At 35.1% G+C, this 288358-nt stretch overlaps 6 protein-coding genes and 3 long non-coding RNA genes across 15 annotated transcripts; 7 read left to right on the top strand and 2 right to left on the bottom strand.

The window, feature by feature from the left end:
• Nucleotides 1–6734: 6734 nt before the first annotated feature.
• On the top strand, nt 6735–16850 carry LOC127878887 (uncharacterized). 4 transcript variants are annotated; one of them, XR_008048816.1, is made up of 4 exons: nt 6735–6877; nt 15763–15955; nt 16256–16347; nt 16684–16850. It is a non-coding gene; the product is annotated as an uncharacterized LOC127878887 (long non-coding RNA). The 4 variants fall into 4 exon arrangements; XR_008048814.1 differs by lacking the exon at nt 15763–15955 and adding an exon at nt 7052–7244; XR_008048817.1 differs by lacking the exons at nt 15763–15955; nt 16256–16347 and adding exons at nt 7052–7244; nt 7545–7636.
• Nucleotides 16851–22854: 6004 nt separating this feature from the next.
• Nucleotides 22855–39125, top strand: LOC127878886 (uncharacterized). The gene is made up of 4 exons (XR_008048813.1): nt 22855–22938; nt 24131–24171; nt 32970–33038; nt 38748–39125. It is a non-coding gene; the product is annotated as an uncharacterized LOC127878886 (long non-coding RNA).
• Nucleotides 39126–42641: 3516 nt separating this feature from the next.
• On the top strand, nt 42642–45120 carry LOC127878881 (protein toll-like). The gene has a single exon (XM_052425409.1). The coding sequence runs from the start codon at nt 43063–43065 to the stop codon at nt 45118–45120; it is 2058 nt and encodes a 685-aa protein (XP_052281369.1). The 5' UTR covers nt 42642–43062.
• A 35550-nt stretch (nt 45121–80670) lies between these two features.
• Nucleotides 80671–98598, top strand: LOC127878885 (methyltransferase-like protein 25B). The gene is given in 14 exon segments (XM_052425414.1): nt 80671–80828; nt 83088–83206; nt 83775–83881; nt 84040–84099; nt 85238–85317; nt 88743–88903; nt 89144–89177; nt 90026–91006; nt 91009–91059; nt 91061–91128; nt 91648–91775; nt 92592–92742; nt 95470–95660; nt 98306–98598. Coding segments are annotated over 14 exon segments (2319 nt in total). The 5' UTR covers nt 80671–80723; the 3' UTR covers nt 98389–98598.
• Nucleotides 98599–105575: 6977 nt separating this feature from the next.
• LOC127878878 (regulation of nuclear pre-mRNA domain-containing protein 2-like) lies at nt 105576–143460 on the bottom strand. Its single transcript, XM_052425404.1, has 10 exons — nt 143068–143460; nt 134660–134789; nt 129730–129836; nt 125377–125582; nt 116770–116896; nt 115049–115224; nt 114139–114349; nt 113158–113259; nt 110478–110540; nt 105576–108756 (listed from the first exon to the last, which is right to left on the bottom strand). Exons 1-10 carry the CDS (start codon nt 143234–143236, stop codon nt 106520–106522), a joined length of 3528 nt encoding a protein of 1175 aa, XP_052281364.1. The 5' UTR covers nt 143237–143460; the 3' UTR covers nt 105576–106519.
• On the bottom strand, nt 132215–132998 carry LOC127878888 (uncharacterized). The gene is made up of 2 exons (XR_008048818.1): nt 132906–132998; nt 132215–132748 (listed from the first exon to the last, which is right to left on the bottom strand). It is a non-coding gene; the product is annotated as an uncharacterized LOC127878888 (long non-coding RNA).
• A 4032-nt stretch (nt 143461–147492) lies between the features above and the next one.
• On the top strand, nt 147493–203926 carry LOC127878880 (chondroitin sulfate synthase 1-like). 3 transcript variants are annotated; one of them, XR_008048812.1, is made up of 3 exons: nt 147493–148708; nt 192431–197998; nt 198144–203926. XR_008048812.1 is itself a non-coding variant. In XM_052425408.1 (2 exons), exons 1-2 carry the CDS (start codon nt 147905–147907, stop codon nt 193967–193969), a joined length of 2343 nt encoding a protein of 780 aa, XP_052281368.1. In that variant the 5' UTR covers nt 147493–147904; the 3' UTR covers nt 193970–203926. The 3 variants fall into 3 exon arrangements, 1 of the variants encoding a protein (XP_052281368.1); XR_008048811.1 differs by having other exon boundaries at nt 192431–201862; nt 202007–203926; XM_052425408.1 differs by having other exon boundaries at nt 192431–203926.
• A 5234-nt stretch (nt 203927–209160) lies between these two features.
• Nucleotides 209161–266634, top strand: LOC127878879 (uncharacterized). Of its 2 annotated transcripts, XM_052425406.1 has the most exons (16): nt 209161–209295; nt 226117–226327; nt 226808–227066; nt 227466–227527; nt 229375–229961; nt 232394–232449; nt 234691–234770; nt 237395–237510; nt 241769–242373; nt 242805–242881; nt 243904–244094; nt 248094–248365; nt 250480–250613; nt 263248–263405; nt 264106–264182; nt 265964–266634. In XM_052425406.1, the coding sequence occupies exons 2-16, from the start codon at nt 226137–226139 to the stop codon at nt 266003–266005; spliced, it is 2907 nt and encodes a 968-aa protein (XP_052281366.1). In that variant the 5' UTR covers nt 209161–209295; nt 226117–226136; the 3' UTR covers nt 266006–266634. The 2 variants fall into 2 exon arrangements, with proteins under 2 accessions (XP_052281366.1, XP_052281367.1); XM_052425407.1 differs by lacking the exon at nt 209161–209295 and having other exon boundaries at nt 225232–226327.
• Nucleotides 209347–217052, top strand: LOC127878883 (uncharacterized). The gene is made up of 2 exons (XM_052425411.1): nt 209347–209655; nt 215692–217052. Exon 2 carries the CDS (start codon nt 215693–215695, stop codon nt 216251–216253), a length of 561 nt encoding a protein of 186 aa, XP_052281371.1. The 5' UTR covers nt 209347–209655; nt 215692; the 3' UTR covers nt 216254–217052.
• Nucleotides 266635–288358: the final 21724 nt, after the last annotated feature.

Below are 288358 nucleotides of genomic sequence, written 5' to 3'. Positions count from 1 at the left end.
GGCATCATAACCATGCAAACATTTAATGCAAGACAGAGCACATAGTTTTAAAGAATAAAATAAGTATACGATATTTTTTAAGGACGAACTTTTGAACGAATTTGGTGAACACGGATTTTTGTTATCATTTTTTTTAAGAAATGAGTATAAGCAGTTACCGATAATGTGTGTTATGGGCGGCGGCAATTGTAATTTTTTGTCAGTTTTTGTAACGCTCGTGTGTAACCATGCAATTGATACCAAAGTTGTTACACGCATGTATGAAATTTAGCTTATCCTATTATTGTTTAATTGTCCTAACATATTGAAAATTATATAATAATAATCTCCGGAAACTATGGCATATGACTGTGAAAAAGCGATTTAATAAATGGATATTTGTATAGGTATGTTTAATATTTAAAAAATAGTGAAATACAAAACAAACCGAATAAACAGCGTGCAATAATACGTTTTTGTTTCTTATTGTTTTTTTATATATGACTTAACCTACCAACCGGCAAGAAATATATAGAAAAATATTTGCACACCATGCTGATTGCATTGTTCTTCAAATAATAATTTTACTTTGAGAGTATCGCTGGTTTAATTTGTTTTTTTATTTCAGGCAAATCCTATATACTCTATAACATTTTTAAAAACTTATATTGTTCGTCTAGTCAGAAAGTTACTTTAACTAAAAGCACCTTATCTATATGATGACTTATTGATTTAACGACTGTTGTTTTTGACGTTTTTCCTTATGTTAATGTTTTAAAGACCTTACACAATTCATATGATTATCGTGCGTCATGTATATTTTAGTTGCCATACCGATTACACTCAGTTTTTACTGTTTGGGAAATATGTCATAAATCTCTTTCAAAAACCCATCTGCCAACGATGACATTTTTTCCCGATAAAGTGTTATTTATTGAATACTCTTTCCGCTTTCAACAATCCAAATGTCAACGCAGCATTGTCTTTTTATTCTCCATGGCAGAGTTGCCATTAAGTGTTCCCAGTAATCAATGTAGCCTTTAGAATTAAAACTTTCCCGAAGTCAGTAGGAGAATGTCGATTTGTAAGTACCTAAACATAGATATCAAAATTTAGAAAATGTTAGCTTGTCTTTTAGAGCGATATTTCAATAACCAGTTTTAGGATTGTATTTTTTTAAATATGTAAAAAGTGATTGCATAATATTGAAAGTCTTGATCAGGGAACTAAGTGATAAATCACTTAAGGTTATTTTAAGATGAATTAAATCGTTTGATTGTTTGACTATCTCTTCGTCATAATTTTTTTGGCACAAACCTGTACTCTGCATTTCTTAACAACATAATTTCTCACAGAAAGAGAACAATATAAATAATACGTGTATAAAACAATGTATGTGCGACCATGATTTAAAAGATGATTATTTAAGACAAGTGGTATCCCAGGCGTTTTCTTTTAATTTTATCGCAAAAGAATTTATGGTATTTAAACGGGATATCTTCCATCCAAAAGAATCAACTTCTAACATACGAGAAACTATTAATAAATATTGCTTAGACATTTCACACGATAACAACGAATTAAATCATGTTTATCTTATCAACAACATTTCATTTCATTTTTTTTTATAAATCATATTTGGCGAAATATTTTTCTAAATTGTGTTTCTTAAAAATATGATAATCTGGCATTTCCTCTCATAATGCAGAAAGCGCCTAGTCGACGTCATAAAAAAATCATTTACAATTATTTTGAAAACAATATAACACCGAACCTGTCTACATGCACGCATTAACCTACAATAAAAATAAAATGTGTAATTTAATAAAATGATAACGGGCAAATGTTGAATATCAAAGAAATTCTAAACGAGTGTAGTGTATGTGTTAACTGTTTTTTGTATTAACTGCCCGTACATGCGTTCGAAATTATATTGGACCAGTTTGGCAAACAAGGCAAATTGAACGATTTTAAACATGTTGAAGTACATTACTTTTCTCTTTGACATAATTTTACTGAAATAACATTTATATAATTGGTACACCATGTGAGAGATTACATAAATATATTTTTGATATAGTTAAAACATATTTTTTAAATTCCATCATAAGTATATATGGTTCAGCCGAATGGACTCCCATGATCCAGAAATAACAAGAATTGAAATCCCTTGAGAATGATATAGTTTGACCAATCTATTATGTCAAGCTCTGGAAATGTACAAAAATGGTTTCCAGAACGACAACGACTGATTTAGAAATATCAAGACATAATTATTGGGACAAGTAGGTTTTGTGATGGTTCCTGAAATTATGACATTACTGAATACATCAATTCAGTCGACAGTTAAACACGAGTAAAGTATATTTATGAGAAAACGTTTTCCAAAAATGATATCAATGTTTTTTTTACAGTATTCTAAATCCAAACAACTTTCTTGTTCAAATATAACTATACATAAAATATTGTCGTTACAGTTGCTATATGCATTAAACTTGAATGTTTATCATTTTACTCGGCTAAAAAAAATTAATCAGAAAAAGTACATAATTTTTTATAAATACGTATAATTTAGTAATGCACAATCTTTAAATTGTTACTACTCTTTTTACCATTTATGTTTTAAGCACTTGCATTAATTCAGTTTGCTGTTTTACTGGGATTTTTTGGATAATCATAAAATTCGATTAAATCCCACTATTCTGATGTTCAAATCCCAAAAGACAGTGATATGACACTGTGTTTGACAATAATCAAATGAGCTCAGGGATCCCTAAACAATTATTCTCTTTATCGATGACAATCTTCTTCACGCCGCTATTTCATAATACATGACGTCATTGACATGTTTATCACACCTTTGTTCTTTTAGCTAACCGCAATTTAATAAATACGGTGCAACAAAAGTAGACATTTCAGCAAATAATTGTGTCGTTGATAAAGTAAAATTAACGATCTTACAACCATAGCATATATCAAATATTTAGATGCAATACTGCATAAAAACAACAACAAAAACAGCCATTAATGTTACCTGTGTTAAAATAAACAGTTTTTGCAAATAGCTTATATTCGAAACCGACATCAAATGCAGCCGTCTTATGCGAACCAGGATGTTTCTGTTATCTGTAAAGAGAGGGTTGTATAATTCTAGTGCATAATTGTAAATCAATCAAACTAGTAAATACTTTCTAATTATATATCTATGTACGATAAGAATATCGCATATTATACGTTTCACTAACTCTATGTAAATTTATATTAAATAAAAGCTTTTAAAGAGCATATTGACATTTTAGGCTTTAGTTATATATTTCATGACGACGTCAACACAACAGACCATCATCACAAACTCAATCAAAAACTTCGAGTAAAAAATATGTCCAGAAATGTTATTATATCATTATTTTGCATATAAATTATGATTATATTCTAAACAATATTGTAAAGTGGAAATAAAATAGAAGCTGTTAATCATGATAATTATAGAAACGCTTTGACTGACAAGATTTATGCTTAGAGATTACTCATTAGATAATGAAACCGAGTAATATAATTATATTGCTAGAATAAAATACAACATGATATACATACTGCAAAGCACTTATCTGGTTGAATAACTACGTTTATTCTGCTGCTTACCAACTAATTGACATGTATAACCAAATATGTAAATCGTTTGATGTGAAACAATCTACCTGTATCGTTTATTGCCACATAAGTAAAGCCTTAGACATGGTTTGACACAAAGATCTTATACATTAACTGGAAGAACTTGGGGTTTTATTAAATATTACTGCGTGGATATCCAGCTACTTGTCCAATAGATCTCAGAAAGACGAAGACGTAGATCATTTCTTCTTTCTTCTTTTCTCCGAACAACGTATCGTGCTTTTTACCAACACTCGTCCATACCACACTCTGAATGCAAACAAACTAGTATAGTTAACGGTATCCCAGAACTATCTGATAACCAAAACAATGTGCTATTTTTGGAAGTTCAACGATATATTAAGACTTCGAACAAGTTTATATAAATATTTGAATATAAACACATTTTCAATGTGTTTCTCTTGTTCCATTTTATTCAACATAGTTCAAGCACTTTCGCTGTAGATTATGTGCTATATTGCCGTTTGTAGAGCTGGGTTGTGTGGAGCACTTTGTTTTTTTATTCTTTGTTGTGGAGCAAGTAACTAATTAATTATTTATTTATTTTTCACTTCTAATGTGTATATATATGTTTTGTTTAGTTAATTGTAATATTATAACATTCTCTTTAAACTAAGTTTACATTTTTTTCTCTTAACCATTTGTAGTGTAAAGCAGTGAATAACTCTTACTTTTTGTTAATACAATGTTGTTAAAACTTGTGACTCAACCCTTTTGCATTTTTCTACACATTCGATAACATCAATTTGTAGTATACCCACTCTTTGCACTATGCACCATATGTATATTTGTATTAACGCGTGTACGGAAGAAAATGCAATAAAATATTATTTAAGTAAAAGGTTGAATAACAAAATAAAATTGACAATTGTTTGTACACTGTCGCCATGTCCATAACTATAATGGCCAATTATAACACTAGACAATAAAGAAGAATACAATTTGTTTATTTAAAATGCTAATACGAAAAAAACTTGCTGTTGAGTTATTATGCTGCGTGTAGATAACAATTACAATGTGAACACATTATTCACTTTACGTGTTCGTTTATTCATTTGATTATGTGTGAAATGCTTATTGTTTTGTAGTTCTTTGTTTTTATTATCATGTTGCCAAAGGCAAGCACTGCTGATTTTGCCAATAAACTAAAACTGAACGTGAAGATGTAATAAAACATATGTTTAGATGAATAACGTGGTTTCAAACGACTATAACAAAGCATAAAAAACCCTATCCCAGATTAATCAATTTATTTGACTGTAAGTTTCTTGCCGATAGTGAACATTAGTAAACCGTTAACACACGGTGTTTATATACAGTTATAGGGGGTAATAATCATCTTAATTTCGTCGGCATGAACAATTACTTAAAATCCCAAGTGCTTTGCATTGACCGTTCCATGGTTGTGACCCCAGCTTTAATCTAATATGTGTGTATGCTGTTGATGTTGTGTATGTGCCGTACTGTTTTGGCAATTGGTCAATTACCATAACTAAAGGACCACGAACGTATGCATAACATGAATGAAATTCTGCTAGAGCAGCTGGAGGTTTACTTCTTTATATATTCATTTAATGTATATTAATGTAATATGTCTGTGTGAGATGTAGAGGCCATGTAACATGTCTGCGTGAGAATCGGATGTCGTGGGCTTATACATTGTCTGAGTGAGATATTGTGTGCATATACATTGTCTTGGTGAGATATTGTGTGCATATACATTGTCTGAGTGAGATATTGTGTTCATATAAATTGTCTGAGTGAGATATTGTGTGCATATACATTGTCTGAGTGAAATATTGTGTTCATATACATTGTCTGGGTGAGATATTGTGTGCACATACATTGTCTGGGTGAGATATTGTGTGCATATACATTGTCTGAGTGAGATATTGTGTGCATATACATTGTCTGGGTGAGATATTGTGTTCATATACATTGTCTGGGTGAAATATTGTGTTCATATACATTGTCTGGGTGAGATATTGTGTGCACATACATTGTCTGGGTGAGATATTGTGTGCATATACATGTAACACAATGTCGAGATCATGTAAGGTGATAGCCTGCGAAAACATGGGATACAATATCGTGGGAATACAAACAATCACTCCTATTTTGTCATTGGGTTATTATAAGTATGATAATGATAATGATGTTGATAGAATGATGAAGATATGGTTGATAATGGTGATGAGAATTTAATTGTATTTTGAGAACAGAGAATGATAAATGTACTCATTACTATGAGAAAGTAAAATTTCGTGATAGAAAACATGCGACAATATGTAGTGTGCATATAACATGCACGCATGGGATGACAAAAGACATTAAGTTTGCGATAATCGTTGCGGTTTTCAACAAACTATTTACAAGTAAAAACATCATTCTTTTCCTTCCTTTTGTTCACTTATTTGCGCTTATGTTATCTTAGGAATTTAAGATAATTTGTCTTATCATACGCGTATGTCAACAAAAATACGGTATACACAGATGGTTAATAAGACATGGCTACGTCCAGTCGTCCACCAATTCTACAATACATTCTCACACATCACAGTGGACTGAAATCATTCAAACATTAATTCTGATATCTTTGCATCATATGCTGTACCACGCAGTCCCCTTTTGGTTCAAGAAATCTTACTGTTGTGACTTTAAAGGTTCAGTTGAGTTTTAAATAAAACAAGAAATATATCACAGTGTGAATACATGAAATTTATGGAAAAACGTTACACAAATACTGCTATGGACCATCATTCTACGAAAAAAGTCAGTAATTCGTGATCAGCAAGTTCAAGATTTTATGGTTGAGTTTAAAAAAGCAGGACATGTCAAGCGTTTCTCTTTATTAACGCAACGAGTTCACTGACGTGACCTTTTCGCTAACAGTGTATCAACACTCGCTTACAATGTATTACTAAGCAAAGTGCAGCCAACCAACGAGCTTCATTACTCGTGATGAATTGGATTTAGTAATAAAAGCCCACTTGATAACGCTCAGACTTAACGAAACTCCTTAAGACACTTAATTATAATGATAATAATTAATGATGATTATTATTATTGCATTAGTTTGTTATATTGCTATGAAGTTAAGTGAAAGATATTTATCTTTTCAATCTTGACAATTGTTTTAAAAACTTAAATATATCTTAGGTTGGACCAAACTACTTCAAGACTGCGAAAAAATGTGAAGTCTTTGGTGTTTGCTGTGAAGGTACAGGTAGGTGTGATTATTAATTTCTAGATCAGTTACATGTCCCATATTGTTCTTAAATATGCAAAAATGTGTTGGTGTGACTGTCATTATTTAAGGTGAAATATGAAATACATATTTCTGTATCAAATAACAATTATAGTCAGTTTGCTCTTATTTTCATTTCTTGTTCTTTTGCAGGAAAACAGGTGTTTTACTTGGCAAATGAGGGTGAATCACCCGGGAAAGGCGCCAACACTGTTGTTAGCTATGTGCATTACTAGCTTCATCACTATGGCCTAGGGGAGATAGAGGCAGTTTTCTACTTTGACAACTGCTGAACAAAATAAGAACAACTGTGTACTTTGGTATGCATTGTGGAGAGTTAGTGTTGGTAAGAACTTTTACTTATGCATACAATGTTATTGCATGAACTCTTGGTACCATTTTTGCATCTTAAAGGATAAAATTTTGGAAAACAAATAAAATCACTCCTTATTTACATATAATTATGTTAAAATAGATTTCATATTAATCAATGGAATATTTGATGTTAAAAATGTTTGGGAATGATTTTTGTTAGGTTAACAAATAAGAAGGACTTAGAATAGACATAATATTTGTGTTTAAGTTTTATTAGTTTTTTTACAGATTGTGAAAATGATATGTTAATATTCTTTCCATTTTCAATTAGGGCTGCACACTCGAATGAGATACTCGATGATGGTATTTTCGGCCACATCAAGTTCTAGCCTGATTGGCTTTTTGGATTATGGAAGTCAAAGTGTAGGTATATTCATCAGGAGATAATGATTTACCATCTGATAATATTAGTATACATATTGCAATGAGCACTGGCAAAATTATTACTTCCGGTATTCATAAGAAATGTTTTTAATACATGGACTTTTTCCGAACTTTGTGAAGTGGCCTTTGGCCCCTAATTTTGTGAAAAAAATGAGTTAAGAACTGTTCTAAATTGTGAAAAATAGTTTAGTTAAATAGTTAAATTGTGAACATTTGAGTCACAAGCTTATCAAATGTTTGAAAAACTGCCATTCTCTAAGAAGGAAATAAAGCTCTGCAATATTTAACCAATGTTCATGCCTCACACCTTTCCAGACTTTGTGATGCAGAGACCATCGAAGCTGTTGCTGAGACTGTATCCACCTCCTCAAGGTCTGGACTTCATGTTCCGCACATGATTGGTGATTTGGAGAAGCCTGTGCACCTATACGATTGGAAAACTTTTCTTGTCCAGTTGTTCATACCCTTGCAGAACATTTGAAAGTACCAACAATTCCTCATTGATGCTGGTAAACCATGCTTGGTATTTTGTAAAACAAGTGAAAAATCTACAGTTGAAACTCACTGTTTGTTATACTTTAAAGAGTGCTGACCTCTTACCATCAATGTCTAGCCAGTCTTGCCCAGCCTGAATTAAAGGACCTTGACTCAGTATCACCTGACAATGGTACCTTTATGAGGAAATAGGGCAGTTTTTTATCAGACCTTAGTAGACAAGCTACCTATCCCAAGCCGAAGTAAAAAAAACTAAAACTGTCTGTGTAACTCAGAAGTTGCAATACACATGTGCCCTGTCATATCTTTGTTTGTTTTAAGGTATGATCCTGTTTGTCAAATAGCCTTAGATTATTTGTTTTGATTACCAAGTTATATGTTATTGTTTACCATATAAATTGTTCATTGGTGAACTTTTCAGCAACAATTACTAGTGTGAAAATGTTAATATTAAATTGGCCTGTGGCATGGTATTTTCTAAATTGAAACTTATGATGCGATGCTATTAATGTAAAATGTCATGTCTTGAAACATGTTTTATAAAGTTTGTCAAAACATTTAGCCATATAAATAAACCACTGTCCATGTGTGTTCATTTATTATGACAGGTGGTAATATATAAGTTTTGTTGAAGCTCATCATACCCATGATTGCGAAACCCATTTACATGTAAAATAAGAATGTTGGTTGCTATGGAAACATTATTTTGGCATTTACTTATTTGTTGATGGAATTAATTCTATTTATATGATAATGGTATTATGTTTATTTTAACTGATTTATACAAGGTATCTTTAAATGCCTTAAAAATAATACATGTTCATCTTTAATTGTTCTGAATTAGAAGTACATGTTGTTATTATTTATGTTTATTTATGGCGGTTTTACAATGTGGGTTTCGTAAACAAATTGTAGTTAAAATGTTTGGTCAAATAATGTTGTTCTTTTTTATGTTTGATATGTATGGGAAAGGATTAACTAATAAAATTAGGTGTTTTTGCTGTTCAAAACAGTAAAAATTGATATTTTATCTATTTGTTGCCATGATAACCATGCTTACCATCAGCAAAATGGCTGTACGTTAACATTTTTACCAGCATATTCGTATGGCACTATTAAATAACATATTTGATGTGAACGTTGTGCAAAGTCGTAATTGGATTGAAATCAATACAATGTAAAATATGTGGATCTTTTCTAAAAAAAGAACATGTTGCACTTTAACTCGACCTATTTTCTTAGATTCTTTGTGTTACTATGTATTCAATAAACACCATGTTGAAATAAAGATCATTGACTATAAGCAGTGTTATCATATATTTGACAAAAACGTAAATATTTAGTTTTTTTCCTGATATTTAAACAATTTTAATGAAATTAATGTATTTTATATAAATTCGTTACCATAGCAACCGCTGTATTCAAATGATTGCTTTTGTTCGCACATAAAATGTAAAGGGTCACAGTCAGTGTAGCTAATGCATTGAATCTATGTGTGAATGCTATACGGTTAATACATTTATACTGTTTTTACAAAAGAGATTGTTGTCAATGTCAATTGATATAGAAAACCATTATTTAGCTATAAGATCTATGAAGGATGCATGTGTTCAAAACTCAATATCTCAAAAACTATTATAGATAGTAACCTTAAATTTTGGATTTGACTTATGCTTGCATTCATCTTTTACAAAATGACAAAATAAGAAAATGTAATTTTTCCTTGTTTGTACTGATTTCTGTAAATCACTTAAGGTTATTTTAAGATGAATTAAATCGTTTGATTGTTTGACTATCTCTTCGTCATAATTTTTTTGGCACAAACCTGTACTCTGCATTTCTTAACAACATAATTTCTCACAGAAAGAGAACAATATAAATAATACGTGTATAAAACAATGTATGTGCGACCATGATTTAAAAGATGATTATTTAAGACAAGTGGTATCCCAGGCGTTTTCTTTTAATTTTATCGCAAAAGAATTTATGGTATTTAAACGGGATATCTTCCATCCAAAAGAATCAACTTCTAACATACGAGAAACTATTAATAAATATTGCTTAGACATTTCACACGATAACAACGAATTAAATCATGTTTATCTTATCAACAACATTTCATTTCATTTTTTTTATAAATCATATTTGGCGAAATATTTTTCTAAATTGTGTTTCTTAAAAATATGATAATCTGGCATTTCCTCTCATAATGCAGAAAGCGCCTAGTCGACGTCATAAAAAAATCATTTACAATTATTTTGAAAACAATATAACACCGAACCTGTCTACATGCACGCATTAACCTACAATAAAAATAAAATGTGTAATTTAATAAAATGATAACGGGCAAATGTTGAATATCAAAGAAATTCTAAACGAGTGTAGTGTATGTGTTAACTGTTTTTTGTATTAACTGCCCGTACATGCGTTCGAAATTATATTGGACCAGTTTGGCAAACAAGGCAAATTGAACGATTTTAAACATGTTGAAGTACATTACTTTTCTCTTTGACATAATTTTACTGAAATAACATTTATATAATTGGTACACCATGTGAGAGATTACATAAATATATTTTTGATATAGTTAAAACATATTTTTTAAATTCCATCATAAGTATATATGGTTCAGCCGAATGGACTCCCATGATCCAGAAATAACAAGAATTGAAATCCCTTGAGAATGATATAGTTTGACCAATCTATTATGTCAAGCTCTGGAAATGTACAAAAATGGTTTCCAGAACGACAACGACTGATTTAGAAATATCAAGACATAATTATTGGGACAAGTAGGTTTTGTGATGGTTCCTGAAATTATGACATTACTGAATACATCAATTCAGTCGACAGTTAAACACGAGTAAAGTATATTTATGAGAAAACGTTTTCCAAAAATGATATCAATGTTTTTTTTACAGTATTCTAAATCCAAACAACTTTCTTGTTCAAATATAACTATACATAAAATATTGTCGTTACAGTTGCTATATGCATTAAACTTGAATGTTTATCATTTTACTCGGCTAAAAAAAATTAATCAGAAAAAGTACATAATTTTTTATAAATACGTATAATTTAGTAATGCACAATCTTTAAATTGTTACTACTCTTTTTACCATTTATGTTTTAAGCACTTGCATTAATTCAGTTTGCTGTTTTACTGGGATTTTTTGGATAATCATAAAATTCGATTAAATCCCACTATTCTGATGTTCAAATCCCAAAAGACAGTGATATGACACTGTGTTTGACAATAATCAAATGAGCTCAGGGATCCCTAAACAATTATTCTCTTTATCGATGACAATCTTCTTCACGCCGCTATTTCATAATACATGACGTCATTGACATGTTTATCACACCTTTGTTCTTTTAGCTAACCGCAATTTAATAAATACGGTGCAACAAAAGTAGACATTTCAGCAAATAATTGTGTCGTTGATAAAGTAAAATTAACGATCTTACAACCATAGCATATATCAAATATTTAGATGCAATACTGCATAAAAACAACAACAAAAACAGCCATTAATGTTACCTGTGTTAAAATAAACAGTTTTTGCAAATAGCTTATATTCGAAACCGACATCAAATGCAGCCGTCTTATGCGAACCAGGATGTTTCTGTTATCTGTAAAGAGAGGGTTGTATAATTCTAGTGCATAATTGTAAATCAATCAAACTAGTAAATACTTTCTAATTATATATCTATGTACGATAAGAATATCGCATATTATACGTTTCACTAACTCTATGTAAATTTATATTAAATAAAAGCTTTTAAAGAGCATATTGACATTTTAGGCTTTAGTTATATATTTCATGACGACGTCAACACAACAGACCATCATCACAAACTCAATCAAAAACTTCGAGTAAAAAATATGTCCAGAAATGTTATTATATCATTATTTTGCATATAAATTATGATTATATTCTAAACAATATTGTAAAGTGGAAATAAAATAGAAGCTGTTAATCATGATAATTATAGAAACGCTTTGACTGACAAGATTTATGCTTAGAGATTACTCATTAGATAATGAAACCGAGTAATATAATTATATTGCTAGAATAAAATACAACATGATATACATACTGCAAAGCACTTATCTGGTTGAATAACTACGTTTATTCTGCTGCTTACCAACTAATTGACATGTATAACCAAATATGTAAATCGTTTGATGTGAAACAATCTACCTGTATCGTTTATTGCCACATAAGTAAAGCCTTAGACATGGTTTGACACAAAGATCTTATACATTAACTGGAAGAACTTGGGGTTTTATTAAATATTACTGCGTGGATATCCAGCTACTTGTCCAATAGATCTCAGAAAGACGAAGACGTAGATCATTTCTTCTTTCTTCTTTTCTCCGAACAACGTATCGTGCTTTTTACCAACACTCGTCCATACCACACTCTGAATGCAAACAAACTAGTATAGTTAACGGTATCCCAGAACTATCTGATAACCAAAACAATGTGCTATTTTTGGAAGTTCAACGATATATTAAGACTTCGAACAAGTTTATATAAATATTTGAATATAAACACATTTTCAATGTGTTTCTCTTGTTCCATTTTATTCAACATAGTTCAAGCACTTTCGCTGCAGATTATGTGCTATATTGCCGTTTGTAGAGCTGGGTTGTGTGGAGCACTTTGTTTTTTTATTCTTTGTTGTGGAGCAAGTAACTAATTAATTATTTATTTATTTTTCACTTCTAATGTGTATATATATGTTTTGTTTAGTTAATTGTAATATTATAACATTCTCTTTAAACTAAGTTTACATTTTTTTCTCTTAACCATTTGTAGTGTAAAGCAGTGAATAACTCTTACTTTTTGTTAATACAATGTTGTTAAAACTTGTGACTCAACCCTTTTGCATTTTTCTACACATTCGATAACATCAATTTGTAGTATACCCACTCTTTGCACTATGCACCATATGTATATTTGTATTAACGCGTGTACGGAAGAAAATGCAATAAAATATTATTTAAGTAAAAGGTTGAATAACAAAATAAAATTGACAATTGTTTGTACACTGTCGCCATGTCCATAACTATAATGGCCAATTATAACACTAGACAATAAAGAAGAATACAATTTGTTTATTTAAAATGCTAATACGAAAAAAACTTGCTGTTGAGTTATTATGCTGCGTGTAGATAACAATTACAATGTGAACACATTATTCACTTTACGTGTTCGTTTATTCATTTGATTATGTGTGAAATGCTTATTGTTTTGTAGTTCTTTGTTTTTATTATCATGTTGCCAAAGGCAAGCACTGCTGATTTTGCCAATAAACTAAAACTGAACGTGAAGATGTAATAAAACATATGTTTAGATGAATAACGTGGTTTCAAACGACTATAACAAAGCATAAAAAACCCTATCCCAGATTAATCAATTTATTTGACTGTAAGTTTCTTGCCGATAGTGAACATTAGTAAACCGTTAACACACGGTGTTTATATACAGTTATAGGGGGTAATAATCATCTTAATTTCGTCGGCATGAACAATTACTTAAAATCCCAAGTGCTTTGCATTGACCGTTCCATGGTTGTGACCCCAGCTTTAATCTAATATGTGTGTATGCTGTTGATGTTGTGTATGTGCCGTACTGTTTTGGCAATTGGTCAATTACCATAACTAAAGGACCACGAACGTATGCATAACATGAATGAAATTCTGCTAGAGCAGCTGGAGGTTTACTTCTTTATATATTCATTTAATGTATATTAATGTTATATGTCTGTGTGAGATGTAGAGGCCATGTAACATGTCTGCGTGAGAATCGGATGTCGTGGGCTTATACATTGTCTGAGTGAGATATTGTGTGCATATACATTGTCTTGGTGAGATATTGTGTGCATATACATTGTCTGAGTGAGATATTGTGTTCATATAAATTGTCTGAGTGAGATATTGTGTGCATATACATTGTCTGAGTGAAATATTGTGTTCATATACATTGTCTGGGTGAGATATTGTGTGCACATACATTGTCTGGGTGAGATATTGTGTGCATATACATTGTCTGAGTGAGATATTGTGTGCATATACATTGTCTGGGTGAGATATTGTGTGCATATACATTGTCTGGGTGAGATATTGTTTTCATATACATTGTCTGGGTGAAATATTGTGTTCATATACATTGTCTGGGTGAGATATTGTGTGCACATACATTGTCTGGGTGAGATAGTGTGTGCATATACATGTAACACAATGTCGAGATCATGTAAGGTGATAGCCTGCGAAAACATGGGATACAATATCGTGGGAATACAAACAATCACTCCTATTTTGTCATTGGGTTATTATAAGTATGATAATGATAATGATGTTGATAGAATGATGAAGATATGGTTGATAATGGTGATGAGAATTTAATTGTATTTTGAGAACAGAGAATGATAAATGTACTCATTACTATGAGAAAGTAAAATTTCGTGATAGAAAACATGCGACAATATGTAGTGTGCATATAACATGCACGCATGGGATGACAAAAGACATTAAGTTTGCGATAATCGTTGCGGTTTTCAACAAACTATTTACAAGTAAAAACATCATTCTTTTCCTTCCTTTTGTTCACTTATTTGCGCTAATGTTATCTTAGGAATTTAAGATAATTTGTCTTATCATACGCGTATGTCAACAAAAATACGGTATACACAGATGGTTAATAAGACATGGCTACGTCCAGTCGTCCACCAATTCTACAATACATTCTCACACATCACAGTGGACTGAAATCATTCAAACATTAATTCTGATATCTTTGCATCATATGCTGTACCACGCAGTCCCCTTTTGGTTCAAGAAATCTTACTGTTGTGACTTTAAAGGTTCAGTTGAGTTTTAAATAAAACAAGAAATATTTCACAGTGTGAATACATGAAATTTATGGAAAAACGTTACACAAATACTGCTATGGACCATCATTCTACGAAAAAAGTCAGTAATTCGTGATCAGCAAGTTCAAGATTTTATGGTTGAGTTTAAAAAAGCAGGACATGTCAAGCGTTTCTCTTTATTAACGCAACGAGTTCACTGACGTGACCTTTTCGCTAACAGTGTATCAACACTCGCTTACAATGTATTACTAAGCAAAGTGTAGCCAACCAACGAGCTTCATTACTCGTGATGAATTGGATTTAGTAATAAAAGCCCACTTGATAACGCTCAGACTTAACGAAACTCCTTAAGACACTTAATTATAATGATAATAATTAATGATGATTATTATTATTGCATTAGTTTGTTATATTGCTATGAAGTTAAGTGAAAGATATTTATCTTTTCAATCTTGACAATTGTTTTAAAAACTTAAATATATCTTAGGTTGGACCAAACTACTTCAAGACTGCGAAAAAATGTGAAGTCTTTGGTGTTTGCTGTGAAGGTACAGGTAGGTGTGATTATTAATTTCTAGATCAGTTACATGTCCCATATTGTTCTTAAATATGCAAAAATGTGTTGGTGTGACTGTCATTATTTAAGGTGAAATATGAAATACATATTTCTGTATCAAATAACAATTATAGTCAGTTTGCTCTTATTTTCATTTCTTGTTCTTTTGCAGGAAAACAGGTGTTTTACTTGGCAAATGAGGGTGAATCACCCGGGAAAGGCGCCAACACTGTTGTTAGCTATGTGCATTACTAGCTTCATCACTATGGCCTAGGGGAGATAGAGGCAGTTTTCTACTTTGACAACTGCTGAACAAAATAAGAACAACTGTGTACTTTGGTATGCATTGTGGAGAGTTAGTGTTGGTAAGAACTTTTACTTATGCATACAATGTTATTGCATGAACTCTTGGTACCATTTTTGCATCTTAAAGGATAAAATTTTGGAAAACAAATAAAATCACTCCTTATTTACATATAATTATGTTAAAATAGATTTCATATTAATCAATGGAATATTTGATGTTAAAAATGTTTGGGAATGATTTTTGTTAGGTTAACAAATAAGAAGGACTTAGAATAGACATAATATTTGTGTTTAAGTTTTATTAGTTTTTTTACAGATTGTGAAAATGATATGTTAATATTCTTTCCATTTTCAATTAGGGCTGCACACTCGAATGAGATACTCGATGATGGTATTTTCGGCCACATCAAGTTCTAGCCTGATTGGCTTTTTGGATTATGGAAGTCAAAGTGTAGGTATATTCATCAGGAGATAATGATTTACCATCTGATAATATTAGTATACATATTGCAATGAGCACTGGCAAAATTATTACTTCCGGTATTCATAAGAAATGTTTTTAATACATGGACTTTTTCCGAACTTTGTGAAGTGGCCTTTGGCCCCTAATTTTGTGAAAAAAATGAGTTAAGAACTGTTCTAAATTGTGAAAAATAGTTTAGTTAAATAATTAAATTGTGAACATTTGAGTCACAAGCTTATCAAATGTTTGAAAAACTGCCATTCTCTAAGAAGGAAATAAAGCTCTGCAATATTTAACCAATGTTCATGCCTCACACTTTTCCAGACTTTGTGATGCAGAGACCATCGAAGCTGTTGCTGAGACTGTATCCACCTCCTCAAGGTCTGGACTTAATGTTCCGCACATGATTGGTGATTTGGAGAAGCCTGTGCACCTATACGATTGGAAAACTTTTCTTGTCCAGTTGTTCATACCCTTGCAGAACATTTGAAAGTACCAACAATTTCTCATTGATGCTGTTAAACCATGCTTGGTATTTTGTAAAACAAGTGAAAAATCTACAGTTGAAACTCACTGTTTGTTATACTTTAAAGAGTGCTGACCTCTTACCATCAATGTCTAGCCAGTCTTGCCCAGCCTGAATTAAAGGACCTTGACTCAGTATCACCTGACAATGGTACCTTTATGAGGAAATAGGGCAGTTTTTTATCAGACCTCAGTAGACAAGCTACCTATCCCAAGCCGAAGTAAAAAAAACTAAAACTGTCTGTGTACCTCAGAAGTTGCAATACACATGTGCCCTGTCATATCTTTGTTTGTTTTAAGGTATGATCCTGTTTGTCAAATAGCCTTAGATTATTTGTTTTGATTACCAAGTTATATGTTATTGTTTACCATATAAATTGTTCATTGGTGAACTTTTCAGCAACAATTACTAGTGTGAAAATGTTAATATTAAATTGGCCTGTGGTATGGTATTTTCTAAATTGAAACTTATGATGCGATGCTATTAATGTAAAATGTCATGTCTTGAAACATGTTTTATAAAGTTTGTCAAAACATTTAGCCATATAAATAAACCACTGTCCATGTGTGTTCATTTATTATGACAGGTGGTAATATATAAGTTTTGTTGAAGCTCATCATACCCATGATTGCGAAACCCATTTACATGTAAAATAAGAATGTTGGTTGCTATGGAAACATTATTTTGGCATTTACTTATTTGTTGATGGAATTAATTCTATTTATATGATAATGGTATTATTTTTATTTTAACTGATTTATACAAGGTATCTTTAAATGCCTTAAAAATAATACATGTTCATCTTTAATTGTTCTGAATTAGAAGTACATGTTGTTATTATTTATGTTTATTTATGGCGGTTTTACAATGTGGGTTTCGTAAACAAATTGTAGTTAAAATGTTTGGTCAAATAATGTTGTTCTTTTTTATGTTTGATATGTATGGGAAAGGATTTACTAATAAAATTAGGTGTTTTTGCTGTTCAAAACAGTAAAAATTGATATTTTATCTATTTGTTGCCATGATAACCATGCTTACCATCAGCAAAATGGCTGTACGTTAACATTTTTACCAGCATATACGTATGGCACTATTAAATAACATATTTGATGTGAACGTTGTGCAAAGTCGTAATTGGATTGAAATCAATACAATGTAAAATATGTGGATCTTTTCTAAAAAAAGAACATGTTGCACTTTAACTCGACCTATTTTCTTAGATTCTTTGTGTTACTATGTATTCAATAAACACCATGTTGAAATAAAGATCATTGACTATAAGCAGTGTTATCATATATTTGACAAAAACGTAAATATTTAGTTTTTTTCCTGATATTTAAACAATTTTAATGAAATTAATGTATTTTATATAAATTCGTTACCATAGCAACCGCTGTATTCAAATGATTGCTTTTGTTCGCACATAAAATGTAAAGGGTCACAGTCAGTGTAGCTAATTCATTGAATCTATGTGTGAATGCTATACGGTAAATACATTTATACTGTTTTTACAAAAGAGATTGTTGTCAATGTCAATTGATATAGAAAACCATTATTTAGCTATAAGATCTATGAAGGGTGCATGTGTTCAAAACTCAATATCTCAAAAACTATTATAGATAGTAACCTTAAATTTTGGATTTGACTTATGCTTGCATTCATCTTTTACAAAATGACAAAAAAAGAAAATGTAATTTTTCCTTGTTTGTACTGATTTCTGTAGCCTATGACACATATATATATTGAGTTAACATTAATATTGTTTATTGCTTTATTTTTCGTAGTTGTATTTATCAAATTCGTGTTGAAATCGGCATGATTTTGTATATTTCATTCACTATAGGACTTATGTTCTTCATTATAAATAAGATACGGCATAGCTTTGCCGGATGCTACTTTTATCATTTATAAGGAACATATCATTCTGTTTTGTTCATTTATTGACTTGTTTTACCAAACATTCTATCGGTACTTCTATTGTAATTAAACATGTTGCGCAATTTATGACGCCTATCTACGGTGGCATAGAGGTGGCATGGAGGTGACATTCACTCCTCTTTTTTAAAATTGCACTCCTCTTTTTTCTATCTAATAGCAACGACTTAGTAACTCGTGGCAACGAGTTAGCTATGTCGTGGCCACGAGGTAGAAAAAAGAGGAGTGCAAAACTAAATAAAAAAGAGTGCAATCTAAAAAAGAGCGGTGCTGTAAAAAAGGAAGGGTGCATTAAACAAAAGAGGAGAGAATTTCGAGATCTCGAGATCCCGACTTAGCTAACTCGTGGCCACGATTTAGTCAACCAATCAAATTGTTCCATATGATTTTCCATGGTGATCTTTATACAAAGGGAAGTAATCATCACAGTAAAAGCCCGCTTTGGCCAGTTATATATATGCGAAAAGAATATTTACACATGTTACGCAGAATTTGATTGGCTTACTAACTCGTTCCCTCGAGATAGCTAAAATTCTTGCCTCTTTTGTTTAATGCACCCCTCCTTTATTTACTGCTGAACGCTCTTTTTTAATTGCATTCCTCTTTTAGTTAGTTTTGTAATCTTTTTTCTATCCCGTGGCCATAGAAAAAAGAGGAGTGCAAATTTAAAAAAAGAGGATAGAATGTCTCCTCTATGCCACCGTATCTTTACCTTAATATTATTGCAATTTTAGTCGAATGTTAACCACTTTAACTAGACAGTTTTGATTCTTCAAACCTGATGAGTTTACAATTATTTCTTTTTGCACGAATTGTTTTCTGCATTTAAAATGAATTTCATGTATTGATGAAATTAATACATTTCTTCTTTTTGGAATATTGTATTGTCGTCCGAATCGTCTGACATCTTGTAATTCTGTGTTATTTGTGTAGGTTTTTTACTCAGTTTATTATTATTGTATTGATATAAATAGTTAAATACCATCCTCGATACTTTTGGGGGTCGGCAATAGCACAACACTCTCGATACGGTGTTTTGTGCAGTCTATACCTACGGAATACCGTTATGCCATCGTTGTACACATTTAAATCCAGAGGGCGACAATGCGATAGTTCGATGGCGACAATGCGATAGTACAATGGCGACAATGCGATAGTACGATGGCGACAATGCGACAGCGTGATAGTATGATGGCGACAGTACGATAGTCGCATCGTATTGTCGCCATCGTATCATCGCATTGTCGCCATCGCATTGTCGCACTGTCGTCATTGTATTATCGCACTATCGCATTGTCGCCATTGTACTATCGCACTGTCGCCATCGTATTGTCGCACTGTTGTCATCGTATTATCGCATTGTCGCAATCGTAGTGTCGCACTGTCGTCATCGTATTATCGTACTATCGCATTGTCGCATTGTCGCATTGTCCCCATCGTATTATCGCACTGTCACTATCGTATTGTCGCTCTGTCGCCATCGTATTATCGAACTGTTGCATTGTCGCCATCGTACTATCGCACTTTCGACATCGTATTGTCGCACTGTCGTCATCATACTATCGCACTGTCGTCATCGAACTATCGCGTTGTCGCTTTGTCGCAATCGTACTATCGCTTTGTCACCATCGAACAATCGCATTGTCGCCATCGTACTATCGCACTGTCGTATTGTCGCCCTCTGGATTTTAATGTGTAACCACGATTGCTCTAACGGTATTCCGTACATTACCCACATCAACTACGTTTGCCTCCCCAACGTGGAATATAACCCTTGTAATCCGCGCGACAGGTGGAAATACTTACCAATATGCTTATTATGATATACTGCTTGGAGAAATTTCCCGCCAGTAAGTCCGAATGAATGAATACTTATATAGTTGGCTATTTTGATATAATTCCACCCAAAACTGGCTATTCATTGAAACATGTCTTACCCGAAAAGCTCGATTTTCAGTTTATCAATTTTGTGTCAAAATGATTTTTTTCTTTTTATATGTACATGCTGTGTTGCATATGTATTCGTTTACAAAACAACGTGTACGAGTTAACACTTGTATTATCGATCATATTATGCGTATTATAATTCATAAAATGTCCATGCCATGCATATGATTTGATATGAAACAATAACTTATTTTTCTTATATCCATGACCGTTATCAATGTGTATTTATATTTTGTAGCTACATTTGGTTGTATCTTGTTCTTAAAAGACTGTTAATTCGTTTGGTTTCTGAATTTTAGCTGAATGTAAGCTATGTGAACACCCAATACATGTTTGTAACCAGGTGCATATTAATTCTGCAGTTGATTTATTTGCCGTTCTAGTTCAGCATTAAACTACCGACACAATTGTTTTTCTCCCTGTACTAATTAATAAAGATATACATGTTGATATTTTATGTAAATCACACGCACGAATGCACGTTATATTACGTACTATATATAGGTTTATTAAATATATATTTTAGCTTTAAGCATTTGCGTTGTGACGTTTTATATATCTAAAAGTGTATAAAACATGCACTTAATATTAACAAAAATCTCTAAATTACAGTATTTCGAATATCTTATACTTATCTAAATGAATATGCCTCTTTTCGAGATGAGGCCATAATGAAGATAATACCTTGCAAGTTTATACATGTAAAAGTAAAAATATGAATCTTCCAGACAAATGTCCGTAACAGATTTACATACTTTTATTAAAATAACATTTCTAAATAGTACACCATATTGAGTGATTTCATGAGCTCTTGGTGAGTAAACAACATGCAAATGTCTGAAAATATGTTTCAGACGGTAATGACTCCACGATACATCATAAGCATAGAAAATACAACAATAAAAATATCATAATACATAAAGAGCAATCACTGAAATCCATTGAGCACGAGATGGTTTGACCAATACATTATTTCAACCTCTTGAAATGTACACAAATGGTTTTCAAAATGGCAGCGGCTGATTTGGGAAAATCAAGATATATTGAGCCGCGTAGGTTATGCGACGGTTTCTGAATTAGGACATAATGATATACAGCAATACATTATACAGTAAAATACTAATGCCATTTTATCACATGCCATACCCTGTTTCCCATGTAATATAACCATTACGAATATTTTTTTCTTTTATACCTAATGATAAAATATGACATTTCTGCAGTGAAATAACAGCAGTGAAGAGATCAAATTGTTATTTTCACCGGTGAAAAGAATAAATTTTCGGAACTCCTTTTTCTAATTTTAGATTATCATATATAATTATATATATATATTCTATGATCACGAGTGAATTAAATTTGACATTCCACCGAATCCAACACATTTTATTTTTATTTTTATGCTTGTTCACCGTTTTTTTACATTGTAAAAGAGTTTAACTGGAGAATTTCGCTTGTATATTGACGTCATTTCTTCACACTAATGACGTCATTTTGTGTTTTTGAAATGTATTGAGGCTCGCCACGGGATAAACTCCGAGAAAGGGTAACTTTTCAGTAAAATGGAAACAGCTGTTAATTATTTTCTTGAAAAAGGGGCATAAAAGAAACAGAAATTGTTTTTATGTCAGTGTTAGATCGTTTGTTATTGCACTCGTGATCATAGAAAAAGTAATATTTTCACTCGTGGTTTTCTATTATCACTCGTTTATAGCGAGCTCGCTGAGCCGTCGTAGGCGGCTCGAGTAGCTCGCATTACGTTAACACGTGTATTGGACTGTAGATCTACACAGGTTGTTGTTTTGAAAAGTTTGGAATCTGCGCGCGCAACGGAACCGGATATCCGGAATATCCGAAACCGGAACTGGAAATGTTCAAAGAAAGTAACTAGCGTCTCCTGATTGATCATAATGATAAAATAGAAAAAATGATCAAATCTACGGCTTTTAAATATTTTAAAATTCTTCTCTGTGTTTATTGTAACTTTATTTCGAATAAAGCATCAGCATTCTTCGTGTAAAACATTTGTCTTCATTCAGGGACTTCCCCGTTCGATGACATCATCACCAAATTTATCCAAGTAACGAATGACGTCATCGTTTTGTGTGTACATAGCAAGTGTCAACACCGACCGCTACTCGCATTTCTTATTAAAAATGATGACAAAACAAGTAAGTGCTATTATTTATTGTACGATTGCCAATGAGGAACAAACAATACGATTGGTTCGGCATGTACTCAGGTACCAAACTTTTTCAAACAACAACCTGCACAGTCAAATACTCGATTTCATAATCATTTCATATAGTGTTTTTCTTTCACTGTCTAAGTCATGCATTACATTTAAATTTAAAGGTGGTAAATCACATTTGAGTATCATTTCAACATGACCAAACTTTATTATCTCATCAAAAAATATATATCAGTTGTTATATTCTAGATATCTATTCTCTTCTATTGAAAAAATACAAGAATTGAGCTTAATTGTTATGCCTCACAAAATGGCATGATTCAAACAAATATTGCTACCTTTGACAATATCTAAATGTCAGGGAGATAGTGCTCTTATTGACATCTGAGCTAACCTTTCTGGTAAAGAACATTCTAAATTAATTATTTGGTAATTACTACAAATAGTGCAATGTTTATAGATACTATAAAATGTGATTGATTCAAGTAATCAAAATATGTGATCAAATGTGATTAACCATATTTAAAACATAAATTCAAATAAGATATAAATAACTTTGTAGTGGGTGAAGAGACAGTCGCTACCTTTAGTACGGTGGCTGACTTGACAGTCGCTACCTTGAGTACGGTGGGTGACGTGACAGTCGCTAACCAAAATGACTTTTAAACAGTAGTTAGGAATATAAAAATGAATTTAATCCTATTATTTTGGTACTTAAAAATATATACTTACAAGTGTAAAATTATCAAAGTGTTATATCTAGGGTATTAAATAACATGTGTTGGTGGGTGACATAATTATCGCTGACCTACCTTGCAGTTATTCTTCAATTATGGTAATTTGAAATTACTTTGACTTTAAATGCTCAAATAGGAAAATAAAACAAATATGCTGCCTAGCCCTTGTGAAATCTAAGTGCAGTATGCAACATGGAGAAATCATTGCTGATGTCAGTGACAATTATAATTGAGAAGGTAGCAACAGTTGGCTGTTCTTATTTTTTACATTGTAGGTGCTAGTTGATGTTTAGTGTTTTAAGGAGATAATGCCAAGGACATACATACTAGATTAATATATATGTCCATGATATATACAAATCTTTGTTTGCTGCACAATTTGTTTATAGTTTCATGTGTTACGCAACTTTCACCTTCGATATATCTTCTCTTCAGGTATACATAATTATCGAAGAATAGGTCGCTTCATGATTAAGGTAATTACTTATTAAAATATTAGAGTTATTTATTTACAAGGACTGTTCTGTTGCTCTTATCCGCAGTTGATATTCGAACCATATATATTTTACCAGATATGTGCAAAATAAGGTGATTTTATCTCAACTATACACAGTCGGCAAATTAATAAGCATCATTTTTACAAACAGAAGCTTTTGTGGGCTTTTCAAACATTAACTCATGTGAGCTTTTGAACTGACAATATACTGTTCTAAATCATAACAGAATATCAATTAAATGTAATTCTTTGTAAAATTTTCCTAAGTTAGGTAATCATGCTATTATACAGCATTGCAGTTTACCTATATATTTTTTAAAAAGGTCAGATAGCTTGATTGGTTGAGCAACCCAGGCCAATATCATATGATCAATATCATCAGATGGCTCATGGGTGGATTTGGGTTCGAATCCCGATCTGACCTTCGTAGGTAAACCTGTGGTTGCAAGGGTGGCAACTGATAGTGTGACAATCTGTTTGGGGCGGGGTTTTTGGCTAAAAGTTCTGTTCATCAGGTCACATTAAACCCTTTAATATGGCCCGTTTGTTGTTTAATTTCTGATTAACATAATAATAAAAGTTAATTTCCTTATATTTTTTTATACCAGTGCCTATATAATTACCAGTCTTTACGAACTCCTCGTTCTTCTGTTACGAAGTGCCTATATATATCTATAATAATTTTATTTAAAGTAATATTATGGGCATCTAACAGTATAAAGGTGTCTATCGCAACCGTTGTTTATTTTTGATGTTTTCACTTCATATACACTTATATTTGTTAATGCAGCATCAACATAATACAACAATATCCCGGAAAGAGAACAATAATCTATTTGAATATCCACCGTATTTTCGTTTTGACAACTGACGACAGAAATGATTCGATGTACGATGTGAGTCTAAATGTAGTTTTCTTGCAGTTTCGTTCATACGACACAAAACACAATTTTGTTTTACGGATCATTTCGGCTTAGAGGATTGGGTGAGTCATGTAAAATATAAAAAAAAATATTTTTTTTATAAACAACTGGTAGCAAGATGAGTTATAGATAATTGGTCAGTTACCACATTTTAACTTTTTCTTTTGATCTGTTAATTCTTTTCAGCTCAAGTCAACAGTGAAAAATGCCCATAATATTACTTTAAATATCATCTTTATTAAAGTTTTTTGTTATTTTTTTCTATTAAACATTAATCGAGCTCGCTTTGAGACTTTGCCTTATTTCATATTATAACAAACGATCATACACTGACATGAACAATTTCCTCTATATCTTACACATGTGTAATATACCTTTTAAGCGTTTTCATTGGCTTAGTTTTCGTTTATTCACCAATCGCATTTTGTTATTTTGCTGAGATGACGTTGCAACGTCAAATAACGTCACGAAATGTAAACAACATTCGGGATTTATCATAATGTTCGCGTTAAGATTTATTGAAATTGCTGATTTAAAAGCATGTGATAAAAACGATCTGACACTCGTTGTCATATCATACCACATTTTCTTAAACTCGTCCAGGAAATTCGTGAAGGCTCGCTTACTAACAAAATTCCTGAACTCGTTTTATAAAATATGGTATGATTTGACAAATCGTGCCAGATCCTATATAAATAACAATGAGGAAATGTTTGCTAAAAACATTATGAATATGTTGTTACAGTATTCTACATTCAAATAACTTTAGTGCCCACATGTACCTAAAAATAAAATATTTTCTTTACAGTTCCTTTATGCATTCAACTTGCATTGTTTTAACAGATCTTACTCAGCTAAAGTAATTTAATCATAACAAGTACATACTGGTATATTTTTAATACGTATAATCTAATAATGCACATGCTTTAAATTGTTAATCTCTTTTTACCACTATATAATTTTAAAGCACTGGTATCAATTCGGTTGGCTGTTTTACTCTGAATGTTAGGATATTCATAAGATACGATTAACAACCAATATTGTAACGGTCATATCCCCAGAGACAATAATATGATACGTTGTTTGTCATTGTTTTAGAACAATGAAATGAGCTCAGCGATCAGTGAACAATTATTCTCTGTTATTAAGGACAACGTTCTTGACGCGGCTATAGAAAAATAAACGCCCTCGACATGTGTATCAGACTGATGGATCTGTTGGCTGACCGCAATTTAATAAAGAAGATAAACATATGAGAAGTTTCATACAATTATTGTGTCATCAATGAATAAGAGTTAACGATCGTCTATGCATTATAAAGGTCATGTATTAAAATGCATCGATGAAAAAAACTACAACAAAAGCAACCATTGATATAACGGGTGTCGATATAAACACATTGTGTACATACCTTTTACCCAAAAAACAGACATGAAATGCAGCCGTCTTAGGTGAGCAAGGACGTTTTTGTTATCTGTACAGAGAATGCTCTTCAATTCTTGTGTAAAATGATACATTTACAACATTTTTAAATACAACCTACGTTTGATAAAGATATCACATATAATGCGTTTGTTAACACTTTTGAATTACTATGTTGGATAAAAGCTTTTAAAAACCTTAGACCACTCCAAATTTATCTGTTGGTCGTCGGATTTGCCGCACCTATTTTTTCAAAATGGAAAAAAAATTACCGCTCGCACTCATTTTTGTGTCCATCTGTAACCATAGCGCATGTGTTTTTTTTATTTGTGAAACAAAACGCGATCTAGCAGAAACAAGTTTGGCGCTGAATACGAATGCCAAATATAGTGTTTCGTAACCTTTTTTATCGATAACTGCAGACGCTAAAAAACTCGATTGAGATGACCAGAAAAAATGGCTTCCTGCGCGAGCAGTACATGTTTCGCTGTCGCGACCGTTTTAACAAATTGCGGGGAAAAGTTGCTGCAGCCAACCCTTAAAAATATAAACACATCTTCTACGTTCTGTGACTTATTTGAATGTGTTTGTTTACGTTCGAACATGCAACTATCAGCAGATATCGTTGAAGCATGTTCAATTTCAAACAACATCGGGAAACATGACGTTAGATTTTTCATAAGCATAATATTATGCAACTTACTCCTTAAAATATTAGGTCGATATAAATTATTTGTATATGAATTGATTTGAATGTATATAGCTGTTTAAACCTGTATCTCTTGATAATGCAATATTTTTCTATTGAAATGTGATTTTTAATTCTTCGCTCTTTGCTCGCTCGAGAATATTCCTGTTTAAAAAAAATATATTTTTTATATTTTTTTTGCTCGCCTCTTCAACTTTTTTTTCATGAAGTCCGTAGACCAACAAATCAATTTGGAGTGGCCTTAGTGAAAATTTAAGCGTAAGTAAAAACAGATTTTAAAAAGTTAAAATACAATTAAGTGTGTTGATAATTATTATCATAGAACACAATTAAGACAGAGTTTCTCTCTTTAGAAATAAGAAATGCAAAATATAATAACATTTGTAGAGAAAACATAAAATGCAAACTGCAAAGCACTAACATGCGTGTATGAGAACATCACATTTTATGTTTATTTGCGCTGATCGTAGATAACGATAACTGTGTAAACCAGTTATTAATTTATTTTTTTATTAAATTATTTTTTAATCTGAGATGCATTTTATTTTGTAATTATTTGTGTAGTCATATTGTGTGGACAAAGGCATGTAATGCGAATTCAGCATATAAACCAAAACAGAACCTGAGTTGTTCAAACACTTCATGTTAAGTTAAATAACGGGTTGTAAAACAGCAATTGAAATGTAAAATGAACTTAACAAAAATGATGTAAACACTTTCCAAAAATAGCTAATAAATTTAGTGATAATTTTTTGCGGATATTGAACATAAGTAAATGGTTGAACCAGTCTTTAAGACACGATAATTTTCGACAGTTACGTCGATATGAATAACCTAGATTTCGTTTTCATGTAACATGTCTGCATGGGATGTCGTGTGTATATTACATGTGTGCATAAAAAAACAATGTCGTGTGCATGTTACATGTCTGCGTTAGAATGCGATGGCATGTGCATGTTATATGATGCGTGAGAAAGCGATGTCGTGTGCATGCAGCATGTCCGCGTGAGAAAGGGATATCGTTTGCATGTAACAAGTCTGCATGTGAAAGGGATGTCGTATGCAACATGTCCGCGAGAGGGAGAGATGTCGTTTGCAAGTAGCTTGTATTCGTGAGAAAGAGATGTTGTGCGCATGTAACATGTCCGCGTGAGAATGAGATGTGGTCTGCATGTTGCGTGTCTGCGTGATAAAGGGATGTTGTGTGCATGTCACATGTCTGCGTGAGAAAGAGATGTCGTGTGCATGTAACATGTCCGCGTGAGTTGAGATGTGGTGTGCATGTAGCATGTCTGCGTGATAAAGGGATGTCGTGTGCATGTAACATCTCTGCGTGCTATGTTGTGTTAATGTCACATCTTTGCGTGAGAAAGAGATTTCGTTTGCATGTTACTTGTCTGCTTGAGTTCTTGTGTGCATATACATTTTACACTTTATCGAGAGCATGTGACGTGTTTGCTTGAGAAGACATGTAAGACAATATCGTGTGCATGTAAAATGTCCGCGTTAGAACCCATGTGACAATGTGTAATGTGCATATAACATGTATGCATACGAAACAAGGGGGCACTATTTTTTAGGTTCACGATCACTTTTGTCGTCTTATGTTCTGGAGAGCTATTATTTTACTAGTGGAAAGATGTTTCTTATCACTCCTTTTTCTGGTTCACTTATTTGCACCAATGTCATCTCAAGCATTCAAGATCATTGTTTTCTCGTAAGTGTATGGCAACAATAAACCCGGATATAACAGCATGTTAATAAGAAGACATGGTTGCGTCAAACAAATTACAATACTTGCACACCGATCAAAATGAACTGAAAGCATGCAAATAATTATTTCCTATATTTTTTTCCTTTGATGTACCACGCCGTCCCGTTTGGTTCAATAAATCCTACTGTGGTTACTTTGCAGATTAAGTTGAGTTGTAAGCTAAACAGAAAATATAACAGTGTCATTACTTGAAATATACGGACAACCTGTATACAAAAACTGCTTTTAACCATCATTCAATGTGTCAGTAATTTGTGATCAGCAAATGCAAGTGTTTTGGTTGAGTCTAACGAAGCAGTACATGACAAGCTTTTCTCTTCATTGAGACTCAGACCTAGGGGCTAGTACAGATATTTTTGGTATTAATATATGAATTAAGCATAATATTTGCGCGTGTACTAGTGTTCGGTATCTTTTGTTTTTAAATATATATTAAGTATAGCCCTTACACGTTAAAAGAAAAAAACAAACAATGTCCCGAACCGCTCATTACATATGCCCACAAATGAGTTCCTTCTCTTGCCGTGGTGGTAATCATGCTTTGTAAAAAGCAACAATTTTCTTATGGTTTATTATAATGACTAATAATGTATCGACACTCGCTAACAGTGTTTTGCTAATAAAAATACGGCCAACCAACGAGTTTCATTATGTGTATTTGTCATCAACATTATTTAAATAAAAAAAAATAGAAGCGTGTCCCTTCATATGCAGTGACATTTTCGAGCAAGTGCATTCATGTTTCATCGTGATGCACTTTGAGGTAGTTCTCTATACCATATAACACCATCAATTTTGCCACCACAGCACGTGTGCCTTGTCATTTAATCGGCAATATCCGTATGATTGCTCTGTACCATTATTCAACGCAAGCGGAAATACAATTCTGTTTTATTTTTAAATCATGGGTACTATGAAAGGAATTATACAAAAAACCTTTCGATTTGTTCTTACGTAGGAAATGACATTTGCCAAACAAACGCATCACTAGTATACAATTTAAATCATTTTCTCTAATGCAATATTGGACAAAAAAAGGAACATATAAAGGCTGTATAAAAAAACAAAAGCGTCCATATAACGATGTTCATGCTTACTGTTTGATATACAATAAAAATAATCTGGTCCCCACGAGCATATATTGTTAAAGTAAAACTTGAAACTTTGTATTTGATTAAACGCCTATTTCTATAAAAAATATTCAATGGCGTTGTACAGTGACATATGATACAACACAGCACTTAATAACAATACTAACACTAGTAAAACTTATTTCAACAACTGGCGATGTTAAATGAAAGTTCTGTAAAATTAAAGATCGTCAGGATAATTAAACCAAAGTTCAACTGATATAACTAGAACAAATAACCTTTTACATTAGATAATTATTTCTAAAAATCAATTGACAATGACTTAGATTAAAAAAATGATATTATATTAAAGGATATATAAAATATATTATATTAAAGATATTATACAATATTATATTTAAGAATATATAATAGCAGGGAATAATCTACATGCGCGTCCCGCGTCTATGACGCACAAATATCGAAATAGACGCATAGTTTTGAAATATGTGCGTCCACTCGAACGCATTGCTGAAACGAATCCGTTAACGCATACGCGAATCACGATAAGTACGAACCATCTTGGGTATGAGTCAAAAGTGTAGCGAGGAACGCTGAGTTTAACCGAATGAGGCTTAAAGACAGCAACAATACTTTTGATTGGCTCTAGTCGAGCAGCTGCTGTATAATACGAACCAATTAGAATCGACCTTTTAAATAGATTGTGTTATGATATTTTCTAGTCTCCGGATAAAAACCTGCCTTCACTTTTTGAACTTAGTCATAAATAATACAGAAAAATGCCTCCGAAATAAGATGTTGAAGCTTAATCCAAAACAAACAAGTCAACGGCTCGCAATTCGGACATTAACAATACTATTATCAGGTTCACAATTCGGATGTTAACAATAATATTATAATTGACTTGCATCAAGTTGAAATGTTGTAACAGGTTACATTTATGAAACAGATAATGTTATAGCCTATGTGAAGGCAAACAAGATAGTGATAAACCTGAATTTGTTGTTTTGGTTTGAACATGTTTTTGAGATTTTTTAAAGTTTAATGCAAAATATACTGTGAAACCATTTATTTTCGTCAGCACGAAATTTCGTCCCTTTTAAAAAAAAATGACTATTTCGTCAGCACTTAAATTCATCCATTTCTGGTTTTGAAAAGAAAGCCTCCGATTTGTTTGTAATGTTTGTAATACATGTAATACGCGGTTACGAAAAAATCATGCTGGGGAAAGGGGGTGACACTTGGTAGTCACTTGCAGGAGGTGGGCCTTGTTTGGCATATGCCAATTAACAAGTCTGTAATTTCAGGTGATAGTTACTGTCCCTTATTATTTTATGTCATTGACGCGGATAAGTGGGACTTAATAACCGTTAACGAGTGTTTTAAACAACGAAGGTACGGGTTTTTATGTATATGTACAAAAATAGTAGATGCAGTTAAAACCGAACAACCAAACACAAATCAATATGTTCTTTATTAATTTGTAATAAAAGCGCAGAATATATTTTAGTCAGGTGTTGATCACACATCGTCATATTTTAATTGCGTTTAATAGTATTGTCTTTAATCCGGATTCGCCGCGTGTTGGCTGTATAATCTGCAACACCCCTGAAAAACACAATACACAAAATGGGTAATAAAGTTGTTAACAATTAGCGCTAATCAACACTATTCTACCTAAACGAAGTCGACGCATTCGATACAGCCTTATTGCATTCGCGTTTGTCAGGAAATGTCAGTTGTCAGTACACTGTATAATGTACACCCCTTTGTGTCAAAACCGGATTTAACTTGAGTGTGAATAGTCGATTGTTCCATGTTCTTTGTATCAATACCATCCGGGTATCTGTACTATAAGTATACCAGTCTACAAACAAGGTGCACGCTTCCGCATATGGTATTCGGACGTTCAAAAAATTGACCTATGGTTTAGCGTTCATGCCGTCGAACGCATTTAGCAATATAATTCGTTTTTTTCACTATTTCTTTACTTGCAAAAAATACTAGTGGCTTATAACAATTACCTTGCACTCTTTTTTACTCGTATTTTGCGAGTGTGCGAGTGTTAATTTCGAGCCCTGTGTATATGCGTGGATTACGCTGGATTTAAATACCTCATGCCTACGGTAATTCAGTCTTATTTGTTTCAAATATGTGACATGATTGTTCGTTAGGATCTTGAATTCGTCCATCGGTCGAAGGACGAAAAAGATGAAAATTAAAGTCTGACGAATAATAATGGTTTCACAGTAGATATTGAGCTAGTGTGATTAAGACTCGTTTTCTTCATTACTTGGTATATTTCAAAATTTGGGACCCATTCTTTTTCAAGGTGGACTCATTAATTTTGGCCTGGGACTCATTTGTCTTAAATCTACGAGTTCAAGGGACTCGTAGATAGTAAATTTTAGATTATTCCCTGTAATAGATATTATATTTAAGATATTATATCATATTTATAGTATAATAGTTATTATTATATCTAAAACTTAAATGATAGTATTTATCATTTAAAAGCTAAAGATGTAATCACAGTCATGTTTCGTGTGTAGACATACTAATGTTTTTTACATTATTGTGTAGAATAGTGCGTAGAAGTCTCTGAAATACTATGTTTTCAGTTTCCGTTTAAAAATTTAGATTGTTTTTTATTTCCGAATGTCCTGGGGAATTTCATTCCACAGGCGTGGTCCGACAGTCTTAAAACCTCTGTCGCTAAAGGTTTTTCTCTTGTTGAAAGAGACATTGTTGCACCCTTCCGACGACGAAGCTGAACGCAAAGGTCGTGTTGGAACTTGTTCTAAAAGAAGTTCTAGAAGTTCTTCAAGTACTACCATAACATCATACCTACCTTTTCAGGTATTTTCACAGGCCAATGCAAGTCCTCCCTGGCGGCGCTACTCGTTTTCAAATCCTGCTGATATGCAAGTATACACTGTAGTTTGCTTCAATTGAAACCAATAATTTTATTTAACACAAATCTATTCATGTCGTTTGAATATCCTATATAAATTGAATACATAGAATAATATTTTGGGTCTATAGCTCAGTTAATAATCTAGAGTTTACCTCTCGAGATATAACTGGAAGCGTTAATTCGATAATTATGTAGTGGTCGGAAAGTAAAGAACATAGCATTGGTACGTTTTGTAACTTCGTACTGGCTTTTTGTTGCCCTTAAAAAGGATCATTCACTATTTACTGAAAAAGTATGATTATAACATGAGTTAAAGAGATAGCTGCTGTTTATAATATTGTTGTGCCAACATTGTCATATATATAGTGAAATATAATTAAATGTAACTTAAAATAGAGTACAAACCGTGTACAAAGTTGTTAACAACTTTTCGGTGAATAAAGAACTGATTCGTCAACAAATTGTCAATGTTAGTTATCCACTTTGCACGATTTTCTGAATGTATGGCCTATGTTTACTAACAACCAAGACCAACATGTCTATTAAACACGTTATTTAAAACAAGATCTCAATTCCTCGAGCACGAGCCATTTTCACCGATCATAACGTTTTTCCCGGTATTAAACCAGCGCTCTAAAATGTACAGAAATTGTTTCTATTATTGAAACGATTAATTTTGTTTGTTATATTGTGAATGGAAGATGATGGATAAATCCGTTTTATTGTACCTCTGAAAGATGCACGTGTGTCGCTTTCGTTCGCAACAAATGATTAATAATTTAATAAAAAATGAATGAAAAACGTCATTCCTTTTATTCCTGCTCAATTGGAATTCCAACCTTATCATGATACTTTTATTAACATTTAACTAATTGTAAATAAACTTTCGCGCCAAATTTGAGTTAAGAAAATTGTTAACATGGCACATGTGTGTCCATTGACGAGGACCCCCAATCGATTAATTTATTTTTGTCATGTGAGTCTTATTTGGGTTGTCCGTGTGTCAATGGTGTACATTTGCATTACCGGTATGTTAATAGGTATGGACCAGACGTGTCGTTTGTCTCACTAATAAAATCGGTAAAAGACACACATAACTTTTAAAAAATAGGTAAGTATTTATTAGTAACAAAACAATATAAGTACACAAAAGACACCCGCAATTTTGCATTGGTTGTATGACTGAAGTATACCAAACTTATGTTATCTGTGTCAAAGAAATGTTAATGTGTATATGCCGTGATTATAATTGCAGTATTCATTTAGTCCGTACCAAAATGTTCGATTGCAATAACATGTCACATAAAATTGTCTGTAATGTCAGCAATCTCCAAATTTGATTTAAAGCGTATCGGTTACTGTAGCCATGTTCCATCATTTATATAGGGAATGCATATGCATTTTCCATGATGGTGAAAATGATTATTTTTTCGCAAAAAAACAACAGTTGGTGGCAGTTTTCAGTAATTTTGTATAAAGTGATTTATTTACATGCTACGCTTTTGTTTTTATAAGCCTGCTCAGCAATATTTATTTATTAATCGCTATAAATACAAATGAACAAGCTAGTAAAGTGTTCATTTTTTAAGTACGGAATACCGTAAGGACCATCGTGGTTACACATTAAAATCCAGAGGGCGACAATTCGATAGTGATAGTACTATCGCATTGTCGCCATCGTACTATCGCATTGTCACCTTCGTACTATCGCATTGTCGCCATCGTACTACCGCATTGTCGCCATCGTAATGTCGCATTGTCGCCATCGTACTATCGCATTGTCGCCATCGTATTCTCGCATTGTCGCCATCGAACTATCGCACTATCGCATTGATGCCTCTGGATTTAAATGTGTAACCACAATGGCACTTACGGTATTCCGTATTTAATTTACTACTAAATAAGTAATTACATACTAAGTTTTCGGACTCTTAAAAATAAATATATTTATCATGTCCACAAATTTAGATACGAAAAAATATTCAAAAATTACAGGTGTCCAAAAATTTAGAGACAAAAAATAAGGTGTCCGAAAATTATAATTATATTGAAATAAAAGCAATAATCAAAGTGCAATAATTGTATTGTGATTTACTCTTCTTGTTCTGCTTTGAAATACATACAATATCACAGCTTTGCTAACTCTTGCCTGAAATGATAGAATCAAATACTAAAAGCCATATAATCTTCGGCGTTGGGAATTTACTGAATGGGACACAAATTACTGTCCCTTTAGTATGTTATTGTCACTAGGGGGCGCTATAGAAGCACGAGGATATTTTTTTAATCAGCCTTGGGAACTTCGAAGTCTGTAGAATAGCGCTGTAAAATATACTGTCAGAAAATTTAGAGACATTAATTATGTACGAAAACCCGTATGTCCGAAAAATAATAGTCACGAAAAACAAATATTTTTGCTAAAATAAAGTGTCCGAAGACTTAGAGTAATTACGATACATACATTGTGCTTAATTGTTCGTATTTGTATATATAACATTCTGTATATATGAACAAATCTGCATGAACTATTATTTTACATTTACTTAAACACTGCTTTTCCTAATAAGACAATAACATACGACTGAGTGGACGTCTATAACCGGCCCACTGCCGATATAAACGCCCTATTGCCTTTGGCCCGTCGTTCGTAATATGGCTAAGAAGGATTTTGTTTTCGTTTGTACTTTTATTCGGCGTAGCTGTTTAACGTCACTTTTGGCCTTAGATGACCTTGATTCATGATAGGTCCGAAATGAATAAACCCGAATTGTGCATTTGCTTATAATACAAAAATCCCCGTAAACATTGGTAGTCTGGTTCCCAGACTAAAACATTGGATGCATATCATTTGAACTGAAATGTGAATATATTGTAAATTACATGTAAATTACAATAAATTAAAAACTGTCATGATACAAAACATCCTCTTAATTTTACATCGAAACGTGTCTCCTTAGTTTACGAAGCAGTATAGCATTAATCACATGTCTCTTCAATTAAAATAATCTATTGTTTACATGCCGTAGCGGCCACACTAAACACTACATAAAAACATCCTAGATTGCACTTTACCGGTACGCAGTTGTTTACCACTATCGACAAAGCGAGAGTTTGGGGGCGGTAGCCCGCGATACTAAGGAAATATATTGGTGTTGGAAATATATCTGTCTTTGATTTATTATAATCCATATTTGCGTTTATACGTGAAAAAATGTTTCTTTGTACTTTGTTGTGTTCATCTTTTATATAAAGTTCTGTTCTGATGCTTGCAATATTGAGTCTTTTATGTTAACATTCTACTAACATCTGTACAAATTATTACACATTATTTTTTATTTCATTTCAACATTATGTTCAAAGTATTTCAGTGGCGAATATGTTTACTTTTCCTATTGAAACTTATGTATTACTCGTTCAATTATGAAAACCTAGTCATTACAATACTTATTGACAATAAAACATACAAATTCACCTCTTCTTGTTTTTCATTTTTATTTGTTAAAACATTTAAATATATTATCTTATTATCACTCATTTCCTTCATTAGAATACATGGTCGCTTCATTCCATCTCCTTTCACTGGTCGCAAACATTACAACATGAACGCCGTATATCTGTTTAAAGATATTTCTTGTTTTAATTCTACTTATAACGCAATTCATGACGTATCAAACATACCATATTAATTTAATTGGACAATACTTCGGACGTGGTTGATGTTTTTTCGGTGACTTTTATTAAAAGCTACGAACGAATGCAACACATATTTCGGTTTGTGTGTTTGTCTGGCATAAATTAAAATTTTAATAGGAATAAAATAAATAGCTATGATCACTCATCTGACTTCGTAGATAGTGTTTTGGTCAGAATGGTTAAATTCAATAAAAAAAAGTATCAACACATAGTTTGGTTTTAGTTAAATTAATATTTATGGATTGAAAAACATAAACAAAATGGAAATGCATAACGTTGTGATTTTGTTGTTTAAGGACAAGATATAACTTACAATTGTAAGCTTATCTTTTACAAAACTTTGTTTGATAAATTAAAGCTAAAAAAGTGCCATCAATATAATCCACAGATTCAGATGTAAATGATATTTTTATTATTCCTAGTGCGTACTTCGTCGTTAAATTATGTTTATTTTCGATTTTTTTTATTTGACTTGGGGCTTAATTTATTTATCGTCGTTGACTTAGACTGAGATTAAACGCCATTTTCTTCAGTAAAAATCGCGCGGTCGGATTATTTTCAGGTATGAGAAATCGGCCCGGGTCCGATATGATTATATTTGCCCGGCGGATACGAACAAAGGCCCGCTGGGGACATCAATTTATTACTATTTATATGTGTAATTAGACAAAATCACACGACAGAGCTGGGTCGGGCGTCTAAAATAGGCCCGCTGCCAACATGATGGCCCGAGGACCTGTCGCAATATCCGATGACATTGTAGGAAGGGTAATTTTATTCTATGTTACATATAAAGGTGTCCGAAACAATTTTTTGGCTTTTGCTTAAGACATCGTTCAGTTTAAAAAGAGGTTGCGATACGTAATAATTCGAGACCAGCGCAGGGTTCTGTTTAAAAAGGTTTCACTATACATATATATCCTTTTCTATATGAATGAGAAAAGCATTTCATTAATCCTGTATTTGTATTGTTTTCTTTAAAACGATATCATCATATACACAGACAATTCACTTGCTCGTCATTGTTAAATGCGTGCAATTGTGTGATATGTGCACACTTACTTCCAACGCAGTAAATTCCAGCAGCGGTATATGAATAAGAAAAAGAATGATTTTCGATAATACAATTTCTAGCAATCATTGTTTTCTTCTGTGTTTTATACAGCATACAAATATTATCGTGGTCTTGCATTGTGATCTAAATTATGAATACACTATTACTTACGTTATTGACATACTGTTTTATTAATAAAAGTTCTTCGTGTATTGCGAAGTCCGCGGGCGTTGTGCTGTTTATAGGTAACTGAGTGCACTTGTCGTTAAACCAGTCAACCGGAAATTGATAAATTACTTGCCATAATGCTCGCCATATTGAAAAACTTTTCTTACACAAGACCTTGTCCATATGTCAAAGGTCGATGTCACACTTAGAAGTTTAACTAGGTCAAATATGACACAGGTTGTCTGGACAAGATGCTTCTTATTTGTTTCGTGTTCTTGACAAACGTGCTCCTCTGGACATGTTTTAAACAAACATCGTAGTTTCATCCCTTCTCACCCATGAAAGTACGTGTAAGTAATAGTGTGTATGAAGCCTGCCTTCATGTAACAAAGGTCCTCTTTAATATCAAATAAGTGCGCTTGTTAGGTTTATGAAGTCATGTGTACACGAATTCAAATTAAAATATTATGTTTAAAAACATTTCTGAAAACGTTTTAACTGAAAATGAAGTTGATTTGAATATATGAAGACTTGCGTGACTTAAGTTATGAGTTGTTTTATTAATACAATGGTGCGTGTGTGAATGTTTGATTTTGATATTAAGAACAGTCTACTTTTTTTCACTGACAATTATTTTCCGTAAATAAATTTCGTCATAGCTCCAATTGAAGTACGCATGATTGCTTGCATTTCATTGCCGATTCAATACAGGACAGCGCGAACGTCAACATACCGCGGTAATATGGATTCCAGTCAATAAACTAACTTTAATAATGAATGACGGCTTAGATTACTTTATTTTTAGCCGCGGAATGCGAAAAGGGGTCTTATACCTAATGCGGCGAGAGTATCTCCAGACCAGCCTTCGCAGCCAGCCAGGACCATGTCCGCTATAAAGTCACTCAAGGTTTCGTAGTCTCGTGTTTTTGGGATCAAGCTGCTGTTTCTGCTCCACAAAAGAAAACAACTTGAGACAAAAAACAAAACAACATTCGAAATGTGGCCGATATCTGGCCGAAAAAAATGGCGACGACACACCGATGAAATAAATAAAAAAGCCGCAACGGTCAAGATGAAAAGTAACACTTAATCACTTTATTACCAACATAATATATTTTTTAGTTTTATGTTGTACACATCTTTCGCATTGGCAGATTTCTAAATAAAATATCATACTATATTACATTCACGTCACGCATTAACCAAAGGGCTTCACCTATGTGAAATGTTAAATCAGATGATTATCTTCATGGAGAAGTTCATACTGCCTGGTCAAGATTATAAATGACAACAGCATTGCCAAAATATTATCATCTAATTAGAATTTAGAAATGCATTTGCACAGGTGCTACACTATATAAGTTTATGTGTTTAGCACAAGAACCCAATTGCTACATTGAATGTCCAAGAAATGCTTTCGAGTCAAAACTCAAAGATTAAAATCTTTATGATTTCACACTTCTGAATGCCGCATATACTTTAATATATCACATCAGGTAATTGTAAAGACAATGTGATATACACGCGTTAATGCGTATAATGTACATATAAATGTAAACGTCAAAATGCAATTCAATGGGTGCTTATTTCTTCTTTCGTGCTATTTTTGCCTTGCGAGCATATCTTGGTCCTTTTCTGCAGTTTATATTGCTATTTTTATTACACATAAATAAATGGTTCGGCTCCAAAGAAATAGTTGGGATTTTCACTCAAACATATTTCTTTCAAACGAAAAAAATGGTTTACATAGATTTTCATCCACCATTAATTTATCATATGCATTTGCTCGAAAAAGATTTAAATGAAAGCCAATGTCTTATATAGGTATCCTCATGTTCAAGTACGCAATGTCCACTATGGACTTTAGTAAACTATTAATTTATATTTTAGTTATAGTATCATATTTAATTGACGTGTATAAGTTGGTAAAAATTGAAAAGAAAAGAAAGTTTCTGTCACAACACCACCCCGAAGAGTTGACTTGTGATAGATGGCGGCTACATTTTAAAGGTACACTACTTAGATAACCAACAAAATAGCAGCATCTTATGTAAAGTCATTCTGAAACATACTCCGTATAATGAAAAGCTTGAACAAGATAACAAAATTTAGTTCAAAAATTATCTTTTGGACTCAGAAATAAAACATGTATCATAAATTACCAGGCGGTCTTACAGTACTATACCGCAATAAATTTGTACGTCATTGTGCGTCCAAGGCATTATATATGTCACCACGCAAAAGGCCGTTACACTGCAATTAATTATGAATCAGCATTAAATGGAAGTTGTTGGGCCAACAATAAAAATTAGTAGACCAAGCGTGGCCCTATTGTAAACGCATATAAATGTGTCGGTGACTATCCTATTATTTACCTGTGGGAATTATTTAATTTGTCAGGAACATATAACCACATATAGCAATGATTTTAACTGTTTTCTTAAATTTTAAACGTTATGTTTGTGTCTAAGACAAAGGCCACGTTATGAATTGTATGAATAACGACACATTTATCAAGATTATTAAACTGCTTATCCGTTGTTACTTTAAAAAATCGTTAATAATGTTGATAATTTGTTGGAATAATGGCCACAAAACAACATAAGATCATATGGATTTAAAAAAATACTATGCTCTAAAAATAACGTAGATACTTTATTTATTGCAAGCGTTGCATCAAATAGCAATATGTTACATTTTATCACAGTACGTTATTCGTAAGATAGAAACATCAAAGCATTCTTATAGCAGGATTCTACGTGGTAACACGCTTAATAACGCCACATATGTTACAAAGCGTGGGCAATACATTCTTGCACATGTGGTAAAATCGCACACGTTAAATAAATCCTTCACGCAGGCTATATTTAACATTACAACGTTAATTCGTTTTCCTGGTGGAGTAAAAAAAAGTTGATATTCCAGTATTACTGTTTTTGTTATTTTCTCCGTTAATACGCATGCGTATTTCGTATTTCAATCTCTTGTAGAATGCAAGGGTTTAATCAAAGACTTGTTTGAGACAGACAACGTTATGGTCGCTTTTATTACGTTTGGAATCGAACGCCAAAATAACCCACAAGAAACAACTTGTTAACTTTGATTAAACACGAACGTTTTTACATTAGTTACAAATGTTATACAATAACAGGTTATCATGGAGTCTTGTTCGATATTTGTTCTGAATATTTGGGTGTTGACACTAGCAAAACAATGAAACACGTAACGTTTTGAAAGGTTAGTGAATCAATTTACAAATGTGTTATATATCAAAAGGCCGAATATAATACTTAAATGTGTTTATCAGACGAGCATCATCTAATGTTGGGTCCGATTATTCTTGTTCATTCGAACACATGTAATTGAAGATTGATATCATTTTGATTGGAAACAATGACTTTTTTCTTATTAACAAGACCGTTATCCATGTGAATTTTTAATTTTAGCTGCTACATTTTGTTTTATCTTTTACGTTAAAGGATCCTTTTCATAGATTTTGGCATGTATTGCAGTTTGTCATTAAATGCTTTATATTGATAAATGTAAACCTTGGATTTAAAAAGCTCCAGTTAAACAAACAAAACAAGAATAACATTAAAGAAATAAAAAAGTAATCCTCAACTGGGTTCGAACCACTAACCCTGTAGTAAAAGCCTATCGCTTAGACCACTCGGCCATCCGTGCTCATATCATGATTGATGATTTTTATACTTTATATAAGAAATTCTCGCAGTATCACAAAATATAATGACAAAAAAAGAACTCTCCATATTATTCAATTGTTTCGCGTTGCAACGCTTTATAATTTTCAGGTTTTTAAATCGTCAAAAGATGCATGTAATGGATACTTTAGAGCATGGTAAATATTCAGTATAACTGTTTCTTCACAAATATCATAACTACAACGAGCATTTGCGAATTTGACACAATTGTTTTTACATTTTGTCAATTTACCAAAACGTGAAAAGGCTCTTTTAAAGACCGTCAATTTGTTTGGTTTCTGAATTTAAGCTGTGTGAAAACTCGATACATGTGTGTAACCAGTTGCATGTTAAATCTGCAGTGGAGTTATTTGTCGTTATCATTAGTTCGGTAGTAAATTATCGCCACTTAATATGAACGTTATAAAAAAAATATTTATAGGTTTATTAAGTATATGTTTGCCTAAAGAAAATGAATTGTGACTTTTTGTATATCTTCGAGTTTATAAAAAATGCACTAAATATTAGACTAATCTCTAAATTACAGTATTTCGAATTATGTATATTTACCTAAATAAACATGCAACTTTTCAAGATAATTTTCTAACTTGCTTTTGAATCGTTAATAATTAAACATAGATTTTTCTTTTTCTTTCGTTGGTAAAATGCATTGAATAGAAAATAAACAACACATTTTATATCAATTAATCAACAAAAACGGACACTCCTTTCACAATTGAATAATTTGCCCAATAAATTGCTAATTAAACTAATGAATCATTTTCGTTAAGCGCACTGAGTCTTAAACGTTTACACGTCGACGTCACACTAGCTCGCCGCGGGCAATATTGTGACAACGTGATCTTTTTCGTTGAGTATAGCTTACGGTTTACGCTCTCGCTTGACACAAATAGCACAGCGTTCATACTTAAAATGGTGATGAATGGGATGTGTACGCTATTGATGTTGCTGTGTCAGTTTATTGTGTTTGTGTTCGTTAATGGACAAAAATTAGACAACATCGGGGTAGCTGAAAGTGATAATGTTTCGATAAGCAAAATTATTAATAGAAACGTTTCTGATGACGTTGATAAAACGACACTTGTTGAGGTACCAACGCGAGACCTCACAGTCGGACCGACACGTAACGAAACTGAATCGCAAACTGTGAACTTGGCGCCGGTATCAAGGCACCTGACTTCAAGGGCCGTGAATAGTAATAATCATACGGAAATAAGAGATTCGAATAGATCGAGCGGTTCGAATAGAATCGAATTACCAGCACTGTGGAAAGACTTCTGCACACTATATGACAGAGATTTTATTGAATCTTATTTCACTCCTCGCACTCCGTTAATAACTATTAATTGTACAGTAACACATTTGTTTTCTGGCGTTTGGAAATTGACCGATTTAAGAATGATGATTGATAGATACAACGACACCGTCTTTGGTCTAGTCATAAATTGCGAGTCAATGAGCATAATATCAATACCATGGACAATAAAGGCATCGCGATTGTACAAGATGATCGTCACAAACTGTGTGATTGAGGACTATTTCACAGAATACAATAGTCCAGTGCTCAATGAAATTCCCGACACGCTAAGGTATTGGGAAATTCGGAACAATGTAATTCAGATATCCGTTGCTAAGTTTATAAACATAACCATAAACGTTCGAAATATCAGCAAAGAGTTCGACTGCTTTCACGAAGACACAATCGAATATATCTCAGACCGAAACACCTCCTACGAGTTCATACACGACGCGGACGAACAAATGATGTCTAAACTTTCCGATGTAGGCGAGACTTTAGTGCTGGAAGCTCAAAATGTGAACCACATTTGCGCCTACAAAAGACTGCTTAAATTTGAAGAAGGACTGAGTTACAGTCGCTCCATCTACCATACGAAATTGCTTACGGATAAGGCAAGGTTTATGGAACTTCGAGTGTATAACGTATCATACAACTATATCAATGTTCTTCAAGATCAACACCTGCAATGGTCTACGAAATTTCCAAAATTGGAACTCCTCGATCTCTCTCATAACAAGATCTCAAAGTTGTACAAGTTTGAGATACCTTTGCATACTAGGCCTGATCAGCTGACTACCATAAATCTGCAATACAATAACATCACAACAATTACCGTAGAGGATCTCGACAGATTCAGGGATATGCCAATGATGCTAATTGATATCAGGAATAACCCGATAAGCTGCAACTGTTCTGAAAAGTTCAGAGAGCTCCTCCGGTATATCAAAGAAGGGCGCCATGTTTCCATATCCAACCTGACGGACTATTCTTATATCGGTCGACTCAAGTGCGATAACCCTTCCAAATTGCTGGGCCGAGATTTAATGACCTTGACTGAGGAAGAGGTATGTGTACCGGAAGTGGAATATTTTGTTGGACCTGTGATCGTGCTTAGCGTTTCCGTTATCATCATCAGCATTATTCTGATTGTGGTTTTGAAATACCGGCAAGAGATCACTATCATAATGTTCACGAGGTTTAACATTATTGTGCCATGTAGGACAAGAGCAAATTTCGACTCCACCAAGAAATATGACGCATTTGTCAGCTACAGCAGCAATGAGGAAGAACATGTGGAGAAACTTTTTGAAGATCTTGAATCAACTCCAGACGATAAACCCAACGCAATTAAATTTAAATTTTGTCTGCATCACAGAGACTTTGTGCCAGGGAAAACAATTTTTGACAATGTTTCTAAAAGTGTCGAATCCAGCCGACACACAATCATATTACTTTCAAACCACTTTCTGAAAAGTCAATATTGTCTGTATGAATTTCAAGAAGCATTTAGGCAAAGCATCATGGAAAAGAAGCGCCATCTTGTTATTGTCATGATGGAGGACATACCGGAAGATAGCCTACCTCGTGATCTCAAACGGTGCATAAATACTTTTACCTACATCAGACGTGATGATTACTTATTTACAGAAAGGCTTATTTATGCACTTTCCGTGAAACATAAAGAAAAGATTATTAAACCGAAAACAGTAGCAAATATTGAAGCTACTGAGCAGAAAAAGGACAGTAAGAGACAGATTTCAGTTTTTTTCAATTCGCGAAAAAAATCGGTGACCACTCGTGAAACAGATATAATGAAGGATGCCTCACTTGACATTATAAAAGACAATACTTTAACACGTAAAGTTGAGCCACGTTTATCAACGGAGTGTATGAACGAGTTGAACGAGACAGTTATAATAAATAACAATGAAAATGCAAACCCGAAGGATTCTCAAGTAGTGAGAAAACTTACAGGAAAACTAGATATAAACATTCCGCCACATTCGAACGAACATTACGTCGTTGAAAAGAAAATAAGTAACCTAGAATGTGACTATGGACGAAGTTTGTCGTCTGATATCGGATACGGAAGTGCATACAATTCTCCGGAAATTCGTGGTGACATTGCAACTTTTTCCGTAGAATCGGTCGCTTAAAACTGGGGAAATTATTTTCTATGATATTGTGTTTTTTATATGTGCTATAGAATATTAAATATTTATTAAACGGTGTTGTTATTTTGGATTTGAAACGGTTTTGTGGATGGGTGATTCAATAAATGTTTTAGTCGGATTATGTTATTGGTTAAACAGAAGTCTGATTGTCAACTCAGTACTACGTCAAACTTAAGCAGTCTTTTGTAGGCGCAAATGTGGTTCACATTTTGAGCTTCCAGCACTACAGTCTGGCCAACATCGGAAAGCTTAGAAATCATTTAACGGAAAACATATACATAGTTAAAGGTTATTTCATGGCAGTTTATGGTAGTTAACTTTAGTAAACTAACTTGTTATGCCCCTCAATAAATAAATGAATGTATATTTTATAACAATTTTAACCGTAATAAGATGTAAAGTATCTGACACGAGTAATTTTTTATTTTTATTTTGTTAAACAAGTTCGGAAATTCTGTCAATAATTGAACACATGGCAAGCGCACTAACACATTCTACAAGTTTAATTAATCATGGTATAATGTGAAAACGCGTGTCAGATCTCTTTTTTGTCATATGCTTTAAATAAGCAAAAAGCATTAATGTCCACAAATAAATTATAAAACCGGAAATTTGTTACATTGCTGGTCATCATTCTGCAAAGCCATTTCAGATAAATAAGGCAAGGCGATTGGTCAGTAAAACAAAATGTGGCCTATGAAAACAATCAAAGCTTCATCACAATAGTGTCAGATTAACATATTCGTTATGATTATATTACACTGAAAACAAAGTATTTAATGAAATAAAAGTACATATTTGTACGTTTATTAATTATTACTATACCATTTTAACTGTCAATGAAAAGTACAAATAATTAATTGACTTGCTATGGTAAATTTTCAACATATCGTATTAAATGTGAACAAAAAAGTTATACAATATTTTAAGGTCCAATGATGATAAAAAATAAAACCATACTATTTTAGTTGTACATAATACGAATCATTTGCGGTGTAAAGTTCACAACTACAGATTAGTGTTAAATGTCGTCTGCTATTTGATAATACGTAACCTATGGAAGTTATATAATCTTAATAAAATTTATCAAATATCAACATTGTTCATAGATAAATATGAACCGGTCAATTGACCCAAACATGCAACATAGATCAAAAGATAAGCAGAGTTATGCATTCATTAAGGCCTTTTTAATTTCCGGGTACACAATCTTGTTCGCTAGAGTCTAGTTACAATAACTTGTGTAATATGTTAAGTAATTCAGTAAAATAACATTTATTGTATTATTTAAGTAATTAAGTTGGACATACAATTCAATTACAGAAAGGGAGTTCAGCCAATTTAGTATTTAATATATTTAAAATGGAGGTCCATCGAGATACAGGACATTTTATCCAATGGTCTACGCCAGTCTACTGACATTTGCAGCATGAATCTACTGTGACTAAGGAAAACGTTCCTTCGCAAGTGGTTGGTTGTACATGTGATGTTCTCTCATACTTGAAAACAATTCTCTGTTCAGACTCCATTCGTAAATGCTATCTATAATTATAATTCCGGCATTGTTTGTAATATAAAAGGTCACATTTTGTGATTAATTGCGAATTTTAATAACTTCAGGTAATAATTAACACATGCAGGCACTATACAAGAATGTTCGAAATCTTTTAGTACTTTGCATGATGTCACCTTGTCAATAATATTAAAAATTGCATTTGAAAGCATTGAATTTTCTAAAAACAAATCAGAACACGGTAAAAAATCAATCGATGATACGCATGGTGGTAGCGTAATCGGTTCTGTTGAGGATGATGATGGAGGTCCTGACGTTGACGAAACGATGATGACGGTGATGCAGGCGATAACGACGATGTTACGAATGATGAGTTTTGCAACGAACACAAAAAAGACGACAAAGAGGTTGATTACAGTATTAAAGATGGCAATGATGTGGGGGAAAAGAGGATCATAGGGTCAAGAAAAGTTGCGCATTATTCACGACTTGTAGCCACTTGTCTACGCGAGGAATGTTGATGTGGGTTTGCTTAAATAGAACTTAATGTCAATTAACGGACCATGTTCTAGATCTTTTTTTACGAGTAAAATTAATGTTGTTGTTTTTTAACCATGCGGGGTTTTTAGGACATTCCATTTTACATCGCTGTATACACAATTAAAAACAGTGACATTAAATTGCCGAGTAGTTTTGTCGTTTGAAAAACGCACTGAATACCAAGCGAAGCGTGTCCTGTTGTAGAGGTAGCCCATGTTGACGCTAGTGACGTACGTGAGTGGTGGAGTCTTGACATGTGTGTCTCCATATAATTGATTGACTTTTAAATGACAATTCAGTGACGCGCATAAGCTGTTGTTTCATTTTTTATTAGGATAGTTGCTTTTAGAAACCGATATACATGTATATAACGTGTCTCTCGATTTTCATGAGTTAATTTGTAAATTGTTGACAATGGATTTGAAGGAAACATTTAATCAACGATATGATAAATCAGTTATAGTTCGAAGAGGCATGATGAAAATTTAAATAATTTATGTATAGACATGTTTACATCATATTAATACAAACAACTCTCCTGACTAAGAAATTAATTGCTTTTGTTTTGTTTCAAGATAATGATCATTTAAAAACGATAAAATAATTTTGTAAAGGCTATGAATAGGCTTTGGGCATTTTCAAGCAAAAAAAAGAATCCTGTAGAGCAAACAAATCCTATCAATAACACATAAGCCATTAACCTTCATATTGCTCCTTTGTCTGCGCGTGTGCAATGTTTTTAATACAACCGAACGTCAATAAGTCACAACAGTATTGGATTTGTTAACAGTCACCAGTTGTTTGACCTCCTGTAAAATTGTTATGCTTGTACCAAGCATATGTATTATTAATTACGTTTTCATCGCATACGAAGATTTATAATTATATTATTCGTATCTCACGAGTTATTGCAGTATTTAGTCTTTCGAGTTATTGCAACATTAAATCTTTGAGTAAATTCACCAGCAAAAAATCTTTAGTAGCTGAAAAATGGTACACGCAACATCGTTCCATTTGGTGGAAATAATTTGAATGAGCTTATTCATTTTAATGAGTACGTTTTACCCATCAGTTCGTTAGTCAAATTCGTAGATTTGATGAAACGTTGCCGAACTTTAAATAAGCGTATTTTAATTTCGTTCTCTGCATGACAGTATCCAAGTTCAAACGAAGTATGTACATCAAACTAAACCATAAACCGGTGGAGTACCGTCAGCATAATTGAGACAGAATTTATTTTAAAATTAAATCAGCCGTATATCTTATATATAACGCATACTTGTATTAAAGTCCAACTTATATTGATCGACAATTAAGGTCATATGTTTGTCTTCAGAAAAATGCCTGTATAATTTGTTACTATTAGTCGCGCTCTGATAAAACTGGGCATAATGCATGTGCGTAAAGTGTTGTCCCAGATTAGCGTGTGCAGCCCGCACAGGCTAATCAGGGACGACTCTTTCCGCTTTTATGACATTTTTCGTTTAAATGAAGTCTCTACTTAGCAAAAATCCAATTAAGGCGGAAAGTGTCGTCCCTAATTAGCCTGAGCGGACTGCACACGCTAATCTGGGACAACACTTTACGCACATGCATTATGCCCAGTTTTCTCAGAACACGACTCATATTTTTAGCTAAAAATACTTTTTCTAATCAGCCGGTAACTGCCCATAAACTCTCAACTAATATTTTTATGATGTTTATCCTGGATACGAGATTTAATCATATTGCATTTTGTATCAGAGGCGTACATATTGAAAACATTAAAACCTTTTATTTACATCCGTATTCCACGACGTTTAATTTGTTGATAAAAACATGTCAAATGGAGGATATGCTCTACATTCTACTCCTCAAATTATATTTTGCTTTTAAATTAAGAAAGCGAATGTTTGTGTACATTTATTTTTACATAGCATTTAATTACATTAAAAAAGAGATCGCAAGCTATGTTAAGCTGAATAATAATTGCAAAATACATAACATGTAATAAGTTCATATATGAGTCGTGTTCTGAAAAAACTGGGCTTAATGCATGTGCGTGAAGTGTCGTCCCAGATTAGCCTGTGCAGTCCGCACAGGCTAATCAGGGACGACACTTTCCGCCTAAACTTCATTTTTGGTAAGGAGGGACTTCCTTGAAACTAAAAATATCATGAAAACGAAAAGTGTCGTCCCTGATTAGCCTGAGCGGACTGCACAGGCTAATTTGGGACGACATTTTACGCACATGCATTATGCCCAGTTTTCTCAGAACACGACTCATATTTAAATTTAAAATGCAACAACAGATACACCCGCAGTTAAGAGTTCTTGAGTATTGGTAACTTGTCTACGTTATTGATCGTTTTATCAATTTTTATCAAATCTACGAATTGAAGACTGCATGAAAGCACTTTTGACAGAATCTCACGCAGATAGCTTTGAAATAAACAAGTCGTAAAATGAGTGGTGTTTATTGCTGTGTTGACATTATCTTTGATCGTAGTTGGCTTAATCTTTGCGATGCTCCAATTTTATGACTAAATTAAACCACTGGAATCGCTGTGCTAGAAATAAAACGGAAATTTGCCCACGACCACCAGCTTGCGACATGCCTACCAATATATAAATAGAACTAGACAATTAAATGTAATCGTTAAAATAATAAAGTTTATACAACAGACCGAAATTAAAAATTTGCTTTATTTAACAACATATAGTACCTGACAGTCAGCATGATGCATTGAAGCAAAGATATATGAGACAACGGAAAACGCATTGATCAACTATGTTTAATTGCATATTTCCCAAATGGTGAAATATAGTGATGATTATTAGCAAATTGCATTGTTTGTTATTATCGTATTACGTGAGATTTTAAATCAAAACGTGTGTATGACCCAAATGATGACTCAGTATAGAATCATTATATTGCAAATGAGGTTCAGAACTCACTTAATTGTTTGAAACTATTTGGGAAAGTACACGATCATTTAAGTTGCTTGCAGGGCAGTATACAGGTGTGCAAAGGGCGTGGTTGTATGGGTACAAATGCAGGAATTTTTGGGTGCTTTTGAGTAGCCTAAAGCAGGCGCCTCTATTTTTATCATGCATAACTCTTCACTTATTGTTTATGTTGATTGTGGTATGTTACTATTGTCAACCTCGTAGCTACGCTGATGCGCGACCAGACACTGACCTCGGCTTACATTTTCTGACCAAAAAAAGCTTGTAAAATTATTAAAACAAAAAAAATCGTGTCACATTAATGTCAGTTGTCGCTTAATAAAAGCAATTAAGGCAATTTGAGGCACCCTGTTGGTACGACATAATGTATTAACTTAATTATGATTCATTTAATGAAAAACAAAACAGCTTTTAACAGTTTTATTAGTTGGTCGCGTAGCGACCAGCTTATGTTGTTACTCAAAATTTCAAGTCGGTTCGGCTTATCTACGGGGAGCCTACTACCTGCCACATTCGCGCGAGAAAGAGTAGTATATTTTATGCAACAGGTTTGAGTTCTCCAACTATATTCATTCACTAATGGAAACATTTTATGAATAACGTGTTAAATGTAATAGTTTCGAACGGAGCTTATATAGAAAAGAATCAATAAACAATGATTGTATTATACATGTCGCGGAAGAGATTTTTTATGAATGATTAAGATTGTTTATAAATGATTAAAATAGTCTACTTTCCGTGCGTCTACGTGACGTAGTTTATTTGCTCAGCCCATTCGTAACCTGAGGCTATTAATAGATGCGGCTGCTGATAAACAAGGGAGAGTCCAATTGCACGGATGATAAAAACGCAATAGTATAAGATTACGCTTGTTAGTCTGAGGCTATTAATAGATTCGGGGAAACAACGCAAATGTTTAAGATTATGCTTGTTTATATTCTTAATTAATAAAACGTTGGACATGAGTTCAACAATAACATCAGGGATACGATAGACAACAACAAAAATGCTTCATAATCACTTAAACCGAATATAACAAACAATTAAATATAACACGAATGATCTGTTTCGTAACCTCGTTCATGCTTCTACAGCGGGGATTTCTTGGAAATTTTCTTTTGTTCTCAATTTTATAGCGGCGATCTTTTGTATTTACGGGTGCTTACGACGCAATAGTAGAAGGTTAAGCTTGTTTATATTCACAGTTCTCAATCTATAAAACGTTGACCATGAGTTCACCAATTACTACAGGTATACTATAGACAACCTCAAAAATGCTTTATAATCGCTAAAACCGAAAACGACTAAATAGAACAAGAAATATCTTTTTAAAATATAGTCGCTGACTTTGAAATAAAGTTTGCAATTTACTTTCTAAATAAATAAATAAAATGAAAACAAAGGTTTAACTATTGTGTGTTTTTTTTTCCATTTATAAGTTGCATATTCACCGCATGAAATGTGTGTTGTCAGTGTCAAACCACACATTAGCGTAAGAAGATAAAAATATACTACGGGATTGCACATCATAAGTGTCTTCACATGCCTTAATATGAGTGTATTTCTTCACTATCGAAATATATCGTATGTTAATGTTTGATTTAAGCGCAGTTTTCTTTCGACACATTTAAATCACACTTTCATAGCCGCGTCATGCGAAAATGGGCCTTATGCGTTTCGACCAGCGTTTCCTATACTCAACATGTGCATTTGCGCAGTCTGGTCAGAGGCTATGACGTTCGCTATAAAATCACTCAATATGTTATGGTCTCATTATGTATCTCCTGAACAGACTGAGAGATGAGCAGGCTGAGTGGGCTTTATATATATATATATAAATATATAAATAGTACGTCTTACGTCTTATATATATATATATATATATATATATATATATATATATATATATATATATATATATATTTATTTATATACTATCGCGACCGTTGGGCGAAGCCGAAATCCAATTTTGAAGAGTTAAGTCGACCATTATGGCGAAGGCGACTTAATTCTTGTAATTAATTATTAATTACCTGTCGACGATTACGGTTTGAAACTTTGTACGTTTATACAGTTCGACCTTACAAATATATTAATACATTTTAAGACGTTTTAAAATGTTAAATGAATTTTTCATGATTTTTTTAAAATAAATATGTATATGGTTCTGAAATCCAGGCTTAGGGCGAAATTTAAAATATGTGGAATTAATTCTCCAAAACTAAATATATATGTTGTGGGTTTAACCCTGTAAAGATTGTTTTCCGAACGCCGCTTTTGATAGTGCAGTTTATAAAACGCTGTTTCGTTGATTAAGGCTTAAGAAATACATTTCAAATTTCGACTTGTCCAAAAACACAGAGTTTTCTTTTCAAAACCGGAAACCGCCACGCATTGAATGTTAGCAATCATAGCACCTTAATGTTGCTTTTGAGTAAAAATTCATGCATTACTGTTCTCAATGGTAAAGTTATTTTATTTAAATTTAAACAAAATAAATACGACAATGCCATAATAAAATAACCACAATAGTTTAATGTAAATATATTATTTGGTCGGTTGAGTCTTATTGTTGATCCATTTTCAGATTGATTGCGCGAAAATGATATAATTGGTACTATTTAATACTTTCTAGTGATGATGAATGTTTCTCCCATTTTTTATGCAATTTCATAATTGTTGTGTTCTAGATTCATTAAAACGAATATGCTGCACTGTCACTTTATTATATGAAGGGAAACAATTTAAGCTTCTTCTACTACGTTTGATGTTTTTATTTGTTAAAGAAATAGCATTACGTCGAAATATGTGAACGCATCTTTGTTTTGCCGTCGAAATAGAATCTCTTTATAAACCATATGTAATCGATTTAATATTCATTCTTATGCGATTTTGATTTTTAGAGTGCTATGCTGTCAGGCAGCTTGAGTTTCACCCCTTACATTTCATTAATAGAAGACAAAAAAAATCGACATATCAACAAATAATACAGTAAAATTATAAAAACAGTTGAACCTGTATTAAGCAGCCATCTATGGGAAGCAGCAGATCTGACCAATTAATGCAGGTGGCTGCTTAATAGAGGTGCATTTGCACTATATGAGGTCATGTTGGAAATCAAAATTGTGCTTGCTTATGACAGGTGTTTGAAAACAGAAGTGGCTACTAACACAGGTTGTTATGAATTTTCAAAGATAAGAACGTCTAAATGTTCAACCGTGTCCATAATAATGTGTATGGTATCGCCGTATTGTTGTGCAAAATGCATATAATATTCATGAATATACATTAAAATTAAGCAAAAATCAAAACAGGTAATACAAACTATTGCTTTCAATCATCATGTTTTCCACAAATGTACACTCTTAGACAATGCACAATTTTAGACAAAAATACTGCAACATGCTTAAGTTAGCAATAATTTCTAACGTTTTATTAATCTGTAAAGGATTTGAAACACACATGTTAGGCATATATTCAATTAACGAAACTAGTTCCATTATAGTTTGCTCAGGTGTTCATTTCCAGCATTAGGTAGAATTGTCTCGAGTATAAAGCATTGAGGTAATCAGTTTACCTTGTATAGGTGGTATTTCTAGGTTTTATTGTTGATTATTTTATATAAATAGGATATTGATAATATGATTTATTGTTCATAATATTAAGTGTCTGTTTTATCCTTATTAGTAAGGTTGTAACTTCTAAGCTTCTCTCCGTGACATTCACATATATGCATTAAACATGTAATAAAACCAGTATTATCTCTAAATGTCTGAACTCATATTCCTTTCTTCTTATTTCAATCAATGAAAGATCTACAATCACAAATGTTTTCAAATAAAATCATTGTATTTATTGCATGTAAATTATCAGCACTTCGACTGTTCGGCATATTTTATTAAAACGTAGCAACAAATATTTAAGATGGTGCATATTAACCATTAGAAATATCATATTATTAATTGTTCAAAAAGTTGGGGTATGTGGCTAATTCGTCAACATTTTCTTCAGAAAACGACGGACGTGATCTCCCAAACTCATCGCAATGCGTACAAATGACAAACAAACACAACGCCAAAAATGTATACACAATAAAATTCAACGGCCACTGTTTCGATAAAACATAGATATATTTAAGCTTTTGAATTCGTTTTACATGTGCGAAATGTTCTTGGGCTATTTTAGTGTTATCTTTGTTTTAAAGCGTCATTATGTAGTTTATGCTTATGTCATAGACCATATATCATACATTGTATTTAACGAGAAAAATAACATGCGTCTGATGATCAAAATAAAATGCGTCCAGATAGGTTGAAGTTAATTGGCGTCGCCCTGGGGGGCGGCGACTAGTATGTTATGCATTTTTTTCGCTTATGGGAAGAGAAGTTATTTTTCGGATCAATGTTTATATTTTTGTTTTAAGAAAATCTTGCATAGTGGTGATTTTTTGTGTAAATTAGTGTAAATAAGTACTGCATTTGTGTAGGACATTTTTAATAAAATTAATGGATGCAACGTGGTTACAACGTCAATTAAAATTTCTTACATCACTTAAATATCTTATAAAAAATACACGTGTTTTTATATGAACAAATAAATGCAAACAACACATCTATTATCCATGTATTTTTATGGTTGTCTATCATAGGCCCATCCCTACCACATATAGAGTGCGAAGCGCAACGCGTATTATTGATTGTAACAATGAGTTGCGATAAAGGAAGCAGCCGCTTATCAAGGAGGAGCTATGTCCCAGCAACCCGTTTCCCAAGAGTCAAGCACTCCTCGGAGTAATTTTTTTAAGAATCAAATATAGAGCGCGAAGCGCGAAGCGCGAAGCGCGACACGTATTACTATCCAGGTGGTATAGGCCCTTTAGCATTATCCGACCATTACATCCATAGTTATCTTCCTTAGAATTTGATAAATTTTGAAATCCTTGTTCGAAGTCCAAAATTTTCATCCGATTGTTCCCAAACTTTCACAAGTTTTTTTTATCAATGAAGACCCAAACTCGATATGAGCTATATCGGACCATAAGTCCAGAATTATGTCTCTTTGAATTTAAAAATCAGAGTGAAAAACTGCTTGGTTAGGTGATTATTTCAACATTTTTCATCAGATTCTTTCCAAACTTACAGTGTCTTCAGATCAATGACCATTTTTTACCTCATTTAAAATGAGAAACATCGGGACAATAAGTCCAGAATTTTTTCTATTAAATTTGACAAAATAAACAATTTCCACTTGTTTAAAAGATTTAACAACTTTCGTCTGAATCTTTCCAAACTTGTTAAGTGTTTTGATATCAGTATTACTCGAACCCTATTGAAAATGATGAATATCGGAGCAATAAATCTATTATGATCTTTTACTGAATTTCAAAGTATTGTGAAATGCAGCTTCTTTGTACAATTTACAGTTTTCATTCCAAATTTTTTTTCAAACTTTTACAGTGTTTTCATATCAATGAGTACTCAACCCCTATCGTAAATGAGCAACGTAAGAATAAGTTCAAAATCATCTCCCCTTGAAGTTGAGAAAAATATGAAATTACGCTTACAAGATGAAGCAGATTTATTAAAACCTACACAGTTCTGTTCCATTAATGAAAACTGCACACGGATACCAGTAAAAAAATGAAACCAATGTAAATAAAATGAACTAAGAAATATTTGGGAGTTACAACACAAAATCATAGATAAGGCCACAACAAATTGATTAAATGTTCGATGGATTTGCCGCACCTACAAATCTTAAGACTTAATAAAAACATTTTTATTTTTATTTTGCGCCCGCAGCAAAAAATTTGCTGCGCAACTGTAAAAACAAATGGCAGCGTTAGTCTGTCTTGTCATGTCGGCAAAAGACAAAAATGGAAATGTTAATTTTCTCCCGGGGCAGTAAGTTATTGCTCACATATGATTTGAGTTATTTTATAATTTCAACCGTATCTACATCAGGATGTGAAATGTCGCCGGTATGCGTTCGATTGGTCAAAAATCTGCAATAAGCTTGTTGGTATTGATTAAGTTAAAATATTAAAAATTAACATGCAAAGGAGTGTCGCCGTTCAACTCGACAAAAATGTCGAGTATAATATAAATTGTACGAGCCACCTATCTACTAGTTCAAACTGTTGATGGCTAAGTGAAAGGTGTACATTATGCCACTAAAACACGAATTTAACATAAGTAAACAAGTGAAGACACTTTCTGGACCTCAACAGCTTTACTGGCATTTGATTGACTTTTTTTATAATAAAATACAAAACTTTAACTACCTATTTCTTATTTTTCTTTCATTAGGAAGTTATGTTTTTTTTACTTAACAAAACTTAAACTTCTCATTTCTAATTTTAACAGTGCTAACATAACAAAAGTAATCGAGTATTGTATAATACCATAACCTATGATATTTAGATTAAGAACTAATACAAATTTGAGATATTTCGTATCAGTGTTTTTTGCCTCAAATTACAGACTCTTATAGACTGTGTCCAAATTGAAAATTGTAAAAAAGCTGTTTCCCAAAGAGTAACCTTTTTTCATTTAAAAGTCTCGCCAAATTTTCAAAAATAAGTCTCATTTTTTAAATAAAATTAATGGGTTTATTGGGTTTATCATAAAGCAGTTTTATGCCCTAGCACTCTATAATATACATTTTATAAAGCAGTTAAACATGCACTTATTAACAGTTGGAATACTGCTATCTATATAAATCATAATATAATATATATTATTCAATATTCCCAATTTCATGGTTTATCGCACGTTATCCCCAATCAAAAAGGCACAGGCTGTTAAACATGACGCGAAGAAAAATCACTGCTTATGCTTGATATTTATTTTATTATTTAATGAGTCATGTTATTAAACCATCATTGACAACAAACTGAGCTTCTTATATAACTTTGATAATGAAAACTACATGTACCATGTACACTTTGAGTAACCACTACCTCGTGTGAGTAAGCAGAACAGCTATTAGATACTTTTTTATTTATTTTTACAACATTTGATAAGGGCTTATTCTCAATTATTACTTCTAAATGATCTTGTGCTGGTATTTTGCAGATATCATGCATTTATTTGGCAAAATATATCAATGTACATAGACAATATATGTATTTTTATTTTTTGCTTTTCGCTCGCCTGTGATTTAACAAAAAATAGAATAAAAATAAATTTACTTTATTTCGCTCGCTCGCTCGCTCCATTTTTGGGAAGCAAAAATCCGTAGAACAAATCGTCAATTTGTTGTGGCCTAATGGTTATTTGGGGGTTATAACACAACATCATAAATAATGGTTATTTGGGGGTTATAACACACACTCATAGATAATGGTTATACCAGTATCTTTTTCTATTTTGTTTAAAATAATCGGCCAATATATTAATATTTAAAGTAGAAAAAAATTCGCTCCATGTAACTTCATTGAGTGCCCTTTACACTGAAATTCCCGACGCCCTTTGATGCTTTGCATCAATACTTATCATGTACCATAGTGACATTGATGCAACAACAACTTCATCAGAACAAAGAAGAAAAAAAAGCATGATATATAAGCCAAAAGGTATGTTGCTAACTAAAACGGTGTATGAAATGCTCCCTTATGCTGGAATTGTTTACACAATGTCCTTTTAAAACATATATTAAAATAATATGTTACTAATAATAATAGTTCCGTAATGCGAATACATTAATAAAATATAATTTCAAATGTGTGAGTTTTTGCTCCTCAAGAGGACGCATCAAGTCACTGGTTTGACCATCCGTTCCCTCGTCATTTCGCCTGTTGGTCCGTCCGGAATCAATTCCAGAAACTATTGAAACCTTTTTATTCAACTATAAAACATCCTTAACTACCAAGGGGAGATGTGGATTAAGTATTATCGTTCCGGTTCAATGGTATTCGTCTGACTTATTGTACTTTAAATATTTCTGCAATATACATATACATATACATTTTTCGCTAGTTCTGAGTAACAACCTAACGGTTTTTATGGAACTATAAACAGCCTTAAGTACAATATATGATGCGCATTTATACATGTGGCCCCGGGTAAATGAGTTATGTTTGAATAATTGCTCTTTATAGATTTCTACATTTTACATAAACAATTTTTCTTTTCTGCATTTATTCAGGTAACTTTATTGTTGTGGCATAAAAGACAACTCTACAAATGTTCCATTTTCCAACCAATTTGTACGTGAAAGGGATCTATTGTTGTATCAGACAACAATATATAATATTGAATGCCTATTCTTTCATTAAAATGGACAACAACAAAAACGCATTAACATATTAACAAATAGAAAAGTTCAAGTTAAAATATGAATTCCACGTCTGAATGCTCTACTGTGATCAAAATAATTGGTATGGTACCGCCGTATTTTTATGTGAATGCATATAGTACTCATGAATATACATTACATTCAGATAGTGTATATTTACTTGAATGCAGATATGTCCCACTAATGTACACTCTAATTAATAATGAACAATTCACACACAAATACTGCTAAATGCTTGATAATCTAAAGTTCATAGAAATACCCAAAACGTCGATTGGGCAGTGTGATGTCATAATTACTGATACTAAGTAATGATAACTGGCACTACGAGAAGACTGATTTGAAGTACAGCTTTATATATATATATTAGTTGTAATTAAAATTTTCAGCATTCAATACAGAATATTTATTATCATTGATATTTGGATGAAGTAACGTTTGTTAAAAATGCTAGAAATTACATTTAGCTACATATGCATTTTGTTTTATGAAATTAAAATTGAAAGTGATTAATAATTATGCTCAAACACAACTTTCTAGTTATCAGCATAAAATGTGATGCTAGGCTACGTAGGTCATCTGGTCTTTAAGTATAAAATATTCGATTAAAGGAAAATTTAATTATTCGATTTGCAATTTTGGTATTCGATGCCATTCCTACTAAAAAATTAATTTACGAAATAAACGTTCCGATGTGTCTGTACGTGTGTATAAAAGTTTTTTGTTTCAACTAATATTGCCAAAAAGAATATGTACGTCGGCTTAACGTTTTTATTTGACAATTGTTTTATACTATACACAAGCTATTTTGAAACGTCAAAACAATTGTAAAGGGTCGGTTGCAAAAAATAGAGACGGATATGGTTAGTGGAAACAAACAACTTGTTTAAGCTTTTGTGAGGACCGAGCGCAAGTCCCAGCTCTCCTATCTATTCATTGTAGACTCATGAAAGTTGGGCTAACGTTTAAAAGATTTTCAGCAACTTTAAATGAAACATATTTTGATGTCGTCTTGTGCTGTGGGGGCGGTGCGGGGTACCCGGAGGAAAATTCACATGTTCGGTATGATGACCACAAACAAAGCTCACATGCGGCAGGAGCAGGAATCAAATCCGGGTCGCCTTAGTGATAAGCGAGTGTGCATACGAGCGTTCCGATAAAACCGTTTAACGATAAAGATTAATAAATTTTACCTCACGGCATGTTCCGGTTTTCCACGAAGAATGCGATAACGTCCGACGAATTTTCTTTTATGTTTGACACACGTGAGTGTCATACTTGTTAATGTTTCATTTAATGGTTGGTTGATTGATATATCGATTGGTTTATAATTAAAAATCAAATGCAGCTACTGAAAATGTAGACTTCTTTTCACTTTTTACACAAATCTCCACATCGCTGTTTGACAGGAAATAAAATAATGATGCACTGTTACTTAAATTAAAATTTAGCATAAAAACAAAACATGCGTGTCATAATTTCGTTCTCGATTGGTGATAATTTATAGCAATTAAGTGGAAGTCTACTCGAAAGTATGATTTTTATGCCCACATCGTCCAAAGAAACACAAACAAAATGTGCCGATTTCAGTTTACATAACTGGAAATAAACACCAATTTGTAAGACAGAAGAGTGCGACGGTTATGTCGTCAATGTTTGAATGGCATTTGTTCTAGTGAGTCAATATAATTATCGTATTATTCATGTACATCCTTTTGATGAAATTTTGTCAATGTCCCATTGGCTTTAAGGGAAACCGAGAAAAAACCAAAGTGACATTAACAGCTACTCATTAAGCTATTTCAAGAAAAATGTTTCACCACTTAAGAAGTCCAATTCATTGTTCTCAATACTGAGCGAATTGTACATTCTTTCCTCAAAATCCGTTCGATGCTGTTAAAATTAATTACACAAGGCTTGCTATTGGTGTACTATTGCTCTAAAATAATATTATTAGTGCCATTTTGATAGCTTCGCACATTTTCAAATACTGTAAGTAATTTATTTAAAGCGACAAAATGCTTTACGCAAGACTACAGACCACAGTTACTTTTTGGAAACGTTTTTGCACATGTATTTAACATGGTGTTGGTCTATCTTTATTTTAACGGCTTCAATTTCTAACATTTAGGTTTATTCCTCTTTTCGACTGAATACTATGTAACATCCCAAAAGCGCTTGTAAGTACATGTAATTGAATAATTGAATAGGAGCTCAAAAATATAATCAGAGCTAGAAAAAGATGTTAAATAAATATCATAACTGTTTATGCTGAGAGGAATTTCATATGATTAAAAAACAATCATCACAATTCTGTGCGATTACAATAAGTAACCAGATCATCGGATAGATTTTGCGTTGAGATGCTGCTACGTATGTTGAGCTTTAGTTAATATTATGACTGTAATCATTATACGTATATATTATTAAGACGAGCATAGGCATAGGAAAATATGTTCATACGTCAACCGTACACTGGTTTTCAAATAGAACTTCAAATTAAGATTTTGACCACAATTAAACTGCTAACATGGTGGAAAAATAATGAAAGATAAAGCGCAGTATGAGTTTTATTGAAAGTACTAAAATTAAATGTAAAAATACTTCAGATGGTCTCAAGGTTTATACCCTTGTACAAATGCACCATACTTTAAAAAAAGAACGAACATTAAAAATGCATTTGAGACATCTGCGTCCTAATGCTAGAAATGCATACAAATAGAAACTGTTCTTTAAATATAAAGAAGTAATACTCCAGCTGCCCAAGATGTGTCGCACTCTCAACAATTAACATGCTTAGTCCTTAATACATGGCAAGTGACCAATTGCCAAAACAGCACAGCACACTACGAAAGAACACACAAAAAATGCAAAAGTCATTGAATAAAGCTGGGATCAATGCCTTGGAAAGGTTAACAAGTTTGTGGGTACTGGAAACTCACACTTTGCACAGCGATATTCAAACAACATATTAGTGTAAATAGACATTAACCCCATATGATCGTAAATAAAAATCAACGGAAACAAAAGTGAACGCATGTGTTCAATCGAATTAAGATTCAATTAATCAATGTTCAGAAATAACCAGAGCAACAATTTCAATGTTACAACTTTCTGAGACACACTGCAATGTAAGAATGAACAAATACCAGTTACTTCTGTTTAGGTCAAAGCATCTTTGTGCAAGTGCTGGAAGAAGAGAGACGATATTGTGGTTGTTAAGACCCAAATTGTACCGATTGGTTGTGTATTCATATAGATCAGAAAGATTTCAAAAATAATAAAAATATATAAATATAGCATAAAATACCTAAATAATGCTATACTAATGTCTTACCAATCAACAGAAATTAACTATAAGGTAAAAGATATGTGTTAACCATATTAAATTTAAAGACGCTAAGAGGGTAAAGTATTAATTACTACAAATGTAAAACCATTTTTGGAATAAAAAAGCATTAACAATAAGAAACGTGCATTAACTTCAATGATGAGGAGAGCATATTTACGACAAGTGTCAGGGGTCTATGATCACGTGATACATTGTTGTGGTACTTCAACGGAATAAAATGGTGTCTATAACGACAGAACGGGTATTTGTTTCTTGTTTACGCTTTTCAAAAACATTAAAAAGTTCAAATGTTTCTTGCAGCGCATATTTTAAGCAACAATAGTACGAATCCATAGGTCTTTAACTTGTCTCTGTACTCACTGTTGTTTTTGGAGATGACACTGCAGAGATTTTTCAAGTGGACGGATATTTTGTCATCGATAGCCGTAAAACTAATAAGCCACAAACTATAAAACGACCATATCATGTCTGTTTGTATGCATTTAAGAACACAAAAGCGTAAAATCATAATAATTTAATACCGGTATGTGTGTAGTAAAGGCAATTGGTTTGATTCTCAAACATTTTAAAACCATTTAAGTGCATCTTGTGCAGGGGTAAAAAACATTTTGTGGAGCGTTATAGATTGTTCCATACACATGTTTGTTTTTTATTTGTTTTAAAAACTTGATTGTTCGTGATTTCATTGAATATTTTGTGGTTGTTATCAGTCATTGATGACCAAAAACGGTTTCGCTTCTACAGTCCTATATTCATTCCACTATCTTTATTGATCATATAGGTATCATATAAAGTTCAGATGCAATTCGTTACGCAAAAGCAAACAGACTTCCATTGGACAGCAACAGTTTCCAATGATTAGCGACTAGAAATAGGACTGGTCGTCTAGAGCATTACCAGTGACTAAACACAGTTAACGCAATCCAGTTTGCATATATAAAACTGTTCTAACCAAGTTGTCTCAGACAGTTTTAAATTAAACGAGATGTGTCCATAGGACACGGATGCCGCGCTGATGAACACGTATCACAAAATTGGGTAATACTTTCCAAGTAACGCTACAGACAGAATCCAAGTATTAAAACTTACAAAGGGTAATTACACAGTGTGCAAGGAAGTGTTATTTTTCTTTTATACAGCACTTTTTCTCAATGATTTCCTTCAGCCTATGGAGTAACAAGTTAATATCACTTAAAACTTCAAGTTATGCTCCAGACAAAAGGCAAGCAAAGCATTAAAACTTGGTTCCTTTACACTGCACTTCTTCTCAAGGAAATCTTTGCATATGAAGTTTCAAGTCTATTTCACTGATCACAAAAATAACCTTTACAAAGGGCAATTACTAAAAAATATGCAAGAAATGGCAATGGTTATTTTGCAGCCATCCTCCTCAATGATATATTAAGCCAATGAAGCTTCTATTTAATATCACTAATAGCCTTCACCGCGGACGGACGGACAGAAGTGACTCTTATTGCCCTTCACCCATTCTAATTTTAAAGTCTATATCACGAACAGTTTTCAATTAATCAAGAAAAAACCATGAATACAAATAAACAGGGCAATAACTAGAAAAGATTAATGGTTCTTTTGCACTGCACTTCTCAATGATATCTTTCAGCACATGAAGTTTCAATTCAATATCACTATTAGCTTTTACCACGAACGAACGAACGGGCAGACACAAAGGGGTGAATCTTTATGCCATTCACCTTTTTCAAGTTTCAGGTCTATATCACGTTTAGCTTTAAAGGCGATATTATTATAGCGACATTTCAACACAGTCGCTTCGTGTGTCGCCCAAAATGTCGTGTTTCGCTTAGTGTGCCGTGTGTCGCGGTCTGAAATTAGACCGCGACACACGACATTCGAATAAAAAGGGGCGACATTTGAATAATAAAATGTCGCGTGTCGCTTCGTGTGTCGCCCAAAATATCGTGTGTCGCTTCGTGTGTCGTCCTTTGACAATAACGATATACGAAGCGACACACTATATTTTGGGCAACACAGGAAGCGACACGCGACATTTACCACGATATATCGCCTTTTGGCTGCCTACAAAAAGGCGACATTTGAATAATAAAATGTCGTGTGTCGCTTCGTGTGTCGCGCAGATTGTCAGTTGTATGGTGATGTAGGGACCTATAAAAGCTGCTTGACTTATTGAATATTTCTGCTGAAAAAACAATCCATGTTCTTGTTTTATTTGTCTAGCAATATAGCTATATCCATTCACATATAAATATGTAACTGATATGGATCGATTTATTAGTTCTAGTACTACGAATTGACTGAGGATAGTTAGGTTTTTGTTGTTTTGTATTTGCCTTTATGATTTTAAATATGTTTGAATAGTATACTATTTATATATGATAGAGTTAATGCTAAGTTAGCTTCATTTACAAACTTCCATTAAAACTGTATGCCCGGGCCTGCGCACATTATATGCAATGACATAGTTACATGTACGTCACCGAAGCTGTTTACATGTACATGCAGCATTATCGTGTTACATAGAATTCTAACAAATTAAACACGATTGCGATTAGTTCATCTAAAGAAAAATGATTATTCGTGGTATTTTTATAAACTATAACGAACATTTGAGGAGAAAAAGAGTGGTATATACTATAAAAAAAAAGAGAAATTGTTGATTCACTCTCGTTTAAAATATGCGAGCCAGCTCTTGTTTGTACCTATCGCGCGTGCTCAAATATCGGAAATACCCAGACCGGATAGTTCCGAATAACAACTATTACAACCCTTTGACGTTGTAGTCATTCACAACACAGAGGTATTACTCGCTGACCCGCACGGGCATGCGTAATTGAAACAATTATACCGGTCAGTGATGCAAAATTAGAACAAATACGGTGAGAAACGCAAACTGGTAAAATACTTTAAGGCCGTAAAAAGTCATTTTAGATTTAGAGTGAACGAATTATCTTTCCAAAATGGTAGTATCTTCAACGTGCGTTTGCTAGTCACCCGACAAGCTGATCAGGGCGGGTAAAAGACACCCCTTTTGCTGCAAGAAAAAAACTCTGCGCTCTACATAGTATGTTTTGGCAAAAAATGTCAGAAGAAATAACAAAATATGCACTTGCTTGTCCAATGTGCGATAAAAACCGACCGAATGCGAAAGAACATCTACTACCGCATGCAATTCCTTAATGTCCATGGCGAAATGTGCCATGTAATGTGTTTGCATTGAAATTAAAATAACTTTATGGCTAAATTGGTTGATTTACAGCTGAAAATACGAATCATGAATGTTGCATTTTTATTTTTATTTCAAAAAGTAAACTGTAAATCTGTCTATTTCTTGGTATTTTTGCTGTATACCGGTAAACTAAGTTCAAAATTTTACATAAATAACATTATTTTGAATTTTTTGACACTTTGTTTTTAACCAACCCAATTTCTTCTTGGCTGAAACCACTTACATTTCATGGCGCTCTTCCATAGATAACAAGTTATAAAAAAATGTCTGTAAAAGAATATAAAGAAGTGAACCTTCAGCTGCTGGGGCAGTATCGCATTCTCATTATCTACAATTAGTTGGTCCTTTATTTAAGGCAAGTGACAAATTGCCTAAACAGTACAAATCAGCACACTACAAAACAACATAAACATATATAAGAATAAAGCTGGGTTCACCGCCTTGGAACGGTCAATGCAAAACACTGGGGGTTTAAACCGGTTTTAGAGCGCTCAACCTCACACTTGGCCCAGCAATACTCATGATACTTATAAGTGTAAATAAAATTAAACCTAATAGCATTGTATCTCAAATTAAACAATAATAAAAGGGAATTAAAACCCATTCAATTTAATTACCATTTAATTACTCAATGGTAGGAAAGAAACCAGAGCAACTTTTTGAGGAACGATGAAATGAAACTACAAACTAGTGTCAACTAAGTCCCTTCTTTTTGGGAAAAGATTAAAAAATATAGCATCATAAAGTTAATATTTCAGATCATCATCGCGCAAATACAGGAAGAAGCAGCAATAATGGGTGTAAAAGATCCATATTACATAGCTTGGTTGTTTATGTGACTTAAAAAAAAAATCAAATACGAAACACCCGTCAGAGAGAAAATAATAGTAAAATGTAACGCTTTAAACCCGATGACCTATGCATGTAGACTTAAACAGTGAAAGTGTGTCGTACGAAGCAATATAGAAGCGATGACAACAAAAAATTCAATGTAGCCAAGAACAGTGAAAGAGTTTCGTATGACACAATTGAGAAGCGATGACACGATGATGTGAAAAAAATCCAGGGGCAGTGCTGTAAAATAAAAAATAAAAATATTTAAGGGGCGGTATTGTACAATCGCAATACTAATAAAATCAGCTTAGGTGATTGAATATTTAAGAATCAAACATATAAAATGGTCATTCCATTAATAATTCAAAATTTTAAGAGAAGAAATATATAGTGAATCGAAAACCAAAAAGCATGTGTTTTAAAGTACGTTAACATCACATCCGTTTGATAAAAATGAGTTAATTAAATTGACAAGTTTAAAATAAACATTTTCTTTAAGATATTTTAATTTGCGAACACGCTTCAAAACATCTCCAGGAAATTCAGTTAGTTAGATGCCATTTTAAAGAAACATTATAGTTTGAAATTAAATCATCATACGTTGAGTGAAATTTAGCGAACTTACTTCGTAGGTTACTTCGAAGAATACGTATTTCGTCTTGTTTAAACTTTTAACACTTTTACTGCATCTTTACACACCAACTGCATACCCATATTTGGAAATCTGGATGAATTATTGAACGTTCATATAGCCCAGCGGTTCAAATAAACAGGACAAAAGCCGAGCGTGGGGTGGTTTTGAAAAAAAATCAGTATATTTTTTAAAGCAAGCAAAGCCTACCTACAAATTTACATGTAGTTCAGTGAAATGATGCTGATTAAGAAAATTATACATTATATTATATTTGGAAAGGTGCCCAATACATGCGGGTGCGCTGCCTTAAGCAGAGTCGATTCTCCTAAACCTTTTACATCTGATAAAGGTCCAAAGTTCTCATTTAGAGAGTTTTCTGATTTTGCAAAACAGTGAAATACTTGTCTTGGCTGGGCTGGTCAAGGCACGGCAGTTAGATAAGAACAAAGCATATCACGGCATGCTGGGCGAGATTAGCAGGTAAGAAAAAGCTTGGGACAGACTACGACATGGCAGGTCACGTAAGGGAAGGGAAAAAAATGTTGAACAGGCTTTTTCGGAACAGATAGGACAGGGCCTGGGATACCTTAATATTCGAATTTCCAATACCTAGCTTGGTATTATTACTTGGATCGATATTCATTTAAGTTCGAATTACCCAATACAGTGGAAGAAACTTCCCGTTCGGGAAAATAGGGGAATCCCCATTTTGGTTTCCTATCGGGAAACTCATAGACAAAATTTGCATTTTTATTCCCGATCGGAAAATAAAACAGCAATTTTATAGTGGGTTCAGACAATGGGCTGTGGGAAAACTTTAATATACAAACAAATCTGTATTTAACAGCGCCTTTCTGTAGAGGAAATATATATCTAAATTTTTACCGTGCACATTTTTTTAAATCTTTCAATAAGGTGGCGAACTTTGTATAATCTACGTAAAAATGTTAAAATCAGTGGTTTCCCGAATTAGAAACCAAATTTCCTGATCGGGAAACTATCAGAATTGATTGAATTGCTGTTCATGCTTGTGGACTTTATTTAGCACTGACAATTGCTCTTTTCTACGAAAGCCTATTTGTACCACTTAAGCTTTAAATAAAAGAGTGCAAAAACGTAATAACGCGAAAAAAGGCGTTTCTATGCAAATAAACACGTAATATCGAAAAACAAACGCATTATAACGCTAATAAAAGTGTAATAACGCGAAACAAAGGCATAATAGTGTGGAATAAAGGCGTACAAAAGCTACAAAAGGCGTAATAACGCAAACTTAAAGGCGTACAAACGCTAAAAATGTCGTAATAACGCCAAACTTAAAGGCGTACATACGCTAAAAAGGGGCGTAATAAGGCAAAGTAAAAGGCGTACAAACGCTCAAAAAGGCATTATAACGTCAACCTAAAAGGCGTACAAACGCTAAAGAAGGCATAATAACGCAAACTAAAAGGCGTACAAACGCTTAAAAAGGCGTAATAACGCCAAATAAAAACTCGTACAAATGCTAAAAAAGGCGTATTCTAACACGGCACGCGACTTGTTTTCTATAGACAAAGAAGGAAATCAAGTGTGGGTTATTCTTCAATATCTTATGGGCGGAGCTTAATGTTTCGAAAATAGTTCCGAATAAATAAAGTAAGTATTGCAGTAAAATGCACGTGCTAAAATCCGCTCTAAAAGAAATGTAATTAATGTAGCATGTATATAAATGTAATGAAACAATAAATTTTATATTTGGTGATAAGTGGCATAACCACGTCTACAAAGAATGTTATTTGTTAGGAAACGTAGTTCAGAAAACATTTATAGCATGTCAGCTTTTCAGTAGCATCAATAAACGTGACGTCATTAAGTTTCTACGATTGGTGTTTTCAATGAAAGTGACGTCATTTGCAAAATATTACTAAGAAGGGCGGAGTATCGAAAATATAGTTCACGTCCTAAAGCTTGAACCAAATCAGTACTAAGAAGGGCGGAGTATTGAAAAATATAGTTTACGTCCTAAAGCTTGAACCAAATCAATCAGAATCGTGTTAGAATCGAAATAATATTTTTCTATGATGGTTTGTTGTCGAATAACCCACAGTAAGTTGTATAGATGCGTGTTATCAAATCACTCGTGCTTCGCACGGCATGCTGGGCGAGATTAGCAGGTAAGAAAAAGCTTGGGACAGACTACGACATGGCAGGTCACGTAAGGGAAGGGAAACAAATGTTGAACAGGCTTTTTCGGAACAGATGGGACAGGGCCTGGGATACCTTAATATTCGAATTTCCAATACCTAGCTTGGTATTATTACTTGGATCGATATTCATTTAAGTTCGAATTACCCAATACAGTGGAAGAAACTTCGGGAAAATAGGGGAATCCCCATTTTGGTTTCCTATCGGGAAACTCATAGACAAAATTTGCATTTTTATTCCCGATCGGAAAATAAAACAGCAATTTTATAGTGGGTTCAGACAATGGGCTGTGGGAAAACTTTAATATACAAACAAATCTGTATTTAACAGCGCCTTTCTGTAGAGGAAATATATATCTAAATTTTTACCGTGCACATTTTTTTAAATCTTTCAATAAGGTGGCGAACTTTGTATAATCTACGTAAAAATGTTAAAATCAGTGGTTTCCCGAATTAGAAACCAAATTTCCTGATCGGGAAACTATCAGAATTGATTGAATTGCTGTTCATGCTTGTGGACTTTATCTAGCACTGACAATTGCTCTTTTCTACGAAAGCCTATTTGTACCTCTTAAGCTTTAAATAAAAGAGTGCAAAAACGTATTAACGCGAAAAAAGGCGTTTCTATGCAAATAAACACGTAATATCGAAAAACAAACGCATTACAACGCTAATAAACGTGTAATAACGCGAAACAAAGGCATAATAGTGTGGAATAAAGGCGTACAAAAGCTACAAAAGGCGTAATAACGCAAACTTAAAGGCGTACAAACGCTAAAAATGTCGTAATAACGCCAAACTTAAAGGCGTACATACGCTAAAAAGGGCGTAATAAGGCAAAGTAAAAGGCGTACAAACGCTCAAAAAGGCATTATAACGTCAACCTAAAAGGCGTACAAACGCTAAAAAAGGCATAATAACGCAAACTAAAAGGCGTACAAACGCTTAAAAAGGCGTAATAACGGCAAATAAAAACGCGTACAAATGCTAAAAAAGGCGTATTCTAACACGGCACGCGACTTGTTTTCTATAGACAAAGAAGGAAATCAAGTGTGGGTTATTCTTCAATAACTTATGGGCGGAGCTTAATGAATCGAAAATAGTTCCGAATAAATAAAGTAAGTAATGCAGTAAAATGCACGTGCTAAAATCCGCTCTAAAAGAAATGTAATTAATGTAGCATGTATATAAATGTAATGAAACAATAAATTTTATATTTGGTGATAGGTGGCATAACCACGTCTACAAAGAATGTTATTTGTTAGGAAACGTAATTCAGAAAACATTTATAGCATGTCAGCTTTTCAGTAGCATCAATAAACGGGACGTCATTAAGTTTCTACGATTGTTGTTTTCAATGAAAGTGACGTCATTTGCAAAATATTACTAAGAAGGGCGGAGTATTGAAAAATATAGTTCACGTCCTAAAGCTTGAACCAAATCAGTACTAAGAAGGGCGGAGTATTGAAAAATATAGTTCACGTCCTAAAGCTTGAACCAAATCAATCAGAATCGTGTTAGAATCGAAATAATATTTTTCTATGATGGTTTGTTGTCGAATAACCCACAGTAAGTTGTATAGATGCGTGTTATCAAATCACTCGTGCTTCGCACTCGTGATTAATTCCTACGCATCTATACTCCTTACTGTGGGTTATTCGACAACAAACCATGATAGAAAAATATTATTTCTTAAATAACGCAAACGAAAAGGCGTACAAGCGCTCAAAAAGTCGTAATAACGCCAATTTCAAAGGCGTACAAACGCTTTTAAAAGGCGTAATAACGCCTTGTGTACTATATAAAGTGATGGCTTCTTTGAAGACATTAATTCAAATCAAAGCGTTATGAGTACATTTTAGTTTATTGAATTTGTAAAGACAATTTCAGTCTTTCTGGAAATCGTCCCTGAAAGCCAGCAAAGGCAACCGATATGTGTACAGAATCAACTTATTGTCATCCCCTATGAATGGATTGGTTTTATACGGAATACTCGATAGTGCGACGATGCTGTTATTGTAACCATCCACACCGGAAGGCGACAGTACGATGGCGATAACACGTCATAATGATGTTGATAACGTGACAGTTCGATTATGAAAACGCAATATCACGGCAATGCGATAATGATAACGCGACAGTACGATAATGAAAACGCAATATATAATGACATTATGATGGTAACAATGCGACAGTACGATGGTGACAACACGAAGTTTTATCGCCTTATCGTCACCGTACTGTCGTAATTTCGCGTTTTCGTTATCAAGCTACTATCATCGTGATTGCGCGTTTGCATCGTAGTAATATCGAGTATTGCGTTTAAGATCAACCCGTTCATAGGCAATATCCATATCAGGATTGCCCATTTGCACGTTTGTAGTTAGTAAGACAGCTTGATTTCAATTTTCAATCTTAAGTATCATGGCTAGACTTTTTTTCATTTATAAACCGACATAAAAGATACAAGTTTATTTGTATGTGATGAATGCATCTAACAACTGAAAAAAACACGAAAATTACATCTTTGTCATCGATTTAATTATTTAGAAACGTACAGTTTAAACATAAATTTGTGAAATCAAGATTTACGCAAAATATTTGTTTTTCAAATGTATTTCTTGTTCAACATAACCAGAGATGACACATTTTCAGGTAAAATAAAATTTGAACTTGTGTCACTCGTAATACGATACGTAATGCTGCTTGAGCGATGAAACTGTATAAACATATATTAACCAACATGTGCACTTGCGCGTCTGGATATTTTGGATCATGTTTACGTATGCACAGTTATGGCCCATATTTAGCAAAAAGGACTGTAAAACTGTGGAACACGTTAATATATAGTAGTTTTGCTAGAGGGATGATACTTAACAAACACATTTTCAGCATGTAAATGTATGCACTTTAGTATCTTGATGCATTTGACATGTAACCATATTTACGGAGGAATCCGAGATAGCCGATGTATCACGATTGAGACTTTAACCTATCTATATAAAATTCGGATTAGCTTGGCTCTATTCCCGGTAAACAATGACGGAAACACACGAAGAGTTACGATCTTTAATTATACGCACTCAGATGCCACGCCGCTTCACAAAAGAGAACAAAGAAAAAATTTGATTTACCCACCTCCAACCCCTATCTCCTCACAAATAAGCACTTACCTGCAGGAAATAAATTGTTTTGTTATAACTACTCCAGGCCATTTTCTTAAGAAACCTCCACATTTTACCCAATAGCACAATTGTTGTATCTCATGATGTCTTAAGTATGTATATTGATGTATATATTGATATATGTTTTGAACTTTTGTTATGTATTAAAAAACGGTCAGTCAATGACCATTTAACCAAAGCATATGTTTTGTTTGTTACTTTCACCAAGTGCATAAATTAATATTAATCACCACGAGTTTTCCGTATTCAATTAGTGTTCAATGCTCCTGCTGCATAAATTATCGCAAGTCATCTACGTTAAACGCGATGTAAAAGAGCAACGCCCAATTAAAGAAACACTATTTATATTTCTAAATCACTCATCCAGGAACATAGCTATTATATGACATATATTTATACATTGCAAAGGTATCATAATTATTATAAAAAACATTTGAATTAATTATCAGTGGGCAAAAAAGAAAGACACGTCACATTAAATAAAGTGGTTTTTTCACGTCAAAATATTTAGTCTCACATATCGATGTAGACGATTTAATCCTAATAGAATTAGCTGTCGTAAACATACACTTGGATACTCTTCTAACGCAACACTTTGCAAACTTGAATATCTCAGTCATTAGTAAAAAAAATGACTTAAACGTGTACATGTGATCATTTGACTTCATTTGACGTACTGTCGCCTTCCTATGTGGATGGTTCCACTAACAGCATCGTCGTACTTTTAAGTAATAGGCATAAAATCAACCCATTCAAATGGGATTGTACTAACAGGATTCCGTACAAATGTCTCTTGACTATTCTGGCTTACAGGGACGATTTCTAGAAAGGACATAACTTGTCTTTACAAAAACAATAAACTCAACTGTATCCATAGCGTTTTGGTTTGATTTAATATCTTCAAAGATGCCATCACTTTATATTGTACAAAGGCGTTATAACAACGTTTAAAGCGTTTGTACGCTTTTGAAATTGGCGTTATAACGCCTTTTTAAGCGTTTGTACGCCTTTAAGTTTGCGTTATTACGCCTTTTTATCATTTGTACGCCTTTTAGTTTGGCGTTATAGCACCAGTTTTAGCGTTCTAACGTTATTACGCCTTTTAAGCGTTTTTACGCCTTTCAGTTTGGCGTTATTACGCCTTTTTAGCGTCATTACGCGTTTATTAGCGTTATATTGCATTTGTTTGCGTTATTACGTGTTTGTTATCGTAGTTAAGCCTTTATTTGCGTTAATACGTGTTTGTTATCGTAGTTTCACCTTTATTTGCGTTAATACGACTTCGAACTATTTTTATGTCCCCCACCACTATAGTGGGGGACATATTGTTTTTGCCCTGTCTGTTGGTTCGTTGTTTTGTTCGTTTGTTTGTTAATGTGTTTGTTTGTTTGCGTCAAACTTTAACATTTGCCATAACTTTTGCAATATTGAAGATAGCAACTTCATATTTGGCATGTACGAGTATCTCATGGAGCTGCACATTTTCAGTGCTAAAAGGTCAAGGTCAATATCATCCATCAAGGTCAAAGGTCATATATATGGGTCAAAATCGCTCATTTAATGTACACATTTGCGATATTGAGGATAGCAACTTGATATTTGGCATGATGTGTATCTCATGGAGCTGCACATTTTGAGTGGTGAAAGGTCAAGGTCATCCTTCAAGGTCAAAGGCTAAATATATCGAGACATAGCGTTTCACATATATATCGTGTGTTTATTTTTACTTTTCAGTGGTACTAATGGGCTTTCGTACTTTTCTGATGTTAGTTGGGACAATTTTCTGATTAGGCTGAATTTTCCAGTATAAATGCATAGAGCTAGTGCCACATTGTTAAGTAAAACGACCACCTTCAACTTTTGATACTATGTTTGAGTTTATGTCTAGAAATAAAACCTGTATACATTTATAACTGGATACATATGCACTTTTTCCTGATTAGGAAACTATTTTCCCAATCAGGAAACCTCTGAAACTGACAATTCCGATAGTTTCCCGGTAGGGAAATTTGGTTTCTAATTCCGAAAACCACTGATTTTACCATGTTTACGTAGATTATACAAATTGTGTTACTATATTAAAAGACAACCAGGCCCTTAAAAAAATTTGCCCGGTAAAAAATTGGTATGTATGTCCTCTACAGAAAGGAAGTGTTGAAAACAGATTTTTTGTATATTAAAGTTTTCTCCCAGTCCATTTTCTGAACCCACCATAAAATTGCTGTTTATTTCCCGATCGAGAATAAAAATGCAAATTTTGTCCATGAGTTTCCCGATCAGGAAACCAATATGGAGATTTCCCTAGTTTCCCGAACAGGAAGTTTCTTCCACTGCAATACCCAGCTGGGTATACGACCTTGGCTTAATATTTGCAATAGTTTGAATACCCAATACCCAGCATGATATTCGAACTTAGCTTGCTATTTGCTCAAGTTCGAATGTCCGATAGAAAGCTATGTATTCGTCTATGGCCTGATATTCGCTTAAGTTCAAGTGTCCAATTTACAGATGATTATTCGACCTTGGCATGATATTCGTTCAAGTTCGAATACAACATACCAAGCTAGATATTCGCCTTTGGCTCGGTATTCGCTAAAATTCAAATATCCAATATGCAATCGTGTATTCAATGTTCGCTATACATTTGATTAATATAAGTTCTGGATTCAGAATAACCAGACACGATAAAATGAAACCAGATCAAGTATAAAGTACATATCTTGCTTGATCAAAAAGCTTTAGAGATAGTTCAATTGAGTTTATCATTCAGATCATCGTCAGAAGCAGGAATAAGGTTATAAGAGGAGGGAATTGTGTACAAAGCTTGGTTGTCTAAGCCCATCTATAGCCCCACACAAAAGTAAAAGTTAATTTGTTTAAATTTGATAAAAATCTTAAAGCGAATTACAATTAAAATATTATAGCTAAAAACAAGATTCATAATGCGAAAAGAAGTTTAATCAGAAATAATCAAACGATATGATCTACATACGTAAGTAAGAGTAAAACTTATTCGACTTTGACGTAATACGACACCGCGCTACTATTGACATCTGATGACGTTATAATTTTTAAACGATGTGCTCTCTAAAGCAATCTCTTGCACGATGGTAACATAACATTCATCTCTGTGTTAGGCTCGGAAAGAAGTCCGTCCCAAATAATGTGATTTTAAGTCACATGATCAAAACATTCAAAGTGACACATCCATTAAAATGCGAATTTTAGAATAACTACTTTAAGTGCTGTATTTCAAGAATTTAAATGGACTTAAATGTGTCACGTATTATTTAATACAGGGTGTACACAACAATGCATAAACAGTTGAATCTGTGTTAAGCGACCACATATGGGAAGCAGCAGAACTGACCACTTACAGCAGGTGGCTGCTTAATAGAGGTGCATTTGCACGATTAAAGGTCATTTTGGATATCAAAATAATGCCTGCTTATGACAGGTTTTTGCTTAATAGAGGTGACCGCTAACACAGGTTGGACTTAATGAACTGTAATTAAGTTGCCCCCGCTAATTTCTTTTTGATAACTGTTCGCTACCAGATGAGAATATGAGTTCCTTGCTTAGTATCTCGCTTATGACGTAGTAGAATGGTCGCATAATGAACATCATATGTCAACATCAATTTTACCGGCGAGAGCGCAATGAAATAAGTAGCCAGTTCCCGATAATTAGTCCTGTCTTAGGTAGGGTATGTAGCCCGTATTAAGATCTATATAAAGTTAACAGGCGAACTGTCGTTTAATGTGTTTTCTACCAGCACTTTCGGTATATATATATAGATGGCTTAAATCTGTTAAATGGTTAGTCTGACATACCTGAGAGGATTTATTTAAGTACAAGTCACAGGACAAGTAAAATCTTTACCAGACACTGATTAGCTGTTCACTGCTGCTCTCTCATCTGCCATAACCATTTTGAAGCTGATTCTGCTTGCCTGCAGACATCTTATATTGCCCGTCTCCGTGCCATTCCAGTGATGCCAAGTACTCTGTAGGCCTTCACGACTGAATGCCCTGCGAAGCCCCGACTGTCAACCTCCATAGGGAGGTTTCAATTCTTTCATCCTTGTCGTTGGCAAGCATCAAGTAGTGGCTGGTATTTGACCTTCTTTCTCTCGTGTTCTTCCTCCATTCGCTCTTCCCATGGCACTGTCACTTCTAGATGCTATGCTATGATGTGTATTTTCTGGAAACATCCTGGATATTTATGAAAAACTAGAGGGCCTGAAAGACCTAAAGTCGCTCAGCTGAAATACAAAGGAACTGACATTCTCAATGCAGCCCCAGTAATCATTAGATCAAATCTTCTGACCAGGTTTCATGCAGAGTAAACTATAAATGTAACTTTTAGAGTGCTAACAAGGTTTTTACAATAGCATATTAGGATACATTCCCCGATCCCTGGCGGCTATGTTTTTCAACAGACAGGAACTATGATTTAACTGATCCAAGATAGCGTTACAACAACATTTCTGACTAAGTATTATGAAGATTTGACAATAAATGTGACTTGAAGAGTGTTAACAAGTTTTTACTTTAGCCATATAAGGAAAAATGCCCAGCCCCCACCCCCTGACGGCCATGTTTTTCAACCAACCAGAACTATTTTCAAACTCGTCGAAAATATCATTGGGACAGATCTTGTGACACAGATTCATTAAGATCGGACAATGAATGTGGCCTTTAGAGTGTTAACAACGTTTAACTAAAGCAGTATAAAGCCATAGAAAAAGGTGCCCGCCCTATGAGGCCATATTTTTCAAGAAACCGGAACCATTTTCGAACTCATCCAAGAAAGCATTAGCACAAATGTTCTGACCAAGTTTCATAAAGATTGGACAATAAATGTAATTTTTAGAGTGTAAACAAGTTTTTACTATAGACATATAAGGAAAAAAGCGGCCATGTTTTTCAACCGATTCGTCAAAGATATTATTGAGACAGATCTTCTGAGTAAGATTCATGAAAATGGGACAATAAATGTGGCCTCTAGAGTGTAAACAAGGTTATACTATAGCCATATAAGGTGAAAGGCCTCGCCCCCTGGTGGCCATGTTTTTCAACAGACCAGAATCATTTTGGAACTCAGTAAAGATGTCATTGAGACGTATGTTCTGCCAAGTTTGATGAAGATCGGACCATAAATTTGGCCTCTTTGGTGTAAACATGGTTTAAATAAAGCCATATTTGGAAAAATGCCCCGCCATATGGTTTGCAACTTGAACCATTTTCGAACTCCTTCAAGATATCATTGGGACAAATATTGTGACCAAGTTTCATGAAGACCGGACAAAGGATGTGGCTTGAAGAGTGTAAACAATGTTTTATAATAGCAATATATAGCCATTTAAGGAAAAATACCCCGCCCGCTGGTGGTCATGTTTTTCAGCCAACTGGAAGAATCGAACTCGTCCAAGATATCATTGGGACAAATCTTCTGACCACGTTTCATGATGATTCGACAATTAATGTGGCCTATAGAGTGTTAATAAGGTTTAACTATTAGTCATATAACGAAAAATGCTCCGCCCCCTGGGGGTCATGTTTTTCAACCAACCAGAATCATTTTCCAACTCGTCCAAAATATCATTGGGACAAATCTTCTGACGAACGTTCATAAAAATCAGACAATAAATGTGGCCTCTAGAGTGTTTACAATGTTTTACTATAGGAAATATATAGCCATATTAGGAAAAATGCCCCGCCCCCTGGCGGCAATGTTTTTCAAGCAACTGTAACCATTTTCGAACTCGTCCAAGATATCGTAGAGACAAATGATCTGACCAAATTTCATGACGATTATACTATAAATGTGTCCTCTATAGTGTTAACAAGGCAACTGTTGACGCCGCACGACGCACAACGGAAGACGGACAAAAAGCGACAACAAAGGCTCACCATTAGCACATTGTGCTTAGGTGAGCTAAAACCAACACCATCTCCCAATAAAGAGAAAAGACATTCTTTCCCATCTTCAATAAAGTGTCAACAACAAACATGAAAAATTCAGTCCTTGAGTAAAATCATGAAGCTTTCAAATGTGCAAAAGTGATTATTCGTGAACATTCTACAGAAAAAGTTAAGTTGTTTTATTCCTGCACTGTTCTGCTTGCCCAAACCCAGAACGTAATACACCCGCTTTTCAACAAAATGGTTTTCCATTTCCAAACCACGTACTGCATTATTTCAGTGAGAAGATATCCAGGAAGTCAGTTGTACCCCTAATTAATTGTTTTGTTTTACCTCTTTGTGTGCGCTTCATGTGCGCACACACAAAATTATATTCTTTTTCCACAATCATATAGCCTAAATTCACAAATGTGATCAGTGATAAAAAATAAGGAATTTTAGGCAATTCCATCAATGCTTGTATGGTTGTATGAGTAATAAAATGACATTTGTCAAGTGTTTGTTAATTTGATGTAATTGAATACATGAATATAATCATGTTTTGTATCATGTCATCTTTGTTTGCATGTTTTATACTGTGTTCGTTGTGTATTGAGGCTATTGACACCACTATTGTTATTCTTTTTCATTTAAATATGTGTGCCTGTATGCATTGATAATGGAAGTGACTAAATTTAAGAGCCATTCTACAGAAAATGTCTTTTTTAAAACATAAAAAGAAACAAGAGCTTTTTTGTGAAACACAATGCCCCCTATTGCGCCGCTGGAATAATGACGTTATTTCGTCGAAAAAATGACGTCATTTTACATTTAAACAGTCAACATTATTTAATATATGTTATTTATTTTATTATATATATATATCTATGTATGTGCATATATATATATATCTATGTATGTGTATATGTATGTATGTGTATGTGTATATATGTATGTATATGTGGGTATATATGTATAATATCTATATAATAATATATACACAGCATACAATTCCTAATATGTAGCGACTTCCGAGTATTGGCGCGTAACGTCACGTTCACGTCGGGTAACGTTACGTCATTTATTTATATTTTTGTATTTACTTCCGTTATGATCGACAGAAGAAAACGCTATGTTAAGTTGTCTTAATAATCGTTTACTGAAGAAGGCCTTTGGCCGAAATATTTAATAAAAGAGTAAATGTATGAAGTTTCAACATTATTTATTTTATCGATTACTGTTGTGTGTAAATAAAAATTTAGTTTGCTGTAATTTCTATGTTGGAAATTTGATCAGGTAATCAAACATTTATTTCATGGATGCTTGGTGAACAGTATACACTTATTTCATGCATGCGCGGTGAACATTCAAAACTTTTTCCCAAGGTATCAGGGATGACTTCGGTACTGTTGCCCGAGGCCGATAACAGTTCCAAATGTTAACCCTGATACCGAGGGACAACAGTTTTGACTGTTCACCAAGCATCCATGAAATAAGTGTTTTATTACCTGATCAAATTTCCAACATAGAAACAACAGCAAACTAACTTTTTATTTACACACGACAGTTATCGATAAAATAAATAATTTGGACTGTTTAACTGTAAAATGACGTCATTTTTTCGACGAAATGACATCATTGTTTCAGCGGGCAACAGTTCAAACTGTTGACCGGTCAACAGTTCGATATTAATCGGTAACAGTTTCAAACATTGCAAATTTCTTTTTCGACGAGGAAATAGCCAAAAATAATTAATTATCATTTATATAAGACATCAGGTAGTAATCTAAACTGTTGTCCCTCGGTATCAGGGCTGACATTTGGAACTGTTGCCCTCGGCCTATCAGCCTCGGGCAACAGTACCAAAGTCATCCCTGATACCTTGGGAAACAGTTTTGACTGTTCACCGCGCATCCATGAAATAAGTGTATATTATCACATGCTTGACGTCGTGGGAGTGTAATAGTCATTACGTTTTTTTTCATAATAAACTAGTATCATAACACTTTTACGTGACGTCGCTTTTAGTGCACGGACGTCGATTCAATTTGCCGCGTTAATATAGGGAAAAGGAAGACTTAATTAATGTCAGTATTTATAAGCAATAATATTGAACATGTGATAAAAAGCATAATTCATGAGTGTCTTTTGACATTGAATTTAATAAACTCGTTGAATAAAATGATAAAAATGCTCGGCAGAGCCTCGCAATTTATCAGTGTATCGAACTCGTATAATAAATTCAATATGAAAAAAAAAACAATCATGTAATATCCTCTATGTCCGATATTATATTGTCGGTCAATAGCTTACCGTCATTAATGTTTACTATGTGTGTGCAAACCAATTTAAAAAAAATTGCATTCTGTATTCCGTTATTTTTAGTCTTAAACAATAGAACAAACAACTATTTTTCACAAACAAACACAAACTCGTATTTGTATTTAATAATCATGAACAAATGTTTTAGAACATTAAAGTAAGTTCCATACAAAAGTTATTGATCTCGTTGAATAAAATAATATTTTCCGAGGGTGCTTTCCTTTGGGCGAATGTTACTTTCTTAGAAGTTGCGAGACCATAAATTTTTGACTGCATTTATTGAAAGAGGACATATTTATCTTTAAAATGATACCGGTCTTGAAAATTTGATTTATATGAGATACAAGAAAAATGCTTTGAAAGTTGGCAGTTTTATAATGGGACCCTATGGGATATAGAATTAGTGTAATACAACCTGTCGAATTTTTCAAAATGGCGCGGAAAACGAGTGGGGAGTCATTGTGCGAAATAACTCGCTTAGTGTTAATAATACGTGCCTTTTACGGTTGATAAATGGAAGGATAAATAAAAAAAAAGGTCAGTGATGAGTTTATGGCAGTTGCTACTTGGAGATAGGCGGATTTATTGAATGCATCGTCTGCTGATCCAGAGTGTCCTTTAACAAGCGTCTGCGTGATGTGTCAAAATGATCGTTTTAACAGATGATGATGTAAACGGAGTTCGTCAATATATTGCGGAAATTACGCGTTTTCTAGAAACTTACACTTGGTTAACAGGAGCCTATGTATCGGTAGTATATACACGTTAATTGTTTGAGACACGAACGATATACTGGAATAGGAATTAGTTAGAAGTCATATGTTTTCGCGGCAATTACCAACTGAGTTAGTTTCTAAAGAATTAAATTATACATTTGATCATGATCATTTATAATAAACTAGTTATACGATGATAGATCATAAATAATGACCTTCACCAATTTTTATTTATGATTATCAAAAGTTTTGCAGAAAACATTTACTTGACAATAATTCATTGTTATTATTAGTCTTACAATGGCAGAAGCATGTGTATCCTCTTGATAAATACACCTGTACAATTTAAGTAAACAGATTTTAAAATAGACATGGGTTCTTTAGGTGTCAGCCTGTACTAAAACCCCTATTTTGGACATGCAAACAAAAAAATGTATATGTACATTGGCAATTGTTTACCAAATTACTACCAGTGATTTTGTTTTTCCCATTTGGGAAAAGTACCTGTACTAGCCAAATAGGGAAAAATATGCACGAAAACCCCTGAAATTGGGAAAATTTGCGTTGTGAAATCTTCATATTGGAAAATCGGTGTATTTTATTGTTTGCTCCCAAATACTTTTAAATTGATAACTAAGTGCTGTCAAGTTGTCAATACTATATTTACTTAGGTTCAATCATAGAGCTGCATAGTGAAACTAACTGGAAGTTATTTTTAAAAAAATCAAAAAAATATGGAAACCTTCAATTAGGAATTTGTTTTACAGTCATTGGGAATTTGTAGTTTTTCTTAATTGGTAAAGTGCCGTTTTTCGGTACTTTATACACATACATGCCATAATTTTTCAGACATATTCCGGGACATTGAGTTTAATTGTCCGGCACTTTTGCCGATTTTCCGGGACATGTATAAAATGTAGTGATATTTATAGACATATGCATTTTTGGTACGTTTTTTTTTTGTTTCGCATCGTTAATTGCAAAAGTTTGAAAGCCTATCCGAAATACACTTGATCTATTAATTTCAAATTAAACATTACTACTTAGATCGTCAACTTAAAATCCGGACAGTCACACAATAGTTACACACTTGTTTCGCTGCTACACACATTTCACTCGTGATCTTAGTGTCGAAGCACCCTGTCTTTTGGTTGAACTTTAAACTCAACAGAGATTCGATCGTTGTCATGGCTAAGTTCTCTCTGTCATCCCGCGGAATTTTCTTCAAAACACTGAAACAACGCTCCGGGTCAGGGTTGGAGTGTGGCAGCGTCATCGCAGCGACGGCCAGCTGAAACAACTGGGGGAAGCGTGGTTTCTGCAGCGGAGTTTTCATTTCACCTATTCCCGCCCAGAAGGGATCCAACGTCATGCCCATCTTTAAACGTTATGTTTACTGGGGGTTTAGAACAAGACAATAATAAACCTAGTGAGGATGACGTTTTTATATGCTTACTTTTTACTCAACTTCTTTGTCGTTTAAACGTGCGAACATAAACTGCTTTTAATTTTTTACTCAGCGATGTTGGACTTCAGATGTGTGAACAACTATCCTTTGCGTTTACGCCGGTGGAAATAATGGCATAGTAGATTAAAGTCAATTAACAACCACATTAAACAATGCCGCCTTTTTGGTTTGACCGCGAACGTGAGACAATCGATATGATAACGGGACCCCTGTTAATTGATCGATTTTGACACGTAGCGTAGTTTGCCTATTCGGGTAGGCATTGTCATGGAGACGCTGCAGATATACACAGATTCGAGGTGCAGTTAAGCCTAAGATAAGGTACATGTATATATGGATTTTGTAAATTCCGGGACTTTTGACAGATTTCCGGGACAGCCTGACAAGTTCTTCATTTCCGGGACAGTCCCGGACAATCCGGGACGTATGGCATGTATGTTTATACAGGAGGAAAAAAATCGCTGACTACTGATATTCAAATACACGTATTTTAAGATTTTTCTTACAAAAAAGTGACTTATTACAGATTTGTTAAATCTCCTAATAAACCCTTAGATCACACACAACATTATGTTATTTTTTATGAATTATGTGATTTTAATAATCATAAAACCTACTTCCCAGTGAAAACTGGAAATAATGTGAATGATGATTGTAGCAATTGTTTATAAACAGCGAATAAATTAAAACTTCTTAAAATAAAATAAAAATCCCAGCACATCTCAATGTTTATTTAAAGTGGACCCAATAACCTCAAGGAATGTTGGTAAGATCTGGACCAATGTCAACCACGGAAATCAGTTAAATCTTGAAATAAAATTTTCAGGACTTCTTCTTCAAAGACTATTGGAGTAAACTTCCACAAGGTTGGCAGCGGTCTTTATGCCAGATTCAAACAGATAGTTTAGCAGATCTTCTAACTCATAAACAGATAACCTCTAGCAGGTACCTTGATTACTTTATTAATTGTTTTCATACAGTCTCTTCCAGGATTCCACCTTACAAAAGTATATCGCCCATGCATACTTTGTAGTGGCCCCAACTAGGAGGTCTACTCAAGTCTACTGTACCAAGAAATTATTTTTCACCAAAAATATTGCAAGTATCAAGCTGTTTTAATGTTTTTTTGGGTCTTACACACTATAAATTTTAATTATACCCCAACACACCCACTCAAATTTACAACAGATTGGGCTAGTACAACTGAAATCATATTGACAGGGAGCAAAATTTTAGTGGCCAATTCTAGCCGGTACTTGCAAGGATACTGAAATTGTCAAAATAATTAGACTTTATCTACCAATTATATCAACCTCATGTTTAAAGGAGTAGGTTACTGCACTGATTACATACAGGTTAAGTTGTTTTTCCTTGAATGTTTTACCACAATAGTTTTATTCCTATTTAAAGGCATAGTCATGTTAAAAATATAGGTCAAATAGATAATCTTTACATGATGGCTCATTTGTTTTTCAAATAATATTTTAAATATTATCTATGATTTTGCTTTCAGTAGTATACCACCATTGTCTCTACTGTGTTTTCAAGCCTGTTGCCAAAAGCTCTCCCTGGATAGACACCAAGAAAAAGATGTTCAAGATGCCATAGGGAAACTTACAGGTATTTCTATATTGCTGAGTGTTGTGAATACCTCATTAAAGACATTCTTGGTCATGTATTTATAAAGTTGTCAATACAAATTTTCATGGTTGAATTTCCTTCATTTTTTAGATAAATTGATATGTATTTAGTTTGCTATTAATTCATGTGCATTGTAGATGCTGCATGCAGTATCAATCAGGGGATTGAATCAGATGCTGCTACTATGCAACCAACAGGTTTGTAATCTTACAAATACAGAAGAATAACTACAAATCCTGATTATAATCAATAATGAAGTACCACAATCAACTTCTGTTTTACCATCATTTTGTCTTATAAAGGAATAAAATCATTAAATCTTGTTCATAAATAATAACTGTTGTATAAATAGTTATTTTCGACTTAATGTAATCAGTATCTTTTTTTTTTATTTGTAGACACTTAACTCCTTTAGTACAGTTATGAGCCCAACTGTACAGCAATTCCAAAATTATAAAACAATATTAGAAATATGTAAAATATGATTATGTCTATATTGTTTTTTATCACATGCCATACCCTGTTTCCATTGTAATATGACCATTACATTTTTTTTTAAATACACATGTTTAATACAACATTTTTAAGCGTTTTCATTGGTTTAGTTTTCATTTATTGACCAATCGCATTTTGTTATTTTGCTGAAATGACTTTGCAACGTCAAATGACGTCACGAAATGTAAACAATAATTGGGATTTATCATTATGTTTGCGTAAATATTTATTTAACTTGCTCATTTAAAAGCATGTGATAAAAAAGATCTGACACTTGTTGTCATATCATACCATAGTTTATTAAACTCGTCCAGGAAATTAGTTAGTAAGCTCGCCAAAGGCTTTCTTACTAACAAAATCCTGAACTCATTTAATAAAATATGGTACGATATGACAACCTGTGCCAGATCCTATATATACAAATAATTGCAGTGGATCATTTACAACTTTAACAATTGTGATTAAACTTAAATTAAGCGGCGCTCTGAGAAAAGTGGGCTTAATGCATGTGCGTAAAGTTTTGTCCCAGATTAGCCTGTGCAGTCCGCACAGGCTAATCAGGGACGACACTTTCCGCTTTTATGATATTTTTAGCTTTCAAGAATGTCCCTCCTTACCGTAAGGCAGAAAGTGTCGTCCCTGATTAGCTTGATGGCACTAAACGCACATGCATTAAGCCCAGTTTTCTCAGAACAAGGCTCAATTGTTTTTTGTTGATAACAGTAGTCTTCAATGTTTGATTTTTACATAAAATAAATCTGTTGTGGAACATTTATCAGAAAGTTATATTTGTGTACATGTGTATGCTCTATGTAACATAATGTCTATGGTCACTTTCAGATGTGTCAGGTCAACTCCATGCCTACTTTCGAAAGCATGTGAAACCAAAGAAGCAACATGAGATAACAAATCTTGGCAAGGTGTGTTGTGTACTATATTGGCATCTTTATAAACCAATCAATCTTAGCATAGTAACAACATCCTGAGTAAACAATAGCGATTTTATAGTTTATCTTTTTTTACTGAATACTGATAATGCAATTTTGGTCATGTTGATAATGTACAGAAGATATAAAATAAAGTTGAATATTGTATCAACAGTATTTACTGAAAAACTTTATTGACCGCTTCATAAATATACAATTTTGACATAATAAAAGACACATGGATGAAACTCAAATTTTTTTCGTCACAATTAATATATTTTTGCAATGCTATCAATGAACTATAAAACATCAAAAACACTTTGGCATATGCTATATCACATGAATAAACATACCTCAAGAAAAAATATACAAAAGACGTCAATATTGTTATGGCAATTTTTCTTATTATTCTCGCATTGTAAGTTCTGCTAAAAACTACAAGTGTTGCCTCCAATTGTTTATACTACCTGTTTTCTTTTTCCCAGCTTTAAGGGGAATAAGCCATTGACTTGTTCACTACAATAACTTTTTCCAAACATGATTTTGGTGAACATAACCCTTCCTTATTTTATTTGAAAAGCGCTCACAAAAAAACTTGTTTTGGAAATGCAGAAATGACAGCAAACGGCTCACTGATGAGTGATTTGTGATAAATCTTATTGAATTAAGAAATATTTTGTCTAATGGATTGTTAACATCAACAAATGTATATGGCCTTATTATAATATTATTTCTCCAAGTCAGTGTTTAGAAAATAAGAGATTAAGAAATTAAATAAGTTTTTTGGTGTTAAATGAGAGGGGCCCAGATTATATTTGAACACAATTAATAATGCAAAACAAGAATTGCAACAGTTCACTCATTGGAGTAAGTATTCATTTTAAGATCCATGATATGCTGAAATAAGCCATCACCTTTCTGTCCGTGATTCAAGAAAACTGTTAATAATGTTTTGGTCCAGTTTTATCCACTCGTCCTTAAGATACGGGGTTTAAGGATTCTCCATATACAAAAGTCAATTGGAGCAGAATCTGGTAACTTGTTCATCTATTTGTCATGGTCAGTAAAGTTCACTTTCTCCTTCTTCAGTAACTGGAGTTTTGTTTAGATGTGTGACTTGAGACACTGTCCTTATGGAATGCCATGGACGTCCAACCTTCTGGACACAGTTTCGTAACGTCATTTCAAAGAAATGGCTTCAATACCTTATTGATATGAAACTTGATATTTATTTTAGTTCTTGTGTTGATCAAGCAAATATCGTTTTTTTACTGTATAAGAGACACAAGCCCATGCAATGAAACCCTTTGCAAAAGTGACCAAGCTTCAGGAAATAAGTTAATCGCTAAGTTTTTCGCCTTTGCTCATGTAACAAACTTTGTGACACCTGTACAAACCACCTTAATAGAACATTGTGTCATCGGAGGTAACAAAGTTTTTCTATCTTTCACCTTTTAAGTTTTAAAGACCATGATCTTGCCCTCCTCTTCTTTATTTTTGCCCATGTTAAGCTGATGAACCTTGCAATTTTTTCTAAGTTAAGCTTCAAATATTTTGGTAATAATGTTATAAAACACATTTCAACAGTATCTTAACTTTGGCATAGGATGGCCAGCATTGATATTTTGGCATTGATGTTGAACATTTTCATGAATGTTCTTGATGGAGCCCAAGGATATCAAATACTAGTATCCTATTGCTTTCAACTCATTTTGAATACGTCTATATATGTGTTTAATCTTCATCTATCCTTTCCACTTAATCACTATTTTTTTGACGCACCATGCTATTAATGACATAGAGTGATCTTGAACCCTCAAGATTATGATTGTACATGATAGAGAAAAAGCAATTAGGATGGTTTTTCACACGGTACTATCTAAACGTGCATACAGATTTTGTTCAAATATGATCTGGCCACCTCTGGTATCGCATAGTAAGAAGGCAGATTCATTAAAAATGTCTTTTTTGTGATAGTGGGAAGGAATTTCGGACCGTGCACATATTTGACATACTTTATGGTGACAATTAAACATTGAACACCAATATAAAATGCATCCTTCGGGTTTATGATTTTTTAACCAGGTTTTCCGAAGGAAAAAACTGGTTATTAGATTGGCGAATGCGGGCGGGCGGGCTGGCTGGCTGGCGGGCTGGCGGAATAAGCTTGTCCAGGCCATAACTATGTCGTTCATTGTCAGATTTTAAAATCATTTGGCACATTTGTTCACCATCATTGGACGGTGTGTCGCGCGAAATAATTACGTCGATATCTCCAAGGTCAAGGTCACACTTTGAGTTCAAAGGTCAAAAATGGCCATAAATGAGCTTGTCCGAGCCATAACTATGTCGTTCATCGTCAGATTTTAAAATCATTTGGCACATTTGTTCACCATCATTGGACGGTGTGTCGCGCGAAATAATTACGTCGATATCTCCAAGGTCAAGGTCACACTTTGAGTTCAAAGGTCAAAAATGGCCATAAATGAGCTTGTCCTGGCCATTACTATGTCATTCATTGTGAGATTTTAAAATCATTTGGCACATTTGTTCACCATCATGGGACGGTGTGTCCCACGAAAGAATCACGTCAATATCTCCAATGTCAAGGACGCCACGACTAAAAATAGATTTAAAAAAAAAAAAAAATTACAAAGGGGGTTAATTTTTTTTGGTCATTTCAAAAGTTCAGTTTGAGTTTTTTCCCTTTATCAGATTTTTTTTTCACAATGAAAACCTGGTTTTGTGACAATTTTGTCCCTTGTTTTAGCTTTTTCACTAAGAATGTTATGGTGACCGATATTTTTAGTATGTAGTATGGCGCAAAATAAAAAAAAGATAACAGTTCTTAGCAGCTTTTTTTTAAAGGGACCATTTCATGCTTTTGGTAAATTCACAAAATTAAAAACAAATTGTTTCAGATTTGCACATTTTCTTTGTAGTTAGGATATTTGCTAGGAAACAGTAATACTGAACATTTACCATGCTCTTAAATATGTATTATATGCATCTTTACACAATTAAAATACCTGAAAACTATGAAGCGTTACAAACGCGAAAAGATTGAATAAATTGGATAGTTCTGTTGTTATGTTATAATTGTGACACTACGAGAATTGCTCATATAAACTATAAAATACATCTCTGACTGTATGACCACAGATGCCTGTTGGTAAAATGCTAGACTTTCACCCCAAGTGTCAGTGGTTTGAGTCCAGTTGAGGATTACTTCTTTTTCTTTCTTTAATAGTATTCTTGTTTTTTTCTGGAGCTATTTAGTTCTTATGTTTACATTTATCAATAAAGAGCATTTAAGACAAACTTCGATACATGCCAACAACTGTGAAAGGTCCCTTTAAATCACCCTCACATAAAACCTATGCTATAGGAGAATTTGTTTCAAGTGTTGCTGACTGCAGGTGATCTGGCACCTGTCTAAAGCCAGATCGTGTGGTAGGGTGGTGGATGTGGGGTCAGGACTGGGTCACCTCGCCAGACTGCTGGCATTCGGACATGGCCTTCATGTGACCTCCATAGAGGCCTCCGATTCACATGCTCCCAAGGCCAGTGAATATGACAGGTTGGTAAAATATTGGTCATGAAGATCCATTGATTATTGCATGTAAAACCTATACTGTGAAATTGATAATGATGCAGTAATTTTAGTAGTTTAACAGTCCATTCAGCAACATGTATTGCTAACAAGATTGTTAAATATTTTAGTTAAATTTCATCATTTTTAGCTCTTGGAGTGTAGAAAAGGAAGAGCATCATGGTCAGTTAGGGAAAGTGAATGTATATTTTGTTAATTTATTTGCAGAGAAATTGACAGAGAAATCAAGAAGAAAATGGAGGTACGTTTAAGTGAGTTTCCACGCTTAGCTATAAAGTAATCAATTTTATTGTTGAGACTGTTGTGGAACGCTCGGTATAGAAGTCAGATTGGTGGAGTGTGTGTGTTTGTGGGTATGAACAATCTCATTGGTAATGTGATTTAAAAATATTACACCACAAATGACCACTATGAAGTGTCGCATGTGTCATGCAACACCTGTCTTACCTCAAAGGTCAAGGTCACAAAAATAGGTCAAAAGTCAAATTTGAACACAAAACAGCTTGTCAGGACTATAACTGTGTCATTCATCATTAATATAGATAATGTAACACACATGTCAGTCATGAAAAGAGGATTATTCGCATGTAATCTATGTGTGCCTACATAAAAGGTATAGGTCGCACTTAAAGATCAAAGTTTACATTTGGCCAAAAAACAATATTTCCGGACTGTAATTTTTTATCATGGATCATACAATTACATGTACATGTGTATGCAATAATTTATCACAAATGCTCACCATAAGGAGAGGTTTGTTACCACTGGGACAAAGTTAAGTCACACTTACGTTCAAAGGTCAAACTTGTGCATGATGCATATACAAGCATTAATGACTAATGGCAACATTTTGTATACTATTCTGACATACCTTTTACTACTATGATCAGTCCCCAACACACACCCATTCAACCCTATTTTTTTTAAATACTTCTTCAACACAGGAAACGAACATGAGAGCGTTTTATAAGCCTCAGGCTTCTGATGCAATCAAGCTAAAATAAATAGGCTTAGACTTGTTTTTGCTAACCTGATTTTTGTTTTGATCACTTAGAATACTCCGTGGTGGACATTGTGTTTACCTTGCAGATGTTGGGTGACAGAGTTACTCGCCCAAAACATGTGACCAGCATGATCTATCCCAACATGACCACTACACAGTTCCTGGCTATCCTGGACAGTGACAACAGGCCTGATGATCAAAGGAAGTCAAACATGGCATCAGAATCTGATAAACAAAGGGAGGCAACTATGGTATCAAAATCTGAAGCTGATAAACAAAGGGAGGCAACCATGGAATCAGAATCTGAAGCTGATAAACAAAGGGAGACAAACAGGGTATCAGAATCTGAAGCTGATAAACAAAGGGAGACAAACATGGTATCAGAATCTGAAGCTGAGAAACTAAGGAAGGTAACCATGGTATCAGAATCTGAGGATTGTGACAGAGATTTCAATAAAGCTTCATTGTTAGGCAAGCAGAGGGATAATAGTGGCACACAAATAAGTGCTTTTTCTGACAGTGAAGATTTTAAGCAATTTAAAAAACAATCCCAATCAGATATTCATGAAAAATCCAAAGGAATTAATATAAAAGACAGAAATAAAGAATATTGTAATGTATGTGATAGCAAGACATATAAAAGGCATAGTGAGGAATCCATGAACTCTGAAATTATAAGAAAGGTCAGAAAATCAAACAGTGATTATTCAAATTTACATGGAAACAAAAATTCAGCAAATATTGTGGTTCATAGTGACATATGTTCTAATAACTCAAAGTCACAGGAACACTCGAATCAATCTGTTCACCATCTAACAAACAGTATCTATAATCAATATAGATCCAACTTAATTTTTGACAATACCAGTGAAAACTATGATATCAAAACACATATTGCAGACAATCAAAATAATGCTGATACAGACAAAGATGCAGACAGAGATGCTATACAGACAGAGATGCTGATACAGACAGAGATACAGACAGAGATACAGACAAAGATGCTATCAGATATGATATGCATGACAACACTTGGTCCAGCAGGCAGCGTGACACTGAGTTTATATTGACAGGTCTTCACGCCTGTGGAGACCTGACCCCAACAGTTCTCAGGTTCTTTGTCAGACTGTGATGCTGCGGTGGGGCTGGCATCTGTTGGATGCTGTTACATGAAGTTGACTGATGATAGGTGTGTAAGCAAAGGTCCTTGCTAAAAAGTTTAGTGAGCCAAATATTCCTTGTGAGCATCCTTCTGATAAAACTGGGCTTTAAGCATTTACGTAAAGTGTCATCCTAGATAAGCAGATGCAGTCCACACAGACTTAATAGGGACGAGGTTGTTTTTTGTTTTGCTTTATACTTTATAGCCTGTGCCTTATGAAGTGGAAAAAAAGCGAGATAACCCATGAAATTGAGAAAAAATAAAACATTAATATGATAATAAATAACAGTACTCCAATTGTTTATAAGAGCAGGTTTAACTGCATTCTTATATTTATATTATAAAGTGCTTCAGACATATATGGCTGTTTAATAAACTCATCTTTTGAGGGAAATTTTGGTCATATTTTTGGGAACAAATGTTACTTTTTTGCCCTGTTTCTTCTCATTTTTGAAGTTTCACACGCTTTTCTGAGGGGATGTATGCTATATTTGTCTACAGCTATAGAGTTAAAAAAATCCTGTCTCTGTACTTTCTGCCTTGCAGGTCAGTTACAGACCCTCCAGGGTTCCCGATGAGTGAGTTTGTGTCGGGTCTGCCTCACCACCAGCAGTCATATGTTGCTAGGGAACTAGCCTGTCACTTTGCAGACACTTATTATCAGAGGCTCAAAGGTAATAGGAACTTTTCAGTTATAGTATTGATCAATTTTAAAACAAAGTAAAGAGGTAAAATCAAAGTTTAGTTAATGTTCTTGAAGTCATATTATAAATAGATGTTTTATACATGATATTACTATGGAAAACACTTTGCTAAAAGCCAAGAAAGAAAAACAGTGAAACACTCTTTGTATTGGTTTACAATGTAGAAAGATACAAACACAGTTGAGTTCATGTTTTTGTTGTCATGGTATCATGTTTACAAACATGATGATAATATGAACAGTGTTCTGGGAAAACTGGGCTTAATGCATGTGCGTAAAGTGTCATCCCAGATTAGCCTGTGCAGCCCACACTTTCTGCCTAAACTTGATTTTCGGTAAGGAGGGACTTTCTTGAAACTAAAACTACCATAAAAGCGGAAAGTGTCGTCCCTGATTAGCCTGTGCGGACTGCACAGGCTAATCTGGGACAACACTTTACGCACATGCATTAAGCCCAGTTTTCTCAGAACTCGTCTCTTATGTTTAAAGCCTAGAAAAAAATCACACATTAAAACACACTTAATGTTAGTAGTTGGATTATTAATATGAAAAAACATTTTAGTCTTGCTTTGGAAAAACGGTGCTTAATGCATGGGCGTAAAGTGTAGTCCTAGATTAGCCTGTGCATGGCACAAAAGCTGATCAGGGACTGCGTTTTCCACTTTATGGACTTTCGTTAAAAGGAAGCCTCTTTTAAAGGAAAATCCAGTGTAGGCGGAAAGTGTCAGCCTTGATAATAAATCTGGGATGACACTTTATGTGCATGCATTAAACCTTGTTTTCCCAGAGGGAATTGTTGTTGCAGCGGACTCATCCCACCTGAAGATTCATAGCTACAGGGCTGCCCTAGAGTGGCTGGCTCACCAGTTGAACCCTGCCTTCCAGAGGTCCTCGGTACAGATACCGGCCAAGAAGACCAACACCATGGACTTTGAAAGGTGGGATGATTGTTACATGATGAGGCTTGTTATGGCAAAACTGGGCTTTATGCATATGCGTAGAGTGTTGTCCCACATCATTACAATAATTTTAAATGGGTAAACTTGGCTTTCTTCACCCCCTATCCCTCCACACACCCAACCCTGTTCCCAAATCTAAAATATTCTGGAGTATGCTTAGTTAAATTAGTGGCATGTTTGTATTATGTGGTATACTTGTTCAGTTGAAAGGTTCATTTAGTTAAACTGCTGTTCATCAATTAAATTTAACACATTTTAATAAGTTTCTTTGTATAAATTTATTGTTAAATATGCTTTTTAGCTCATCTATCTTTTGGAAAAAAAAATGAGCTATTGTCATCATCTTGGCGTCTGCGTCAGGCGTCCGGTTAAGTTTTGTGTTTAGGTCCACTTTTCTCATAAAGTATCAAAGCTATTGCATTCAAACTTGCTACACTTTCTTACTGTCATGAGGGGACTGGGCAGGCAAAGTTAGATAACTCTGGCGTGCATTTTGACAGAATTATGTGCCCTTTCTATACTTAGAAAATTGAAAATTTGGTAAAGTTTGTGTTTAGGTCCACTTTATTCCTAAAGTACCAAAGCTATTGCTTTCATACTTGCGACACTTACTTACTATCATAAGGGGACTGTGCAGGCAAAGTTATGTAACTCTGACTGGCATTTTGACAGAATTATTGACCCTTTATACTTACAAAATTGAAAATTTTGTTAAGTTTTGTGTTTTGGGCCACTTTACTCCTAAAGTATCATAGCTATTGCTTTCAGACTTGGAACACTCACAAACTATCATAAGGGGACTGTACGGAACAAGTTGCATAAATCTGGTTGTCATTTTGACAGAATTATGGCCCTTTTTTGACTTAGTAACTTTGAATATATGGTTAAATTTTGTGTTTACATCCACTTTACGTCTAGAGTATCAAGGCTATTGCTTTCAAACTTCAAATACTTTCATACTATCATGAGGGTACTGTATCTGGCAAGTTGAATTTTACCTTGACCTTTGAATGACCTTGACTCTCAAGGTCAAATAATTAAATTTTGCAAAATTTGCCATGACTTGGTTATTTATGATCAGATTTGATTGATACTTTGACAAAACAACTCTTACATGACATACTACAATAGGCTCCACCCAAATCATCCCCCATGCCCCCCCCCCCCCAAAAAAAAAAACAATTTTTATTTTTCATTTTTTTGGGGAAAGATCATCTTATAAATGACCACACTCTCACACTATAACCCCCCTGACCCCACCCCCCATTTTTTGGGGGGGAAACATGGTTAAAAAACAAAAATATTTATTATTATTATTTTATTTTGAAAGACCGTCCAGCTATCCCACCAAAGAACCCCCCCCCCCCCCCCCCAAAAAAAATAATTTTATTTTGGTTTTGCATTTCGATTTCTTATTTTTGGAAGATAATGTAATAAATGACCACACCCCCACACTAAACACCCCTCTCCACCCCACCCATCCATCTTTTTTGATTGAAGTATTGAGATAGTTCCCTTCACCTTTTAAAGAAAAATAGATGAGCGGTCTGCACCCGCAATGCGGTGCTCTTGTTTATCACATGCCATACCCTGTTTTCCATGTAATATAACAATATGAATATTTTTATCTTACACATGTGTAATATACTTTTTAAGCGTTTTCATTGGCTTAGTTTTCGTTTGATTGACCAATTGCATTTTGTTACTTTGCTGAAATGACGTTGCAACATCAAATGACGTCACGAAATGTAAACAACATTGGAGATTTATCATTATGTTTGCGTAAATATTAATTTAATTTGCTCATTTAAAAGTATGTGATAAAAAAGATCTGACACTCGTTGTTATTTCATACCATATTTTATTAAACTTGTCCAGGAAATTCTTTAGTAAGTTTGCCAAAGGCTCCCTTACAAACAAAATTCCTAAACTCGTTTAAGAAAATATGGTATGATATGACAACTCGTGCCAGATCCATATATATATGCCATCTTAAGGTTTGCCTATTTAAAAGGTCAAGATATAGTTAATGAAGTACTCGCACATGGCAGTATACATACGAGCCTTGCTTTGAGAAAACAGGGCTTGTTGCATGTTCATTAAGTATGTCTCAGATGAGCTGCATGTTTATTAAGTATGTCTCAGATGAGCTGCATGTTCATTAAGTATGTCTCAGATGAGCTGCATGTTCATTAAGTATGTCTCAGATGAGCTGCATGTTCATTAAGTATGTCTCAGATGAGCTGCATGTTCATTAAGTATGTCTCAGATGAGCTGCATGTTCATTAAGTATGTCTCAGATGAGCTTCATGTTCATTAAGTATGACTCAGATGAGCTGCATGTTCATTAAGTATGTCTCAGATGAGCTTCATGTTCATTAAGTATGACTCAGATGAGCTGCATGTTCATTAAGTATGTCTCAGATGAGCTGCATGTTCATTAAGTATGTCTCAGATGAGCTTCATGTTCATTAAGTATGTCTCAGATGAGCCTTTGCAGTCAGCACTGGCTTTACAGGGACAAAACTTTCTACATTTATTGAATTTTTGATTTAACAAAAGTCACTTTTTAGTAAAAAAATCCAGTCTAGGCAGAAAGTATTATCCTTGATATGCCTTTGCAAATTCCACAGCAAACCTGAGACAATATGTTACCCAAGTGCATTAAGCCCTGTTTTCCCAGAGCAAGGTTTATATCCTTCGCAGCTATGCCAGACTAGGCCTGAGGAAGCTGGGCATATCCTGCGACCACCTCACCAATGAGCTGCTGGCGCAGGCTGTTGCCATGACCACCAGATGGCGGGAGGTAGTGGCCTTCTACACGCTACGCCTTGCGCTGGCTCCGGTGGTGGAGACACTTGTCCTGCTGGACAGAATGCTGTACTTGAATGAGCAGGGTATGTGGTTTATTATATGAGTCTTGTTCTAGGAAAACTGGGCTTAATGCACGTGCGTAAAGTGTCATTCCACATTAGGCTGTGCAGTCTGCATAGGCTTATCAGGGAAGAACTATTCGCCTAAACTTGATTTTTGCTTAGTAGAGACTAATTTTAAATGAAAATACCATAGAAGCGAAAGTTCATGCATTAAGACCCGTTTTACAATATTGAGGCTCATAATTATTTAAATAGTAGCAGAGAGATAATAACTAGTTGTCATCTGTTTTCTATACTTGTTTGTGATATTTATAATAACTAGTTGTCATCTGTGTTCAATACTTGTTTGTAATATTTATAATAACTAGTTGTCATCAGTGTTCTATACTTGTTTGTGATATTTATAATAACTAGTTGTAATCTGTATTCTATACTTGTTTGTGATATGTAGAAGAAAATATCACTGTGATAAATCCATAAATGGATTTGCAGAAATAATTGATACATGTAGAGAGTACACAAAAACTTTAAATAAGTGATGTCAACCAATACCATAATAGGTGAATGAATACTCGATTGAACGCTGATTTTTAATGATATTCTTAGTTAACTTTGCACAATAACAGAACTGGACTTTTACTTCTAATAAAGTAACTATAGCACATTGAATAAACATTTTCTACAGGAACTGATACCGAAGTCTTAGTGATGTTATCAAGAGAGTTTTAGTCCTTTAATGACTAGGAAGTAAACTTCTGCAAATGGCCCCACAAATTAGAAGTTTTTATACCATAAGCAAAAAGATATCTCATTATTTTGCTCAATATAATTTGTAAAATTCTCCCATACCTCGGGTGCATTTGCATGTGAATACATTAATCAGTATTCATTTAAATTAACTTGAATGTAAATGTTGATGTTAAATAATTTTGATTATCAGTACATATCTGTGTTTGTTCACTAAGGACTTCTGGTGATTGTTAAGTATTAACCTTCCAGTAGCCAACAACAAAGTCTTACTATTTGTGCCTCTTCTTAATTTATTGACTATGTATCTCCACTTCACTGGCAATTTCTTACCATTATTGTTAACTAATAACTTCCAATAGGCAATAGAATATCATTGCACAATATCAGTTCCTCTTGCATGTGTAATTACCTGTGAGTTCATCTTGCATGTGTAATTACCTGTGAGTTCATCTTGCATGTGTAATTACCTGTGAGTTCATCTTGCATGTGTTACCGGTGAGTTTATTTTGTGTGTGTAATTGCCTGTGAGTTCATCTTGCATGTGTTATTACCTGTGAATTCATATTGCATGTGTAATTACCTGTGAGTTCATCTTGCATGTGTTACCTGTGAGTTTATCTTGTGTGTGTAATTACCTGTGAGTTCATCCTGCATGTGTAATTACATGTGAGTTCATTTTGCATGTGAAATTACCTGTGAGTTCATCTTGCATGTGTAATTACCTGTGAGTTCCTCTTGCATGTGTAATTACCTGTGAGTTCATCTTGCATGTGTAATTACCTGTGAGTTCATCATGTGTGTTTAATTTCCTGTGAGGTCATCTTGAATATGTAATTACCTATGAGGTCATCTTGCATGTGTAATATCATGCGGGTTCATCTTGCATGTGTAATAACATGTGAGTTTATCTTGCATGTGTAATTACCTGTGAGTTCATCTTGCATGTGTAATTACCTGTGAGTTCATCTTGCATTTGTAAATACCTGTGAGTTTATCTTGCGTGTGTAATTACCTGTGAGTTTATCTTGCATGTGTAATTACCTGTGAGTTCATCTTGCATGTGTAATTACCTGTGAGTTCATCTTGCATGTGTAATTACCTGTGAGTTCATCTTGAATGTGTAATTACCTGTGAGTTCATCTTGCATGTGTAATTACCTGTGAGTTCATCTTGCATGTGTTTCCTGTGAGTTTATCTTGTGTGTGTAATTGCCTGTGAGTTCATCTTGCATGTGTTACCTGTGAGTTCATCTTGAATGTGTAATTACCTGTGAGTTCATCCTGCATGTGTAATTGCATGTGAGTTCATTTTGCATGTGTAATTACCTGTAACTTTATCTTGCATGTGTAATTACCTGTGAGTTCATCTTGCATGTGTTACCTGTGAGTTCATCTTGCATGTGTAATTACCTTTGAGTTCATCTTGCATGTGTTACCTGTGAGTTCATCTTGCATGTGCAATGACCTGTGAGTTCATGTTTTATGTGTAATTACCTGTGCGCAAATCAGAAAGCACAAATACTAATGTGACACCACCACATTTTGTTGACTTTTAAAATGTTTATTTTGTTACCCCCTGCCAAAGATGGAGGGATATAGGTTTGGGGTTGTCAGTCTGTCAGTCCAACCATCCGTCTGTCACAAACTTTTTAGGGCTGTATCTCAGAAACTATATAAGATGTCAACATGAAACTTCATATGTGTATAGATATTAATGAGGAAAAGGCAGGGAATAGCAAATGAATGAATTGGCTTGTATTTTGTTTATTTTGCAAGATGCAGCATTTAAACTACCCTGCTGAACTGATGATGCATCTTACTGTATTTTAATGCGATATGAATTAGTTACAGGTATACAAGTTTATTATCTATTGTGATCCTTTCATTAACTTTGTCATTACTGTTTTGTCTATTCAGGTCTTGGAGGTGCATTGGTGCCAATTTTCGACCCAAATCTGTCTCCAAGGAACTTTGTGCTGCTATCTTGTAAACAGTTTTAAGATTTTTGCTAAATGTAAGGCATGTTTACAAGACATTTTAAAGTACCAATACCAATTATAACATAATACTTTGTTGATCAGGAATTTTGTGTTTCTATTATAAAATATTGATTATTGTATCTTTTTCAATAAAATATATATAGTTGCCACATTAAACATTTTAATTGTACAGTATTGAAAAAATATGGAAACAATAATCCTAAAATACTGTTTCAGTGTTTGTTACTGTTTGTGAAAAAAAGCAACAATACTAAATATAAAACAACAAGGGTTGTTTGTAAAACATGCATGCTCAAAGTTGTAGTGACATCCATTTTGTAAATATGTTTTTTGTCACTGTGACCTTGACCTTTGACCTAGTGACCTGAAAATCAATAGGGGTCATCTGTGAGTCATGATCAATGTACCTATGAAGTTTCATGATCCTAGCCATAAGCTTTTATGAGTTATCATCAGGAAACCATTTTACTATTTCGGGTCACTGTGACCTTGACCTTTGACCTAGTGACCTGAAAATCAATAGGGGTCATCTGCGAGTCATGATCAATCTACCTGTGAAGTTTCATGATCCTAGGCATAAGCGTTCTTGAGTTATCATCCGGAAACCATTTTACTATTTCGGGTCACCGTGACCTTGACCTTTGACCTAGTGACCTGAAAATCAATAGGGGTCATCTGCTAGTCATGATCAATCTACCTATCAAGATTCATGATCCTAGGCATAAGGGTTCTTGAATTATCATCCGGAAACCATTTTACTATTTCGGGTCACCGTGACCTTTGACCTAGTGACCTGAAAATCAATAGGGGTCATCTGCTAGTCATGATCAATCTACCTATGAAGTTTCATGATCCTAGGCATAAGCGTTCTTGAATTATCATCCGGAAACCATTTTACTATTTCTGGTCACAGTGACCTTGACCTTTGAATTAGTGACCTCAAAATCAATAGGGGTCATCTTTGAGTCATGTTCAATGTACCTATGAAGTTTCATGATCCTAGGCCTAAGCGTTCTTGAGTTATTGTCTGACAACCACCTGGTGGACGGACAGACCGACCGACAGATCGACCGACATGAGCAAAGCAATATACCCCCTCTTCTTCGAAGGGGGGCATAATTATAACGTCAAAATTTTTACAACCATATCCTGACTCAAATTTTAAATAAGATTTGTAGTTTTATTGATAAATGTAATATGTAAATTTTAATGTATTGCTCATTTGCAATATTTTGTTTTGTAAACAAATAAAGTATACACAATTAAAATGACGCTTGCGCTAGCGTCATATATGTAAATATTGTGTTTATACTTTATAGCTATCAGTGACAGTTTTGTATATCCCACATACCACTTTGACAAAGATATACAGCCTTGACAATCAATGCTGCAATTTAACTTTTGATGTCAAAGTATGACCTTCAAAGTTAGTATGTGGTGCAGAAAACCGTCGTGTATAGTTAAACATTTGTGCAATGTTATTTATAACTCCTTTACGCTACAGAGTTCACAAATCTGCTGTAAATTGACTTAAGTATGAAGTTTAGTACATTTTATAATATGTTATATAAAAATAATTAAATACATAGTCTAGTTATGTAGCTGTCAAAATGTATTTTGACATAGAAGTTCTTATATTTATGCCCCCCTTCAAAGAAGAGGGGGTATATTGCTTTGCTCATGTCGGTCGGTCTGTCGGTCGGTCTGTCCGTCCACCAGGTGGTTGTCAGACGATCACTCAAGAACGCTTGGGCCTAAGATCATGAAACTTCATAGGTACATTGATCATGACTCGCAGATGACCCCTATTGATTTTGAGGTCACTAGGTCAAAGGTCAAGGTCACTGTGACCCGAAATAGTAATATGGGTTTTGAATGATAACTCAAGAACGCATACGCCTAGGATCATGAAACTTCATGGGTAGATTGATCATGACTCGCAGATGACCCCTATTGATTTTGAGGTCACTAGGTCAAAGGTCAAGGTCACGGTGACCCGAAATAGTAAAATGGTTTTCGGATGATAACTCAAGAACGCATATGCCTAGGATCATGAAACTTCACAGGTAGATTGATCATGACTCGCAGATGACCCCTATTGATTTTGAGGTCGCAAGGTCAAAGGTCAAGGTCACGGTGACCCGAAATAGTAAAATGATTTTCGGATGATAACTCAAGAACGCTTTTGCCTAGGATCATGACACTTCATAGGTACATTGATCGTGACTCACAGATGACCCCTATTGATTTTCAGGTCACTAGGTCAAAGGTCAAGGTCACAGTGACAAAAAACGTATTCACACAATGGCTGCCACTACAATGGACAGCCCATATGGGGGGCATGCATGTTTTACAAACAGCCCTTGTTATCTTAAAAGTTTGACACGGACTTTGACCGTAGCCTTGTGGTTATTGGAAGAGACAGATCATCTCATATAGGCAAACATGTGTGCCATTTATTCTTTGATGCTTAGTCAAGTTATTGAGCAGAAGATCTACATTTTTAACAAGGAGCACTGCTTTGACCTTGATATGCAACACATTACAGTCATATAGAGGGTAGCATTAATCCAAGTTAATTTGAAATCCTTCAAGGGGAAGTTACCGCTATGTACCACACAATTTTTGGTATAGACAGGCCAACAGGACAGCGACTCCAATAAAGCCCCCACCCCCCCCCCCCCCCCCCCCCCCCTCTCCCTCTCTACTTACTAGTAGTGTGGTTATAATAATCATCATGATGTGCACTCCAAATAATTGAGTCTTGCTCTGTGAAAAGGGGGCTTAATGCATGTGCGTAGTGTCATCCCAGATTAGCCTGTGCAGTCCGCAAAGGCTATTCAGGTACAACACTTTCCCCCTTAATTGGATTTTTGCTTAGAAGATACTTTCTTTTCACATAAAATATTGTAAAAGTGAAAAGTGTTGTCCCTGATTAGCCTGTGCGGACTAATCTGGGACGACACTTTGCACACATGCATTAAACCCCCTTTTCACAGAGCAGGGCTCAATTGCTATTGTTTATTTGATTGTACTAAACAGTTTTCTTTAAATTGCCATATTTATATAAAACTTTGAGAATCTTTTCTTTAATTACTGCATGGATTTTAGATTTAATTTTTACACAAGTTCTTAAGGTGACCATAACTTACTGAAGGCTTAATTTTTTAACCTTTCAAAAGGAAGTTGAAGTTTGATTAACAGAAGCTTGGTTTTACAATCTCGCTACACATTCATAGGGGGATTTTAGAGGCAAAAGAAAATGCCGCATTCACCTTCACCCCCAATTTTTTGCCAAGGTTTGACTTTCACTTAAGGTCATTATGTTATTGGATAGCATATGTTTATGTACAACGTACCTTTCGCTTAATTGATTTTTCATCGAGAATTGTGTTAAACCGCTATTAACAAATGGAGTTTAAATGTAGTCATCCCTAAACCACTCAGAAGAAAAGTGAAAATGGCTTTTGCAACCAGCATAAGACCAGAACAGCCTGCAAGTAACTCGCAGTCTGTTCATGTTTTATGCTGTTTGCTGCTCATCAGTATCTCAGGTTGGAAATGAAGCCTTTAAAACTTAAGTTTAGTAATAAAGGTATCAAATCAAATTTAACTTTGTAAGGGACTACAAATGCGACAAAAATCAACTCAAAATACGTATCTAAGTGGTAAAGGGTTAAGCGACAAAAACTTTCTCATATTTTTTTTGTATCTAAACAAGAGGGCTTTGATGTTCATTAAGTGCTCACCTGATTTCACAGACACCAATTGCTAAAGACCTGACGAACTATTTTTTATCCTGGTTTACAAAGATTCAAAAACGGCCTTCATAGGGTAAAGATACAAATTCTGACCAACTTTTAAGATTTGACTTGGCGACCTAGATTTTGGAAACATGTGACTGCAAACTCCGCCTATAAAATGTAAAGATTAACATTCTGACCAATTTTTTAACAAGATTGAGTAATAAATGTAACCCCAAGAGTGTTAACATGGTTTTTCTTATATGTGACTTGGTAAACTAGATTTGCTACGGATGTGACCAGACTCCAACGTGGTAATAAAAATGTCAAAATAAACAGAGATTCGCAAAGATTTAGTTTTCAACGTTTTCTAGAATATCGAGGTTTTTATCAGATTTGACCTGGTGACCTGGTTTTTGGACGAACAAAAGCCAGATTCAAACTCAGTCCAGATAGTGTCCAAATAAACATTCTGATCGAGTCTCCTCAAGATTGGATGAAATATGTTGCCTAAGAATGGTTAAGAGTTGAAAGTTTATGACTCACACCATACCTGCTCAGGTGTGCAAAAAAAGTACAGGGTTAATCATTCAAACATACCCACAGTAAAATGACTTCGCGCAAAAATGTGTGTGCAAATTACACCTTACTTTTACATGTGGTGTATTTTGAACAGTAACTAACGGTAAATATTCCAATCACCATAGCCACAAATTATCTATCGGCTCCTGAGAATCCAACCATTTATTAAACTTGTTCAAAATTATGTTCATGCAAAACTATGACAGAATTGGTAACAAACAATCAACTGTAAATTGAATGATAAGAACCAAGTTATGCCTTACTTAAGCATTTACTCTTGTGTGAATCAATCAAAAACTCATTGTCATTAGAAAGTTTTGTTTTTTAAAGCAAATAAATTCACACATTTGTGATTGTTGAATTCCCCTAGCTGGATTCCTTGAATTTATACAAGGGCTGTTTGTAAAACCTGCATACCCTCCATATGGGCTGTCAGTTGTAGTGGCAGCCATTGTGTGAATACGTTTTTCGGCACGGTGACCTTGACCTAGTGACCTGAAAATCAATAGGGGTCATCTGCGAGTCATGATCAATGTACCTATGAAGTTTCATGATCCTAGGCGTAAGCTTTCTTGTGTTATCATCCGGAAACCATTTTACTGTGTTAAGTCACCGTGACCTTTGACCTAGTGACCTGAAAGTCAATAGGGGTCATCTGCGAGTCATGACCAATGTACCTATGAAGTTTCATGATCCTAGGCGTAAGCGTTCTTGAGTTATCATCCGGAAACCATTTTTCTAAGTTGAGTCACCTTGACCTTGACCTAGTGACCTGAAAATCATTAGGGGTCATCTGCGAGTCATAATGTACCTATGAAGTTTCATGATCCTAGGCATAAGTGTTCTTTAGTTATCATCCGGAAACCATTTTACTATTTCCGGTCACCGTGACCTTGACCTTTGACCTAGTGACCTGAAAATCAATAGGGGTCATCAGCGAGTCATGATCAACGTACCTTTGAAGTTTCATGATCCTAGGCATAAGCGTTCTTGAGTTATCATCCGGAAACCATTTTACTATTTCGGGTCACTGTGACCATGACCATTGACCTAGTGAACTGAAAATCAATAGGGGTCATGTGCGAGTCATGATCAATATATCTATGAAGTTTCATGATCCTAGGCATAAGCGTTCTTTAGTTATCATCCGGAAACTATTTTACTATTTTGGGTCATCGAGACCTTGACCTTTGACCTAGTGACCTGAAAATCAATAGGGGTCATCTGCGAGTCATGATCAATGTACCTATTAAGTTTCATGATCCTAGGCATAAGCGTTCTTGAGTTATCATCCGGAAACCATTTTACTATTTCGGGTCACTGTGACCTTGACCTTTGACCTAGTGACCTCAAAATCAATAATAGTCATCTGTGAGTCATGATCAATGTGCCTATGAAGTTTCATGATCCTAGACCTAAGCGTTCTTGAGTTATCATCCAGAAACCATCTGGTGGACGGACGGACGGACATACGGACCGACATGAGCAAAACAATATACCCCCTCTTCTTCGAAGGGGGGCATACTAATAGAAGGGCAATACCCTAGTGACTGAAATCAGACACAGACTTCTAAGCCAAGGCAACTTTTTCTAACAAAAGATCTCTATCAACTACACATGTCACTATGCACTGAAGGAATACAGTACTTGATGAGCTTTTCTCTGGCAAAATGGGGCTTAATGCATGTGAGTAAAGCATCCTTTCAGATTAGCCTATGCAGCATGCATAGGCCAATCAGGGTTTTCAATATCTGCCTAAACTGGCTTTCCGCTTAGTAGAAAAATTAAATTTGAACAAGAAATGTGTTTGTCAGAAACACTATGTCCCCTTCTGCGCCACATTGACTTTTTTGTTTTGACCTTGAGGGATGACCTTGACCTTCCACCACTCAAAATGTGCAGCTCCATGAGATACACATGCATGCCAAAGATGAAGTTGCTATCTTATGTATTGCAAAAGTTATGGCAAATGTTAAAGTTTGACCAAACCAACAGACAGGGTAAAAACAATGTGTCCCCCACTATAGTAGTGGGGGACATAAAAATATCATAATAGCAGAAAGTGACTGCACAGGCTAATATGAGACGACACATTATGCACATGCATTAACCTTTTCCCACTCAGAAGCAAAGTGAAAATGGTTATGTAAAAACACCATAAACCAGAACAGTCTGCGAGTAACTGTGCTGTTTGCTGCTCATCAGTATCTAAGGATAGGAAATGAAGCCCTATAAACTTTAATTTAGTAAGAAAAGTCTTAATTAAATTTAACTTTCTAAGGGACTACAAATGCACCAAAATACTAATCTAAGTGGTAAAGGGTTAAATACATATCTAAGTGGTAAAGGGTTAAATATGTATCTAAGTGGTGAAGGGTTAAATACGTATCTAAGTGGTAAAGAGTTCAATACATATCTAAGTGGTAAAGGGTTAAATACGTATCTAAGTTGTGAAGGGTTAAATACGTATCTAAGTGGTAATGAGTTAAATACATATCTAAGTGGTAAAGGGTTAAATATGTATCTAAGTGGTGAAGGGTTAAATACGTATCTAAGTGGTAAAGGGTTAAATACGTATCTAAGTGGTGAAGGGTTAAATACGTATCTAAGTGGTGAAGGGTTAAATATGTATCTAAGTGGTGAAGGGTTAAATATGTATCTAAGTGGTAAAGGGTTAAATACGTATCTAAGTGGTGAAGGGTTAAATACATATCTAAGTGGTGAAGGGTTAAATACGTATCTAAGTGGTGAAGGTTTAAATACGTATCTAAGTGGTGAAATGTTAAATACGTATCTAAGTGGTGATGGGTTGAGTCCCATACTCCTCAAGTGAGGCTCATATGTTAACCATTAAACAAGGCATAATACTAAAAATTTATTTTTTCAGTTTCAATCAACAACAAAAGAGACTTACAAAACACTGATGGTTCACGAATGTTTTATGATCAGTACGGTACCGGTTCATGTGCTCATGAATTGGAATATTTTCACATGATTCAACACCTAAAAATGTACCTTAGTAACCAAACAAAAACAACAATGGCCATGTGCTGCAAGTGTTCATTAGTTGGAATATATTACAAATCCAATACTTGCTACTGCAAACATACACTTGATCATACATCCATCAACATAAGTTGTAAGATTTTCTTAAAATGAAAACCTTAACTTTTTTGTACAAAATGAACGTCTTTAAAACCATAGACAATAATTGATTGTTAAATGATTGTAAACTAAAAGCAACAGCATAGGCCGTGTCTGAACTCCGGTAAACTGGTAGAAGCATAAAGAGTACATGAAACAAATGATTTTAAATACCTATTCAAACAACTTTAAGATCTAGAGAAACTGAAATTTGAATTCTGTTAGAAGAATTTACCAGTATAAAAATACAATATTTTTGCAGTAAAATATTAAGTACCTTTTATTACAAAGATATTTCTATTTCCTATTTTGTTCTTATTTTGCTTCAACATGCAGCTATCACATTGTTTAACAACTTCAACAGTAACATTACATTAGTATTTTCAACACAAGCATCCTGTAAAAACAGCTAACTTTTCAAACAATTAAAATTAAAAACAATATAAATTTTACATTTGTACATTGTGCCCAAATACTAACAATGACCATGAAATGTATTATCAATGAAAGGTATTTAAAACATAAAAAGACATAGGAATGAAAATAACACATGACAAGTTCGTACATTCTAGTAAGCAGCACATGAACACTTGCTGCCACAATAATATGTTGATGGAAAATTAAAATGTTTTGTTTATTCTACATTATTTGCCATTGCAGAACTAATATCTATTATATGGCATTCTGTTTCTAGGCGAAAAGAACGGTCTTTTGCCCGGTGAAGGGCCCATAAAGTGATCATGTGGTGCAGCACCAGCCCTGAAATTATCCCTAGGTCCTGTGAAGTTCTCCTGAAACCTGGGTCGAGGGTTAAAGCCTCTCGGCCTGAAAGGCTCCTGCTCAAACCTAGGTTGGGGTTGCCAAGGTCTCTGTTGCTCTGGCCAGCGCTGGCCCCTGGTATACGAGTCCTCCTCAGGGTCACCGTGACCCAGGGCCTCCTGGTGCCAACTGTTATCGACCCCAGGCCGGTTGTTTTCTTCAGCCCACTCCTGTTCCTTATTAAAATGGTGCCCATTATCTCGATCATTTCGGTTCCAGGCGTCATTATCGTCAGCCGCTTCAATGTACTCGTGCTCATTGTCATTCTCAATTTCCATGTCGTCTGAATGCACAGATGCAGGCCTCCCACCCCCTGACCCTATGACCCCTATCGTACTAATAGCTTGCCCTGACTGCTCGTTAGAATGCACCGTAATGTTGGTCAATGTTCGAGAGGACGGGGGAGGGGGGAGATTATCAGCTGCACCAGATTTCTGTTTCAAAATGTTTATAAATTCAGACTGAGTGTCATTAACATTGTAATTAATGCCAGTCGGAGGCTTCCTGAAACCCCCAGACGACTTTTCACGCTGGGAGTTGCTTTCATCCACCAGAATAACCTCCCTTAAAGATGAGGTTCTGCTATTGCGCAAAATGCTCTTTTTTGGAGGTGGAGGCAGCGAATTAACCACTGGTTCGTTATAGTCATTTTCCTCCTCTTCATCTTCATACTCCTGTGGCTGATCCCAGGGGTGTTGATAACCCGGGCCAGATTTCTCCTCATTCGATTCCCAGGAACCTTGCTGCTGGTATCCCTGCCCCGAAGTGTTCCAGTCTGAAGACTGCACAGGACCAGTTGAGTTTTGATTGAACCGCTCTCCACCAGCCTGATCTTGCTGCCATGAGGGTATCATCGCAGCATTACTAGCTGGAGGGGGTGGGGGTGGGCCATAGGGCGGAAACTGGGGGGTTGACTGCAGGGGTGGGGGCAAATTTGGGGGCATGCCTGGAGGAGGGGTTGGGATCATAGGCTTAGGCTGTTCCCAGGGGTTGCCCCCTGGGGGCATGAACCGTGGAGATGATTGCTGGGCGGGCGATGGCGGGGGGTGATTTGGTGGAACGTTGCCAAATGGATAATGTGAATGAGGATTGAAGCCTTTATTGGGACCAGTTGACACTAGTGTCGTGGGAGCTGCTATGGATGAAGTTACTGACTCCAAATTAAATGAGGGGACTGAGGAAATTGATGATGATGAAAACTGGTCTGAACTTTGCATGGATGAGAATGGATTTGAGCTGGGGGGTAAAGGGGGTGGTGAAACAAACACCTGAGAGCCTGGAGGCTGCATCGACGGGGGTGGGAGGGAGAAATCCTGGTGTATGGGGTTGTATGGCTGCGGAGGGGCTCTAGGCTCGGGTGGCAGATTTGGAGGCCCTGAAGGCAAGGGTGGTAATGATGGTTCATTACGTTTGGCCTGACCAATGACTGGAGGGGAAGAGGGATCCTGCAAAGGCATTGGAGGCTGCGAGTTGGGGGCTGGATTCCAGGCAGACCAAGTCCGGGAGGGATCCATGGGCAGGGCGGACTGATGTTCTACAGGGGGTGGTGGGCTGGGGGGTCGAGGGTGCCTCTCCTCCTCAAATCTCATGTCCTTATTCGCCTCCTTTTTGCTCTGATATTGAGTTTTGACTGTGTTTGTGAGCAAGGATAAGGTCTGTAAAAAGTTTGAACTTGAACTCGACGATGCGCTAGTGGTCTTTGTCAGCAGCTGGCTAAGGAAGTCTATAGGATTGGGTTTCGTTTTGACGGCGGAACTCTCTTTTGATTTTGCCTCAACAACGTGTGGTGGAGACTTATCTTCAGGTTCATCCATGACTGGCGTAGCCGAGCCAGTGTCGTCATTCAACGGCGCCGGAGCATCAACCTTTTTCGCTTCACCGTAAATTTCTTGCCGCGAGGGCGTATAAACTGCCGGTACTGCAGAAGGTTCTGGGTAAGGTGTGACTGCCAAGGGGAAGTCTTCTGAAGCCATGGCTGGTGCTGAAGGATTGGTGAAGGCAGGCTGGCTTGTGGACCCTCCCACACCACGTACTAGGGAGGGAAGCATGTGGGCTATCCGGGACTCGAGAATGTTGCTGCCTGCAAGGAGATAATAGACAACACTTAAATACTTACATTTTAATCATGTATTGCAAGGTGAGACCCCAACATGAAATAAAGTTTGCCATTTTAATCATATATTGCAAGGTGAGACCCCAACATGAAATAAAGTTTGCAACAGTTTACTTTTAAATGAAGATTTAAAAGGTATGGTATTTGCATTTACTGCAACAACTTGAGGTATATAGAAGCCTTTATAACAAATATTTTAAAATAAAAGAAGTTATAACACATGACTATGTTAAAATACATGAGTATGACTAAGCCCAACTTTCTAATGACGTTAATCAATTCCATTTAACCCTTTACCACTTAGATACGTATTTTGATGCATTTGTAGTCTTCAGATGGTTAAATTTAATAAAAGAGTTTTCTTACTAGATTCAAGTTTAAAAGGCTTCATTTCCAACCCTAAGATATTGGTGAGCAGCAAAAAGCATAAATCCTTAACAGTGCGAGTTACTTGCAGGCTGTTCTGGTTTTATGCTGTTTGCACATAGCCATTTTCAATTTGCCTCTGAGTGGGAAATGGTTAACACCATTATTTCAAGGGCATTAGGACCATAAAAAATAATTCAAAATAGGTAGTTTTAAATATTAATGTTTTTGTTATAATCATACAATATACTGCAGATAATGTATATATGTAAAATATCACTAGACATTGTTATGTGTAAATGGACGAAACAATTAAAAGGCTATTGTAGAGATTTAAAAAAAAAATAACCCTGCAGTTATTTGTGTGTTTTTTGTACACATTAAACAAATGTAAAAAAAAAACAAGCTTAAAGTGATTCCTGATGGGAGTATTTTACAGACAAGCACTTTGTACATTGAGCGAGACAACAATTACCAGGGCATTACTTCCTAACAAATAAAAGAAAGTGCAATATGGTCGAGGTGCAACTTTGAAATAAACAATGGAAATATGGCGTTACAAAATAATTTTGGGACCAAAATTACAGTTAGAAATAGAAATTATTTTGAAACACTGAATAAGCAAGGCATGTTTTCCATGTATATTTTATTTAATAAAGCAGAGGAAGTCAAACATGAATAGTTGTTTAAAATAGCAATAAGTTTGAAATAACGGTTGAGTAAACAGCAACGATCAACTGTAATTCATATTGATAACGCCAGAAACAAGTGAGAACTGAAAAAACTGACAACAACATAGACAAAATACAGATACACAGTAAACATAGAAGCATAACAGCTTATAAGCCTCCACAGAGATTATATGTGTATTGTTCTGTGAAAGCTGATCATAATGCATGTGCGTAAAGTGTCGTCCCAGATTAGCCTGTGCAGTCCGCACAGGCTAATCAGGGACGACACTTTTCGCCTAAACTTGATTTTCGGTAAGGAGGGACTTCCTTGAAACTAAAAATACCATTAAAGCGGAAAGTGCCGTCCCAGATTAGCCTGCTGCACAGGCTAATCTGGGACGGCACTTTACGCACAAGCATTAAACCCCATTTTCTCACTGGGCTCAGGCTAATCAGGGATGACACTTTCTGACTACACTGGATTTTAGGTAAGAACAGTCTTCCTTAAAACAAAAATTTCAATTTAAGCAATAAGAGTCTTCTCTGGTTAGCCTGTGCAGAAGACACTTGAGACACAACCTTTTCAGCCCAGTAGCCCTACAACAAGGCTCATACAGAGCCAAGTTACCTTGGTAATTGTTTTAAATTTACCTTGGTAAATCTTAGATGGTGGAGGGACTCCCTGGATCATTGGAGCACTGCTCATGTCTTCATCTGAAAACAAGAAATTATATGATCAAATGCGGCACAGCGTTTTAATCTTTATTTGTATTCACTGTTGTAAGAAAGCTGGAGCAGCAAAAAATGAGTTGACTGCAAATATATTACAGCTACTTGGATATTATTTTTGTCGTTCATTATTGTTAGCGTGTAACCATATGATATCTTGAACAACTCTACCTTAGACCCATTTAGCAAGTTAAGGTTTACTTCTCAATATATTACTGAAATTAACAATAGTTTCAATTTCCCTCAAAAATTGATATAAAACAAATTGTAGTTTTTTACAGAAATAAAGTGTCAGTGATCATCCAGGGCCCGTATTCACCAAACAATTCTTAGACTTAAGTCTAAGAATAAAGAAAATTCTTTAAATTAGAATATTCAAGAATTTCTTTAATTTTGAGTCAAACTCTGCAGTAAACATCTCTATCTATATTATTCTTTATATAGAACATTTTGTTAATGACATAATCACCAGTGGAGGCCTGTATATATTCAAACACTGAACACATTTTTCTTGGTTCCAAGTCTATTCTTTATTCTTAAGTCTAAGAATCGTTTGGTGAATACGGGTCCAGGTATATTAAACATATGACATCAACATGCAATTTGATCAAAAAGTTATACATCAATTAACAAGACTTACAGTAATATATGCAATACAGGAGAACTCTACGGGCTATATGAAAATCACCCCATATGTCCACATTAAAGGTTCATATTGCCCTTCATCCGTACACTTCAAATGACCAATTACACAGCAATATTCAGATTTGAGCCATGCTCGGTGATAAGGGGGTTTAATGCATGTGCGTAAAGTGTTGTCTTAGATTAGCCTGTGCAGTCCACACAGGCTAATCAGGGATGACACTTTCCACTTGTATGATATTTTCTGTTTAAAGAAAGTCTCTTCTTTGCAAAAATCCTGTTTAGGCGGAAAGTGTTGTCCCAGATTAGCCTGTGCGAACTGCATAGGCTAATCTAGAACGACACTTTACACATATGCATTTTACCCCCTTTTCACAGAGCACGGTTCTAACGTGTTATAATATTCACCAGACAATGCACCTGTTGTGTAAAAAGGGCATATATACATGTATTACAGTCCTATTAGCACTCAAGTGTAGACAAAGTTTTATGATTATATCTTATTTACCTAAAGAAGAAATTGACCTGAGAATCTTTGAACACTCAGTATAATTCTCAAGAATCTTGGGTTGGGATTACTTTAAGCGACAAAGAAATACTTTGAACATATCTTGCTATCGTTAGTCTACCTACATTATTTCACACAACTGTACATTTTGACACCAAAGTATCATTTGAACAAACTTGTAGAGCCCTTATCTATTATTAAGTTTTTCATGCAATCTGAAAGGTTATCAAACTTGACCACGTTAATTGTCCCAAAAATGTTTTCTATTTTAAGTTACAGTGACCTTGACCTGCTTGGTCTCAAATATAAAAAGCTAGGCCTGCATGTAAAACAGAACAATGTCCCCATTTAAACGTAAATTAAGTTGTTTTTTTCTTCAAATTTTTAGAAACTGTGACCTTGACCTTCAGCCAACAAGCTAAGTATACATGTAATCTATGTACAATGCAATACGTCACTCCAAACTTAAGTTATTGATAAAAATAGCTTTTCCTCTTAAGAACAGTGACCTTGAACCAACTAGCCAAAGTCTGCCATGATTTTCATCTGAATGAAACCATTTTCGAACTCATAAGATATCATTTAAACAAATTTTCTGACCTAGTTCCATTTAGACTTCACTATAAATGTGACTTCTAGTGTGATAAAAAGCTTTTTCTTTAATTTGACATAGTGACCTTGATTATAACTTTACACTACCCAGTTTCCAACTCAGCCAAGATATCATTCGGACAAGTCTTCTGACCCAGTTTCATAAAGATTTGACCATAATTGTTGACTTAGAGTGTAAACAAGGTAAATTTTAACAAAGGACGAAGCATGACAGACAAATGTCGATCATAAAAGAAAAACATGAGTAGTCTGTGCTTATGCTAGCTAAAAATTTACTTTGAAAAAAAAAAAAATTTAACCTTGAAAAAAACTGATACAACTATTCAAATCACAGTAACTTCTTTATGGCTAAGAAACATTCAAGTGATATTATGGGCATTTTTCACTGTTGAATTGAGCTGAAAAGAATTAACAGGTCAAAAGAGTTAGTTAAAATGTGGTAACTGACCAATTATCTGCAACTTCTCTTGCTACCAGTTGTTTATAAAAATATATTTTATATTCAATATTTTACGTGACTCACCAATCCTATAAGCCGAAATAATCCGTAAAACAAAATTGTGTCTTTGTGTCGTATGAGCGAATCTGCACTAAAACTAAATTTAGGTTCACATCGTACATGCATGATCAGTTGTCAAACGAAAGTACGGTTGATATTCAAATGCATTATTTTTCACTTTCAGAGATATTGTTTTAGCATCTTGATCCTGCATTAACAAATATAAGTGTATAAGAAGTGAAAACACCAAAAATAAACAACGGTTGCGATAGACACCTATAAACTGTTAGATGCCCATAATATCACTTTAATTATTTGATACAACTATTGAATCACAGTACCTTCTTTATGGCCCATCACAATATCAGTCACACTTGCAATAGGCTGAGAGATCGATTTAACCATGGATGTATATGCCCGTCCTGACCCAGTTGACTCTGAACCTACAATTAAATACATAATTTAGTTTTGATGGCATAATTCAGTACCAGTTTCTGCTTATACTTGAAGATAATTATCTTCAAACAAAGTATTCTAATAATGTCAGGGGTCTAGCTAGGCTCAAAATTTAGGGATAAGTCACTTCTCTCTAAAGCCAAAATAGCGAGAATTGGTAATATCTTTGGCAGGAATGGTACATTTGCGTCATAGATCTTAGTTTTACGTATATTTTACATCATCTATGAACAATTTTAAGAAGTGTTAAAGCTCCAGACTGTTCTTTTGAATGTTCAACTTTGCATGACCTGTAAATGGGGCAACTTATTGCTGAGAATCCTCCTGTGTCCAAATCTCCAAATCAAATTGATTTTAATCAGTCAATGTCTGGCACAAAGTTTATCATTTAAAGGGGGAGATGTTACTTCGCCTTCATGAAATTAATGTGCAAAATTAATAGTCCCATTGGCAACAAATCGCCCACTTCGCCCACTCAAGAGACCCCTGAATGTCCAAAAAATAAATTGTATGATACAGACTGGGATAAAACTTCTCAAAAGATAAAATCTGTAAAAAAAAATTCACATAAAAACTTGCCCAAAAATGTCACTTAACAGCATAATATAAGTAAGTAGGTCCAGATTAGCCAGTGCAGTCTGCACAGACTAATCAGGGACAACACTTTCCGCTTGTATAGAATTTTTTATTTACAGGAGGTCTTTTCCAAACAAAATCCAATGAAGAAGGAAAGTGTTGTCCCTGATTAGCCAGTGCAGACCACACAGGCTAATCTGGGACAACACTTTTGCACATGCATTAAGACCAGTTTTCTCATAGTAAGTCACATCTGTTACAATCAGGACCTCTATATCACATGTGCCAACCTTTCTTCACATCAGCTGCTGGGTCCTCGTTATCCAGGTCCATGTCCACAGTCTCATTGTCGTCCATATTCAGGAGGGGCGGGGTGTTCCCCGGGGATGGGGCGTCAGCTGTAGGGGAGGGGACAGGACTGGGTGTCGACGGGATGATCTTTTTCATGTCATCCACTCGCTTCTTCATGTTTGTCACGCGTTGGCCAAAATTCTTATAGGCCTGAAAGGAATAGCTTTGTATAAGACACGCTCTGGAAAAACTGGGCTTGTATTGTTCTGATAAGCCTTTTCAGTTCGCTTTTATGCAATTTTTGTTTCAAGGCGGTCTCTTATTAACAAAAATCCAGTTTAGGCGGTAAGTCCATTTTATACAAAAGCATCGAGCCCATATTTACCAGAATGAGGCTTAAATAAATAAGAAGTAGTATCAAATTATAATTATGTAGTACCGAATGATAATTTCTATCTGTGAATTTTAAATTATTAAAATATTTTACATGTAGTGTCAAATGAGGTAATTGTTGAAGCATCTGTTAACAGCTGAGAGGTGCAAGGTATTTAAATAGCATGGCTTGTTAGTTTGTCACTTATATTCGTACATTTCTTTTAAACTTGTCTTTTCTGCTTAACAGACAATGAAAGCAATACAAATTAGACAAATATACACATTTTTGCTCTGTATATGTCGGTAACCGACTTAGTATGGTTATTTAATGTTGCAAATATCTAGGATACTGGTCAGTTCAGAGTGAACAGGCTTATGTTGGACGACATTTTAGGCTAATGCAATAAACACATTTTCCCACAGTGCAGCTCAATTTCCGTAATCTTTAAAAAAATTATCACTGAAACTGAAAAGCAATTATCTACATGAAGTTAATGGATTATGCCACTTCTATAGCAAACACAATGTACTCACATTACACACAATGTTGGCCTCCCGGTACTGTTCAGAGTAGAACTCCTCGGCCGCGTCACAGAAGGAGAGCACCTTGTGCCTCTGTGTGATCTCCCTCTCAAGCAGGGACACGTAGTCCTCTATCTTGATGCACGACTCCTCGAACTGGCGACAGAACTCGTTGCCATGGGAACGATCTGAAACGTGTCAAGCGCCTCGGTCTGAGAAACATGGCTCCATGCATGTGTGTAAAGTGTTGTCCCAGATTAACCTTTTAAATTCGTTTTTATGCAATTTTGTCACAAAAATCCAGTGAAAAAGGAAAGTATCATCCCTCCTTAGCCTGCACCGGCTAATATGGGATGACACTTAATGCACATGACTTAAGCTAAGTGTTCAGAGAACAAGACTCATTATGAACAGTTAAGATTATATTGGACTTTATTGATGCATTAAAACACAAAGAACAGAACTACATCTGTAGACTCAAGCAAGGACAGTTTGATTTGAAAAAAAATCCTTTTGCTCTGTCTAAATTTGAGAGGTTGGTGTTGTTCTTTTTTTGCAAATATATAATTTAAAATTTAAAATAACAAGAGCTGTCAGAGGACAGCGCGCTCGACTATTCAAGTGCTTGACAGTATAACGTAAGCCATCATGGAGGGGGGGGGGGGTATAATGTGGGTGTGTGGTCATTTAATAGATGATCTTTCAAAAATAAGTGATTTTTTTTTACATTTTTTCGGGGGGGGGGGGGGGATTCTGGGGTGGGGCATGGGGGATGGTTTGGGTGGAGTGCATTGTGGTATGTCAGGTAAGTGTTGTTTTGTCAAAGTATGAATCAAATGTGATCATAAATAAAGAAGTTATGGAATTTAAGCAAAATGTTCAATTATCGAGTCATAATTAATAATTCCAGGGGCCATAATTCTGTCAAAATGCTGGATACAGTTGTCTGCTCTTGTTTATAGATTGGGATCATGTTGGTAAAGAAGTATGCAAAATATGAAAGAAATGAGTCAAAGGACATAGAAAATATTTGAATGGTACGCAAACTTTAACATACATTTATCAATAATATGCATATTTAAGTATAAAAGGGGCCATAATTCTGTCAAAATGCTTGATACAGTTGTCTGCTCTTGTTTATAGATTGGGGTCATGTTGGTTAAGAAGTATGCAAAACATAAAAGCAATATGTCAAAGGACTTAGGAAATATTTGGGGTAGTACGCAAACTTTAACATTTGCACGCTAACGGGAACGCTAACGCCGGGGTGAGTAGGATAGCTCCACTATATATATTTCATGTATAATAGTCGAGCCAAAAATGTGACAGTATTATATTTACTTTGGTTCAACCTTTACGCAGTGTCACCTGCACCGTTCTTTTGAAATTTCTTTGACAAAATAGTTACTTTTAAGATTGGGAATAGGACCCACCCCAAATTTGAGTAAATTCTCTTTGGCAAATATGGTCAAGTATTGCCAACTGCAATAAAAGAAACAAACAATAACTTCTTAAATAAATTGGAAATGTAAATTTTAGATGTATATCATTATTTATTTTTTTAAACCCTACTGTTTTGCAGACAGATTGGTGTAAACAACATTTAAAAATTCTGATGAATATTGATTTCACTAAAACCATCATTGCTAAAAAATGTCAGGGAAAATTCATGGTCAGGGATTTTTGGCTATGTAAGATTATGCCCATATCACTGGTTTCTTGTATGGCCTAACCTTTTAACTGTTTGATAGCCTCTATATTTGTTGCATCTATTCTCAGTGAGGCAAGCTGTTTGGCCTTTGAGGTGACATCTCCCTCCATCTTCCTCAAAGAACTCATTTGCTCCAAGAAAACTGGTGGCTGCAATAGAACAACCAACATTATATAAATGAAATGATATACACATGTGTATGAAAATTAAACGCAGACTGACAACCATAGTGTGAATAACGCTGAATCATATTCATCATACAGCTATTTTTTTCCTTCTTTATAAAGTACCGGAAAGTGGCATTTTCCCAATTGGGACAAAACTACAATTTCCCACTTGCTGTCAAAGAATTCCCAAATGAAGGTTTGATAAATAAAATGCAACATTTAGTTAGTTTCTCTATGTAGCTCTATGGCTTGAACCTAAGTAAATATAATATTGACAACTTGACAACACTTTATTATCAATTTTAAAATCCCAAATGAAGGTTTGATAAATAAAATGCAACATTTAGTTAGTTTCTCTATGTAGCTCTATGGCTTGAACCTAAGTAAATATAATATTGACAACTTGACAACACTTTGTTATCAATTTTAAAATGTTTGTAAGCAAAAACAAAAACCAATTTCCCAACATGAAGACTACAAGACGCGAATTTTCCAAATTTCATTTTTTTTGCGCAAATTTTTCCCAATTAGGCTGATCCCGGTATTTTTCCCAATTAGGGTGCTAAAACATTCACATTTGCTCTAAAATCAAAGTGCTTCCACCTACAACTTTGAAACTTTACAAGTAGATGCACCTTGATGAGTTCTACACGCCACACCCATTTTGGGGTCACTAGGTCAAAGGTCAAGCAGTGCTCCAGCCAGCTTTTCAAAATAGAGGGGAGCGTCCCCAAAAGGGGCACATTTCACGCGTAATTTTGGAAAATAGGGCATTTGGTTATAAATATACTTAAGTATATACTTTGGTTATACTATATAGGTATTAATTGTAAACACTAGTGCATTGGATGACTTCACCAATTGTATGCTGTTCCTCATTTTGTGTAATGAAATTACAATAAATATATTACCGTATTTTTCAGGGTATAAGTCGCGACTTTTTTACAGGCAAAAGTAACATGCGTCGTATGCCCTGGAGCGTCATATGTATGTACAAAATAGATTTTTCCAAAGTCAGAATGTGAAATTTTTAAGTCAGAATTGCATAAATCCGCGAGTTTGATAACCATTGCCAGTAATTTGTTTCGCTGTTTTTTTGTAACACAATTTTATTTTACACATAGTTGGTTACACACTACTAACAATACTATTGAGGTACTATACAGAACCGTAACGTAAATTAAACAACGCAACAAAAACAGTAGTCGTCTGCCAAATTTATTTTACGAGCTAACCTTACAATTTTTAAAACAATTTGAAACAAAAAATAACAAAGTACAACAAACAAACACAATATCAATGAGAAGCAGAGTATACAACAATAAGTATACAATCAGATACGGCACAATAGACAATACAAATTCACATCATTTATTCGCCATGGTCGTTGACATCGGAGAATCCGTCAGCGATGTCCCCAGTGTACATTACAAGCGTTTAGTGGTATGCCTGCAATACCACATGTCTGCAAACCTGAGATCTCAAATACCCTTTAACCATCTGCAATAGATGAACGAACATAATCTCTCCACGGGCTACGATGTCCCCAATGTGGATTAATAGCGTTTATTGGTAAGCCTGGTAAGACACACGTCTTCACACTTGTATTAAGATTATCACGATAAGAATATTAGCCCTTCTCATAACAGGCCTCATTTTAATATTCATCATAAAAATGCTCGTGTTACCAATTTGAGAATGCCGGTCTACTTTATGCTACAAAAGTTTTGCAAACAATACATATTAAAACAAACAAACATCGCTATAATATTTTAATAAAATGGTACATTTATTTTTTATGAAACAGCAAATGCTGCATTTATAGCCTAAATGCAGTTTATTACACAATAATTGTTTTTTATTTTGTTTTGTTGTATTATCAAATGCGCTTATTTAAATTCGTATTTCCAATTTTATTGCTAACGCCACGTTTACGCTAGTCACATCTATGGCTCATGTACTTTTCTTTGTTCTGTTAGAAACTGCGCGAAAATTAGCGTGGGTGTATACAATGTTGAAGAAAAACTGTGTAGCGAATAGAATGCTGTATCTTTGACGTTACTCTCATTTAGGTAGTTTATTATTGAAACAGAAAATGTTCTGTGTACTGATTTACAGGAAAATCTGGTCAAGACTTGATTTAATTTTGGTATTTGTGAAAACATGATCAGCAGTGTTTACACTGCGATGTTTTGACAAAACGATACAAATGTGCGAATGCAACGGCTTGCGGATAGGGTCAAATATTACCGGTAATACATTGTTCTGAATGACGTTTTTGTTTAAATTAATACGTTCAAATACATTTAATGCAAAAAAATATATCAATACAATGAGCACGTGATAGAACAAATGCCAGCATCGTTTTTAAGATGAATTTTCTATCTGAAATAAAACACGAAAGAGGATTAAACATTTAATGGATAAACATGTGTGACTGCATTTTTGGGAATATTTTATGATGATTTATGTGCGTCGTTTACGCCGGAGCGTCTTATGTATGGACAAAAATAAAATAATGTAAAAAAACGGAAATGTGTCTTACATTCCGGTGCGACATATAACCCGAAAAATACGGTACTATCTACATAGGCGCTAAGGAAAACGACTTAGTAGCCAATTTCCAAACCGACTTGGGCTAGCATCCGACAACACGCATTAGAGATATGTAGATATCAAATTTCTTTCCGGTGTGTGTGTGTTTGTGGGGGGGGGGGAATTTTTATGTTTTTTATCACGTATCATCATTGAACTGCATGTTAATCTTTCAGGTTCCAGTTTCAGCATCAGTGGCCTTTTAAAAGAAATTGAAATGAAGAAAACATGAAATAAATTCAAGGGTTTCACTGGGTAAAAAAAAACGTTGTGACTGTCACTACTTAAATTTGTTGCTTTAAATAACTTTGAGCCAATGTTTGTCCACAATAATAATATTAATTAAAACATAAATCTATATTGACAAATTTAAAGTCTAAACAATGATCAATGTCACCATGAAGTAGCATCCAGTCTGGAGATTAAAATGAAACATGGTTATTGTTAATAATAGTATATATTTATTTCACAACACGTTATTTCAACTAATGTCAACAACGTTGACAGTTTTGTTAGGTCGCGAAAATATATGACAATATCAACATTACATTTTACTTGCAGAGTGATTAATCCTCCTTCCAAACAAGTTCTTTATTTGTTGAAATAACAACTGTCTGTCCCTATTCATTTTAAAATTCATCATGATTGAGGACAGACAGTGTTTTAAAGTTCAGAAATAAAACCCAAACACAAATATGTTTCCGTTCCGTAATTTCGGACTTAAAAATAACCTCATATTCGCATTAAAAAAAGATGATTAATTTTCAAATGTTAATAGGTATTTTGAATTAAAAATCACTATTTTTGCAAACAAAAAAATTATAGCCAAAGAATTCAAAGTTTAAAAAAAATCAATAGTGCTGAGTTTGATTTCATTCAGTGTGATTGTGCCTAACCAAAAGCGTGACCTCAGAGATAATCTTTCACAGCATGTTACTATCGTCTGCAACAAAAGGCAAATTAGTGATCTGATAACAAACCATGCCCTTGCCCCTTGGGGCTTGTTTGTTCACAATGTGTTGACTTATTACACCACAGGCAGTCATGTAAGGGTGTTATCTGTGTATTCATGTTGATGTTTCTGGCGATTAATTCGGCCTGAAAGCAGGAATTTAGAGATCAAAAGGGCATTTGACAGAAAAATAGAGGGGCGCTTTTTAAGTGGGCAAATTTTAGAGGGGCGCAGCGTCCCTCTATTTATTGCTAGATGGAGCACTGTCAAGGTCACTGTGAACTCTAAAAAAAAATAATCTGACAAGCTTTCATTTATTCAGAACTGCACCCGTAGCCGAGCGTGTCACCCGTTATGCGGTGCTCTTGTTTTATATTGTGTTGATTATTTAAACAAAATATACATATACTACGAAATACAGAAATAAGTACATAGAAAGCAACAAAATCTTAAGACATGACAGTAAAATATAAATAATTGCAGAGAAAAACGTTCAATAAATCCAAAACCAGTAAGTTATTGTTAATTTAGAGGTCATAAGTCAATATTCCCAACAAGGTAAACAGTTGATGGATAGAAATATTTCAGTTAATGAGTTGTTATCAACTTTAATCTAACTCACTCATACAAAAGTTATCCATCAACTGAATACTCCTTTAGGACATATTTCATACACGATTATTTTGTTCTTCAAAAATGATTCTATCATAACTGTTACCAGGTAAATAAATTTAAGGCTTCACTTTATTTAGCCAAATGGCCTGACTATGGCAAAATCTTCTTATTATATCTGTTTTATGCGTTTCTATGAAGAAAATATTTTAGCCTTATAAACACATATTTTTGTCGCAATAGGAACATTTGGAAAATGGCAGAGTAAGTAATTACAAGTATAGCCTTGCAGATTAAGCCTAATTCTTGGAAAACTAGGCTTAATGTAAGTGCTTAAAGTGACATCACACATTAATTTATGCAGTCCACACAGGCTAATCAGGGACAACACATTCAGGTTTAATTAGTAGCAAAAATCAAGTTTCAGCTTAAAGTATTTACCCTGATTAGCCTGTGCAGACTGCACAGGTTAATTTGGAACACTTTACACACATGCACTTACATGTAGACCAATTTCCTAGAAAAAGGCTCAAATTGAGTAGCATTAAGTCCAGCTTGCCCTGAAAGAGGCTCAAATTGAGTAGCATTGAGCCCAGCTTGTCCTGAAAAAAGGCTCAAATTAAGTAGCATTCTGTCCAGCTTGCCCTGAAAGAGGCTCAAATTGAGTAGCATTAAGTCCAGCTTGCCCTGAAAGAGGCTCAAATTGAGTAGCATTGAGCCCAGCTTGCCCTGAAAGAGGCTCAAATTGAGTAGCATTGAGCCCAGCTTACCCTGAAAGAGGCTCAAATTGAGTAGCATTGAGCCCAGCTTGCCCTGAAAGAGGCTCAAATTGAGTAGCATTAAGTCCAGCTTGCCCTGAAAGAGGCTCAAATTGAGAAGCATTGAGCCCAGCTTGCCCTGAAAGAGGCTCAAATTGAGTAGCATTAAGTCCAGCTTGCCCTGAAAGAGGCTCAAATTGAGTAGCATTGAGCCCAGCTTGCCTGAAAGAGGCTCAAATTGAGTAGCATTGAGCCCAGCTTGCCCTGAAAGAGGCTCAAATTGAGTAGCATTAAGTCCAGCTTGCCCTGAAAGAGGCTCAAATTGAGTAGCATTGAGCCCAGCTTGCCCTGAAAGAGGCTCAAATTGAGTAGCATTAAGTCCAGCTTGCCCTGAAAGAGGCTCAAATTGAGTAGCATTGAGCCCAGCTTGCCCTGAAAGAGGCTCAAATTGAGTAGCATTAAGTCCAGCTTGCCCTGAAAGAGTATCAAATTGAGTAGCATTGAGCCCAGCTTGCCCTGAAAGAGGCTCAAATTGAGTAGCATTAAGTCCAGCTTGCCCTGAAAGAGGCTCAAATTGAGTAGCATTAAGTCCTGCTTGCCCTGAAAGAGGCTCAAATTGAGTAGCATTAAGTCCAGCTTGCCCTGAAAGAGGCTCAAATTGAGTAGCATTGAGCCCAGCTTGCCCTGAAAGAGGCTCAAATTGAGTAGCATTAAGTCCAGCTTGCCCTGAAAGAGGCTCAAATTGAGTAGCATTGAGCCCAGCTTGCCCTGAAAGAGGCTCAAATTGAGTAGCATTAAGTCCAGCTTGCCCTGAAAGAGGCTCAAATTGAGTAGCATTGAGCCCAGCTTGCCCTGAAAGAGGCTCGAATTGAGTAGCATTAAGTCCAGCTTGCCCTGAAAGAGGCTCAAATTGAGTAGCATTTAGTCCAGCTTGCCCTGAAAGAGGCTCAAATTGAGTAGAATTAAGTCCAGCTTGCCCTGAAAGAGGCTCAAATTGAGTAGCATTAAGTCCAGCTTGCCCTGAAAGAGGCTCAAATTGAGTAGCATTAAGTCCAGCTTGCCCTGAAAGAGGCTCAAATTGAGTAGCATGAAGTCCAGCTTGCCCTTAAAGAGGCTCAAATTGAGTAGCATTAAGTCAAGTTTGCCCTGAAAGAGGCTCAAATTGAGTAGCATTAAGTCCAGCTTGCCCTGAAAGAGGCTCAAATTGAGTAGCATTAAGTCCAGCTTGCCCTGAAAGAGGCTCAAATTGAGTAGCATTAAGTCCAGCTTGCCCTGAAAGAGGCTCAAATTGAGTAGCATTAAGTACAGCTTGCCCTGAAAGAGGCTCAAATTGAGTAGAATTAAGTCCAGCTTGCCCTGAAAGAGGCTCAAATTGAGTAGCATTAAGTCCAGCTTGCCCTGAAAGAGGCTCAAATTGAGTAGCATTAAGTCCAGCTTGCCCTGAAAGAGGCTCAAATTGAGTAGCATGAAGTCCAGCTTGCCCTTAAAGAGGCTCAAATTGAGTAGCATTGAGCCCAGCTTGCCCTGAAAGAGGCTTAAATTGAGTAGCATTAAGTCAAGTTTGCCCTGAAAGAGGCTCAAATTGAGTAGCATTAAGTCCAGCTTGCCCTGAAAGAGGCTCAAATTGAGTAGCATTAAGTCCAGCTTGCCCTGAAAGAGGCTCAAATTGAGTAGCATTAAGTCCAGCTTGCCCTGAAAGAGGCTCAAATTGAGTAGCATTAAGTCCAGTTTGCCCTGAAAGAGGCTCAAATTGAGTAGCATGAAGTCCAGCTTGCCCTGAAAGAGGCTCAAATTGAGTAGCATTGAGCCCAGCTTGCCCTGAAAGAGGCTCAAATTGAGTAGCATTGAGCCCAGCTTGCCCTGAAAGAGGCTTAAATTGAGTAGCATTAAGTCAAGTTTGCCCTGAAAGAGGCTCAAATTGAGTAGCATTAAGTCCAGCTTGCCCTGAAAGAGGCTCAAATTGAGTAGCATTAAGTCCAGCTTGCCCTGAAAGAGGCTCAAATTGAGTAGCATTGAGCCCAGCTTGCCCTGAAAGAGGCTCAAATTGAGTAGCATTAAGTCCAGTTTTCCCTGAAAGAGGCTCAAATTGAGTAGCATTAAGTCCAGCTTGCCCTGAAAGAGGCTCAAATTGAGTAGCATTAAGTCCAGCTTGCCCTGAAAGAGGCTCAAATTGAGTAGCATTAAGTCCAGCTTGCCCTGAAAGAGGCTCAAATTGAGTAGCATTAAGTCCAGCTTGCCCTGAAAGAGGCTCAAATTGAGTAGCATTAAGTCCAGCTTGCCCTGAAAGAGGCTCAAATTGAGTAGCATGAAGTCCAGCTTGCCCTTAAAGAGGCTCAAATTGAGTAGCATTGAGCCCAGCTTGCCCTGAAAGAGGCTTAAATTGAGTAGCATTAAGTCAAGTTTGCCCTGAAAGAGGCTCAAATTGAGTAGCATTAAGTCCAGCTTGCCCTGAAAGAGGCTCAAATTGAGTAGCATTAAGTCCAGCTTGCCCTGAAAGAGGCTCAAATTGAGTAGCATTAAGTCCAGCTTGCCCTGAAAGAGGCTCAAATTGAGTAGCATTAAGTCCAGTTTGCCCTGAAAGAGGCTCAAATTGAGTAGCATGAAGTCCAGCTTGCCCTGAAAGAGGCTCAAATTGAGTAGCATTGAGCCCAGCTTGCCCTGAAAGAGGCTCAAATTGAGTAGCATTGAGCCCAGCTTGCCCTGAAAGAGGCTTAAATTGAGTAGCATTAAGTCAAGTTTGCCCTGAAAGAGGCTCAAATTGAGTAGCATTAAGTCCAGCTTGCCCTGAAAGAGGCTCAAATTGAGTAGCATTAAGTCCAGCTTGCCCTGAATGAGGCTCAAATTGAGTAGCATTAAGTCCAGCTTGCCCTGAAAGAGGCTCAAATTGAGTAGCATTGAGCCCAGCTTGCCCTGAAAGAGGCTCAAATTGAGTAGCATTAAGTCCAGTTTTCCCTGAAAGAGGCTCAAATTGAGTAGCATTAAGTCCAGCTTGCCCTGAAAGAGGCTCAAATTGAGTAGCATTAAGTCCAGCTTGCCCTGAAAGAGGCTCAAATTGAGTAGCATTAAGTCCAGCTTGCCCTGAAAGAGGCTCAAATTGAGTAGCATTAAGTCCAGCTTGCCCTGAAAAAGGCTCAAATTGAGTAGCATTAAGCCCAGCTTGCCTTGAAAGAGGCTCAAATTGAGTAGCATTAAGTCCAGCTTGCCCTGAAAGAGGCTCAAATTGAGTAGCATTAAGTCCAGCTTGCCCTGAAAGAGGCTCAAATTGAGTAGCATTAAGTCCAGCTTGCCCTGAAAGAGGCTCAAATTGAGTAGCATTAAGTCCAGCTTGCCCTAAAAGAGGCTCAAACTGAGTAGCATTAAGCCCAGCTTGCCCTGAAAAGGCTCAAATTGAATAGCATTAAGCCCAGCTTGCCCTGAAAGAAGCTCAAATTGCATAGCATTAAGCCCAAATTGCCCTGAAAGAGGCTCAAATTGAGTAGCATTAAGCCCAGTTTGCACTAAAAGAGGCTCAAATTAAATAAGTATGTAAAGCTCTGATACAGCACCTTGAAGTCACTGAGGGACACCTTGACCTCCTCTGTGGGCACTTCCTCCTGTACAGACTCCTCCGGGCTCTCAGGGGGAATCTCAGCATCATGCGCGGACATCTCACTACGCTTACTCTTGTGGCGTGACTTGGAGCTGGGAAGGTAGGCTGGGGAGGCAGTGGCAGGGGTGCCGCTCGCACTGGAGTTCTTGCTGGTGCTTCCACCTACACAGGCAGCAAACTTCGTTTTATTATTATATTCACCATTTGATGAGTGGAATCAAAACTTTTTTTTAAACATTTTTAGCTTATGAAGTTAGTTACTGTTAATTTACAATAGCGAAAGTCAATATTTTCGTAATTGTTGCAAGTTGATACAAAACTCAACATCAAACATGAACATAACAGCCTATAGGGATTTAAATAAGCAAAAGCCCACAAGACAATGGTCCTTTTACTTTGTGGTGGGCCTCTAGAATCATGTTATATTTCCAAGAATACAGAGAGCAAATCATTGTCAAAATGTATGTACTGTAACACTAACAGCCAGGTGAATGGGTCAATGCTTTTCAAATTAAGTTTATGTTAACTTCCATAATTCGTCTATGTAATAGTTACGTTTTCCATGATTCTACCCATATAAACTAAACTCAAAATATAACCAATGATGTATTTTTTTTAAAGTTTATAGTCATGCTTCGCAAGCAACAAGGCAAAGTATATGTTTATGTATAAACACTTCATAAACAATTTTTATGAAAACATGGTAACTTCTTTTAGTAAAATGAAGAGTTTTTAGCACTTTTTTTTAAGTTTTAATTTTTTTTGGCGCAACCTCCTGTTCTGATCACCACCTCCTTGTCATTGGCTCCACCACTTGTGGAAAAAATGCAAAAATACTAGAAGATCATCAATGAGCCAATTTTTGTAAATATTACAACTTAAATACTTAAAAAGCAACTGTTTGATGTGTGATGAGCTGTCCATATAAAATCTGTCAATAACTAGAGCTTTGTCACAGATGTGATGAATACCCCCACATATCGCATTGACACATAATATTTTGCATGTCATCTTCACAAAAAACAGCGGACACCATGCTCAATTTTTAAAATGCACTAAGGGACCCCTTAACCTAGTTTTTGACCCAGAAAGGCCCATGTCCTAACTAGGCCTTAAAGCGGGTATATACGATTTTTATATGTGCTGAATTGTAAAATATTAATACAAATATGTTATAATAACACACAATATGCAAGAAAAATGATACATTTAAGACGAATTTCATAAAATACAGCAAATACAAATTAGCGCCCCGAGCCGATTGTGACGAAGATAATTCGTAATCATTTTCCTACAATAACCGATGCATTCGTCTTTTTAGTAAGTGTTCGTGTGTCGTATGAATCGATATCGCTGCAGGAATTTCAAATGAACCGTTAGACTAAATTTAGATTCACATCGTACATGCATGGTATACATGCTGGCGAATTCGGCTGTACAGCCTTTTTCGATTTCAGAATTAAATATCTGGCTTATTTAGCATTTTTCGACACATGTTCTTCTTAACTTTTATTTTAGTTTATATTGAAATATATGTATAATAATTTTTTACACATTTTATATTAATAAATAAATATTTGACAAGATCGTATATACCCGCTTTAAGATCATCTCCATAAAACTTCTGACCAAGTTTGGTGACGATCGGATGTAAACTACTAGAGAGCGGACACCTTGCTTAATGTTAAAAAATGCACCAAGTGACCCTGTGACCTAGTTTTAGGCCCGGAATGGCCCATGTTCAAACTTGTCCTAGAGATCATTTAGATAAAACTTGTGACCAAGTTTGGTGAGGATTGGATGAAAACTACTTGAATTAGAGAGCGGACAACATGCTGAATGTTTAAAACGCACTAAGATACCCAGACCTGTTTACCCTACCGATTGCTTCTCAGTAGTATGGAGGGCATCTCTCAATAGTTTTGGGCTGTTGTCAGTAGTTTTAACCTTTTCAATCATTTTGAGCATTAAAACACCATGACTGGGTCACATTATCAGTTTAACGGTACATAAAGTATTAGATGAATTTACTTGCTAATAATTAAATCTGTTAAGTGATTTTATTTGCTTTTATTTGTTACAGCCTTTGCCATTCGGATTGGGAAAAATGGCGCGATAAACCATGAAATTGGAAAAAATAGCGCGATAAACCATGAAATTGGGAAACATTAAGCATTATAAATATGATTATAAGTAACAGAATTAAAATTGTTTTTAAGTGCATGTTTGACAGCATTTTTATATTATAAAGAGCTGCTTTAATGTCTTCTTACAATGAAGACAATATTTAATTAATATCCATCCACATGCATATTAAACTTACAATAATCTATAGATTCTGAAATACACCATTTGATCATAAGCTCTTTAAGAGTAGCTATTAATTTAATTCAGTATTTTTTTTAAATTAAATATCATAAGGGGAAAACATAAACAAATATTGACAAACACCCTTTAGTGTTCTTGTTGTGTTAATAATGTATTAAATGGAGTTTAAATAATATATTTTATTTGTTTACCTTTCAATATCTTGCATTTGACAACCTCAGTTCAATGCTGTTTCATTAAACTGTACAGCATAACAAAACATAATAAAGCAGAATATGCATATGAATCTGGGTATACACAGATCCACTTACATATAAATCAAATCATGTTTTTCTCTTTCCTTTTGCGAACGATACTCATTATAATAAATGCTTTTTCTTTGTGAGTAGACTGAACTACAATTTTCCAACACTTGTTTCCTTGACGCACATTCACGGTGCATATTTCTGATAAATATTCCATTTTTTATCTCAAACGTAGTATTTTGCGTATATTGACACACGCATTACATTATTCCCTAATGACCATATGATATCCGTTGATAATTTGAATGGTATTTATTATTTTCGCCGTTAAACGCAATTTCTCGTCTGCTTGCCGCCATCTTGGACGTGTGTAAAAACAGGCGTGCTCAATCCCGATACATGGACTATCGTCGGTATTCTCCGCAATAGAGAGAGAGATGTGTATACTGGATAGCAACGTAAAATCGTATATATTCGGCTAAATTTGCGAACCAATACGCAAGTCAGTTGTTGTTCGGTGACGACTCGACAAGCACGATCAGCACTTGTTCCCCGGGAGGCTTGAATTTTAACGTTTCTTAATATGCAAGCGCCAAAATGATTATGATTGATAAATTACCCGCAAAGACCGAAAATAAGCTAAAGCACGATTAAAAATTGAAATTTGACCATTTTGATCGATGGCTCCGTAGTTTTTCAGTACAAATCCGTAGTGCGAGTTTAGCCAAATAATCCGTAGTAACTACGGCAAATCCGTAGAAGTAAACAGGTCTGGATACCACGTGACCTAGTTTTTGACCCGGCATGACCCATATTCAACCTTGACCTAGACATCATCTAGATACAACTTCTGACCAAGTTTGGTGAAGATTGGATGAAAACTACTTGAATTAGAGAGCGGACAACATTGTGATGTTTAAAACGCACTAAGTGACCTGTGACCTTGTTTTTGACCCGGCATGACCCATATTCAAACTTGCCCTAGACATTATCAAGATACAACTTCTGACCAATTTTGGTGAAGATTGGATAAAAACTACTTGAATTAGAGAGCGGACAACATGGTGAGGTTTAAAACACACTAAGTGACCCTGTGAGCTAGTTTTTGACCCGGCATGGCACATGTTCGAACTTGACCTACACATCATCTAGTTACAACTTCTGACCAAGTGTGGTGAAGATCGGATTTAAACTACTTGAAATAGAGAGCGGACACCATGCTCAATGTATAAAACGTACTAAGTGATCCTGTGACCTAGTTTTTGATCTGGCATGGCCCATGTTCGAACTTGGCCTTCAGATCATCTAGATAAAACTTCTGACCAAGTTTGGTGAAGATCGGATGAAAACTACTTGAATTAGAGAGAGGACACCATGCTGAATGTTAAAAAACGCACTAAGTGACCCCGTGGCCTAGTTTTTGACCCGGCAAGGCCTATGTTCGAACTTGGCCTTGACATCATGCAGATACAACTTCTGACCAAGTTTGGTGAAGATCAGATGAAAACTTGAATTAGAGAGCGGACACCTAATACGGACCGACAGACCGACCGACAGACAAGTTCACTCTTATATACCCCCTAAACTTCGTTTGTGGGGGTATAATAAAATCCACAAAACCATGATATTGCCTGGATTTTTTCAGTTGTGTACACACTCTTGATTAAATAAATTGGTATGGTAAATGTTTTTAAAAAACATGGAGTGCCGGAATTTTCTAAAAATAACAATATTACCATCAAGAATAGTTCTCAGCTCTGCAACAAACTTTGGATCATATGTTTTTCTGTCTTCCCATATCTTGAAGACCCTTCCAATATTTGGTTTGATAGAATCATACTCCCTGGAAATAAAATATTATTTATTATCAAAGTAATCAAAATCATTGTTTACAAATAACAATTATAACAGATTAGAGGACCTTAAGGCCCCAGGTCGCAAACACCTGAGACACGTATGTAGGGGAAAGTTTTGACCCAATGGTCATGATAAAAACAAACTTTGTAGAGGACCACCATATGATTTTACACATCAAATACTAAACCTCTGGCCAGGTCCATTCTAGAAGGCGCAATTCGCGCTACCTTTCCAATGATCGTGCACATTTCCAGGATATGTGCGAGCAAAATCATGCACTCGATATCCAGGACTATTTTTTAGCAATGAAAGGGGTATCAATTTCACAGAAAATTTTGAGAGCCGATTAACTAATGTTTGTCAATTACATCTCTTTATGCAACTTAAAGGCAGGGCATCGTAGTGTTGGAAAGTCAATATTGGCAAATGAGAGCACATGTTTTGAATGAGTGACAGCATTTGTAGGCAGTCATTATCTGCAGTGAAATCATGCAGACGATATGTGATTGCCGTAAGTGTGTAGTTTTGTGGCAGTTTGTTGGCTTTGCCATACCTCCCATGCTAAGCGGACCCTACCATTTACACCTCCACAATGAAATTGTGGCCAATTAAATACTTAGAAAACTGATGATGGCAAGCGGTCGTTACTTAGAAAACTGATGATGGCAACCTGTTGTTATGCTCGTGGATATTGTGCATTTCATGCATAATATTGTCAAAACATATATTTGACACATTAAACGTTATAAGCAATTATCATTGAATTGATTACACACAAATTTAAACATAAAATGAGCATAACTAAGTTTGTAATTTGAAACACACGTCCGAATTTTAATGTTTACGCGACATCAACTCATTCTTGCATGAAATACCGGTAAACAGTGTTCATGCATATTATGATCGTTTGTCTCCATAAAAGAGCGCAAAAACCATGCTGCATGTACAATGTTACAATAACCACATGGAAAGCGTGGATGTATTGTTATGTATCACAATTTTGTAGATATCATGAAAGGCATGCAAATCAGTAAATGCTTATTTTTAATATTTATGTTAATGATACAAAACTACCATATGATAACAGATATTGGTTTTAATTCAATTTAGTGCAATACATGTACTATGAGAAGTGCTGTTTTATTTAACAGCAGTTACTATAGTATTTCACTGACCTGATAGTATAAATTTTTTAAGGTAACTAAAACAAAAGTAAATGTATGAAAATGTTATTTGATTATTGCCGCCCTGTTTTTCTAAAAAAATCCCTCTATTGTTCAAAGTGAGGGGGAAATTCCCCTCCCCCTTTGGATTTCTTGAATAGACACTTCTAAGATCTATTATTAGCTCCAGTGACCTACATATGCAACTGAGCAGAAAGATATGAATAAACAGAGGCAACCAATGCCTAGCTGATAAGAGAAGCATGGGCACACACACTGACACTTGACATGACGCCTTATTTATGATCGCTCCGCCCACTAGAATTGATCCACCAATCTGCGATCGATTAATTGGGCGCACTCGTTACCAACGACCTGTCCGCCATTTTCTAGACAAGCTACATGTTTAGGTTCACTTTTATTGCAACGAGTTTCTTTTGTTTTCCTCTTTAAAAAACGATTAAAAATGGTTAAACAGTGTCAATGGGGATAATGTAACTCGGACAATCGATATCCTGACAGATTAGTTGGTGACATTGAATTTATTTCGAGAAATTCACGGTATGGGGATCCTCTCCCTTTCGTTGACTTCTGAAAATACGGGATTTGACGTCGATTTCATCGTTATTTCCCCTAAAAATTCAGACGAATGTACGACTCATTAGCAAATTTTCTTCCTTAAATTCGTTGACGTAGAGAGCATCTATACGGCAAAAAATGTTCACCAAAATCATCGGGTATATCGCTTAACGGTATCATAGACATGTTCATCTGCATTACTTTACGAGAACTGAAACCCAGCATGAAGCCTCATTCATGCTGTGTTTTATTACTCTGATAGTAATGCACTTAATTGACATCATACATGTTATTTGAAGGTGACATGTGATATATTATCTTATTAATGGTATCTACACATTTGCAGTCATGTGGTGTCACCAATAAACGCTTTTAATCCACACTAGGAGCTCGAATGCCTAGATCTCATTTTTTAAACGAGTTTCATTTATTTTGTTCGGATTAAAAAACGGAAATGAAATATGGCAAAAACGGTGTCAGGGTTAATGCAACTCTGACATTTAGTATCCAACAAGAAATGTGTCCACAGGACACGGATGCCCCCAACTGTAACTTTGTCACTACATAAAAGTATAACTGTGTAAACGCTTGGTAGAAGTTATTAGCTTTTTTCAAATCCTAAACGCAGATTTCGAACCTAAACGCGGACCCTAAGTTCAAGGTCAAGGTCACAGGGGTCAAAATTTGTGTGCGTATGGAAAGGCCTTGTCCATATACACAAGCATGCCAAATATGAAATTGCTATCTGAAGCGACATAGAAGTTATGAGCATTTTTCGAAATCTTAACGCAAAGGCTGACGGACAGACGGACGGACAGACGAACGGACAGTCCGATCACTATATGCCCTCCTTCAAGGGCATAAAAATGTCTTAGAATATCAAAATAAATCAGAAAGCCACATAAACTAGAGAGCAAACAACATGCTTAATCCTCGAAATGCACTAAGTGACCCCGTGACCTAGTTTTTGACCAGGCATGACCCATATTCAAACTTGACCTAGATATTGTCTTAATACAACTTCTTACCAAGTGTAGTTAAGATCAGATGAAAACTACTTCAATTAGAGAGCGGACACCATGCTAAATCCTTGAAATGCACTAAGTGACCCAGTGACCTAGTTTTTGACCCGGCATGACCCATATTCGAACTTGACCTAGATAATGTCTTGATACAACTTCTGACCAAGTTTAGTAAAGATCAGATGAAAACTACTTCAATTAGAGAGCGGACACCATGCTAAATCCTTGAAATGCACTAAGTGACCCCGTGACCTAGTTTTTGACCCGGCATGACCCATATTCGAACTTGACCTAGATATTGTCTGGATACAACTTCTGACCAAGTTTGGTAAAGATCGGATGAAAACTATTTGAATTAGAGAGCGGACATGAAGTGTGACCGACCGACTGACCGACCGACAGACAGTGCAAAAACTATATACCCCCTTTTCTTCGAAATGGGGGCATAAAAAGATAAGTTAGATGAATTAAATTTAAACCATTTCCAACTGGCAATGCGGTCTTGACAAGAGCGAGTGGAAGCTTCAAGAATTACCAATATCCACTTTATAGAACATTCATTTATTTCACAAACTTGAAATGTCATATAAGCAATAACTAAGCATTATTAAGTATGTATAATGTCACGTGTGCATGTAAAATAATTGAGAATTTTGGTACCCAATTCGTGTAACTTTACGAAATCCCCGTTAAAAATCGCATTTCTGTGTGTATCAGACACAAGTGAAAACCATTTTGTTATTATTTTAATAAAGACGTATCGATAAATGCTATTGTAAAAGAGTTATCATTACTGATATGAGTTAACCAATAAATGCGGTAATTTCGGGGAAGTCGGTACCTGCGCCAGCGTCTGATATTGGTAGCCTTATTAATTTATAATAGCCTGACCGTATTCCATTTCGTACAACGCTAATTTTATATTAGACAATGTCCAAACTTACTGTGTTGTTTTTGCGCTTTAAATTATAGTGATTGATAAATGTCCCATAAGCAATGTTTAATATGATTAATATCACTTTTATAGGCAATAACATGTGGGATTGAGGTACCCACCCGGCGTCAGAAAGCGCGTAAAACTTCACCGAATTACCAGTTATAAAGCGCTATTTCGTGTCAAATACACGGGTAGGGGGAATGTTTCGGTAACAATTTTGTTAATAACACGGGTAAATACCGTTAAAAAATTAATTTATTGCAAATACCACCATTACACGTAATAACGGGTTCGATTTCGGTAAGCGCGCAAGCGTTTGAGAGCGTGTTTAATGTACCGATTTACCCGTTATAAATAGCTGATGTTCTCTTTAATCGTATATTTTTTTGCATTTGCAGAATAACTAAATGGCATCAACCCCTTTACAAGTTTAATATGGTGTTAAACAAGTCCATAAAATCATCCGGAATATCGCATAAATCTATATGCAGTCTATAGGCAAAGAAGCCATTTTGGTGTTAGCTTGTCTAGGTTTTCTACCCACTGAGCCACGTGATTAAGTGGGCGGAGCGATCACTGATAAGGCGTCATGTCAATTGACAGACATCACAGTATTCGAAAGCTCCTAATAAGCTCTTTGTGCTCGGTTGAGGTTAAAAACTATTAAGCTAGCAAATGTTAACAGTGTTTTTTTTCACCATTTTGGGAATGGGGCCGGGTCCCTTTAAATTGGGAAATATCACGTTCTTTTGAGTAAATTTGGGAAATTAATGTTGTTGATTTTATGCTTACAAATACTTTGAAATTTATAATAATAGTGATTTCAATATGATATTTTCTAAGGTTCAACTTCTAGAGTTTGACTTTGAGATAATTTACATGTTTAGACTTATTATAAATACAATTTTTTTTTTGGAAACCTTAAATTCGGAATTTTTAGGTCCCATTTAGGAAAAATATATACTTTTTTTTAATTGGGAATGGGTCCCTTTACCGGATCCAAATTTGAACGGAGAAAAAAACACCAGTTAAGCCCATTAGTATAGGTCTGACAACAAAACTTTTATTATAATGTATGGAACAATTTAAAAACAACAAAAATGCTTACTTAATAACACCAACTGCTTCACGCAAATTGTTCTTAAAGTTTTCCAAGTAATACAATGCCTTCTTCTTTTTGGCGTGCTGAACCACATCATTACAGAGATAAAATAGCGTTAGCTTGTGCTTCACTTCACCTGAAAAAATAATAATAAACACATTGAGACATTTGTTGTTCAACTTTAAATGAATCCAGTGGTTTTTTTCACCTATAGGGGAATGGTGGCGGGGCCCGTCCAAAGGGGAAAAACGGGTCGTTTTTAGGAAAAGGGGAAAATTAAAGTCTTTCTTTTATATGTAATGATATTTATTATATGAATACACATGTTTGTATGAATGTAATATTCAAAGCTGAATGCCTCTGTTCTTTTTCTTAAATATATATCAATGATTTGTTCAACATTAGTTTCAGTCAGTTCAGCCGTCATGCACAGTATCAGTTTTCCAAGCCAATTAGAGTCTAATTGGTATTATTTTAACCAATAAAATGGCAAATTTGAGCATTTTTTATCAATAAAAAGGGCCAAATTCGAATGTTTTTATCAACAAATATTGACACAATATAGATACATCAGGCCTTTTCTTGGCCATTTTGGAAAAAAAAAAATTCATCAAGTCCACTGATTTGGGAAAACCTAATTTAATATAACTCTTTATAATCATAAAAAATCATATAAATTATAGTTATATACCTTGTTAGATGTTTATAAAATGAATTTGAGATATATCTATCATGAGGCAGTTGTTTCTTTAAAAAAAAAAAAAAATAAAAAAAATTATTTTTTTTTCATTTTGGAGGGGATTTGTTCACAAAAATTGGGGGAAAATATATATATACTATTTTTGGAGGGGAATGGGGCCGAATATCGGCCCCGAAATTGCCATGAAAAAAACACTGGAATCATATGACTGAGTGGTCTTTTTTGCCGTTTCAATACTAGGGAAATTATTTGAACAGATTTTATAAAAAACGTTAATGTTACAAACTAAATATTAAACCTTGCAGCCTTGCTTTTTCAAACAAGATTTTTAAAGTTTTCATTTAAAAAAAAAAAATTACAATTCTTGTATCCTTCATACCGTAGCGGAACAATGTGTTTTCAACAACTTTAAAAGAGGGCAGTGTTTGGGCAAGGCAGAGAAAATGCATTTTTAAAATACATATAATTACAAACTAGAGCTTTGTCACAGACGTGACGTATACCCCCACATGCCGCATTGACACAGACTATTTTGCATGCTGTCTTCACAAAACAAGAGAATCAAATTTATGGCGATTTTTAAGAATTATAATGCTATTATCATTTATGGCCATTTCGACCTTTGAACTCTTGAATTCTTCGCATGACATGCCGTCCAAATTTATGGCCATTTTTTTACTTTTTAACTCAAAGTGTGACCTAGACCTTGGAGTTATCAACATAATTCTTTAGCATGACACATCGTCCAATGATTGTGAACAAATGTACCAGGTATTTTTAAAATCTCACAATAAATGACATAGTTATGGCCCGGACAAGATCATTTATGGCCATTTTTGACCTTTGAACTCACAGTGTGACCTTGACGTTGCAGATATCGACGTTATTCTTTCACGCAGCACACCATCAAATAATGGTGAACAAATGTGCCAATTGATTTTAAAATCTCACAATGAACAACATAGTTATGGCCCGGACAAGCTCATTTATGGCCATTTTTGACCTTTGAACTCAAAGTGTGACCTTGACTTTGGAGTTATTGACGTAATTCTTTTGCGCGACACACCGTCCAATGATGGTGAACAAATATGCCAAATGATTTTAAAATCTTCCAATGAATGCCATGGTTATGGCCCGGACAAGTACATTTATGGCCATTTTTGACCTTTGAACTCAATGTGTGACCTTTACCTTGGAGATATCGACGTAATTATTTCGCGAGACACAACGTCCCATAATGGTGAACAAATTTGCCAAATGATTTTAAAATCTCACAATAAATGATAAAGTTATGGCCCGGACAAGCATTTGACCCTTGAACTCCAAGTGTGGCCTTGACCTTGGAGATATCAACATACTTTTTTCACGTGACACACCATCCCATGATGGTGAACAAATGTACCAAGTTATTTTAAAATCTAACGATACACACGAAAACACACTAAGTGACCCTGTGACCTAGTTTTTGACCAGGCATGACCCATATTCAAACTTGACCTATACATCATCAAGATACAACTTGTGACCAAGTTTGGTGAAGATCGGATGAAATTTTGGGACAGACCGACAAAGTGACTCCTATATAGCCCCCATTACCAATGGTAATGGGGGTATAATAATTTTACGACTGTTTTGGTTCTCAAATACCAAATTTCTTCAAGACAATAAATGAATAATGAGATAGGCAGTGTATAAAAATCCCATTAAATGTTGTTGGTGTTTCACAGGGACGCAACAGGCCCCATATTTACAAATCTACAGGTTGAAAATTTTAAAAACATCTAAATTGCATTCAAAATAGCAATTGGGAAATTTGTGGTTAAGGCATTTTCAAACCAATAACATGTAGATGGTTTACAATTTCTGGCAATTTACTGTAGGCCCTACTTTTATAACCTAAGTTCCACTATACAAATTTGATGCACCTTACGCAGGCTTTTAGACTTTGTGTATGATATACATGTATGCAGGGGTTATAGTTATACCATTGAATATATACTCCATGACATTCTTTGATCTATAAACCTCTTTGATCTTTTAACCTGCACTAATATCTTATTTTTAACACAGTTTTGTTTACTGAGCCTGCGAGTTATAGTCAGGATTGATTGCTCGGGTGTAACACGTAGACGTACATATATATGTATGGATTGTACATAATTGATAATATTAAAGTGAACAAGGGACAAAATTGTTACAAAACCTGGTTTTCAATTTGAAAAAAGTCTGATAAAGGGAGACAATTCAAAATGTTGATTGTTACCCCACTTGTGTAAGATTCAATCTATTTTTACTCGTGGCAACCTTGATTTCAATTTGAAAAAAAAGTCTGATAACGGAAGACCAACTCAAAATGTGCATTGTTACTGATTGTTCAAAGTCACCCCCCTTATTTCAAAATAAATATATTTTTAGTTGTGGCAACCTTGACCTTGGAGGTATTGACATAATTCTTTCATGGAACACACCATCCAATGATGGTGAACAAATGTGTTAAACGATTTTAAAATCTCACAATGAATGACATAGTTATGGCCCGGACAAGCTCATTTATGGCCATATTTGACCTCTGAACTCAAAGTGTGACCTTGACCTTGGAGATATCAAAGTCATTCTTTCGCGCGACACATCTTCTCATGATGGTGAACAAATGTGCCAAATGATTTTAAAATCTCACAGGGCTATAGATAACTTTGGGAGTATACACTGCAACGCCGATATATCGCGGACCGGTATATCGCTCTGTCCAATATATAGCGCTTTGGCTATGGCTCCCAAAAATCCGACGAGCATGATCACTAAATGACATGTTTTAATCTGAGAATTTTCGCTCTGTCCAATATATAGCGCTTTGGCTATGGCTCCCAAAAATCCGACGAGCATGATCACTAAATGACATGTTTTAATCTGAGAATTTGATAACAGCAAAAAACAGGTTCTAGCTTGTATTAACACCCTATATTTCGCGGCTTACTATTGAACGCAGTGAAGCGTGAAAAACAGTCGATTAGTGACAGTGTTGATTACACACGGCTAAGGTTGTTTTTAACACTTAAGAAATAACCAATTAGTGTCATTGCAAAGGTAATAATGGCAGTTTACTGGTATATAAATCATTAAATTTCGGTACTGGTCATGAATTTCTTTGTCCTGATAAAAAGCGCGCGAAAATTGGCGTAGGTGTATTTATTTGTAAATAAAAATTTTGTAGCGGGTACAACTTTGAGATAATTTAATTTCCACTAAAATTTTTGTTGTAAATGTCAACTAAAGCACAGCAGTATCTCGCAAATTATGTGGCATTGACATTTCCTCTTAATAAATTATAATACAAACATGCTGTATATCGTTACCGTTACGCTGTTTCAATTCCTTCATAAGGACTATTTATAAGGGTAAATTCGAATCTATGCACAATTATCATTTATATGGTTTTTTTTAACGGCAAGAATTCTTCTTTTTAGCTGATTCGCGAGCAATCGTAAATGAAAATAAAAAATATAATATACATACGTATCTGCATTTAACATAAAATACAGCTACGTATGTAGTTATGAAAATGTTTATTGTAGAATTGGTTTGCAATTATTACTATAAACAAATATGAAGCAGCGCCATATATAAAATGTAAACACTGGGGAAATTTGACAAATTAACCGCAATACAATTAAGTTAGACATTTCCCGAGTTATATCGCGCGCCCGATATATCGCGCTCGCGATCTTTGGACCCCACCAACCGCGATATATCGGCGTTGCAGTGTATTTGGTAATTCACCCCCTGTTTTTGACAACAAATGGGTTCTTGTAAATTCAATAGTTTTAGCAAAAATTTTCACCCCCTACCTTTGAGCTTAATTGGGTTTTTCACCCCCGGTTTTTTAACTCAATTGGGTTATTTAGGGAATAACATATATAATATAATAAAAATCTACTAAGGTTACAATATTATTCATACAAATGGAATTCAAAAAGGTACCTGTACATAACAACAAACAATTACTGAATTTCTTATCAAAGTTCATTCATTTTTGCGTTGAATAAGACCAAGTTCGTGAAAATCGCTGCACAATTGATGAAGTTATGGCTGTGCACCCCCATTTCGGGTCATTTTGAGTTGAATACCTTGAAAATGAAAGTAGAAATCAGACGGGTCTACGAATAATAACAATAATACGGTGATTATACCCCAAAGACTGATAACCACTGGAAAAGACTGCCTTCTTTTCTTCATAGGACGGCATATAAACTATCTGATACATTTTTGTACCGAAAATAACCAGTGTAAAAATACGCCCGGTGTTGGTAAGAATTGCGTTTTGTGACGCAAGGTTTTTTACTGGAATAACATTATTAAATTTTTATTTGCGTTTTTGTACGCTTTATTTTGAATGTTATTACGTTTTTGGTTATTTTAATAGCGTAATAACACAAGTACGCTGGTTATCTATGTCCCTGATCTCACAATGAATGACATAGTTATGGCCCGGACAAGCTCATTTATGACCATTTTTGACCTTTGAACTCAAAGTGTGACCTTGACCTTGGAGATATCGACGTCATTCTTTAACGCGATACACCCTCTAATGATGGTGAACAAATGTGCCAAATGATTTATATATCTCACAATGAACGACAAAGTTACGGCCCGGACAAGCTTGTTCCGTCAGCCCGCCTGCCGCCGACATTCGCCAATCTAAAAACCAGTTTTTTCCTTCGGAAAACCTGGTTAAAAATCCTGAGCTCCGACCGGGGGAATGAACCTTCGACCTCCAGAGTGGTAGTCAGACACTCTAACCGCGTCGCTCAAGAGCTAGCCCAACAGCAAGGCTGTTTGAAGTGACCTTATTCAGTGCTCCAGCTAGGATTTAAAAAGGGCAGGGTGGCTTTTTAGCCAAAAGGGCACTTTCGATACGTAGAATTTTGTCAAAAGGGCACTTTCGAGTGCGCGGGCTTTTCTGGAATGCTTCCACATGCATTTTAATTCATATGTTATTAATAATTGTTAGAATATATTATTCCCATTAATATTAAATCATTTAAATATAATGTCTACAATGAAAAATAAATTAGTTACTTGTAATGTAATAAGAGATTTATCAATTATCATATGAAAAAAAAAAATGGGGGGGGGGGGAGGGGGGCAGGGCAGAGGTTGGAAGGGCAGGGCGGGGCGCCCTCAAATTTAGGCTTAGCTAGAGCACTGCCTTTTTTAACTACACTCCTCCCCCTCTTAATGTTTCAAGGCCCAGACACGCCCACTACAGCAGGTATTGCATCCGCATGGCTTACCGAGAAACCATTAAAAAGCTCATGCCCACTATATCGTTCACCTTGTTGCCATTAAAGTGAAACATCCTGAGCTCCGACTGGGGATTGAACCTGCAATCTCCAGAAGTTGTAGTCAGACACTCGAACCGTGTTTTTAAAGAGCTAGCCCAAAAGAAAGGCTGTTGGAAGTGACCTTGTTTCACTACAATATGTTAAGATGCCATGCCAACCATTTAAGTACACACTATTGTCCTAATATATATGTATATGTGTGAGGAGCCGTAGGTCTTTATTACAAATAAATACTGGTCGTGTACGTAATTCCAGCCACTTTTGGGACTATTTTAACAAAATCTTTTGTTCTAGGCAACTGGTTGAAACTAAACTTCACATATCAGGGGTTTTTTTTACTAAGAAAGTGACGCCGATATTCGGCGTCTTCCCCTACCAGAATTTTTCCCCTTAAAATACAATTTCCCCACCAAAAATATCATTTTTCACCAAAATATAATATTTTCTCTCAAAGAAATGTTTATTTTTCCTTGGGGCATTCGACAATTATCCAATTTGCACCATGTACAACGAATTCGCGCTCTCTCTCTCCAGACGAACACACAACATCTGGGAATCCCAGTTATTCTAAATATAGCTCTTAAATAACGTCATGTAAACTGGGCAACTAATCGTAATAATCATGTGACTATTTTACTGGATACCGGTCTTGCGCGAGAAGGGTGTTTCGTCAATTAATTACCGGAAACCAGTCGAATTTTCATCCGGGCTATGTGCAAGCCGAGGTATAAACGTGAAAACAGAAAAAAATGTCTCACAATTAGCGTTCTTACACAAACAAAATAAAACATTCGAACTCGGAAGATACTGAACGCATCGAGGCATTTTTTAAGAAAGAATCATCGAAAACCGTTATAACCCAGCAGGATTCCGAGGTAATCAACATCGAACATTGTGAAAGTGAAAGTAGACAATCGGCAGCTGCTGCTCCTTTCCCTTCCAATACTGTAGCAAATCAAGATCGTCAACCCATTCATCATGAAATTGAAATCACAAAATTGACATCGTTCCCCGGCCCCAGTACAAAAATATAGTTGAAAACATTTCCCATTATTAGATCTACACCTGCAACTTTATTAAGGACTTTGACTTTAATACCTGTTAAATGTGTTTAAGAACAAAAAGGACAGAGACAAGTCTCTTTTGATGAGTTATAGACATTGAAATGAACAGTTTTTATTTTTTCCCCTAATATCTTTCTTTCGCACTCTTTTTTTCCCCTTTCACCCAGCGTCCCCCTGCATATATAATCCTGGGTCAAAAACTCATCTAGCATGAAAATTTCAATAGAATTAGATCAGTGTATGTTACTTTTATGAACAGAAATTAATGACATATAAACTATCAATTTTCATAGGGCAATTGTACCTAAAAAATCGGCCACCTTTTAGTTTAATCTGCAGGTAAAATTACAAAGCAATATCTTTAGACAAATGTCCTCATTTTAGGAGTATTAATAAAGGTTTACACAAACTAAAAATTTTCACTTGAAACTTAAAATATATGCGACATTATATACCAGTTACTCCCCCTACCTATCTTAATAAATATAGTAAACAAGCACTGTCAATTGGCAACTGCAAATTCCTAAAATCTATTTGTTTTTAATATGTTTTATCAAAAAAAATTAATACAGCTAAGAAATTAAACACATTTTGTATAAAAAGTTGACTTCATTGTCGATTTTTAGTAAACGCTTGTATTTAATTTTACAACAAATAACCTATTATTATTCTAATCAAGGGAGGTAATTCATATATTAAAAAAGTATATATTAGGTCTTAATTTTTATGTTTTGAATATGTTTTTATACAATTAATTGAAAATACCTTAGTTAAAGTTTATTAGATAAAAAATAACAACAATTTTAACAAATATATTTGTTTCTTATATAAATATAAGTTATACAAATATTGCTGATGTCACTTTTCCCACATGACAAAAACATTGTCCTACAATTGTGACATTTTGATATAAAAGTTCACAGTGATATGCTTCTTTAATTTGCAAAATATTGAGAAAAGGGTTGGTTTTCAAGTTGATTTTAATAAAAATCAGCAAAATGTGTATGCTTAGATCATAAAATTATTTAACACAGGTGGCCGATTTTTTTACGTACAGGCCGGAATTACGTACACGACCAGTAGAACAGACCTGCATTAAAATTGTTTGTGTCAATTATACTACTTTTCATCAATAGAAATTATCATTATGCAAAAGGATCAAATTCAAAAGCATAGTGTTTCCAAGAACAATATATATCATGTGACAAGGTCAACAATTACATACCAAAATCTTTGACAAATCAAATAATTGTTTTCAGGTGAAAACTGAAAGTAAAACCAAAGGTAAAACACAAATCAATAACATACACTTCTTTAAAACGTTCAGCCATGTGTTAACAATCTTTTGGTGGTGCGCTTTATTGTGCATTATCCACAATGACATCGCTTGAACACTGTCTTGCGAATTATTGAATGACATCATCTTCTTTTCAATTGCTTCTTCTGAAATCGTCCCTTTCGCTTTAGCATCCGCCATTTTGTAGTCTGATTATAACTTGGACAACCAGTATTGTTTGCAGTCGCACTCACTAAAATGCAAAGTACCGTTTCTTAGATAAGACGGGGCCACACTAAACAACTTAATTGTTTTATTCATGTATAGAAGAAGAGTTTAATTGCAAACTGATATGTACTATTTGATTTTTCACGCTTGTCAGCCATTTTGCCTGGATAGCAGAAAATAATACATCCCACGATAAAACGGTTCCCCAGTTAATTCGGTCAAGACCATATGGTCCGTTTGGCAAACTATTTTTGTAGCCTGCAATGCGTATCAAATTAATAGTTCGGACACCTCCGGGCTTTATATCTTAGAAGATAGAGCGCTGGACTACAAATCCGAGGATTGCGGGTTCGATATACGGACAGGAAACAAAACTTGTGTGGGGCTGGTTTATGATTTTTTTCTACGCCTAATATCCCAAATAATTGATTAATCACGGGCATTTTTGAGTTATTGCAATTAGTACCTGCACTTGTAACTGGTAGACTGTATATCCTATTCAACAAGCTAGTTGTTAAACTCACTGATTTTATATTGGTGAAATTATGTTCAAATCGGCGTTAAGTTCAACGAAACAAACAAACATAATCGGGACCAACGGAATATCATAACCTGCACATTTACAACTGTGGCGTAACTGTGTGAGAAAATTGTGCTTTCATAAATATTGATGAGCCAACTTATACCCTATAACATTAAAAAATGGACACGCCTAAAGGGTCCCGCCCGCATCTGCACCACCCGCTTCCACAATGTCTTGCCGCTGACCTGTGCGGAAGCGGGCGGGTCCCCTTAGGCGTGTCAATTTTTAAAATATTTTGTATATGTTCTTGACTTAAGTCTACACATCTTTGAAGCTATTAGAACACAGCATTTATATTATTTATTTGTTTTTTTCTCCATCATTTTCTTTCATTTTCATTAAAATGATATAATGTAATATTAAATTACAAGCAAAATAACAAAAGGCATTAGAGCACAAAAATGATTAAAAACAATAAAAATACAAGTAAATCGTTTAACGAAAAATACAGGTATTTAATGTTAACTTCAAAAGACTGTTCTCAGTTCCTTGTCCTGTTGTCAGGCATACACCATTCGATGTCAATTGGCCAAATGTATGGCCCTTCAACGCTGACAAAATCATCAGAGAATTAAGGACAGCAGACTTAATACGAGCACGATTTTTAATCTATTCATTGTGCTGAAGCCATTCTCGCAGTCTGAAATATACACAAAATAAATGCAGATATATATAAGCATAGTTCGTTTGTTACTGTGTTATTGATAATTGATTGGTCGAAGTCGAATGCATAATTATTCGGATCAGAGCATGCAGGCGCTTGTGAAAGTCTCTCTCTCTCCCTCTCCCTCTTCCTCTCCCTCTCTCTCTCTCTCTCTCTCTCTCTCTCTCCTGACTGATTTTCCCAGTAGAATTTTAGATGTCGAATCTCCCGATGGGCACAGGTATGAATGCCTATGTTGAATTGCTAATACATATAATTATTTTAAATTACTACTAATAATATAAATTTGAAATGAACATGTGTGCTTTTGCATTTCAAATATCTATATAAAAAAACTCCCTTAACATTATGTTTATTATGTATAAAATCTGTTTGTGCTTGCTATATTTCTTGTTAAAATTCAACGATCGTACTAAAGCGGGGACAATCAACTGATAAAGGTGAGTATTCACAACAGTTATGCATTCGACCTACGACAGATCGGCTATCGGACTTGCGAAGAAAACAAAATTGAACTGATAGCGCTTTTACTGTCTCTTCACAGATAATTAAGACTTTTTGCGTTACACGTTTGCAATTTGATCATTTACCCCAAGTTTTTTGGCTGAAATATTTCGCTCAGCTGCATAAACACCCAAGATATCTTGCCAGGCATGTAAACCATTGTTTTACGGTTTCTTATTAAGATGCTCATGATGATGTATTATTTGATGCTGCTAGGTTCTGCAATCTTGTTAACAAGACGGGATTTTTGCGAAAAAGCTTAAACTTCCTTTTTTCATTGCAGAGAAAGTTGCAATTCTATTTCTCTGTTGAGTATTAGAACCAAAAAGAAATACCATCACAATGAAAATTAATTGACATTCGTGTATATTGCCTTTTAATCTGAATTGTAACGCAATGAGATTAATATTTATTTACGTGTGTGTGTGCTTTGTGATCATTTCTGGGCTAAGTGATAGTTTCAGCATGCGTTTAAATCCAGCTTTCCGTTGACCGTATAGGTCGTTCACCCAAACTTTGGCAATGTTTTTATTTATAAATTGTGTAATTATGAGATTATTGGTGTCAAACAAAGCGTGAGAATGTTACCAAATAAATTTACTCTTAACTACGCACGTTATTCGTCATGTGGTGCGCATATTTTTTGTACAAAATTTATCCGGATAAAAATGAATCTCATATTTAATCAAAATTATGATCTTATATCTTAATCGTTTTTCACCTATTAGATAAAAGATTTTTATTTCTCTAAAACAATAAAACATGTGCTATTTTATATAGCTGAAATATCCATACACAACCGAGTTCTGTAACTGTGTCTTCTACAACCATTATAACTGCTTCTTTCTGACAGTGCATAGTGATAATCTAAATTTTTAAATATATGATGATATCTCTCTATGTCAAATAGGAGATGTAGCAGATGCTTATTTTATTGTCATCATGCCTCAAACGTTCAATGCTCTGGTTTGCATCCAGCCATATAGAAGTGAATGGAACTTTAAAATGTAAAACATTAAAACATTCTTTATGATACAATCTTTTTAACTGAATGTATTGTATTTGATAACAGTGACATGATGGTTATCTAAAATTAAATGAATAAGGACCAGTTGAAAAATTTGTATCTGCATTTAGTAGTATGGAACATGTTCTACTGTTGAATTAAAAATGTCCTGAGGAAATACCACAGGTGTTAATTTCACACTGAGACCCCCCTCCCCATAAATCACGCTGAACACATACAAAGGTGTTGGATGGATAGTCCTTATGTGAATTTATATTACTAGTTTTAAAATAATAACAAATTCGGGCATAAATTATAAAATTAGGGGATCAAGAGTTATAATTTGGGTGCATTCCACATCCCTAAAACCAGAGATCTACGTCTCTGCTAAAATCTTTTCACACAGACCCAAATTTATATATTATTGAAAGATGAATTCAGCCTCTGCGCTTAGATTTTAATACTTCCGGGCATAGATGATATAAAATTGCAGCAAGACTGTAAGAAGTGATCTTATTTCACTGCAAAAAACAGTGATTATAGTCGATTCAAATGATATTATACTTGTTATGTTGAGTGTTTATTTTCTGTTTTATTTTCCAGTTTTGACGTTTCAAAATATATTTTAAACAACCACTTTCTAGAAAATCTTACCATTTATATGAATTAAACAACAGATTCAAACTGAATATGTTTCCTGTTCTGGAGAGATAAAGGGGGTATAACTGCGAAGAGTTTGACAGTTTCTGTTATTTATGACCGTTTTGCCCACGAACCGATATATCTTTGGGTTGACATTTACAGTTTAAATATACTATATATTTGCTTTTGAAATATAAATTCGTCGTTTTATTATTTATTTAAGATTCATATTTTATAGTGTAATAGGTCTTTGTTAATTTGTAACATTTTCTTGTTTTGTAACCGGATGTTTACTTTCAGTTTTAAAAACACATTCAGGTCACAATATACTAAATAGTTTCCCTATATAATTCAATGTAAAAGCGACAACTTTGAGCGAAAATAAATGTAACATTTTGCACATAGAGACCCCCATAACCATACCTTTTCTTAAAGGCCATTCTAAGCGAAATCGATTTATGCAATAAAAAAGATATGTCATGTTCAAACCAAAAAAGAACTTGACGCTAATCAAAATCGACTGTTTTTGCAACTTTTTTTTCGGCCGTTTCTTAGTGGAATGTAACCTTTTTCAGTGCAAGGCTTTACTAAAGTCTCCAAGTTTATCATATTTCAGGGATTCGGTCGTGAACACCTATTTATGCCCTACCATTATCTCCGAAAAATAAAACCCGAACAATAGTTTAAGATGTAAAACATGCCTTCGGGTCAACTATGATATTTTTTTAGAGAGTACAGCCCTACATGAAACGAGTATTTAGTATATTGTAACCTTCATGTTTGCTCGTGTGTTTCCGGTTACTAGCCGAACATTTCCGAATGTTTCTAGGATAAGCTTGCTGAAAGAAGAAAACATCGACCGATATTTTTCCATGAATGAAAACACTCCAATGAAAATGTCAAGTAATTATTGGATGTTATTTGCATATAAAGGAGGAGTTTACCTTCGGAACGTGTCACCAGTTAGTTGGAATCATGTATAAAAGTTGTGAAATTTGTTATTTAACTTTGGTCATGAAATTGAAAAGAAAACGACTGAAATTTGGCTAAAATGAAACCGGACAATGGATAAAGGATGAATAGCAGTATGTTTTATTTTAAATGTATATGTAATCATAGGTAAAATTTAATAAAAGTAAAACTATGTATGTGTATAAATATATGTGGATTCCTGTGAACAGCGACATAAGAGATAACTGTGGTTTGTGTTCCAATGCAATTGAGTAAAAAGGAACAAGCATTATGGCCAAGACAAAACATAAACATTCAATGAATTTTGTTGCTGGTGCAGTTTTTGGACTTTGTTTTGGATTTTTAATCTCAACATGGTGTCGTAATAAATTTATACCTTGCTCGCCAACATTTTCCAAGTCCCGATGTTGTTTAGAAAGCTTAAATCCAACATCAAATTCTAATGATGTTGCTATAAATAATGAAAAAAGCTTTGAAAATAATGTTATCATTGAGGAAAAAGATGAAAAAGGGTTCTTATTTATTGGGATTATGACTGCCAAAAAATATTTAGATACAAGGGCCGTTGCAGCATATCAAACCTGGGCAAGAGGTGTTAACGGTAAAGTCGTATTTTTCTCAAGTGAAGGTTCAACATCGAAATATGACATTCCAATCGTTAGTCTGGCAAATGTTGATGACTCGTATCCACCACAGAAGAAGTCGTTTTCTATGTTGAAATACATGAGTGATCACTACATCAATAAGTATGAATGGTTCATGAGAGCAGATGATGATATATTTATCAAAGGAGACAAATTAGAAAGATTCTTACGCTCTATCAACAGCTCTAAACCTCAGTACATTGGTCAGGCTGGCGTAGGAATGAAGGATGAGATTGGACTTCTCAGTCTTGGAAGTACAGACAATTACTGCATGGGTGGAACTGGAATGGTGTTCAGTCACGAAACTCTGCGACTAATTGCACCACATTTGAAATATTGTGTTAACAATTTATATACTAACCATGAAGATGTAGAGATTGGAAGATGCGTTCAAAAATTTGCTGGAATTCCATGCACATGGTCCTTTGAGGTAGTATACAATATTTATTGCATATTTGTTAGATATCTAAGTAAGTTATATAGCTATGGTTACTTTCATTATTATTTTACCCCATTGGTGCAAAAAAGGGTACCTTTTTGCACCAATGGGACAAGATGTACTGAGAATACCTATTAAACAAATTTGGTCTAATAATGACTGTGTAATAAACTCTTAAGGGTCTGTTTTCAAGTAATTTTAAACATTAAGGCAAACAAAAGCACAAATGTGTCACACATTGACCAAACATATTACATGTAAATGTGACAACCTTCAATCCTGACCAGACTCTGCTTTAGACAACCCTTGCAAGGTTTTGTGATGTTTATGAAGATGCAGTCTGCATGAATTTTTAGCAGGGAAAATACCAGAGCTCCAGATAAGGGCTGACGGCCATTAATACAGCTTTTTCGTGAAGGTTTACGCATTAATTTTTATAAACTGGACGTACAATTACGACTTTAATTTTCCTTTTACGCATTTGCAAAAACATTCTGGCCGTACAGATACGTCCGCGTCAGTGCAGCGTGATTTGTCGGTCTCTAACCTAACGGCGCTTTTCGTAAATTTAAATTACCGAAAAGTTGTAGACTGGGTTCTGGTATTATTGTCTATTCTATCGTTTGATTTCCAATTACTCGTAAACCCGCCAAAAACATTATGTCTGCGCGCATGGGAAGGCCGGCTAAACTCAAAAGCAGTTAAAAAACACACACGTTTTATGCCCCCATTTCGAAGAAAAGGGGGTATATAGTTTTCGCACTGTCGGTCGGTCGGTCGGTCACACTTAGTGTCCGATCTCTTATTCAAATAGTTTTCATTCGATCTTTACCAAACTTGGTCAGAAGCTGTATCCAGACAATATCTTGGTCAAGTTCGAATAATGGTCATGCTGGTCAAAAACTAGGTCACGGGGTCACTTCGTGCATTTCAAGGATTTAGCATGGTGTCCGCTTTCTAATTGAAGTAGTTTTCATCCGATCTTTACCAAACTTGGTCAGAAGTTGTATCAAGACAATATCTAGGTCAAGTTTGAATATGGGTCATGCCGGGTCAAAAACTAGGTCACTGGGTCACTTAGTGCATTTCAAGGATTTAGCATGGTGTCCGCTCTCTAATTGAAGTAGTTTTCATCTGATCTTTACTAAACTTGGTAAGAAGTTGTATTAGGACAATATCTAGGTCAAGTTCGAATATTGGTCATGCCGGGTCAAAAACCAGGTCACAGGGTCACTTAGTGCATTTCAAGGATTAAGCATGTTGTCTGCTCTCTAGCTTATGTGGCTTTCTGATTTATCTTGATATTCTAAGACATTTTTATGCCCCCGAAGGAGGGCATATAGTGATCGGACTGTCCGTTCGTCTATCCATCCGTCTGTCCGTCACACTTTGCGTTTAGATTTCGAAAAATGCTCATAATTTCTATGTCGCTTCAGATAGCAATTTCATATTTGGCATGCATGTGTAATGGACAAGGCCTTTCCATAAGCACACAAATTTTGACCCCTGTGACCTTGACCTTGAACTTAGGGTCCATGTTTAGGTTCGTAATCTGCGTTTAGGATTTGAAAAAAGCTAACAACTTATACCAAGCGTTTACACAGTAATACTTTTATGCAGTGACATAGTTACAGTTGGGGGCATCCGTGTCCTGTTGACACATTTCTTGTTTGTCATATAATGGCTACATACAGTCGTCTTAACCATCCTGACATTCAATCTGTAAACCCAGAACAAGACATTGTCGCACCGATATTAATCGATTTGATTGCATCGGTGGCTAAAAACGTAAGAAAAAACAACAGGAAATGGATCCAAACAAAAACTGTGGAAGATTGGAAAACCAAATATGATTTGACAGTTAACTGCTAAAGCAATTATTCTTTTGAGATGAGACAAGTGACATTAGTATTCATTTACTTAGCTTACTAGTTGGCTGGTATTTTTTGTCAAGGAAATAAAAGAAATAGTATTAAGTCATGAGTTTAAATGATCATAATTCAGAATGGAAAACCTTATAAAGTAATTGTTTAAGAAGCTAAATATATTTATTATACTTGCTGCAAATGTTTCTGTAAAGTCAGTTATACACCCTTCAATATCCAAGAACACGGGTAGTACAGTACTACCTCTATTTTGGATATGGTAGTACAGGTACAAATTGATTTTCAGCGTACTCCTTTTCTTTCTGTCAGTGGCAGTACCGTTACTAATTTCACAAATCCTTATCTGGAGCTCTGAAAGACCATTGGAACTATTCCTTGAGTCTAAGAGCAAACATTAAATCACAATCAGTTTGGAAAATTCCAAAGATATTTTGCCCTCTTGCGGCATAATATCAAGCATACATAATATCAACAATAGTCCCAGTGTCAGGACTCCACACTTACAGTAACAGTAGTCTTATTGTCTTAGACAAATAAAATAAAGGTCCGGACGAGCAAAAAAAGAATCTGCTAGTTCGATGCCGCCATGTGTACAAAATACAACAAAGTAAATTATGAGTGCGGTAAGCAGGTAAGGCTCCCTTTTGTAACAACCACATTCTCTCTTGCAGTTTGTTAGTACATTGATTGTTAACAGTTGACACTCTTGGCTTTATCTCACACATTTTACAATATGACCTACATTGTATACCTGTGAATTTGTGTTTTTTGTGTGTCAATTTATGTTAAATTTGGAAATATATTTATTGCTTACATTTAAGTTGAAACTTGTGAATAATTATTCTAATCAGAACTTTCTTAAGACAGGAAATACTTAACATGAAGATTATCAGCCAAATGGATATAACACAATTTCTGTACCTAACTGCTTCATTTTTATAAAAATCTGCAAGTGAAACCATTTAATAGGAATTTTAGGCCATGGATATATTACCAGCATGGTGCTTAAGACATATAAATGCTGTATACATGTACAATGTTCTAATATTATACATTCTTCACCCAGACAATAAAATTGCTGCTTAATTTCAGGTACTTAAATATTGTTTAACAAGTACTATTTAGGGATAAGGTCCAAGTTTCTCGGTCAACAAAGGGATTATGTGTAACAAGCAAACACAATCTTTGTAGCTTATGTAATATTGTTGATCATGTATGTAATTCAGTTTTCTGATTAACCCCTAACCATTAAAAATGTGTTAAACTGAATTTCCCGGTTATCACCAGATTTTCACTGGATGCATACCACAGACACACACGTGGATAAATACATCGACCCATTATAAGACCCTCTTGATGTGGTTGCTCAAAACCCATAACTATATGCAGTGATTTTTTTGATAAAAATTACCACCAATTTTCGGCTGCTTCCCAATTGCAAAAATCAACGTTTTTTCCCAAAAACTGACAAAAATTTCCCCCAAAAAGCCCAATATCCCCCCCCCAAAAAAAAACACTCTTTTTTTTAAAGAAAGAAGTCTCTTATGACTTATGATTTCTTAACTCTAAATCTCAACTTTTTATTTATACATCCTACAAAATACATAACTTTAATTTAGTCCTTTTTTGTCGATAAATAATTTCCGACTTTGCCACTTTTATCAATTAAAACAATCCCAATTTGACCAGACTCCTTTTCCCAAAATGGCTAGAAAAAACCCTGAACATGCACTTAAAAATAATTAAAATTCTTTTACTTATAATCATATTTATAATGCTTAATTTTTCCCAATTTCATGTTTTATCACACTCTTTTTCCCAATTTCATGGTTGATCGCGCTAATTTTCCCAATTCAAATGGCACAGGCTGTAACAAATAAAAGCAAAAAACCCCACTGATATGTCAATAGTTGAGTTATATCATTGTCAGCTCAATTCCCAATCTCATAGTATCTAAAATTCACAATTGAAGGTCCCCACACACCATTATACATGTATATATTAATATCCTCTTTCTATCCAGTATGAGATGAACAAATTTTATGGTACATCTTTAATAATACGCTCCCGGTACAAGTAGTGTAGCATATAGCAGTCTGACTGTTTTCTGGAGTTGATCAAGTTTCTTTGAAAGAAAATATTGCAATACTGCTGGAGTTGGAAGGGCCATAACTCATAAAACATTCCCCCCCCCCAATTCTGAGTAAATAGTATTATATTAATCGAAAACAAAATGCGTATCTTCAATACAGAATATCACATTTTTTATCTTTTAGATATTGAAATACTTGTCTGAAGTCTTTTCTTTTACCCTGGATGCCTATGGTGTTTACAGATAATATGTTAAGGGAACACATTATCAAGAAGCCTAAAATAGTTAAGAAACGGCACTAAGAAACAAAACATAGGTAAGAATTGTACGCACATTGCTAAAATATTAAACAGCACAACATGAACTTATTTATTCACTTTTTAAGAATGACATGATGTATAAATACAAAGTTTTCTATTCTATCAAGTTGACCTAGTACAAATTGTGTACAGATTGTATATAAAGTGTCATCTTTTACTCATATCAATTAAGATTGAGTCAATGACATATTTGTAATTATGGCAAGCTTTTATTCAAGCACTCCTTATTAATTAACAGCTTTATGGGTCCTGAAGTGAAAATTGTGACCGGGACTGTGTAAACAGTTTGAGCAATCCGTTAATGCGACCCTTGCGAATTCGAGCCATCCGACAGAAATGTATATATATAAATGTAGCTATATATATACAAAATTGGTGCTTCTAGGAGTGTTCAAGCCAACCAAAAATTCATGCCAAGCTAGTTTGATCCATTTGGTTTTTGACTGTATTTTTAAGCAAAGAAATACAACAAAATTTCTACATTTTAGTCATTAAAGTCACAACGCCTTTTTTCTCAATGCAAATGTTTCAGGGGTCATTCCCCAAAACACTGTTGTCTATTGTTGGTTTTTAATGAATTTTGTGAAGGATTTAAACTTTTCATAATAAACATGTATTGAAATTACTTGACTTGGTTGCCTTTTAATTTCAACCACTGATTGAATCTTGTTTTTAAAAAAGGTCCAATAGAGCACAGTGTCCTAAATTCCATAGCTACGTACAAGAATGTGGTTTAAAGGGATCTTTTCACGCTTTGGTAAATTGACAAAATTGAAAAAAGTTGTTTCAAATTCGCAAATTTTCGTTTTAGTTATGATAATTGTGAGGAAACAGTAATACTGAACATTTACCATGGTCTAATATAGCCATTATATGCATCTTTTGACGATTTTAAAACCTAAAAATTATAAAGCGTTGCAACACGAAACGATTGAATAATTTGGAGAGTTCTGTTTTTGTCGTTAAATTTTGTGAAACTACGAAGATTGCTTATATAAGGTATAAAATACGTCTAGGACGTGTAGTCGGCGGAATAGCTCAGTAGGCTAGAGCGTTTTTACTTCAGGACTCTGGCAGGACTCCAGGGGTCACTGGTTAGAAACCTGTTCCGGGCAATGTTCTTTTCCTTTTTTTAATTTTATTCTTGATTTTTTACTGGAGCTTTTACGATCCAATGTTTACATTTATCGATATAAAGCATTTAATGAATAAGTTAAAAAATGCCAAAATCTGTGAAAAGGCCCCTTTAAATACAACAGGGTCAAAGCTTATTTAAGCCTGAATACCAGAAGGTTTATTGTCACACATTGTTAAGAGTCTTAAGTGGACATTCCAACAATTAGTTTATTAGGTACACAGAAACTGTGTGTTGACAAAATGTACCAATAAAAGTATTTGCATAAAATATGGTGCTCAACACTGGAAAGGCTCTTTGAATACTGGTGTTTTAATATGGCCAGGATATTCTGATTTGAGATAGTATTTTGAATATTTTTAGCAGAAGAATACTTTTATTTGTAAGAATAACTCATTTCAGCTTATTATATTATGTATTTAATTAAATCTAAATACATAGAAGATATTTGTTGGATTCGGTGGAATATCAACTTTACATAGAAAATATTAAGTATTTTCTATATATAATATTTTCTATCACCACTTGTGAACTAAAATCGATATTCCTCTGAATCCAACAAATTTTCTTTTTATTTAAAGCTTTTTTTCACCGTATATTTACATTGTAAAAGAGTTTCACTGAAGAAATTGGCTGGAATAGTGACGTCATTTCATTGTAATTATTGATAGTTTTCACGGTTTGAAACAGTGAATAATCAGTTTTAATTCACTGATATTTCTGTATATACCACCGGAAAGCATAACATAAAGTGCAGTATCATAGTAAAATTTTAACTAAGATTAATAAAATTTAAGCACATGTGTTTTCCTGGCTATTTTGGTAAAAATGCAATTTCCGGATAGGGATTTATAATGCCTCAAAAGTCACTGATTTGTGAAAAACTTATTCAATATAAATTATATAACTCTTTGTAAAAATTAAAATTATAGGAACAAACTCATATACATTATACATGTAGTTACTTTTTTTGTAGTATATATAGATGTAATTGGAATTAAGGCCACGACTTTTTTTTTATTGGTTTACAAAAATTATTTTGAAAATGGTCCATCGGGCGGTCGAAAAAAACACAAAAAAACATTGGAAAAAAAAGTTAATAATAATAACATCAGAACAAAGACAACATATCTTTTATAACCTTAACACAGAGGCAAAAAATCAAATAAGGCAATGAAACACATCTATACCTTCAAATGCAATGAGTCCTAAAAGCACCTTTTGTAACATCAGGCAATTTTAAACACTCCATTACATGACATGCGTTCTTCTCCCATTAAAACGAAAAACTGCGCTTCATTTCTGTAATTCGATGCACACCATTACGCAATGAGATGCCCGTTGCATAAATCTTATATAAGATAAACTACTCATACACAAATTATGTGTTTGCTCGTACTCGACTTATTAGATCGTCCATGAAAAAAATCGAGGTCGATCGATCTCCGCGTCGTCAGGATTATGTTTGTTAAAGTTGTTGTTGTCATGAAAACTCGTTGATTTACAACGCAAAACATCTTATTTGAACTAACGCGAATTAATTTAATCATATTTGTCAAATTCGCTTTTGCTTTATTTTGATAATTTAATCCAAAGTTTAATGTTAGCAAGTGTTTTTTTACTGGAATTGTAAACAAGGAGTCAGTTAAAGTCTTCCGAAAATTTGCAGTCTGTGTAAATTGACAATTTGACATCATCAAAGGAAAGCTGCTTTCTGGCTGAAGCAATAATAACGACAAATTACGCGCAGACAAAATTGGTTTCCTTTGTCTAGCAATCAACATGCCGAACCAATCGTGTGTTTGTTTCTCAATTGCAATCCTCCAATTTAATAATAGCACTTGCATAGCTCCGCCTTCGAATCTTTTGCAGAGAACGGAGGCGGAGTTTAACGGTTAATTGAGCAGGTGTTTTACGCAAGTTGAGTTCCGATTTGCCGAAATTACTGGGCCCTAAGCATTGAAACGACAAATACATTTATCAATGATTTTCCTAGATATACCGATTTGTTCCGATTTCCAAACTTTCTGTACAGTTCCTAACTATGGGGGACGTGTTTAGAAAATTCCTAAACACATATATCATAAATAATGGCAGTGTTTTATTGGATTATTTATACTAATTATCAAATTGCAAAGTAATACTTTTTTATCTACTATAATATCGGCTTTGTTTAATATAATTAACATGTTAAACAATATAGTTGTGTCACAGACTCGGAAAAAAAATTTGATGGGGTCGACATTTTACTGACCCTGATTTTCCTTATGTCTGTAATTTTTACCCGAAATAAATTTTGAAAAGTGCCCATAAAAGGACTGGTACATAATGTGTCACATTGAAATATATCCCGATCTCTGCAATATATGTGAACCAATCGTTGATTGTACTTACTTGATTTTATTCGCAACCGTACTCAAACCGGATTGTTTTTTTTCTCGTTTCACTCGTTTTTCAGTGCGGTCGGGAATAAAATATATTTAAAAAAGAAGATTTTCCGATATCTTTTTTTCCATTTTCCAAAAATTAGGGTCGGCGGTTTTGTAAACCAAGATATATATTAGTCGTGGCCTAATTTGAGATATAATAATAATTAGGCACTTTTTTTGTAACATTTTTTGTTTAATTGGGATTTTTTGGAGGATTATTTTTTAGGTTTCACTTTGTGAATCGACAGACCCGTAGATATGCAAAGTAAAGGCAGTGGGACATCTTGTAAGCCTTTTTTATTCTTCATGATATCTCTGCACAGTCGTGAAAATGGCTCCAGTCGGATGAAAAACATGGCTGTCTGGAGGCGGGGAAGTTTTTCGTCTATGGCGTTTGTTAATCCATGGGAACACTCTAAAAGTCACATTTTTTTCCCAAACTCTATAAAATTTGCCCTGAACCCTTTTCCTTTTTTCTGGGTTCAAAATAAGTTTTGAAGGTATGACATGATGAAAAATACATGTAATTATTATCAGGTATTTAAACCAATTTTTGACTGTGTTACAACAGTTTACCAGTTATCTGCTTAATTTTGAAACTAGTGGTCAGAAAACGTTTTCAAATATGTCACTGCCCACATAAAATCTGTGCCATAATGGGTAAAAAAGCTTTGTGAGGAGTCACATTTATTACACAAACATCTCAATCGAAGATGATCAGATCAATATCTTTGGGTCTCAGGTGAGCATGCATTGTCTTTGGTCCTCTTGCTTGTAAACATAACAATATTTATAAAACTACATTAAGAATTTTAAAAAGCCAAGGGATAGAACAGATGTCTTAAATGTACTTGCTCGAAGATTTGAATTGTGTTGCAAAATATGTTAATGATATGGTGGCCCGTGCTGTTAGGCTTGGAAAATGAACATTTGTGTGTCAAATAGTGGAAAAAAAGCTTTTTCTGTACAGCTATCCCTTTCCCACTCAGATGCAAAGTGGAAATGGCTATATGCAAACAGCATTAAACCAGAACAGCCTGTGAGTAATTCGCAGTCTGTTAGGTTTTATGCTGTTTGCTGCTCTTCAGTATCCAAGGGTTGGAAATGAAGCCTTTAATACATGAATCTAGTAAGAAAGGTCTTTAATTAAATTTAACTTTGTAAAGGACTACAAACACATCAAAATATGTATCTAAGTGGTAAAGGGAGTTCCATGCCTCGCAGTATCCTAGAGAACGGTCAAAACATGAGTAGTGATTGTAATGCATTCACATGTTTCTTACAATAAGCCATTAAGTACATGTTTATATACCGTAGGTTTCCACGTATAGCGCGCAGTTTTTTACCTCCAAAAATCAAATTAAAAAGTTGATGCGCGTTATACATTGATACAACGCTATCCTGGCTGCTAAATTGGTAAAAATATGTTGTGTAATCGTAAATAATCAAAATGGCCGCCATGTTTTTTTTCCAGATAACCACCACCCTATAATCTTACTGACTGACGGGCCATTGTCGAAACAACCATAAGTCGCTACTGGTAGGTATGAACGCTGTAGAAGAAGTTTTGTCAAAATAAATTTGTTTGAATAAACTTGCGGACATTTCTTTGTTTGTGTTTTAACACTTCCTTTTCGATGAATTCCGATGGGGATTGTTGTCGAGAGCAGGCAAAGGTAGGTGCGAACGAGGTCTTTTTACGGGTAACGGTAGGTGTGAAAGGGGATCATTTTGCACTTCGTAATTGGCAGATGATATTGAGTAATATGTGCCACGACTTGTGACAATATGCAATTGCATTTTGTGTGTATAAATATTCAACGTTCAACTGTGGTGTTTCAAACTATCGTTAGCAATCGCCTGAACTACAACACAGAGAGATATTGACATCGTCCTTCGCCCGCATACCTCAACAATTGTAACCCTGTCTTCTATGCGTAATTCAAATTTACCGGTAATGCCCACGCTTTCCCCGAGGAAAAATCACACGATGTACACTAATTCTTATTTTCTCACGTTTTTCACGAAATGCACGTGGACTGTTAATCTTTTGCAAGAAAATTATAAAATTGTCAGAAAAGTATAGTGCTATGCAACCCCTACTCCTAATCATAATGACGCTTCCTATTTTGAATGCTTAATTAAGCTTTCCAATGCCCCGGATTATTGGACTGTGTAATAGTAAAATGGCGGCCATTTTCGGTCCGATTTGGTGGTTTTATTGTCTTGAAATATTTTTTTCTCCATTTTTGCATTTAAAAAACAGCCTGTGCGCTATACACGGGTGCGCGCTATACGTGGAAACCTACGGTAGGCACGCATCTCTTCTTTTTAAACTTGCCAGACATATCACAATAATTGGATACCATTATATTTCTGTCTATTATTGTCAGACAAAACTCTGTCCTGGTAAAAGCCTACTGTAAGTTTCAATGAATTCATACATTTAAGATAATGGGTAGCAGAAATAGGCATGGGAAACAATGTATTATATTGAGTTGTGTTTTTAAAGGCTTGAATATGATGCAAGATATGAAGTAAAGTGTAAATAGTGTTTAATATTTAAAAAAAAAAGATATATAAATATTTAATTATTGCATGTTGCATTTTATGGAACAAACTACATTACTGTATTGCCATGTATTAATTCTGAGTGTAAAATGTATTTGAAGCACAGATGGACTTAATAAAAGCCAGACTCTGCATCTTCAAATGAAAGCAGTTTTTTTTAGCATGAGCATTATGATAAATTGCCTAATAAAATGGTTCAAATGTGGGAACACATGTTTTTATTGTGCAAGAAATAACATACAAAGTATGTGATACAAGCATTGCATGCCGCCCAAAGGTCAGGTCAACCACTTTCTCATGCTTTGTAATATGATGTTAAACCAGCCAACAGCAGGAAGCTGTTCATGTTTAATGTTTAACAAAGAGCTTCACAGATGAATGACATTTGGCTTTGTTTTGTTTTAATGATGAAAGTCTGACGTCAACAATAGATTTATGAACCTCAATTGTGACTGGGTTCCTGTCTTCATAGCTTTTCACAGGGATAAAACATAAATGCACTTCAAATTGCAGACATACTGCATGTGTTTTCAATTACCGAATGAAGAAAGTAATTTGTATAGTAATTTCTGTCTTTGATTCTTTCTCAGATAATCTTTTTAAAATTAATTATGCAAATTTTGTTTTAATCTAAATTAAATCCATATATCACCTGCTACCTTAATACAGATTTTCTTGAAATTTTAAGTTCACATAATAAAATTTCTCATTGGGCAACATTAATTTTGTTTCTGAGACATATGTAGTACAAATTAGCCACACTAACAATTTAGTAATCAGATTTATTTATAAGGGTATTAGGTGCTATAATCCTAGTCTTATAATGTATAAAATTGGCATATTGTTGATTTATGTTGAAAATTGTATACATCTACATATATGATTAAAATATATTTGGCTCTGTCAAAAGGGGTTTTTATGCATGTGCGTAGTCTGCATAGGCTGATCAGGGACGACATTTTCCGCCAAAAACTAGATTTTTTTCTAAGAAGAGACTTTCTGTAAAAGAAAAATATAAAAGCGAAAAGTGTTGTCCATGATTCTGCACAGGCTTATCTGGTACAACACTTTATACGCACATGCATCAAACCCCCTTTTCACAGAACACAGCCCATTTAGTAAGGCCCCAAATAAGTAAGAGACATGAAGCCTTGGATAATTGCATTATACATGGTGGATCTTGCACCAATAGAAGGAGTGTCTGAACAAACTTAGGTCTGGTGTTTACTACACCTGGGTAGATTTATGATAAGAATCTCACAGTCATGTCTTGCTCCTTTGAGTTGTAAGATATATCTTGAGACAATAATCATTATCAGATCTTGAAAATTGAATGAATTATATGTTTGCTGAACAGAAATACAATCTACAATCAATTTTATTTCTTGCACAGTTACTGCTGCTGTTTTTTTATATTTTCAGACCAATAATATTGTTCTAAAAAATATGTCAGTTGTTTGTATAGGTAGAGTCCAACACAGTGACAATAAAATGTGCAAATGTAGATAATGCTCTAGTTTCACTTCTAGCTGCTTGAAATTCATTCAATGTTAATTTATTTAAGATGTACATGCACAAAATGTAAGGCTCTTCCAGCCTTTAGGATCTATATGAATCATTGCAATCTTGTAGGTGTAAAAAGGAAGGGGATTGTTGCAGGGAGTAAAAAGGAAGGGGATTGTTGCAGGGAGTGGGATGTTTGTAGAGAGGGAGTGTTTGAAGGAAGGGATGTTGAAAGGGATAGGAATTTTGGAAGGGCTGGGGGAGTTTGAAGGAGGAGGTGTTGGAATTGAAGGGATGAAGTGTAATGGCTGGGAGTGGGTCATTGTATGTAGTGAATGGGGGTATTGGAAGGGAATGGGGTATTGGAATTTAATGAGGTATTGGATTTTAATGAGGTATTGGAAAGGAAAGGGGTCTTGGAAAGGAATGGGGTATTGGAAGGGAATGGGGTATTGGAAGGAGTGGTGTGTTGGAAGTGGGAAAATGTTGGAAGAAAGGAGGATGTTGAAACATTTTTTCTGAAAATATAATCCATTTATGTAAATGAACTGATTTCACCCTGCTCCTTTTTAGCAGCACCCTGCAAATTTGTATTTTTAATCTTCCCCTATGAACATCATTGACATATGAGCCTTTGTCTGGGAAAACTGGGCTTAAGACATGTACAAAAAAGTCATCCCAAGTTAGCAGTCGGCACAGGCTTATTGTGGATGACATTTTAAACAAAATTTGATTTTCTCTAATAAGTGACTTCCTTTTAACGGAAAATAAAAAAAAGCTTAAAGTGTTGTCCTTGATTAGCCTGTCTGGACTTCAGAGGCTAAAATGTGACAGCACTTCAGGCTCATGAATTAAGCTCCATTTCACAGGCTCATTTACATGTATATTGTTGAGTACAAGGTTCTATTAACCCATTTATGCCTAGCATCTAGAAAAAAGGCCTTGGCAAACAGCGTAGACCCAGATAAGCATGATGCGCATCTCATAAGGGTCTGCGCTGTTTGCTTAAAGGAATTTCTGTAAGATGTAGTTTACATATAGAAATAAATATGACATCCCTAATTTTGGAAATAAATTGATCCAATGAAGAAGGATGGGAGAGTCCACTAGGCATAAATGGGTTAAGACCAGTACTCCAAGGCAATATTTATGAAGAACAACTTCTGATGTCTGCCTTCTGTCTAAAATCATGATGTCTGCCTTACAATATGTTCATTGTATTCTGATTATGCAGACTATGCTATGGTATGGATATTTTCATTTGCCAATGGTGTTCTTGGGGATTTTTGTGGGCAGTATTCTTTTCAGAATTGTAATACATATTATGCCAATTGTGTTGAGAAGCATGATTTGAGTTACATTTATGTCACCTCAGTGTCTTATTTGTGATGTACCTATGATATGAAAAATACCTGCTTAACATTATTTGCTTTTGAGTAACTCGCAGTCTGTTCATTTTTTATGCTGTTTGCTGCTCATCAGTATCTAAGGGTTGGAAATGAAGCCTTTAAAACTTAAATCTAGTAAGAAAGGTATTTAATTACATTAAGCTTTTTAAGGGACTACAAATGCCTCAAAATACGTATCTAAGTGTTAAAGGGTTAAATATGTATCTAAGTGGTAAAGGGTTTATTACTAAAGCTACATATTGCTGTATTCATGTTTTCTCAATTGACAAAATAATCATGAATATGACTATGGATATATGGGGGATGCTAGCTTGAATGTACATGTATAACATGTATTAATAGGTTGATTAAAGTTGCATAAAACCTCTGGAAGTTTCTAATTTAATTTTGTGAATACGCATGTCCTGTAATTCTGTTTTTACCCGGCTGTACATTTTCCACACTTGCATGCGGAAAAGGAGTAAAAATATGTGAAAATATGCAGAATTATGAAGAAAATATGCGGAATAATGCGGAAAAAGACTGAAAATATGCGGACATTTGATTTTTTATGAGATTGCGGACAAATGTCCGCATAATTTGTCTGCATATTTTTGCGGACATTTGGTTTTACATGCGGAAAGTAGAATTTTGTATGCGGAAAGTTTGATTTTGTATGCTGAAAATACACTTTTATTTGCGGAAAGTTAGGACTTAGTTTAATTTAATTAGTTTAGGCTATTTCACAGTCAGATGTGTGCGGAAAACACTGTCATTTTTACAAGTATTCTGAACTTTGGCATTTTCGCACAAAAAAATCTGATGCTGTTTCAGACTAAATTTAATTACCTCAAGAAAGTATAATATTGATCAACAGGAATTGAAGCAAATACATATTTAATTTAAATTAATAATTTAATTACTTCAATTATTTAAATTAATATTTCAAATGATTTAAATTAATATTTCTTTATTAAAGTTATAGGATTTTGAAGAATAAAGCAGAATATTGAAATAGATTTTAAACTTTTTACAAGATAACTGAATTTACATCAATTGCATTTTTTTAAGGCTTTTATAATTTTATTTTCATTACATTTATTGTTGATAAAAGGTTTTCCGTTTGTAGTACAAAATTGTGCATGAATGCTATTTTGATATTTGTTAACAACATCAAAGTTGTACACTGACTAATAAACTAACAAGACACTTTTACAAATTATTTCTTAATTTGTTCTTCAGTTATAAATTTCCTGCAAATATAAACGCTGATTCTTTGAAGCCGCACTTATTGTGTTAATAAAACACTTTTACAATTCAACATACATGTAAAGATGTCAATCAAGATAACAGACTTAGATATTATCACAATTTCCTGGGTCTGTCTGGGTTTCTGGTGCAAATATGAATGGGACTTTCTGTGTTTTGGGATGATTAATTTCACTAAAAAAATTCATTATTTGCTTTTGAATTTGTGCAGGTGTTAGAGCAGAGAGTTGTCGTCTGCCAAAATAAATGAATGGTTGGATTTATCCTACCCAGGCCAATATATGTAATGGCACCCTGACACAGTTATCTCTAGGTCAGCAGAACTGATGTGTGACTCATACATGTGCATGATATACAGAAAAATACCTACATTTAGCTTGGTATATGTGAGGGACAACAATGGTAAATTGTCAGTCAGAATAAGCTTGTGTTTATGATTATATAAACTTATATTACTATAAGTCCAAATTAATCTGTCAGCAAATCAGCAAAGGATCAAAATGATCAGTCAACTGGCCATTAAATTGGTCATTTGCCTAATTCAATCAGTCAGTCATTCAGGTAGTGAGTCAGTGAGCGAGTGAGTCAGTCAGAATAGCCATTCATCCAGCAAGTCAGTCAGTCAGTCATCCATTCAATCAGCCTGTCAGACAGTAAGTCAGTCAGCATTTTATTTACCCAGTCAGTCAGTCATTTAGCCAGTCAGTCAGTCAGCAATTCAATAGTCAGTCAGTGAGTCAATTTAGCCATTAAGTCAGCCATTTATTTAGCCAATCAGTTATACACTAATAATAGAGTTAAAGGCAGCTGCTAGTCAGTTGCCTAATTCATGAGCTACTTATTGATGTGTTGATTATTACTTACATATGAACATGACTGCAATTAATTACTTGGAGAGTTGCTTGATTGGTTGATTGGTTGTTCTTCCTGATAACAAAGTCTCTCTTAAATGATCAATTAGAGGACCTTGGTTCTTTATTTAGGTACTGCCATATTGCTACGCAATAATTGCATTTTTTGCTAATTCCCGAGTGTGATGTTTTAATTTAGCACACATGATGTCATATATGAAATAAAAGTGTCTCATTTTAATAGACATAATGACAGTGCTTACTTGATCGTGTTTGCTGAATTATCTCACATGTATGTCTTTTGAATTTCCTTCATTAACTTTATGAACATGTATGCTCTTAAGATATTGTGATTTATTTGCTGTATTTAGTAGTATGATTCACATGTAGGTAATATGAGCACATATTAAGTGCGTTTTTTTTTACTTTTTCCAATGCTCTGGGATTGTTTTCCTTTGCTCTTAACCCTTTTCTTGATATTTTATGTATGACAAATTGGTTTGTCGATACAGGCTCTGGATGCGCTCATAGTATAGCAGAATGCCTTATGTAAATGTTTTCACACTTCCCGTATCACAACGACCTTATTTGTGCTTCTTGTCTTGAATATTAAGAGGTTGTTGCAAGACTGCACCAGTATTATGCAACGAGAAATCAATTTCCTCTTGTAAAGTTTGTAACAATTTATGAGCCTGTCAAAATGTGCACAGGGCTTCTGCACAATCGATTCGAGAACTTAAGAATTAATTCACTTTCCAAAATATAAGAGGACTATGAGTCAGCCTGCCTGATTAAAGGAACCCAACTGAAAATTATCAGTAAGATAATGAGGTTACAAACTTATAACAGTACAGTCATGTACAATGCAGAAGATTTAACACATCTTAAAAGATTTTGGTTATATTTTTGCTCTGGGTTGGTATATATTAAAGAATGTCATACACATGCATGTAGTATATTTATTGTATTTCCTTGTACAACTTTAACATTTGCCATAACTTTTGCAACATTGAAGATAGCAACTTGATATTTGGCATGCATGTGTATCTCATGAAGCTGCACATTTTGAGTGGTGACACATCAAGGTCAAGGTCATCCTTCAAGGTTTGATTTCGGGGCTTGAATGTTGCGCACAAAATCCTTGCGCAACAATATCGACAAAAATGTCAAAAATGTCCACCATTAATTGAATGCCTTCCGGGTTGTACGCTCCAAATATTACCAATGTAAAAAGTAGCTTAATATTTGAGAGCGTCAACAAGTTAGACTACTGCATCTGTACACACTAACTGCCTGCCCATATTTGTAAATCTGGATGAATTATGGAACTTTAATTTTGCCCAGGGGTGCAAATAAACTGGACACAAGCTGAGCGTGAGGGTGGTTTTGAAAAAAATCAGTATATTTTTTTTAAAAGCACGGAAAGCCTACTTAAAAATGTGCACGTTGTTCAGTGAAATGATGCTGATTATGAAAACAATACATTAGATTATATTTGGATAGGTGCCCATTATGGGTGCGCTACCTTGAATGGCAACTGAATTGAATATAGGAAATAACAATGTGTACTAGTATGCTTCTTGTACTTATTTGCCCTTACGCTGAGAGTCGCTGTGCGTTGAAACAAGAAGGAACCCTAGTTTGGGTGAGGGTCACCAAAAGTTGAAAGTAGGGTTCCCTCCGGGTACCCTGTAAAAAAAGTTAGTGTCAAGGTTTGGTATTTATAATTTTGCAATCACTGATTTTTTATCGCCTGCAAAAAGCCAACAAATAATTACACTGTTACATATAACATTACTACACAAATCTGTTATTTTCTTTCAAGGTATGCACTGATTTTTAAGCCCCCTTCGAAGAAGAGGGGTTATATTGTTTTGCTCATGTCGGTCGATCGGTCCGTCCGTCCGTCCACCAGATGGTTTCCGTAGGATTACTCAAAAATGCTTAGGCCTAGGATCATGAAACTTCATAGGTACATTGATCATGACCGGCAGATGACCCCTTTTGATTTTCAGGTCACTAGGTCAAAGGTCAATGTCACAGTGACTCGAAATAGTAAAATGGTTTCCGGATAATAACTCAAGAACGCATAGGGCTAGGATCATGAAACTTCATAGGTACAATGATCATGACTGGCAGATGACCCCTATTGATTTTCAGGTCACTAGGTCAAAGGTCAAGATCACAGTGACTCGAAATAGTAAAATGGTTTCCAGATGATAACTCTAGAATGCTTAGGCCTAGGATCATGAAACTTCATAGGTACATTGATCATGACTGGCAGATGACCCCTTTTGATTTTCAGGGCAAAGGTCAAGATCACAGTGACTCGAAATAATAAAATGGTTTCCGGATGATAACTCAAGAATTCTTAGGCCTAGGATCATGAAACTTCATAGGTAGATTGATCATGACTGGCAGATGACCCCTATTGATTTTCAGGTCACTAGGTCAAAGGTCAAGGTCACAGTGACTCAAAATAGTAAAATGGTTTCCGGATGATAACTCAAGAATGCTTATGCCTAGGATCATGAAACTTCATAGGTACATTGATAATGACTGGCAGATGACCCCAATTTATTTTCAGGTCACTAGGTGAAAGGTCAGGGTCACAGTGACTCGAAACAGTAAAATGGTTTCCGGATGATAACTCAAGAATGCTTACGCCTAGGATCATGAAACTTCATAGGTAGATTGATCATGACTGGCAGATGAACCCTATTGATGATTTTCAGGTCACTAGGTCAAGGGTCAAGGTCACAGTGACTCGAAATTGTAAAATGGTTTCCGGATAATAACTCAAGAATGATTACGCCTAGGATCATGAAACTTCAAAGGAACATTGATCATGACTGGCAGATGACCCCTATTGATTTTCAGGTCACTAGGTCAAAGGTCAAGGTCACAGTGACTCGAAATAGTAAAATATTTTCCGGATGATAACTCAAGAATGCTTATGCCTAGGATCATGAAACTTCATAGGTACATTGATCATGTCTGGCAGATGACCCCTATTAATTTCAGGTCACTAGGCAGTGATTTTTTTTGCTCAAATTTACAGCCGAATTTCGGCTGCTTCCCAATCGCAAAAATACAAGTTTTTTTCCCAAAATTCTGATCAAAATTTCCCCAAAAAAGCCCAACTTCCAAAAAAAAACAAAAAAAAAAAACTTTTTTTTTTTTTTGAGAAAGAAGTCTCATATAACTTAATTATGATTTCTTAAATCTAGGTCTCAACTTTATTTTTTAAACATCTTACAAAATATATAACTTGAATTTAGTCATTTTTGTCCATATATCATTCCCAAACTTGCCACTTTTATTGATTAAAGAAAAAAAACAATTTGACCAGACTCCTTTTCTAGAAAACTCCCTGAACATGCACTTAAAAACAATATCACTTCTGTTACTTATAAACCTATTTATAATGGTTAATTTTTCCCAATTTCATGGTTTATCGCGCTATTTTTCCCAATTTCACGGTTTATCGCGCTAATTTTCCCAATTCAAATGGCACAGGCTGTAACAAATTAAAGCAAAAAAAATCACTGCTAGGTCAAAGGTCAAGGTCACAGTGACTCAAAACAGTAAAATGGTTTCCTGATGATAACTCAAGAATAATTAGGCGTAGGATCATGAAACTTCATAGGTACATTGATCATCAATGGCAGATGACCCCTATTGATTTTCAGGTCACTAGGTCAGAGGTCATGGTCTAAGTGACAAAAACCATATTCACATAATGGCTGCCACTACAACTGACAGCCCATATGGGGGGCATGCATGTTTTACAAACAGCCCTTGTTTTAAACAAAACTTTCCTCAGAAGCCAAAGCTCAGACACTCCCTAAGTCTGTCTGCAGATCTCATGAAGATCTAGATTATTTTCTGTCTGCTCATGAATGGAAAAACAAGACTTTGTTTACATGCACCTAGAATGAAATCCTGGTGTGTTTATTAAGATCAGTTGGTGCTATAATGCTCATCACCACGTCATGCAAAAATGGGACTTAAGATACATCGGAACATTGTAGCTCCAATTAAGCCACTGCATCTGTATATTGCATACATTCAATATTTGAGTGATATGGATTATGGTTCATGTTTCCTTAGTAGATTGAGATGAATTTTCTGTGAGTGGTTAATATAATTAATATCTTTTACTTGTTTATAAAAAATGCATTGTGTTTTAACAATTATGTATATATTTGGGTTATGTTAACTATAATGTTACCAAGGCCAAAATAAAACTACCTATTCGTCTACTTTCTCAAAATGAGCCAAAATGAGGTTTATTCTCAGTCGTTTGAAACTATTGAACTTCCTACTTAGTTCACCTTTCCTTGAATGACTGATCTTTTATAGGAAAACTGTTTGACAGATTAAAAAAATGATATGGAAATGTCTACACCTAATCTTTACTGTCTTGTTTGTCTGCATTTTCAATTACATGAGACTTAAGAATGATGTCTCTAACCCCTTTACCAATTAGATGCGTAGTTTAAAGCATTCGTAGTCCCTTAGAAGTTCAATTTAATTAAAGATCTCACTTACTAGATTAAAGTTTTAAATGCTCAATTTCTCCCCCCTTATATACTGATGAGCAGCAAACAGCATAAAACCTCAACTTGTTCTTGTTTTATGCTGTTTGCACATAGCACATAACCATTTTCATTTTGCTTCTAAGTGGGAAAGGGCTAACTAGTATATTCTATAACATGAAGTTATGTCATATCAGTGCTCCAGCTAGGCCTAAATGGAAGGACGCCACGCCCTGCCCTCCTGAAGCCTCGCCCTGCCCTTCTGATGCCCCTTCATGCCCTTTTATTATTATTTTTTTTATTTTATTTTGTATGCCCCCGGATCGAATGATCGGGGGTATATTGTTTTTGGCCTGTCTGTCATTCTGTTTCAAAACTTTACCCTTGGTTAAACTTAAACTTTAAGATATAACTTTTGCAACTTGATATTTGGCATGCATGTGTATCTCATTGAGCTCCACATTTTGAGTGGTGAAAGGTCAAAGTCATACTTCAAGGTCATCCTTCAAGGTCATCCTTCAAGATCAAAGGTCAAATATATGGCTTCAAAGCGGTGTCAAAACTTTAACCTTGGTCATAACTTTTGCAATATTGAAGATAGCAACTTGATATTTGTTATGCATGTGTATCTCTGATGGAGCTGCACATTTTGAGTGATGAAAGGTCAAGGTCATCCTTGAGGGTCAAAGGTAAAAAAACAAATTCAAGGGAAGTAATAAGCTTCAAAGGGAGATAATTATTTGTACCTGCCAAAAGATAAAAATAAATAAATAAATCAAAGCGGCGCAAAAGGGGGCATTGTGTTTTTGACAAACACAATCTCATGTTGTTTTTTTAAGACATAATTTATAAATCTCTCATAATGCATTATAATTAATTTATTCCTCATTATAGCCATTTTATTTGAATGAATAAATATATTAATGGCATTCCAGATACGACTGCGCGCTTAAAAGTGCCCTTGACAAATAGTCCCCCCTGCAATTTTCAAATCCTAGCTGCATATATTCAGAACATGTCTAAATCAATCAGATGCTGTTGCTATGAACATTTCAAATGAAATAATAAAGATCTGAAACAATGACATTATTAAAACATACTTGCCTTATATGTTATTTGACATTATTTTAGTAATTGTATGAAATATTCTTGTGTTTTTTGTGTGTATGAAACCAGATTCAGTAGTTATGAGACTTTTAGTTTCATTCATACTGAGTTAACCTTAGCAGTGCTCCAGCTTAACCCTTTGCATGCTGGGTAATTTGTCTTCTGCTAAAATGTCGTCTGCTGAATTTCTAAAATAAGCATTTTCTTCATTTTTTTTCAAAGAATACTATCAGAATAGCAAACAGTTTGGATCCAGATGAGACGCCACGTTCTGTGGCGTCTCATCTGGATCCAAACTGTTTGCAAAGGCCTTTAAAATTCAGCTCCAGCGCTTTAAGGGTTAATAGGCCTAAATTGATGGATAACCCTGCCCTTTTCAAATCCTAGCTGGAGGACTGGTACTCTTTGTGTGTTAAGTATTCAGACTGATTACGCTAATTGGATTAATGTTTTACTTTGTCAAGTATTCAGACTGATCATGCTTAGTGGATTAATGTTTTTGCCATAAAATTCAATTCTGCCTTCTATGGTTTAATATTGATGTCTTAAGAGTCTATTAATACTTACTTATCGCTTAATAATGTAATGTTATAACACACCACTACTTGAAATAATCATATAATTACTTACTTACTGGGTAATATAATCATAATGAATCATAAGAATAATTGCCTTTTGGGGCCACTTTCTCTGAAATGTATTTGTTTACTTTAACTGTTATAGGAAGCTTAGCATTTCTTACAATATTAGAACTCACAATGTTTACCAGGAAACAGTATAATATTGATAACTGAGTTTTTGATTATGTATATGGGCCGTGCTCTGTGAAAAGGGACCGGTTTACTGCACCTGCGTTAAGTGTCATCCCAGATTAGCCTGTGAAGTCCGCACAGGCTAATCAGGGACCACGCTTTCTGCCTAAACCGTATTTTCGTCAAGAACAGTCTTCCTTTAAACGAAAAATTCAATAAACGCTGAACATGCATTAAACCCCCTTTTCACAGAGCATTTCATTTGTTAGTCATTTATTTAAAGCTCACATTTTACTGTCCGATCTTCATGAAATTTAATCAGAATATTCATTCCAATAATATCTTGGGCTAAAAAATGATGCCGGTTGGTTGAAAAACATGGCTGCCAGGGGGCGGGGCATTTTACTTAAATGGCTATAGTAAAACCTTGATAACACTCTAGAGGCCACATTTATTTTCCGATCTTTATGAAACTTGGTCAGAAGATTTGTCCCAATAATATCTTGTTATCTCAGGTGAGCGACTTTGGGCCTTTCAGGCCCTCTTGTTCATTGAATGGCATACTATAAATGGTGGGATAACAATGTTGTCAACTAGTGAATGGAAAAGGGTTACAATCTTTAATATTAACTATTTTCTTTGCATAATGTATCATATTGCTTAAGAAAAAAAATGAGAAAAAAACACCTTTCAAATACATTTTTTCATTTAACTTGTAATAAATATTCACTTGCTAGCACAGATACATATTTTTAATTTTTGATGGGTCAGAATTTCAAGATGAAGTGTGACTGAAATATTAAGTTTAATAGTATCAACAAACATGTTACATGTTAATCCTTTCCCACTGAGAATCAAAGTGAAAATTTCTATGTGCAAACAGCATTAAACCAAAACAGCCTGCTAGTAACTCGCAGTCCGTTCAGGTTTTATGCTGTTTGCTGCTCATCAGTACCGTAGGGTTGGGAATTAAGCCTTTCAAAACTTGAATCTATTAAGAAAGGTATTTAATTTACGTTAACTTTCTAAGGGACTACATAAGCGTCAAAATACGTATCCAAGTGTTAAATGGTAAAAGGGACTTTTTCACTGAGTGAGCACTTTTTAAGTATGTCAGTTAGTGCATTGAATTGCTATAATTTATCCAGGAGTTCCTAGACTTCCATTAGAATAATAAGATTTACAAGGAAAGAAAAAAAAGAACAAGAGTTTGTTTGTATACTACTTATTTCCTTCCTTGCTTGAAAAGACCATTAAATATTTTGCCCAAGAACTTCACAGATAGTTTGTTTTTCTCAAAGAGTTCTTTATGAAATCGGTTAATGATGGTACCATGTACTCCTGCTGAGTACTTCAGAACTGCAGGATTCTATGATGATTTGTATGATTTTTATCAGGCCTGTAAAAACGGCTGTAAAACGGCTGGTTCCCAGACAACAGGTGCTCTAGGTGTGTGATGTGCGATGGTTGCATCATCTGAGTCCCGAAGTCACCTCACTGTCTACAGCTGAGGGAACAATTAGCCACGTATTTATTACCCAACTGGGTGGATATGCAAAAAATGTGATCGCATTGCAAAAAGTATGTGGGATGCACTCTGTGAAAAGTGTGTTTAATGCATGTGCGTTAAGTGTCGTCCCAGATTAGAATTTGCAGTCTGCATAGGCTAATCAGGGATTACACTTTACGCTTTTATTTAATTTTTCATTTAAAGTGTTGTCCCTGATTAGGGGCAGACGCACAGGCTTATCTGGGACTACACTTTTCACACACGCATGTAACCCCCATTTTACAGAGCGTGGCACATGTGTTATATAGAGGGATTAATCCTATGATATCTTAAAAGTGCAAACTTTGTTTAAGATGCAGAAATGATGTGAAATATTAAAAGGTCACAGTTTGGTAAATGTATTATGATGATTAAAAAAATATATTAAAAAAGGATGTACACATTATGTTCAAACAGTTGAAATCACACTCCTGTTAAAGAAAGAGGTTTAATTTATTGGTTCATTAATGAATTACCATCATACAAAATAGTTAAAAAAATCACCACCTTAATATTTTGAAAAATATGTGGAGTTCTAATACAGCATTTATGTTGTGATGATAAATATTTAAGCATGCACAGAACAGTAGTTGTGCATAAACTTATGCCTCCAGAGGTCCTGGGTTCAAATCCTGAAAAAGGCAACTTTTGTTCTTGTTAGTGAAATTAGTTAAAATTATTCAAAATAGTATAGATTTAGATTTAGTAAACATATGGGCCTTGCTCTGTGAAAAAGGGAGTTTAATGCCTGTGTGTAAAGTGTCTTCCCAGATTAGCCTGTGCAGTCAGCACAGGCTTATCAGGGACATAGAGAATACTAGGTTAGCGTTGAATACAGAGAAGTTTATGTTGCGAGGCTTAGAACGCCGGAAGCGCGAGCCTTGGCGAGCGCTTTCGGTGTTCGAGCCGAGCAACATAAGCTTCTCTGTATTCAACGCTAATCCTAGTATTCTATTTATCCCATTTGATTTTTTCAACGTGACATTTAACATAAATCGATCTAATAACCTTAACAATAATTTTAATTCAGTCATAAAAGCGCTTAAAATCTAACAAATGTAACCATGCGTAGTGATATACATGTATTTGTTCTGGTACGCAAAATAGTCTTTAAAAATTCACAAACAAACTGTGAAACAAGTAAAAATATCACCATATGCCTACATTCAATTTTACGCAGTATGCGAATTTTAACACTTTACGACCGCGAAAAGAAGATTTTACTTTACTATAATTCATTTTATTTTCGAAAGAAAATGATCAAAATCCAATATGGCGGCGAATGATCCTGACAAAATGCTGTTGATGTCAACATACATGTACACCATCGACGACCTAGTTCTGGCTACCATAACTTTAAATGTCGCTTTTAATGATTTTTGACTGGCGCGACTTTGTACAGGTCTGTCAATACTAAATAAACTGTACGCTGAAGTTTCTTTAGCTATCGAAGACCTTGATAATTTTGACGAGTAAACAGACAATTGCAGCGACTGACACTTTATTTGACAAAATATACATGGCAATACGTTTTCCGACTTCGGACGACGAATTTAAGGACGTGTTTTTATATAATGTTATGGGTATGCCGTGTGTGATCCGATGCATCAATGGCGCCCATGTTAAAATCATTTCCCCGAGAACAGGGAACGACAAAAGTACAATTTCAAAAATCAAAACACGTAAGAACTAGTATCTTACCTTTAATTATCCTTTAAAATCCATATAATAATCCATTTGACTCAATAATTGACGATTTTGCATCTAGGGTCTTTAATAATTATTTTAGCATAGTTAAATAAAGACCCTTATGCCATTCTAACACTTTATTCAAATGAACGCGATTAACTTTCTTCTTCGTCACACGCTACGTCATGTACTCTACATTACTGTTATGCAAATGAACCGGAGCAGTTTATCTAATAATAGCCGTTGGTAAACTCGGTTGCATTTGCAGATTTCTGCATACAAACATAATTATGTTTAAACTTGCACAATGTTTTATTTATCTATGGTAAATGCCCTTATTGTACGAAAAAATAATTTAATATAAAAATACACAAAGAATGGAAAACATTCCAGTACACAAAAGATAAATGAGTAGAGAATACCCGTGTACAAAATGGGACGTTCCCAATTCCAGTGTGGTGCTATTTTTACCACCTTATACTTTACACAGCTCTATGCCTAACGTGAATTAAATAGGAAAGCAAACATAGCAGATTATTCATGAGCTGTGCGATATGTGTATGGCTTGTTGTACATTCTTAATATTTAAGGTAAATGTCAAAAGTATATGCTTTGGTTATAAACAATGCACATTACACGAAATAAGGAAAATGTGATCAATTGACAATTCAGATATGTCGACATACAGTACATGTAGAAAACATGTGAAATAAGTCGCGTTTATAATAAATCGTCAAAAAATGGGGAAAATGACGCAATAAGTATGTCATTTTATGACGCCATCAATCAGCTGATTCATCATACGGATGGCGAAAAATGATGTCATATGACTAGATTTAAAGGTTGAAGGTCGTATAATTTTGAAGCTTACTAGTAAGCCTTAAGTTTTGTCGACTTTGTTTCTTATGAAAAATCATTTAGTGGTAAAGTAAATATAAATAAAAAAATAACAAAACAAAAATCGTGTAATTTTATATTTTATTTCAACAGTTCTTTTGTTGAATATGACATATATATATTTTTTGCAACATATGCACATTTTCTTCTAATGGGTGACCTTAAAATTCGATCAATGAACCAAACAATATCGACCTAATTTTAGCGCATATCGCATGACGTCATTTAAAAAGTAGTCCGTGCACGCGACAGGTATATTCCACAGTGTTGAATACAAGCAAGTATATTCCACAACGTGTTATACCGTCAATGTCGCGCTGAAAATGGGATAAAACACTTTCAGCCTTAACTGGATTTTTGCTAAGAAGAGACTCTTTAAATGAAAAATATAAAAGTGGAAAGTGTTGTCCTTGATTAGCCTGTGCGGACTGCACAGGCCAATCTGGGACGACACTTTACACATGTGCATGAAACCCCCCAGAGCACGGCCAAATTAAATGACACTTTCAAAAATAAGAAAATCCTAAAACCATGCATTATCCCTTGAAATGCGGTAAAATGTATGAAAGTGCAAACAACGACCATTTGTAATCATAATAGTAGTCAGATATTTTAATGTTTGCATTATGACACTTTTAAGTGCAAATTGATGTGACAGTATTTTTTTGCCAGCTTAAGCTAGTTATTAATTATACAGGGCTAAAGATAACAAGCGTATTTGTGTTATTACACAATTAAAATAACAACATAATTACATGTAAATTCAAAATAAAGCGTACAAAAACGTAAATACAAATTTAATTACGAATTTCCCGTAAAAAACCTTGCGTCACAAAATGCAATTCTTACGAACTCCGGGCGTATTTTTAAGACTGGTTATTTTAGGTACAAAAATGTATCTGATAGTTTATATGCCGTCCTATGAAGAAAAGAAGGCAGTCTTTCCAGCTGTTATCAATCTTTTGGGTATAATTGTAATTATTCGTAGACCTGTCCGATTTCTACTTTCATTTTCAAGGTACATGTATTCAACTCAAAATGACCCGAAAACAGGGTGCATCGCTTTTAACAGCCATAACTTCATACATGCCATATGTCCCGGATTGTCCGGGACAGTCCCGGAAATGAAGAACTTGTCCCGCTGTCCCGGAAATCTGTCAAATGTCCCGGAATTGACAAAATCCATATATACATGTACCTTATCTTAGGCTTAACTGCACCTCGATTCTGTGTATATCTGCAGCGTCTCCATGACAATGCCTACCCGAATAGGCAGACTACGCTACGTGTCAAAATCGATCAATTAACAGGGGTCCTGTTATCATATCGATTGTCTCACGTTCGCGGTCAAACCGAAAAGGCGGCATTGTTTAATGTGGTTGTTAATTGACTTTAATCTACTACGTTATTATTTCCCGCTGCGTAAGGGCAAAGGATAGTTGTTCACACATCTGAAGTCCAACATCGCTGAGTGAAAAATTAAAAGCAGTTTATGTTCGCACGTTTCTAATGTGTGACTGTCCGGATTTTAAGTTGACGATCTACCGGTACTGTTTTGTTGTATTTGTTTTATTGTGATTGGTTGTATGTATTGTGAATTGATTTGAGTTGACGATCTACCGGTACTGTATTGTTGTATTTTTTATTACATAAATGTTAATGTTATAAATGAATAGATTACTAAAGGCGTATCAACAACTACGCGTTACACACCGGTCTTAATAACAATAACGCAGTGACGTCACCATCTTTGTTTAGAACGCTTACACTGAAAACACGTGGCTTGTATCTAGTAACGGAAGTAGTAATGTTTAATTTGACGTTAATAGATCAAGTGTATTTCGGATAGGCTTTCGAACTTTTGCAATAAACGATGCGAAACAAAAAAAACGTACCAAAAATGCATATGTCTATAAATATCGCTACATTTTATACATGTCCCGGAAAATCGGCAAAAGTCCCGGACAATTAAACTCAATGTCCCGGAATTGGTCTGAAAAATTATGGCATGTATGCATAACTTCATCAATTGTGCAGCGATTTTAACAAACTCGGTTTATTCAACGCAAAAATAAATAAACTTTGATGAAAAATTCAGTAATTGTTGTTATGTATAGATACCTGTTTGAATTCCATTTGTATAAATAATATAGTAACCTTAGTAGATTTTTATTATATTATATATGTCATTCCCTAAATTACCCAATTGAGTTAAAAAACCGGGGCTGAAAAACCCAATTAAGCGCAAAAGTAGGGGTTGAAAATTTTTGATAAAACTATTAACTTTACAAAAACCCAATTGTTGTTAAAAACAATGGGTGAATTACCCAATATACCCCAAAAATTATCTATAGCCCTGATTAAAAATATATATATAAAGCTATTCCACTTGATTGTATTTGTTTCAAGGATAAGACAGTACTTTAGTTAGTCACATGCATTAAGATAAAGCTAGGTTTTCCAAAGACCGGTTCATTTATTTGTTCAGCTGTACTATACTATTTTTCATTTGTAATAATGGGTATGGATTCAATGTCTGATAATAGAAAGGAATGTTAATTATATTAAAAATAAGCTATTCCACATGATTGTATTTTAAGAGACTGTATATCAGATGATATTTCTGCTTTTTCTGCTAAATCTTTTGATTCTAAAAAGCACAACTTTGGAAACAAGATAGGTCATTAGCCTCCAGGTTGAAGCAGTAAATTACAATAGCAGACCATTGTATGTATGTAGGTGGGGTCAGATGTGAGATGTGGGAGATTGGGACTGGTGTGCCACATGGTGAAGGCTCCGTGGTAATGAGGAGGAATCTGAGTAATAAAATAGTATAGTAGTCTGGGTAAATGAGTAATCAAATATATGGGCTGTGCTCTGTGAAAATGGGGGCTTTACGCATGTGCGTTAAGTGTCATCCCAGATTAGCCTGTGCCGTCCTCATAGGCTAATCAGGGACAACACTTTCTTCTTATATGGTATTATTTGTTTAAAGACAGTCTCTTCTTTAATAGTATCCAGTGTGTAGACGGAAAGTGTGGTCCCTGATGAGCCTGTTCAGACTGCACAGGCTAATCTGGGATGACACTGTACGCACATGCATTTAACCCCCTTTTCAGCGAGCACAGCTCATATGTTGATTTGCTCATATATCCAGATTAACATGGATTGTAACTATTACATTATGCTTTTTTACAGGCAAAGAACATGACTACACAGGCTAATCTTGGACCGTATTGTTTGCGCACATATTAAGCGGGGCTCATTTATTTGTTCAGATGTGCAATAAAATAATTGATTTGTTATAATGGGTATGGATTTAAGAAATTCGTTGTGGTTTAAATGGGCATGTTTGTTCTTTAGAAATTATATAAAGGAGTGTCAAATGTTTCATTCACTTATTCAGCACTAGTAGAAATTTTACTAAAGCTGCTAGTACATGTATATCAAGGAATAAGAAAAAACAACTGCTTTCTTTTCTATCATTTTATTAGCTCATCTATTTTTTGAAGAAAAAAATTATGAGCTATTGTCATCACCTTGGTGTTGGCGTCGGCGTCCGGTTAAGTTTTGTGTTTAGGTCCACTTTTCTTATAAAGTATCAAAGCTATTGCATTCAAACTGGGTACACTTACTTACTATCATAAGAGGGGACTGGGCAGGCAAAGTAAGATAACTCTGGCTGGCATTTTGACAGAATTATGTGCCCTTTTTATACTTAGAAAATTGAAAATTTGGTTAAGTTTTGTGTTAAGGTCCACTTTATTCCTAAAGTATCAAAGCTATTGCTTTCATACTTGCAACATTTACTAACTATCATAAGAGGACTATGCAGGCAAAGTTATGTAACTCTGACTGGCTTTTTGACAGAATTATGGCCCCTTTATACTTAGAAAATTTAAAATTTCGTTAAGTTTTGTGTTTTGGTTCACTTTACTCCTAAAGTAACATAGCTGTTGCTTTCAGACTTGGAACACTCGCTAACTATCACAAGGAACACTCGCTAACTATCATAAGGGGACCGTACAGGACAAGTTGCATAACTCTGGTTGTCATTTTGATGGAATAATGGCCCTTTTTATGCTCCCCATATATATATATGGGGAGCATATAGTTGCCAGTTTGTCCTTCAGCACTTCCGTACTTCCGCCCGTACTTCCGTACTGTCACACTTTTGTTACAGTTTCTCATAGCACCTTCAATACTTTACCGATCTCTTTCATATTTGGCATGTATATACCTTGCATGGACGTCTACCTTTTGATGACATTTGAGGTCACTGGGGTCAAGGTCAAGGTCACCAAGGCTAATAATAATATGTTGTTACAGTTTCTCATAGCATCTTCAATACTTTACCAATCTCTTTCATATTAGGCATGTAGATACCTTGCATAGACATCTACCTTTTGATGACGTTTGAGGTCACTGGGGTCAAGGTCACCAAGGCTAATAATAGATTTTTCCGTCACACTTTTGTTACAGTTTTCATAGCACCTTCAATACTTTACCGATCTTTTTCATATTTGGCATGTAGGTATCTTGCATGGACCTCTACCTTTTGATGACGTTTGAGGTCACTGGGGTCAAGGTCACCAAGGCTAATAATAGACTTTTGTTACAGTTTCTCATAGCACCTGCAATATTTTACCGATCTCTTTCCTATTTGGCATGTAGATACCTTGCATGGACATCTACCTTTTGATGACGTTTGAGGTCACTGTGGTCAAGGTCACCAAGGCTAATAATAGATTTTTCCGTCACACTTTTGTTACAGTTTCTCATAGCACCTTCAATACTTTACCGATCTCTTTCATATTTGGCATGTAGGTACCATGCATGGACCTCTACCTTTTGATGAGATTTGTAGTCACTGGGGTCAAGGTCACCAAGGCTAATAATAGATTTTCTCAAGGTCACACTTTGGTTACAGTTTCTCATAGCACCTTCAATATTTGACCGATCTCTTATATATTTGGCATGTAGGTACCTTGCATGGACCTCTACCTTTTGATGAGGTTTGAGGTCACTGGGGTCAAGGTCAAGGTCACTGAGGCTTATATTAGATTTTTTCAAGGTCTCACTTTTTTCCACACAATTAACCCATATATCGACAAAGCATCATTGGGGAGCATCCATCAGTTTACTGATCCTTGTTTGACTAAGTTACTTTAAATATTTGGTTAAATTTTGTGTTTAGATCCACTTTACTTCTAAAGTATCAAGGCTATTGCTTTCAAACTTCAAAAACTTTCATACTATCATGAGGGTACTGTACCTGGAAAGTTGAATTTGACCTTGACCTTTATATGACCTTGACTCTCAAGGTCATATTATTAAATTTTGCTAAAATTGCCATAACTTCTTTATTTATGCTCAGATTTGCTTGATACTTTGTCAAAACACCCCAATTTTTGAATTTTTCTTTAAACATGGTTTAAAAACACAAATATTTATATTTATTATTTTATTTTTGAAAGACCATCCAACCATCCCACCCTAGAACCCCCCCCCCCCCAAAATTTATTTTTTGCATTTTTTTCGTTTAAAAATAAAAATAGATGAGCGGTCTGCACCCAATAGCCGATGCTCTTGTTTGTTATGCTCCCAGATAGTATGATTGGGGGTATATTGTTTTTTTGCCTGTCTGTCCGTTATTGTATGTGTCTGTCCCAAAACTTTAACCTTGGTTAAACTTTTGCAATAACTTTTGCAATATTGAATATAGCAACTTGATATTTGGCATGCATGTGTATCTCATGGAGCTGCACATTTTGAGTGGTGAAAGGTCAAGGTCATCCTTCAAGGTCAATGGTCATTTTTTCTAAAATAGCTGCCGTGCGGCTTCAAAGCAGCGCAGTAGGGGGCATTGTGTTTCAAAAACACAGCTCTTGTTTTTAGAAGAGGTTATCAAATCTGACAGGATAATAATGACTACAATATGTTAAAAGGCATTCCGACCCAGTTACTGTCACCTGATGGATTCCACGGGTGATACTTCTGCAATCAGACTTTTTTATGTGGTAAAACTAAGGAACTAGTCATGAACAAGTATGCCCAGCATCCTTTCTGCCATGTGCCAGACAATTGCAGGTGACAGTTAGGATCTCTATGGTTTTCACTTGAATGAGACCTTATTACAATTTTGCTGAAGAAGCAGATAGCTTGAGTAACATAATTTGCTGCTGTCTGATAAGAATGTTTCATTGATTAAGTTTTTATTAAGATTATGTTTGAGTGACATGTTTTTATTGAAAAACATTCCAACAATAATAACAAGAACATGATGCATTGTTTTGTTGTAAGAACTTGTGTGAAATGCAGCTGTATCTGTCAGGACTCAAAAGGTAAAATTATTTATGAAAATTATATTTTCTCTGAAAAGTTTTGCTGACTATAGTGATTTTGTCACCTCTTTATAATATATAAGTTAGTTGTCCACTTGTGACATGTGAAAATCAGTCTTATACCATGTGCGTCCAACATGCATTAATAATTTGAGCTGCGTTATGAGAAAACTGGGCAAAATGCATGTGCGTAAAGTGTTGTCCCAGATTAGCCTGTGCAGTCTATTTTTAGTTTCAAGGAAGTCCCTCCTTACCAAAAATCAAGTTTAGGCGGAAAGTGTCAACCCTGATTAGCCTGTGCAGACTGCACAGGCTAATCTGGGATGACACTTTACACACCTGCATTAAGCCCAGTTTTCTCAGAACAAGGCTCATTTAGTACAGTCTGTTCTGGTGCTACCCTTTCCACTAATGGCATCTCAGAATCTTGTAAGACTTTAGAGTGCGTACGGTATCTCTTCGTAATGGAAGTCTTTTTTTTTGCAGTGTCATCATAAAACATGCTCAAATTTGTTCAAATGTCAACCAAGTTCTGGTCCCTTGAAAAACAAGGCAGTTTGCCTTATATGGCTGTAGTGATACACTGTAACTCCAATATAAAGCGCTCCGTTATAACACTGAATCCAATATAACGCGGAGGGTGCTTGGATCCCATTTTTTCTCCAACCTTCCATTTGATTTCTGATTCAAATCCGTATTATGCAACTTCATGTATTTTCAGACAATTCAAAGATGGCGGCAATCACAGTCATGTTGATTGCTTTATTCAACCGTCCGTTGAACCGATTATAATCGCCTCGAGGTTAAACAACACCGACAGCTAATTGGTGTTAATCTGTTGTGTTATGTCAATAAAGGTGTGAAAAACTCGCGTGTCAGTGTTTATTACATGTATTCCTCATCAGAGCGGTTCAGTGCGATAATTTCCATAAGTTAAGTGCAAGCGGGATAGTTATACAATTCAAGTAATTCAAAACGATTGAAACATTCTTACTTTGATATGGTTGCAGTTTGACTATATTAAATGAGCAGCTGTGAAATATGCTGACTACTGTATAAAACAACTTTTTCTGTCATTTCATTATCATTCTAGTATTATGTCATTTAATCTTTCAGTTCGTGTATAAGAAATAATGCAGACGATTTATTTACATGCGAACGCAGTGTACCGGCAATTGTTAACAGAGTTTCACTTTCATTTTCGCGCGGTATCAGAAAGTCCCTGGGAAACACGTTTTTTGCATGCGTATGACACAATCAAACAATTTTTTGTACATGAGTCGTATTGCATTCAATCTAAATTTACAGTCACTCGTCGAATGAAAGCTCTGCCCCATAATGCACTGTACTCTTAACACTTCTGAATATGGCATATATGCGAACGGTTGTGTTTACGAATTTCTTAAACATTAGTCCAAATAATTAGACATAATCTACCGATTACGATGTAAATCGACCTCATATTTATAGGAGTACTTAAACAAATATCGTCATTAATGTTCAAGATTATTATTTTTTAAGTGATGTTGTAATTTCATTGGATTATCGGATAAATGTGCACATAAGAAAAGCGGTATGTATACTGTTATCGATACGATTCGATTTATATGCATGTATTTGCGTCAACACAGCATGGCAATATACATGACCTATATTATAGGCTATTCTATACCTGTTTTTTTTATAGCGCCCTGCAGTAAATGAGCTCAAAACCTATAACGCGGATCCGTTATAACGCTGTTTCGCGGCTTGGACCCCGTTTACCGCGCTATATTGGAGTTACAGTGTATCTTGTGAACACACAAGAAACCACACTTTTTACCCAATGATCATGAAACTTGCTCGGAACATTAGAAGTTATGATTCTCAGACCAGTTTTAAAAAGGTTCTGGTCTGTGGAAAGTCATGGGCTCCAGGGGGCAGAGCAGTTTTTATTTACATGTAGCGAGTTGTTTTTGTCCAATCAGTCATAAAACTTGCTCACTTTTTGTCCCCTACTAGGTTCACCGAAGGGGACTTATGGTTTGCGCTCTCTGTGTCTGTCTGTCTGTCACACTTTTCTGGATCCTAAGATACCTTTAAAAGTTCTTCATATTTTTTCATGAAACTTGAAACATGGATAGATGGCAATATGGACATAATGCACGCCATTTCAAATTGTTCCATATGTCAAAAATTCTGTTTGCTATGGCAACAAATAAAAAATCAATAAAAAAAATCTGACAATGGTGGAGCTGGTAGGGGACATATATTGCTTGGAAATAGTCTTGTTTTGTACTCCAATAGGCGGTGGGGCAGTTTTCCTTATATGACTATTGTGAAACTTTGTTAACCCTTTAAAGTCATATTTTTTTGTCCAAACATAATGAAACTTGCCTAGAATATTTGTTCTAATGATATCTTAGCCAAGTTCTAAAATGGTACCATGTTGGCATGGGGTAGGGAAGTTTGTCCTATATTAATGTAGTGAAACCTTGTGAATGTTTCAGATGTCACATTTTTGCACAATCGTCATGAATTACGCTTCTCAAGACTTTGTCCTTAATATATTTCATCATAGTTTTAAAACAGTTGTCTAGACATCACATAATGATCTGCCTTTGGTCCTCTAGTTTTCTGGAGACTGTAAATATCTTTATTGCTTGCTTTTAAGTGCAAGAGATGAATAATTGATCTGATTGCAATTTCATTCATAATTTTCTTAAAATTATGTTTGTCTCAGGGAATTCACACAGTGTTTTTGGTCTGGCTAGAGCAGTGCAAATGAGGTAAAAATGCCATGAGAATGAAATACTTGTATGCTTTGTTGCAGCCAATTTGTGTGCAATTCGTTCAAACAAATTGCATCTTGCATTTGCTGCCTAACAGATTTGTGACATGCATTATCTTGTTGAAACGTGTTTATTGTTATCCTGGGCAAACTATAATAGTTAAGTTCTGAAGCAAAATAATGCCAGATTATTTGCCGTAGTTTTGTGCTTAAAATATATGTAATATATGCTAGTTTCACATTGTGTTCATTCATGTGCAATTTAGAAGACAGTTTACAAAAATAATTATCCCTAAACCTGGCCTCAGTTACATTTCAGACAATCATACTTTCATTTCTTAAAATGTTAAAAACTGAGTGACATCCTTATATAAAATGTAAATCCACTTTTTGTTTGCACCACTAAGAGATGGGTGTCCTGATATGTTACCCATACTTTTCCACGGTCAAGCAGTGTCAATCACAGCAAAAAGAATAGGAGAGCCTAAAACCAAAGATGTTTCCTGCTGTCACAGATGTCGTATCTGACACAAAAATAAAGAAAAAGGAATGTGAAGGTTTCATGTGTTCCAGAAAATGCTTCTCTATATTTTAATTATTCTATTAAGTAATTTGCAGTTTTATTGGTTGGTGCTCAATGGTGCAAACTTTTCAAAAGAAATGGGCCGTGCTCTGTGAAAAATGGGTATAATGCATGTTTGCACAGTGTCATCCCAGGTTAGCCTGTGCATTCGGCACAGGCTTATCAGGGCTGACAATTTCCACTTTTATGATATTATTCCATTAAAAGAGAGTCTCTTCAGAGCAAAAATCCAGTTTAGGTGGAAAGTGTCATTCCTTGGATGGCACTTTACGCACATGCATTAAACCCCCTTTTCACAGAGCACGGCCCAAATATTTTTCCATTTTACCCAGGGTGGTGTGTAAAACTATTGTATATTGTAAAGAAATATTAGGAAGATACAATTATTTCACCTTCAATAGGTAATTTATGTATTAACCATGCAAGTGGAAATAAAATCATTGGACATAATTTAGTCAATCATGATTTACAATGTAACATCCATAAATTAGTATTTTTAAGTTTGCAAGAGAACATTTGCCTGAAACAAACATAATCTGTATGATCGATTTGCACTTAAAATAAGAATAAGCCATGTGCTACATATCAAAATGCAGGTATCCACCTATCTGGAATGCAATATGAAGCAAATTGGACTTCAAATCACCCTTAGCTTTAATTTACAGTGAATTAACTATTGTAGTTTGATCAACTTCATTTGGTGTCCACTTTCATGCCCGGGGTTGGGAGGGCTATTGTTGACCTTTATCACACTTGCTCAAGTTACTCCAATGTAAACCAGCGATAAGGGTGTCACGGCTGAACATCACTTAACTGTCTCCTGCCAAGTCTGTCATGTCTACTTGTGATTGACTTGGTTATTAAAACAGAATCTATAATAAAGGTAGTCATATTACTCATAAATGATGGAAATAACTTTGTATTCTGGTAAACCTGTTTAAGCTCACTTGAGCATCATATGCTGTCTGAGAGCTTTTGTGATCTACTTTTGTCTATTGTCCAACGAGTATTGTCAACATTTATGTTCTGACTACTTTTGAGGGAGCACTTAATGGCCTATCATCATGGAACTTGGTCAGAACATAAGCCCCAATGATAACTCAGCCGATTTGGAAACTGGGTCACATGGTCGCAAACACTAGGTCACTTGGTCAAATTAAAGAAAAGCTTGTGAACACTCTAAAGGCCACATTCATTGCCAAATTTTCATGAAACTTAGTCAGAATATTTGTCCCACCGGTATCTCAGCTGAGTTCTTAATTAAGTCATATTGGGTAGAAAACTAAATCAAATTTAAGAAATTTCATAAATCAGATTTGGAACACACTATAGGCCACCCTTGATCTCTACTTCTCATAATCAAAGTGCTGAAGGCACTGAATTTGTTCACGGTTGTATAATCTTAGATGCATCTCAGTTTTCAAAATTATGTTATAGTTTTTTATATCGCAAGTTTGAAATGACCACAACCCATTCAAATTAATTAAGAGTGTGTCTTAAAACACAGGTCGAGATGTGTGTGTTTTTTTCAAATCATTGATACAGCTAATCAGTGTGCACAGGCTAATCTTATTTGACATGCATTAAGCCCCGTTTTCCCTGAAAGTAGCCAATATGTACAGATTTCAATGATAAATACTAGACTGGCCAACGTTGTCTTACAAGCTGTTATATACACACTATGTACTGTACCAGTGAGAACAGGCAGATGCGGTGGTTAGAGCAGACGCTTTTAGCATTCTTCTGCTTAATTTTACTGCAGTTATCCACACAGGCAGTCACGGGTTACGGTTCCTAGCGTTGCTAAGCCATACTGATTTGCAAAATTGCGTCTGCATTATTTGTGAGCTAACGCTCACAAATAAAAATAGCCAGAATATTATGCCAATGTTATCTGGGCCGAAGTTGATATTCAGGGTCATTTGGGGACAGAAACAAGGTCACTTCAATTGAATTGAAGTAAAACATTGTTAAAACTGTTATCTCATTCACATGAATTCTTTGTTTAGAGATATTTAAAAACGTACAGAGCAAGTGATTACTCTGGAGTTTGCATTTAGTGTAATTATCTTTGTTACATGTTATAAAAGTATGAAATGGTCATGTAAGGACAGAATTAGGTCACCATTTCAAGCCCATATACATATATAGAAGGGACATTATCCAACATTCCAACTGCAAGGGCCATCTATTTTGTTACTTGCATTGTACACCTGTTACATTGAAAGATCTAGGAGTACAGAAGTTACTGGGTGGTGCCAAAATGGACAGGGAGGAAAACTAGCCTATTCTAGAGACATTATCTAAAATGTAATCAATCTAGGGCCTTTCTTAGTTCCACACTTGAATTTGATGTTTTTGATTGTACAGTCTATGCCTTTGCTATTGAATAATTGCCTCAAATGTTTAAATTTCAAAAAAATTTCACAGTTTTGGTTTTGGCCATAGGGCAGGAGGGGAACCAAAATTAGGAGATGGGTGTAGCACACTGTAATTGCCATTAATATTTTCAGTCCTGTTTAAAAGTTTATTTAACAAGTAAATTGATTCTACAGATTCTAAATTATACTAAGTATTTATTGATTACACTTCATTGATATTCTTGATTTAACTGATTTTAAAGAATTTATTGCTCCTGCAAGTGAATACAGTTTCTTGATATAAATCTTGTAAAAATAATTTGGATACTACTTCTTACATGTTATAACTTTATAAATAATTAAAAGTAAAATAATCATTGTTTACTAAACATGCTTTTAATTGATTGTATTGTCATTGAATTACAAAGTGTTATGTCGAAAAACCAAGTGGGTGCTTTTATTCATGTTAGAAAATCTGTTCAAAGATAAGATATAAGAACATACATAATGAAAACCTTCTGGCTAAGCAAATTATTTGATTAAACAAAACAGGCTGTTGTTTCCTTAGTACAAAGAATATTTTCAAATGGATGTTTATCCCTTGGCAAGTTGATAGAAATGAAAATGTTTTTGGTTCAATTTATAAATTGTGGTCTCTGTCTTTGTATTAATTATTTGTAAGGCAGCTGTTATCAGGGGAAGTTTAAAATAACTTGCATCATAAGATAACCAACTGTAAGAATTGATAAATATTAAGGTCTTTTCCAAGCTACAGTACAGTTCGCGCAAAACCAACAAAATCCGCGGACACATTCTCTTGTTTTCGAAGTTACTCCGCATCCACAACGAGTATTCACTCGGCATCATGCCGAGGCACTCCGCAATAATTCGCGGAGTTACTCTGCATCTGTTCCTGCCTCGGCATCGATCCGCGGTATCACGCCGCGTCTTCGCAGTATCACGCCGCGTCTTTACACGCGGATATTGATTTTTATACTATAACAAATGTTAAATAATTTTTAAATAAACGATTATTAGAAACAGATACAAATCATACGTGATATGTTTACTTCTGCGTGATTGTCTAAACCTTTCGTCAGCTTCTCTGCATACGGAACTTCATACAAAATGATTTTGTATGTCATTATAACCATATCAATGAACCTTACACAGTTTAATCCCATACATGATCTCGGAAACGAAACTTGCTTTAAACATCGAAAACAAAATATTGATTTTCATAAGATTTGCGAAAATACATATGAGAACCAAACAACTATACACATAGAAAACAAATATAAATAATGTTGACAATTTTAATTAAAACATATGTTAGTTTATATTTAAAAATGATTACTTTCACTTCGTCCCGATTTTCAGAAATGGGCATGTACATGTTGCATCTAAATTTAAATTTACACATTGCATCAGGTGATATACACGTGTTAGCCGATAATACCGCTGTCTCGATTAGTCTGCCATTAAATAAAACAGTTGCATGTACAATTCGTTTGATGGAAAATGTAAAACATTTGTCTTAACAAACTGTTCAGCAATATTGACAGAATTTGCTTTAAAAATGGCAGTTGTTATAAACGGAATTATCGGGCAATATATTTAAACATTAAACGCGGCATAAATGTGACTACCAAAATAATATTGTGACGCAAAACAGTATCATTATTGTTAGAATTAAATACACTTGTAAATCTGCAGTTCTCTTAGAATTTGCACGAAAATAAAGATGACTTGTGTAATATCACGTTATCCGCCTGGAAAGCGTGAGCATTTTCTTTGTAATTTTGATAATGGAATTTCATGAACGCCTCATGCACTGTACCAAACGTTCCAATACATTTAATAATTATGTAGAGAAGTGTGCGTGGTCCCAGAGAGCGTGGAGTTTAGACGATATTCAAAACCAGTAATCAATATATATAATTTGTATTGATGAATGCTAACGATGTTTTATACATAACATAACTTTCCTATCACAACTTTGATATCTTGCATTGCCATTACTAATTTTGAAAATATAAAAGGATCAATAAAATACTAGTGTTGTGTTTTTAATTTCAACACACATTCCCATAACATTCTTCGAACAAATTTTTTATTTCGCCGCGTAAAGAAAGAAATATGTTTGCGATCCAGGCAAATAACAACAAAGTCGTGCGTTTATAATACTTATACTTTTTTCAACAATCAACACATATAAAATAAATACACTCATAGCCATGCTTTCTTTTCATTCGGCAGTATGGAAGAAAATAACGTGGGTTTGAAGTCAAGTATATACTGCTTTCTGAAATAAAAGAAATAAATGTTAAAACATTTAACAAGAAAAATACTAGTGATAAATAAAACGTTTCTTTCAATGAGGTGTTGAAGGACTTAATTGAAGGAGATATTTTTTTGATTTGTCAGCATTTTGTTTCATTTCAGACTCCATGCAGTTTTCAGATCATAAGCTCTGTGCTTTATTACTCGAACTCGTTAGTTTCTGAACACGTGTGCTACTGAAAAAAGCCATCGGAATTGCGTTTTATGGCCCAAACAAGCACAAAGTGTGTAGAGCCCGTGTTTCCTATCCCTAAATGTTAGATAAGCACGTGCGCAATTCATTATTATGATGGTCAGTACAAAAGGCATATTGAAGACCGCTGACTGCGTCTTTGTTTTATTGCCCAATCAAGCACAGATAATCCAATATCCTGTGTATTACGAAACACAAACTATAGATAAGCACGTGTCGTTTGTAAAAACAGTGACTGTACATGTCAGTAAACATATTGAAGTAATTCTCGTATATGATCTCGGAAACGGGACTTTCTTTAAACATTTACGATATAATGGAATCAAACAACAATAAGAATGAAATCGATTTACACCCCAATCATATTATGTCCCTATGGAACGTGTTTATTTTTGCGGCAATTCATTTTTAAGAGTTATTAATACGTTTTCGGAAAATGTCTCAAATTAAATACGGTTTGAGAATGGCAGTTATTTTAGAACATTACAAAATGCCCGATGCGCGCACATCCTGGAACGTGATTTACGCATGTTCAAATGGTAAATCCTCGTCTAGATTAGACGTCTATTGCATCATAACTTTAAATAGCAACATTACTGGATGTTTACTCGACAGTTTAGAAAAATGATGATCGCATGTGTACAAGCAATTCTGTTACACTTAAAATGTCATTTTAAGTATTTAAATAGCAAATTTAATCGTGCCTCGTAAAAACGCATATATATCAGGTAATAGATAGGGTAGTAGAAATGCGTAGATATCAGGTAATCGATAGAGGCGTAGAAACGCGTATTTGACAGGGAATCCATAGGGTCGTAAAAACGCGTACCTGTCAAGGAAAGGATTATAGTTAATAAGATTGTCCGCCAAGTGACTCGGCATCATCAAAAAAATTCCTCAGCATCATGCCGAGGCATGTCGCGGAGGCAAGATGCGGTGTGTCTCGGTGGACAGACACGGCTTCTTGGCGACCAGATGGTCGATTCCGAGTCGACTCCTCGAACACAAGATGGCATCAAACTCTGCAGATCGCGGAATATGTTTGTTTTACGTGAGCTGTACTGTACATGTACACAGTGAACTCATTGTCAGCTTTTGTGATCATTTATGGTCATTTGTTTGTTGTGGGTCATCAACATTTACCTTGTGAACACTCTAGAGTGCACATTTATAATAAGAGCTTGTCTATCTAAAATTCAGATTATTTTCAAATCTTCATGAAAGCTTAGAACATTTGTTGTTATGATATCTCGGCAGTTCAAAATAGTTCCAGTAAGATGAAAAACATGACCACCAGTGGGCAGCCCCGTTTTCCTTATACGTCTGTAGTGAAACACTGTGTGCCTTGTATGTCTGTAGTGAAATCCTGTGAACACTCAAGATGTCACTCTTTTCGCCAATCTTCTTCCAGAACCTTGTTTCTAGTGAAATCATACCTGAGTTTAAAAAGGTATCTGGTCCATTGAAAAACATAACCATCAGGGGGCTGGGCAGTTTTCCTTATGATACGGATTTTGATGGGAACATCCAAGTGAATGTCCTTTAGCCAGAGGGCTTGAAATTGAAATATTTGCCGTTAGCAAAACTTTGTCCAGCATTGATGGATTTGCAAACCATTAGTGATTAGCATGATCAGTTGGATTGTCATGGGCAAACATCAGGTTCTATGGTCAAGGTCATACATCAAGGTCAAAGGGGAAAATTTATTAAATGCTTTCGTGTCCAGAACTTTTTTCAGCATGGATTTTCTAATAAGTGATCAGAATGGCAAGACAGATTGTCATACATATGAATTAAGTCACTAGGTTGAAGGTCAAAATCACATTTTTAGGTAAATAGATATTTTGAACAGCATGGACAGATTTTCATATAACTGGTAATGAGTGATCATCATGGTAAGGTGGAATGTCATGCGAATGAATCAGGTCCCTTGGTCCAAGGTCAAGATGAGCATTTAAGTTCAAAGTCAAATTTAAGAAATATGTACTTAAAACTTTCTGTTTTGTCACAATCATAAATTTTGTCAGCAGTGATCAATTAAAAATAACTCAATGGTACAAGTGATCAGAATGATGAGACTGAGTGTTGTATTCAAGTCCTTGTCCCTAGATCCAAGGTCAAGGTCACAATGTAAGGTCAACGGTCAAATTAAAGTATTTCAACAGAAGGGATTTATTTTTATGTAAGACCAGTTTTTGAAAACCAGGAGTCAAATGACCCTGTGCTTGAAATTTTCAGGGGTCAAATGAATGTTCAAGGGTAAAAATAATGAAATCTAGTTATTTTGTTTCTGGATATTTTTTTTTATTGCTCTACAAATATTGCTTTGTATAACTTTTAGTACATCTTGCCTTACTTAAAAAAAAACAATGAGTGTAATAAAAAATACATGGTTAGTTTCATGGTAACATTTGCATCAAAATGATGCAAGGAAAATAATTTGGAGGAGTCGAAGTGACAAAATTGCGAAATGATTGGCTCATCAAGCAGGATTCTGCTTCAAATAAATCCCTGAGACCAGTAATTTTGTTCTCTTGGAAAATGAAGTTTTAATAATGCCCAGGGGGCAGTGCAATTTTCTATATTAGACAATAGTGAAACATTCTGAACAATCTTATTTTTAGTCTAGTCTTCTTGGAACTTGCTCAAAACATGTGTTCTAATGTTATCTCAGCAGACTTTGAAAATGGTATCAGTCTGGTAAAGACCATGGCTTAGGTTAAGCACTTTGCATTAATGGCTTTAGCAAAACCTTGTGAACACTCTATAAGTTTGAAAATGGTTCAGGTCAATGAAACAATGCAGCCACAAGGTAGCATTGCAGTTTTCCTTATATGGCTGTAATGAAGCCTTGTGAACACTTTTGTCACATGTTTTTGCATAATCAGCATAATCACAATAATATATTATTGATCTAATGAAATCTCAAACAAATTAAAAAATGGGTCTGGGTTAAATTCAAAATCATGAACCAATTTTATCATACAAACATTACAAAAGCTACCGAAAACAATTTTGTTCCTTTAGTTCTCAGGTGAGCAATCTAGGGCCTGTGGCCCTCTTGTTGATTGGAAATAAGTTAAATCTATTGACCTCGGCCAAATATTTGTGTGATTAACTAGTAATTTTGTGTAATTTCAGATGCAGAAATATTTCTACCAGAATTTCAAGGAGTACAAAGGCTCTTTCACAGATACTCTTCAAGAGAAGGAGGTACAGAAAGCGGTCACGATGCACCCAGTCAAGGACCCCACCCACCAATATCGCATCAACAACCATTTCTCAGCGGCCAAAATACAGAAACTGAGAGAGCAAGAGCTGGAACTTCATCGTGCAATAAGTGAAATGAACCAAGTACTCAATGAAAACACCCAGTTCGATAAGTATGGTTTAAAACCGTCTGTAAACAGTTTTGTGCCAAGTAAACCTAGTGAGGTTATAGGTTGGGAGTTTATGACGTCAACTTCTGTCTCATCACATTTAAATGTTAATCCACGAAAAGGCTTGAATTCGTATAGAAAAGATACTTTAAATAATGTGGTCTCAGAGACAATGGATATCATCAACAGACACTCGCGACAGAGAGGTAGAAGCATTGACTTTAAAGATGTTTTATATGGTTACTCCACTGTGGACCCTTTAAATGGACCAAGTTATATCTACGACATATTGCTGACCTATCGCAAGCACAAAGGTCATAACATGAACGTACCTGTGAGACGGCATGCTTACTTGCATCAATCATTTCTAAAAACCCAGTTTATAGAAAGTCCATTTACTGACAAAGAGGAACATTCTAATAGTCTGGTTAATTCACAAGTGTTTCAACAACTGGGGGGAAACTTAGAAAACTATCATGCATTCGATATACATCAAGAAACTATACATTTTATCTTGCCTTTGGCTGGAAAAGTCCAAGAGTTTGAAAGATTTATGAAAGTTTTTGAAACAATATGCTTGTCTAGAAAAGACAACTCTCAAATGCATATAGTTTTGTTTACAAAAAATAGTTCACCAGAAGAAATAGAAAATATATTGAGTATAGCAGGCAAGTATCAAAAGTTATATGGTAGTCATTTAATTGAAGTCATAGAAGCTGATGGTGATTTTGCTCGTGCCAAAGCCCTAGATTTAGGGGCAAAGCAGTGTTCCATGGATGACTTGTTGTTCTGTGTCGATGTAGATATAATCTTAACCAAAGATGCATTGACTCGTATTCGTCTCAACACTATACAAAGTGTACAAATATATTACCCAATAGTATTTAGTCAATATGACCCCGCCATTGTTTGTGGGAACATGTCTCGTTGTAAATTTGAAACTTTCAATTTCTCAACATGGACTGGTTATTGGAGACAGTTTGGGTATGGCATTGCGGCCATGTACCGATCTGATCTTGAAAAGGTTGGAGGTTACGACACCAGCATTCAAGGCTGGGGTAAGGAAGACGTGGATTTGTTTGAAAAATTCGTGACTAGTAACTTGACGATATTTCGCGCAGTGGATACCGGCATGATACACGCATTCCACCCCGTCATATGCTCACCCGATCTGAACCCATCTCAGTTTCAGATGTGTTTGGGCACAAAGGCAACGGTTCTGGCATCACAGAATCAGCTTGCAGAGATGGTGATGAATATGACTGAAATCCTGAATAGAAATCTGGAAAATGGACCCTAAAGATTGACCAACGCCCAATGCCAATTCTGGATATCCGTTTTTATTAATGTCGTTCGGCTCGGAGAAAACCAGAGCTATTGTCATAGCCAGCTCGTCGTCCGACGTCCGCCGCAGGGCTCAACATTAACCTAAAAACCAACTTGCCCTCCTGGGCAAGTACTTAGAAAATCTACTTGCCCTGAAAGTAAAGCCGCTTGCCCAAACATGAAATATCACATTTACTGTAAACCTCATATTTTTTAATAAAGATCAAAATAATACACCACGAAACCTTTTTTATTTTTTAACATTTTAGGGAATGATTACTGCAATTAAAGTCTAATGAAAGTCTAAATTAAATGCCCTTTGTTCTTTTTTGCACTTGCCCGGGCGGACAACTAGATTATAAAATAACTAGCCCGGACCCAACTTTTACTTGCCAGGGGCAATAGGACAACAGTTAATGTTGAGCCCTGCGCCGTCGTGCTAAAACCTTAACATTGGCCATAACTTTTTAAATATTGAAGATAGCAACTTGATATTTGGCATGCGTGTGTATCTCATGGAGCTGCACATTTTGAGTGGTAAAATTTCAAGGTGAAGGTCTAGGGTCTAAAAAACAAAGTCAAGGGAAGTAATAAACTTTAAATGGACATAGTTATCTGGCCTGCCCACGTATATATTTTTGTTAAATAAATCAAAGCAGCGCAGTAGGCGGCATTGTGTTTCTGACAAACACATTTTGGTAAAAGGTCAACGTCAAGGTCATCCTTTAAGGTCTACGGTAAAAAATACACATTTAAGGGAAGTAATAAGCTTTAAAGGGAGATAATTATTCAATATTGAACATAGCCACTTTATATATTTGGCATGCATGTGTATCTCATGGAGCTGCACATTTTGAGTTGTGAATCTACAGTCACGGTATTGGCTTTTAATTATTTGCTACTAAAAATAGAGATTTGTTAGAGACAATTATTTTCAAGGGAAGTAATTTATATAATTATAAATCTCATATTATATATTTCCTTACCAAGAATTGAAGTTCTTTTCACAGTTACTGTACAGATTTATTATTTTGATTATTTATAACTCAAATGATTGATTTGTCAAAGGTTTTTTTTTAAATGATATAATTATCATTTCTGTCATGTACTAAGTTGTTAATAGTAGTGTTCATTACATATCTGTGGTATGTAAGAAAAAATGTCCTTAAGAAAAAAGAAAAGAAAAAATGTTTATAAAAACATGATGAACTCTGGCTATGATCTCTTTGATAAACCACAGGCCTTGGTTGTCAGTGATGTCTGACTTGGTCATTTTTGACTGGCTACAGACCCCCCCCCCCCCACCCAGTTAGATTGGACAATATCCAAGGGAAGTAATAAGCTTTAAAGGGAGATGATTTCTATACCTGCCAAATGATAAATAGAAATTTTATTTCAAAGTGGCGCAGTAGGGGGCATTGTGTTTCTGACCAACACATCTCTTGTTGGGTCACTAGGTCAAAGGTCAAGGTCACTGTGACCTCTAAAAAAAATATTCTGACAAGCTTTCGCAGCCGAGCGTGGCACCCGTTATGCGGTGCTCTTGTTTTAGTTGTTGTTGTTTTGTGTACATGTTGGTAGAAATGTTTTTGAGGCTTTAATTATTTTGTCAGTTACAGTGAATTTAAATTGTAACAAATACATGGAGTTATTGCTGATAATGAGACTTATGATGAAAAGGGTGATTTTGATGATAAAAAAAGTATTCACTTGTTAAGAAAAAGAATGAAGAATTTTTTTTTTAACAAACTCTCGCTTTTGAGAATTTTGGAAGAAAATTCATGAAAATAAAAAATGTAGTACAATCTTGTATTACTTTGTGAGTTGGGAATTATTAAGTCCCAAGTCCCAATTTTGGTGTGAAAATAATCACTGGAATAATTATGTATATATTTTGAATACCCACAACTCTTTACTTAAACACGTGTTTATAGCTTTCTAAAAATACCCATAAATGTGTCAAAGTTTTGTATGAAAGATTTTTATCAATGTAGATTTTGTATTTTATTATTGTTTTATGTCAAATATTGTTGATACATGATTATTTGTGATTTTTAAATGATTTTTAAATGTGCTTTCGCAGTTCCACTTTGCTACCTGAAGTTCAAAATAGCATCTATCAAAATTTAGAGGTCTTATTTTTGTATTCTTTTTGTGATGGTACTTGATTTATTTTGTAGTCAAACTTACATCTGACAACTTACAATGTTACTGTGATGTTAATTAATTGCATAATACTAGTACTAGTAATATGAAATAATATTTTGTGTAACAGAAGTACCAATGAGTTTGTTATTCGAAACATATAATCAAAATTTAATAAAATCTCAGATATTTTTTGCTGTAGTATCTCTTTCATTTCAGGGGCATTTTGTTTTAGTATATGTTGTCAAGTGATAGTAGTGTACCATAAATGTTTGGTTGGATTACATTTTTACCACATTCTATTGTGTTAAAAGTATAAATGCCTGATATTTTGAAATGCATTAATGAAATGTTTTAAATGTATATAATTGCTTATTTTTCAAAGATGGCCCTATTTGGCCTATCTTGTTTCGTAATTGTGTACTTATGTGACTTATCAAGTAATTGAATAGCATTTTTTGAAACTTGTTTAAATGTTTTAAATAAGAAGTAGATTGTTTTTGGATGTGCTTTTATTATTTTGTAATTGCATTTGCAAAGATTTTAGCATAATGTGTTTTTGATACTGCAAAACATGGAATTATTTACCCTTTCCCCCATAAGAAGCAAAGTGAAAAATGCTTTTGATACCAGCATAAAACAAGAACAGCCTGTGAGTAACTTGCAGCCTGTTTCAGGTTTTATGCTGTTTGCTGCTCATCAGTATCTATGGGTTTGAAATGAAGCCTTTAAAAGATGAATCTAGCAAGGTCTTTAATTAAATTATACTTTTTAAGGGATTACAAGTCAGTAAAAATTATTGCTCACACGGGTCAAAACTATTCTCAGGGTCAGGTTGGCGGGTCAAAATTAAAATACCTGAACAATTCGGGTCGGGTCAGATTATAAGTTAATTAAAATAAAACTACATAAATTGTCATAGCATGTTTTAGGGTTCTTAAATATTCAACTGTTTGTCAAGTATATTGTTTAGAATATTATACTTTTTATTGTTTTTATTTATTTAATTATGAATAAAATACTGAACTGCATATAATTATTTATTAAGTTTACACAACGATGTTGAAATTAATTAAAGTAAGTATTACTTGGAATAGCGATCAAAAGTGCATGTATAGGGAAAAAAAACCTGTCAAGCAAAAATAAAGCTTGTCTTATTTTGAGGAGAGAAGCCAAAATAACTTTCACTGTAAGCTCTAACTGTAAGTCAATATATTTATGCCCCCCTTCGAAGAAGAGGAGGTATATTGTTTTGCACATGTCGATTGGTCCGTCCGTCCATCTGTCGGTCCGTCAACCTTAATGGTTTCCGGATGATAACTCAAGAACGCTTACGCCTATGATCATGAAACCTCATAGGTACATTGATCATGACTCGCAGATGACCCCTATTGAATTCAGGTCACTTGGTCAAATTTCAAGGTCACTGTGACTCGAACCAGTAAAATGGTGTCCGGATAATAACTCAAGAACGCTTACGCCTAGGATCATGAAATTTCATAGGTACATTGATCATGACTCGCAGATGACCCCTATTGATTTTCAGGTCACTAGTTCAAAGGTCAAGGTCACAGTGACTCGAACCAGTAAAATGGTTTCCGGATGATAATTCAAGAACGCTTACGCCTAGGATCATGAAACTTCATAGGTACATTGATCATGACTGGCAGATGACCCCTTTTGATTTTCAGGTCACTAGGTCAAAGGTCAAGGTCACGGTGACTAGAACCAGTTAAATGGTTTCTGGATGAATAACTCAAGAACGCTTACGCCTAGGATAATGAAACTTCATTGGTACATTGATCATGACTCGCAGATGACCCCTATTGATTTTCAGGTCACTAGGTCAAAGGTCAAGGTCACGATGACTTGAACCAGTAAAATGGTTTCTGGATGATAACTCAAGAAAGCTTACGCCTAGGATCATGAAACTTCATAGGTTCATTGATCATGACTAGCAGATGACCCCTATTGATTTTCAGGTCACTAGGTCAAAGGTCAAGGTCACGGTGACTCGACACAGTAAAATGGTTTCCGGATGATAACTCAAGAAAGCTTAAGCCTAGGATCATGAAACTTCATAGGTACATTAATCATGACTGGCAGATGAACCCTATTGATTTTCAGGTCACTAGGTCAAAGGTCAAGGTTACAGTGACAAAAAACGTTTGCACACAATGGTTGCCACTACAACTGACAGTCTATGGGGGGACATGCATGTTTTACAAACAGCCTTTGTTTATGATACAAGTTTTGTTTTTTAACGTCGCCATTTCCGGATCTGAATAACAAATTAAACTCGACATTTATGCTTTGGTGCGTCACTTCTATTCATTTATGACAATTTTAAATAATAACAATGCTTAAACTGATAAAGGGTGTGATTTTACTTCACTTGTTTAACCCATTACTACTTAGAAACATATTTTGACGCATTTTTAGTCCCCCCAGAAAGTTACATTTAATTTAAGACCTTTCTTACAAGATTCAAGTTTTAAAGGCTTCATTTACAACCTTTAGATACTGATGAGCAGCAAACAGCATAAAACCTGAACAAATTTCTGTTCTGATTTTATGCTGTTTGCACATATAGCCATTTTCACTTCCCCTCTGAGTGGGAAAGGGTTAAAAGAGATGATTTGACTACAGGTTTAATATGTAATCTTGTACTTCGTAGCTTGCAACCCGAACTGGTATCATTGGCAGAAACTTTTATCCGGATCTGCAGGTTTTTTTTTTACTCACGGATTTGGGGTTTTAAGGGTACCCGTTTGAGCACTAGTAAAAATACATATTTAAGTGGTAAAGGGTTAATGTTTTAACAAGAAGTAGATTTTTTTTTGGATGTGTTTCTATTATTATACCTTCATTTGCATAGAGTTGAGCATAATGTGTTTGTGTTTTTTCAAAAAACATGAAATTATGAATTCTCCCCTTTTCTATTGATGATAGAACAAATAACACACCAAATACATACATAGTGTGTATCTTCTAATTATTATGTCTAAGTAACATTTTAAAACAAGAATCCTTCTTAGAAAATAATAAGTGAAGTTCTGTGTGTAAGGTCTGTTTTCAAATAACAGTCAATTGAGAAATAAATAAATGCACTATTACTAATTTTTCAGTTTCTAGACAGGTTTATGATAAGAAAAGGGATACAGGAGTTCTTTGTTTAATTGTGTAAATGACATACAGAATGTTTGACAGAATTTGCATAAATTATTCAGTGTGGAATATGTGAATATTAAATGTTTGTTTAATTTTTTTTAGCAACTATGACATTTTTTTTGTGTATAGCTTAAAAAATAATTTGTGATAATAAATAATAAATACAAACTATATGTTTTTGAATGTATGACGTGTCCTTATGCCACCATTTTGGTAGTGTTAAACTTTCTGCTCAAATAGTTTGCCAGTATTTTTGTATGTAGACCTGATCATATAATTGGTATATTGGAATATGTTCTACAATGAGTATTGTATTAAGACTTGATAAATTATTATTTATTTCCAAGATTGAATTACATTTATAATCATCAAACATTTAACTATTGCATGCTCTATCAGTTGTAACAGTTGGATCAGTAAAATGTTTACCACTGCATTTCTATAAATGAGCTGCGTTCTGCGAATACCAGGCTTAATGCTTATGCATCAAGTATTGGCCCTGATTAGCCTGTGCAGGCTGCGTAGACTAATTAGGGATGATGCTTTATGCAAATGCAGTCTGTTTTATCCAGAGACCAGCTCCTATCAGCTATAGGAATACTATTGTCTGCGCATAGTTATGTTATTACCTCCATGCTGCTGATATGCTGTGGGCGTTATAATTATTTGCCATTTTATCATAACCTGAAGACAGAATATTTATACATCTGGGCATTGCAATCATAAATTTCCTAAAGGTTAATCCAATTATGGAAAATCTTTCTCAACTTGATTCTTTCTCTATTTTATGTATCAGACATCTTGATTCCATTCAGACCCTTCATTTTGAACTTCTTCCAACTTTGAGATATCAATGTTCCACTACGTGTTAACGAGCTGTTTAAAAATATAACACTTCATGGTACTGACAGTTTGTAAAACACTGTAATATGTGCTATATTATGTCAACGAGTAATTGTGCAATATTTCGTTTATGTGCTTTGGAGTGCTTTACTTCACTGAGTGATCATAATTCATCAATAATGTACTAGTAACTGCCAATGGCTCCTAGATTTATTGCTAATTACAAATGTATGTCTTATGTTATGCCTCGCATTTGAGTCATATTAATCCCAAAATAGTAACACTTGTATTTTACTTTGATATATATGGGGTAGATGAACAAAGATTTACAATAAACAGATACAGTGGGAATATAAAATGCAGCAGGAGGGTGGGGCATGGGTGTTGGGGGCATTTAAGTTCTCAGTTTCAATGTCATTTTCTTCCAGTTGTGGTATTAAAGGATTTCGTTAAATACAAATATTAACATGGTCAAGTTATTTAAACAAAAACAAAGAAGAAAAAATATATTGAACTTTTCAAAATTCAGTCACCATTTCTCTATTTAAACAGCAGGTGTGGAGGGGAACTTGATGGCACCAAAAAGAAGTATGCAGCATCTTGCTTCTACAGTCACAATATTCCCAATGACTTTAGTCATGATAAAATGTAGCATATGACCTAAACCATCACAATTGTTATTACTTATATAGGCTTGCAATTTTTCTGTGATATGACACATATCATTGTAATAGTCAGCAGCACATTTTAGTTCCAAACATTGTGTGATGTGTTATTTGTCAACTTTAATAGCATGAAACAGTGTCATTGCTTTCATCTTGCTGTTCAGTTATTTATATTCCCCTAAGGTACTTGAAATAAGTTCAGAATAAATTGAGTATCTGCAACCGCATATAAAACTCTTGCTTTGGTTATCACTAAATTGTGTGACATCTGCCAATGGATTCTGGAAAGCATAAGTTAGTCCTGCATACAATACGCTTATATGTATCAGTACATGTCTTTAACCTAATAATAAATTATATGTTGAACAAGAAGTGAGACATGTTGCAAATATTACCAATTAAAAAAGTAATTATATATTTTGCTGAAGGCCAAACTTGTATTGCTAATGTCTCTACCATCCCATAGGGTGAAGCTTGGGTCATGTGCATTAATATGTTCAATAAGCTCAATGAAACCTATTCATTTTCCCACTCCCTCTTCCAAACTATAGGTACACCAAAAACTCTGTGCAAAAGTCACACTTGTTGCCCTGTCTCTTGTTCACAGTGGTGATGTCCTGAATGCCGTAAGTATTTACTAAGTTGTTGACATTTTTAAGATTGTTATTGGTTAATCTACTTGCTTTGTAATGTTGCATAACGGATGTTGGTACTGAATAAATATAGTGAAGGATTACTCCAACTGTAAATATTTACATGCAGCCTGTTGGATTTTGTCATTGATGTCAATGGTGGAGCTGATAGGGGACATATATTGCTTGGCAATAGTCTTGTTTATTTTTTTATGTCCCCCACTATAGTAGTGGGGTACATATTGTTTTTGCCCTGTCTGTTGGTCTGTTGGTTGGTTTGCGCCAACTTTAACATTTGCAATAACTTTTGCAATATTGAAGATAGCAACTTGATATTTGGCATGCATATGTATCTCATGGAGCTGCACATTTTGAGTGGTGAAAGGTCAAGGTCATCCTTCAAGGTCAAAGGTCAAATATATGGGTCAAAATCGCTCATTTAATGTACACTTTTGCAATATTTCAAAATTCAAGATAGCAACTTGATATTTGGCATGCTCATGGAGCTGCACATTTTGAGTGGTAAAAGGTCAAGGTCATCCATCAAGGTCAAAGGTCAAATATATGGGTCAAAATCGCTCATTTAATGTACACTTTTGCAATATTTCAATATTCAAGATAGCAACTTGATATTTGGCATGCATGTGTATCTCATGGAGCTGCACATTTTGAGTGGTTCAAGGTCAAGGTTATCCTTCAAGGTCAGAGGTCAATTATATGTGGCCAAAATCGTTCATTTGATGAGTACTTTTGCAATATTGAAGATAGCAACTTGATATTTGGCATGCATGTGTATCTCATGGAGCTGCACATTTTGAGTGGTGAAAGGTCAAGGTCATCCTTCAAGGTCAAATATATGGGTCAAAATTGCTCATGTAATGTCACTTCTGCAATATTGAAGCTAGCAATTTTATATTTGACATGCATGTGTATCTCATGGAGCTGCACATTTTGAGTGGTGAAGGGTCAAGGTCATCCTCCAAGGTCAAACGTCATATACGGGGACATAGTGTTTCACAAACACATCTTGTTATTTTTCGAAAACATGGCTGCCAGTTGTTTGGGCAGTTTTAATTAAATGGATCTTATGAAACCATGAGAACACTGCCTTCCTAGAATAGTTACATTGATTGGCGTCTTAGGTGAGCGCCTTAGAGCCTTTGGCAGAGATTTTTACCATTATGTATTATTTTAAATGCTGAATTATTGATGTTATGCTGCAATATATATGCTTGAAGCAGTGACAAAATGTCGGATTTTGTTTTTACTCCATTGTTATTTAGTTACAAGTTCTTTATTAAAAATTAAAATATAGCAAAATGTATGGTCAGTACTTCTTTTAACTATGCAATATAAATTATGGTTGTTACATTTGTTCTTTATTGAAAAATTAAACTAATCCAAACAAGTTCAAAGGTCATAAAATATAATATTTTACTGCTCATCTTGTAACAAAAACTAGCTTACTGTTTTAAGATCATGGCTTCATATTTGCGCTCATATTTGAAGATGAAAATCATTGTCAACGTGGTTGTTAAATGATAAAATATTTTTAATGTATATTTGGATGCAATTTCTTTAAGCATTGTCATACAATTAAAAGTGTAGATATATACATGCTTGTTTTGTATATGAAGTTTTCATGTTATTTAAGCAGTGAATCATGATCGTAATTGTGCTTAATAAAAAGCTGTATGCCATATCAAACAAATCTGTATTGAATAAACTTCAAACAAAGAGTAAACTACTGTAAAAATTGTCCTCCAGATCGTAGCATTTTACTTCTAAAATGTAATTATGTGTATCAAAATATTATACTGTTGTGTGTTTTAATGTGGCATTATTTGATCAAATATTAGTATTTTTCAAATCAAAGGGGTGCTACTTGCTCATACACATTAGATTTGTTGCTAGAGTTGTTGCTCTTTTCAATGTGTGAGTCAGGTTAGATTCGGATGTAGGAGTCTTCCACTTCAATATTGGCCAAAAACGTTGTTTGTTTTTTACTCTCACATTGGTAAATGTATTTTTCATGCAAGGAACAATTCACCATTTAATTATTCATTGAAATGTGAATGAATGTTTGATTGCCTTGCTTTTTGTCTGGATTTAAGGTACACAAATCTTGTATTGCAAAAATAGCAGCTGTTTCAAATGTTCATATTATATTATTAATAATTTTTATTAGCACTGACTTTCATTTCTTATTATTATGTTTGTTTTGATTAAATGTATTAAGTATTTTTCCAATTTCCTAAATATATATTAAAATAAATTTGTCACTATTGCAATTTGTTGTGAATCAAAATTGTTACCTTTGAACAATAATAGTATATTGCTTTGTTGCTGTGACGTGTGTATGCTAATTTGTGTGTGATTTCTTGTGCAAAGAATCTGATAACTATCATACTCATACATTTGAGCAATTTCTTCTCATTTCATGCAAAAATTGTTAAATAAAATTTTATGAAGCTGCTTTGCAGTTGTTTATTTTTATTAATCAGTGCTCTACTCAATTTCAGTACGTTTCTGAACAGTTAGAGCCCAACTCGTGGAAAACAGGGCTTAATGCGTGTGTGTAAAGTGCCGACCCTAGGCTTTTCTGAGACAACACTTCCTGCCTTGACTCTTTTTTGGCTTGGAAGAGACTTCCTTCAAACAAACAATTTCTAACATGTGGAACGTATGGTCCTTGATAAGCTTGTCAAACTGCATAAGCTAATCTGGGACGATACTTTACACGCATGCATTAAGCCCATTTTTTCCTAGAGTGTGCACATGTACACGAGTTAAAATTAAACAACAAAAATTAAAATCTGCCAAGGCTAATCAGGGACGACACTTTCCGCCTAAATTGGATTTTTGCTAATAGTTACTTCACTTAAATGAAAAATGTCATAAAAGCAAAAAGTGTCGTCCCTGATTAGCCTTGGCAGATTGCACAGGCTAATCTGGGACGACACTTTACGCACATACATTATGCCCAGTTTTCTCAGAACATGACTCATATGATATCAAAGAGCATAAGAGCATGTCCTGTGTGTCTGTACAAAAAATGTTGGATATGACACTAGGACAACATGTTGAAGTTAAAAGCTTCTCTTATATTTCTATGTATTAAGTTCACAATATTTGTTTTTTTAGGCTATTTAAAGCCACAAATTAAGATTATTGACACAAAATACACAATAGCGAATGTACTATGTTAAATGCATGACCAAAACAAATGCCATCTTACTGATGTTCATTTAAAGTTTTATTATAACAATAAAAGAAAGACCCATAGATCACTTGATTTAAACGTTTTTCGAAAATGGTTGTTCAGCATTAAACGTGGCTTATCCTTCATATTTTAAGATGGTCCGGATAGGCCATTCGGAGCAACCAGACGACCACCCCAAAAACACCCGCAATTTGAAGAAATCCGATAAATATCCTGAAAATAAAAGATGAGTTATGTATAATAACTGGTAATAACACTAGGAGACCTACAAAATTACAGTATTTCCCTATGCTTTCCTATGGAATTATCCGATAGGAAATTCCGTATGAAACAAAAAAAGATCATAATTATTATTGGTTTTACTATATATGGATCAATATAATAAATTGTGCCTTTCATTCTTTTTGGTACTCAGACTCTATATTTTTTGCAAAACATACCGGTACATGATTTCTTTACGATTGACTTCGATTATGTTATATTCGCATCAAATATGGTTGCAATCACATACAAATTCAATCTAAATTGAAACAATTTAAGTGTACAACCTACCCGTATTCAACAATGTCAGCATCCACGTCGCTAATTTTATCTTCCCGCTCAAATCTCGTGTTGTCTGCGTCTTCAACAACATAGTCGTCTGCACCAGCAAAAACACGTTTTACATCGTCAATAGCCGACCTTCCAACGACACCTTGAAAAGATATACACGAGGAATTAAGGTTTTAAAATGTTTTCATTTGCAATAAGTTTATTTTAAAAATATTAACACGAAGCGGCGTTACTCGCAATTACTTAGAAAAGTGTCCATATAAAAACGAAATACACAAAAACACGAACTCGTGATAACAAATAAATGTTTAGAACTCCACGTATTTACTGTACAACAATAAGCGCTGATTGCAAATAACAAAAAACGACATACCACAGCCGATGTGAAGGAACATGAAATGAACTGCGTAGAAAATGCAAAAGGTGCCATTCCGTATCATTTGTGAATCTGTGATAGATCTAGATCAACATTTTAATCCAACTATAGCATCGAACGTTAGTGGATATGGTAGAACAGTCACCTCGACATGAATTACGGTATTTATAATATGACATAAGTATACAAATGAACACAATGATAGAATTGAAATTTGAGAAAGGTTATAACGTTTGAGAGCATTCATTTGTGCCAACGACGTTTTACCGCTATTGAACATTAAAGACAAAAGAAAATTGCATGAACTGTATATACCAGTATATATCCACCGTCTACATGAAGAGACACGCTGTAAGTCAACAATAAAATTTATTTTGCATGTATTATATTGATTTTCAATCTTTGTCTTTTGGGGTAATGATTTTAATTAACCAAATGGTTTCAATGCGGGGAAACAAAACATATCGTGTGACCGAATATGCGATTGACCGCAACTATTTTTAGAGAATAATGTTGAGTCAAAGCTATTATTGAAGTTTTTCTTATTTGAACAATTTTAATTTAAATAGGACTGGTAAACGGAACGCACCGATATTTTAACTTTTAATCGGTATATCGTTTGTATTCCTCCGCTCTATACTTTTTTTAAACTCCAAAGACAAATCTCCATTCAAATATGTAAACGACCACACTGTTTTACTTTAAATTGATTTAATTACGAACAAATGCACATTTTTAAAAGGAAAGTTCAGATACAATCTAAGGAGAAAACTCATCATATTCGTTGTAAGGCGAACTTTTTAAATACGCGAAACAGACCACGCAGAAATTATATGCAAACGATCACATTATTATTGTGACCCTACTTGGTACATGAAATATCCTTAAAACGATATTTGGCGTATATCCTGTCTTTGATATAACGGTAGAAAATTAACTTTTTCTAAGTTATTCAATTAAAAACAAAAGTTTAAGGATCGATGTGTTCTTTTTTCACTTAAACGTCGATAGAATAATTATATCCACCCAGTGAAATGTTTGTCATTTAATGCACGTATATTTAGCCACATTATAGTGTTCGTAGATACAAATTTTACTACGTGTGATCATTATCATATGTGTCCTCACGTGGAAATTATGAATTTATTGTTCCGTCATCGAAACAATTTATATTAGATTTAGACGCAGTTTCCTTTCCACACATTAAAACAAAGATCTATAAAGACAGATGTATTGATAGATCTTTGATTCAAATAACACCGTAGCACCCGCGTCATGGAAAAGTGGTCTAATTGGCATTTATGCGTCCAGCGTAGAGCTCTCAAGCCTAGCCAGGGCACTTGCGAGGTCTGGTCAGGGGCTACGCTTTCCGCTATAAAAAGCACGCAAGATTTCGTGGTATCTCCTGAGTATCCTTCTCAGTATGCATATGTTGACAAGACTGTGAGAATGTGCAGGATGGACGAGAGCTACGTTGTCAGCATATTGCATAAGTCACATTTTCGCATGACACGGGTCTTTACAAATCCAATTGCGTCTTGTTAATGGAATATCAAACCAAGAAACTTAACAATAGAAAATTGATTTCACTCTGTGTTATTTATAGCAAACAGGCAAATGTCGGTAGGCTACTCTGGCTTACAGGAAGATTTTCAGACAGACTTACCGCGTACGTCACACGTGTGTTGTTATATAAAGAATTCGCTTCTACCATGGCCACTATACTATTTCGATAGTTTTGTCTCATAAGGCAAGACAAATAAAAATACATATTGTTTAACTACGTAAAAATAAGAAATCTAAATCTAGATCTAACAGTTTCTAGAAAATAGTATTATGTGTATCAACCGAAATTCGATCTATCTTACGTTGGCAACTATAGCTTTTTAAAGCTTGAACAGCAACCCAATTAAACATAGAATACAAATTGGCGACTGTGGATCAATTAGGCCAAGGAAATGATTCAATTCCGGCTCACAACAAGACATGATGCATTAAAAGTCTGTCATGTCGGCAAAATTGTTGCTCAATAATTTACAGAAGATAGATTAAGCATTAGATACACATATAACACAACATGTCCATGATTCTAGACTTGTTATTCTTTATTCTTTAGCATGGCAACCAAAATTATAAAGATGGTTGCCAGTGCAGCAACCAATTGCGAAAAAGAGACACATTGTTGTTATTTTGTCCAAGTTATCTTTTTTAACATTAATATGATGATAAACAGCGCAAACACATCTCGACCTGTGCTTTAAGACACACTCTTTATAAATTTGAATGGGTTGTGCTCATTTCTAACTTGCGCTATAAAAAGCTATAAAATAATTGTAAAAACTGATTTGCGTCTAAGATTATGCAATAGCACAGGTGGTTAGCATGTGGCTATGATATTAATTAGTGAAAACATCATTTTGAATGATAAATAATCATATTATAACGAAAAATTAACTTTTATGGAAAAAATTCACTATCAAATATATTTATAACAAAGTATGCAACTCAAAATCACCCCAAAACGGGGTGCATCGCTTTGAACAGCCATATCTTCATCAATTGTGCAGCGATTTTCACGATCTCGGTCTTATTCAACGCAGAAATGAATTGCCTTTCTGGAAATGTATATGTCTTGCAATATTTTTACAAATGCTGGGTCAACTTTTAAGAAATAACACGATACACAACTCGCATGATCCAGTTGACAATGATCATGCAGCCTTTATGAATGAAATCTCCAGTTGTAAAGACACACCTCCGCATTGGACCAATGAAATCACTCGTGTGTTTGAAATGTCAGTTAGTTGAAATGTATGTAAACAAAGGTTTCAAACGGCGCAGGACAGTTAGTCTTGATGCATAATGTAACGACAAGAACGGTAATAATGTTTTTTCATACGTTTTATTGAATTATGGTATCGAGGTACATGAACTTTGTATGGAAGATGGCCTTTACTCTGTGAAGATTTCAGTCTTAAAGACTGCATGATCATTGTCAACTGGGTCGTGCGAGTTGTGTATCGTGTTATTTCTTAAAAGTTGACCCAATTTGTAAAAAACATATACATTTCCAGAAAGGAAATTCATTTCTGCGTTGAATAAGACCGAGATCGTGAAAATCGCTGCACAATTGATGAAGATATGGCTGTTCAAAGCGATGCACCCCGTTTTGGGGTAATTTTGAGTTGCATACCTTGTTATATATATATTTAATAGTGATTTTTTTTCAGAAAAGTTAATTTTTCGTTATAATATGATTATTTATCATTCAAAATGATGTTTCACTAATTAATATCATAGCCACACGCTAACCACCTGTGTGCAATTGCAAAAAACTTTAATGCCTTCAGCGCTTTGATATATTTATTGAACATAATGAACATAATGAACTATGTACACATATTTTTATACTTACAATAATTGATTTATTTTTGTTTTTTATAAATATAATTGTTAAAACGGTTGTAATTAACTACTTTTATATGCACCCCAATATCACTAACACCTATACGGCATTATTCACACCTATCAGCCTATACATTATCAGTGGGGCGGAACGTCTAGCCCTTTTCAACACAAACATCAGTGGCACGAACTGGTAGTGGCACGAAACGTCCATAACTCATTCCGGAGATAGCCGATGTATCACGATAAGGCTGTCCTTTATTTTGGAGAGGTTCTACATGTTTTTTGGTAATTTAGTGTATATTTTTGTTAACTTCTAATGGTTTGACACGAAATTGCATTGGTGCAGTTTAATTTAAAAGTATCATTTCTATTGCTAGAACAGAGCTCCTTGGTTTTCAGTGGAGTTATTGCTTAAAATCAGGGACCTATACAAACAAAGGGATGAGACACTCACTGAACCGAAGAACAAGCTATCGCGTTGTTACGCAAAAGGGAACGAGACTTGCGACCCAACGAGACTTCGCGCTTCGAGGCAAATTTTAACAGCCGCCATTTTGACAAAGCGAGACCGTGACAAAGCAATCGAGAAATAATAAGAGTACAAATTAACCAAGTGTTGCCAACACAGAAGTATTCATTGCAAAGGTTTGTTGAGTTTGATACATCTTATTGTTTCATTTGTTTTCGACTATGCTTTGTATTTACTTTTAAAACAACGGTGGGTATTTTCACCAAATCATGCGTATCATTGTTTACACTTCCATAATCCGAGAAACGTGTGTCGTGGCTTTTTTCAAAAGGCTTGGTCAAATAAAGCTCTATACTATTGTTTTTTGTATTCTTACAAACGTTACATTTCAACGCATTGTGTGATGCTAATTTTATTTGTATTGTTAGCAAATTCATGATTTTAAATGAGCACAAAGGCAATACAATTTAAGTCATTTTTTAATTTTTACCACTATCAGTTTCATCAACATATGTCGTGGCTCTTTTTGAAAGGCTCAGTCAATACTAGCCCTATATTAATCTTATGGGTATCTTTACAAACATTACATTTTAACGCATTGAGTGATGCTAATTTTATTTGTATTTACAAATTCATGATTTTGAATGAGCACAAAGGCAATACAATTTTAGTCATTTTTTTATATTTTACCACTTTCAGTTTCATCAACATATGCCGTGGCTATTTTTGAAAGGCTCAGTCAATACTAGCCCTATATTAATCTTATGGGTATCTTTACAAACATTACATTTCAACGCATTGAGTGATGCTAATTTAATTTGTATTATTTGCAGAGGCATAATTTTGTATTAGCTCAAAGATTATACAACTTTAGTCATTTTTAGCTCATCTATTTTTTGAAAAAAAATTATGAGCTATTGTCATCACCTTGGCGTCGGCGTTGGCGTTGGCGTTGGCGTTGGCGTCGGCGTCCGGTTAAGTTTTGCGTTTAGGTCCACTTTTCTCAGAAAGTATCAATGCTATTGCATTCAAACTTGGTACACTTACTTACTATCATGAGGGGACTAGGCAGGCAAAGTTAGATAACTCTGGCGTGCATTTTGACAGAATTATGTGCCCTTTTTGTACTTAAAAAATTGCAAATTTTGGTTAAGTTTTGCGTTTAGTTCCACTTTTCTCAGTAAGTATCAATGCTATTGCATTCAAACTTGGTACACTTACTTACTATCATGAGGGGACTGGGCAGGCAAAGTTAGATAACTCTGGCATGCATTTTGACAGAATTATGTGCCCTTTTTATACTTAGAAAATTGACAATTTTGGTTAAGTTTTGTGTTTAGGTCCATTTTATTCCTTAAGCATCAAAGCTATTGCTTTCATACTTGCAACACTTACTAACTATCATAAGGGGACTGTGCAGGCAAAGTAATGTAACTCTGACTGGCATTTTGACAGAATTATGTGCCCTTTTTATACTTAGAAAATTGAAAATTTGATTAAGTTTTGTGTTTAGGTCCACTTTATTCCTACAGTATCAAAGCTATTGCTTTCATACTTGCAAGATTTATGAACTATCATAAGGGGACGGTGCAGGCAAAGTTATGTAACTCTGACTGGCATTTGGACGGAATTATGGGCCCTTTATACTTAGAAAATTGAAAATTTGGTTAAGATTTATGTTTTGGTCACTTTACCCCTAAAGTATCATAGATATTGCTTTCATACTTGGAACACTCACAAACTATCATAAGGGTACAGTAAAAGGACAAGTTGCATAACTCTGGTTGTCATTGTTACGGAATTATGGCCCTTTTTTGACTTAGTAACTTTTAATATATGGTTAAATTTTGTGTTTCGATCCACTCGAAGTATCAAGGCTATTGCTTTCAAACTTCAAATACTTACATGCTATCATGAGGTTACTGTACCTGGCAACTTGAATTTTACTTTGACCTTTGAATGACCTTGACTCTCAAGGTCAAATTATTAAATTTTGCTAAAATTGCCATAACTTCTTTATTTATGATTAGATTTGATTGATACTTTGATGAAACTACTCTTACCTGACATACCACAATAGACTTCACCCAAACCATCCCCCGTGCCCTCCCCCCCCCTCCCCCCTCCCCCCCCCCCCTAATTTTTTTTTTTTTTTTTTTTTTTTATAAGATCATCTCACAAATGACCACCACACCCTCACACTATACCCCCACCCCCCCCCCCCCCACCCCCCCCCCCCAAATTTTTTTTTGATTTTTTTTTTTTTTTTTTTTTTTTTTTTTTAAGATCATCTCACAAATTATCACCACACCCTCACACTATACCCCCCCCCCGATTTTTTTTTTTTTTTTTTTTTTTTTTCGCTTTTTTGGAAGATAATGTAATAAATGTCCACAACCCCACACTATACACCCCTCTTCACTCCACTCCTCCCTCCTTTGTGATTGAAAATGAGAGTCCCTTCACCTTTAAAAAGAAAATAGATGAGCGGTCTGCACCCGCAAGGCGGTGCTCTTGTTTATTTTGTAATCACTATCAGTTTGATCAACATATGTCGTGGCTCTTTTCGAAAGGCTCAGTCAATACTAGCCCTATATTAATCTTATTGGTATCTTTACAAACATTACATTTCAACGTATTGAGTGATGCTAATTTTATTTGTATTATTTGCAAATTCATGATTTTGAATTAGCACAAAAGCAATACAATTTTAGTCATTTTTTTATTTTTTTACCACTCAGTTTCATCAACATATGTCGTGGCTCTTTTTTGAAAGGCTCAGTCAATACTAGCCCTATATATATCATGTTGGTGTCTTTACAAACGTTGCATTTCAATGCATTGTGTGGTGCAAATTTAATTTGCATTATTTGCAAAGGCATAATTTTGTGTTAGCTCAAAGATAATACCATTTTAGTCATTTTTTTTATTTTGTAATCACTATCAGTTTGATCAACATATGTCGTGGCTCTTTTCGAAAGGCTCAGTCAATACTAGCCCTATATTAATCTTATGGGTATCTTTACAAACATTACATTTCAACGCATTGTGTGATGCTAATTTTATTTGTATTATTTGCAAAGGCATAATTTTGTATTAGCTCCAAGATGATATAATTTCAGTTATTTTTTAATTTTTTTAGTTAAACGTGTTATCAACATATGTTGAGGCTTTTTTCAATAGACTCCATCAATAGTAGCACTATTTTGATCATGTTGGTATTTTTGCAAATGTTACACTTCAATAAACTGTGTGGTGCACATTTTATTTACATGAATTGCAAAGGCATAATTTTGTATTAGCTCAGAGATTATACAATTTTAGTCATTTTTTTTTAACCAGTCTCGGTTTTGAATGTGTATGTCAATGCTCTTTTCAAAAGGCTCGGTCAATAATTGACCTATGATAATCATGTTGGTATCTTTAGATATGTGACACTTCAATGCATTGTGTGTTTCACATTTAATTTGCATTATTTACTAACTCATAACTTTGTATAAGCTAAAGGACAATACACATGTATAACTTTAGTCATTATACGCCCGTCTATGACGGGACGTATTATGGTATACCCCGCGTCCGTCCGTCCGTCTGTTAATGTCGTACGCTACGTCAAATATCCTTTGACAGATTTTCTTCAAATTTTAACACAATCTTAATATTGATAAACCCTGATCCCCTTTCGTTTTTGACGGAATTCTGAATTGTCGTTCCAGAGTTATGGGACTTTGTTCGTCAAAATTTCGTGATTTCATTGAATGTCCTACTGTAGCTATATAAAAATGTTAAAGTTGTTATAACTTTGGTATGCTTGGACCTAGAGTCTTGAAACTTGACATGAAGGTTGGCCAGAACTAGTAAGTAACCACTGGACATTTCAAGGTCATTCATTTGAAGGTCAAGGTCACTGTGACCTTGAATGTAAAAATGTTAAAGTTGTTATAACTTTGGTATGCTTGGACCTAGAGTCTTGAAACTTGACATGAAGGTTGGCCAGAACTAGTAAGTAACCCCTGGACATTTCAAGGTCATTCATTTGAAGGTCAAGGTCACTGTGACCTTGAATGTAAAAATGTTAAAGTTCTTATTTCATGTTATAACTTTGGTATGCTTGTACCTAGAGTCTTCAAACTTGAAATAAAGATTGGCCAGTACTAGAAGATGACCACTGGTCATTTCAATGTCATTCATTTGAAGGTCAAGGTCACTGTGACCTTAAATGTTAAAATGTTAAAATTGTTATAACTTTGGTATGCTTGGACATAGAGTCTTCAAACTTGACATGAAGGTTTGCAAGCACACTTAGATGACCACTGGTCATTTCAAGGTCATTCATTCTAAGGTCAAGGTCACTGTGACCTTAAATGTTATTGTTGTTCATGTATCCTACCGTAGCTCAAATATCCCCCGATGGATTTTTTATACGCCCGTCTATGACGGGACGTATTATGGTATACCCCGCGTCCGTCCGTCCGTCCATCCGTCTGTTAATGTCGTACGCTACGTCAAATATCCTTTGACAGATTTTCTTCAAATTTTAACACAATCTTAATATTGATAAACCCTGATCCCCTTTCGTTTTTGACGGAATTCTGAATTGTCGTTCCAGAGTTATGGGACTTTGTTCGTCAAAATTTCGTGATTTCATTGAATGTCCTACTGTAGCTCAAATATCCTTCGATGGATTTTTTTCAAATTTCAACACAATCTTAATATTGATAAACCCTGATCCCCTTTCGTTTTTGACGGAATTCTGAATTGTCGTTCCAGAGTTATGGGACTTTGTTCGTCAAAATTTCGTGATTTCCATGCTCATGTACTTATAAAATAAACCATGTATTCAAATACAAATAAACTGAAGTAAAAAAATGATTCAAAGGGTTATTTATTACCTTACTACTTCATTGGCGAACGACGGGCGTATCATGCGCTCATGGCGCAGCTTTTATTTTTTAATTGTTAGACCGCTTTCAGTTTTGTATACATATGTCATTGCTTTTTGCGTAAGGGCCAAGGCTCTGTAAATACTAGCCCTATATAATTCATGTTGGTATCGTAACCCTTTCAGCGCTGGAATCAAACTTTAAAGGCCTTTGCAAACTGTTTGGACCCAGATGAGACGCCACAGAATGTGGCGTCTCATCAGGATTCAAACTGTTTGCTATTCTGAAAGTATTCTGTGAAAAAAATCTAAGAAAATGCTAATTTTAGAAATTCAGCAGACAACACTTTAGCAGACGACAAATTTCCCAGCATGCTAAGGATTAGCAAATTGTACACTTCAGTGCATTGTGTGGTGTACATTTAATTTGCATTATTTGCAAAGTTCTTGATTTGTATAAGCTCAATGATGATACAATATTAGTCCTTAATCAATTATTTAAAAAAAACAATTGAGATTAACATTTGTCTCCGCTTTTTCTTAGGGATTGATCAATACAAGCTCTTTTATTGTTTGTGTTTGTACCAATGTTACATTTCAATGAAATGTATGGTGCATATTTTAAATGCATTTTTTGAAAAAAAAAATTGATGTCTGCATAGGAAATCCTGAGGTGGAATTTTCAATGATATTTGCTAAGAAGAGATTTCATTTCAACAAAAAATGTCATAAAAGTGGAAAGTGTCGTCCTTATTAGCCTGTGTGGACTGCACAGGCTAATCTGGGACGACACTTTACGCACATGCATTATGCCAAGTTTTCTCAAAACACGAGACATATAATCGTTCTCATTCACAGTATTGTTTGGCCATTTTTTTTAAAAATATAAATTTAATAACTATTATTCTAGAAAAAAAATAGCAAAATTGCAAAGGTCATATTTCTTTATCATTGGAGAAAACATTTATTCTGAGATATTTTCAAGAGTTTGTTTCCACATTGTTAATGCTTCTATTAAGAATTTCTGAAATGTGTAGATAATTGTTATTCAATTAATGCAAAAAATCGGAATTCTTACATAAATATTTCAATTAATTTTATTAATATGTTGATACAACTAAGTACATTTTTATGTCCATCTGTCTGGTCGTCTGAAATTCCGTCACACTTTGCGTTTAGGTTTTGCGTTAACGTTTCGAAAAATGTGGAAAAAGGTGGCATAGTCTATAAGTCTTCCTATGGTGGCAAGCCATGTTTTCAATAAATGATGGTGACTGTGTAAACATTTTATTAACTGATTTTTAGAATATGTTTTGTTTTATGCTTTTAGAATGCCTAGAAAACGCAAAAGAGGATCCCTTACGGTGAAACGCAAGTACCACTACATAACATCTGAACAGCCAAAGGAAGAAAACCATGTTGCCAGTGAACCCCTGGTGAACATTAAAGCTACAACAGATTCTTCTACCCAGTCAGAAAGTGAAAATGTGCAGTTCACAAGTGATCATAGTTATGCTATTGATGAAGACTCCACATATGAGCTTGACTCCTTCCAGGAGACAAACAATGATAAGCCTGAAGCTGATGTGATGGAATGTAGTTCAGGGCTTCTAGAAATGGAGGTGGAGACGACAACCTTCTCAGACTTTGCTGTGGAACTTAAACTGCAAAATTTTTCATCTCAGTTCGTTGTAAAGGAATTAGAGCAATCAATTCAAATGTTACAGTTGTACGCAAATGACAGTCTGACAGCAATCAAGTTATCGGTTGAAATTAAGAGTTATTTTACGTGCTCTGTCTATGTGCATCGGAAATGCATTCCGAGATCTCACCAAATATGGACTGGACTGCCACAACATATCAATCGCGTTGCTTATGTTCTGGTGTTATAGGAAAGACTGTTAAAATTTGATGTCTGCATAGGAAATCCTGAGGTGGAATTTTCAATTATTTTTTTTTCGCATAGATAGTCGATGTAGGGATATAGATAAATGAAATTAACTAGTTTATATAGATGGAGTTATTAATTTTACTTATAGATTTCTCTCTAAATAAAATGATTGTACTTTATATACTCTAAGGAACCATATCGCTATACATAAACTATAGTTTTGCTTTAGTATAGGTTGTCAACACAGGGATTTTACTTATACTTAACTACAATTAAGTGTAGCATAGGTAGAGGTATATCATACAGCTTTTACATTGTCAGTATTACTCAATTCTATATTTCTAAAAAAAATAATTACGAATGAAAAAACAATGCAAGTATACTTTATGCAGTTATATGCAGGGATCATATTTTTTTCTTATATGTGTCCTAATTTTATATTAATGTATGTAATTCTTGTTTAAAAAAAGTCATTTAATAATTATATTTTTCACTTATGAACTTTGGTACAGACAGGTCACTATGTATTAACAATATTAACATTCTCACGAAAACATGTTTATTCCTTATATTGTAAAAGGAACTTTTTCGCAGTGATGCATGATTTGTATTTACTTCAAAAGCATGCTGTTATTGTAAATGTAATGTAAATGACGATTAGCTTAACATGCTTAAGTCAGAATAAACTTTTATGTTCTATTAACTGCATTTAAATCTTTGTCCATAATTTTGTTAAAACCATTCTACAACACGTTTTATATTCATTTCTTTGAAAATAATTAAAGGAATAAAACACTAAACTCCTTTGTACACACTATTGAGTAGTAACTGTAAATGCCAGATTCAATTGTCTCATCATTATTACACCGTATCATGTGTCCACTGTTTTGGATATCTTACTTGCATGTGCGAGGATTTGATTTATTAATGTTGTTTTATATATTGATTGTTCGAGATATATATGATAATACAACGAATAAAACATGAGTATATATATATATATATATATATATATATATATAGAACTACTAAAACACGAAAACCTTTCTTGTTTTTTGTTTGGTTTGTACGCAAAATGCAGAACTAAAAAATGCATCCAATATTTATTACCTCGTAAATTCTGTTGATGTTTTTTTATGACATGACCTCGAAATCCTGATACACTTTTATACTCCGCACCACAAACAGGACAAATATAGCACAGCTCTTTCGTGCTTGCTTGCGATTTATTGTTTGCCTCATCATCAGTATAATAACCTTATACCAAATCTAAATCTATGTCGTCATCCCATGAAAGGAAATTTTTATGTTTAGAAGACATTTTCAGTAAATTCCATGAATTCCAACGTTCACTATGACTTAAGGGAGTCCAAATAAATATTAAAATGACATTCGAAAATTTGCTGCGTCGGAGGTTAAAAGAACAATTATACATTTTGAGTTGTTTGCACTTAACATGTCTTGATAATGTTGCTATTTTAAACAAAACATGGTAACATTTTAATTCTATTAAAAGACCGGTCTTTTTTACATGCACATACGTGCGATAAACAACGGCAATTTAACCCTGGCGAAACAACCGGCAATTAATATTCATCAAAGAGTCCGATAATTGGGTGCCCATTTGACATACTGCGTAATAATAAGACTAATTAATGATTGATTTTGAGATCAACAACGCAACAATTAAACGAATAGGTACTTGTTTATTTAACATAATATAATTTGAATCCGAAAAAACGTAACGCGTTAAATAAGCGAAATCCCTCGCAATCGATATCGTGTAGCCGCATTATCGCTACACAGGGACCAATCGATCGAGATTATCAAATCTCGCGCACCGGTTTATTATCGCTACACCGGGACCAATCGATCGAGATTAAAGTATAGGTCCCTGATCTCGCGCACCGGTTTATTTTGCGTGCTGTAACGGGATATCGCGAGGTTGCTTATCCCTTTGTTTGTATAGGTCCCTGTTAAAATGTATAACTTTAAATGACTGAAGGCGACATAACACTATACATTAAAACACATTGATGGTAACTTATGGCACATGGCGCTTGTCATGTGACTTTTTATAAGGACATTTCGTACCAAATGTGTTCGTAAAATGCAAAGATCACACACACATGTCTTACAAGCATCAAAGTAATATTGGTTCTGTGTAAGAAATTTGGTGGCTTCTAGTTAAATGTTTGTGGTGTGGTAATCTGTATCTATACGTTGAAGATCCCGACTTGCTGTTTTTATTCAACGGGTTGAGAGAGCGCGTTATGTTGCACGGTAGTTCTGTAGAGCGTTTTTGAACAACTCTACGCTGTCCTTCTGCACCACACTGTCTGGGAGGTGGTTCCAGTGAATGGCTGTGTCCACAAAGAAGGAGTTTTTTAATACTGTATAGCTTTGCTACCTGGGATTTGTAGGCCTTTTGAGTTGTTGCAAACTTGACTGTTTACGAAATTTGTTGCTATATGGTCCGAAAAGGTTTTTGCGTTTAGGTTTAGCGAATTTTAGGAATTTGTCAGGTGGAAGTGACGGTACCAACCCCTCAACCACCTTGTCAGTCTTCGAAATTAGCTTTGAAAAGTTACATGGCAGTCGGGCCAGTTACTTAAGAATTTTTACATGCCTAACATATTTTTTACATGCCCAAACTTTTTTAACCAAAATTATAACAAATCACAACATTTTAACACTTACATGCTACACATAGTAAAGCAGAACATTTGTTTCAATAGTAGTGAATACAATTACAGCTAATCAATCACTAGAATTAAGACGGTCGATCGTTACACCAGTGCTCTTGAAAAGAGCGTTCTCTGGTGTCATCATACCATTTCTTGGCTTCCTTTTTCTCTAAATCATTGTCAATTTTCTATTTTGGAAGTGCTTTATCGGGCTTAGACCCATCAACATACCTAAGATACTGCCTCTATGTCGACAATGACATTTGTTCACATTGACAAAAACGGAAGCGTATTACTTGATTGAAATGAACGATTCAAAAAGCATCTTCTCGATTAATGTCTAGAGAAACCGTCGATAAGAACCGAATGTGACCGAACTGCATCGGTCAAAAACAATAACGATGACGTGTGCAAGCAGGTGTGTGTTGTTAAACCAATCGAATTTCATTGTTTTACAACTTACGGCAAGGTGTGTGTTGGCAAAATTGAAAAATAGATCTGCAAATATCAAGAACCGCTTACGATTTTTTTTATAAACTGTCAATTGGCTTCAATAATTTACATGCCCGGCGGGCCACAAACGTGAATTTTTGTATGTGCCCGGCAGTAATTTTACTCGCCACGGGCGATCGGGCGTGTGCTAATTTCGAAGACTGACCTTGTACATAAGGATGAGGCGAAGACTGATCCTTCTTTCCTTGAGCTCTTCCAACTTGAGGTCATATTTCATGCTTGTTACTGCACCGGGGCTTCTGTTGTTATAGTCTTTCTTTATGAACCTAGCTGCTCTGTTCTGTAGTCTTTCTAGTTTGTCAATGTCCCCTTGTAAGTATGGGTTCCATATGGTTGCCCCGTATTCCATGGTTGATCTTATTAATGCTATGTAGGCTGTTTTTCTGCATGCTTCAGGTACATTTCTGAGGTTTCTGGGAATAAATCCAAGTGTAGAGTTTGCTTTACTGTAAACGTTATTGATGTGTTTGCTCCATTTGAGGTCGTTTGATATTAGTATACCTAAGTATGGATTGTCCTGTACTTGTTGTAATATGTGATTGTCTAGTTCATAGAATGTGTTTGATTTTTGGTTTATTGACATAATATAGCATTTTTTGGCGTTGAACCTCATGCCCCAGTCGCTAGCCCATTTTTCTAAGTTAAGAAGGTCTTTTTGTAGAGTGTGGTGGTCTTTTTCATTTTTAATTGTTCTGTACAGTAGGCAGTCGTCTGCGAATAGTCTGATGGATGAGTTTATGCAATCTGGGAGGTCGTTTATATGGCAGAGAAACATTATCGGTCCCAGGACTGTGCCTTGGGGTACACCTGAGTCTACGGTGGTTTCATTTGATGTTTTTCCTTCAACTATTGTTCTCATGTTTCTTTTGGTGAGGAAGTTGGTGAGCCATGTGTGTATGTTTCCATGGATTCTGTATTGCTGGAGCTTGTGTAGGAGTTTGTTGTGTGGTACTGTGTCAAATGCTTTTGAAAAATCTAGAATGGCTATGTCAACTTGGTGTCCTTTGTTGTGTTCATTGAGGAGGTCGTCTAGTGTGGTAATCAGTTGTGTATCGCACGAGTAGCCAGATCTAAATCCATGGTTTAAGGTTGTTAATATTTTGTTTGATTCAAGGTGTTAAGGAGGTGTCTGCATATAATGTGTTCCAGTATCTTGCAGATTACAGAGGTAAGTGAAACTGGTCTGTAATTTTCTGATAGGTGCTTGTCCCCTTTTTGTATATGCTTGAGATGTTTGCGTCCCTCCAGTCTTTTGCTAGTTTTCCAGTGTCTAAGGATTTTTGTAGGATTGTTTGCAGAATTGTTGTAAGTTGTGATGCACATTGTTTCAAAATACGATTTGGTATGTTGTCTGGTCCTGATGCTTTGTTCGGGTTTACTTTTTTCAATAGTTTCTTTAGTCCTTTTTCTGTGATATGAATTGGTTGTATGTTATTCTTGGCTCTAAGTCTTGTAGGTGGAAGTTGGTTATCAGAGCTTTTGTAAATTGTAAAGACAGAGTGCTTAATATAACCTTAATGAAGTCAGAACCGGGAACCCTTGTTTACAATTTCAATTTTCATGTATTTTAAGGTCATGGTCAACAAAAATAGTAACATGATGTTGCCCTGTGGGTTAAGGCAGGGCCCTCAATCCATTTTAGGGGAAGCGGGTAGCTACCCTCATGATGGGGAATTTTCGCGGCGTTTCCTTTTTTGGGGGATTTTTTTACTTACTCTCTCATTATTTAATTTGTACATGTTTGCACTATATTCATTTCTTTTTTCATAATTTAGTATGTTTGACAAGATTAAATTGAAATAGAATTGAGATATAATAATCATGAGACACCTCTTTCTATTAAAAAAAATATAAAAAAATTGTGGAATTTTTCCCCAGAAAAGGGGAAAAAAGTATACTTTTCAGGTGGGGGACTGCGGACGAAATTCGGCCGCAGATTTGATAGATTGAGGGCCCTGGTTAAGGTTACGATACATTAGTTCCAATCCTTATTTTATTGTACCCTACCGGTGAAACCGGAGGGGACTTAAGTTATGGTTTATGCTCTGTCAGTCAGTCTGTCAGTCACTGATTACAGTGATAAGTGGGACTGAATGACTGTTAATGTCTGGAGTGGATTTCCAATTCGTCTTATGCAATTTCAATCTTTCCCAAACTGACAATAAAAGGGTAAAAAAAAATTATTCAGGGGGTGACCTTATATTTTCATCTTTTAAGTGAATTAACTGTATTAAATTACAGGTGTCTGAAATTGAGAGGTAGACATTAAGGTGTACGAAAACTATAATTATATTTAAATAAATGCAATAAATCATACAATATTTTTTCTTTTGATTAATTCTTCTTTTTCTGCTTAAAAAAAATACAACTACAAAGCTTTGCTAACTCTTGTCTGAAATAGTATAGAACAAAAAAGTAAAAACAGAAATCATTCTGCTTTCTTAATGGAACTACACTGTTTCAAATGCTGTTGGGAGAATCCATTATTTCCTACTGGTATACAGACATGACCTTAATCTGATTGCAAAAATTATTATGAAAGTTTCATAAGATGATCGAAAACAGGGCTGTAGAATAGACCATTCCAGAATTTACTCATTACCCAATTATCTCCCCTGAATACTCTCCGCGTCCGCCATTACACTGCTGCTAACAACCGGTAACATATATAACAGAACACCGATTATTCAACGGATGAATTTCTTTCTAAATTCTAAGGCCGTCATGACATGGCCTTGGATGTATGAAATAAAGTTTTCTGCCAGGGGAAAGTGTTATGACAGAAAAATGTTTGAAAAACATGCATTTTTAACCAGGTTTTCCGAAGGAAAAAACTGGTTATTAGATTTGCGAATGCGGGCGGGCTGGCTGGCGGGCTGGCTGGCGGGCTGGCGGAACAAGCTTGTCCGGGCCATAACTATGTCGTTCATTGTCAGATTTTAAAATCATTTGGCACATTTGTTCACCATCATTGGACGGTGTGTTGCGCGAAATAATTACGTCGATATCTCCAAGGTCAAGGTCACACTTTGAGTTCAAAGGTCAAAAATGGCCATAAATGAGCTTGTCCTGGCCATAACTATGTCATTCATTGTGATATTTTTAAATCATTTGGCACATTTGTTCACCATCATGGGACGGTGTGTCGCACGAAAGAATCACGTCAATATCTCCAATGTCAAGGTCGCCACGACTAAAAATAGATTTTTTTTTAAAAACAAACTTACAAAGGTGGTTAATTTTGTTTGTTCATTTCAAAAGTTCAGTTTGAGTTTTCTCCCTTTATCAGATTTTTTTTTCACAATGAAAACCTGGTTTTGTGACAATTTTGTCCCTTGTTAGGTATTTGTCTAGGAAAACTAACACATTGACACATTAAAAAAAAGCATTTAATTAAATTAAATGCTTTATTTTTCATTTGATTATTTGCATCAATCTTAAAATCGTGTAAGCCTTTGCATTCCAGTGTTTAATTGCCCCTTTGTTCTGCATAATCCGATTATCTTGTTTTGATCAGATATTGTCCAAACTTAACTGGTCTTTAAACACAATTGATGATGCCACCATGTCTCCCCTTTTTGGTAGTATTTAGTCATTTGGTTGGATAATTTACCTAGTGTTTTTTTTCAGTTTTGGGAGAAGGGGGTCAGGTCCCCTGAGGGGGGGGAAAATTCAAGGTAAAAGGGGAAAAGGGGGAAATTTCTATGCTCTGCTAGTAACAGTACAAAATCAAGTTTTAACACTATAATTCACCATACAGAGGGAGAAAAAACATAATTCAAACTCTTTTATTCATAAACATGTTCATGTTCAAAGTTCAACATTTCTGGGCTTTTCAGCGAATTTATCAAATATTCTGGTGACCTCCTCTTCACCAAGTCTCTCTGTGTGCAGACAAAGTCTGATCAGGGACTCCAGTGTAGCTTCCCCAAGCCTGTTTTTCTGTGGCGTGCAAAGCAGGTTGAGCAAACTAAACAGTCTTTCAACACTCTCTTGACCGGACGCTTCTGGCGTTTCACTGCCGGCATTTGAAGAAGACTGACTTTTAAGTTGTACTTGTTTGAAAAGAATATCAATTTATTTTTAAGTTAAAACAGATTTGTCAATTTTTTTACGATAGCTTTTGTTGTTGTGCGACATGATGGAATACGTATGGTTTGCGGTAGATGTCGTTAAGTGAAAGTCGTGATAGTGAACTACGTACGGTTTGCGGTAAAGGCTAAAATAAAGTAAACACGCGGATGCAGTTAAGGAAAATTGTCGTAAATTTGTAACAAAAGACGTATTTAAATGAGGTATTGATTAAAATTGAATAACACTTCCGAGAGGGGAATTATAAAAATATTTTGGGGAAAAATATATACTCTAAAGATGGGGCAATGGGGCCGAATAACGCTGAATATTTCATCCAAAAAAAACACTGTTACCCCCGACATACTTAACAGTTGCGTACATTAGATGTGTTACATATTGTTCAAATTAAAAGTTATGTCCAATATCAAATATCAGAAATTGTACACCGTAAAGATACTATCCCATTTATTTTATGAAAAAATAAAGTATTTAATAATTATAAAATTTACGTATAAATATCTTACGTATTTAGCGGGTAAGATTTAATGTTACGGCATGCACGAACGACATCATAAAAACAAGAAATTACATTTGACACCAAGAGATGTAAACAATGTTTAAAAAAATATGTTTATAAATATATGTGAGTTAAAATGTTAGATATTCGTCACTCATACTCACTAGTAACGAGCTTTCAATATACATGAGTACACCGTTCAATTTGCATAATGTGAAGTTGTGTTTTTCAGTTGTATGTTAATATTCCTCAATAGCGTCATTCTTTGTACAAAACTCATCAAATTAAAATTACATGTAAATACCATCATGCACTTCGCTTTTAATAGGGCTTTGTAGTACGTTTATTTTCACTGCACCCCTTACACTTTCTATCACTCATTTGTTTATCACACTAGCGTACTCATGCCATTGATAATTATATTTTTATAATTAGATGTATTACTATTGTAATTTATTGAAGCTTTTCTTCAAAGAAACCAACAATACGGCTTATGCATAGAGCTCTTTGTTGTGTCAAATTGTCTTTCAGTCTTCAGATAATCTATACTTTGATGTTAATGCCGCGTTTTTTTAAAGATGCAAATAAATGTATTAATAAATTCGATTTGCACTAAATAATATATTTTTGAAATATTATTTAGGTGTTTTTTTCGGAGTTTTTTTCCATTAATTGACTAAACAAGTGTCGTTATCCATAAGTTTGCGTTACTGCAAAGAACTATAAAATACATTTTCTAAGTATTTTAGCTGTATAGCTGTTAAATTATTCCAAGATGAAATTCTATTCAACTAGATATACATGTATTCACATTCTCTTCATCCTTTTATAATCACCTTAAAGATCGTCAAGATCAAAATATCACTCTCTCATGATAAAAAGTTCGGATTTTTACGTGGCATAATTCCAGCTCACAAAATTTAATTCAAATCCAAACAACAATTTTTTTTATCTCTGATTTCAGTTAGAACAAGAAAAATAATGGAAGGCGTATCAAAAATATCATACTTAATATAATATGTTATGATTTGAGAATATAGAGTTTTACCAATTAAGACCAATTACAAACAATTAGCGGTAATTAATTTCACGAGAATCTTTAATAAGAGTTAATTAAAATATAATCTGATTCATGTTGCGGCTATTAAAATCAACACAAAAATACATGCGTGAATTGATTGTAATAAGTTAACAGTAAAAAGTCTAATCAAAAACATAATATGAGCGACTGAACGGGCAAATTTTCGCCAATGATTACCACTTGATAACACACACAAACACAAATACACGAAAGCATTTTAAACATTTTATTTGTAACAATCAATTTCAACTTCAAACAATCATTTTAACAACAAAAATGTGATAATCGCCTGAAAATAATTCATTAAGTAATTTATTTATCCGACATCGGCGAAGTGAGTATTCTCTACGTTTTTGGCTTTTGGAATCGCAGACTCGCACAAGTTAGCAGAAGTGTAATGGCGGACAGTCATGTGACTGACAATATGGCGGCGGTCAATTTATCGATTCTGGAACGGTCTATAGCACAGTACAATATACTGTCTGAAAATTAAGATAAATTTACTATGGACAAAAACTATGTTGAAATTAAGGGTCATGAAAAATAATTGTTTTTGCTAAAAAAGAGGGTGTCCAAAAACTTAAGAGTGTCTGAAAACTTTGGGAATTATGTGTTGGGAATGATTATGGTTTCACTGTTAATCATTTATCAAACACTCTTACTATGAATTGATAGGATCTAAATAAGAAGCTTGTGTTGGAAAATGGCAGACAGTCCATGGTTACCAGTGGGATGCATAATACTGAAAATATTAATAAGGATTTGATTGACAGCTGCCGCCGCTGATGTCGTGTTGTTTTAATAAAATGCGTAGATTAATACTGCAAAATCGTTATATTTTTTGTGTGACATTAATTTTGGTTGATTTTGTTAGTAGACGGCTTCAACAATTTAGGATCTTGACAAACAAGTATTCCAACTGTATATTTTTTAAGCCCTGTTTTCCCAGAGCAGGGCTCATATTATAGAATAATTCTTGTATATGACTTCAGCCTGACAACACTTACAGAAGATGCAGCAGATACCAGAGGACATTCAAGAGAATGTGAGGGCGGTGCTGTTGTCTAAGACAGATGGTAGCGGTATACTGGTGAGCACGCTACTGAGGGACTACAAGAACATTGTGGGAAGGCCACTGATGTACAAGAACCTCGGCTATCAGACCTTGGAAGCCTTCATTAAAGACTTGCCTAATGTCTGCAGGTACAGTGTGATTCCTTGAGGCAGAGGAATATAGAATTGGCGTTGTCCGTCATTCTGTCCGTCTTTCTTGCTGTCACAAAATTATAAAATTGGGGTGGGGGGGGGTATAAATTCAACAAATTTGCATGTTTTTATCAGTGTTAAGGATTGCTCCAGAATCCATCAAATTAGATATGTGGCATTCTGTTAAAATTAAATATTGCTATTCTGAACTTTTTGACATTTTGATAATTAGACATAGTGATAAACATTAATGGCATTTTATTTTCTTAGTTTCTGTAAATCCTAGTGCGCATGAAAAGCAAATTGAGACATTGATGTTTTTGGTAGGTATTTGCTCATAAAGAATTTAAGTCAGTTATCAAATTTATCTAAAGATGTGGTTTCATAAAATAACAGTTTTAAAATAATAATAAGTGTTGTATTGTATTGTGTTGTGTGTTGTATTTTAATCTAAAACTCTAAACATTTGCAATCCAGATTGGAGTACTCTGAAAGAGACATGGCCTATAAACTGTTTGGCATTGCCAAGCCCAGCACATTTGTCTCGTCATTTGTGAAGAAAGCCGAGGGAGGCAGCCCTTCTATCTCTGAACGGGAAGGTGAAAGAAGCAAGCCACGAAACCGAAGGGGCCCTAGGGTGCAACATACTACAGACTTAAATGACAAATGGGAGCCCAACCCTAGAGGACTTTATTCGATATGCTTTGACAATAAATCGACAGGACTTAATAAAGCAGTAAGTTTAACTTTCTAATTTGATGCACTACAAACCATACAAAATATGTAATATTAGATGGATTTAATATTTATCACCGCACAGTTCTGTCTTGGCAAAGTTCAAATATGTTTCCTGTCCATTGAAATCTTTCGTCATACACCCTTAAAAGTCTCACATCATATGTCTTATTATATCTTAGCTGCTGAAGAAAAATTTCTGGGTCCTTTTGAAAACTTGGCAGCTACGGGGTGGAGTTGTCGCAACCATCTTGCAACTTGCCTAATAAATTAATTTTAGTAACATCTCAACCAAATATTAAAATGGTTTCGAATATATTTCTATGCTGTTCAGAATAGTTATGTTCCTTCATGTCTCAGGTGATTGACCTAGAATCTCCTGAACTACTATTTATTGCAGGACATAGCCTTGAAGTTCGCTGAGGCGGGACATGTTGAGGATATCCACCTCATATCTTCAGGGTAAGAAATGCCTTGTTTCAACTGTGTGCTCTTGCTTACATTATTTTTTCTACATATACATATTAAGATATACTTCAAACATGATGCTGTTTTCCATGAACGTTGCCTTCCCCAGCAGATGCCTTGTCAGTATGCATTCATGGGCCTATTTGAAGAATTCTTAGTTCAAAGTTAGATCAATGTCAAGATATAATTAGGTCAGGTGATGTGAGCATGCAGAGTTTTGAAGGTAAGAATGAAAGCTTTTAAGTAAGTAGTATTGATGTTAATCACAGTCTGTTGTGATGACCAAGACTTTGGACCATCTGAATCAGTCTTTGAGGTAAATCATGAAAATTGATCTTCTGAATAAGTCTTAGTCTTAACCCTTTCCAACTCACAGGCAAAGTGAAAATGGCGTTTGCAACCAGCATATAACCAGAACAGCCTGCGAGTAACTGGCAGTCTGTTCAGGTCTTATGACTGGCAGTCTGTTCAGGTCTTTTGACTGGCAGTCTGTTCAGGTCTTATGACTGGCAGTCTGTTCAGGTCTTATGACTGGCAGTCTGTTCAGGTCTAACTGGCAGTCTGTTCAGGTCTAACTGGCAGTCTGTTCAGGTCTAACTGGCAGTCTGTTCAGGTCTCAGTCTGTTCAGGTCTAACTGGCAGTCTGTTCAGGTCTCAGTCTGTTCAGGTCTAACTGGCAGTCTGTTCAGGTCTCAGTCTGTTCAGGTCTTATGCTGTTTGCTGCCCATCACTGATCAGTAACTAAGAGTTGGAAATGAAGCCTTTAAAACATGAATTTAGTAAGAAAAGTATTTAATTAGATGTATCCTTCTTAGGGACTACAAATGCGTCAAAATACATATCGAAGTGGTAAAGGGTTTAAGTAGGTCAATATGAACGTTAAAATGAGGTCATGTGAGGTGGGTGAGTTGTTTATTTTGTTAAAAAAAGAATCATTTTTTGGTACACCAAGATTTTGGACCGTCTAGGTGTATAAATATGAGCATAAACACGTGATGTTGGTTTTACCAAGAATTAAAAGTGTCTAGTTCTGTGAAAATTGGGCAAAATACATGTGTGTAAAGTGTTGTCCCAAATTAGCCTGTGCAGTTCGCACAGGCTAATCAGGGACGACACTTTCCGCTTTAATGGTATTTTTCTTTTAAAGGAAGTCCCTTTTTACCGAATATCTAGTTTAAGCGGAATGTGTCGTCCCTGATTAGCCTGTGCGGACTGCACGGGCTAATCTGGAATGACACTTTACGCACATGCATAATGCCCAGTTTTCTCAGAACAAGACACAGGACATTCTGATTTAGAGTTTATAAATAACATCCATGCAAGTATCTAAGCATTATTGATGTTATACAAAACATTACTGATAAGGTTAACTTGTTAAGGACGGTTGCAGTGATATTTTACAAATTTTCTCATCTGAGTCCTGGGACTCGATAACTTGCAAATCTATGAGTCCCCGATTTAAAAGAAGGAGTGCAAATATTAAACAATATTATTTTTTGAGAAATTTTAATGCATTTTTGGGACTCAAATAATTCGAAACTTTGCATCCCCAGAGGTTTTTGTGAGTCCAGGACACAGGACTTGCAGGTAAGAAAAATCAATGCGGTTGTATGTAAGAACATAAAGAATAACAGGTAGGTATATGCCTATCGGCAAAGATCGTGGTTGTGAAAATATACATTATTGATATACCGGTAAATCCATCAATTGACAATTCAAGTCAATCAGTATGTGGCTACAATATTATCAGAATAGCATAGGTTTATAAATTTATGTTTAGAGAAATTTGAAAAAAAATGTACTGTACTGTACTCTTGATTAATATCAAACCATAATTTCAGAATGGCATTTATAAGATACTCTGATGAAGATGCAGCGAAAAAGGCAGTGCAAATGTATGGGGAATCATTGAAAGTACATAAAGCTGATGAGCGTAGAGGTTCAAAGAGAGACCAAAATCAGGCAAGGGATGGCCGTAGGAGAAACAATGACTCTGGAACAGGTGACATTGAGAATTACAGTGACCTCCAAAGGAAGAATGAATATTATCAGAGAAATCGCAATGAAAACAATAACAATCAGCAGAAGGTAAATGGACACAGATTTTCAGACGCGAAAGATAACAAGCACGGGTCTGATTCTGACTGGGAAGACGAATTCAGTGACAAACCAAGAGTAAAAAAGACTGAAAATTCTTGCATGGAAGAAACCGAAAATAGCCTGAGTGCAATTAGTTCTCCCACTGAAGACTCCAAGACTAATCTAAATGGAAATAGTCCTCGCATGGATGACACCATGTTTAGTCATAGTGGAAATAGGACAGTACCTGCGTTTGATGCCGTACGAGGCAGAAGAGGTAGAGGAGGACACAATACTGGGGGTCCTAGAAGAGGGCTTCATGAAGATCCCTTGTCACCAAAACAGACTGGTGAGTTCAATATGGTCTAAGAAAAAGACATGCTATACTGCCGCACACCGAAGAAAGGGGGCTATATTGCTTTGCACTGGTTCATCAGTTCCCCCCCCCCCCCAAAAAAAAACAACACACCCCACAACAACAACAACAGAAAACAACAACAAACAACAAAAACTAACAATACCTCTCAATGATGCTTTATTCAGAAGTCTGGTACTTTTAACATATTTAGTTACTTTAAACATATTTTTGATAGGAAATTTTAAATAAATAATTGTTTTAGTACTGTGAGCTTTAGTTTTCGAATTTAAATGTTTTCCATCAATTTCCCGGTTGGGATAACAGCTTAGAAGTTTCACTAGCCCAAATCAGATCTAATTAGCCCAAACTAAAATAATACGTTACTAGCAAATTTTGCTATTTATGCATTGATTAAACATTTAATCATAAAGATTATCACTTGATTCTTCTTTATTTACTGGTATTAAAATCTGCTGGCAAAGTAAACGCCAGATCATCATGGGTCCAATCACTGTTCATGTTAATGTAATTATCTCCATGGTCTGAAATGATCTTCCAAGTGGTCTGGAAAACTTAAACATGTAAAAGCATTCATCTATAATGCTAAAATTATCAAACATTCAGTGTTCATTCTGGGCCAGATTGCTGGTGGGCCGATGGCCCATAAGCCATCATCCATGAATTTAGTGGGCCATTTAAAGATTTTGTAGGGGCCACCTGATTGCAGGATTTTTTATTACTACCAGCTGTAAGTCTTTTCAAAGTACTTGTCCGAAAATTCGAACAGCAGTTAACAATGTTACTTTTAATATGCTTTTTACAAATGTCACAAAACATTAAATTATTTGTCATCGTACAACAACCACGTACATTTCTTTAACCAACCTTTCTGGAATTTATGATCATCTACATTTTCCGAAGGTTTCATTTGTTCGCTTGAACCAGCAGACGATGTAGGCCTACTCGCTTCGGCCAAAGCATCTGCTGGTTTGCCACCTTCCTAATCAGAAGTCCTTTCACTTTTCCTTGTTTTTTTGTTTTTAAAAAATGTAGGAGAGTTCGTCCCTCGCTGCTCTCCTTGTCTGCTTTACGCTTTGACATGTTTAAACGCTTATTTTTTTATTTAAAACGTTTGAAAATCACAACAAAATATGTTGACAAACGTTTTCAACACTTTCTGATGACGTATACACAGTTTGCTTACATGTGACATCTATCAACCAATGTAAGTGCAGGATTCAACACAGTGCTCCTGCGGTAGCCAAGCAACGGTTATTTTACACCTACATTTCGACTCAGCAGACCAGTATTTAGAATTCGCAATACGATTCCGTCGCTTTGTTTTTTATAATTAAATCTCCCACTCATATAATTTTTTAATGCGCCAATTATATTATGTATGCGCCCAAATGGCCCACTGATATTATTTAGATTGCGCCCATTAATATTTCGATGCGGGAATCACGCAATGGCGCTGCCCAGAATGAACACTGCACATTTATTTTACTGATGTAAACTGATGTAAACACAATGTCGATGCCAAACTAACAAAATATGTAGTACATTTGAAGAAGAAGGATACTTTTCTGCCTCTTAATTAGAGTCTTTGTATCAGAAACTACCTCAGTTGTGCTACCCAAGTTATTAACCCTTTCCCACTCAGAAGCCAAGTGAAAACGGCTATGTGCAAACGGCATAAAACCAGAACAGCCTGCCAGTAACTCACAGTCTGTTCAGGTTTAATGCTGTTAGCTGCTCAGCAGTATATAAGGGTTGGAAATGAAGCCTTTAAAACTTACATCAAGTAAGAAAGGTCTTTAATTAAATATAACTTTCTAAATGACTACAAATGCTTCAAAATACATATCTAAGTGGTAAAGGGTTAAATACGTATTTAATTGGTAAAGGAATAAATACGTATTTAATTGGTAAAGGGTTAAATACGTATCTTAAGTGGAAAGGGTTAAATACGTATTTAATTGGTAAAGGAATAAATACGTATTTAATTGGTAAAGGGTTAAATACGTATCTAAGTGGGAAAGGGTTAAATACGTATTTAATTGGTAAAGGAATAAATACGTATTTAATTGGTAAAGGGTTAAATACGTATCTAAGTGGAAAGGGTTAAATACGTATTTAATTGGTAAAGGAATAAATACGTATTTAATTGGTAAAGGGTTAAATACGTATCTAAGTGGGAAAGGGTTAAATACGTATTTAATTGGTAAAGGAATAAATACGTATTTAATTGGTAAAGGGTTAAATACGTATCTAAGTGGAAAGGGTTAAATACGTATCTAATTGGTAAAGGGTTAAATATGTATCTAATTGATAAAGGGTTAAATACGTATCTAAGTGGTAAAGGGATGAGTATGTATCTAATTTGTAAAGAGTTCAGCAGAGTGTTTTGATTTTATCTTCAGCCTCCAGCCAAATCACTCAAGTGTACATTGGGAATTGGCCAAATGAAGGAACAGAGGTAAGGCATCTAAAACTTGCCAGTCAGTCAGTAAACTATGTCGGTGGGTATTTAGATTGATTAATTGGCCTCCAATGAGTTTCAAAGACACTTTTAATGCATAGAGCTATAGGATTGAGAATGATATGATTCAACTTTACACACTAAACCATTTAATTATGAATACATTGTCTGCAATATGTTTATAGAAGTTTTTAGCTCACCTGATTGCTCAGGTGAGCTTTTTGTGACCAGTCTTTGTCCGTCGTCTGTCCGTCCGTCCACATTTGTTCGTAAACACTCTAGAGACCACATTTATTGTCCGATCTTCATGAAACTTGGTCAGAAGATTTGTCCCAATTATATCTCAATCGAGTTCGAAACTGGGTCATGCTGTGTCAAAAACTAGGTCACTAGGTCAAAAAAAAAGAAAAACCATGTTAACACTGTAGAAGTCACCTTTCATGCCCAATCTTCATGTAACTTTGTCAAAATGTTTGCCTTAATGTTATGTTGGTCGAGTTCAAAAGTGGTTCCGGTCTTTTGAAAAACATGGCCGCCAGTGGGCGGGGCAGTTTTCCTTATTTGGCTATAGAGAAACCTTGTAAACACTCTAGAAGAACATTTGTTTCCTTGATACAAGAGTTGAGTTCGAAAATGGTTCTGGTCAGTTGAATAACATGGCTGCTGGGGAGGGGGGAAGTTTTCTTATATTTATATAGTAAAAAAGGCTTGTGAACATAGGCTTGTGAACACTCTAGAAGTCACTCTATTTGCCCAATCATCATGAAACTTGGTGAAAAGATGGGTTTTATATATATCTCAGATGAGTTTGCAAATGGTCCTGATCGGTCAAAAACATGGCCTCCAGGGCGGTGGGGCAGTTTTCCTTATGTGACTAGAGAGAAACCTTGTGATGGAACACTATAGAAGTCACATTTTTTGCCTAATCATTGTGAAACTTAGTCAATTCATTGGTTTTATTGATTTCTCATTGAAAAATGGCTCAGATCGGTGAAACACACTTTAGCTCACCTGATTGCTCAGGTGAGGTTATAGGATTGGTCTTTGTCCGCTGTCCGTCCGTCCACATTTGGTTTGTAAACACTAGCATTCACATTTCTCAAGCATTCTTTATCAAAGTTGCTGAAAGACCTCAGTCAAGTATGATAATGAGCAAAATCACATAATTAACGCCATAATTATTGCCCTTAGATTATCCAAATTTTCATTATATTTTACAAAATCTTTGTAAACACTCAAGAGGTCATAATTTTGTTTCAGATTTTATGAATCTTGGTCATGTTTATTTTTGTTAGCAAAGTTTGATGTTTGGTTAGGGGGGTCAACTCAAAATATAGGTAACCAGGTCAAATCTTACAAAAATAAAAATACTCCATGTGCCAGAGTTTTGGTTCAATAATGATGAAAGTTGACCAGGATGTTTGTCTGGACAATATCTAGGTAAAGTTTGACATTTGGTAAAGATTGAATGAACCGACTTCTCTCAGGTGAGCGAACTATGGCCATCTTGGCCCTCTTGTTTAATTAATATGTTTATTGAAAATAGTTTTGTTTGTGCACAGATATCATGTAAATTTAGCATGTGATCTTGGTTTTGTGTTATATAGAGGCAGCTGTGAAGCATAGCAAAATGTTTATACTTGCGTTAAAAAATCTGACACAATAATGGGAACCAGGGTGCAGGATCAACAGGGTTGACAAGGTTTTACATATGGGCTAGACAGAATGAAAACACACAGTTAAGAAGTTATTTTTGCAAATATCTCAAGTTCTTGAAATATGTTTGCAAAAATCTTTAGGGCATACAAGATAGTTTTTCTTGCAGTTTGTGCTGATATCTGAAGATTTAAAAATTTATTATTGAATGCACCTGAAATCGGTGCCAACATTTTGCGTTGCATGAAGCACAACCCTGTATATGAATTCATTAAACAACCAGAACATCCTGCAAGTAACTCGCAGTCTGTTCAGGTTTTATGCTGTTTGCTGCTCACCAGTATGTGCAGGTTTTATGCTGTTTGCTGCTCACCAGTATCTAAGGGTTGAAAATGAAGTCTTTAAAACTTCAATCTATTAAGAAAAGTCTTCAATTTAATGTAACTTTCTAAAGGACTACAAATGCCTCAAAATAGGTATGTAAGTGGTAAAGCATGATTCGGCTAATATTATTTTATTTAAAGGGACATTTGGAATAATAGTCTGGAATTGTTTATAATATTTATGTTGTTTATCTTGCAGAATGAATTAAAGGCACTGGTCGCCAAGTACCAAACAGAACGAGTAAGGATGTATCTTGATAAAAGGGACAGTAACAAAAGGTAATGTGCCATAATTGAGCCTTGCTTTGGGAAAACAGGGTTTTTATGCATGTGCCTAAAGTGTTGTCCCTGATTAGCCTGTGCTGTCTGCACCGACTAATCTGGGCCAGCACTTTATGCTGATTCATTTCAAGGAAGTGTAATGCCTGAGAGAGCTTTTGCAGACTGCACATGCTGATCTGGGACACAACTTAATGTGGCACATGGTTGAAATCCTGTTTTCCATAATGCACATGGTTGAAATCCCGTTTTCCATAATGCACATGGTTGAAATCCCGTTTTCCATAATGCACATGGTTGAAATCCCGTTTTCCATAATGCACATGGTTGAAATCCCCTGTTCCATAATGCACATGGTTGAAATCCCGTGTTCCATAATGCACATGGTTGAAATCCCGTTTTCCATAATGCACATGGTTGAAATCCCGTTTTCCATAATGCACATGGTTGAAATCCCGTTTTCCATAATGCACATGGTTGGAATCACGTGTTCCATAATGCACATGGTTGAAATCACGTGTTCCATAATGCACATGGTTGAAATCACGTGTTCCATAATGCACATGGTTGAAATCACGTGTTCCATAATGCACATGGTTGAAATCACGTGTTCCATAATGCACATGGTTGAAATTCCGTGTTCCATAATGCACATGGTTGAAATCCCGTGTTCCATAATGCACATGGTTGAAATCCCGTGTTCCATAAAATTCACATGGTTGAAATCACGTGTTCCATAATGCACATGGTTGAAATCCCGTGTTCCATAATGCACATGGTTGAAATCCCGCTTTCCATAATGCACATTGTTGAAATCCCTTGTTCCATAATGCACATGGTTGAAATCCCGCTTTCCATAATGCACATGGTTGAAATCCCGTGTTCCATAATGCACATGGTTGAAATCCCGTGTTCCATAATGCACATTGTTGAAATCCCGTGTTCCATAATGCACATTGTTGAAATCCCGTGTTCCATAATGCACATGGTTGAAATCCCATGTTCCATAATGCACATGGTTGAAATCACGTTTTCCATAATGCACATGGTTGGAATCGCGTGTTCCATAATGCACATGGTTGAAATCACGTGTTCCATAATGCACATGGTTGAAATCTTTTGTTCCATAATGCACATGGTTGAAATCACGAGTTCCATAATGCACATGGTTGAAATCACGTGTTTCATAATGCACATGGTTGAAATCCCGTGTTCCATAATGCACATGGTTGAAATCCCGTGTTCCATAATGCACATGGTTGAAATCCCGTGTTCCATAATGCACATGTTTGAAATCACGTGTTCCATAATGCACATGGTTGAAATCCCGTGTTCCATAATGCACATGGTTGAAATCCCGTTTTCCATAATGCACATGGTTGAAATCCCGCTTTCCATAATTCACATTGTTGAAATCCCGTGTTCCATAATGCACATGGTTGAAATCCCGCTTTCCATAATGCGCATTGTTGAAATCCCGTGTTCCATAATGCACATGGTTGAAATCCCGTGTTCCATAATGCACATGGTTGAAATCCCGTTTTCCATAATGCACATGGTTGAAATCCCGTTTTCCATAATGCACATGGTTGAAATCCCGTTTTCCCAGAGCACATGGTTGAAATCCCGTTTTCCCAGAGCACATGGTTGAAATCCCGTTTTCCCAGAGCAGGGATGAATTACTTTATAAGAAAGGTTAAATTACTACAATTTCTACAATAATTATTCTGTTAAATGATTTGATAATTTATAATATTCTCTGAAAATGTTTTTGTATTCTGATTTATTTGTAGTTTTAGTAAGCTGAATTATTAGCTGGTTTGTAATTATAATAGCTTATTAAAACCTTGCTTTATTTGGTGTAGTAATAAAAATAATTATAAAATTGAATTAATTGACCACATCTTGCCTGTTGCATAGTAAGTATTACATCTCATCACTTGCAAGTGTATCAGAATCATATAGACATGATTGCTTAACCATTTCCCCCATAATAAGCAGAGCGAACCAGGTTTTATGCTGTTTGCTGCTCATCAGTATCTTAGGGTTGGAAATGAAGCCTTGAAAACTTGACTTTAGTAAGAAAAGTATTTTATTAAATGTAACTTTAAGGGACTACAAATGTGTCAAAATACGTATCTAAGTGGTAAAGGGTTTAACCACTCTAGGAAAGTAAAAGGTAAGGCTTATAAAAATAAGTTGTAATGTTTAAAAAAAAAAATTGGGGATAAAGATTGTCCAATGCTGAAGTTTTGTTGAACCATAAAACTGTGCAGATCTCAATATAGTTCTGTAATACTTTCTGTGAATTTACTCATGTTTGGGACTCATACCACTGAGTCGCGTTCTGAGAAAACTGGGCATAATGCTTGTGGGGAAAGTGTCGTCCCTGATTAGCCTGTGCAGACTGCACAGGCTAATCTGGGACGACACTTTACACACAAGCATTATGGTATTTCATGATATTTTTTAGTTTCAAGAAAGTCCCTCCTTACCGAAAATCAAGTTTAGGCGGAAAGTGTCGTCCCTGATTAGCCTGTGCAGACTGCACAGGCTAATCTGGGACGACACTTTAGGCACATGCACTTAGCCCAGTTTTCTCAGAACACGACTCCACTGTACAGATTTGCGTTTGTGGACTGCCTGTCTCTGGAGGATGCAGAGCAGATGGTGCGGGAGATGCACAATCAAATCCACCGCAACAGAAACCTGCTTGTCAGACTGGGCAATAAGAACTCTGGTAGGTAACAGTGTTGTTGTTACTGGGTTTTTAACCAGGTTTTCCGAAGGAAAAAACTGGTTATTAGATTGGCGAATGCGGGCAGGCTGGCTGGCTGGCGGGCTGGCGGGCTGGCGGAATAAGCTTGTCTGGGCAATAACTATGTCGTTCATTGTCAGATTTTAAAATCATTTGGCACATTTGTTCACCATCATTGGACGGTGTGTCGCGCGAAATAATTACGTCGATATCTCCAAGGTCAAGGTCACACTTTGAGTTCAAAGGTCAAAAATGGCCATAAATGAGCTTGTCCGAGCCATAACTATGTCGTTCATCGTCAGATTTTAAAATCATTTGGCACATTTGTTCACCATCATTGGACGGTGTGTCGCGCGAAATAATTACGTCGATATCTCCAAGGTCAAGGTCACACTTTGAGTTCAAAGGTCAAAAATGGCCATAAATGAGCTTGTCCTGGCCATAACTATGTCATTCATTGTGAGATTTTAAAATCATTTGGCACATTTGTTCACCATCATGGGACGGTGTGTCCCACGAAAGAATCACATCAATATCTCCAATGTCAAGGTCGCCACGACTAAAAATAGATTTAAAAAAAAAAAAAAACTTACAAAGGGGGTTAATTTTTTTTGGTCATTTCAAAAGTTCAGTTTGAGTTTTCTCCCTTTATCAGATTTTTTTTCCACAATGAAAACCTGGTTTTGTGACAATTTTGTCCCTTGTTGTTAAATTGTTTTGTTGCTTGTACAACATAACATAAGTCATTAAAAGTAACGGTGTTGTTGTATTTTGTACAAAATAACAAAAGTCATAAGTTGCTGTTACAGTTAGCAACACCTTATATTAGTACTTGAGACAAAGAACATGTCAGAAAAAGTCTGCCTATATGAAACTGAAAATCTGAGTGCAAAATCATCATTAACGTTCATATTCATGAATTTATTTTCTATTTGAATACTGAGTTAAGGACTATTTACATACTTGAAAATATTTCAACCTTGCCAAGAATATTGTATGTTTCTTTTTTATGTTTAAATTATAAAGAAGATTTAACAACAAAGGAATAAACCTTGGTTGTTCATCTGTCAAATTCATTTAAGCCTTGCCCTATGAAAAGGGGGTTTAATCCATGTGTGTGAAGTGTCGTCCCAGATTAGCTTGTGCAGTCTGAAAAAAGCTAATCAGCGATGACACTTTCTGCTTTTATGATATTTTTCGTTGAAAGAAAGCCTCTTCTTAGCAAAAATCTAGTTTAGGCAGAAAGTGTCGTCCCTGATTATCCTGTGCGGACGCACATGCATTAAACCTCATTTTCACAGAGCACGACGCATTTAAATTGTTCCAGTACGCTGCATTTATAGATCAACATAGCTTAAAATAGATTTTTAAAGTGGAATTAAAGAAGTGTCTCCACCCCTGAAACTTCCAAGTCAGTGACTTTTAATATTTGGTGTGCTATATCACCTTTAGGCTCAGAGGTATAATAGTTTGTGTGTGATTTTGTCTAGTGTTCCTCCATAATATTTATTCAAACAAAACCCAAGGGTCACATTATGTGTGTAACATTATCATTTTACCTAAACAAACTAACTTTCTTATTCTTGTTCTTCTTCTTGTTCTTCTTCTTCTGTTCTTCGGTTTACCATAGGTTTCCACGTAAAGCGCGCACCCGTGTATAGCGCGCAGGCTGTTTTTTAAATGCAAAAATGGAGAAAAAAATATTTCAAGACAATAAAACCACCAAATCGGACCGAAAATGGCCGCCATTTTACTATTGCACAGTCCACTAATCCAGGGCATTGGAAAGCTTAATTAAGCATTCAAAATAGGAAGCGTCATTATGATTAGGAGCATGGGTTGCATAGCACTATACTTTTCTGACAATTTTGTAATTTTCTAGCAAAAGATTAACAGTCCACGAGCATTTCGTGAAAAACTTGAGAAAATAAGAATATATACAATGGTTGAGGTATGCGGGCGTAGAACTATATTTTTGACAATTGTTAAGACTATTCTCTCGAGAATATGGGTGGCCCTGAGAAGGGCTGTTGTTGTCTTTGTTGTTCTTCCGCGGTCGTCTAGAGTGGTCTTCTGTTGATGTCAGATGCGTTGAAACCTTCAAATTCTTCTTCATTGCTGTCGCTCTCAAATAACTTCTCTATCTGTTCGTCTGTCATTCCGGTCGGTGTTTCCTCGTAGTAGTCTTGTAGTTCATGGTGGTCTTCTTCATCTGGAGTTGTAGAGCAGTCGTCGTCGGATGTCTTCTTCGTCATGTCGTCCCAAACAGAGTCGTCTTCAGTCCCATCTAGGTTGTTGGAAATGCAGCACTTCTTGAAGGCTTTCACAATGATGTTGGGATCCAATTGTTGCCATGTTTCTACTATCCATTTGCATATCTCCTCCAACTCTGGCTTCCGCATGCGCCCGGTGGTTGTGAAGGAGTGGTCGCCCTCGCTGTACCACTGGTTCCAGCGTCTCTACAACAGGACCTTCATTGGCTTATTGATGGATACATCAAGTGGTTGCAGGACGCTGGTCAAGCCACCCGGAATGATGGCAAGAGTGGTTTTGTAGTCCTCTTTGAGTAGGGGCAGCAGAGCCGGGGAATGATGGCACCGGAAGGCGTCGAGGACAAGGAGGCTTGGTTTGGAAAAACCGCCTGGTTGTCTTCCCCAGACTGTTTTTACCCAGTCTTTAACCAGGTCGTCGTCCATCCACCCCTTGTCCTGTGTTCTCACGATGATTCCGGTGGGACACGTGACACCCTTTGGAAGTGTCTTCCGCTTGAAGACAACATACGGGGGGAGCTTTCCACCGTCTGCTGTGCATGCAAGCATGACGGTGAAGCGATTCTTTTCATTTCCCGTAGTGTTGATGGTCACCGTCTTTGACCCCTTTGCAGCAATGGTCGTATGAGCAGGAAGATCAAACGTCAGCGGGGTCTGATCAGCGTTGCCAATCTGTGCCATGTCTAATTCAAAAGTCGTCCTCTTCTTTATAATATACCGCTGAAACTCTATCAACTTGTCCTCGAAGTCGCTCGGTAGCTTCTGCGCTATATGCGTTCGTCTTCTTATAGAGAGGTGGTGGCGTCTCAAAAAGCCGTGGGCCCATCGAACTGACACTTTGAAGTCTTTAGTGGACTCGCTCAGACTAGCGAGCCGACGAGCCTCCATACGTAGCTCAACAGTGGAAACAGCGATTCCACTGTCGCGCCTCTTCTCTACCCAGGCGAGCTGCTGTTTTTCGACATCTGGGTAGTGAGCAGACGACCCTCGCTGAGCCTGCTTTAAACGCGGAAGTTTCAGCAGACTGGACTTGTTCTTACGCCACTCCCGCACCGATGACTTGCCGACATTGAACTCACGGCCAGCAGCTCGATTACCGTGAGTCTCTGCGTACTTTACAACATCAAGCTTTTCTTTGGCGGTATACAACTGACGTACACAACCCATTTTGACAATCAAGATAAATCTTGTGTTTATGGACAATTTCAAGATAAATCTTGTGATGGTAGACAATTTCAATTTGGATGATGTTCTGTATGACGATGTCAATATCTCTCTGTGTTGTAACTTCAGGCGATTGCTAACAAATGTTTAAAACACCACAGTTGAACGTTGAATATTTATACACACAAAATGCAATTGCATATTGTCACAAGTCGTGGCACATATTACTCAATATCAGCTGCCAATTACGAAGTGCAAAATGACCCCCTTTCACACCTACAGTTACCCGTAAAAAGACCTCGTTCGCACCTACCCTTACCTGCTCTCGACAACAATCCCCATCAGAATTCATCGATAAAATAGTGTAAAAACACAAACAAAGAAATGTCCATAAGTTTATTCAAACAAATTTATTTTGACAAAACGTCTTCTACCGCGTTCATACCTACGAGTAGCGACTTCTTGTTGTTTCGACAATGGCCCCTCAGTCTGTACGATTATAGGGTGGTGGTTTTCTGGAAAAAAAAACATGGCGGCCATTTTGATTATTTACGATAACACAACATATTTTTACCAATTTAGCAGCCAGGATAGCGTTGTATCAATGTATGACGCGCATCAGCTTTTTAATTTGATTTTTGGAGGTAAAAAACTGCGCGCTATACGTGGAAACCTACAGTAATGATAAATCACTATCAATTAAAGAAATGAAATGAATGAATGAAAAATAAAAAAACAAACAAGAGTATGTTGTATGTATCAAGCTCCACTATCCTGGTTCACAATGACTTCTGAACTTGCTTCAGTGGATCACCACAGTGATGCTGGGACTGGAAGTGTCCATAGTGAGATGGGACGGCTGAGCCTCAACACAGGTCCACACCAGGCAGGCCTGAAATCACCAAATAGCAGCAGCAGTCACCACAGTGATGCTGGGAGCGTCCATATTGAGATGGGACGGCTGACCGTTAACTCAGGTCCACACCAGGCAGGCTTGAAATCACCAAATGTCATCAGCAGTCACCACTCCCCAGCCAGCTCAGTGGGAAAGGGAGATAAACCTGGCATGTCCAGACAACTGGAGAGTGCTGATGATGAGTTGCCTCCCCTGGAAGAGCTTGTTTCCCCAAGAATGCCTGCTTTGGAGGGAAGAATGCCTGCCTTGGAGGGAAGAATGCCTGCTTTGGAGGGAAGAATGCTTGCCTTAGAGGGAAGAATGCCTGCCTTAGAGGGAAGAATGCCTGCCTTGGAGGGGATGCATGGGTATCATGGTTATGGATGCCTGGACGACATGCCACCTATTGAGGAAAACCTGCCCCAAAACCTTCCCCAAAAGGGGGCTATGGGGCGCCAAGAGATCCAAGGACATGTCAAAGTGCTGGTCACCAATTTTCCATACGGAACTTCTAAGGTATGAGGCAGCTGTGTCTTCTGTACTTTGAAAATCTTGGTTATTAGATTTGTTTATGGCAGGGGGACATATTGGCGTTCAGCCTCAAACAGATGGTTTCCGGTCGATTACTAAACTTACTGGAAATTATGATAAAGCAAGCTTGTATGAATACTTTGCCTTGAATTGTATTTTGTGCCAGCCATATCAATTGCAAGATCACTGCTCCTCAAAATAGAGGAATGCTTTCCTTGTTTGGGGGGGCATTTGTCTCTGACCTCTGAGCTCTTGTTACAATTAATGTGTCATCAATCCAATTAAAGCATTAATTGTTCTATTATGGTTAATACAACTATTCAATGCATTTCCTGAACTAGAAGAAATGGCATGGCTCCTTTTTAATTATTGTATCATCAGAAGAAGCATTTGAATCAATAGCTTATTTTTTGCAGGACGCCCTCTTCTATCTGTTTGAGAGGTTTGGTGTGCTGGATATCGGCATGATTAACCAGGCGGAAATGGGTAGAAGGTATGAGTTGGGATCGTTGTTTTTTTTTTAAATTGCAGAAATTTTGACTTAATCCTTTTCCACTTAGACACGTAGTTTCAGGCATTTGTAGTCACTTCGGAAATAAAATTTGATTTAAGACCTTTCTTAATAGATTTTAAGTTTTTAATGTTTCATTTCAAAACTTTAGATATTGATGAGCAGCAACCAGCATAAAACCTGAATAGACTTAAAGTTACTCGCAGGCTGTTCTGGTATTATGCTGTCTGCACATAGCCATTTTCACTTTGCTTCTAAGTGGGAAAGGGTTAACTCATTTCAGGAAAACATGTTGTGGTTTGTAAATTATAAAATTTAAACATAAAATAAACAATGATTTTACAACATCTTAATCAAAGGAATTGATTTGCCCTGTCTAAATGTCATTATGTAAGTATTAGCTCGATCCTATTTCCTATTGTGTTTTCTTTACAAAATATAATACATAAGTCTTCATTCAGTGTTCATGCCACTCAACTTTATGTTTATTAGGAGTCTAATCAATAGAATTTTCAAAGGTCACACACACAATGACATAATACTATTGATCTTTGATGTTGAGCAAGTCGGGTTATTGTTTTTCCCATCACACCTGCGTGAATGTGATGTACACAAATGAAGGTGCCAAAAATCTGGACCCAATTGGAAAACACCAAGAAGTCCCCATTTACACCTACATTTGCCAGTGAAAAAGTCTGTTTATAGCTACCTTAATCAGCTATCCGTTATGTCGACAACAACCCCAAAGAAAGCTGTGAATAGAAGTGCACAAACACTGACATTTTTGCATATTTTATTTAAACATATTAATTTTTGTTCAATGCTGTTGCTACAACGTTAATACCTACTTTTACCTGCCTTTAGTTATTCCAACAACAGCCCTTTCTGACTGTGAGATAATAGGTTGTAGTATTATGGAATGAATAATGGGTCTAATGTGATTATTTACACTTACATAATGACATTTTTGTAAGTGAGCAACCAGTCCGTTGTATTCTCTGCAGCACCCTTGCATACATCACCCTTGCCAACATGGAGCTGGCACAGCAAGCCGTGATGTCCCTCGACCAGACGATGTTCTGCAATCGCAAGCTGACTGTGGCCTTCACTCCAGATGTGGCCATGCAGTTGGACTCCACTGCTCATGCTTCACAAGACATGATGCAGAGATATGCTGGCAACTCTTTCCAGGAGTGTAAGTCTTTCAAGGGGTGTGAGCCTTGTTTTGTGAAAACTGGGCTTATGCATGGGCATAAAGCATAGTCCCAGATTAACCTGTGCAGTCCACACAGCCTTATCCAGGACGCTACTTTAGATTTGATTGATTCTTTCTTTTAACGAGGTCTCTTCTGAACCAGTAAAGGCCCAAAGTGTTTTAAGACAGGGAAAATGTTGACTTAAATTTTGAAATAAATGAACTTGTTCTCTTTTTAAAATCTTTTATTTTGAATGTCATTTAATGTATTTATTTACACCACTTTACTTTTCAGAATAATCTAAAATAAGAATTATTGCAACTAAACACACAATGATGAATCTAGTTTGCTTCCAGCTGGAGGCAAAACCAGTACTTTTTGGTGGAAATGTAGGATTTACCTGTATATCCTCTAATTACCGTGAGTTAAGTGGTTAAGGAAACAAGTAAAAGAATTTCTGAATTAAAATTCAAGCAATGCCGCAATAAACGATGAACCTTTAAAGATTTATTTAATTGCAGTTAAATCCATGTCAAAATTCTTTATTTACAGCGTGTTTAACCACACAAAGCCGATAGTTACATACACACGTGCAAATTACATCCACTAGGCGTGTTGTTAACCTGGTGTCGAGACGTCACATCCGAAAAGTGAGAGTACTCGATTGCAATAGGCATTATTTAGGTCAACAAAACTTCGAAAATTCTATTCACTGAACATATTTATACAAACTGAAAGATTAATTTAACTTTTTTATAACTTCTATTTACAATTTAACAAGTTTCTGTTTTATCGGTCCATCTTCTTTTGAGCAACATAGACACGAAAAAGTAACGAAACTCAACAATTAAAAAAAACAAAAGGTTTGCAATTTGTTTAAATAAAATTTTGGCATATATGTTACTATTAAAAGAATTGATAAAATTAGCATCCAATCTGGACAGGGTTTACCCGCTATACATGTGTATATCGTCATGTCACCTATTTTATTCGATTTGCACGCACAGATTGCTCCATGCAACATTTTCTGGGAATCGTGAAAAAGTAATAGAATTTTCTTTAAAATAAATCAAATACATGCAAGTGTTGTGTTTACACTAGCGCAGTGGTCTGCAATTTATGTGCAAGTTTTATGAAGAGTAACAAAAAAAATTGAATGGAATAGGCATAAATGTGGATTACAGTCCAACCCCTACTTCCGGTCACCCCTCATCGCCGGTCACCCCGTGTAGGCGGCCGGTCTGTGCCTCGACCGTCGATAAACACTATATAATGCACCCCTCTTAAGCGGTAACCTCGTTTCTCCGGCCAGCGGCCAGCAATTTTGCATCCCAAATGTTAAATTCCCCCCATATGAGTGGTCACGCGCAAGTAAGTCAGTCATGTACATTGGCAAAATTACACAGACGCAACGGCGAAAAAATCGATACGTACTTCCAGTCTGCGGTTTAGGCTCTGTAGTACTGAAGCGTGATGTGTGATAAACATTTTGACAGCCAGTTTGCAAATTGCAATTAATTAGCGGCGGATTATCGGGTTATCAGGTTAAAAGCAATATGCGACCGTTTAATCTTTTTGTTTCCGCACGTGTGAATATCACCTATTATTACTGGAAAGGAGATTTTTAATTTATAATTTATTATTTGTAGCTCATACTATTTCAAGCACACATTTATGACAATTATCGGCTAATTAAAAGTTAAAAAGAACAACAAAACTTTTCACCGAAATCAACTGATCTACATGTTATCTGTGCTACAATGTTTTTATAAAAAAAATCAATACACGCATGCTTTCGAACCATGGGTATGGCGTGACATTGTACATTGGTGCATACTTTTCGCGCGCTTTTGTCGGGACAAAGGAAATACACGATGCTAGAATTTGTAAACGTCTCGTTAACATTAAACAATCGGGAGTGTGTTTCGGATTACAAATTATTATTCTCATATGGGAATAAAACAAAACATTTATATTTGTTTTATATTTACAATGATTTCAATATTAATTTTGATAAAACTCTACGCGGCGAAAAAATGTTTTTATAATATTATGCATGAAAAGCACGATTACCAGGAGGATTACACCCGGTTGCTATTATCAGTCTCTTAAGTAACTGGCCACGATTTTATCGTGGAGGAGATCACTGTCGGGACCAATTCGTGTGGTAGGTATTCAAAGCCATAAAAATGCAATAAACCGATTAAATTATCGATATATAGTGACACGGGAGTTATTCACGCATAACTGATTCACAACTGTTCCCATCTTAAGTGCATTGAGGCCATACAACGCGCATTGTGTAAACAATGAATCATGAGAATGATTCTTTTTCATTGACTTGATTCTAATGATGATGATATTGATGATGATTGGAAAGATGAATAGAATATTTTTTTGAATGAAAATGTTGTCTTATAGCTGATTTTAGAAAGGAAGAAATAAAATTATTTTAAGTCTTTACATTGTTTAGTACATGTACACATATTTACCATTTTGTTTATACAAAAATTGAACAGTTGGCCATGCACTCATCAACTCCAGACTCCCTATGACCCAACCCCCTCTTAAGAGGCCACCCCGCTTAAGCAGCCAATTTGGCTGTTTCCCTTGACTGGCTGCTTAAGAGGGGTTGGACTGTATTGCAGTTGAAGTAAGATTTTGAAATGCAATTATACTGGTAATGTCCTTATTGTCCCCTACCGGTGAAACCGAAGGGGACTTATGGTTTGCACTCTGTCTGTCTGTCTGTCTGTTTGTCAGTCTGTCTGTCAGTCTGTCTGTCTGTCTGTCAGTCAGTCCTTCACACTTTTCTGGATCCTGCGATAAAAGTTTTTCATATTTTTTCATGAAACTTGAAACATGGATAGATGGCAATATGGAGATTATGCACGTCATTTCATTTTGTTCCTACGTCAAAGATTCTGGTTGCTATGGCAACAAATCTATATAAATATTTTTTTTTACTGACAATGGTGGAGTTTCACTGGTAGGGGACCATATTGCTTGGCAATCTCTTGTTTTAGTTGTGTTGGTATTTGTGTTCAAGTGTAGTAATGTGTGTAAAACAAAATACTCGGAGTGCATGCGTGTGACGTCATCATGAGAGCCGCATTCTCAATGTAAACAAAGGGATTGAAATTAGTGTATGCTCGAAATAAGGGAATCGTATGAAACCACAGAAATGTGAAATTATAATTTGAATTAAAAAAAGTGTTGCTTTGATTTTGACTAAATTATGCTTTTTCCTAGACACATACTAAAGACAGTTGGGAAATATACAAAATAAGACAATAGTCTCAGGGGTTGACAATTTTTTTTCAGCAACTTGCCCTGCAGGGCGAGTAGCTAAGAATTTTCACTTGCCCTGCTAAAATATGTACTTGCCCTGCAATTTATTGAAAAAATGCAAAAAATCAGTAACTTTTATGTTTTATTGTTATTTAGCCACTCTTTAAATCTAAAGATGTGAAGAATTTAGACGAAATTTATAAAAGTATTAAGAGACCGTATACCGTACTTTATAGAATACATTCACGGAACATACCGGTATAGGCGCGTATCGTGCAATGGACTAATTTTAGCTCAGTGTGCAATAATCAACATCCACTTAATTTTTAATCGTCGATAAAACGTTTTGTTTGGTAAAGATGTATTAAAACTTGAAATTTTAATCTTTTCGGCCAGAAATGCCACTCGCCCTGCAGGACGAGCGCTGCCGGAATATGCACTCGTCCGGAGCTGATTTCTAGTCATAATTACGAGCGGGCGAGTAGATTTGTCGAGCCCTGAGTCTATGAAGTTCATAAAAGGTCTAAAACCTTTAATATGTGTATGTCCCTTCAATAGTGATAATTCAAAATCATATAATGAGCTTATTGCTCCCTTTTTTGTGTTAAATAGGTCTTATTTAAACATGGGAAAATTTAGTTCATATATTGAATAAACTGCTATGCATTTGCATATAATTTATTTATTCATGTTTGATTAAATTTCAGCGCCAATGGGTGGAAGCAGGAGTCGACAGAATTACAACAACAATAGAGCAGAGCTCCAACAACTAGACTTCGCGGCAAGGGCTACACCTAGCAAGCCGATTGTGACGTCCAATGACTACACCTTTGCGCTGCTGACCTCCAAACTAAAGGACTACAGCAAGATCATGAGCAAGCTCTTAGGTGAATCAGATCTGCTGGTTGGCATGGTTACCAAGCTGATGATCACCCATGTAGAGAATGAGAAGTTCTTCTGGGCCCAACGACTTGAAGATGTGAGTTTCTTAACACTTCCCCGCTCAGAAGCAATATGAAAATTGCTATATGCAACCAGCAGAAAACCAGAACAGTCTGTGAGTAACTTGCAGGCTGTTCAGGTTTTTTGCTGTTTGCTGCTCATCAATACCTAAGTGATTAAAAAATAAAGCCTTTAAGACTTGAATCTTGGGAGAAAGGTTTTTAATTTAATCTGATTTTCTAAGGGATTTCACATGTGTCAAGGTGTTAAATGTTAATACAGAATTGTTAGTTCACCTGCAAACATAATTCTCATAGGAAGCTGTTAGGATGCCTTTTTGTCAGTCAGTCCTTGTTTCGGTAAACTTCTTTCTTCTAAGGACTTCTCCTCCTGTACTGCTGGGCAGATTTCAGCGAAACTTCACAGGAATTATCCGTGGGTGACTCTTTCAATGTTGTTTAAATTGATCCAGTCAGTTACATTTGAAGGGCGTATAAACTTAAATAGAATAAAAAACTGAATACTTTAATTATATCTTTAACCACAAGGGTCAGGGGTTTAATGTTTGGTTTGTAACATTGTCTAGTGGTCCTTTGCTAAGTTTTTACAAATCACGCAAGTGGGGTCAAAACTGACCACGTCCTAGGGGTCACATGGTTTGATTGAATAATGTATAGTAAATTAATTTAAAAATCTATGACACTGCATCTTATAGTTGTCCTCTGGTTAGTTTGTTCAAATCATGCACCTTAGGTCAAAACTTGCTACAGCCAAGAATGATCTGTATGCACCTACTCTGTAAAAATTTTCAAAATTTTCTCTTAATATAGCAAGGGTTGGGGTTAAATATACGTTGTGTAAAGTTTTATGGTATTTCTCGACCTTGATTGTTCAAATTGGATATTGCTGCTATGTGGCTTCAAAGTGCAGAAGGGGGCATTGTGGTTCACAAACGCAGCTCTAATTAAAAAAAAAATCTTAATTTTTGGACACCAAACAAAATTATTATTTTTAGGGTCCGAAAACTACGGCAAACTTTTTTTTCCAGAAAGCGCCTCATTTCTTTTTTATTGGTAAGGGAATCAGACCAGAATTTTATTGGTGGGTAACCCTATGCATTAATATCATCTTATACTTTAAAAAGTTTTATTCAATCTATACCCAGTAAAGTTTGATGCTGGCCAGAAATACAAAATAGGTAAATGAAAAGCCTGTTTGATACATAAAAATAAAATAAATAATTATACCCCCACAAACAAAGTTTAGGGAGGTATATAGGCATGAGCTTGTCTGTCTGTCTGTCGGTCGGTCCGTATTAAGTGTCTGCTCTCTAATTCAATTTGTTTTCATCCGATCTTCACCAAACTTGGTCAGATGTTGTATCTTGATGATGTGTAGGTCAAGTTCGAATATGGGTCATGGCGGATGAAAAACTAGGTCATGGGGTCACTAAGTGCGTTTTAAACATTGAGCATGGTGTCCGCTCTCTAATTCAAGTAGTTTTCATCCCATCTTCACCACACTTGGTCAGAAGTTGTATCTAGATGATGTGTAGGTCAAGTTCGAACATGGGCCATGCTGGGTCAAAAACTAGGTCACAAAGTCACTTAGTGTGTTTTAAACATTGAGCATGGTGTCCGCTGTTTTTTGTGAAGACAACATGCGAAATATTCTGTGTCAATGTGGCATGTGGGGGTATTCGTCACGTCTGTGACAAAGCTCTAGTAATAATAGTTATTATTTTTGTTTATACAAATCATCGTTCTGGTTTCATTGAATAGGGTAAAAAACAACACCAAGATAAAGAAAAAATAGTGAACTCTTAAAAGGGTCATTTATACTTTGCTAACAATTTCCCACTCAGAAGCAAAGCGAAAATGGCTATGTGCAAACAGCATAAAACCTGAACAGATTGAGAGTCACTTTGACTGTTTGCTGCTCATCAGTATCTAAGGGTTGAAAATGAAGCCTTTAAAACTTGAATTTAGTAAGAAAGGTCTTTAATTAAATATAACTTTCTAAGGGACTTCAAACAAGTCAAAATATGTGTCTAAGTGGTAAAGGGTTTACAATGAAAAGGGCTAATGTAAAACTGGTCAAGAAGTATTTTTGTTTCATGAACATCTAACCATTTATGCAAAACCCTTCCAGAATGTGAATGGTGCCAATGGCAACCTTCCCAAGCTACAGGAGCTATCACTGAGGCTTCAGAAGCCAGACCAGAAACAAGGGCCTATCAGAAGCCTGGGACGATGCACAGCTCAGTTTGAAGGGGACTGGTACAGGTAAGCAGTAGCTTGGGATATAAGTTTTTCTGTGGGAAAATGGGGTTACATGCATGTGCATAAAGTGTCTTCCCAGATTAGCCTGTGCAGTCGACACAGGCTAATCAGGGATAACACTGTCTGCTTGTATGTTAATTTTTGTTCAAAGGTTGTCTTGTCGTAGTGAAAATTCAGTTTAGGCAGAAAGTGTCGTTCCTGATAAGCCTCTGAAGACTGCACAGGCTAATCTGAAACAACACTATACGCACACCCTTTGCACAAACATTACACCAGGCTCATTTGTTGTTTGGCCATTTCTTTGCCATTTTCAATATTCTTTATTATCACATGCTGTACCCTGTTTCCAATGTAATACAACCATTACATATTTTGTAGCTCACCTGATTGCTCAGGTGAGCTTTTGTGACCGGTCTTTGTCCACCGTCCGTCCGTTGTCCGTCCGTCCACATTTGTTCGTAAACACTCTAGAGGCCACATTTATTGTCCAATCTTCATGAAACTTGGTCAGAAGATTTGTCCCAATGATATCTCCATCCAGTTTGAAACTGGGTCATGCTGGGTAAAAAACTAGGTCACTAGGTCAAAAAAACTGAAAAACCTTGTAAACACTGTAGAAGTCACATTTCATACCCAATCTTCATGTAACTCTGTCAAAATGTTTGCCTTAATGATATGTTTGTTGATTTCAAAAGTGGTTCCAGTCCGTTGAAAAACATGGCTGCCAGTGGGCGGGGCAGTTTTCCTTATTTGGCTATAGAGAAACCTTGTAAACACTCTAGAAGTCACAATTTTTGCCCAATCATCATGAAAGTTGCTCAAAACATTGGTTTTATTGATATCTCGGACGAGTTCGAAAATGGTCCAGATCGGTAAAAGAAACAGGGCGGCCACTAGCTAGTGGGTTGGGCATTTTTCTCTATATGTATATAGTGAAAACATGTGAACACTGTAGAGGTCACATTTTTGGCCCAATGTTCATGAAATTTGGTCAAAATGTTTGCCTTAATGCTATGGTGGTTGAGTTCAAAAGTGGTTCCGGTCAGTTAAAAAACATGGGCGCCAGTGGGCGGGGCAGTTTTCCTTATTTGGCTATAGAGAATTCTTGTAAACACTCTAGAAGTCACAATTTTTGCCCAATCATCATGAAAGTTGGTCAAAACATTGGTTTTATTGATATCTCGGACGAGTTCGAAAATGGTCCAGATCGGTGAAAAAACATGGCCGCCAGTGGGCGGGGCATTTTTCTCTATATGTATATAGTGAAAACATGTGAACACGCTAGAAGTCACATTTTTGGCCCAATTTTCATGAAAGTTGGTCAGAACATTTGTTTCCTTGATTTGAGAGTTGAGTTCGAAAATGGTTCCGGTCAGTTGAATAACATGGTTGCCGGGGGGGGGGAGTTTTCCTTATTTGGCTTCATAGAAACCTTGTTAACACTCTAGAAATCACATTTTTTGCCCAATCATCATGAAAGTTGGTCAAAACATTGGTTTTATTGATATCTCGGAAGAGTTTGAAAATGGTCCAGATCGGTGAAAAAACATGGCCGCCAGTGGGCGGGGCATTTTTCTCTATATGTATATAGTGAAACATGTGAACACTCTAGAAGTCACATTTTTGGCCCAATTTTCATGAAATTTGGTCAGAACATTTGTTTCCTTGAAATGAGAGTTGAGTTGGAAAATGGTTCTGGTCCGTTGAACAACATGGCTGCCGGGGGGGGGGGGCAGTTTTCTTATATTTATATAGAAAAAAAAGCTTTTGAACACTCTAGAAATCACATTTTTTGCCCAATCATCATGAACTTGGTACAAAGATTGGTTTTATATATATCACATAATTAATGCCATAATTATTGTCCTTAGATTGTCCAAATTTTCATTATATTATACAAAATCCTTGTAAACACTCTAGAGGTCACAATTTTGTTTCAGATTTTATGAATCTTGGGCAAAATATTTATTTTTGTAAGCAAAGTTTGATGTTTGGTTAGGGGGGTCAACTCAAAATATAGGTAACCAGGTCAAATCTTAAAAAAATTGCTCAGGTGAGGTTTTAGGATTGGTTAAAAAACACAAATATTTATTTTTATTATTTTATGTTTGAAATACCGTCCAACCATCGCACCCAAGAATCCCCCCCACCCCCCATCCACCCCTCACCCGATTTTTTTTTTTGCGTTTTTTTTCGCATTTTTGGAAGATAATGTAATAAATGTCCACACCCCCACACTATACACCCCTCTTCACTCCACCACTCCCTCCTTTGTGATTGAAAATGAGAGTCCCTTCACCTTTAAAAAGAAAATAGATGAGCGGTCTGCACCCGCAAGGCGGTGCTCTTGTTTTTAAATGTGTTAGATACAATGTCACCGGTAGTCGAGTTGAATATTAATAAATGTGTACGCGTGTGTATGCGTGTGTGTATGCGCGTATGTGTTTGTGTGTGTGCGCGTGCGTGCGTTTGTGCTTGTTTTTGTACGGTTTTTGTGCTTGTGCAAGCCATACATAGTTGAAATAATGCAAAGAAAAAAACAGTTACAAAATATACACATTTAAACAACAAAAAGGGAACACATATTGACACGCAAAAGGAAACGTTTTAAGTACATGCATATTATTTTATATATCTTTAAAGAAACATATACCCATCAAGAATACACCTTCAATTTTCATAAAGAAAAGCTATAATTCTTGAAATATATGGAAGATGCAACAACAGGCAAGCCATCGATAGCATTTAAAGAATTTTTGAACATTTAAACCTAAACCAAAAAACGAAATTGGCCTAAGTGCTCTATGCTTTTATGTGCAAAATTGATCCAAATGAAGAAGGGAAAATAGAGCAAAAAATTAGTTTCCAAGCATAATTCATGTAGTAACACTACCAGTTTAAACATGTTGTAAATATCACTTTAGAAAGAGTATTTGTTTTGAAAAAAAGTGTTAGATACAATGTTAGTTGAGTTGAATATTTATAAATGTGTATGAGTGTGTTTGCGTGTGTGTATGCGTGTGTGTATGTGCGTGTGTTTGTGTACGGTTTGTGTGTGTATGCAAGCCATACATAATTGCAAAACACAAAGAAACAAACAGTTACATAATATACACATTTAAACAACAAAAGGGAACACATATTGACACGCAAAAGGAAACACTTTAAGTACTTGTGCATATTATTTTATATCTCTTTAAAGAAGCATATACCTATCAAAAATACACGTTTAAAGTATAAAATATAAAATGTTTATCTAGTTGATAAAGCTACAAATTTTCTATAAAATGTATAAAAAAGAACAGTTGCCTATGATAACTTTTCGTGTCACTATAATGTTTTTATAACAGTGTTCTTCTATTTCGAGTAAGATAGTATCACTATACAGATGACGATGAATGTGTTTAGGTAGTTTATTTTGTGTTACTGCTACGGTCCGACACCTTTCGCGCGTATGTCTGACTTGCAGTTGTATTTCTCTGAGGCCAGGGTTTGTCAAGCCATTCTCGATATTTCTCATACGACACAGTCTCTCGTCTATCGCTGCCTCGGTAACGCACGAAGAGTTTGCCTTCAAAGGACCATGCCTTTTCAATGAAATCTGGTTTTTTGAGTCTTAGCGATGCCAGAACCTCTGCGTTGAGCTTCGTTAGGTCTTCATTAATGAAAAGACCTGAGCTTTTGAGCATGTTTGCTCTTTTCATTATTTCAATCCTTGTTTTACGCCTTAAGAACTTTACAATAACCAGCCTGCTTTTATTTTTCACAAATTTTCCCAGACGATGAGCCACATCAATGTCAGTTGTTGCAATCGGCATTCCTAGCTTTTTGGTAAGTAACGAGGCCATTTCATCTGCAACGACAGCCAATGGCAGGTTTTCCGAGTCGCGAGGCAATCCCGCTATACAAATTGAATTTCTGCGGCCATATTGTTCTAGATCATTGAGTTGTTCTGCTTGCTTTTGATTTGCATCATCTAGTTTCTGCTTCAGCATGTTTATTTCATTGTTTTTAGTTTGCACTAGTTTCTGCAGCGTTTCAATTTCTTTTGTTTGGTCAAATAAGTTGCCTTCAAGGATTTCTAAACGTTTAACTACAGACCTTAGAAACTTATCTTTGACCTCTTCAAAAGTATCTTTTATCAGATTTTTAAGGATCGACGTGTCCTTTTTGGTAAGAACATTTGACAGTTTTGCGTTAATGTCCTTTAGATGTTTTTCTATACAGAAAGAATCGGGTTCATCCTCTGTTTGTTTGCCTTAAAGATAATAAGCCAAAAATTTCTGTTTAGGATTTTCCTGCTCTATCTTTGTTTTCTATTTGCTCGCTGATTTTTTTTGCTGGTTGTTTGGAGTAACAAACGCCGACAAGTCTACATAGCTGTTTTCGGCGGTGTTGCCTTCACTTGACGATGAAGAGTGGGGCATTTTATTCATTTTGTCAAGACTTTAATTTGTGTCGGTTTAAGCCCATAATTGTCAGTATTGAAACGCCACTGATTTAAAGTGTCCACAAGCGTCCTCAAATATCTACAATTACGCGCTTTACTCTAGCGTGACGAGTTAATCGGATATACTGGTTGACACTATCCTGTGATTTACCTGTGATTTACCGTTAACTGTATCTATGTAAACATATGTAAACTGTCTTATTGAGTGGGTACCCCACCCGCTTGTTAAACAACGTGGCAAAATAATTTGTTTAAAATAAAGCGAATCTTAAATTTTCCTTTAAGGGTAGCATACTTTTTTTCTGTCCAGACTTTATACAGTTTCATATATCCATCCCGCGACCATTTCACTCAGATCACAAACTTTGTTATTATATCATTTATATCTTCTAAAAAAAGTGTGTTTACAAACGCAAGGCTACATTCCACTCTCAAGGAATTTCTGATAAAGTTCTTATGAAGTCTTTTTTCCCCTTCCAGAGGCTGAGGGATATATATTTGGGGTTGTCTGTCAGTCCTTCTGTCCCTGTTCATCAGTTCGTCCTTGTGTTACAGACTTTTCACAGCTATATCTCAGAAGCTGTATTAGATATAAACATGCAACTTCATGGGTGTAAAGATATCAATAAGGAGAAGTGCCATTCACAAGAACCATAACCCTACACTTTCTTAAATAGGAGTTGTTGCCATTTGCTTCTTTTTTTTTAATGAGGAAACTGTTTGGGGCTATAATTCAGATTCCATACAAGATATCAACCTGAAACTTCATGGCTGTATTGCTATCAATGAGGAGAAGTACCGTGGTTAAGAACCATAACCCAACACTGTCTTAAATTAGAGTTATTGCCCTTTGTTGTTTTTGATTGATCCAACTTTGTGGGTCTTTATCTAAGATAAGATACATGATTTCAACTTGAAACTTCGCGGATGTATAAATATAAATGAGAATTACAATGCATAAAAAGAATAACTCTATTCTTTATGAATGATTATACCATATATCAAGGGTTTTGCTCCCATCCTTAAACAAGATGTATATGGAGGGGATATCAATTAAACGACTTTGCTTGTTTTCTAGTGCAGTATTCATCACAATTTTACCAATTTTATATGACTGCCATGATTTTCTATGAAATGAGATTGATTTCACATTATTTTCTTAATAGTCCTTTGGCTGAATATGCTAAATCTCCTTTGTACAGTAAAGTATGTCAGAAATGTGGTTTCCTTGTGAAAAGTGTAAGATGATAGTACAATATTATCTTTCTTTATTTCCAATTTTTGAGCACAACATTGTTTCTCTTTTACATTTAAAAAAGTATCAGTGTACTGATGTTATCAAACCAATATCTGTAATTGCATGTTCACGCTATGAACAGATTTATTTAACGCTTAGCATTGTTAATTGAGTGAGAAACTTCAAAGACTATGAGATTTACAATTGTTTTTTGAATATTCCATCAAAAAAGGCTTTAGAAATAAGTCTTATAGTACAAAATGTAGAACTTAATTATGAAACTGCAAATATGTTAGTTAACAATGAATTTAATTTGAAATTACTTATAAAAAATAGAATGGTTTCAGAATTCTTTTCCATTTGAAGTTATTGAGTACCTACATGCATCAAAATAATCAGTTCAGTCAATCTTAAATTCACCAATTAAGGGATTGTGCTGCTTTTTAGCTCGACTATTATATATGAAATATATATAGTGGAGCTATCCTACTCAGCCAGGCATCGGCGTTTGCGTTGGCGTTAGCGTGCAAATGTTAAAGTTTGCGTACTACCCCAAATATTTTCTATGTCCCTTGACATATTGCTTTCATATTTTGCATACTTCTTTACCAACATGACCCCAACCTATACACAAGAGCAGGCAACTCTATCAAGCATTTTGTAATAATTGACATGACGCCGCCTGTCAATCAAATCCTTATCTAAGAATTGATCTACCAATCAGCGATCGATTTATCGGGCGCGCGAGTTAGCAACAAACTGTCCGCCATTTCCTAGACAAGCTATGTCTAGGTTCACTTTTATTTCAACAAGTTTCTTTTGTTTTCCTCTTTAAAAAAACGTAGATTAAAATGGTAAAACAGTGTCAATGGGGATTATGTAACTGGAAAATCAATATCCTGTCAGATTAGTTGGTGGCATTGAATTTATATCGTTTCCAAAGCCGAAAAGAGATCTTGAGAAGTGTAAGAGATGGATGAATGCAAGCGGTCGCCCCCACGAACAACTGAACTTCAAACACTGTCAAAGACAATTACAATATCTTATTATCGAATATACTAGCAGATTTAAATAGTTTATGTTATCGATCCGATCATGACATAATAGTTCATGTTTTTTATAGTTTTGTCAGTTACTATGTGAATAATAGAAGTTAGGTTCATCTACATTACTTTAAGAGAAGTAAAACCCAGCATGAAGCCTAATTCATGTTGTTTTATTATGCCCCCCTTCGAAGAAGAGGGGGTATATTGCTTTGCTCATGTCGGTCCGTAGGCCGGTCGGTCGGTCCGTCCACCAGGTGGTTTCAGGATGATAACTCAAGAACGCTTGGGTCTAGGATCATGAAACTTCATAGGTACATTGATCATGACTCGCAGATGACCCCTATTGATTTTGAGGTCACTAGGTCAAAGGTAAAGGTCACAGGTGAAGGTCACAGTTACTGGAAATAGGCATTATAAGGATTTAGCATGGTTCAAAAAAGGGAAACAACTACGGTTTATGCATGTCCTTTTTATTACAGATTTGCCTCCCTTTAATTCATTCAAAATCTCATTTTACAGCAGAGATTCCAAATCTGACCTGTAAATGAGCCCCATATTTACTGCCAGTGCTAGGTTACCTTTTCCCATTTGATCATTCTTAAGTATTGGTATTGTATTACTACTACTACTACAACTACCTACTACTACTACTACTACTACTACTTCTACTACCTACTACTACCTACTACTACTGCTGCTGCTGCTGCTGCTGCTCCTCCTCCTCCTCCTCCTCCTCCTCCTCCTCCTCCATCTCCTCCTCCTCCTCCTCCTTCTCCTCCTCCTCCTCCTCCTCCTCCTCCTCCTCCACCACCACCACCACCACCACCACCACAACCACCACCATCACCACCACCACCACCACCACCACCACCACCACCACCACCACCACCACCACCACCATAGGGGGCCATGCATGTTTTACAAACAGCCCTTGTTACTCTGATATTAATGCACTTTATTGTCATTATACATGTTATTAGAAGGTGACACGTGATATCTTATCTAAATAACGGTATCTACACATGTGCAGACATGTAGTGTCACCAATGAACGCTTTTAATCCACACTTGGAGATCGAATGCCTAGTTCTCATTCTTTCCAACGAGTTTAGTTTATTTTGTTTAAAATAAAACGGAAATGAAATATCGCAAAACGGTGTAAATAGGGATTATGTAACTCTGACATTCGATATCCAGAAAGATTTCCAACGCTGAACGTGGTCTTGACAATAGCGAATGGAAGTTTCTAATGTGTAGAATTACCGAGATCCCCCTTATAGAAAATTAATTTATTTCAAAATCTGGAAATGTCATATAAGCAATATCTAAGCATTATTAAGTATGAATTATATCATGTGTGCATGTAAAATAATAGAGAATATTGGTACCCACTTTGCGTTACTTAACAAAATCCCCGTTATTAATCGAGTTTTTGTGTGTGTCAGAAACAATTGAAAATCATTTTATGTTACTATTTTAATAAAAACGTATCGATAAATGCCATTGTAAAAGAGTTATTATTACTGATATAACCAATAAATGCGGTACCTGCGCGTGCGTCTGATACTGGTAGCTATATTTAGTAGCCTGACTGAGTTTTACTTCATATATACAACGCTAATTTATATCGAGACAATGACCAAACTGATTGTGTTGTGCACTTTCAATTATAGTGAATGATAAATGTCAAATAAGCAATGTTTTAATATTATTATTATCAAGTTTATACGTAATAACATGTGGGATTTAGGTACCCACTAGGCGTCAGAAAGCGCGTGAAACTTCACCGAAATCCCAGTTATGAAGCGATATTTCGTGTCAAATACATGAGGGAAAATGTTTTGTTAATATTTTCGTAAATAACATGGGTAAATACCGGTGTATAAGTGTTAATTTATTGCTAATAACACCATTACACGTAGTAACATGTTCGATTTCGGTAAGGGAGCAAGCGTTTGAGAGCGTGTTTATTGTACCTAAAAAAAACGTTATAAATAGCTGATTTCTACTACCTTATCTATTACCTGATGTATACATGTTTTTACGAGGCACGATTAAATTTGCTATTTAAATTCTTAAAATGACGTTATAAGTGTTAAAAAATTGCATGAACACTTGCGAGTAAACATCGGGTAATGTTGCTATTTAAAGTTATGATGCAATTGACGTCCAATCAAGACGAGGGTTTTCAATTTGCACGTGCATACGTTAATCACGTTCCAGGATGTGCGCGCATCGGGCACTACGTAATGTTCTAAAATAACTGCCATTCTTGAACCGTATTTAATTATATACATTGTCCGAAAACGTATTAATAACTTGTTAAAAATGAATTGCCACGAAAATAAACACGTTCCATAGGGATATATATGATTGGGGTGTAAATCTATTTCATTCTTATTGTTGTTTGATTCCATTATATGGTAATTGTAAATGTTTAAAGCAAGTCCCGTTTCCATACATGCCATAATTTTTAAGTTCCAAAGCGGGACATTCCATAAAAAATTGTCGGGACATTTGACCCAAAAGCGGGACACCTAAAACGATTTATCATCCCAACTTTACTGTAGTCAGTATAGTACTAACAAAAACTCATGATACTTTTATTCAAGACATAAAACATCTGATATGAAGCATGGAATCTAAAACATAACAATAACAGTTTTATAAAATAAGACAATAGCAAACAACGAGGAAAATATTCATCTTTTTAGAGTACAAAATCTAGAACATTACGACAACAATACTCATGATATTAATTTCAATGGCAAACATTAACGCAGGGGAGGCTATCCAGTACACTGAAAGTACGGGTTACAGTAAACTATCTACCGAACAGTTACACACGGATTGCGCGGCCGTACACATTTCAGAGGTAGGTTTTTGGTGGAAGCAAACCGTCTTTGTGTTTATTTTACCTCTCAACAACGCCTCAACCGTTTTTACACCAACAAAAACAAAAGCACAAGAGAAGTCTATGGCTGCTTTACTCGAATTTTTTTTCTCTAATGTTAATAATCATATTTTGTTTTCTTCTTATATACACAGATTAAACTGAATTGTGAATTGTCAGGCGCTGTATTGGGGTAGCGTCAAACTGTCATGAATAACAACACGTTGTTTTTATTACAATAACACAAGACAAGATGGGCACCACTTTTACTGTTTGTTGCGATGTTTTTTTAAGCATGTATCCATGCGCAGTTTGTTACTTGTCAATTGTCGCGGCTTAATTGGAGTAGGGTCAAACTGTCATGCATAGCACCTCGTGGTTTTTAGCTTAATTGGAGTAGGGTCAAACTGTCATGCATAGCACCTTGTTGTTTTTATTACAATTACACCCAATTACACTAGACAGGATGGGTATCACTTATTGGACTGTTTGTTGCGATTTTGGTATATTGCACACATTCGGATTATCCCGCTATTTATGAACTAAACATTGAATGTAAAAGACTCATTAATTACGTAGAGTTAATTTTACAAAACAATTGTTTTGTAAACCGTTTCAAACAAATACAAAAATAAACACATTTTCAACATTTATTTCATTATAATACAACTATCGATAGCAATAAGCGACCACTATCTTGAAGACCACCATGGTGTGAATGCCTGATAAAATCAATAATTTGCCGATAAATCGCTGACAAGGTGTCATAACACTGGTACACACGATAAGTAGAATCGGATTGTTAATTGGGGGCAATAAAGGGATTAGCGGGGGTAGGTGTTAGCGAAACAGAGCTTCAATAGCGAATTTTATTGGGAACCTATAGACCTTACATCGTTTTTTACGAATGTCGGGACAAATCGTCTCATATCGGGACGGCGGGACAAAGGGCCCAAAAGCGGGACTGTCCCGCCGAGATCGGGACGTATGGCATGTATGCCCGTTTCCGAGATCATATACGAGAATTACTGTGAAACCATTTATTTTCTTCAGCACGAAATTTCGTCCTTTTTAAAAAAATGACTATTTCGTCAGCACTTAAATTCGTCCATTTCTGGTTTTGAAAAAAAAAACGTCCGATTTGTTTGTTATGTTTGTAATACATAGTAGTCACTTGCAGGAGGTGGGCCTTGTTTGGCATATGCCAATTAACAAGTCTGTTATTTCAGGTGATAGTAACTGTCCCTTATTATGCCCCCCTTCGAAGAAGAGGGGGTGTATTGCTTTACTCATGTCGGTCGGTCTGTCGCTCGGTCTGTTGGTCAGCCGTATTGCATTCGCGTTTTACAGGAAATGTCAGTTGTCAGTACACTGTATAATGTACACCCCTTTGTGTCAAAACCGGATTTAACTTGAGTGTGAATAGTCGACTGTTTCATGTTCTTTGTATCAATACCATCCGGGTATCTGTACTATAAGAATACCAGTCTACAAACAAGGTGCGCGCTTCCGCATATGGGTATTCGGACGTTCAAAAAATTGACCTACATTTAGCGTTCACGCCGTCGAACGCATTTAGCAATATAACTCGTTTTCTTTTCACTATTTCTTTGCTTGCAAAAAAAAACTAGTGGCTTATGACTTACCTTGCAATCTTTTTTTACTTGCATTTTGCGAGTGTGCGAGTCTTAATTTTGAGCCCTGTGTATATGCGTGGATTACGCTGGATTTAAATGCCTCATGCCTACGGTAATTCAGTCTTATTTGTTTCAAATATGGGACATGATTGTTCGTTAGGATCTTGAATTCGTCCATCGGTCGAAGGATGAAAAAGACGAAAATTAATGTCTGACGAATAATAATGGTTTCACAGTACTTCAATATGTTTACTGACATCTACAAACACTGTTTTGACAAACAACACGTGCTTATCTTAAGTTTGTGTTTCGTAATACATAGGATATTGGATTTTCGATGCTTGATTGGGCAATCAAACAAAGACGCAGTCGGCGGTCTTCAATATGCCTTTTGTTCTGACCAACATAATAATTAATAGTGCACATGCTTATCTAACATTTAGGGATAAGAAACACGGGTTCTAGACACTTTGTGCTTGTTTGGGCCATAAAAAGCAATTCCAGTGGCTATTTTCAGTAGCACACCTGTTCAGAAACTTACAAGTTCGAGTAACAAAGCAGAGATTATGATCTGAAAACTGCATGGAGTGTGAAATGAAACAAAATGCCAACAAAATAAAAAAAAAATCTTCAATTAAGTCCTTTGAAGTCATATAATTGACCTTTGACCTTAAAGGATGACCTTGACCTTTGACAACTAAAAATGTGCAGCTCCATGAGATACACATGCATGCCAAATATCAAGTTGCTATCTTCAATATTGCAAAAGTGTATATTAAATGAGCAATTTTTTATGCCCCCGGATCGATAGTTCGGGGGTATATTGTTTTTGGCCTGTCTTTCTGTCTGTCATTCTGTCATTATGTCCGAAAACTTTACTGTACAGTTAAGTTTTGCAATAACTTTTGAAGTATTGAACATAGCAACTTGATATTTGGCATGCATGTGTATCTAATGGAGCTGCACATTTTGAGTGGTGAAAGGTCAAGGTCATCCTTCAAGGTCAAAGGTAAAAAAAAGCAAAAAAAAGCAGTGCATTAGGGGGCATTGTGTTTCTGACAAACACATCTCTTGTTTCCAATTATTATTATAATAAATTTGAGTCAGTGACGTGATGTTTTGGTCCTATGAATCCAAGTCTGGTCCTGCAAGTTTTATAAGTCCACAAGACCAAATGTCCTGTGGACTAAAAATACTTTTGGGAATGACTGAAGTTCTAAACTGACCACCAGTTGAGGCCAAATCTTGGAAACTTGGCTTAATCCATGTAAAGTGTGGTCTCAGATAAGCCTGAGTTTTCTTTCAATGTCATATAATGGAAAACATTCAGCAGTATCTTATTATTGATGTCTGTTTTGTGTTTTAATTCAATCAGGGCCTGGTGTAATGGAGAGACCACCAAGAATGGCATTGAGATGGCTGATGTTTTCTTCATTGATTACGGCAACAAGGCCCTCATCCCCAAGTGTGAAGTGTTGTGCACTCAAGGCTTTTGGACTATGCCACCAATGGCTTCACCATTCAAGCTCTCCGGTAAGCAAGTAGTGAAGGTAGATCAGTTTAAGAGTTTTAAGTTAACTATATGAGCCTTGCTCTGGAAAAATGGAGCTTAATGCATGTGTGTAAAGTGTTGTTTCAGATTAACCTGTGCAGCTTGCATAGGCTCATAATGTCCCTCTGATTAGCCTGTGTGAACTGCATAGGTTAATCTGGGACAACATTTTACACATGCATTAAGCCCTGTTTTCCCAGAGCATTTGTCAGATGTGTGCCATTTCTTGAACTTTGAGATGCGTTACAGACTTGTGTCTCTTATCTCCTCAATCAAAGGTGAATATTAACCCTTTCCCCCATAACAAGCATAGTGAAAATGGCTTTTGCTACCAGCCTAAAACCAGAAGAGCCTGTGAGTAACTCACAGTCTGTTCAGGATTTATGCTGTTTGCTGCTCATCAGTACCTAAGGTTGAAAATGAAGCCTTTCAAACTTGAATTAAATAGGAAAGAACTTGAATTAAGTAAGAAAGGTATTAAATTAAATGCAACTTTCTAAAGGTCTATAAATGCGTCAAAATGCGCATCTAAGTGGTAAAGGGTTAAACAATTAAGAATATTATGACTAAAAATTATTCAAGGAGGGAATTTTTTATTATTTATTTAATGGCATTTCTGTTATTCAAGATAAATATCACGGAATGGAAAGATGATTTTCAATGATTGGTTATACTTTACAGCTCCTGACTTAGAGTTGCCCTCGATGGTTAATCAAGTGGTAACAGTGCAAGTGGTTGAACCTGGGATCCACCAGACAGTAAGTTCCCTATGTCAGGGGTGACGATTTTTAGTGTCCTAGACTATTTGTAAGATCCTTGTCAACTTTAGGAGATAATATTGGGTGAGGTGTGTGGGGATGAGGGAGTTAGGAGAACCCAAAATGTGATTCGGATTGTAAGCCATCATCCATTCAGTAAAACATTTACTATACCATCTGATTCACATTGAGTATTCTTGTTTGAAGTGGGATTTTGTATCAGCCAATAATAAAGCGTCTTGTAATGTCCAATCAATATTTCTCTTGTATATTTTATCGAATCAATTAAAATTTGATTGATTATTGTTAGTATAGTCAATCATCTTGCTGAAAATGGATGTTATATACTATACACGCATACAAATTTAATGAATTTCATAAATCTGTTAAAAAAGAGTTTAATTTCAAATGTTGGAAAATGAAATGGATGTAATAATTGGTAGAGACATGCAGACTGTTTCATTTAATGGCGACTGGTCTTACTGTTTCATTTAATGGCAACTGGTCTAACTATATTGTCCTGGCATTACTATGTGCAAGCTTGGTCATAAACAAATAAGTACGGAAGTTGTCATCTTTGTTCTTTTTACTTTGTTCTATAATGAGGACAAGTATAAACTTCTATAAAATGGAAATGTCAATCTGGTCAATATATACCTAATTTATGTGAATTTTTATGTACAACGTATGTTTTGGTCTTCATTATGATCAATTTTGCTTAAAAAGATTGCTGAGACTCTGATTTTCATTATATGTAGCATTATAATGAGCATTGCACATGAAGGTTTGATGATGGCAGAAAAGTTCCCCTTTTCTTCCAAATTGTGCATTCTTACTTCTGAACCTTGCACACTGTATGTTACACACCTAGTGACAATTTGTGTAGTGAGATGCAGGGACCCACCAAACAGAGCATTCAACTTATAGTACAAAGTGTCATCAGACCCCTACAATTGACACATTTTAATAACCTAAGCAGTCCAATATCAAAGAAGCAACTTTTATATTAAAAGAAAACAGGCTCAAATAAGGTCTGATAAAATACTTGGAAAGCTTGAAACCAGTAATTTCTTTGTTCATAATCTGGAAAAAAACAATGACATGTAGTTATGACAAAATTATTTTGATTAAATAAACAGTAAGTTCTTAGAATGTTAATTATACCCCCACAAACAAAGTTTAGGGGGGTATAAATGAGTGAGCTTGTCTGTCGGTTGGTCGGTCTGTATTAGGTGTCCGCTCTCTAATTTAAGTTGTTTTCATCTGATCTTCACCAAACTTGGTCAGATGTTGTATCTGGATGATGTCTAGGTCAAGTTTGAATATGGGTCATGCCGGGTAAAAAACTAGGTCACGGGGTCACTTAGTGCGTTTTAAACATTGAGCATGGTGTCCGCTCTCTAATTCAAGTAGTTTTCATCAAAGCTTCACCAAACTTAGTCAGAAGTTGTATCTAGATGATGGCTAGGCCAAGTTCGAACATGGGTCATGCCGGGTAAAAAACAAGGTCACGGGGTCACTAAGTGTGTTTTAAACATTGAGCATTTTTGTGTGAAGACAACATGCAAAATATTCTGTGTCATTGCGCTGCATGTGGGGTTATTCGTCTCTCCTGTGACAAAGCTCTAGTTTTTGCATATTAATATTTACTGTTTTATATATTGTTACATTTGATTCATATTCAGAACTTTGTATCTACTGTTAACTGGCTTTATATATTGGTTCTTTTTCAGAACTTTGTATCTACTGTTAACTAGCTTTATATATTGGTTCTTTTTCAGAACTTTGTATCTACTGTTAATTGGAGCAGTACAGTTGATTAATGAAGATGACAAGAGCTCTCAAGTGCTTTCTATCCAACTGTTTAGTGCCTAATTGTGCTGCAAAGAAATGCAGTTTAAATAACCACGGTTAATTGTTAACAAAAACTTATAATAAAAAAATGTTTTTTGGATACCTGGAAGTACAGTTAATTAGCTTTGGTTCAGTTTTGTTGTACAAGTGTTCTGTACATAACTTCAGATGTTTAACAAAGTTTTTAAGTGTTTTTATACAGTAATGTTTCTCCCCATATAGCTGAAGAGAGGCTTTGGAATATTGTGTTTTTACTTTATTTGTGGAAATATACAGAGTTTGTATAATCCACTTTGTTACCGTTTATGATTTTGTTTTACACAATTTAATGTTGATTGTCTCTCCTAGCATGTGACTTCCTGTATAAGTCAACATAATTTTATGTGAGATTCATACAGGTTTAAGATTGAAATGAGCTGTGCTCTGTGAAAAGGGGCTTGAATTCATGTGTGTTAAGTGTGCAACAAAACTTTTTGCACATGCATTAGACCCCCTTTTCACAGAGCAAGGCCCAAATGATATGTACAAATAGCTTTTAAATAGTCTGTACATGAATTGGGGAGTTTTGATGGAGTCTGTTAATAAATTGATGTGTTTTTATGGAGTCTGTTTATGAATTGATAAGATTGTATGAATGTGTACATGAATAATTTAGTTTTTATGGAGTCTGTACAGGAATTGATGCATTTTTATGAAGTCTGTACATTAATTGATGAGTTTGTATGGAGTCTGTACAGAAATTGATGCGTTTTTATGAAGTCTGTACATGAATCATTTAACTCTTATGGAAATGTTTTGGAGAATTTCAGTTTTTTCCTTCCCTTGCATTTTAGCCTGTTTCACAATTCTTTGTAAAATAAGGTACAGTTTTTAAAGTTAGTTAGTAAATTACTGTAATAAAACCGCTGTTGATGTCTGTAACAGTGTTTACCAGTAACGAACTACCTACCAATGCCTCATGATTAGTTGATCCAGCTGTACCATGAACATGGTGCTGGTTTCCTCTATTGTGTAAAAGTTTTACATTTAAGCCCTCAGGTAGAGGTAAAATCTCACCTTTTTATGCCCCTGGATCGAATGATCAGGGGTATATTGTTTTTGGCCTGTCTGTCATTCTGTCCAAAAACTTTAACCTTGGTTAAAGATTGATAACTTGCAATATTGAAGATAGCAACTTCATATTTGGAATGCATATGTATCTCATGGAGCTGCTCATTTTGAGTGGTGAAAAGTCAAGTTCAAGGTCATCCTTCAAGGTCAAAGGTCAAATATAATTGTATTTTTCTTTCCTAAAACTTTAACCTTTGTTAAGGTTAGGTCACAACTTTTTGAATATTGAAGATAGCAACTTGATATTTTGCATGTATGTGTATCTCATGAAGCTGCACATTTTGAGTGGTGAAAGGTCAAGGACATCCTTCAAGGTCGAAAGTAAAAAAGAAACAATCCAAGGGAAGTAATAAGCTTTAAAAGGGAGATAATTTCTAATCCTGCCAAATGATATATTAAAATATTATTTCAAAGCGGTGCAATAGGGGGCATTGTGTTTCTGACAAACACATCTCTTGTTTATTATAAATTCAAATAATGTCATCATTTAAATTTCATTTATTTAAACTAAATAAGTCCACAAAATTTAATGTCATAAGAAGCTGTACAGACATGTTTAAGTAGAAAAAAGTTACTATTAAGTATGATTTACTTTAAACATCCTTATTATTTATTTTGACACTAGGGATTGTACAAAGAGATTATTCTTGTTTTATTTTCAAGTATATTTGAGACATGCTCTGTGAAAAGGGGGTTTAATGCATGTGCGTTAAGTGTCGTCCCAGATTTGTTTGTGCAGTCTGCACAGGCTAATCAGGGATGACGCTTTGCCCCCAAACTAGATATTTGATAACAAGAGACTTTCTTTAAAAGAAAAATATTATAAAAGCAGAAAGTGTTGGTATGACATTTTACTCACATGCATTAAACCCCCTTTTCACAGAGCAAGGCTCATATATATTATGTTTGTAGAAGACCTTCAACAAGCATAGAAGGTAAAAATCAAAGTTAAACCTTTCCCTTGTGTTTCAATTATTACGTGATTCAAAATTTTGTTTTTATCATTTACATTTTTTTTTTAATACTTGAATAACTTTGTTGTAGTACACCTTTCTGTTATTGTGTAAGTGTGTGTACGTACGTGGGTGTTTTCAAAGACAGTACTGTGTTATGTCTTTGCATTGATTTTATTGATTTGAATGTCCCTCTTCATGCAACATTTACATGTACAATAATTAGATCAAGCAATACATAGGTTGTGTTTTGCTCACCTGAGCAAAAAATACTATATGAAAATGTGAGCTGCTGTGATCACCTTATGTTTGTCATCCTGGTTTGTGCCTTGTCAGCTTTTACCCTTTTACCACTCAAGAGACCACATTGTTTTTATCCACTGGATAAAACGTGGCCAGAATCTATATCTGGACAAAATTAAGGCCTAGTTTGAATATGGGTCACATGCGTTCAAAAGCAAGGTCATTAGGTCAATTTTAGTAAAACATTGTTTTCACTTTAAAAGCCACATTTAATACTCACTCAATCTTGATGAAGCTTTGTGAGAATGTTTATCTGGACATTTTCTAGACTGAGTTCAAATCTGGGTATGTGTGTGTCCATAAACTTGGTAATAAGGTCAATGCTAATAAAAACCTTGTTTCCATGCTAGAGGCCATATTTATGCCCCCCTTCGAAGAAGAGGGGGTATATTGCTTTGCTCATGTCGGTCGGTCGGTAGGTCAGTTGGTCCGTCCACAAGATGGTTGTCAGACGATAACTCAAGAACGCTTGGGTCTAGGATCATGAAACTTCATAGGTACATTGATCATGACTCGCAGATAACCCCTATTGATTTTAAGGTCACTAGGTCAAAGGTCAAGGTCATGGTGACCCGAAATAGTAAAATGGTTTCCGGATGATAACTCAAGAACGCATACGCCTAGGTTCATGAAACTTCATGGGTAGATTGATCATGACTCGCAGATGACCCCTATTGAATTTGAGGTCACTAGGTCAAAGGTCAAGGTCACGGAGATTGGAAATAGTAAAATGGTTTCCGGATGATAACTCAAGAACGCATACGCCTAGGATCATGAAACTTCATGTGTAGATTGATCATGACTCGCAGATGATCCCTATTGATTTTCAGGTCACTAGGTCAAAGGTCAAGGTCACGGTGACCCGAAATAGTAAAATGGTTTCCGGATGATAACTCAAGAACGCATACGCCTAGGATCATGAAACATTATGGGTAGATTGATCATGACTCGCAGATGACCCCTATTGATTTTCAGGTCACTAGGTCAAAGGTCAAGGTCACAGTGACCCGAATATAGTAAAATGGTTTCCGGATTATAACTCAAGAACGCATACGCCTAGGATCATGAAACTTCATGGGTAGATTGATCATGACTCGCAGATGACCCCTATTGATTTTCAGGTCACTAGGTTAAAGGTCAAGGTCACGGTGACCTGAAAGATTTGGTCAGGGAAAAGTCAGTGAAAAGTCGGGGAATTTTATTTCATCAGGTTGGTGGCAACCCTGATAAACTACATAGCAACTTCATATTTGGCTTACTGGGGGGCATTGTGTTTCTCAAAGAAATCTTGTTATGACTAGATCTTGATTAAACTCGTCCAGAATGGTTATCTTAACAATATCAATGCCATGTTTGAATCTTGGTCAAGTTTGTTCAAAAGCTGAAACACATGGGTCAAGTTTTCAACAAATGGTGTCTGATAATCGGGTGAGCGGTGTAGGGCCATCATGGCCCTTTTGTTTTTTTAATAAATACATAGTAATAATTTTTATGATATAAAATATTTAAGAATACAAAGAATATCTACGTTAAGATTCCTTTATATTGGAAATGATCGTCCCATCTCAACACATTCACTCAATTGACTTACCTTACGTATTGGTATCACCTTTTTTTAGGATATATATCTTTTTTGAAGATTGACTTACTTCACAATAATTAATTATTATCTCAATATATCAAGTGGCTCATATTTTAATATCATAAATCTCTAGTTTTTTTACGGCTCATTCATTTTTACTTCGTCTTTAAGAAACTTGACGACAGTGTGAATTCAAAAAAGGCGGATAATATTCATACATGTTCTATGTAATGATTCTTCTTTTTTTAAAACAGAAATCGTAATTAAAAATTAACTGCAATTATAATTCATTTTAAATGCACATGACGGTCTTCAAAGCAACACAATTTGCATTATTTTAAGTAAATTAAAATATTTTTGTATTCCCCCTGTCACTTGATTCCACATGACCATACTCACTTAAAGGGCCCCCAACCCTATCACTAAGGAGTGAGGATTCTTTTCTGATAGACTTTCTAATTGTTGACTAAAGTTGTCTTTAGGTATTTGAGATGAGCTGGCTGATTTTTTTTTAATATCTGTTTCTGAAACAATGATGCATTTCTTATCTGCTCGTTTCGGGCTTCGTATAACTATTTTCTACTGGTTTCTTTATGTTTCTGTAAAGAATTGAGCCTCTCTCTGTGAAAATGGGGTTTAATGCATGTGCAGTCCGCAAAGGCTAATCAGGGACGCCACTTTCTGCTTAAACTGGATTTTTGCTTAGAAGAGACTTTCTTTAAACGAAAACTACCATAAAAGCGGAATGTGTTGCTCCTGATTAGCCTGTGTGGACTGCACAGGCTAATTTTGAAGCACACTCTAGGCAAATGCATTAAGCCCCATTTTCACAGAGCACGGCCCAAATATTTCTCTTTTAGATTTGAAAAGATTGCCCACAGTTTTAACTATTTAATCTTTTGCCGATATATTGGTCATTTATAAATTAAGGCATATTTCTATTAAGCTTAACATCAAGTTTCTTCACTCCAAAAATATTAAATATAAACCATCAAACAATTCCACAATGTATTAAAAAAGAACAATACAATTGTGTGTTTCTCTATTAAACTTTTTCCTGTTCTTGTGTCTGTCTAATAATCTTTTTCTATCAAATCTTAACCTCTGCTTTGCTCTGAGGTTGTTGGTCAGATATTAGGGATCACCTATGTCTCTGCCTTGCTCTGCGGTTGTTGATCAGATATTAGGGATCACCAATGTCTTCAGGTTGGAGAGAAGCAAAACCCTTTCTGTCAAGTTTTTATATACTCTAGATTTGTCTGGTTGTTTACAGAACCTCTTGTATAGGTTTTGTTAACTTCTCCAACCTTCTTGTGTGTTCTCATGATTTTTTATTGCAGTGTATTTTACACCCTGTGTCTTTTGGATTTTGAAAAAATAGCGTGAAAACCCATGAAATTGGGTAAAATGAAACATAAATTATTATAAAATACATTATTCAAATTGTTTATATGTGATTGTTTAACTGCATTTAAACATTCATAATATTAAAAGCTGCTTAACCCTTAAAGCGCTGGAGCTGAATTTTAAAGGCCTTTGCAAACAGTTTGGATCCAGATGAGACGCCACAGAACCTGGCGTCTCATCTGGATCCAAACTGTTTGCTATTCTGATAGTATTCTTTGAAAAAAATTCGAAGAAAATGCTTATTTTAGAAATTCAACAGACAACATTTTAGCAGACAACAAATTTCCCAGCATGCAAAGGGTTAAATTTCTTTGGACAGCAAAGATAATGTTAAGTTAATATCCATTTACATCCATGTTAAACAATCGATTATTAAATACGAAATTTAAATATAGGCTTTATCAATGTTATCAATTTAATACATTAAAAAAAAGTATCATAATGGAGAAAACAACTGTAAACAAACACACTTGAGTGTTCTTGTTGTTTTATTATTATATTGAATGGAGTTTAATTTACCTATTTAATTTTTATACCTTTCAGCATATTGCATTTACAGTTTCAGTTCCAGTCTATTTAAGTTAACTGTACATCATGACAAACATAATAAAGCAGAATATGCATTGGAATCTGATTATACACAGATCCACTAACGTATAAATCAAATAATTTTTGTCTTTTTCCGTATTCAAATGATAACTTGTAAAATGTTTTTACATTGCACAATACATGTATTGAAATCACAATTGCAAACTATCATTTTTGCGGCATTTTTTAAAGAAATATTAATTTTTTGTATCTTAAACATATTCTCCATAGTTTATGGGCACATACATTTCATTATTCCCTACTAACTATATGATAGCTGATTGTTTATTCAATTGTTATTTGCCTTTTTTTCTTCTCCATTGTCTCCCATCTTTGACAATGACGTCTGTGTGCATAGCAATGTATAATTGTACATGTCCGGCTACATTTTCGAACCAAAGGTTAAGTCTGTTGTCATTCCGCAACAATTGATGAGCTCTGTTGGCATTAGTCCTTCTGAATTACTGAATCATTGATATACACCAGTTCTAATCGTATTGAGTTCATTGGAAAGGTTTGTCTTTTCTTTTTTTTGGTAAGATTTTTGGAAGTAAATCACTGGTTCTTCAGTTAGTGTCCTATATTTTATCACTTGGCAAAATGTCAAAGTCCCCATTGTTATTCAGAATATTTCATCCTAATTGCATTCATATGGCATTTATTAATAAGGCATTGGCCTGAGTATGTTTTTCAATATGAAAGTCTGCTTGCACAATTTTGTCTTGACACAATTTTATTTTTTGGAAGACAGCTTGCATACAAATACCGTATTGCCCTTGTCCCTTTCTAGCTCACCTGAGTGAGAACAAAATTGTTTAAGAATGCTCTTTATTGGTAAGTAACAGTCAGTCATGGTTGTCGTGAACACTTTACTTCCAAAATAGTTTCCTGTTCAACAGCTTGATGGAGATTATCCAACTAGGTATGAATGTTCCAAAGGTGACTTAACCACATTTTTTTTTTAATTTAAATTCTGTATATACAAAAATGCATTTGAATGGGGCATTAAAATGTCTTAAGACTAATAGTCAGAAACCAATTGTTAGAGTTAAAAAAAATGTTATAAACTATTTCTTAGATGACTTCTCCCATATTATTCAGGTTATTTCAAAACATTGAATAACATGGTAATCATTGGCGTTTTTTTTGCCCCCAGATTGAATGATCAGGAGGTATATAGTTTTTGGCCAGCCTGTCTGTCTGTCATTGTATGTGTGTGTCTGTCCCAAAACTTTTACCTTGCTCATAAAACGAAAACTCTTGGGTCTATGTTCTTTCAACTTCACATGTGCATGCATCTCATTGAGATCTATGATCAAACATGGTTTGAGGTCACTAGGTCAAAGGTTAAGGTCACTGTGACCTTTACATTAAAAATATAACCTTGTTTCTAAAATAGCTGCCGTGGGGCTTCAAAGCACAGTAGGGGGCATTGTGTTTCACAAACACAGCTCTTGTTTCTTTATACAATTGTATAGATAAATGTGTATTGGGTAGTTTTCTATGAAAATTGTGTTGGTTTTTCTTGACTGATGGGTATTGTATACAAAGACATTTTTCTTGTTGTTTTTTTGTAATCACTTCTAAAAGAAAGAAAAAATCTTTCATACCTTTTGCAGATACAAAGTCAAAGTTTCTCTCTTAATAGATATGAACTCTTGTGTTAATTTTGTCTTACTAAGTTTGACATACATTTGAATCAGATAAGATAACTTACTATTACCAAATTTTTGAAAATTAAATATATTCCAATGTTTGCATCTTCTTCTTTTCTGATATTATTAGTGATGGTTAGCATGGATTAATTGAACTCTAACCATGGAAACCAATGTCCATGTACAGAATAACTTATTAAAACATGTGAAAATAATTCACATTGTTATTAAAATTGCATTTTCTATCTTTATGCAATCCAGACATACTAATTCTATGTTCATATGAATGTTTAAAGAATTCAAATCAGATCCCATCACTTATGATTATTTAGTACATGCATAAAAACTAACTTTTCTCTGTTTTGTTCAATTTTCATTTAACGTTCAATTGATATTACATATTCTAACATAAAACCAATTTAACTACAAAAAATCCAGGAATCATTGATGTTTCAGAGTTATGTACATGAAAATGATTCAAACTTTGTGGTTACCATGGTTAACTTTAGAAAATTTGACAATTTCTGCTGTTATTTTAATTCGGTATATTAGAATGGAATGTAAACAATATAAAACAGTATAAAACACAATAATAAAATGAGTATAGGTAAAATGTCTTCTGCATTCAGACAATATATATGTTATATGTGGTCTTGAGGCAGTTTACTCTTAAATCTATCATGTCATGGCAGATTATAATAGACTGATCCTTATTTTTAGTAAATTACAATAAATTCTATAGGTTTCTTTGGTATGGAGGTTCAGTTTTTATTGTGAAAAGCACTGAAATAAGTTTTTTTCTGAAATGTATGGCATGCTAAAATATTATGTTTATCTTGAATATAAAGAAATATACAAAATACCATGATAGCTTATGTTCTTTAAAATAGATATTTATTCATTTAAATATCTTGTTTTTCATGCAGTTTTGTACAATAGGCAATGTATATTTTTGTATGATATGTTTTATGACATGTTGGTCGGCATGGTAGTATTTTTCTCTTGTGTTCATTCCTTACCTGTTGAAATTTTAACTCATGTACTTCTATTGTAAAGTTTTCTTTCTCTGAACAAGTTTGTTAAATGTAATATGATTGTGAATTTATTGTCAATTGTTCATGAAAATTTCGTAAATTGAAATTAAAACACAACAACAGGAAACCATGTTTCAAAAATATAAATCATCTGTATTTAATGAAAAGAGAAAATTAAATAATTGTTATACTTAAATAAAACAATTGCTTAGAAAGTTCATATACAATCATATATTAAATTACTTCTTTGTTAAAATCTTATATTTTTAGTTAAAATAGTTAACCCATTAAACACAAAAGTAAAAAAACTGAACAGAAATGTATCATTAAAAAATATTAAATTATAACACATATTTAATGACTTCTTTAATTATGTGAGTATAATTTTGTAAGATTTATACACAAAGTTTACTTGGATTTTTTGTGTGTCAAGATGTGGCACTCTTGTCAATATAGTTGATGGCAGAGGTACTTTCTGCAATCAATACATGTATAATCAATTTCTGCTGAATCCTATCTTATTATTTTTCACATTTATTAAAGGCCCTATAAAGGTGACGATCCGTAATTATTTACCGATATTAAAGTATTTTTTTCATATTTTATTTATATAAGTTATCAAAAAACAATATATATATATGCTATTGGACATTACCACACAAAAATTAGCAATACAACTTGTTCTGAACTCAAAATACAGTGTCCTCCAAGTCAAATCAGTTTACAAACTATCAGTTTATTTACATCACTGTTTACTCGGGAAAGTGAAAGTGACTCAGGTCACCAAAAAATATCGTTGATTTTCAACGTTTTCCGGTATCACTCACAAAGTAGGTGTCTTCTAAATGGTTAAAACGTTTGTTGTGATCTAATAAGTTACTTTCTGCTTGTAAAAAGTTGTTTAAAATAGAATTACAATTGATTTTTATTTCGGCTATTTTAGCATACATCCCCGCTTTAAGGCTACTCATCTCGTTAGTTGCAAAGTTGTAAACATTTCTTCCAATTATGAAACGGGTATGTGTTCCATAATTCTTGACAACTTTGCACCTAAGCTGTGTTATTAGCATTTTTTATGCAAGAGTAACTGAAATCCAGTACAAATTAGACCAGTTTATATGCATAATAATTGGATTTGTCACCTTTAGAGGGCCTTTGATCTTCTCTATTACGTTTTAAATACTTCAGGGTTATCACCTGAGTAACTGTATGTTAAGCTGTGCAGCCCTGATGTGGGTTTGTTGGCAGACTTTCCTCTTCTATTGTCTGTATATTTGTACAGCATAAACGTTGTTTTTTCTTTTTTCCTTTAGTGTCCTATTGTACCAGACACAAATGGTCTTGAAATTAGCTCAGAACATTTGTTCTAATAATAACACTGCTGTCTGCGAAAGTGGTTAACGTCCGTTAAAAAAACAACATGGCCACCAGTATGTGCGGAAGATTTCCTTTTAGCAAAACCTTGTAAACACTTGTGAAGTTACATATTTGCAAATAATTTCTCATCCCACTTTTTTGTTCTAATGGTCTCTCAACCAAGCTTGACAATTATTTGTCACATTTTTGGTCATACAACTATGTTAGAACATTATTTAATTAACATCTTGCCAGAGTTTGAAAATGGTTCCAGTCCTTATCTATTGTTCAGTTTTGTTGTTCAAGTGTTTTGTACTTTACTTTCAAATGTTTAACAAAGTTTTAAGGCGAATGTATACATGATTGATATTTAGGTGTCTGATGTAGTTATAAAGAGGCATTAAAACTTGTGTTACTGATTTAAATCATTTAAAGTGGTGGGCAGTTTTTATTATTTGGCTGTAATTGTCCAATCATCTTAAAACTTGCTGAGAGCACTTGTCACAATATCTTGGTTCTTATTAAATGGTTCCAAAACATGGCAAAAGCTGCTTTTAGAGTTGTTTACGTGAGTGTCTATCGACCTTTTGCCCTCTCATTTTCATTCATTTAAACAATAAGCAATATATTATTTGTATGATGTTATTAACCAGGTTTTCCGAAGGAAAAAACTGGTTATTAGATTGGCGAATGCGGGCTGGCTGGCTGGCTGGCTGGCTGGCTGGCGGGCGGGCGGAACAAGCTTGTCCGGGCCATAACTATGTCGTTCATTGTCATATTTTAAAATCATTTGGCACATTTGTTCACCATCATTGGACGGTGTGTCGCGCGAAATAATTACGTCGATATCTCCAAGGTCAAGGTCACACTTTGAGTTCAAAGGACAAAATTGGCAATAAATGAGCTTGTCTGGGCCATAACTATGTCATTCATTGTGAGATTTTACAATTATTTGGCACATTTGTTCACCATCATGGGACGGTGTGTTGCACGAAAGAATCACGTCAATATCTCCAATGTCAAGGTCACCACAACTTAAAATAGATTTATTTTGAAACAAACTTACAAAGGGGGTTAATTTTGTTTGTTCATTTCAAAAGTTCAGTTTGAGTTGTATCCCTTAATCAGATTTTTTTTCCCAATGAAAACCTGGTTTTGTGACAATTTTGTCCCTTGTTTTTAATTTTAGACTGGCTATTCTGTTGTATTTCAATTAAGTGTTTATTACCTAACAGTTGAAATGGGTATATATTTTACTGTTTTCTTTCTTTGAACCAGTTTGTTCGATAGCTTAAGGATTGTTGTGTTTATTTGTGTTTAAACACTGAGTAATAAGCCAGTGGTGATGATGTAATGGTGATTGCCAGTGATTTTACTTTATATTACCTGTGTTCTGGGAAAACTGGACTTAATGCATGTGCATAAAGTGTCTTCCTAGATTAGCCTGTGCAATAAAAACAGGCCTATCAGGGACAACTTGCATATTTTGTATTTAATATCTCCACAGATCATGTTATTTTAATCATATTAAGTCTAGTTTTCACAACTGAATGTGGCTTCTGTAACTATTTGCTGCCTTTTTTCAAGTTTTGATAATCCCGTCAGAAACCAATTCTTGTTGAAGTAAATTTGGTTTACTAAATTTGGTAGGTAAACCAAATATATTTGTTAAAAATCATGCCTGTAAGTGGTCATATGATATAGCACATCTATACCCGTTTTTATGACACTCCTTGTTTTATGTTAGAGGCGCATTATGTGTGCCTTAAGTCTTAAAAGACTTGTCTTTTTAGAAAAAAGGTACATTTCTATCTATGCACAAAGTTACATATTTTTATTCTCAAACTTTCTATGATGGAAGCACCATCAGTGTAAATCATGCACTGTACATTACAAATGACAAAGGTTAAGGTTAAATCTAAAGGTCATTTGTGAAATTTAAGAATTTGGTTGGCAAACCAAATATATGTACTAAAAAGTGGTCATATGATAAAGCGTATATATACCCGTCTTATATTTTGTGCAGAGTTTGATTGTTTCCATATGGAAGGATATTGAAATTATGTAGGAGATGATAAATTATTCATCAGAACTTTTTCATGATGCAAGAATTAGGTTTTTAGCTCCACTGGCCAAAGGCCAGCGGGGTGCTTATGTCATGGTCCTGTGTCCGTCGTGCGTGCGTGCGTCCATGTATGCGTTAGCTTTTCCTTTAAACATCTCCTAAACTACTGGTCCAATTCTGATGAAATTTCTCAGGAATGTTCCTGGGGTGAACCTCTTTCAAATTTGTTCAAATTATGCCCCTGGGGTCAAATTTGACCCTGCCCCGGGGGTCACAAAAAATGAAAATTTGCTTATATAAGGCCTATTTTGTGAAAACTTTCAAAATCTTTCGTCCATAACCATTGGGCCTAGGGCTATCAAATTTGGTATGTAGAGACATCGAATAGTCCTCTACCAAATTTCTTCAAATTATGCCCCTGGGGTCAAATTTGACCCTTCCCCGGGGGTCACAAAATTGAACATATGCTTATATAAGGCCTATTTTGTGAAAACTTTAAAAATCTTTCTGTCCATAACTGTATGGCATAGGGCTACCAAATTTGGTATGTAGTGACATGTAATAGTTCTCTTCTTAGTTTGTTCAAATTTTGCCCCTGGGGTCAAATTTGAAACTGCCCCGGGGGTCACAAAATTGAATATATGCTTATAAAGGTCTTATTTTTTGAAAACTTTAAAAATCTACTTGTCCATAAACATTGGGCCTAGGGCTACAAAATTTGGTATGTAGTGACATCTTATAGTCCTCTACCAAGTTTGTTCAAATTATGCCCCTGGGGTCAAGTTTGACCCTGCCCCGAGGGTCACAAAATTGAACATATGCTTATATAAGGCCTATTGTGGGAAAACTTAAAAAATCTACTTGTCCATAACCGTATGGCATAGGGCTACCAAATTTGGTATGTAGTGACATGTAATAGTTCTCTTCTTAGTTTGTTCAAATTATGCCCCTGGGATCAAATTTGACCCTGCCCTGGGGGATCACAAAATTGAACATATGCTTATTTAAGGCCTATTTTGTGAAAACTTAACCATCGGGCCTAAGGCTATCAAATTTGGTATGTAGTGACATCTAGTAGTCCTCTACCAAATTTGTTCAAATTTTATCCCTGGGGTCAAATTTGACCCTGCCCCGGGGTTCACGAAATTGAACATATGCTTATATAATGCCTATTTTGTGAAAACTTCAAAAATCTTCCTGTTCATAACCATCCGGCCTAGGGCTATCAAATTTGGTATGTAGTGACATCTTATAATCCTCTACCAAATTTGTTCAAATTTTATCCCTGGGGTCAAATTTGAACCTTACCCGGGGGTCACAAAATTGAACATATGCTTATATATTGCCTATTTTGTGAAAACTTAAAAAAAAATCTTGTCCATAACCATTAGGCCTAGGGCTACACAATTTGGTATGTAGTGACATTGTATAGTCCTCTACTTAGTTTATTCAAATTATGCCCCAGGAGTCAAATTTGACCCTGCCCTGGGGGCCACAAAATCGATTAAATGCTTATATAGTGCCTATTTTGTGAAAACTTTGCAAATCTTTCTGTCCTTAACCATAAGGCATAGGGCTACCAAATTTGGTATGTAGTGACATCTTATAGTTCTCTTCCAAGTTTGTTCAAATTATGCCCCTTGGGTCAAATTTGACCCTGCCGGGGGGTCACAAAACTGAACATACGCTTATATGGGGCCTATTTTGTGAAAACTTTAAGTCTTTTGTCCATAACCATTGAACCTAGGGCTACAAAATTTGGTAAGTAGTGACATCTAATAAACCTCTACCAAATTTGTTCAAATAATGCCTCTGGGGTCAACTTTGACCCTGCCCCAGGAGGTCACAAAATTGAATAAATGTTTATAAAGCGCCTATTTTGTGAAATCTTTAAAAATCTTCTTGTCAAAAACTATTCAGACTATGGCTACCAAATTTGGTATGCAGTAACATCTTATAGTCCTCTACCAATTTTGTTCAAATAATGCCCTTTGGGTCAAATTTGACCCTGACCCTGCGGGTCACAAAATTGAACATTATACACGCTTATATCTTGCTTATTTTGTAAATTTTTAAAAAATATTCTTGTCCTTAACTCTAGGACCTAGGGCTTCCATATTTTGTATGTACATGTAGTGAGATATAGTAGTCCTCTACAAAGTTTGCTCAAATTATGCCCCTGGGGTTAAATTTGACCCAGCCCAGGGGGTCACAAAAGTGTACATGTGCTTAAATAGGGCCTATATTTAAGTATTTGCACATGCAGAGAATATTTGTTTCAGCCTTTTTTTCAGCAGTAGAGCGATACAGGGCCATCATGGCCCTCTTGTTTAGCTAAGGGTTAGATTTATTTTCAGCTAAGTATTTTAAGTTTGTTATAATTTTACATCCCTGTGAAAATGATACCAATTCTGTGACCATGGTGATGGTGCTTCTCATTAGCATATCAGTACCTTAATATGTTGAGATCACACTTAGATGTTTAATTTAAAAAAAAATTGTTCACCCGATGTACATGCACAAATGACATTTCACTGTTACTTTGCACACATTGATAACCATCAGAAATGTTTCTTTTGTAATGGTCGGATGATTACAACTGTCTACATGCATAAATCATCTCTTAAAATACCTTAATAATAACTATATGTTGCAAGAAAAATTATTGCAATTAAAGCTTTCGAATTTCATTCCCTTTTTATATGTTTATAAAATACAGGAGAAGCATAGACAATGGTCATCAGGACCACAATGGAAATAAGAGATCACTCTCTTTTGTGTGCTATCCTTGGTACTGTGTTGCGTGACATGGTTAATACTTCTGTTTGTATTTTTATGTATTATTTTATGAATGCAACATGTTTGTTAATTGTGTTTGCACCATGATGCCGAAATAAAACTCTATCAGTTCACAACAATTATTCCAAATTAATAAATTACACAGAATGTCTAGCACGCAGCTCTCATTTCTGTGTCCAGTCACATTTAGCTGGTCATCCATATCCTACTCCAACTCCCCCAGATATTTTCAAGAAGGAAAAATGCAATTCTAGGGACTGTTTAATAGAATAATATAAATAAACGATAATATAACTAAATATGTCAATTTCTTTGTCTTAGATTTTAGTCTGCCCTTGGTAATGTAATCAACGCTTTTTGGTGTTTTGGGTCATAAATGCTAGCTTATTATGCCCCCCTTCGAAGAAGAGGGGGTATATTGCTTTGCTCATGTCGGTCTGTCGGTCGGTCGGTCCGTCCACCAGGTGGTTGTCAGACGATAACTCAAGAATGCTTGGGCCTAGGATCATGAAACTTCATAGGTACATTGATCATGACTCGCAGATGACCCCTATTGATTTTGAGGTCACTAGGTCAAAGGTCAAGGTCACGGTGACCAGAAATAGTAAAATGGTTTTTGAATGATAACTCAAGAACACATACGCCTAGGATCATGAAACTTCAATGGTAGATTGATCATGACTTGCAGATGACCCCTATTGATTTTGAGGTCACTAGGTCAAAGGTCAAGGTGACCCGAAATAGTAAAATGGTTTCCGGATGATAACTCAAGAACGCATAGGCCTAGGATCATGAAACTTCATGGGTAGATTGATCATGACTCGCAGATGACCCAGATTGATTTTGAGGTCACTTGGTCAAATATCAAGGTCACGGTGACCCGAAATAGTAAAATGGTTTTTGGATGATAACTCAAGAACGCATATGCCTAGGATCATGAAACTTCATAGGTAGATTGATCATGACTTGCAGATGACCCCTATTGATTTTGAGGTCACAAGGTCAAAGGTCAAGGTCACAGTGACCCGAAATAGTAAAACGATTTTCGGATGATAACTCAAGAACACTTTTGTCTAGGATCATGACACTTCATAGGTACATTGATCGTGACCCGCAGATGACCCCTATTGATTTTCAGGTCAAAGGTCACAGTGACAAAAATCGTATTCACACAATGGCTGCCACTACAACGGACAGCCCATATGGGGGGCATGCATGTTTTACAAACAGCCCTTGTTTTATATTGTTTTGTAGAATAAAATGTACTGGTACTCAGCATACTCTTCCTTGTTCCTGTTAAGTATTGAAGAGTGAACAATAAATATACCATACTACTTGTATTTGACTTATGATTTGAAATATTGTTAACAAAATTTAAAATTTAAAATGTGTGAATAAGTGAAAACCCTACAAAGTGTGCAAATTTCTAGATTTAGCTTACATACTATATCCACATAAACAATGACTCTACAGTTCTTGATTCACAAAAGCTAAACATCTTAATTGAGCATTTATTTAAGTGAACTATTAACAGAATATACTTATATACAGATAAAAAAAAATTTCAGGAACAATACATTCAAAGAGCATGTTCAAATGCTATACGAAGAAGAGGGGTATATTGTTTTGTTGGATGTCTGTCGGTAGACCAGTTCGTTTCAGATCAATAACTCGTCAATGGATTGACCGATTGGCTTGAAACTTAATATGTGCATTTTCCTTGGACAGTTGATAACCCGTATTGAAATTAGGGTCACTAGGTCAAATGTCAAGGTCACTGTCACAATCAGTGTGAAAATCATTTCTGATCAATAACTCGTCAACGAATTGACCGATTGGCTTGATACTTAACATGTGCATTGGCCTTGGACAGTAGATGACCCCTATTGAAATTGGGGTCAAAGGTCAAGGTCACTTTCACAATAAGTGGGAAAATCATTTTTGATTATCAACTCGTCAATGAATAGACTGATTGGCTTGGTACTTCACATGTGCATTGGCCTTGGACAGTAGATGACCCTATTAAAATCGGAGTCACTAGGTCAAAGGTCAAGGTCACTGTCTCAATAAGCATGAAAATCGTTTCTGATCAATAACTCATCAATGGATTGACTGATTGCCTTGATACTTCGCATGTGCATTGGCACTGGACAGTAGATGACCGCTATTGAAATTGGGGTCACGAGCTCAATGGTCAAGGTCACTGTCACAATAAGTGTCTAATCGTTTCCGATCAATAACTCCTCAACGAATTTACTGATTGGCTTGATACTTCCCATGTGCATTGGCCTTGGACTGTAGATGACCTCTACATAAATGGGGTCACTAGGTCAACGTCACTGTCTGAATATGTGTCAATTCTGATCAATAACTCGTCAAACAATTGACCGATGGGCTTGATACTTCCCATGCCCATTGGCCTTGTAAAGTATATGACCCCTTTTAAATTGGGGTCAAGGGTCAAGGTCACAATCACAATAAGTGTGAAAATCGTTTCCAATCAATAACTCATCAACAAATTGACTGATTTACATATGCATTCGCCTTGGACAGTAGATGGCCCCTGTTGAAATTGGGGTGACTAGTTCAAAGCCCTGTTTGGGGGGCATATATCTCCGACCGCGGAACTCTTGTTTTATTGGCTTTTGTTTCTTTAGTAGGAGGCTCATGGCTGCTGATTTCGGACAAACATTGAAGCAGTTTGTTATATATTTATATTCTACATAAACAAATGAGAAATGATTTGGCACAGATGAAATTGTACCATGGTTAATGCTAAGTACGTGTTGCATAATGCTATATTACTTATACACAAAATTACGATTCCAAATAAGGTGTTGCGATAAGATAATTTTTAAGTATGATAACTTTCTGTTTTGTAAACCTGCGAATTAACGATGTAAAACTTCTTACATTTTTACCAAAAAATATAATAATAGGATAAAAATTATAAAACACTGTATAAGTATACATGTATGCAGAATATGCTAATAATTTTTTCTACTACTCGTTTGAGTTTTCGTGTGTGGGTCTCTCTCCCTCTGTGCAGGCGTGCATGCGCCTGTGTGGGTCTTTTTCGGCGTAGCTGTCTAAGCAAGCTTTTCACATTACCTGACCTTTGTAAGTGTCCAATAACTTTCAAATAAAATTTCACTCTGCTAGATCAGAATGAATACACTTCATTAATCCCATTGGCTTATTTGAGCATTATTCCACAGAACATCGGCAACACGGCCGCGTCTTTGTAACGATGTTAAATGCGTATTTAGCGTGAATCTACTTTATCTCTTATGAAAAGGCTTGAGGGATAGAACAGTTTCACACTCAACTCACAACATCAATATAGTTTGTGTGTGCCCCTTTACAGTAAGAAGATTGCCAGCGCCATAGCGTTTGTACTTGGCCGTATTCTCATATTTAGTAATTACTACCGGTGACAACAATGCGACAATACGATGGCGACAGTGCGATTGTACGATGGTGACAATGTGATAGTCGTATCGTACTGTCGCCATCGTATCATCGCATTATCGCCATCGCGTTCTCGCATTCTCGCCATCGTATTGTCGCACTGTCGTCATCGTATTGTCGCATTCTCGTCATCGTACTCTCGCGTTTTCGCATTCTCGTCATCGCGTTCTCGCATTCTCGCCATCGTATTGTCGCATAGTCGTTATCGTATTGTCGCATTCTCGTCATCGTACCATCTCGTTCTCGCATTGTCGCCATCGTACTTTCGTACTGTCGCCATCGGATTGTCGCACTGTCGTCATCGCACTGTCGCATAGTCGTCCTCGTACTATTGCGTTCTCGCATTCTCGTCATCGTATTGTCGCACTGTCGTCATCGCACTGTCGCATTCTAGTCATCGTACTCTCGCGTTCTCGCATTCTCGCCCTCTGGATTTTAATGTGTAACCACGATGGCCCTAACGGTATTTTGTACCATATCGATAGATATATGGTCAATAATATATAATAATGCGAAATAAGTCACGAAATCTGCTGCTAAGAATTGCGCAGAAAAAAGCATTTGCTGCCTCATTGATATAACTCTTTTTCTTTCATCAACCACAACCAAAATCAACGCCGTATATTTTTTAAAAGATATTTCTTGTTGTTAATGTTATAGTTTACGAGCAGCAGATGCTGGCGTGCGCTTATTACAGTGTATATTCGCGATTTCATTTGTGTAAAGCATTTTCGCATGCATCTGTGTGATCGAGTGCAGTCTAGTGCGTATGTTTGTTTGTGGATGACATTTGTTTAAGGACGTGTACGAGTATGTTTGAAGATTCGTGCGTTCGCACATTTGATTAGGAAAGCGCTCACGCTGCCGTTTTATTTGCATTTCCTTATGTGAGTGTGTGTTTTCTTGCGAAAAGCATTTCGCAAGCGTATAATTACTTATGGATGCCTTTGAAAGATACACTCCAGATGTGTGTGTACACGTAAGTGTGAAATTTAACAATATCGCATGTGTACTTCAACGCAAAATATATTTTGTTAGATCGTTTACGTAATATATAGTTTTAGAAAATTACATAAAAACATAGAAATTGAGAGGAAATAGTTTATATAGTTTAAACATCACAAAAACAACAACAACAATCAAAAACAAGCAACGCAGTTAAAAATGTGGTCGAGTTACAATGATAAAGCAGATTTTTACAAATATTACACACGAGTACATGAAGACTACAAATTTAAGGTACAATATCGAACAATCTGACTTTAAAAACTAATTTAATAATCAAAAGTAATGGCTACAAACATATACAACTTTTGGAACAATCATTTATCATTATAAAATCAAATACACGATTCAAGCCTACAATTTACCATCGCCATGATTTAACCCTGTTCATTTGAGAGAAAAAATCCCCAGCGCTACCATACGAGTAGTAGGAAAGTAGGTATTTCGTCGCCATCTTGGACGCCATCTTTGAGATCCCAACGTTCTGATTGGTTGAAATGGAGTGAGATCGGTCTTCTGATTGGTTGATAGGTTTGGCGGTCTTCTTGGCGGTTTACAACCGTCGGTTTTTGGCGGTTTGATATATGATGAGTAAGAATGTTGGCGGTTTGACGCCATCTTGACGGTTTCACTTCCGTCGGTTTTTAGCGGTTTCGTATGAGTAAGAATGTTGGCGGTTTTGCGGCCATCTTGACGGTCTCCGTCGGTTTGAAATATAATACGTGAGCATTTTAGCGGGCGGTTCGAATAATTGCCGCTATATTGACGAGTTCACTTGTGTCGGTTTTAAATATGATAAGTGAGCATTTTAGCTGTTTTACTACTATCGGTTTAACATTTCATGAGCGAGCATTTTGGCGGTTTGAATGATTGCCGCTATAATGACGATTTTACTTTTGTTGGTTTGAAATATGATAAGTCTAATTTTACAGACCATATTTTGTGAATCAGTATGTGGCAAGAAGGCTTATGTATGGTAAGCCTGTTGTAGCAGACGATAAATTCCATTCTCCTAGCAGAGTTGTCGTTGATACCTCAACATAACGTGATGAACCGCTGTGTATTGGTACACTTTGCAAAGGGTTTATAAATATGACTTAGTGTTTAACAGCCAGTAAAATGAGATTGGCCAGTCTGGTGTTTATCATTGAAATCTGTACATATTGACTGCTTTCAGTGAAAACGGGGCTAAATGCATATCAAATGAGATTAGCCTGTGTATATTGATTAGCCTGTGCAATGCGTAGAAGCTTATCAGAGACATTCTACAACAGCAAACACGTTCAGTGCTTATACATCAATTTAACGAAGCATTTTCGAGTGGTTATTTTTTTCGAGCCAGTCCGCTAGTATAAATAAGCGCGCGTCTTTTACTCAATAAACTTCACGAGTTGTTTGTTGATTGCATTAGTAATGGTATAATGGTGATTGTGAATAGGAGTTAAAAACATGAAAGCATTTTACTCTAAAATAAATACAGCAATCAAAATGTATCCGACTAGTGGTTTACATACTTAAGCGTCACAATCATGGGGTGTAATTTGTAGTTAATTTAACCAAGAGACTTTTAAATCTGTTAGTCAGCGTTTGAAGTATCATTACTCTAACCCCCTTTTCACTGAGCGCATTTTTGTAATTTCATGTACAAAAGAGAAGTGAAGCGGAGTTCATTACAGTATATTATCTAATCAACAATCCATTGAAGCGGACGAGACGAGTTGTCTAACATACATTGCGTGGAGATTATCAAAATAGCATTTGACAGGGGTGTCTAAGCTCCGACAGAATTATTCAATTATAAACAAAGGTCAATATAACCTTTAATTTAGATAGTTGCGGGTTTTTTATGATAAAAGCCTGGAAGACCGATTAGATTTGTCATACATTAAGTTATTATTTTTGTTTTTAATTTCAGGGTAGTTAATTTAATTAGAAGTAGTAAGAAGGATTTATTTTCTGATAACATCACCACAAGACCAGTTGAAATAAAAAGATAACTTCACAGGAAATACTTAAATTGCCAAAGTCATTACTTGGCTTAATGTCAGTAGTAATTAGTTAATACACGAATCCCACGCTTGACTTCAACATAACTCCAACAGTAAAGGAATTCACCACACACATAGTCCATTTACTGGTACAACTAATTAAAAAAGCGTTTTCCCTCCAAAATTATGACATATTATTGAAATTATTATTATGAATAAAGACTTTTAACTTTCGTATTATTCGTGGTTCGTATTACGGGACACACTCTTGAATTGGCGCATGTGATCATAGGATTTTGAATCTGGAAACGCAGAATACCTGGTAAGTGAATAATTTAATTTCTTACATTTTGTTATCTAAAATAGTCGTTCCATAATTTTTCCAAAATTTAAGTGAGCAAATAAGGGGTGTCACGACTGCTATAGGGACACAAAGCGTATCGCAAATAGTTCAATCTTTTGATGGGAACCCAAAATAATTTAACATTGGATTAAAACTGTAAAAAACTATGGACCGCGTACGAATTTAGAGGAGAATAAATTAAAATCAAATGCGTACCAATTAAGTTAAGGGTTTGACAGTGACTACATTCATCGCTATCTGACTGATATACAACATGGGCATGAGCACATTGAAGTAGAAATTATAACAACATCATGACAATGAATTTTTTAAAGAATATTTTTGAAGAGTTTTAAATTGTTTATGATGTATCACACGAATATAGAATTATGCACGGATTGGTATTTAAAGAAAATTGTTAAATTAGTTACATACACATAAAGTAGGAAGTGTCAGATGTTTACATACTTTTAAGCAAGAGATAAATAAAGAATTAGAGACGCACACATAAAAATAGTAAAATTAAAATGACACAATAAAAATAAAAACAGTGAAATGACAAAATAAAAATAGAAAAAGTAACCTTACAAATTAAATATGGTGTAGGTATATATATTCATTATCAGTACAATTGTTTTTAGTGCATATATATGTTACGTCTTG

Source organism: Dreissena polymorpha, chromosome 4 (assembly GCF_020536995.1).
Source record: "Dreissena polymorpha isolate Duluth1 chromosome 4, UMN_Dpol_1.0, whole genome shotgun sequence".
Classification (NCBI taxonomy): Eukaryota; Metazoa; Mollusca; class Bivalvia; order Myida; family Dreissenidae; genus Dreissena; species Dreissena polymorpha.
Note: the sequence above shows the minus strand (reverse complement) of the source record. Positions and strands in the feature narration are given on the sequence as shown.

What these genes read in the sequence shown, in the direction of transcription:
- LOC127878878 (XM_052425404.1), bottom strand. Translation starts at nt 143,236, where the DNA reads ATGGCGGATGCTAAAGCGAAAGGGACGATTTCAGAAGAAGCAATTGAA. An exon ending in TGTCCCTCAGTGACTTCAAG is followed by an intron (nt 116,897 to 125,376) that starts GTGCTGTATCAG and finishes GTTCTATTGCAG; the next exon opens with CCACCAGTTTTCTTGGAGCA. An exon ending in GGCTATCAAACAGTTAAAAG is followed by an intron (nt 115,225 to 116,769) that starts GTTAGGCCATAC and finishes GACACGTTTCAG; the next exon opens with ATCGTTCCCATGGCAACGAG.
- LOC127878879 (XM_052425406.1), top strand. Translation starts at nt 226,137, where the DNA reads ATGCAGCAGATACCAGAGGACATTCAAGAGAATGTGAGGGCGGTGCTG. An exon ending in ACTGGGCAATAAGAACTCTG is followed by an intron (nt 237,511 to 241,768) that starts GTAGGTAACAGT and finishes AACTTGCTTCAG; the next exon opens with TGGATCACCACAGTGATGCT. An exon ending in CAGGCGGAAATGGGTAGAAG is followed by an intron (nt 242,882 to 243,903) that starts GTATGAGTTGGG and finishes TATTCTCTGCAG; the next exon opens with CACCCTTGCATACATCACCC.
- LOC127878880 (XM_052425408.1), top strand. Translation starts at nt 147,905, where the DNA reads ATGGCCAAGACAAAACATAAACATTCAATGAATTTTGTTGCTGGTGCA. An exon ending in CATGCACATGGTCCTTTGAG is followed by an intron (nt 148,709 to 192,430) that starts GTAGTATACAAT and finishes GTGTAATTTCAG; the next exon opens with ATGCAGAAATATTTCTACCA.
- LOC127878881 (XM_052425409.1), top strand. Translation starts at nt 43,063, where the DNA reads ATGATGATTGATAGATACAACGACACCGTCTTTGGTCTAGTCATAAAT.
- LOC127878883 (XM_052425411.1), top strand. Translation starts at nt 215,693, where the DNA reads ATGCCTAGAAAACGCAAAAGAGGATCCCTTACGGTGAAACGCAAGTAC.